The sequence below is a fragment of the Monomorium pharaonis genome, chromosome 6, assembly GCF_013373865.1.
Source record: "Monomorium pharaonis isolate MP-MQ-018 chromosome 6, ASM1337386v2, whole genome shotgun sequence".
Taxonomy (NCBI): domain Eukaryota; kingdom Metazoa; phylum Arthropoda; class Insecta; order Hymenoptera; family Formicidae; genus Monomorium; species Monomorium pharaonis.
The window spans coordinates 9,952,790-10,195,800 of record NC_050472.1 but is presented as its reverse complement, the minus strand read 5'-3'; the positions used below and the strand labels follow the sequence as shown (position 1 = coordinate 10,195,800).

The 243,011-nt window shown below is 32.0% G+C and overlaps 16 protein-coding genes, 1 long non-coding RNA gene, 1 other non-coding gene and 2 pseudogenes across 24 annotated transcripts in view; 9 read left to right on the top strand and 11 right to left on the bottom strand.

Moving 5' to 3' along the window:
• Positions 1-5,535: 5,535 nt before the first annotated feature.
• Positions 5,536-16,460, top strand: LOC105836265 (lysosomal aspartic protease). The gene is made up of 8 exons (XM_036288361.1): positions 5,536-5,754; positions 6,432-6,670; positions 11,901-12,028; positions 12,118-12,311; positions 12,420-12,542; positions 13,054-13,195; positions 13,372-13,470; positions 13,542-16,460. Exons 1-8 carry the CDS (start codon positions 5,678-5,680, stop codon positions 13,692-13,694), a joined length of 1,155 nt encoding a protein of 384 aa, XP_036144254.1. The 5' UTR covers positions 5,536-5,677; the 3' UTR covers positions 13,695-16,460.
• A 2,135-nt stretch (positions 16,461-18,595) lies between these two features.
• LOC114254397 lies at positions 18,596-24,622 on the bottom strand (the record flags this gene model as incomplete). The annotated part of the gene is made up of 1 exon (XM_028190550.2): positions 18,596-24,622. A coding segment is annotated over one exon (3,069 nt), but the record flags the coding sequence as incomplete, so codon positions are not given.
• LOC105838082 (receptor-type tyrosine-protein phosphatase kappa) lies at positions 24,567-131,554 on the bottom strand. The gene is made up of 14 exons (XM_028190551.2): positions 131,025-131,554; positions 104,184-104,457; positions 42,603-42,730; positions 36,824-36,911; positions 34,327-34,403; positions 33,776-33,910; positions 33,419-33,559; positions 30,226-30,386; positions 29,986-30,121; positions 28,540-28,789; positions 28,368-28,444; positions 26,742-26,981; positions 26,263-26,607; positions 24,567-24,703 (listed from the first exon to the last, which is right to left on the bottom strand). The coding sequence occupies exons 1-14, from the start codon at positions 131,025-131,027 to the stop codon at positions 24,623-24,625; spliced, it is 2,136 nt and encodes a 711-aa protein (XP_028046352.1). The 5' UTR covers positions 131,028-131,554; the 3' UTR covers positions 24,567-24,622.
• Positions 131,555-142,667: 11,113 nt separating this feature from the next.
• Positions 142,668-150,146, bottom strand: LOC105838081 (puff-specific protein Bx42). The gene is made up of 8 exons (XM_036288315.1): positions 149,998-150,146; positions 149,668-149,818; positions 146,129-146,296; positions 145,736-146,043; positions 145,518-145,653; positions 144,995-145,253; positions 144,501-144,882; positions 142,668-144,399 (listed from the first exon to the last, which is right to left on the bottom strand). The coding sequence occupies exons 1-8, from the start codon at positions 150,009-150,011 to the stop codon at positions 144,189-144,191; spliced, it is 1,629 nt and encodes a 542-aa protein (XP_036144208.1). The 5' UTR covers positions 150,012-150,146; the 3' UTR covers positions 142,668-144,188.
• A 4,475-nt stretch (positions 150,147-154,621) lies between these two features.
• On the top strand, positions 154,622-159,642 carry LOC105827887 (vacuolar fusion protein CCZ1 homolog). Of its 4 annotated transcripts, XM_036287890.1 has the most exons (12): positions 154,622-154,720; positions 155,102-155,186; positions 155,260-155,373; positions 155,459-155,553; positions 155,601-155,709; positions 156,644-156,850; positions 156,938-157,113; positions 157,196-157,339; positions 158,040-158,185; positions 158,265-158,529; positions 158,597-158,724; positions 158,796-159,642. In XM_036287890.1, exons 3-12 carry the CDS (start codon positions 155,299-155,301, stop codon positions 158,846-158,848), a joined length of 1,398 nt encoding a protein of 465 aa, XP_036143783.1. In that variant the 5' UTR covers positions 154,622-154,720; positions 155,102-155,186; positions 155,260-155,298; the 3' UTR covers positions 158,849-159,642. The 4 variants fall into 4 exon arrangements, with proteins under 4 accessions (XP_036143783.1, XP_036143782.1, XP_028044621.1 ...); XM_036287889.1 differs by having other exon boundaries at positions 155,102-155,373; XM_028188820.2 differs by lacking the exon at positions 154,622-154,720 and having other exon boundaries at positions 155,085-155,373.
• LOC105827886 (probable 28S rRNA (cytosine-C(5))-methyltransferase) lies at positions 159,643-163,256 on the bottom strand. Its single transcript, XM_012666083.3, has 7 exons — positions 162,994-163,256; positions 162,756-162,864; positions 162,553-162,680; positions 161,847-162,475; positions 161,413-161,776; positions 160,207-160,575; positions 159,643-160,122 (listed from the first exon to the last, which is right to left on the bottom strand). Exons 2-7 carry the CDS (start codon positions 162,850-162,852, stop codon positions 159,661-159,663), a joined length of 2,049 nt encoding a protein of 682 aa, XP_012521537.1. The 5' UTR covers positions 162,853-162,864; positions 162,994-163,256; the 3' UTR covers positions 159,643-159,660.
• Positions 163,257-163,378: 122 nt separating this feature from the next.
• Positions 163,379-163,485, top strand: LOC114253818. Its single transcript, XR_003625284.1, has one exon. It is a non-coding gene; the product is annotated as a U6 spliceosomal RNA (small nuclear RNA).
• Positions 163,486-164,078: 593 nt separating this feature from the next.
• Positions 164,079-196,030, top strand: LOC118645932. 3 transcript variants are annotated; one of them, XM_036287896.1, is made up of 3 exons: positions 164,079-164,588; positions 194,657-194,921; positions 195,263-196,030. In XM_036287896.1, exons 2-3 carry the CDS (start codon positions 194,717-194,719, stop codon positions 195,502-195,504), a joined length of 447 nt encoding a protein of 148 aa, XP_036143789.1. In that variant the 5' UTR covers positions 164,079-164,588; positions 194,657-194,716; the 3' UTR covers positions 195,505-196,030. The 3 variants fall into 3 exon arrangements, with proteins under 3 accessions (XP_036143789.1, XP_036143787.1, XP_036143788.1); XM_036287894.1 differs by lacking the exon at positions 164,079-164,588 and adding an exon at positions 192,546-193,615 and having other exon boundaries at positions 194,110-194,921; XM_036287895.1 differs by lacking the exon at positions 164,079-164,588 and adding an exon at positions 192,556-193,615.
• LOC105827885 lies at positions 165,562-169,042 on the bottom strand. Its single transcript, XM_036287897.1, has 3 exons — positions 168,246-169,042; positions 167,814-168,035; positions 165,562-167,660 (listed from the first exon to the last, which is right to left on the bottom strand). Exons 1-3 carry the CDS (start codon positions 168,260-168,262, stop codon positions 167,426-167,428), a joined length of 474 nt encoding a protein of 157 aa, XP_036143790.1. The 5' UTR covers positions 168,263-169,042; the 3' UTR covers positions 165,562-167,425.
• Positions 170,509-192,537, top strand: LOC118645930 (retinol dehydrogenase 12-like). The gene is made up of 6 exons (XM_036287892.1): positions 170,509-170,834; positions 191,065-191,146; positions 191,312-191,616; positions 191,731-191,850; positions 192,017-192,233; positions 192,328-192,537. The coding sequence occupies exons 1-6, from the start codon at positions 170,702-170,704 to the stop codon at positions 192,473-192,475; spliced, it is 1,005 nt and encodes a 334-aa protein (XP_036143785.1). The 5' UTR covers positions 170,509-170,701; the 3' UTR covers positions 192,476-192,537.
• On the top strand, positions 182,576-185,098 carry LOC118645931. The gene is made up of 6 exons (XM_036287893.1): positions 182,576-183,136; positions 183,659-183,828; positions 183,976-184,106; positions 184,240-184,434; positions 184,603-184,754; positions 184,834-185,098. The coding sequence occupies exons 2-6, from the start codon at positions 183,756-183,758 to the stop codon at positions 185,015-185,017; spliced, it is 735 nt and encodes a 244-aa protein (XP_036143786.1). The 5' UTR covers positions 182,576-183,136; positions 183,659-183,755; the 3' UTR covers positions 185,018-185,098.
• LOC118645933 lies at positions 185,919-186,414 on the bottom strand. The gene has a single exon (XM_036287899.1). It carries the CDS (start codon positions 186,394-186,396, stop codon positions 185,953-185,955), a length of 444 nt encoding a protein of 147 aa, XP_036143792.1. The 5' UTR covers positions 186,397-186,414; the 3' UTR covers positions 185,919-185,952.
• Positions 195,864-204,774, top strand: LOC118646139 (annotated as a pseudogene).
• A 541-nt stretch (positions 204,775-205,315) lies between these two features.
• Positions 205,316-210,592, bottom strand: LOC118645982 (annotated as a pseudogene).
• A 283-nt stretch (positions 210,593-210,875) lies between these two features.
• On the bottom strand, positions 210,876-214,474 carry LOC118645983. The gene is made up of 7 exons (XR_004963614.1): positions 214,302-214,474; positions 213,769-213,886; positions 213,490-213,693; positions 211,800-212,104; positions 211,584-211,674; positions 211,230-211,461; positions 210,876-211,118 (listed from the first exon to the last, which is right to left on the bottom strand). It is a non-coding gene; the product is annotated as an uncharacterized LOC118645983 (long non-coding RNA).
• Positions 214,475-215,295: 821 nt separating this feature from the next.
• Positions 215,296-217,248, bottom strand: LOC118646137 (la-related protein 1B-like). The gene is made up of 4 exons (XM_036288445.1): positions 217,212-217,248; positions 216,853-217,031; positions 215,824-216,030; positions 215,296-215,355 (listed from the first exon to the last, which is right to left on the bottom strand). The coding sequence occupies exons 1-4, from the start codon at positions 217,246-217,248 to the stop codon at positions 215,296-215,298; spliced, it is 483 nt and encodes a 160-aa protein (XP_036144338.1).
• A 9,349-nt stretch (positions 217,249-226,597) lies between these two features.
• LOC118646136 lies at positions 226,598-227,913 on the top strand. The gene is made up of 4 exons (XM_036288443.1): positions 226,598-226,673; positions 226,957-227,095; positions 227,179-227,765; positions 227,888-227,913. The coding sequence occupies exons 1-4, from the start codon at positions 226,598-226,600 to the stop codon at positions 227,911-227,913; spliced, it is 828 nt and encodes a 275-aa protein (XP_036144336.1).
• A 510-nt stretch (positions 227,914-228,423) lies between these two features.
• Positions 228,424-230,361, bottom strand: LOC118646135. Its single transcript, XM_036288442.1, has 3 exons — positions 230,323-230,361; positions 229,912-230,168; positions 228,424-229,477 (listed from the first exon to the last, which is right to left on the bottom strand). Exons 1-3 carry the CDS (start codon positions 230,359-230,361, stop codon positions 228,937-228,939), a joined length of 837 nt encoding a protein of 278 aa, XP_036144335.1. The 3' UTR covers positions 228,424-228,936.
• An 8,126-nt stretch (positions 230,362-238,487) lies between these two features.
• LOC114255303 (protein ALP1-like) lies at positions 238,488-241,456 on the top strand. 2 transcript variants are annotated; one of them, XM_036289037.1, is made up of 2 exons: positions 238,488-239,001; positions 239,907-241,456. In XM_036289037.1, the coding sequence occupies exon 2, from the start codon at positions 240,613-240,615 to the stop codon at positions 241,348-241,350; it is 738 nt and encodes a 245-aa protein (XP_036144930.1). In that variant the 5' UTR covers positions 238,488-239,001; positions 239,907-240,612; the 3' UTR covers positions 241,351-241,456. The 2 variants fall into 2 exon arrangements, with proteins under 2 accessions (XP_036144930.1, XP_036144929.1); XM_036289036.1 differs by lacking the exon at positions 238,488-239,001 and having other exon boundaries at positions 239,680-240,239; positions 240,426-241,456.
• Positions 241,457-241,841: 385 nt separating this feature from the next.
• Positions 241,842-243,011, bottom strand: part of LOC114255304 — a 4,018-nt gene continuing 2,848 nt past the window's right edge. Inside the window, exons 3-4 of the mRNA XM_036288852.1 lie at positions 242,703-242,874; positions 241,842-242,586 (exon numbers count right to left, since the gene is read on the bottom strand). Of these exons, the coding sequence (XP_036144745.1) occupies positions 242,094-242,586; positions 242,703-242,874 (665 nt within the window). The 3' untranslated portion in view covers positions 241,842-242,093. The remainder of the gene's footprint in view (positions 242,587-242,702; positions 242,875-243,011) is intronic.

Sequence of the window (243,011 nt, the reverse complement as noted above, 5' to 3'; positions counted from 1 at the left end):
TTGCCGAACGTTACACTTGACTTTAACGCTTTGTCGAATACTCTGTGATTGTTGCTTGTTTTAATATCTGAATCAACATATATAAGTTTATAGTTTTTCACAATACGCATATCAGTTTTTATTATTTACAACACGTTTTCTATAGTTTTTGATCTTTTAGATTTATTGACAAGACTAATTGAATATCTATTCTGTCCTTTTAACCCTCAATCCCTCCCGTGTTTTTCGGCACCTATCCTTCCCTATGGGTCGTTTTCGTCCTCGCCCTTATAACCATATAAATAATGGTTTTAAAAATCTGAAAAAAATCATGTATACTCTTTAAATATTTCTTTTTAAGAAACTACTATTATATTATCCCTCTCTCCTAAATTTAATATGTATTTTTTAATAAACGATAAGAAAAATCAATAAAGTTAATTTTTAAAAAAATATATAGCTATGGTAAAAATTTTGAAAAAAAATTTTTTTTAAATCAGTTTCTGGAAGGAAAAAAGTTCCTCTTTATGAAAAAAAGTCTGATCAACGTAGAATAAAAGCAGATATCCAATTTCAGCGTATAAAAATTGGTATTTTTTGAGGATGATGAAGTGTAAAATAGGGAAACATTTTTTAGTATAATTTTAATGGCGCTAGCATCGCGGTTGTACGAGAAATTAACAATAGTAGTTTTAAGCAGGACGAAAACTAGAGAGGATTGAGGGTTAATATGAAAACCGACTTGCGGAAAAATTTTATTATTTTTTATCTTATTATTTATTTAATTGTATTATTTATTGGTTCACGTTTTTATTTGTTATGTCACAGTTTGATAAGATATGTGTTGTTTTTTGGTTATTCAATGGTCATTTTTTAACTGTTTAAGTATATTTTTGTTTGCGTTATTTTATTCATATTTAAGTTCATACACATAGGTAATTTATTATGACTGAAGAGGACTAAGGGCGGGTTTATCAATGCTCAGCTAAGTTAAATTTGACTAATAGTTAAATACTAACTGTAAGCTATGTGTTTATCAAAGCGGAATAACTAACAGTTACGCATAAACTGTTAGTTATTCCGCTTTGATAAACACATAGCTTACAGTTAGTATTTAACTATTAGTCAAATTTAACTTAGCTGAGCATTGATAAACCCGCCCTAAGTATAGTCGAAACATTTCGAAGTTTAACATTTTTTAACACAGCTGTTTTTTAATTGCGGTTATAATTATATAATGTTTATTGAATAAATTATGTTGTATTAGGAAGATTTGTCTTGGCTCGATATATTGACCTGTTATCGTATTATTTTTGTTTTGAAAATGTTTGAAACAATATGTTATACAATAATCATTTGATAATAATATACTACAGATTACCTAGCAAACAGCAACTAATGGTTTATGTAATCGTTAGTTAAAATTTAAAATAATTTGACGATATAACTTATATAATTTATAACAGTCGTACAATTTACAAAATTATGGAGTAGGAAATTGTAACTAATAATTAAATAAGTGTTAATTAGTGTTTCCTAAAAATGTTTATTAAAAATATAACAAACACACATGCGCGCGCTCTCATACACAATAAAAATCCACATATCCGCACCCGCACCCACATCACATCACACATCTATCATCCAGACACCATACATCTACACACCCATGCATCACATACCCGCACACATATACAAGTTGTCCCTGACCATGCGGGTCAATGCTCATAAAGAGATAGAAGGGATCGAGATGAACATAAAAGTCCAATATTGTCTTGGTTTAGGTCTACCAATAATCGAGATATTAATCTTTCAAATTATGCAAATGAGAGTGCGCCAAGGAAAGAGCTCGATCTGCTCGAGCCATAACACGGAAAAATATTTTTATTTTTTATATATTGATAAAGAAATTGATCTACGTCTTTTACAAAATAATTTTCAGACAAGTAGACCTCACACTCGAGAGAATTGACAAAAATATTTTTTATTTTTAAGCTTTTTTATGTAATTATACCATATTTTTTAAACGACAGCTTATGTTTTAAACATATGTTTATGGTGTTTTTGAATTTCGAAAAATAAATAGAAATCATATAATAATAAAATAATCAAATAACTTTTATCAAAGGCTTCCAAATAGTATAAATAGGTTTGATAAAAATGACTAAATGATTCTAAAAATTTAGTTAATATAATTTTTTCGCAGATTTAGTTTTATTTTATAATTGAATTATAACGTTACCTACTTCTTATTTTCTATAACATTCTTTGTTTATGTAATATACTATTTTTTTTCCTATTGGGTCGAGTTTGAGGTCTATGTGTCTAAAGATTATTTTGTAAGTGACGTAGACCAATTTCTTGATCAATAATTTTTTTTTAATTTTTGCAATAAAAAGATTAAATGTATTATATACAATTATTATTACAACAAAAAATACCAATAAATATCTACACATTTGAATGTTTACTTCTGAATTTTTTTAAATTGTATTAGGAAAACTTTCAACCAAATTATTTGTACAAATTAAAGAGCTATACATACATTAAATATATTTAATCGTATATATCTTTTCAATTTTATAAAAGTGACGAAACGGTTTTAGAAATTTGGTCAGTGATAATCTAAAAATTAATATTTCTAAACATTATCCAATAAAAAAATTTGTAAAAATTCATAAATATGTATAATTGCATACGAAGTTATATGTCAATATGTTTGTATTAGATTTTTGTGTAAATTTCTATTTGAATCAGATTCGTAAAAATTGTTTAAGGAGCAATCGTATAAATTAAGTTACAATATAATTTATTATTATATTATAATTATATAATTTTATTATTTTATTAATATTTACATACGATATTTTATGTACTTTAAGCATTATGTAAAAGATTGTACAATGTGTAAAAGCTTGTATGCAAGACTAGTCTGAAACTTTTAGAATAAGGTACAATTTGTGAAAAAAATTTTTTAATAGAAATAAATGTAAATACAAAAATGGAATAAAAATTTTTTTTATATAATTTAGTAGTATTGCATTGTATGTATTATTAAACCTGTATTGTATTAATACAATGTATTTTGTATTTTTTTTACGTTAATAAAGTTGCAATTGTTCGATTATTGATGAGTTTTACTTCTTTATGTATAAGAAATGGGATTGTCCCGTTGCACACATAAACAATCGGACACAGTAGTATTTTCCAATCGGACCCAGTCCCAATTGGACACGGTCCCGATTGCGGGACTGGTTCAATGACACACAATACAATTGGACACGTTGCAATTGCACACCGTGCTATTGGACACAAAGTTGCACACCGTTCGATTGCACACGTTGCATTCGCGCATAGTTAAGCGGATTGCATCTAGATCTTCATAAATTTATGACTGTATGCTTCTTGACCACAAGCGCATGCTCTGTCTGCTACTTTATATATACTCAAAGGTCTACTAGCGCAAGCCATGCACATGAATTTCAAATGTCTATGGCTGCAATCCACTTGACGCTACAAATGCTTCGAAGCGTTTGATTGACCAATCGAAACAAAGATTTCTACAAATTGACCAATCAAAGAATGCTTCGAAACGTTTGTAGCGTCAAGTGGACCGTAGCCTATATACGTATTTTTACGAGCATCTTGTTTTGCGTAGAAAGTTGCAAACCTATGTGATGCAAAAAATGCTTTGCACACACACACACACACACACACACACACACACACGCGCGCGCGCGCAAATGCACGCACACACACAGTTAAGCGTTGGTCTAAGGGTGCTGTTCCATGGCAGCCGGAATCCAGAAAACGGAATCTCGGAAAAGTAATGGAGAGAGGGTTAGCCAATCAGAATCAGCTTATTGTTCCGAGTTTTTGATGCCCTCGTTCCACATGGAGTATGTTTTACGGAATTCGGAAGGGTAGTCTAATCTCAAAATTGTTTTTAACTTAAAAAAATTTTTTTATTATTATATGATATAATATATATAAATTTTACTTTTTTACTAATTCTTTTATTACGGTAAATATTTTTTTTGCTCTAAAATAATAAAAATAAATTTTCCAACTTTTGAAAATTTCAAAAATATTGGTACATGGGGACCTCAGTCATAAAAATTCCGGACTAACAAGTCGGCAATTTTTAAACCTGTGACACAATGATATATTATTGATAACTATTTATATAAACTATATATATAAAATTATATATGTATAAAATTGTATATTTATATTTTATTTTTTAGCTACATTATGAAATAGAAAAAAATAAGGATAATTTTAACTGAAGAAATTATTAAATGAAAATAAATTCCACAATTTATCAATAATTACAGTAGCTGCATATGAATTGCTTCTAAAAATTAAAAAGTTGACCTTTTTATTATTATTATATATATTAATATATTGATTATTTAATAACCTATTTTATATTTACAAAAATATTTTATTATAATTTCTTTTAATGAAATACGTATCTTACAAAAAATTATAACTACAGTAAATAAAATAATCAAATTAATTTATTACCGATATGTTTTTACTCGTGGTAAAAAAGATTTTAGAAAATATTGTTAAATAAAATAAAAAGTTAATTTTGTTAACCTCGTAAATTAATCTTTGTTGTGTTTTTTGAACGTGTCTAACTGCCTACTAGGAGAAAATTTTTGATTGGCTGATCCCCTCTGTATTACTTTTTCGAGATTCCGTTTTCCGAATTTCGGCTGCCATGGGACAGCACCCTAAGTTCAGATGGGCAGGCATTTCTGTCCATGTATGTTTATAAATAAGAAATATTTTTCAGTATATTTTAAAAATATAATTTATATACAGTGTGTCTCAAAACATACGTACTGGTCAACACTCGTAAAAAGGTAGAGGAGATCGAGATGAACTTAAAAGTTCAATATTGTCTCAGGTTAGGTCTTAAGTTAGATCTTGGGTTAGGTCCACCAATAATCAAGGTATTAATTTTTCAAAATATGCAAATGAGAGCGCGCCAAGAGAAGAACTCGATCCGCTTAAGCCATAACACGAAAGAAAAAATCTATCGTAAATGTATGATAAGCTTTCATTAATTTACTGTTCACAATTACAATAGAAATTAATTAAATTATTTGCCGATTTCATACGTTAATAACTCAATTATTGGTGGATCTTACCTAAGACAATATTGAACTTTTTACGTTCATCTCAATCCCTTCTATCTTTTTATGAGCGTTGACTAGTATGTTTTGGGACACTCTGTATATTGAAGTAATGATTTTCATGTTAACATTTTTATAAGTTTTTATAAAATCTTTATTATACACTTTTTGAAAATAGATTTTTTTAATATCTATAAATATTTGTAATAAATATTTTATGCTGTCTGGTTTTATATTTTGTTAGCGCATCCTCATCATAGGATGTCATATTAAAATTTGATAACTTTTAACTGCTATTATATAAGCAAAACATTTTTTATGAAAAGTTATTGAGATTGCTGTTAGAAAATTTTATTTAATTGTATGTTTTTCTTCCTACTCTCTCATATGCGCAAAGACGAATGTGTGAGTTTGTATATAAACAGAGAAAGTCTAATGATATACAACATTCTTCTTCTGTTGCGTTTGGTGAGTTGATCCCTTGAAAGAGAGTTACCAGGGAATTACAATCAGAATTTCTTCGATTTTTATAACTTTATTTGACGTGAAACATGAAATATTTAGAAAACATATTTCGATTCTTTATGGTGGTCGCAGCAATCATCATGATTAATGCGGAGTTATATAGGTAAGTACATAAAAACATTACACATTTGTATTGTCGAACATAATAGATATCGATTAAGATTACGCTTCCAACTTATAACCGATACAGAATTCGATAAGCACTCCGACAATAACTGGATTAGATTTATTTAGATATAGAATACGTATTTTTCATCTGTCAGAGTAAAAAGAGGTGCTTTTGATGACATGATTTTATTTTATTTTATATCTTAAATAAAATTGGCGCTACTAAAACAATTAATTATTATTTAAAATATTTACTTTTATAAAACAATACTATTAGACTTGCGAAAAAATTATTGAAATTAATAGTAAACAATATTGGAGGTGAATGGTTTTCCAATAACTTCCAATAGTTTTTTCGCGAGTGCACTAGTATTTCTCCATAAGGGTGAAATTTATTTTCTTTCTCCATAAGGGTGAAATTTATTTTTATACGTAAATAGATAACAAATGCAAAAAGCATTTCTTGTTTAATTTTAAGATATTGAAATATTGATTAATTTGAAATGTTTATTAATAGTTTATTCATAGTTTTGAAAAGTAATAAACTAAATTTTCTGAAATTTGTATATATGTTATAAGATGTATATATATGTGTGTGTGTGTGTGTGTGTGTGTGTGTATGTATAAACATACATGTATGCTTACAATATAATTTCCTTTTGTTGCTTTAAGAATTCCGTTATACAAAACATCTGCTCGACAATCTTCCAAGAATATTAGCATAAATCAGGGACAGCATCGTTTCCTTAAACATTTTCCCGTTATGACGGTACCTTTGACCCATCATCTACAGTACTATGGTGTTATTTCGGTTGGAACTCCACCGCAAAATTTTACAGTGGTTTTTCATACAGGTTTTGCAGATTTCTGGTTACCATCTAAAAATTGCGACATTAACAGTCTTGCTTGCCGTAAGTGTAACATAGTTTGGACATTTACTCTCTAAATTTCTTAGAGTGATAATTCACTCAAAAAATTGAGTGACTGGTCGAATCACTCGGCTTAGAGTGATTTTTTATTCATATGGAGTTAATTCTTTTACTTTTTGTTATAGAATAAATTAACTCTGCAAAATAAAGTGAAATATGTGTACTTTATTATGTAGAGTATATTTTCCTTTTATGTAGTAATTATTTTCACCTTACATAATACGGAGTAGAATGTTTTCATTCGTGAAGAGTGAAAAACATATAAAATGTGTACAAATATAAAACACGTTCGCGCTTATTTGCGGCAAAGACTGAAACTGCGGCACAAGTCGGCTTGTTGTCTCGCGACGTTAACGTGTCTCGCGCGTGTTCGTGCTCGATACGTAGTTTTGAGAAAGATTTATTTGCGGCAAAGACCGAGATTACGGCACAAGTCATTGTCTTGCGACGTTAACGTGTCTCACGTGTGTCAAGACATTTATTATGCGTTACTTAAAGACAAAGGCTTAAACCATAAAATATTATCTTAAAATTATAAGCCATTCTGCTAAGGCCCTATGATATGAATCTGTTCACTCGTAACATAAAAGAGAAAAATTTACTCGATGAAATAGTGAAGACTTTATTTTCTCATCGAGTGAATATTCACACTTTGAAATAAGTAACATGTTTTACTCCACGTTCAGAGTTAAAACAATCATTTTTGTGAAAAGTAGATTTTTACTATTGAGAAGTTGCAGTATTTCCATTATCGCCTGATGTGAAAATTAATTTATTTGGAGTGATAGTTCACTCTAAAAAATTTAGAGAGTACGTATCCATTTATACTTACTGCTATAATTACTTCAAATATATTAAAATAATTTAAATTGATTCTTTTAATAATTAAAATCAAGTAAGAATACTTATAATACTATAGAATTTACCTAATAAAAATATTTTCTCAAAAATAGTTTATTTTTTATACAATTTTTCAAAATTTTTAATTTTTAATTTTATATTTTTTTAAATTATTTTAAAATTATTTCAAAAGTATTTTAAAATTTTCTATTTTTAAAATCTTATGTTTTTTTTAAAGAATTTTTTAGATTTTTAAATGCAAATTGAAACATTTTTTGGCTGAACTTCTATATCCAACCCTTTAATTTTGATGAAATTTTATAGGTATGTAGTACTTACTGAATATAGTCGAATGCCATAAAAGTAAAACGACTAGTTTTCAAAATATTTAATTTTTAATTACGCGGTTTTAGCTAAAGTTCCGTATAGGTCAAACCACCGATTTTTTTGGCAACTACATATTCTTATGTATTTTGGCGCACTGATTACGAATATGATAGTGAAAATTGGCGCAATTTTGATTTTTATGGCGAAAATTATGAAAAAACCATAAAAATCATGGTTTTTAAAATTTACTTCTGTAAATAATGAAAATTTCAAAAAATACTTTAAATAAAAGTTATAAATCTCATCAAAGTATATAATTTTATGTCCTATTGATTTTTAGCATAAAGACGATACTTTTTGAGAGAAACGACGTTAAATGTTCAAAACTTTATAAAACTCATTTAATATATTTCGAGTTATATTAGTTAATTTTATTAATTAATACCGGAAAGAAGTGTGAAGGAGGGGCAAAGAGCAAGGTCCATCCAAACTCCCTCCCCCCTGCTTACAAACCGAAACGACGTCCACACGTTTTCTGTGCAACATAGGCTTGTGACTTTTCACGCGAAGCAAGAAGGTCAACCCACATCCTCCCCTGTTTACAGATTGAAACGACATCCACACTTGTACTGTACCACATAGGTTTGCAACTGGCTAAATAACGACTTAAAATTGGGTTAGAGTTAGGGCAAAATACGGGAAGGGGGTGCCAAGCATTTCATGTATTATTAAGTAATATAAAATATATATATATATATATTCTGGAAATTAAGATAGAAAATACTTATTGTGCAATTTAATTCTTTTTACATTAATAATAAAGATTAAAAAATTATAGATTTCCTACTTGTACTGTACCACATGAGTTTGCAATTTTCCACGCACAGCGAGGTCCATTCATTGTCTTAATTACCCCAGACAACACGCTTGTCAGAATGAAAACTTTAAGAGAACTTTTTTTAAGAAAACATTTAGATATCTTAGAAATGATATCAAAATGGTGACATTTACCAGAGACGTCTACTAATTGTAAGAGAGGTCTTTAAAATATCTCATTGAAGAGTCTCGCTTAAGTTTCTTGAAAATGTTATCCTTTAGACATCAGCTAAATGATATCAGCTTGATGTCTCATAAAAGATATCACAATGCTGTCCGACTTTTGAGCCGTCCATGCGTGTCGTAGTTGACTCATAAATTAGATAACATTATAATATCTTGAATGAGAAATCCATTTGATATTATTTAAAAATTATCATAAAAATAATGTTTTCAAAAATAACGGTTTGCCTATAATTACTGTGCACAAAAAATGCACAAAATCTAAATTTATCATGTACTGAACAAAAACAGAATAATAAAAACCATCTAATTAACCATTTGAACGCTTCAAAATTAATGCTAAAAATAGATCGAAATTTCCATCAAATTATTAAGGTTATGGAAAAAGATAAATTTAACAATATGAAATTAATATGTAAATAAATTGATGCTATTTATTTCTAATGTTTTGCAAAATTTAATTGCTTTTATAAAAAATAATATAATTGTCAGTTTATAACATATTGGTATTATATGTATAAGACAATAACAATAAGTTACCCATATCGATAAGTCAAATTGGCGTAGCAGATAGAGTACAAGGTTCGTCATCCTAAGGTTCCGGGTTCAAAATTGCCACTACCAGCGGCAAGTAAGAATAAAATAAAATAATTTAATTTAAATTTAATTAATAAATTTATCCAATAAAAATTTGTCCTAAATTTAGTATGTATACTGTTGATAAAAATAATTTAAAAAAAATAAAATTTTTATTTTATTTTTTTATCTTTAGTTGCAGTTTAAAAATATTCGATTTAAGAAATCTTTTAGATATTCGATTTAAGAAATTTTTTAGATATCCGATTCAAGAAATCTTTTAGATATCAGTTTTATGATATCTTTTTATTCTCAAAAAACGGCGCATTGGTTAACATTCTGACATCATTATGTTATCTTTTAGAAGTCTCTTTATATTATCATTTTCAGAAACAGGATATCTTTTAGAGATCTTTTTGACAACATATTGTTCATTGGGACCCTCTTCAATATTTTAGTTTTTTGGACTAGTTTGAGTAAGCATTAAAATTAACCAGGGTTGAGTAAGTTAGTATATTTTTGTAATTAAATTAAATTAAAGTTAATGGATTATAAAATTAAATCAGTTAAGTTAAAAGAGAGTTGCATACATAAAAAATTAACTCAGTTAAAGTTACGTTAATATTATTTTAACTCAAGTTAAAGTACAAGTTAATTTTAAGAAGCTTTATTTATATTAAATTAAATTAAAAAGCCATAATTTATTTAAGTCAGATTACTAATATAATTACATTATCGATTATTAAATATATTCAAGATTTTATTTGTATATTAAGTTATAATATTAATTATATGAAATAACAAAAAAATATTGCTTTTATGCAGAAATGTATTTTTATTTTATAATTTTTTTCTTTCGCTCAGATAAAATTTTTAATTTAGAAAAAAAATTAATAAGTTAAAGTTTATACGTTTTAAAAATAACTAGTTAAAATTAAAAATTAAATCACTTAAAATTAATTAAATTAAATTAAAAGTTATTAACTTTTTAACTTTATTAACTTAATTTTAACTTATTAACTGGTTACTACCTAACCCTGAAATTAACTAATAAAACTCGATGTGTGTTAGATGAGTTATATGAAGTTTTAAATATTTAACGTCGTTTTTCTTAAAAACTATTATGTTTATGGAAAAAAATTAATAGAACATAAAAAGTGTCTTTCGATGAGATCTACAACTTTCATTTGAAGTATTTTTTGAAATTCCCATTATTTACGGAAATAAATGGAAAAACAATAATTTTATTGAAAGTTAAATATTTTAAAAACTAGCTGTTTCCGTACATTTGCTTTCGTGGCATTCGACTATATTTAGTAAATACTACATGCCTATAAAATTTCATCAAAATCGAAGGGGGGTCGAATACGAAAGTCTTACCCAGAAATGTTGAGAAATGTTTTGAAATGTTGAGAAAGTTTATATCTTTTTTAGGTTCTCATATATGTATATATAAAATATATGTATACAATATATGTATATATATATATATATATATTATTATTATATAAATTTTGAAATATTTTAAGACTTTTAAGATTTCTTATTCTATAATTTTTGGTAAAATTGTATAAAATCTTTTTTAAAAGATTTAAAAAAAAATTCTTTTATGCTAGCGCTACACTATGCGCGAATTCGCGATTCGTAATTCATAAATCGCGATTTATCTGACCACTCGACCAGCGAATCAGTGCGAATGACGAATCGCGCATGATGAATCAACGAAATTTTCTCTCCACACTATTCATGAACGTCAGATAAATCGCCAATTACGAATTACGAATCGTACGAATCGCGAATACGCGCATAGTGTGGCGCTAGCATTAAAAGTTATAGGAAAAAAATTTTAGAAATTTTTTAAAAATATTTTAAAATTTACGTACATAAAAAGTTCTAAGAAAAGATTAAAACTTTTCAATATTTCTGAAAAGTATTCTAATTTATATAAAACTTCTGAAAAAACTTTTCACCAGAGATTGTGTTTTCTAATTTTTATTTTAAGTAACGTTTTTAAAACAACAAAAACTCTAAAGCCCATTGCACGTACATTTCCGTAATCGTAAGATTTCGATCAATCACATTGCTCAAATTAGTCATAACCGACTGAATTAACCAATCGTATTGCTCAATTTCTTACGATTACGATTAAGAAAATGTACGTGCAATGGCCTTAAATATTTTGAAGTTTGGAAATTAAAATCATTGTTTAGGTAAATATTTATGGATTTAAATTCTACAAATCTAAGCGGTTTTAAATTAAATTTAAAGTAAAATCAAGAAATATAAATATAAATATATTTAATAATTTAAATTATGACAATTATATACTTAAGTTGTAAGAAAAATCTTTTTCTGAAATTTTTAATATTGACTATAATATTAATTGATTATTACTTATTACTTTTTGCAGTGGAACATGATAATAAATATGATAGCAACAAGTCCAGCACATATATAAATCCAGTAAATGGTAAAACATTCATTCAACGATACATTACCGGCAATATATTTGGATATTTATCTGCTGATGTAGTAAATGTGAGTCAAATAAATAGTTTGATTACATTTTTATTAAATGTAAGCAAAATGTAAGATTTATTTAAAAAATATATATTAATTTTTTATAGATTGCTGGTCTTAAAGTTAAAAACCAAACTTTCGGGGAAGTAATAAACGAACCGACAACATATCTCACTAAGGCATACGACGGTGTTTTGGGAATGGGTTATAGTGAATTATCTTTTATAGGAATAACTTCCGTTTTCAACAACATGAACAAACAAAACCTGGTGAAACCTGTTTTTAGTTTCTATCTAAATCGGCACGTATCTTTTGTGTACACACTAAATGTATCTAAAAATATTTTTATTATTATTAAATAATTCGTATTTCTATATTACAATATAAAAAAGATGTACAATCTGTACAGAAATTCTTCAACCACGGTGGGTGGTGAACTCATATTAGGTGGCTCCGACCACGCTTATCATGACGACGAGTTCACATATATTAATGTTACCAATCTAGAAAGTTGGCAAATTACCATCGATAAGTACGTGTTAATATCTTAGTACAAGTAGAACAATAAAAAAATGTTTTTAATAAAATTTTGATGAATTTTGATAAAACATTTTGTTTAATTTTGTTTATTTTTTGAAACACTCGCCAGTCATTTTAAAATTTCATAAAAATGTATTAGTTCTATAAAAGTTCTATATCATTAATTTTAAAATAACTGTAACTTGTAATTTTATTTGAAAATTATTACAATTTTTATAAAGTTTCTGTATTTTCTCATTTAGTATAAGATCCGCCCATATTGATTTTTGGCCTTTTAAAGTAGTATATTCTTTTATTTCTTAGAAACTAAACATTATATTTTATTAACACTGATAAAAACATAATCTGATTAAATAATTAAAGAAATAAAAACTTTCAATATTTAATACAAAATAATATTGCTTTTATAGATTTGGAAATCTTTCTCTTAAATAAAAGTATATGCATTACTAGATCAATCGTGAATTATATGTTAATTAATTGTTAATGGTATTATATTATAGCATCACAATAAATGATGTTACGTTATGTTCAAATGGCTGTCAAGCTATTATCGATACTGGTATATCTACGATAGATGGACCATCATCGAACATTGCAATGCTTAACGGACTAATTGGGTTTAATCAACTTAATAAAGATTTTGTAAGTAAAAAATTATATTTTCTGCAGAGGCAATTTTAATAATATTAAATATTTATAATTAAATAGTTATAATATTAAAAATTTGCAAAAAAATTAATATTCAGTTTCTGAAAAAAAAAAGATATTTCTTAAAGTACTGATTAGTATGGCTCACTAACATTTAGCTTTATTTAAAGTTGAATATAGATTGCTCTAAGGTTCCTCATTTGCCCAATGTCAATTTCTTTATAAGTGGTACGAAATTTGTTCTTACAGCTAACAATTATATTTATAAGGTGAGTAACATCATATAACTATTTAAATTGTTTTAGAGTAAAAATATTACAATATATTTAATTTTGTATAGATACTAAAAGAAGGTAGAATGACATGTATAAGCTCCTTTGTGAATGATCAAGTAACTAGTCATATGTGGATTTTGGGTGATGCATTTCTCAGACAATTCTACACCGAATTTGACGTGAAAAATAAGCGAGTGGGATTTGCTCCTGCAAAATAATTAAATTACTTTCTCATAAAATTAATGTTAGAAAATTTAAACATAATAAATGAATAATTAAGTCCAATTTTTTTTTAGAGCGTTAAGTCATATCTTTTTATTTGTAGTTATTTACGCGATATGTTGGCAAATAAATATAATGTATGTAATATTTTAGAAAATTACAACAATAGTATGCAATGCACATGTATGCATTGTTTTAATTAACGATTTGAAACAGGATGTTTTTTGGTGTACTATTGCACAATATACTTTTGCAAGATATTGTGAATATCTATAGTCTAAAGCAAATCTTAAAATAGAATTAAAATATTTTTTAAAATACTATATACTATACTGATTTTATTTGTTAATCTTTCATTTTATTTAAGTATTGTATGTAAAAGAAGAAGATATTGTCTTATATTTTATAAATATTAAATTATTCATTTACAAATATATAATTCCGAAAGAAATTTTTGCTAAAGTTTCGATATTTTGTTAAATTTTACTATTATTTTGGAAATTTTGACCAGAGATTCTATCAATTGAATTACGAACAAATTATTTTTTATTTTGATGTAGATTTCAAAGTTTATTGACTTGTATAAAATTTTATTAAAATTATATTATATAAAGAAACGGGCAAATAACAGTCAAACGCGGTTTTTTATGCGCAAAAAGAATTAAATCTATTTAAAATTTAATATTTCACAATTCAGAAATTACATTGCTTCTACTTACTAATAACCCATTTACCAAATTGTATTATGTAATTAAAGCATTTTATTATTTGTAAAATGATTTTATGATTTGTTCGATTTGATAAACATAAAAAATTCATCAAGGTGTTATTTCAGTATACATATAACAGTGTTTATTAAAAAAAAAATATGGATTATAAATTATATTATAGAGTTTAGAAATAAATTTTTTTATTGTACAAAATAAAGTAAAAATAAGTTTTTTAAAAAATTCTTGTAAGAAATAATTGTGTATAAGTATTGACATAATTTTTGAAGAGTTTTTGTTAAATCAATTCTATTAAAGTTCTTCTCTTCTGATATGTATATATATTTTTTCGTTCTATTAATTTTTTGCTAATTATAGTGAATATGTGCCAATAAAATGTCTGTGATATAGGGACAAATGTACACAAACTGCATAATATATGCAACGTACAATCTATTTATTATTTACAACAACGTAGCAATGTTACGTAAAACCACATCGCGCTTCGTCTATAATGACAGATCGCTTATCACACAGTTTTAAAAAATGCGCGCGGTCGTGCCGCAGCTGCACCATTTCGGACCAATTAACGGCTATCAAACGCGACCGAACGATTTCGCGCCTTCGGCGAATACGATACAAGGTGCGACATGACGGGAATCGCTGTATATCGCATAAATACAAGTCCGTTTTTGCGAATTGTTATCTATTAGACCGCTCGTATCGATTAATAACCTTCTTGGCAAATAACCTCAGACCGTGTATACATATTTCACAAGTATAATTTAGAAGATATTTGTAGAGAAGAAAACTTACAAATTTTTCCTACAACTCACAAAAATTTAAAACAAATCACTTAAACAAAATATGGAAAACAGAATTTCTTTTTTTTTACGATTATAAGTCCTTCAAAATAAAGTTTTGTTTGTATGAATAAACTTTGCTTTAAGCAAAAATTTTAGTTGTGTGCGTGTGTGCGCGCGCGCGTATAATTATGAAAATATTAAAGTTAGATATTTGTATTTAACACCACATTAATATTTACTATATATTAAACTGAAAACTTTAATTTAAAAAATTGCCTGATTAACAAATTGAGACCAATTTTGCCGTAAAATTTTCAATGACATATTATATAATTTTAGAACACTTAAATTTGTATAAATATATACGCACTTAAACAATATTCTATAATACCGTAATAATAAATAATATCTTGAATAGTAAAAAACTTTTTGCGAAATTAAAAAAAGTTTAATTAGATAAGAGTTAAAATAAAAAATTTATTTGTAATCGCGAAATTATGTACTTCGTTGGATTTCAACGTAAGTCATCGTTTTATTGATACAACATATCATAGATTTTCTTTTTTAGCATAATTCATAATTATGCGATATTCATAAATAATTGATTTTGCACGTAAAAAGGTTAACAGCTAGTTCCTGGATTTTCGTTATATTTTCATATCGCATGTTCGTATTCGTCGATTCGTTCTGTTCGTCGTGCCGGCAATTTTAATGGCTTGTTACTATGTAAATTTTATTGACATGAACGTGGCGGACGCCCATCACATATAGAAATATTTACGTGTCTCATACATACACACAAAAACGATCATACACTCACGTTGCGTGTAATTGCGCGTAGACGTACGTGTGTATTATATATATACAATACGTGTACGTGTACACGTGTCATAGCGTAGCACGTTCAACGTGACGCAAAAAACAGAAATTAATTAACATTACAATCCCATTGTACCATCTTGCTCTATGCTAACGTTTAACATTATTTACAATTCGGTGAACATCCTCAGGAATAAACGAGAGAAGATTGAATCATCTTAAAGTAGGCAGAAGCCGTGCCTCTACGCAAGCAAGTTAGGCATGGTTTTACGTATTCGATTTGCCGCGAATTTTGTTTGATCCTGAGATTTTATATAACGTTCGTGGGATGAGAAAATCAAAGCACGATCATCGCGTTCAACTCTAAACGTGCGCCGCAAAGTTGAGCCGCGTAGTTTAGAATTGATTCGGGTACTAACTAACTTGTACATTTCGTTTCTTCGCTGTTTCTCATCTTCGTACTTTGCCGACTCTTCTCAATATTTAGATTTTTTTATCGGTTAAAACGGAGTCTTACATGTAGGAACAAAGTTATATATGTGTATAGAATATATCTGTAATTATTACCCCGTTGAGAAGATTCAAATGAAAATGCAGATGGTTATCCACATGTATGTGGATTCCCATGGATTTTAAATGGTTTTGTATGAATTTCGTATGGTTATCCAAATGGAAAATCATACTAAAAAGATATAGGTGGAAATACATATGGTTATATACGTGGATAACTATGGCATATAGATTTCCATCTGCATCTTTTCAGTATAGGTTTCCATCTGGATAACTATAAGAAATCCATACAAAACCATTTAAAATCCACAGAAGTCCTTGTGGATATACATATGGATAACCATCTGGATTTCCATCTGGATTTTTTCAACGGGGTATGTTTCAAAACCAACGTTAAAACATTCGTGTTCAAATAATCGATACTTCGAGGAGAAAGTTTATCCCAAAGGGGATAATCCTCCTGTTTGGAGTGCACTTCTAACGATCATAATAGAAATTAATAAACGTCACATTTCCATTTCGCAACACTAAATCTCGCCCGCGAGAACAAAAGTTTGTTATAACATTAACATTATAATATAACCGCGCGCTTCTTTCATTTATCGTCACGTTTCCTCTGCACGATAACGTATTTTGCATTCACTTTTCGCGTGGACAGCCGAAAGGGTGGACGGATAGCTGCCGCGGCGTTTAAGGGTATGTTTTCTTTTATTAAATTTAAAATATGAGTGGACGAGTTTTGCTCTCCGATTACAATTCGAACCCTATCTCACTATGTATCTGGTATTGCATCGGCCGAAAATATTATGTACACTATTGCGGTTTACACACGATTAAGGAGGATCATGAACCGTTAAGCTATGATGACTCAAGTAGAATTGGGCATGAGATGGGCAATTAAATACTCACAAATATTATATTCAGAATTGGCAAAGTTATTTGATAAAAGTAACTTGTTACCTTTGTTATTATTAAAAAATTAACAAGTATGTTATTATTTTTTTCTTGACATTAGCAGAATATTATATACAAATTTCTGTGGTAAATATAAATAGAAAGTATTATAGAATCTAATCTTTTAATAAAAGCATAAAGTTCCAAATTTATATATTAACTTTTGATATATTATTATTTTATGTATAGGTATATTATATATTAAACGCGTAGTATATAACATTTGACGATGCATTGATAAAAATTTAAAAAATTTTATCATACATTTCAATTAAAAACTTTTAAATATTTGCGAGATAAAAATTTTAGTTAATATTTGATGCTCTTGTGTAGTATTTTATAAAGAAAACGAATATTAATAATAAAAAAGAAATATGAATATTAGCTAATGAGTCAAATTGGATTCTATGTTTATTTTATATTATAAATTGCGTTTTGTGTATATGTATATATATATATAATGCCAACTGTTTTAACTTTTAATTAGATACTTTTCCGTGCGCTTATGGAAACATTAATAATATAAATAAAAAAATTTATTAGTTATTAATTAAACCGAATTAAATATTGTTGAAACTTCTCACGTATAAAAGTCAAACAGTTAAAAATTATTTCATCATGAATAATCAAATTATTCCAATTTGTTACTTTTTATTTGACGTGTTATGATAAAACTATGTATAGTTGTTTGACTTGCATGCGTGCGATAAATTTTAAATTGTATTTTATTTATTGGGTATAATCAACAACTTACTTAGATTGTTTATATTATCAACATTTTTATTAGCGCATTGGAAATAATTTAACTTTTTAAGGTCAAAGTCTTTGCTATTATATATAGTAAAATAATATTACTATTATATATAGTATAAATTTGCTGTTATATATAGTAAAAGAACTTTTAAAAACATGCTGGCATCATTGCATTTCTGCCAATATTGATTTCAATTTGTGTGATGCTAGAAATCGTACAAAATAACGATAAAAATAATTATTTAAATTGTTATCGTTACCAACAAAATGTAACTGTATTGTTATTAATGTTACATAAGAAAATGTAATATCGTTATTCGTTAGCCAAGAAAAAAACTGTAACAGTAACAATGTAAAGCTTTATTTTTCAACCCTGGCACGTATTCGGCAGAATTAAAGACACTAGAATAGCGAGAAAAAAATGTCTCTTTTTACCGCAATTTGTCCGAGCATTTGTGCTATTTATAAAATGGAAGAATTATTTACAGTCTCGAATTGAAGAGGTATAATTTATATATCTAACACTGCACTACGACGTTATATTTGCATTGTAAGCGGAGAATTACATTTAACGATTAAAACATTCATCGTGCGCGACATTTAAATGCGTTTTAGTTAGGAAATGAGATTGTGATAAGGATGGCAAGTTCCGCTCGTTATGAATTAATTAAATTAAGTGTGCGCACGCAGAGAAAATAGCGGATCGTGATCCTCCTTGATGCACACGTAGCCGTAGATATGTGTGCATTTTCGTGCCATATCCCGATTGTATGCACATGCGATATATGTAAATTCCTAGCCGTATATGCATATACTTACTTCGTACGCGCTATACATACACATATCGAATGCAATTGCACTGAGAGCCGCGCGCACATACATTCATACACAGCCACGCATTTTTGCGCGCGTGCACACAGCTATATATATATATATTACATATCTGTAACGTGTATATATAAAAGTAACTTCTTCGTAACATACAATAAATTTTTCTTTGGCACATCTCACTAATTATTGAGAATCCGTATAATTATACTTTGCTAAGTACGTGCATCCGTGTATAAATATGTATATATACATGCATACATATATATATATGTGTACACGTATGCTTGCGTTAATTTTTAATATTTACCGAATGCACACGTGCATAAGGTCGGTCCAGATGCATTTAGTTACAAAGTATCTTTGTGCTTTTACACTGCGGATGTAATGCTTGGGTTCGAAGAATTCGAAGTTTGAGACAACTAATGTTTCGAGATAAAACGCACTTAATCTCGTTATTTAAGAAAGCTTAAAGATTTAAACTTGTATCAAACGAGAACATAATTCCGTTCTGATAAATTTATGAAAGTACCAGCGTTATCAATTATTATACAGCATTTATTAAAAAGACAGCGAAAGAGAGAGAGAGAGAGAGATTTTTAAGCTTTAAAAAGTATTAGTTTATGAGGTAAGAGTGCATCTACACCGACATTATTAATTCGCGCAAACGCTGAAATATCGGTGTGTCAATACGTACTTTATATTATATATATTCTATATATACGTCTATCTATATATATATTTTTAAATATACTTTCCGTATAGTCAATTTTAGTGCGTTGTCGACCCTACCTATCTCTGGAAAATTATATAAGAGAAACGCTATTAATCAGCAATTATTTATACATATATAAGTTTTTTATGCCGCTAAAACGTTAAATGCCATGCCGAACGTAAAGCAGGCTTGGCAGGCGCATTATAATCTGCGTGGGAATCGTACTCTCTCTCGAGCTCGCAATATTCTTCCAAACTATCCAATCGTCAATAGATCCCTTAAACTTTTCTTTTTGATTTAAAAGTTAATTTTAATCATTAAGAATTTAAGGATCGCGATTGAGTCTCCCAATATTTTAAGAATCTTCTTCAGGAAGAAAATACGAGAGAAAAGGAGAGAATTGTCTATGCGATGTCACTCGATGAAAGCGCGACTCCGTGGACCCATTCAGAAAATCCGGCGCGCAGTCGGAATTAAATTGTCGATTAGGACTTTTTCGCGTATGTTTGTTCTCTCTTTGTGTTTAAATAATATATAATATATTCACATGAACAAGGCACTCTCTGTTCGACAGAAGGGTTTTTTGCCGGACGTCCTCGCAAGTCGAGTAAAAAATCTCTACAGCCACATCGAGCTTTTATTTCCATTTCGGGCCATCTTTCTCGAGTAAAAAATGGTCGGGGTGCACTTTAGAATATTTCAATAGGAGTTCTCACACATCCCGGATTTTGCTGCGTCGAAAACTCCGAAATTAGGCTCTAACCTGGACAGATCCTCCTCATAAAACTGGCGGTTCTTTATTTTTCATTAATTGCGAGTAATCACACAATGACCTTTTACCGTTGTTCTTTATCCACCTCTTTGTAACAATCGCATAATCGAAGTCGGTTATACTTTCGAGAGGATGTCATTTTGTTTGACTAATAGAAGATTAGATTAACATCTTTATATTATACGTACAATAGAGCGAAACGAAATGGCATCTGCTATCGTCATGCTCACTTTCTAAGTACTCTTTACTTATCATTATATTTTCTATTGTTTATCATATCCGAGACAATATTGAAAAAGTTAAACAAAAATGTAAAAATGCAACATGTAGGACTATTTAAAAGTTAGAAAGTCGTATTTAGCAGATGCCATTATTATATCCGCTTATACAAAGTAGAACTAGAAATTTCTACTCGTCGCTTATACGCACGTTTAATTTCGATTAATTGAGAACTAATAGCGATAGTGTACAAAGTTGTCTCAAAACGATTATCAGGTCAGAAAAATATCCGTTTAATGCGAATTCATTGAGACATTTTTTTTCTATTAGGCGAGTTATTGACGAGATTCAATTATTAATTATTTTGATCTTAGAAGCGACTCAAGAAGAAATGCTTGTACCGTATAAAGACGAACGTAGAGCATAGCTGTTATTACTCGATAGATTTAATCCTTTCAATACCCTTACGCGTCACACAATAATACTTTTTTGATATAATCATTTAACGAGTAATTCTCGTTTCTTATCAATATGCAATCATAAAACATGTTCGGTTAAGATAGTTTACATTGAATTCTGCCGAATAAATACAGTTCTTTTTTTTTTTGTTAAATAAGATACTAGAAATATTAAATATTCGACACAATACATTTTTATTGAACATGGTATCGAAGGGATTAAGATGAGATACAATGTTATTTACGTATCTTTTTACGATACAAACATGAGTCAGTACCCTAGAGAATCTCGCCCACGGGCAGATCGACGTGCGTTATAAGGGGAAGCACTTGGTCCGTTTCTGAGCAACGACCGATCGGCAGTCGACCTTAGAACCGAGGGTGAAATTCTCCGGCTTGACGGTTTCCTCAACGGAGATTTTGCCGAGTCGCTTCTTAACGCGGAATGGCGTCGAACGGGGCGATATAATCTCGTAGAGATCACTGGTTCGTCCTTGGACGTCTCCTTTGGAACTGTTCATTTTCTGATCGACGGGAATGGCGATGTCCACCTCGGCGCAATGATTCTGACTGGGCTTTTTCAGCTTTTGTTCTTCCTCCGTTGTCTCGCCGATAAGATCTTTGTTATTCGTCTCCTCGGACGGTGAGTTGAAGACGCTCGAGAAGCAACTCTTAGAGTCGTAAATCATGTCGGGATAATCGTCGGTCCCCTCGATTTCGGACGGCAGGTCCCTCGCAGAGGCCAAAGAGATCGCCCTGGCTTCTGGCTTCGGAGGCTTTTCTTCGTCAGCATAGTCCAACGATAGACATTTCTTTTCGAACAGAGCTGGTCCAGATGATTTCTGATCGGTCCTTGTCTTCTTGCTCTCTTTGTTTTCTTTATCTTCCTGCTTTAACATAATTCTACCCTCTTCTGTAGTTTCCAGCGAGTTGAACATTCTCGATGGACGTCGCACGCTGTTCTCCCGTTCTACCGAAAGACAGAATTCCTTGTCTGTTAGCGAAATACGCTTTGGCATCCGCTCCGGTTTCTGATCGAGGTCCAGATCTTTATCCCAGGATGGAGTTTTCAACAAGCTCTTCACCTTGCGCAGTTCCGTCAATAAATCCATAGTCTCTTGTGACGGTTCATGAAAAATCCGCCTCAAAGGCCGCCTAAGGGATGCGTTTGTGTCCGATTCTTGATCGGGATGATCAATCCCCTCTTGCTTTCTCAAAATGGATCTTACTGTGCCCTCTTGACCTTGATCTCGTTTGTCTATGGCAGTTTCGCTTGCATTCTTGTCAGTCGATGCAACATTATCTGTCCCAAATATGCTCTTTATGGTCAAATCAAGATCGCCTGGTAAAAGATTCAGTCTTTCTTGTCGACTTATTGCTCCCGGAACGCCTTTAGTGCGCCGTTTGAAAGTCGCATAACTTTCCATAGGTATTTCTCGCAGCTTGAATTTATCTTGCAATTGTTTGAACGTTTCTTTCGTATATTCTCTATGTGTCGCTAACGAATCTTCCGACGAGATCTCCCGTGTTCTCCCGATGTTATCGGTCATAGTACGAGAGGCAGTGACGAAGGAAAGAGCGTCTTTCGCCAAGAGATTGTCCGAGGAGATGCCCCGTCTTTCAAACTGATTGTACTTGATTGATCTGCGTGTATTTTCAACCGTTCTAATATTTTCGATGTTCGATTTCCTGTTCTTCGTCGGGGAAAGAGTTGCTTTCTCCAGAGTGTTACTTCTGGACTCGATTTCGCGGTCAGGCGAGACACTCGAAATGGGCCTCTTTGTGGGTGAGTTTGGCGTGCTGTTGTCGGTGCGAACGACTTCGTGAGAAGAACCCTGAAAGATTCTGCGTCGAATCATAGTGGTCGAATCCTTTTTCGTTCGCTGCGCTCTTCGTGGTGAGTTGTTCCAACTGTTAGTTTCACTCGGTGAATTTAAACATGTGGTAGAGGAGGATATGATCTCCTCGCTAGTGGTCACTCGGCACTTTAATAACTCGGCAGTTACACTGGTCGGTCTTTTTTCCAATTCTTGTCGCGATTCCGCTCGCTCGTCGCTGTTGTCAGTCGGCAACGAGTTCGGGCCTGAATCCAGCACATCGTCCAGAGATGTGCCGAGTTGTGTGTTTTGTTCCTTTGACGGTACAGGAGACTCCAGATCTTCTGTCTCAAAGGAATACATCTTCAGCAGAAACTCTTTACCCGAACGTCTTCTCTCGAAGGTCGTTTGCGAGGCCTCGGCAGATTTACGTTGCACTTCTTCTAGGCGGGAAATAACGGCCGTTACCTCTGGTGTTTCAATGAGGTTCTCAGCATCTTCCTCGATAGCAATTTGCTCGATCTCATGTCTAATGTTATTTTTTGTCCCGTCATGATATTTTATCGCCTCATTCGTCCTTGCGTTTCTAAGTTCGTTCTTGCGTTCATTATGCGACGTATCAAAGATAAATTTATCTAGAGTCTTGGACGAGCCGATCTTATCCAGGAACGGTTTCTCAATAGCTTTACTAGGTCCGATCTTTTGCAGATAAGGCTTGCCGATGATTCTCGGTGCCAACTTTGCCAGGAATGGTCGATCCTCCGTCTTCGAGATACCAATCTTTTTGAGGAATGGTCTCTTCTTTTCTTTGTCTTTAGCTACCTCGAATGAGCGATCACTCAACCGATCGTTGCTGTAATTGGACGAATTGTCACTGCTCTTGGAGCGAGCTCGTTTGCTCCGTGTTGCATATGGTGTGAGCGGCGTTCTGGGTGTTCTCGGAGTGAGAGACGGACTGGGTTCTACGTTCGGACAGGTCTCATCCAGCAATGCCATCGCGGTCTTCAGATCCATGCAAGCCTTCCGTGGTACCGTCGATTTCGGAAATTCACTCTCGATACTGCTATTTCTCGTCGAGTTCAAATCCATTCTTCCATCCCTACTGTCAGCGTACGAGAGGTACGAGCTTCGATTACCCATCGGTCCCGGCGAAGTATCAGACGCCGCATAATCCTCCATGTACCAGGGCTTCACACTAAGGTCTTCCGGCCTCATGGCAGGACTCTGCGGTGTCGTTGTGCCCTTGCTGACGGCGCCTTTGCCGCCAACGGTTTGTTGTGGCTGCTGTTGTGACTGTTCTTGCTGACTTTGCTCCGTCCCGCTTGATGACGGTGCTGTTCCATCGCTAACCGACACATCGTTTGATGTGCGACTGAGAAACGGTCTGCGATAGGTGGAGCAGGTAGCAAAATGTGGTGGCGCTGGCCTCGCTGTCTCCACAACAATGCGACCCTGAGCACAGGGCACCACCGGTTCCCCGTCTACCGGTGCTTCTTCTGGAGTCAATGGTAATGCTGCACCGCGACCGAATTCGATGAACCATAGCTCGTCCCTCAACTCGTATTCTCACTTTTTTTCGTTCATATCTTTATTTAAATAGTGCAATACGTAGTGCAGAACTAGGTCGTAACAGTATTTGTATTCCGTCTGGAAAAAAGACGTTGCATATGTTTCTTTAATTATATCTCATCTCTTTATTTAAATCAATGTACTTCTAATAAACAATATGGTATTATAATTTACAAAAACTATTATAATTAGAGAAACTTAGAAGTACAAAAAAAATTTTTATATTAGAGAAAGATTGCCAATACTAGGCTTCCTGAGCGGCACCCTCTTATTCCTTAGAAATTAAACATTACACTGTATTAATACTGATAAAAGTATCTCGTTAGATAATTAGAAATATAAAAAATCAAAGTTTATACAATTATGATATTTTTTCCAAATTTAAATAATTTAAAAACAAATCTGATCTAATCTAACCTTTATATATTACTCCCACATATTGCGGAGTAGCATAAGGTACTTATATAACTAATAAAAAATGTTTTACATTAATCCCAGATAGCACAAGTACATCCTATGTACGTACGATGGACGTCCATTCCGGACTTTGTGTACGTCCAATGGATATCCATATTGAGTACAATGGATATACAGTGGACGTCCATTGTATATCCATTTGCAACTGCACTGGACATCCATAAGACGTCTTTCACTGGACGTTCATGGACGAATTTTGGACACTTTATGGACAAAATTTGAACATTTAATGGACACACTTTGGACATTTGTTATGCGTATATAATTATAATTAATTATGTAATTAATAATAATAATATCACAATACTTTTATCATATAGTACTTATTAGAAATATATAAACTAAAACTTAAAAAAAAAAAGAGAAAATAATTTCTTGTTGTCAATGGAATGAAAATTAACTAAGTCAATAATATAAAATCGACTTTCTGGCAAATTCACAGGCTTATAAAATTTATGTTTAGTGTCTCATAAAATACTCATTGAATATAATAGATGATAAATTATACAATACAAAATTTAAAAGATTTCCGTTTTTTTTTAAAAGAAAAAATGGATAAAAACAAATCTAGGTACGAACATCCATTAGACATACAATATTTATTCATATATTAATTATATAAAGTGGAAGCAAATGGACGTCCATTGGACGTCTATTTATTATTAGCCAGTATATGTTCTTGTATGGACGTTCATTAGACGTCCGTTTTATGTTCATGGACGTATGGTCGAAAAATGGATGTAAAACGGATGTCCATAAGACGTATGGTGCTATTTGAGAAAGTGAAGACTTCTAGTGAAATCCTCATTAACTTGTAAGTATTTTGTACAAGCTAATAACTCATGTCGATGAAAAGGGAAAGAATTTAACTTACTATCCTAGTTTCGGCCAAAATTTTCTGAAATGTTAAATTTTAATTATGTTGTAAAAACATTAATTATTACAAAATATGAAACAAATTATAAAAACTGCTATAGAATACCTGATAGGAGACACTTTATAGTTTATACGTATGTTATAATTAAATCATAGGTATGTTTTCTTTTCCATAGGTATGTTTTACTTTTAGCTTTTGTTTAAGAAAGATTATCCAAAAACAAAGTGATATGCTAGCATTGGTAAACTTTCTCTACAATTTTATTGTGATTGAAAAAGTATACCATGTTTTCTACAAGCTGGGGCCTATGTCTGCGCACAGTTTTGACGGCTTGAAAAATATCAACTTCTCCATGTTGAATAACTTGTTCTATACATGCGTTGGCGGCACAATAAACCCCGCAACGGCTCCTGCCGTCGGGCGAAACTACAGCTACTGGTCCATAATCCGTTCGTTGTCTCCATCTCTCAACCATATTCATAAGCTCTACTAAACTATTTGTGGAAGTGGGTACTTTGTGGCCCATTGGCCAACAGGTTAATTGGAACAATTGCACGGTCTTCGGTGGTGCTTTTACTCCCGCCATTAATTCCGTCAAAGAAACGATTTTTTTGTTTATCCTAAAAACCTGAAAAATATAATTCGTGAAATTGAAAATTAGAAGGAGTATCACTGTTTTTTATTTTTTTGTGACAATTTCAATAAAATTTGAAAACTATGTGCTACTTCATGCGTCACAAGAATCAAAGGATTGGTTCTCACCCAGGTTTTTATATTGGTATAATGATTGTGGCTGATGTGATCAATTGTAAACACGGGCCCGTATTTCTTGGAATGCCTTCCTTCTGGCCAAAAGTTGGGAAAATTTGTAGATCCCTGAGGTGGCACGCACAATACTACTACTGCGGCGCATTCATAGTCGTAAACTAAGGACCAGAATTCACCGCACGTGTGTCGAAGGGGCCATTCCGTTACGATATATTCTCTTGGTTTTGTATAGCCCTGCGTGGAATGACAGTGAATGAATATATGTTCTTTAGAAAAACTTGGCAACGATTGCTGAATGTACGTAGAAAACATGACATATATTTCTATTCGTAAAGCTCTTATATTGTTGACATTTATCTTTAATTTCCCTTACATCGTAATAAAATCTGCATTTCTAATTTAGATATAAACTTTCGGTGAAATTTGTACGGCACGCTAATAATGAGTCAAAACTCTATTATCGTTTTTAATACCATATTTAATATAAATATAGGTCAAATTTCAAATATTATAATGTGAAAAACCTTATCTGTACAAAACTGGGTAATTCGTATCCGACGACTTTTTTATCTACTCAAGGTTATTCAGAAAACTTGTAAAATATAAAAATTTGTAAACATTTAAGTTTCTAGGATAAATATTTATATCTTATTTTGAAAAGTTAAATAAATAATTAGTATAATTATAGTATAATTTAATTAGCGTAATCAGTATAATTTTATTATCAAAGAATCACAAATTATGAAAGTGTTATTTGACCTAAAAAATGGTAACTTTTGTATTAAATGTATCCTATAAAAAATGACTTTGTAATTCAGGTACGAAGCTTTAAAAAAAACAGGAACTCTAAATTCATTAAAAAGTATATAAAAATAAGTGCTTTTCGAAGAGGCAATAAGAAAAGATCAAGTAACGCAAAAAATAAATATTTTTAAAAATATTTAAATACAAAAATAATGTCTTTCCTAATAGGCTTGTCCTAAGAAGTTGTCTTGCTCGCATATAATACAATTCATATAATATAATTTTACGAATTGTATTATATAATATAATATAATTCAATTTTGTTTGCCCAAATACAGTATATTTTTAAAAATAATTTTTGTAAGCAATTTTTTTAAAATAATTTTTAAATAAAAACAGACATTTATTAAAAACAAAAATATTAAAAATGAAAACTAAAATAAAATATTTACAATAATCTTTACAAAATTCATTCTTCATCGTGGATAGAATCGTGGGTCATTAGTGCTGTACTGAAACTCACTTAAAGTTCACATGGAAAATCGATGGCCTCAGTCGCCTTACCACACAGAGATTCACTACAAACTTTTTTTTGAGAGGATAACAGATAAGGACTCTTTGAAATTTCGAGAAACTTTTGCGAACATCGATCGGACACAAGTTATCCAAGTTTGTAACAAAAAAGATTTAAAAAATTCGCATCAGTACATTTACATCAACGCTTCAACGATTAATTTCCGTTTTAGTTAATTATTAGCGTGCCGTACAAATTTCACCGAAAGTTTATATCTAAATTAGAAATGCAGATTTTATTACGATGTAAGGGAAATTAAAGATAAACCCGTTAAGCGGGGGTGATTTATTTTACTAACTTACATCCACGAAGACGGCATTGATGTAGTCTGTGAAACTATTGCCCTGAAAGCTAGTGAGGTATGGTCGAAAGTTGTCCGCTGTAACAAAGGAGGAGATTGATTTGTACGGCATGGAAGGGCTATTTGTCGAAGCTACTAGTCGCGCGAGTTGAAACAGTCTATTTGAAACTCACGTGGCACCACCAAGACATCTCTATTCTTCTCCCTGTTATCGGCCCTGTGTCCACCGGCGCAATCGCCGATCGTAAAACGCGGCGTCTGCTTGCAAATCTGTTGATACTCTCGTTGATATTCATTTATCTTGGTTATCGGATTCTTTATGCTCTTCTGCTTCAGACGTTGCGACAGTTCTGCCACCGGAAACCACGATGTACCGCATACGACGAACTCCTCGAGCGTGTCATACACGAATTTGTACTGTTCCTATATGAAATATGCATAAATCAGTTATCAAAGTATATATCATTAACAATTTTTAATTTTCGAGAAAAAACATTTTAAAAAATTAATAATAGAGAATTTATTTATTGATGATAACATAGTCTGGTATTAATTTTCGAACCAAATCAGATGAGTTTCGTAGATTTTTTATTACTAAAAATCTGTAAGTAAAATTGCCGTATTACGTTATATTTTTGATAAAATTCGTCTTAAAGGTGTCGAAAATTGCATTCTTGATAGCTTTAAATTAAAATAGCTGACGTAATACAGCATTCTTTAAATTTACGAATTATTTTCAGTGACAAACAATCTATAAGAATTATTTACTGTATTATTTACTCTCTCAGAAAGCTTTTCTGATACCAAGACAAAAAATATTCTTGACATATTTAATTTTATTACAATCTCATGTAGTATAAAAATAAAATAAGATTAAGATCAGAAATTTCTATCTTCAGATCGGTTTATTCTTAAATCTAGAATATCATAAAATTGTCACAAATTTACTAAATTATTCTAAGAAAATTAATAATTAAGATAGCAGCAAAAGTAATTTTATTCTAGAGTTAAGAATAAAATATTTCTTCTTTGATAATAAATATGATTGGCGCTATATCGATCCTATTTTTTATGATAGGAGAAGTTTCTCTGTGGAGAAGTCATTTGTGACCTCTTTGACGTCACGGACTATTCTTTTTTTTCTTAATTTTTAATTGTAATTTGCATTAAGCAACACTTAACACAATAAATTATATAGATTTCTTGTCGTTAAAAACGAACGAATTGTTCTATCACATCACATTTTTGAATTAATTATTCAAATCCAGCAAACACCAATTGAAAATTATAATTGTTATATGACTGTTATAAGTTATTTAACAGCTATATTGTTGAAGGAAATTGTCATTAATAGTTATATAACAGTTATATGACTTTTAGTTGATATTTGCTAAAAAAGGTAAATATTAAGAAATGCCATTCCTGGCACTTTTAAATTCAATTTTGTAAAAAAAAAGTAACAATGTAATTCTCTGGTTTTCTAAAAAAAAGTTTAAATTTATAAAATCGGATGTAATTATCGAAATAATTCATTAAAAATAGAAGAGCTCTTTTACCCAAGTTATTTTGAAAAGCTTTTAGTTGTGACACATTGTTTTTATAGTATTTAATTGTTATACCAAATTTTCTATGAGCCCCCTCCTGCTCTGCCTCAGTTTCTTCAAGTAACCAAACACGTCGAACGCATCCTCCTCTTCGGCCAGTTCCATGTTCGCGTCGATCGCTAAATATACTCCCGATCGTCCGCCACCATCGCTTTGTGTCACGAACAAACAAATTTATTGTCTCATTAGCGCAAGAACGGCACGCCGCTCGCTTTTACATAAATAACAATTTGCCACACACAAGTTTGTCCTTACTTGCAGTGAACGACCATAGGACCGGATTCGTTCTTTATCGTTGATCCCACTACTGCACGAACGCGCCGTCTGAATTCCAGCACCGCGTTTCCGAAGGGACACGTGTGCGAGTGCCATTCTGTGTAATGAAACTGCAACAACGTCCTCTCCTCCGTAATCTCCTGAAAACGTTTTCGCATAGCAGAGTTACAACGATCGCCTTTTACAATAACGAGCAACCGTTTTTCACTTCTCACTCGTATATCGTTTTCCTAGCTCCTGTGTTTTGCGTTTTCATCTATCATTCCTCTATTTTTCTTCGCCGCGTTGCCGCGAGTCGTTCGGAATGCATACGTGGGATTAAATGCTCCGAGATTTATGTGTACGGTGTTGAAATGTAAAAAATCGCCGCCGAACAAATTAGTGAAACGCAGTACGCTCTGGTCGCGGAGTCAACTTGCGTACCCGGCAGATTATTTTCCGGTGCTGTTATCCCAACAATGCCGCGTTAAGCTCGACAATTGCAGTCGCATCTTGCGCTGTCTGGCCTGCGTTGCACGTCAAGGCGTTCTGTAATGTTTCCGCTCGCGCTCTTTGCTATTCCCGGAATGGGGTTACGAGAGAGAGAGAGAGAGAGAGAGGGGCTCCCCTCCTCTATATTAAATTTCGCTCAGTAAGTAAATTTCAAAAGTAATTACTCTGTTGCGTCTGTCGTTCAATAGACTAACGCATGCGATAGTTTCGTACGGTTCGTTAATAACTTGACGCCGAAAAGCACTGAACGTGAGACAAACGATAGACTTTAATGAGGTGCCACGCGTTGGCACTTGTCTCATGATGAGATATGTTCGTTCAACTGTGTAAGTAGTATTCCTTTTAGCTTGGACATTTTGTAAATAAACGGATTTATGATCTATCTATTAAATTCTTAAGAGAATCAATCGACTTATTATTTGCATTTAATGAAAACTGAATGTCTTAAACAAATTTGGAGCTAGTTGACTAAAATAGAGATAATTTGACTAATTGGATTTAAAGCAAAACACTGGAGACAGCTGTACCTATGTTTGTATAATACATGTAGAAGTATTACTGCTCAGTTATTCAAAGCACAGAAGCGTATGGTTTAAAAACTACAATGTTATCGAAAAATCATACAAGAAAATAATATTATTAGTCTTATATTTATTGTTTTTAAATTATTATATAGGAGTATTTGATGTCTGTTTGAATAGTAGATCTTACTTAGAGTACGTTCGGCAAAGCAAATCTGAGGCGTCTGGAAGCTCCCTTAACACATTCTATCTTTGTTATTTAGTGAAATTGAACAAAGATAGAGTGAGGTAAGAGAGCACTCCGACGTCTCAGATTTGCTTTGCCCAATGCAATATTAATATATTTCTACAATTCATTTTATCTGTTTCATTATTTGCACATCTCGATTTTTTTCAAAAGTGGATTTTTAAAAGTGAGATCAAGGAGGCCAATTTTAGCCTAAAGTTATAAATCACGTGCTAAATATTTCTGATAGTGATAAGTTGTATAATATTTTGTTTTGTTCTAAATACACCTAATGTATAAGTAACTTTGAGTAATTTAAAAAAACTTGTGTATAAAATTAGTTATGTTATTTATAAGTAAGATTTTTATTTTAATTTTTTGCAAAATTATATTAAAATAAATAAAAATATATTAAAGTATATTTGATATTACATCTTAATATATTATATGTTTTACTTTTTATGTAAAAGTTAACATGCTGTAATTAACTTGTGCCAATTTTAGGATTATTTGACACATATGGCACGTATTCGAAAAACTCTTTTATTTCTTGTATATTATTACTTTTTACATATTACATATATATTAAATATTAATAATAACAATAATTATATGTATATAATTAATACAGGATTTTTTTCGATAAATTTCTCAGTATATAAAAATTAAAAACTGAAAAGTTAGTCAACCCTATATAGTCTTTGCTACACTTAAATGTTAATGTGAATCAAGATTCAGTCAATTTCTTCTTTTGATTCGTATTAGCGTCAAATTATGTGTTTCTCCTGACAATAATATTTTTTAATATCATATTATGTAGATGTTTACTTAACGTTTTCCTTTAATTACATTTCGTGCAAACAATTTGAACTGTGTGTTACTCATTATACACGAAGATAAAATATTTTATCAGAAAAGAAAATATTTATAAAAGAATGAACCATTTTTCTAGTACAATGTGCAGTTAAAAGAATAAATACGAAGACATTAATGCAAGGGAACAGCTTTAAAGTCTGAAAGGACTCTTCCTAGATAACGGAAAAAAGTTCAACGGGAAGAGGACTAAGTAACGACGCCAGTGGTGGAATCAGATCACAAAGCGCGCGGCTCGGAAGAGCTTTAGAAAGTCCCCACAATTGTCGTTCCTCGTTCTTGCAGATAAAAGTGCAATTAAATTACTACTCGCGTAATAGCTCCTCGAGCAAACTTATCCTCATTTATATCGCGGGTATTCGTATCTCATTTTGCATTCGAGCGGCGGCGGCACCTAAATGACAAAGCTGATATGCGCGGCTCTATATACGGTTAATTTAATTAACTTTTCCGCTAACTTTACTCCTTCCGTCGTTCTTCGTCCCATTAATTTTTTGAGACAATCTTCGAGCTGATAACCGAGCGTTGTTACCTGACTACTGTATATTATCCAATTGCAATCGCTCGAGTTCCTTGCGCGGCTGTTTCGCAAAAATTTTCCCTTTAAAAAGAAGAAGAAGAACCGCGTCCGTCCATGGATCATCCGGATAATCCCCGTTGATGCGACGACCGTCGCAAATTCATCTGATTTATACAAGCCTCGATATTTGCACGAATATTTGAATGGTGTCGCGGTGAATTTACATCACTATGTTGCCGGTGAAAAATGGCACCTATCGCGAATTTTCCAACTTTATACAAATTCGAGACGAATACTCGAGTTACCGAATTGTCGATCGATCAGCGCAAATGTTTGCGCTTCCTCGCAAATATTGCATTTATTTGTTTTCTGTTTGTGTTATCGCTGCGTATGCCAAAAGTTATTAATCCGGTACAAGTGCATTTTGAAAAAAAAAATTGTTTCCCCCTCCCCCTTTTTTTACACGTCGCAATTTATATCGCGAGACAGACGGACGGCACTAAAATATTCCAATATAAAAACAGTAAACCGTGCACTTACGTCGTTTTCGCTCTTTTTGTACAGCCTTATCGTCCTTATATGAAAATTGGCAAGTTCCTCTTCTTTTAAGACGGAAACGCCAATCCCCCCGTATTCCTCGTCTTTCTCTTTACTCGCCGGCCAATACTGTACACACATCACCTGCAAGGGAAACTTGTCGCTTAAAAGGGTTGTAGGGCTGTAAAGAATTTATATAACGGACTCTGAGCTCTCTTAAAGTTGACTCGCGGTCAACGTCATAGCAGCGCAATAAAGACAGCTTTTTACAGCGCGGTAACTTTTAATGGATACTATTTCCGAGCTCCGGCGTTATATTTCCTCTTTTTACGAAAGTCTAGCTTTCAAATCGCCTTTTACCTTGATAAAGTCAAAGGTTTTTGTGAGCATAACGATACAGGAGGCTTGCTCTTGCCAAACCATCCGCCAGAATTCCGTCACTGTGTTCTCTATAGGTCCCTGAGTGACGATGTAAGCGTTCGGTTTCAGTATACTCTGAAACATAGTATTCGACGCTCTAATTCCACTGGCTCACGACACGTGATTAATATTCGCCTAAAGCCTACCGCGCGGTCGTAATAATCAGGCTCGCGTAAGCCTCGATGCGGGAAAGACGTGAATTCAAAATCATCGGCACGACGTACGCTCATCTTTGCCTCGAGATAAAAGACACGATCCGCAAATCGTGTTATCGAATCACGTACGAGATCCGTGACTTGGAACGTACTTAACTTGCCCCGGATTTTTGCGTATATTATACATTGAAAAAAAGAATCTTGTTAAATTAATTGGAAATCTGGTAGGTTCAACTAGATTCTGGTTGAATATTCCAATTAATTCAACAAGACTCTTCGCAGTGTATTGATACATATAACGCGAATACTTATTACCGAATATCATGACATACTCACATCTACGTAGGATGCGTTAACGTAATCGGAATCAGGCTCGCCCTCTATCGTTTCCAACACTACCCTATTATAGTCATCTACGAAAAGAAGTGAAGAAAAAGAAAACATTTTAGTCTTTAGGTAATAAAAGCTCTTATTCTAGAACGGAAATAAATTCTCGTTAAAGGAATACTGCACCGACAATTGAAATCATCTTGTGATTTATTTTCTTTATTAAAAGAAGGTTAATTGATGAACATCCGAAAGTGGCCAATTAATTCACGAAGCAGTTAATAACGTACTAAAAATCATTTCTAATAATATTAAATTTTTTTTCTAACAACCGACAGGCATTTTTATTAATATTATAGAAATTTTTAGATATTTTAATTTAAATCTATAAAACACGTTTTTGCGATTATATCCTTTCGCAAATCATTATAAGAGAGGATGCTCGTTACGGCGCCATTCAGCATTTCAAATCGATGTTTTATTTCGTTACATGTGCAATCAACGCGATTCTCTTTCAGACGCGGAAATGGTAGAGGAAAGTCGTCAATACTGGTATAAATCTCTTAAAATGATATTCCCTTATTTCTCGGAAACTAAATATTGTAATATTGTTTATTAATTAATAAAAACATTATTTTTTATTGTTAAATAATTAAAAAATATATATATAATTTATACATCTGTTGCTTTTTTCTACATAAAATCTGTTAAAAATTAATTCTTTAAGAACAAGAATAACTTTTTTTGCTAATTGTACAATTTAAACACCAGTAACCGTATTATTGACAATATTAATTATTTTGCAAGTTTATAGCATTCTAAAATTATTTATATTTGCTCTTTTTTATTTTTCTCATACAGTTTTAAATATAAAATCGGATTGCAGTGTATTAGTCGATACGTTTTTAACAAGATAAACTATAATATAAGATAGTATAATATAAATAAATATAAAATATAAAAAATTATGTACAATATATAAAAATAAAGATACACAGTAAAAAATTTTGTGTTCAATTTAACACATTTTACATGTTTCAAATCATTCACTCAAATTTTTGTGTCAATTTAACATATTAAACATATGTTAAATAACAACATAAATATTATGTTATATTTGAACATAAAAATAAATGTAAATTTTATAATTTGACATAATTTTTTATGTAACAATTTAATGAAAAAATTATGTTAAAATAACACCTGTAACTTGTTACTTTAACATTATAATAATGTTAATGTAACATATATAACGTGTTACAACAACATATTATATATGCTATTTTAACATTATCATAATATTATTCCAACACGTTATATCTGTTATATGTATATATTAATTTAATATATCATATACGTTTAATAATAATTATTTTAGAAATGCTGAAAAAAATTTTTACACTTGCATATATAGATTGTTCCAGAATCCTCGATAAAAATTTTATGTGTGCTCTCTAAATTTTTTGGAGTAAACCACTTTTGGTTTGCCTTGATCGCGCTGCGGGTGATCTTTATGTAACGTGTCGGCTGTATTTTACTCTCGAGAAAGTTAAGCCGCTTGCTCACCTATCGACGGAGCCGTGCACTAACTGACGGTATTTATAGAGTAAACTCAACATTTTTTTCGGTCAATTTTAGACAAACGCTGTCACTGATAATAAGGAACATATTTATTGTGTAAAATTAAGAGTACGTACACATTGTGTTACTTTTACACTTTTTTTCAGTTATTCTAATAATTTAACACTTTACTTGAATTAAGACAACAGCAATATGTTAAAGTAACAAGCAAATATGTATAATTTTAACATACAAATTTTAACCAGAATACTTTTTAACAAGAAAACACAATTTTTTTTATTGTGTACAATATTATGAGATCAATTAATAACTAATTTATTTTTTAAATATAAGGTAATATATCCAATCTAATCTTTATATATTATCGTAATATCATGTTTTACAGAATAACTTAAAGTATTTGTAAATCGATAAAAAACCCTTTAGAAGTTTCCTATAAAAAATATATATGTATATATATAAATAAATAAATGTATATATAAAAATATAAAATATAAAAAAATGTTGATATATTTAAACTTGTAAGTATTTTGCACAGGTGACTTATTTGAGAGGAAAAAGAAAAAAATAAAATTATAATATTGCCTATTATACTTTTGAGGCTACTTTATTAGACACTTATTTTTGTTTATTTTATATGGAAAACATAATTATTGCAAATTTTGAAACAATATTATTTAACTTGATATATTATATATCAATAAAAGACATTTTATACTTTGTATATATTTATATGCCTCTAAGAAAATTTTCTTAGGTTTCTTCTTTTCCTTAGTTTTTGTTTAACAAATATAAGTAATCCAAGAAAAAAATGATACGTTGATATCGATGATCTTTCTCTAATGTTTACTGTCTTTGAATGAACAAAAGGTTTATGTCAACTTATTGTTACATAATAACAAAGAGACATCAAACTAAAACTTACATGGAATACACCTTTGATTTTGATTCTTTTCCTTATTTGCGGGTTTCATGGCGTGTCTGCACGAATGCGTTTCAACTTTCGTTGCCGTCTGCAACAAACATAATAAACAGTCTCATAGCGATGACATAATTATTTTAATAATGACACTTGATAACGATTGGTGATTGAAATGTCATATTAGTTTTAATTAATAGATCCAACCTTATTGGGCTAGTTTTTATAATTTGTATTAGTTGTTTAAAAAGCTGAGCATTGTATCATATGTCAATAACATTAGTTATTTCTTTTTATATTGATGTTAATTATATATTAAATCTCTAATAGAAAATCAATTAAGAAACAATTATTGTTAACACATGAAATATATTATTGACACACAATACAGAGTGTCTCCAAAGTTTGATGTCTAGTCTCGGAAATTATAGATATGAAAATAGTTTCAAACAAAAGTTGTAGAATATTACGGACAGATGATGAAAATATAGAATTTGGCCAATACATGATGTACTACAAATCCGACTAAGTACCTCCCGACGGTATACGTGTCGGATAATGAATGCGGCAAATTTCAGAGATATGTCAACTTTGAAGCTTCATACTTGAGAACAATTTGAGCAAAAGACACAAGTGAGTAGTCTTTTGAAAACATTTCGACAAGAGTTACAAGAATATCCAATAAAAAATGAGTGCTTTTATTTATGAAAACATTGATCGCATTGACGTGACCTTAGAAAGCTCACTCAAGATTAATTTTATATTTTTATCCTCTGTCCCCCTTAATATCCTACAACTTTTGTCTGAAACATTTTTCCATGTTTAAAGTCACTTCTAAGATCCAGGAAATTAAATCCAGACTTTAGAGACACTCTGTATATTATAGAAGATATTGGGTATTTCTTTTGCGTTTTAACTTGTTTCTGCGAAAAAACTGACAGCTCATTATATGAGCTAAAGCTTCCGCTATAAATATATTCAAAGGTGAAAAAAACTTGTTACCTTTTTTGAAAGTTTTACAATAACTGTATCGGGAAAAAGTTCTCAACTGATAACACGGGAACTTGCATCTCGTCGATTAAATTTTTCTTACAGAAAACGCATATCTTCCGCAAGTGAAATTTTTTTAAAAATCGCTGGAGACTACGCGTGCAACGTAGCAACTACGAATAATTTAAACGTTGCAATATATGTATTCGTTACGATACGGAGTACATATGTAAAAGTCTCCGTGTAGTTTGGTTCGACAATAAGTGATTGCTCGAGTTGTGAGATTTGACAAGTCAGAAGACTTATGCGACAACTGTGTCCTGAACATGTGTCGCGTGTTTGCACTTGGTTAAAGTTACAAAAATTGTTTTCGCGGGTTTTTTTTTAAGTTTTTTTTTTACGTATTATAATGATATATCGCGGGGCAAGCTCTCAATTGATTTTGCTCGCAAGGTATTTTAGATTTTACACATTGATCAAAAGGAAACATTTGCCATCAACAACATCTTTGCCACTTTGAAAATTTAATTGATTCACGCGCTGTATAATTACGCGACCAGATGTTTTTCATATTTTCCGTGCGCTTTATGAATACGTATGACGCTTTATCCGCCAGTATTTGTCGAACATCAGGAACTTTCATTTCCGATAATGCCTGGCAAGTTTAATTTAAAAATCACGCTGAGATTTTCGCGTTGTCACATCGCGTCGACTGGATTAAAATTCAACAGCGGCTATCCCCTCTGTCCTCTTTATTCACCCCTTGATTTTTCTTCTCTCCCCGTTGGGTAGTTTGTCGAATTTTTCTTATATTCAGGGGAAAAATGCTGGAATTTTGTCGTGAGGATAAAACGTGGAAAAGAACATGTCTTCTTGTGGGTGGAACAATGGAATGTTTCTTAACATGGCGGGAGGCTGATGACAAAATGTCGAAAATAGCCGCCGCGCAAAAAGGAGATTTCACCGTATAATCCGTGATTATGCAAGTGTTAGGAGTTTGTACCATGAGGGCATCGGATACCTCAGGATAATCTGTCAAAGTATAAACTGCACTCGAAGGCCGCGTCGTCATGCATACTGTACGAGGGCAGGGTTAAGAGCTTTCCCATGTCGATGGCAGATGCCCGGAAAAAAAGCTTCACATTTGCTCACGTTTAGGAAAGCGTTTATCGCATATTACGTATCACTGATAGAAAAATGTTTTCTATTTGTGACTAAAACTGCATAGTAAAATAATTATAGTTTGTAATATCATTTTTATAGCAATTATTGCTATAATTGCTATAATATTTGTATTATAATAATTATTCTATGTTTTAAAGTTGTATAGCTTATATAGTACAATTTCTTTATAGTTGGCATTACTAGAGAGACATTTGGAACCTAATTTGGAACAACAAAGGAACAGTTTCCTAAATTGTAACCCCCTTATTTCTCAGAAATTAAACATCGCACGAATATCAATATTTTATACATTCATATCTTTTTTTACGTAAAATCTGCTAAAAATAAATTCGTCAAAAACAAAAATTTTATTTACACAATTTTTTCTTGCAAATTAAACAGTTTAAACAATGTGTGTGTGTGTGTGTGTGTGTATTATCAATAACATTACTATCATTTTACATGTTTGTAGTTTCCTAAAACTGTTTGTTTTTATTTTTCTCTTTTATATTTATTTTATAGTGCAGCTGTAAACATAAAATTGTCGTGTGTGCGTAGAATGGAACACTCCGTGGGATCATAGGTTTAGTAATAATAACTGTTATTACGCTGTGACCGTAGCTAGGCCGTGATCGTAACTTTAAAAACTTTAATAACCTATATGTGTAATAACCTAAATGTTTCGAAGCGAGATTTTACGAGAGATAATAGACGAGTCGAAAAAAGCATGTTAAAAAATATGGTTCTTAGGCGAACCTAACGGAGTAACATAGAGTCTATAAAACTACGTAATTTAGGTAAGATGTATAAAAATTAATTAAATGTAATATATTAAGACTTCGATCGTATACGAGTTCCAAATTAGACGCCCATTTCATCAGATGCCGTTTTTGACATGTCTCACAAAAACAATAATTATTTAAAAAATACAAAACAGTATCATAAAAATTACTATATTATTTGATAGAAGATACTTTCTAATTTAAATTAATATTTTCAAAAGTGTTTTTCTAACCATTATTTAAGAAATATAGTCTAAAAACAAAGTGGTGTTCCAAATTCGGTGCCATTCCTCTATAAATACATGGTTATTATTACTAATATTATTGTAATAGTTACTACAAAATAATATTTGTAACTGTAATTATTTTACTATCCAATTACAGTTGCAAATATCATATTATTTTCTATCAGTGCGATTCAAATCTGTAATGCAATTTTATTACTCCAGCTTTTCCTTAAATGACCGTTAATCTCTCGTCTTTCATACGTCACGTAAGGAAGTTTCAAAGTTTTATACTGTTTGATAACTTAAGCGTGTCCAAAGAATTCGTACACTGATAAAAAAAGGTATTGTATTTGTGACTACAGTTGCATAATAAAATAATTATATCCTAGCTGAGGTATTATTTTTCGCAATAAATTATTCACAACTTTTTTGAGAAAGGGATAATTTTAAGATGCTTCTGGGCATCGATATTTAATAGCTTAATAACTGCATTTCAAGACTGGCGAAGTTGTCGGCGCGCAGTTTATAAACTGAGAATATTAAATTAATAGAAAAATTAGATTTGATCAAAATCCGCTGCAGATTGAATAGGCAATCTCAATTTATCGATACATTTAAAATAATTATAGTAAGGAAATATTTTTGTACTAATTATTACCATAATATTAACAATAGTAATTATAATGTGTATATTTTAAAGTTGTATAATTTTTTCACAGTTGGTATTATTATAAATGTATGGTTATTATTACTAACTATTGCAATAGTTACTATAAAAAGGATATTCCTGACTATAAATATTTTACTATGCAATTATAGTCACGAATTTCATATATTTCTTAGCAATGTGTTCCAAATTTAGATTAATTTTTATCAATTTTTCTCATTTAAAAACTATTATTTGGCCTTGACATTTGAATATTAAATATTTTGTCTTAAAATAATATTTTAGAATTTGCCATTAATGATTAACTGTTATGTAGGTAGGTCTGAGAGACTTTGTATATAATGTCAGGAATCTCTAATTTTTTCACTCTTAAGTTAAATTTTTAAAATTTATTTTTGTGTGTATTTTAAACAATTTTTAACTCTGTAAAACCCATTAAAAAAAAAATTCAAATCTGTAATTCTGTCACTCCAGCATTACATTAAAAATCATTATTGGAGGAGCTGCTGCGAAAATCTCCACGTGAATTTAAAATGCTTTGCGGCTCTGTCCTTGTGTCATAAAAATATGAAGGATGAAGTCTTGCTAAAGCCGTCCATCAGCAATTGGAATTTCTCAAGAGTAAAATTGCATACATAGGGGAAGAATGTTTTCTTCGCGATACAAAGGATGCAGATCGATTTTGCGCTTCGAGGAGGATGGACGTGAAAGCAACTCGGTGAAATATGTAAATATTGCCTGAGACCCCTCGTCTCCTGAAACAGTAGGAGTGCGGGAAAGGACGTGATGCGGCTGAGATATGAAGGGAAGAATAGAGAATCGGATGTCATTCTCCATCAAGAGGTTGCAGTTAAGAATTTAATTGTCTCGTCATTCGTGAGTTTTCTTGTTTCGCGTGCATTGTACGCCACTTGTATAATAATAGGAATAAGGGCTTAGGGACGAAATCATGCCGGAACACCACAAGTGTTTTAAGTTTAAAATTTCGAACAAAAAAAACTTTATTTTGTTTCACCTTTTTAAATTAATAACTTTGATAAATTTATAACAAAAAGGTCAGTCACTAATAATAAATATCCAATTACAATAAACAATAGCTAAAGACATACTTTACAGATTTTCTATAAAAAATTCATTATTTAATCTAAAATTCTAATTTTGACGCTTGCGTCTCGATAAAGAGCAGGTCAAATGTTTCAAAATCGACGTTTATTTTCATGTAAGACGTAACATTGATAATACTCCCGCAATTATATCCCATGATTGTCGTTTGATCTTCTTGAATTAAGCGCAGGTACATTAGCACAAATTGGCAAAGTAAAACCCATCTTCGTACATGGAGGAATTCGTGTCCTAAAAACGACTATCTATAATGAGAAACCGATATTACGCCGAATCTCAATTTCTCGACTTATTCCTCCTGAGGAGGTTCGCCTTGTTTCTTGGCTGTCTGCCTATCGCCGAGCACTTTGTAATATCCGCAAGTATGCCTACGTGCCGCACGAAACATACATAGGATCGGCTGCATCACGTATTTTCAATATATGTATTAAGCAAATAAACTTATTCCGCCATCTAACAGCGCGTGCCGATCGATGTTTGCCTTCAATATTCGCGAGATGCCGAAAAATAATTGTGTGCTATAAATAACGATAATACAACGGCACCCTTGCAAAATACGATCAGCAAACAATAACGTATTTAACGACAGTGACGTAACTGCAGGCATGTTTCCTTTAAATTGCGTGTGAGACAGGAAAGCGAAACAGTTTCAAGATTACAAGGTGTAATGAAGTATGGCTAATCGTTACGGCCAATAATCGATAACACGTGTATCGAAGAACGTGGCGAGGAAAAGGTCGTAAGAGTTATCGAAGCGAAAAAGCGTATCGAACGGGACCGAGAGGCGGTCGGGAAGTTAAAGTTGACAGGAAATGGGATTTATCAGGCCTCACCTGAAACTCCACCCGGTACAGAACCGGAAATTTTCGGCGCAGCTCGCACAGCTTTGGAAATTGCGAAAGCTCGGTCGGAGCAGTCGGCAACGTGGTGCTCAATTTGCTGCTTCCCAGTTCCTCTGTGGCTGCGGGCAGAAAGATAAGGGTGGACTCTTAATGAGACTAATAATGGCGATGTGATGTTAACAGAGTTAGGAAGTAACGGGTTACTCGTAACGCCGTTACCGTTACTTGTTTTTCGGTAACGATCCGTTCTTTTTTTCTCTAGTGCGATTCTGTAACTCGTTAAGAGCTATCAGTACTCAACTCGTTATACAGTTGTTGCGTAGATATTTTGTATGGTAAAAAAGCTTGCGCAACGACGGTATAACGATACCGACACCTCTTAACGAGTTACAGAATCGCACTACTGGTCTGTAACGATAACGGTAACGGTAACGGTAACGGTAACGTTGTTATATTTTTACAGTAACGGTAAAGAATTCAACCATTATTTTTATCGGCCATTACTTCGTTTAGTTTCCTATTATCTTTATATCTATTCAAAAGGTCCTCACGCCTTTCTTCAAAACGCATCTCTTCAATATGTAATATGATTATCGACTAGATCTAAAGTTATGTGCACTAAATGCAATTATAAGTTTTATCTATATTATTTATTTTTCATATTTTATAATATATTTAAAATATTGAAAACTAATTTGGTATTTTATATTATACTTTGGGCCGCGTTTCGATAGTCATTGCTAATACTTTTTCTGAAAGTCTATTTTATAGTAAAGTAAATTATAGATTCTCTCTCTCTCTCTCTTTCTCTCAGTATTGAAAATAAACACTGGAATACATTCTTAACTACGATATTAATGTTTAAATAAAAAGTAAACTTTGTAAAAAGTTTGTAAATTTAAATTTAAATTTCTAATGAAAATACATATTCTAAGAAACAAAGGTATTAAAGAAATAAATTTGATAAACAGAAAAAATATTAATATTAATGTTAATGTCTTGGATAATTGGCAATGACAATTGTTGTCTCGCGACTGTGCAAGTGTCTTCCTGTTTATTGTTATTTCCAACGGACACAAATCGGACTAATGTATTAAATGAAGAAAAAATGGGCGGGCGGATTGAATGTTTTTTTCCCCTTTTCAAGCATTTGCGGATCAGTTATTCGCGCTTGCTCGAGATTTTTCACTCGGGAGCACGGATCCCTTTTTCTTTCTCTTTCTAGAGTAAGAAAGACGAATGGAAAATACGGTAAGCCAAGATGCGAGAGACAGACGAGGGTGAGACAAAACCTCTACTTCACTCGGGGAAAATTCGCAGCTGCTTATCTCCCTCGGCACTTCCTGCACGTCGTACTCACGTACGTATGTTCTCTCGAGACGCATACGCACGTACACGCGGTCGTGTCAAACACCCATAAACGTGTGTGCGTGTAAGTACATTTATGGCATTATAAAAAATTATTAATCCGCCGAGAAGAGTACGAAATCTGATTGAATGTAACTGACGCTAAAAACGTAAATGGCGTTTCCGACGTCCTCATAAAAGTTTAAAAATACCTTTCTTAATAGTAGAATTATCCTAATTATTCCACGTCGTTTTAACAATATAAAGCCAAGTGCATTACTGCTAACGTTAGTGCCAGATACAGATTATTCTAGGAAGATTACGAGTTGGATTCTCCAGTTAAATCTTTCAGTGACTTTAGAATTATTAACAACATAGAACAAAAGAATGGATTAATTTTCATATGGAATATTTAATATAACAGAAATAGAGAGATTTATGTGGCGCTAAAGTTGTTGTGTTTAAGGAGCGGAACAATTGCCAATAATTAATCGCGTTTTACACTCTAGGTTTGCAGCTCGTGAAAAGTTTGCTATTTAAATGTGAAAGCAATCGATGTGCGTTTTGCAGTGCCAATGTCTGGTCATACACGTGGTGGGCCACGAATTTCAACTGCGCATAATAACGTCGCGCGTATTTATACGTATAAGTAAAATTGAATTGATTAAAAATATAATAGTAGACGTCTCGTTCTTTTTCCTCGACAATCTTAATATGCAACGGTCTAAATCTAAATACAAAATTCTATGAATTATACACACAGTTTAATGTATGCACGCGCATGGTAGAAATTTTAATCGGATTATCGTGCACAATGAAAGATCAAAGTGTATAATGTAATTGTAAGACAATATTATTTTAACAATATACCGTGTTTGCTCGCAAAATTATTTAACATTAGAACTATCGACAATTAATTTCTGACGATTATTTAACATGTTCACAATGGCATGATCATTATATGGGTCACGGTTATTCTACTCTGCTGGACTATCGCCAGTCGAGCACTTCCTACGCAAGGAATAGCGATATTTCAAAATATGATATTTCTGTGTATCTAAAATATGCATGCTACCTTCAATCATAACCTGCCCATGTGACTCTCGATGATCGTTTGACCCATAACCCACGCATAGTTACGCCAATTGAATGTCGTGGGGACACATCGCCTACGAGAAACGCTTAATTGAAAATTTATCTACCGTGAATGCCCCGAGTAACAATTTGACAATGTATGGACATTCAAATGGCGATTCGTTTTCCATGCATTGATGTTTGTTTGATGTTCGTTTGATGAAATATGAGAATTCCCCGAAAACATCCCATCTTTTCTATGCATCACTAAAATAAGTTGAATAAATGTTATTAGGATATACAGTATAAAGACCAAGGGTTTCCAGTTTAGATAACAAAAAGATTGTAAAGATGTGCATGATGTTTAAATAGATATTATTATTACATTAAAAAGATACAATTATACATATGCATACAATTAATATAATTACATTAATACAGCTCCCAGAAATATTCTGATTTAATTTTTAAAATAAACTGACAGTAAAATTTTATTATAAAAATATCATGTATTATTTACTTTTACTTTAAAACCTAATTTTGAGAACGACTTCAAGAAGTCTTTTTTTTGTTATATGTATAACAGCAAAAACATGGATTATAAACTTGTCAAATGTGCAAAATAAGCTTATCCAATTTTAAAATATTAAAATAAAAATTTTAAAAATCTGATTTTTTAACGAGTTGAAAAATTGGACATAATTGGTGATAATTTCTCTTGAATGTCCCAAAAATGTTTGCGTAAAATGTTCTTATTAAAACAAACGACGTATGTACTTTAAATATATTTTACAATTAGACATCTTTCAGCGGCATGATGAAACTTTTCATGACATACTTTCGGAATGTTTATCGCCTGAATCAAATTATTGTCAATATAAAATTAGTAAAAAGTTAAATAAACTATTTTGGAAAAAAAGAATGAAGGAAGAAAGTAGATTGATTAACTTAATCATGTACGTATTGAATTAAAAGTCACAGAAAATATCTAAAAAATGGACTATTATAGTAATTTAAAAAAATTAAAAATTAATTATTTTAACTGCTTTGACAATTTTAATGTTAATAATAAAGGAAAAGTTAATATTATGAGCTTTATTTACATTTTGTATAATAACTTTGTGTTAATAACCAATAATTTAAATTAAAAATTTAACGCATTTTACATTCATCGATATGTCATTTAATCGATTTTAGATTTAATATTATAAAATATTTATTACTCAAAATGTTATGAAGATGTGACGACACTGCATAATCAAAGAAAAATAAAAGTGGTGATAATGTAGACCCTCCACTAAACTGATTAAAAAACTTGGTTTTATTCAACAAAACACAATGTTATTATAAAATTGTATACTTAGTTAAAATAAAAAAAACTTATTGCAGAAGTTACACAAATGTATCTACCTACACATAATTTTTTCCGTATATAACAATGCATAATATTATATTTAAAATCTAATCTATTTATATTATATTAATAAATCTATGATATATAGGTAACGTAACTATAGATTAGTAGTAAAAACTTATCAAGAAAAAAACTTATCAAGAAAAAAAAGAAGCAACTTATCAAGTAATTATTGATGTAAAAACTTTAATATAAAAACTTTCCAAAAAAAACCGTATAAAATCTCAGCATGCTTAAAAGACTGCATTCGCAACAATCACAATTCTATTTTATTGTTTAACTTAATAACGCAAAATTTATGTGAAATGTAATAAAAGGTTAAATAACAAAATGCAGTTAAGTGTACATATTCGTGTGATAATATTCCCAAGTCTTCTAAATTAAAAAAAAAGGAAGTATCTACTTCGTAATTTGCTAAAGTAAGATTAAAAATTGAAAAGCTTGGAAAAAGTTTTGAAACGCTCGAAAGTAAAAATGCCTTGTAACAAATGTCGGCTGTCGTGTATTGGCGCCACTGTATTAAGACGAGCTACTGAACAAATGATTCCATAAGTAATTACTAGAATTTATCATCAAACGAAGGCATTACGAGCGATCACAATATCTGGAAGAAAGTCATAATACCACACTTTTCTCATCTATTCCATAATATATGTTCTATATTATATTCTTGCGCTTAATAGGAGCGTAAAAATTAATAATCTTAAAATGCACTGTTCAATGACGCAGATCGAGGCTTCTGATTACCTGGCACGATCATAGGAACGCAAAGTTGGCTATACGGCTACAACAACCTCATTATCCTTTGTCTCTTTCGGATACAAGGAACTACGCTTAGCACCTACAGCAACGTAATTGCTTCCATTCCAGCTTGTATTTATTAATTTATAATAAAGTAAGATCACTGCAATCATATCTTTGACAATATTATAATCTTTTTTAAATAATAAATGTTATAACGGACTTATCTCTTAAATTGCAATCAGTATATTATCACTGATCTGCAGTAACATACTTATAGCTGTGAGAATTAGTGAGTATTTATTGTCTTTTAGTGATTTTTACTTCAGAATTAGTGTATACTGAAAGAGCAGTGTATTTATTTCACTGATTAACAAGTTATATAAGTATACCACTGAAAATCAATGTATTTTCACTGATTTTTCACTGATTGTGAATTTAGAGAGCAGAATAATTTGAAATTTGATTTCAATCATTTTGTATTAAATGTGTAAAATCAGCAATCAAAAGTACTACAATACTTTTGATAAAACAGCGTAATTAAAAAAAATATTATAAAACGAGAAGATATCAAAATTATTTTCCCCTGCGCTTCAATCCAAAGTGAATAAAAAAACCACCGAGTTTCTTGAACATCATTCGTCATTCTCTGTTATAAAAAGACAATACAATGTGAATGAATTCAAGAAACGTGCTAGCTATCAGCTTCCTATTTTCTTTGTTGCATTGCTGTTTTTCGACAAAATGGTACACCATGTGCGCCGGAAAATCCGTGAAAATGTCGCGTTCTATTAAGTTTCCGCATGCCGAACCGTAACCGTTTTGCGTCATTGAGCTCGATACCGTGGAGCTCAATGATTTTGCGTCGGTGGTTGTTTATTAGTTCGCATTTATCGGCTGGATACATCTATTATTAGAGGCATAAAACATGTATGTTACAATGTACCAAATTAAGTTTGCCCGGTCGAGATCTCGATTGCTAAAGCATAAATTGTTGCATATGTGCAATCGTAATTCGCACATATATTTCCCGATGTCGGATGAACGTCGGAGTTCCGGGCATCCTCGGCTTAACTTGCACGTAGGATTGGCCGTGCACTGCCAATGTATGCACTTCCGGCCATTGAGCATTATATTTCTAATCTCTGGACACTCCGCGCTCCGAGAATACTGGGACGATCCTTTGGGCGAGATCGCTTTGAGAAGTTGTAATTCTTCGTGACAGCCGCAATGAATTCCGGCCGAGCGATTCAATTGCTTTCGAAAAGGTTTCGCGATGATTACACAGAGTGATTCACCGAAGGTGAAACTCGATCCTTTTCGCCATCGACACGCGTCGACCGTAAAGAACTGCCCTAAGTTTATCTCTCGTTCGCGCGATCAAGGTATATTTGCCAAGGCAAATACTGTACATCTCTATATTTTTATTGCGGAATTTAATCATACGCGCTCGTGTTGTTTGCGAAGCGTCAATTCTTGCGAGAGAATTCCATCGTCGCTGTCACGCATTCCTGTATTTTTCATCTGCATTAATTGACCTTAAATTTCTTGCGTCTCAACTTGCACTTCCTTTCGATGCGAATAGACGAAATAAATGGGCCATATATTAGACTGACACATAGGAGTTGCAGAGAATGGTCTCGCAATAGCTTGCCCGGTAAATGCACTGTTAAATTAGGTATATCAAATCGAATTTTATGAATCTAAGTATCGGAATGACATTTAGAATGCAATCGACTTCGGAAAATTTGTTCTCGATTTATTTAGTCAGTTTTAGTGGAACGTTATAAAAGATCTACTTTTCTTGTTGTATATGTAAATATTTCAACAAACAAATTTACTTGAAATTAAATAAATGTACTTTAATGCGTTTCTACGTTTTATATATTATTTTCTCCAGAAAACTTCTAATTTTAACATTGTTTTCTCTCTTGCAGTTTTTTAAAGTTTAATTTAATAACGTCAATATACATGTATTGACATAGATTTCGTATAGCAAAACCTTTTTGAAACTAAATATTACATTGTATTAATAAAAATGTGATTTGTTTAGATAAAGAAATAACAATTCATACTTCATGCATTTAGGACTCTTTTTTATACATGTTAAAAACAAATTCTTCAAAAGCGAAAATAAAAGTATGATTTTCCTATGTATTGCATTATTTAAACAATAGTTAGTATATTATTGAAAATTATTTTACATTCTTTAAATTCTTCAAAAGTGTTTTATTTATCATTTTCTCTTTGGTATTTTTCTTATTTTGCTTATTTTTATTTTTAATCCTTAAATTATTTTTATTTAAAAAATATTTAATTCTAATCTTTTCATTTTATAAACTTTGTCGTTTGATACATAGAAATATAATGTGTTATTTAATTTATCTATTTATTTTAACTCCTTCATTGAGTTGTAATTTAATTTTGCCATTACTATGTCTACTATGCCAATTTTAAGAGACAATTTTTCAGACATTTATTTATATACTGCAAAAATATTATTTATTACAAAATATAAAAACTGCTATACCATCTGATAGAAGACTCTTTCTGGTTTACATTTATGTTTTCAAAACATTATTCTTATTTTAAGTTTAAGAAAGACTATCTTAAAACAAAATGGTATACCAGGAGATCTTCCTTTATTTTATATTATGTTTAAATTTGTGGAGTATTCTCGTAAATAAGCAAAAAGCACAAAGTTCTATTATTTATTTAATATTAAAGCTAAAATTGCGAGATTCTTTCTATTATTAATATTTTTAATAATATTTTTAAAAATATAAATATCTTTCTAGTTTTATTGATTAGTTTTAATTAAATATTTTAAGAGAAAAAATTTTAAAAAATTGAAATTACAGTTTAAATGTATTGTGCGACATAGACATTCGACATTTTAGTTGTCAACTAAACCGATGTAATTTTTAACTGAATAACTAGCCAAGCTAGACGATTAATTAACAAGAAACCTGACCCGTGACCATTATTTGGTGCGCGCCCAACGGTGATTGTTATTGTCTTTGCTGATCGATCGGGAATTTGAAGCCGTCTAGGGAATTACAAGCGATTCATTACGACCTCGCCACGCCGGCAATTAGGCACGAAACGTTATTCTGCCGCGCGTTACATCGTTGAATCCGCCGATTTGATTTGTGTATTTTGTATCTCGCATTAACATTACAGAATATCGTATATCACAAAAAGCATAACCATTACCGATGTCACGAGCAGGATCATGTTAATTTCACGACTACATGGCTCTATGTCGAGCATTAATTCATGAGGGAGATAGCACTGCTTGATAATTACTGACAGTTTATAACTAAAGTTTCATATTAATTTTGTACCATTTAATATGCTTTAATTAACAGCGGTGCGTTAATATAAAAGATTTTATATATATATATATAGGTAATATATTTTATATTAATGCACAACTCTTAATTTATAAAAAAATTAATATAAAACTTTATTTATTATATAAACTGTCAGTAATTATCAGGCAGTAATATTTGCCCTGTGAATTAATATATCATAATGTATAAGTTATATATAAAAGTATTTTTTTAATAGTAAGTAAGGAGTAAGGAGAAATTAAAGTAAGGAGAAACTTTTTTCAGATTTAAATTTCTTGTCAATTAATATAACACTCAAGATAACGTATTTAAAAGATGTCTTTAAGATATCTTTTTCACACGTAGAACAATTTATCACTTAATAAAGTATATTAACGTGCGACTCCATTTGGTTTAAAAAGTCGCTCAAAAAGTGAAAGATCTGGATTCAATTCCCAATTAATTTTCGGTTAATTTAAAATAATGATTCTATATACAAAGATAAAGTTTAAGACGGTGAATGTGTTCATGGATCTGTAAGAATTTATTCTGATTTTCTAGTCGATTTCTTTACGCTTTTGATTTAGCAAATCAAACTAACGGTTCGAGATAAATTGAAGCACTCTTTTTATTCGACGAATCAAATTGACAATTTGATGAGCATAGACGTTATTGATTGCGCGACTGTCTGTCGCGTAAGAGTAGCATTTATCCCTAATTTTATACTAATAAAATGACGGTAATCCTTTAATCTAATCAGGATTATGAAAGGATACAATCTTAATTTACGATATGATAGTGTATATTGATTTATATATCAGACCTTTCGCAAATCGCTCGACTGAATGCGCCTTAATACAAAGGAAACGGAACGCAAAAGCAAGTGGAAAATCGAGCCTGTTATCAAGAGACTGTTATCAAATGTAACCGCATTGATATAAGAAGGAAAGAGCGGAAGATTACCAGAGAGACTAACTATGTTGCGCTACCCCCAGATGGTTTTAATCGATTCTCCCCTACTTTCTACAACCCGTTGGATAGCTCTTTATTGACGTAAGGGCCGAAAATACATGAAGGAGAGAAGGATTTCAGTATTATCGATATTTTCGTAAAGGAAAACGATACTGATTTTCTTCTCGTTTTAAGAACCAACAATGCGAGCGGCGACAATTCCATCAATCGGTCTCGGGTATGCACTTTCGCCGTATTTGAAATCCTGCTCTTTCTTATTTCCGAAAAAAGAAGTATTTTACCTCGAAAAACTATCTCGTGTATTCAGCAAGTACTTTATACGCATCATGTTGTGGTTAAATAACCTAAAATTATCTAAAAATAAAGATAGAATAAATTGCATTTAAACATATTTTAGATTAGATCTAAAACTGTTTTAATCTTATATCTATCTAGATAAAAGGTATAATTATATATTATTTTATCTAGAAAATTTTTTAATAATATTTGCTGAGCAAAATGCTATAAAAACATTTATATTTATAAATTATTCTTTTTAAAGACAAGAATTCTTCAAATAATTCTATCTAACAAAAAAATTTCCTCTTTTGATTTGAATTAATAAGCAAATAAAAATTGAATTTTAAAAATATAAGGGAACAAAATTTAATTTCTATAATAATGGCTGACAAAATTCCTTATAACAGTTTTCAAACTTATAGTTTTGTGCAATTTTTATTGTGTTACTATTTTCTGATTTGTGCAATTGGCGATGGAGGTATTAGTGCCAAGGTTGTCACATTGAGACGAATAACCATCTCCACAGCAATATTTTGTTATCACTTCAAAAAATTCTATAAAAATAAATAATGTCTTGAAAGTATTAAAGCTAAGTATAATACTTTATATTCATTCTCGCATTAATTTTAATAATTTTAAAAGGATAACACTGTGCTTCTCTCCGAGATAAAAATAAATATTTACTTTAAATGTAAATAAAGATAAGACAAAGCTATTTCTTCTAAACAATTGTATAATTTTTTTTATATATAGTGTCAAACGCACACTGATCACACATAAATTTATTATGAATAACGCAATAAAACTGAATTATTGTGAACTGAGACCTACAGTATTCTATTTATAGCATTCTAGGCATGGCATTTGTACCGAATACAATATATTTGAATTCAAACGAAAATCGATTGATTGAATCTTTGAATCCGTCTGATTTTGATGTAGGCTATAAGGTTGCGAATCGTGCGTAATGATATCATGTAACGCGCATCTGGATTCAGCATGCGCTTGTCAATGCGGCGTGTGCAGTCGCTTGGGTCTCGCACAGCAGCAGCATTCTCGCTTGATTTCATCGTGGCGCGCTGATTACGTGGTAAAGCGTATCCGCCACATCACGAGAATAGCGAGAAGCGAGGCGGCAGGGAATGAATTATGCCGGCGCGAGAACAACTCATTGGCCGTTTCGCCCAACGGCGATATTATCGATCGGTCGTTCGACGTCGTTTCTTACATCGCGATTTATGACTGGTGGCCTGATTCTTCTGCGAACGACGCAAACGAAATGAGAACGTATCTCCGTAGGCGGAATTAGCGCGCGACGGGGTTACCATATTGCAGACGAGCAATCATACGCTCGACAACAATATTCCGTTCAGAAACTAAGCGCTGCTATTGGCACGTTTCTGAGCGAGGAAAAAAAAAGGAGACAGATCAAGTTAATATTACACTTTTGTATACACAAAAGCGGCATTTGCCTGTACTTCAATTTGTGCGTAATGGAAAGTCAGACGCAATATGTATTTCGCGTTGGCGTCGAATCCTCGACGACGCGACAAATATTGTGTTAATAATTTCGCGCGCGAGGAGTTTACATTACATTAAACCAAATAATATCCACGCATGTGTTAAATTATCACATTCATAAAGTATTTATAATTTAAAGCAAATAATATTGCGCAAAAATATTGAAAAATAAATAATTGAATGAAAATTAATTTTCAAACTCAATCGCTGGAGGAAAAATGGTTTTTATAATTACACTTTAACATTTTTTATTGTAATTATATTTCTTCTGGAAATTTTTCTGTCTGTGTAAAACTATATTTACACAATATTGTAAAACTTGATCGATTAGTGCTTTGCAACGTTTGTTTTGTAAGAGTCAAACTAATACTTTAATATTTTACAATAATAATTTATTTTTGACTAATAAATGTTTTAAACATAAAGTTAAGATTGCTTATTTTAATATTTTAACATTAGATAATAAATAAATAAATGTCAAGAACTCTCAGAACTTAACACAATATAGACTAATAACAGTATAACGGCGCGGTTAAAGGAGCGCAATTAACTTATAAAATATTATTTTATTGATATAAATTTTATCCCATTTGAAGTCATTATCAACAAATTATACAGCTTGCAGATGCATTTTATCTCTTATACAGTTGAGTCACTTCTGGGTTACAAGATCTAAAGTATATAATACCTTTAATGCACAAAAAGAGAAAAAATTTTCCGCAAGACCAAAAAAGAAAGTAGAAACTTTGGATAAGAATTTAAGTTTAAACCAAAAAGACAGACACAATTAATCCGCAAAGTATATAACATGATTCAATGCTGTCGGTTTTGCAAATTGTAAACAAAAGTTAAAAGATTTTAATATTTCCTTACTAAAACTAAAACATATACTAAAACTAAACATATACTAAAACTAAAACATTCTTTAATGTTAAAATAAAAGTGTGACATAAAGATAAGGGAGAAATTCATAAAGATTATCGGGTGAATTTTCGAGATCGAGGATAGAAAATTGATCCTGTCTACGTTATCATTTTGTATTATCGTGAAGCGGAGATCTATCGCGGGGTTTAAAATTCCACCTACGTCGAACTTCGTAATGTTTTAAGAAAGTTGTGGGAAAAAGAGAAACGGTGCCGTAAATCGTGGATGCATAAAACCACCCGTATTCCACGCTGGTGAAATATCGTCATGAATTATCCGACGATTGGTTGGATTTCTTGGAGGGTCGGATTAAACGTGTCTTTGAATTTCGGTGAAGAAATCTCTTTCCCATTCGATCCTGTCGACCAAGGTATACGCTTTTTCCCAACGCAAACTCGCGAACGCGATAATCTCTACATAATTTTCTTACGTAAAAACTCACCGCGAGCACAAATACCTCGCAGATCGTTCGTTATTGCTCTTAGGAAAGTTTCGCAACTGCGGACTAACTATCGAGAAGTTTCTGGTGCGAGCTGTTAGGCGACCAAAGTCGCACAGAGCGACATGCATATGCACGCCGTAATAATTACATCGAGACCGTTTCAGGTCCGCGAGCATAGAGAGAACTCAATTACAGCGAAATAATGTGGCACGGAAATACCGGCATAGCTTTTACTGATTAATTTAGTTGATTCCACTACAGACGCCTGCTTAATGTCATCCTTATTAATAATAAAGATATTAATAATCAGCGTTAATTCTTTGCCGTAAATTTTGAGCGATATAATTATTTAAATCACTTTATTCTCTCACATTCTTCATGTATCTCTCGGCGCAAGTATTTTTACATTACATGCTGTTAATGCAACATATAATTTCAACAAAATATATTTTCCTACGTTGCGCCCGTTTACCACGTAAAATGACATTCATGGCCGGGCCATAAATGTCCAATTAATATTTTATACGCTCGGAACGCAATATTTATCATACGTTTCGAAATAAATGCGTTTTAAACCTGCATACTCGTACAAATGCATTATAAATCATTGTAATTATCAGATATCGTCATAGGTCACGAATTACTGATCATCTCATTTATTTTTTTCGTATAATTAAAACTTTCATATCGAGCAGTTGTAACGCGCGTTTCATTAATATTTCGTTTACATTTTGCCTGAAACATAAAAACGGAAATAAAGTAGCCTTATGCGACGGCGCGGCCAATAACGAATTAACTCCAAATTGGAGCGACGTAAAATATTTTTTTTTTTTTTTAAAACGGGGAGAGAAAAAAAGGAAGATTGACGCTCTCACTGCGTTTGCATTTTGCGCGCGGCTCGATCATGCAGATATAGCGCCTATAGTATGTTTTGCGCCATTATACTCCCCCGTTCGATTCAATTTCGGTTATTTTTCGAAAGCCGGGGTTTGATGAGCGAGGAATAACGATATTCGTTGTACCGTCCATTGTTACGCGAGCGCCAGCGTTTTCCGTCAGACTGCCGAAATAAAAAGGTCCAAGTTTTTCGTTCACAAACGACATATTTGCACACATGCGCACATACACACGAACGCCGACGCGGTCAATTCCGAATATTATCTAAAGCGTAATGGCGCGATATTGATTGGGCGTATATCTATCGTCCCGTGCATGCGGAAGTTTCTCTGCCGCTGGCAGCCGGCTGCCTAATCGCTTCGACTTGTCGAGGGCGTAATGAAGCGGGAATTATCGTGCTCGCGGTGCTCGCGACATCGTCCGCAGGCGGATGGCTGCCACATAATTCGCGGGATAAATTGACACGCGTATAGAGTTTTAGCTTCAATTCTCTGACTCACGTTGTTGTCGCTGCGCGCGCGCGCGCGGCGAATTAAACAAAAATTAAATAGATATTCTTAGCCCTCGGTTTGCCCTGCGGGCAAAACCTCTCTATTTTCCGCTTTCGCTTCCCCATTGGGGATTTTCTACTCTCGACTCGCTTTCCTGATCGTTAATATGCACATTTTTTTAAGTCGCCGATGTATCTTTGGGGCGGAAAATACATCGTGCCCGCGCGTACTTATCGCCGCTAACGCGCATTAATGACGAGTTAAGTAGAATGTTGTGAGCAAATTTGACCATCGTTTGCAGTGCAAACGCACGCGGTAATGAGTTCGTGAAAATTTCAACTCGTGGAATTTCGTGGGCGAGAGAGAAGCCCGGCTCCTCGCCGGAAATGAACCGGGTCTCGAGAAAGATGCGGCAAAGTCCCGCGACATCTCGACCCACTTCCTTTAATATGGCATATTCTTTGTAACGGTCGGACTTTTTTTTCGCGAGGAAGAATCTGCGGTTCTTCCGCTGGAAACTTACGAGTAAATATTAAATCTCTTTTTCAGAATATATTTTACAATGAGTAATAAAACATTCACTCCGAGCGTTAAATTTCATAATTAACTGACTCGCAGACTTAATTGCTAAATTATAAGCGTTGCACAAAGCAAACGTTATTATTGTGCGTATTGTAAAAATTAAAGGTATGTTTTCTCTTTATTATTTATTTAGGTTGTTCGTACTATTTATCGTAATCGAATCACGTTCTTTCAATATTGTGCGCAATTAAAGTGCGAGAAATAGCGTGGGTAACAAATAATGCGTATTTTATATAAAATTTAAATCGGATCTTGATTTATGCGTTACAATATAGATGTACCAATCGTTTAATTTAATTGTTTCATCATAATTATGATCTTAAATATTTTTATTTATATTATCGTCTTGTAACATAAATTACCTATCTTGTTTAGTGCGCGCATAAACTTTCTCTTTCTCGTTCTCTCTATATTGCGTTGCAGCTCAAACTTCATCCAGTAAACACATAGTTCGAAATTGCAACGACATAGGGGGCGAAAGCCAACAAAGTCCGCGGTGCTCGGCAACAAGATAGTTAACAAACGGCGGGAGAGTAATGCATTAACGTTACGAGAACGCGAGAAGATAACGGTAGTCTAAATCAAGTCAGCCGAGGGAAAACAAACCGGTGAAGTTGGCCGATTCAATCGGTCGGCGAGAAGCGATAACCCTGCGGACATTTTCCGTCGCTTCGTCGCTAACAAACTGGCGAATCATAGGAAAGAATACCGAATTGCAGGGAAGAGAATCTCCGGAGCCGAGGTAGAGGGGATGATCTTTTCTACGATAAATCGCGAAACTCCCTTTCCTACGGCAAGAGAAATAGCGCGCACGCGGGCGGAAAGAAAGGCACTCGTTGTGCGATCTGAAAAAAGACCACCTCTATTATTTCATCTGCTTCATTTACAAAGGTGAAATTTGTCGCCTTTAGCGACAGCAAGGCAGGGAAACGTTTTTTGATGACAAAAACAATTGGCGGGTTAAATCTTCCTTTCGAGTCAAGTGACAAATAATATTAAATAATATCCGAGACATTGATCGCGCACAGTTACACAAGAGAAATAACAGCAGAACTGATAAGTTTCTGTAATTCTTCGGACGTTAATAATACGAATTCCGTTTTCTAAATTGCTCCGTCATGTCACAATTTTGAGAAATTTGCAATTAAAATTGCAAAATAGGACTATTTTTACATGCTTTGTCATATTACGACATATGTACGTGCTAAAGATGTATTATTGAAGAAGTTTTATATATAGACAAGTTTTTGTAAGAACATTTTATAAAAACTGGATTTTTGGGGACATAATGCGATTGATTAATCAATGAATTGAAAAATTTGTCTTATGTTGTTTTAGCCTTCAAAACAAATTTTTTGTATTGGCTGTGATTAATATGATATTGTTAAATAGTACACAGTCCGAAAATTCTTTTTTGTTAAAAAACATGCTGCTTAAAATTTTTACATTAAAATTTAACACATTTGGTTGTTATTTTATCATATTGCTGTGGTATTAATTCAAGTAAAGTGTTAAAGTTATTAGAATAACTAAAAAAAATGTAAAAGTAACATAATGTGTACATATTTTTAATTTTACACAATAAATATGTTCCTCATTATCAGTGACAAGATTTATCTGCTAAAACAGTTAAAATAAACAGAAAACAAAGTTGAGTTTATTCTATAATATAAGAGTTATTTATCGTTGTGACTTGTAATATACGTTACATTAACATTATAATAATGTTAAAGTAACACGTTATATATATTATTTTGACATAATTTTTTAATTAAATTGTTACATAAAAATTAGGTCAAATTATAAAATTAACATTTATTTCTATGTGAAAATAACATAATGCTTGTGTTCCTATTTAACATATGTTTAATATGTTAAATTAACAGAAAAATTATGGATTATTTGAGACATGCGATGTGCTTTAAATTTAACACCAATTTTTCAACTGTGTAGGATTCATTGTAGAAAAGGTATGAATTAAATATTAAATTATTGCCAATTTTTATTTACGTATAATAAAAGAGAAAATTATTTTTGAAAAATGTCTCATTACCGTTATTATTGCATAAAAAAAATAATTCGTTACTTGTTTAATAAACAGGATAAAATAAAACAAAAATAGAATTTGTTTTTTGTTAAATATTATTTTTGTTATTTTATTAAAACGTTAATGAAAACAATATTATTTTGTGTCTTAAAGGGATATTGACGATATATTTGTTTTACCGATTAAACGCAATATTTTACAGACAAAATAATCCTTTCCACAATTAAACTATAGACATAATAAATAATATAAAGTAAAGTTAATAATTTCATATACAAAAATTATAGAAAAATTATGAAAAAAGTTATAGAAAATTATAGTTTTGTTAACGACTTTTGCGGTCTATTCGTGACAACTCGTGCTTTGCTGTACATACATAAAAGTTTTGTGCGTATAAAACAAGCATACTCCTCTATCAGAATTATATGAAAAAATAATACAATGTTTTTAGAAATAATCCTAAAACTTTTTAGTATAAAAGAAAACTTCGTTTGAAAATTTATAAAAATGTGTGCATGTGTTATCAATATAGTAGTTGTTTGTAAAGGTATGTTGATCTTTTCTACTACAGCGATATCGCGCGCGCACGTAAGTCAATTTGGTCGATAAAACTGTCGCCGTTATATTCTTTTTGTCTTCTGTTTTACAAAACTACGAAAAATTTAAAGAGAAAGATTTAAAAATGCTTAAAACGCAAATAAAAAAATTTTTGGTGAAATTTTTTGTTTTTTGTTAGATTTATAAATATGAAATTTATACTTTTTTCACATTTTCAATTTTGTGTTTAAAACTTTTAATATAATAATTTTTAACTTAAAATTGTTCTTAAATGTATGTGACAAAATATTATTGGTCCAGATACGTGTTTGTATACATATTTTCAAATAAACTTAAAATGATTTCAAATATAACAGTTTACGAATACTAATCGAACACTGAATATTGAACACAATACAAAACGGAATTTGTGTTACAAATATAGATTTAAAATGTAGTTGCTAAAACTGTTAAATTCATTATTATTCGCTATTATTAAAATATAAAAATCTATCATGATGAGAATCTAACTGAATATAAATCTAATACTAAAATTGACGAATTCAAAATAGTAAAATTAAATTAAAATTTAAATATGTTTAAATTTTAAAATTATATATTTTTTACATGCATATTTTTTATTTAACCATAAATATCTTATTAACCATAACCGATACAAAATATTTCTTTTGAGAATTAAAAATTCTAACAAATATATTTAATTTTGATTGCAATAAAATTCTTTATTACACCACATATTGTAGTTATAATAAAGCTTGTTAAAAAACCTTTTTGTATAAATAATTTTAAATACAAATTTCTCAAAATTGTGATGTAATAAAGTAATTTGCAAATCAAATTTATATACAGTATTCAAAACCTTATTAATAATTCATTTTATTTAATAATCGTTGATTTTCAAGAAAGATTATTTTTGTTGAATTTTAAAAATTTGTTTAAATAATAATTGTTGTGCTTTTCTATACTATTTCATATATAAGTATTTATGAAATAAGAAAATTGCTATCACTCTTATATTCTTTGTGTACATTTTTTTTCTATATTCTGACTGTAGAAAAGAGAACAAAGGTGAGTCACGTAAAAATAACTACACGCATCATTTGGATTTTTTTTTTACATTTTGTTGCGACTCGTCTCTTCCTCAGGGATTGAGAGGATTGATAACGCCCTGCGGAGTTATCGTTGGAAAAATCTACCGCGTAGCTACGTGTGATTTCGTTTTTATCCTGTTCTCGTCCCTCTTTATCTCGCGGTCAATATAAAGTTTGGATTCCCGCGCTATAAATTTCATCGGTATTACCGAATCTCTGACAATTTAATTGGGCAATGCATTGTTTAGGGACGCCACTCTCTTCGATACTCTAAAATGCTCGAAGGAACGCTATAGAATTCCTGATTATTATTATTACCCGAGGGAACTTAATATTAGCTTAGGAACACCGTTTAGCTAATGGTACGGTCTAGGCAGTGTGATTAATGGGCTACAAAGTTTGCGACGTCGAAGTGTTGTATTATGCACGTTGAAAGCAATTGTGATGTGTCGCGGCGAGTATACGGTGCGCATTGCGATGCTCGTTGTCTTGAGATTCTTGCGCGACAATATCGCGACGACTCTTTGCGCACGACTGCCGCGAATTACAGAGGGATGAAACTGTGGCATTAAACACGAAAGTTTGTTCGAGCCAAACACGCGTCTTTTACATGGCTTTGCCTGCTGCTGCATATTGTTGCGCACATAGAAAGCTCATGGGAAGCATATAGAAAGCGAAATGCTTTTTCATGCTTACAGGATTGGCCGTAAAAATCCAACAGGTAAAAAAAAAATTCTGGGCTTCTATCGTGCCGGATTTTATCATGTAAAACTGAATTGGCAAAAACTCACAAAAATGACTCGTATGTTACGTTAAAATATATTGAAGTAAATTTATACAAAAATATATTTTTTCTTTAATTAGTAAATTGTACTAATGATTACAGTTTTAAAGAAAAATGAAACCAATCAATAGCAACGAAATATAATAATAAAGTTCATTTTCATTCAAATATGTAAAATACATTTGTAAAACAAGAATTGTGCAGAATTTAGAAGTATTACTAAATTTTACATTAATGTTTAGTGTAATGAGAAACACGTAATTGTATCGTAAGGATTAATGATACACAATCTTGTTATCTGTCTCTTTTTCATGCTCATTAATCATTTAAAGTACAAAATTATCGATTACAAATAACAATTTCCAAATAATTTAATTAAACATTTTATCTTGTTTCAATAGGTAATTGATTTGCATGATTTACATTTTTTTAGCCATGCCTCTATGCAATAATTTTTTTAATATTTCCGAATTTTTTAAATATTTGTTGTTAAGTCTCTAATATTTTAAACTTTCTTCGTCAACTATAAATTCAAATAATATGAAGTAGAATGTAAAAAGGTTTTAACATTTTCTGTAATCATGTTTAATGGAAAAGATTAATCTTTCTGTTTTTTTCAGAAATTTATCATTGACATTTAAATTTTATCCGAATAATATGGAATTTTGCCAATCATGTCTAGCAAACCGATGTAGAGGATTTATTGTTCCTGTATTTAAAAAACTGCGTTGTATAATCAATTTAATCACGAAAAAAATTTGACCTCTAGACTAAACCTCCAAAATAGAACAAGTCACACTAATGTCAAAATAAATCGATCGGTTTTATAATGAGTATATAATAATGTAACAAATTCAAATTCTTCACCTAGTCTTAATTCATTAGCGTTTTTAGTTATCAACGTGTATCAATATTTGCTCCGTATAAGAATTTTACAATCTGCTTTTACAAAGTGAGAATACAAAGTGACCTGAGGTGCAGATTGCACAAAAAAGTAAATGCCAAATTTTTAGAATTAAATTTAGGTATCTAGTGTGAAAGATTAAAGCTAAAAAATTTGTGCAAATTTTACGTACGTGCGATATTGATGTGTACAGTGACGTATTGACGTTTTGTAACTTGCATACATGTATCGTAAATGTATAAATATGCTTGTATAATCATATGTGTAAGCGTAGCTATTCAATTGGTAAACCTGATGACTTTAGCGTATTCCATAACCCTCGATAGCTTCGAGTTCATCCAAGTTCTCGGTGTTTCGAGAGTTTCCGTCGGGGCGGTCATCCTTAAGGCGCGATATAACACGGCCTTAAATTCTCGAGCTCGTTTAAACCCGATGGGCTGCTGGGAACACGCGTTTGTTCCTTAAATCGTCGTCTCCTCGCTTAAACTTCCGAAACGGCGATGCGCCCGTAGTACATGGGCGAATCGATATGTATGGGGAAGGTTACCACGATAAATTCACCAGCACGCGTATAGGTCGGCGAAGTAGCCGCAGCCGTGCATTATAAATTTCCATGCCGAGCATTTCCGATAAGGTGTATAGCCGGCTCGGTACATCTCGCGTTTTTCTCTGTGATCCGCTAGTCGAAGACCTATAGAATAAGAAGCGCCCAACGGCGAGGAATCTAAGTCCTCGCGAGTTCATTCATTAATGTTACAAGCACCGTTCAATCAGAATTATTCGCGAGCTTCACCGTCGAAATCGGATCTGCCTGAATATTTACGTGCAAATATAGGACACGTGCTCCCGAATGAAAACTCGAGGATGGGAGAGATTCTCGCAGTTCCGGAGAATGACCAAAATCGATGTCCTACATTTAGTAGATACGGGGAGGAAAACCGTTCGCGCTCGGAAACGTTTTCGAGGTGCCGACGTATATTTCCGAAAGTACTGATTGCCGGGCGGAGACTTTCGCCAAGAGGGTTTCACCCCTCCGCCCTGCCCGCCCTGTGGTAACGGTCAATCGAATTTATTTCGTGCTCTAAGCTCCCCTGTCGATCGAATTTCGTCCAAGTCCCGTGAAGAAAAATTACCCGCCAACCCGACGCCGGGTAACCCTTAACCCTTTTCCCTCGCCTGCGTTACGGGCAAAGTACGTTATCGCGGGGGCGAATAAATCCTTGCGGAAGTTTGCGCGAAGTTCGCACGAAACAAGATGTTCTCCGTTAAATTAATTTCGCTTTTATCCAAACTCTTGTCGAACCGTCGAAGAAGGAGCCATTCACGATTACCCGTAAGGGACGAACGCGTAAATATTTAATTTAACGCCATGCAATTTCCCGAAGCCCCTTGATGTCGATCACTTTAACTCGAATTAATTGATTCGAGAATATTGCGAGTGGCGCGGTAATTTTGCCGAAATTAAGCCGCAATTTGGATTCGTGTCCCCCACATTACGCTTCCCGTATACGTGCGCGCGCGTGAACGATCGGATTACGAAATAGCCAAACGTTTCGGTGACGCTAACGAGTGGACGAACTCTTTGTCGAAACGACAAATCAATAACCAATACTCCGCGATCGGTTCGTCCATCATGGGTTGAATGATGATTGACACGTGGCCGCGAGGATGTTTACCGAAAATCCGCGTTAGCACTCGCTGCTAATCCAGGCCAACCGTCCGTACGCCTATTTGCAATCGAGAGCCGACCTCTCGTCGGGCACGTGTCTGTTTTAGCATGTCGAATCGAGTGATGTTTCACGTCGTGTAACGTTTTCGCTTGCGAAACCGTCAAATACACCTTGTTTAGACGAATACACGCGCGTTCACCGTGATTCACAAGATATTCGTCATCGCTCCTTTTATCTATGGGGTTTCTTTTTATTTGAGGAGCACAATTAGACGGCTCAGTAGATCTTCTATATTTTTCTGATCGCAGATTATGAATCGGAAGTCAGATTTGAAAAATTAGAATAGTTAATCTAAGATTGCTTTTTAGAATTTGCACTCGTGCACTGACGATGAGAAAAAAGTAGTTAATTTGACTAAATTGGTCAAGTTGATTAAATTTCTTCAGTTAAAGTATTTATGTATTTATTTAACTTAAATATATAAAATACTTGAACTTTAATTCAAGTATTTATATATTTAACTAAATACATAAATATTTGAAAAAATTTAATCAAGCTGTAAAAAATCTAGTCAAACTATTTTTACTCAATGCAATTTCCTCGCGCGTTTCCGTATTTTATATGAAGAAATGGACGGATTTTATCGAGAAAAATCGATTTCTACGAAACACCACACGACGATCTATGTACAAAACAACCGCGAATTAATATTGTTTGCACGATTGTTCACTAACGTCTGCTCGGGGAGTCAACTCGGCAGTGATTACGTCGCAGTTGACAAAGCTTGTTATGCGGGCTTTGCAAACAGTATCATTATCCCGCGTATACCTGGAACCATCGCCATCCAACGCGCATACGTAACACGTAACACGCGAATGGACGTCGAGGTGCAGGCAGTTTTCGAAGAACGAGCCATCACCGAGTTTCTCTGCTTACGATTTCCAATCGTTTCTGCGTATCAAACAATGTATTGTGTATCGCGTATTGTGTCCGTCCCTCCCGTAGACTGCGAGGAGGAGTTACAATCTTGGGAAATTCGATTACATTCACGGCGATCGTTCGAGATGCGCGTCTTTTCGTTATACTACGGTACTCTATATGATCTACGTAATATAAACAGTTCCATTCTTCGAATATCGTTTCGCATTGAAGGTGTATCGGTGAAATCCAAGAATCTACGGTGGATGTCGGATATATTCAAAATTTTACTACTCGTCGAAGCTCAGTTGGTTTCCATATCTCCCTTTGTGGAGTGTATCTGCTGGATACTCGGTCGGATTCCGTCCACGATAGTCATGAAGATACGATTCAATTCAAGACGTTCAAAGGTTCCTCGCCGTTCGTACTAACGCAACAAAATAGAAGGAGCTACAGAGTATTATTAATTATTATTGTATTTTTATCCTTCATATAATCTTATATAATTTTATATAATCCTTATATTTATTATAATGATAAATTTATATAATAATATAAATTCTTATAATATAATATAAAAATGTTCTGGTTGCGTTTTATTTTAGTGGAAACGGAAGAATATCTTAAAAAAAAAAAAAACATTCTTGAATGTTCAAGACAAAAGTTATATGATCTAAAGAGTAACAAATAATAATATAAAACTATATTTTAAATTAATTTTAAAAGTTATCGTTATTTTAAAAATAAAACTATATTAAAATATAATAAGAAAATATAGACTGATGTATAAAACCAATTAAAGACAGGTTTTATTCGTTTATAGTTAGATCTTTGTGTTAATATTTTCTTGTGTGACTTTATACCTTTCCAAGTTCATTAAACTGTGAGTTGAATAAATTTACAGTTTTGAAACACAGTTATAAGTTGAACAAGAATAGTAATATTACGATATTAAAATAATAATCAATTTAATAAAGTAAGATTTCTATTCTTGGCTAAAATATTATATTTTGCAACAAATTTCTTATATTATTTGAGAGAAAAAAGGGATAACAGATACTTGTCAACATTATTGTTATTAAATTAAATGTTAATTTAGTATTGTAATATCACTATTTTTGTTCAACTTTGTATATAAAAATATTAATATATTAAATTTTAAAAAAGTTTTCGAGGTATTTTATATTGTTTAAACTAAAATAAGTTCAATGTGCAGAATAAGTAAATTGATGCCATATATTTTGTAAAAAATTCATATAATTCTATTTAAAAAATGGAGACATTTATATGATCTAAAAGAAAAGATTATTTTTTTTAATGAATATTATTATTACTCGTATTCCAAATATTATTATTATTACTCGTATTACAAATTATACAACTTTTGTTTGAAAGCTTTTTAAAATGTTCTTTTCATGTTTCACTGTTTTCATTATACATTAAACGGAAAATTCAATAAAATATATAAAATAAAATAATTGTAAAATATTTGTATGCATCGAAATGTTTTCAAAACTTATGTAACACAAGCAATGAAGGGTATTATTGATAGTAAAATAAATATGATAGAGGATCATCCAAGTATGAATATAAATAACATTTCTCTCATGTTGAAGCTAGAATGAATAATGAGCGACGGGTTGACGTGGGGTATTAATCTTCTAGCTGTCGGAACGTATTTGAAACTTTTATGAAAATTGATATGTTTTGTGCAATGAGAATCAAAATTATAAATAATATCAATTTCAGAACAAAAATATCGGGAATTCTGTAAAGAAAGGTCGTCGGTGCGGCGACGGATTCGACTTGTTCTCGCCGTTCGGGGCGCGATGGGGGGTGGAGAGAGGGCCGTGTGATTTAAAGAGCAAAATTCATATTAACGCGATAATCTCGACGATGAAAGATAATTATATTCCTGCGAGGAGAAGATAGTTCCTAACGAGCTGCGTCGGGGAGTTAAAATTTACCTGCGCGCAAAACGAGTTTACCGCACGTGCGACCCGGTGCAATTAACCGCCCGGGGAAGGGATGCCGGCACACTGGCAATTAATTCAATACTCGGTGAGTTAAAGTCGCGACCGAATTTGATTCCCACAGGGGGGGGGGGGGGGGAATTGCGCTGCCGTGCACGCTCGCCGCGTCATCGTCGTATAGCCGTAGAGAGACGGAAGACGACGTGGCTAGCCTTCTTTTTGCCGCCGCGCGCATATAACGTCTACCGATAATGCACAAACTATGCAGGAAAGCGGATCTGCGCGCACAATGGCGCTGCATAATATCAACATCAATATTGTAGAGACAACTTGAACGCAAAATAAATTGAAGTTGCACGATCCATTTTTCAAGACTCCCGGAACGATTTATGAAAGGATTGCACGGGGAGAATGTTGAATATTAGCAGGGGGAGGGGAAGAGGGGATACGACGCGGGATGCAATTATTCCGCATCTTTGCATATAGATAGATCGGGTCGCCCTTTTGCCGGTTTCACGGTCGCATTGCCGCGAGCGTACATGTACGGCTTTTCGAGAAATATCAAGTAACCTCGCATGTGAATTCGTACAATGGCAATAGGAAAAAAAGGGGAAAATAAGATTGCGTGTTTTCAATTCACGGGAGAAAGAGAGAGAGAGAGAGAGAGAGAGAGAGAGATGCTATGTGCGAGAAAAAATTTGGTGGTTTTATTTGCAAACGGTTTGAGCTCATAGCGGGAATAAAATGAACAAGAGGAGAGAGAGAGAGAGAGAGAGAGAAGCTTGAAAGTCAACGATATCACGCGACGTTGTCTGAGATTCAATATTAAATATTCCAGCTACAGGTACAATCGTATTGTATATCAATTAATCACAATCTGATTAACGTTTGGTGCCACGTAGAGCATCAGAAAACGGTCGAGTTCATTTAAAAAACGAAAATAATTTTTATTTTTCGTATGTAAAATTGTCACTTGATGACAATATTTACTTAATATACAAAATCTGCGATGTACAAAATAAAACCGTATTTTTCTAGAAATAACATATTCAAACAATATCATGCAATTCAAACTAAGATTAAAAGCCTAGAAATAAAGATTAGTTACTTTAACTTTTTATAATTGCAAATCCAGATACAGGTTAATAAAAAGAATAGTCTGAAAAAATTTCTTTTATTCTGGGTATAAAGTCCAATTTATAAGCTGATATTAATATGTGCTTAATTATGTTAAATATTATAAAACAAATTTCCAAATCCATAAAAAAAATGAAATCCTGTTTTACCAATAATTTTCTTACTCACTAATCTTTTAATTGCATTTACAGAATTAGAAATCCTTCTCCAGAATTAAAGTATAGACGATAACAAAGTCTGACCGTAACGATTTTGTAGGAAAAACAAAAAAAATTTTTAATTGTCGGCTTCTGACGTAGACTTGTAATAAAATGTGCTTGAGGTACAAATTTTAGACTTTGTACGGATAAATCAAGTCTGAGTCGTTGTTGGGTAAACATTTAGGAACAATACTACGCTTTTGAGAGTAGGCGTTGTAATAAAAATATTTTATGAGTACGCAAATTTCGTGTTTGAAAAGAGCAGTTTGAAAAAGTTTTTTAACTCTCGGTGTAAAGTTCAATTCATAAGCTAATATTAATATATGTACTTTATTTCTGAAAAGGGATTTCTAAATCTTTAAAAAAATACATACAGTATTTTGTTAATGATGTGCACGAATGACTACATTATCAACCTTAATCAAGTTGATGAACAGTTTAGCATCCCCTTAAGGAAATGAAGTTAAAGTTGGATTTCGTGTAATTTACATGTTTAGAGACTTTTGCTTTTTAAGGAAAATCCTGATTTAAAACTTTCAAAAAAATCGACAACTTTGCATTTATAACATTTATAACTTTCTGTTTTAAGAATATATCCCATTTTAAGAATATATTCTTAAACTATGAATTTTCGACATTCGAAGATAAAGTTATAAGCGATTTAGCGTCAATAGTCATCTGATTCGATACCTTAGATAAAGATTGAAGTGTGCGATGATTTCTTTGTATTCGAAGAATTTCAGGTAAACATAGAAGACATGATTTGTGAATGTGTCGAATCTTATCTCATAATTTTTTTTTTGTTGGCCTCAATAATAACTTTGATTGTTAAAAATATTACATTTTATATTATATATATAAAAATTAATAATTTATATATTCTAAAGAGAATATAGTAGAGTGTGAGTGAAATTAAAAATAAAAAAAAGATACATGCAAAGAGATAAAAGAACCGAGAACAAGTTCTATCGAACAGTAGATTTTTAGAGAAAAATATAACGTATAACGTATTTCAGTTGACAACCCAAGAAAAAACTTGCCTAAAATGTTTGCCTGGTTAGCTAAAGTCTGCAAAACATAATTAAAATAAGATGTTTAAAGCGACAAAGAGTAACATTAATTTTTTGGTTGTATATGTGGATCTGACATATAATGTCCGCTACAATAAGTAACATTTGCTTATAATTATAAAACTGATCGATTAATCTGTTTATTTTACTATCTTTCTTTTAAAAAATAGCTAATAAAAGAAACTCGATGCCTTAGAACCATAATTATTATCAAAAGTGGAATACCGGATAATAAAGTTCTCCACTGCGGACTCGTAAATTCTGCCTACTGTACATGTTTTCTTAAATCAATTTCTCAGACGATCTGGATTATGTTACGAGAATATTAATTACTACAAAATATAAAACAGTATTATAAAAACTATTGATAGAAGACACTTTTTAATTTGTGTTTATGTTTTCAGAGTTTTATTGTGCTCTTATTTAAGAAATATGGTTCAAAAACAAAGTTGTATACCAATAAATTTTCTTTACAATTTTGCAGTATATACTTATAAATTTATAAATTTATATAATTTAAAATATATAACATTTAAAGAATTAATATAATTATATTATTTTTATTTTTATTTTTATATAATGCATAATACTTTATATAAAATATAATATAAAAATATAATTTATATCAATTTAAATAATTTATAAATATTTAAAAATCAAACTTTTTTAATTTACATTTTAAACATTTTAAAATCTTTCTTTATTTTTCTGTAGTATTTTCTGTAGTCTTGCAAACTTAAGAAATACAAGTACTGTAAATTTTCTGTAGTTTTGCGAACTTAAGAAATACAAGATAATATTTTTATTAATACTTTGACAAAAAATATGAAAAAAGTAAATTTTATGAGTAACTGAAAAAGTAGTGAATCATATTTTTACACGATTGTAATGGTAACGAGTTACTTTTATAAAGTTACTTTTTTAACTGTACTTATAATAATACTTAAAACTACGTTTCACTGGTAATCGTATTTCTCAAATTAACGTCAGAATTAAAAACTTATAATCGGATTGATTTATTCTCTAAATTACAATCAGTGAAAAATCAATGACACATACACTAATTTTTATATGGTGGTATATTCATTACTTATTAATCAACAAAATAAATACACAAATCTTTTAGTGATAATATATTAATTCTAAAGTAGAAATCACTAAAAAACAGTATCACTCACTAATATTATAATTACAGCTATAAGTATACTACTGCAAATAAATGGTAATACACCAATTTCCATTCAGAGAGCAGGCTTTATATAATTCAAAATACCTGTTATATCTTTTGTGTGGACTATAAAATAAAAAATATTAATAATAAACTATTTCTTTGCAAAAAAAGTGTCAACAAAAAAATAATAATAAATCAAACTTTTTAAAAACAAATTTTGTTAAAGCAATTTCATAATATTTATCTGGAGCAAAGTTTACATCAAAAAGGATTTAATAACAAGTAGTAATATACTTCGCTTTTTTATTTCAGATTATTCGAATGACTGAATATCAGAAATTGAGATTAGAATTTAATTAATCCGAAGAAAGAAAACCAATTTTCAATTTAGTAACCTTTGCTTTGATTTAAATTTCAATCCAATCTCAATTTCAATTTCTAGTCTGATACAGACTTTATGATGTTAATGGTAAAACGAAACAACGCTTTATGCAATATGGCTCATAATGTAATACTTATAAAATTTATTGGAAGAATTTTAAATTCTTTATTAATTGTTGATAAAAATACTCAAAAAATTTCAATTTAATCGAGGAGTTATATTTCTTTTAAGAAAGATTTCTAATTTTACTCTATTTCTGAGCATTTTATTAAACCACTCTACCAGAATCACCTCTTAAGTACAGACTGCAGAGCTTTTATAGCAAGCAAATATTGTCACGCGCGCGACTTGACAGCTCTAGACGCCATATTGGTATTATATTCTAAGAAATATAGTAAAGAAAAGAATATTAAACTTTTTTTATTCTAGACATAAAATGAATACTGATTGTGAGAAAAAATATACTAAAACAAAGAAAATTTTTCTAAAATATATTGTAATTAGTTGCGTAATTTTTTACATACTTTTATTTTGAGAAAAAAGTTTTCAAATAGATAAAAATAATACATACGAAAATTATTGTTTAAACAGTAAAACAGAATTTTTAAATCTAAATTTACAATAAAAATAGAATATTTAGAATAATTTTTATAAAATTTTTACTTTTTATCGAAAAACAATGTTGCCCACACATAATCTCAGATCACTTAGTGCTCGACACGGAATTAAACATGATGTTATTCGCAATGAAATCAACAGTCATCCACTGCATAGAGATTTCCTCCACAAACTTTGTTTACGAAAGAGATGAAGGATTCTCAGAAACAAGCAACTTCCATAGATAAAAATCGGACACGAGTAATCAAGTTTGTATTAAAAAAAAAAAAATACTTTGTAATATTTTTACTTTGTTTTGCATAGATTTTCTCAGTAGATCTTTTCATATCTTTGACATTTTTTAATTCTTATGCAATTTATTTCACAAATATAATAATCGATTGCGTAGACATATCACATATTTATAACATAAGTCTATTATATTTGCATTAAACAGAAACACTTTTCTTATGTTAGATAATGTAATTTTTTTATTATAATCATAATTCCTATCGGACATCGAAATTAGTAAAATGAATACAAACAGAAGTAATTTTTTTTTCTTAATCATCTTTTTTATATATTTTTTAAAAACGTAAGATTAAGATAAAATTGAGCCGGTATGGAGTATGTTAACATATTATTTATATAACTTGCAAGTAATTAAATATTACTATATTCTATTTTCAAGTTGATTATAATTTTTAAAAAGCGCAAAATAAAAAAAAAAGTTTTAATTATGTAAATAAAGAAATCATTAAAGGGACAAATTATTATATATATTAAATTTTTAAGACAATTAAAACTGGTATAAAAAAATTATTATGTAAGCTACTACAAAATATGTTTTTAAAAAATCGTTTTTTATTAAAAAACTTTCTACGGGCAAAACGAAAACGATGCGAAGCGTGTAAAAGTACTGCGATCCGCTTTTTAACATCCACGCTGTCGTGGCAGGAGAGCACTCGGCGGTTTAGCTCCGATCAATCGTCCTCTCATTATATAAGAGCTTTAAAGCTTGCATAAGACCGGAGAAAGCGATCGTCTGACGAGGGAAAAGCGACAAGAAGATGCTTCGTATCTAAGAAATGTACTAAAGCGGAATCCGTTAGCTAAGCCCTACTTCCGTTGAAAGGATGTTTTTCTCTCATCAGGAAGTCGACGGGGGTAAAGAGAAAAAAGGGGTGTTAAGAGATATTCGTAGGATGCGGAAAAGGTGAAAAAAAAAGGCAAGTAAGAACAGTGCATTCTGCGAAGTTTTTCCGGAACTTTGCAATTTTCTCAGCGAGCGTCCAATCGAATTTCCGACTGTAAAGGAGATCGCGCAACTTTCGTTCTCATTTGATCATCCGGCATCTCTCGACACCGCGTCATTCGCATCGAGTATTAAATCGCAAAATTACGGGAAAGCTCGAAAGGTCGTACCTTCCACGTTAACTTTCACGGTACCGAGGATGTTTGGAGCGTTGAAAATTTGATCAGCCGTTCGACACTCCGTTGGGACGAAACTTCGAAGCTCGGAATCACGGATCGGGTGAGAAGAATGAAATGCTAAAGTTGCAGTTCCGTATTCACGTTTGCTGCAACATGAGTCTGCCATGTTTGCATTATACAGAAACAATTTTCCTTCTTAGATTACGTAATCTGCTTTATTTTAGTCTTAATCCACATCAGACTCGGAGTTAGTAATCGAATATAAACAGTAAATCGAATATAAATAGAAATTAAGTTCTTTTCTCCTTAATTATTTTTTAATTATATATTTTTAAAAAATGTAAGACTATAAGAATATAAGAATGAAAGATTAAGATATAGAACGTGAAGATTGATGTTACAATGGAATATGTAAACAAAAGTTTAATCGGTTGTACATGACTAAATATTCGAGCTGCGCTTTTAGTTATATGCAGATATAAGGATTAATACATAATTTGTTTAGCAAAGAAACAATCGCTAATTACCATTAATTGTATTAAAACTTCTATAAAACAATGTTATTCCTATATAACTTTAATTAAGTTTTAAATTACTTAGTACGTCCACGAGTAAATTTTTTCTAACATTGACAGACGGATAAAATTAAATTCCTTTTTTTTTATGAAAAATTTATGTTTTCAGTCTCTCTTTTGCTCTTCAATTATGACGGTTAAGTTTAACCAGACCCCGTGGTTCATAAATTCCAATCCTCTAGCAACATTAAAGTTAACTTTAGTGTGTGCCAAAGGAAAGCTTTTTCCCTCTTCCTGCTCTCTCTCTCTCTCTCTCTCTCTCTCTCTCTCTCTCTCTCTCTTTCTGATTTTTACTTATTTAATAAATTTCTGATGGCAACACAGAAATAAACGACGACAAGTCGCCACCGAAGTCAGAAAAAGGATTTCGTCGAGAAGAGGAGGTCAACGGGATCGATTTAAAAGAAAAAGTGACGAAGAAAGAGGCGGGGGGAAGAGCGGTTCGGAGGTGGGTCGCTGAATTCGTTGAAGCGACACTTTTCCAAGTTCCGTCGCCGATCGATCTGCAACGGCAAAGTACACGGTCGTACTTACCCTTGAGATTTCGAAAAACCAAAAGGGAGATAAAAGCCATTTTCTGCGAAGTAACGAGTCGTATTATTGCCTATATGAAGATAAACTGTCGTTTTCGATGGACTTTACGCGTTTGCTGTGTGTTATAACGTAACATTCGCTTACGAATGCGGTAAATGTTGTTTAGATTTGTTTCAAAATTGCAATAAAGGATTTTCAACAGTAGGTAACATTAGTATCATTTCACCATAGACATATCCAGGATTTTTTTGAAGAGAAGAATAGTCATCAATTTTTTAAATACATAAATAGCAACTTTTTGTATCAATAAATTGCTTTTTGGATATTTTAGAACTCAGAATATCTTCAAATTTCTGCTTTTGATTGAAAAAAAATATTAAATAAGAGAAAGAGCCTATTTGTAAATAAAATCTTAACATTTTGAGTGTCGTATTTTTTTCATTTAGCAAAGTATATTCTGTTTTTTATTTAAAAACCAGATGAAAAATGTTCTTATGTATCATACACTATCAAAATTCCAACTAATGCAAATTTCAGGCATTATTTACTATTTATTATATAAATTTCAGAAATTATAATCGTAAGGGAAAGAAAATATTTTACATAATAACAAAACATTTACTTGAAATAAACTTGTATTTTATAATTAAAAATAAAAAATAAATTAAAAATTTTAGAAAGAGAGAGGTTTAAAAATCTCTTTCTCCCACAAAATTCCCTTGAATATTTATATCCAAGCTGCATAAATAGAAAAATATCGATTATATTACCAAGAAAAGTGATTACTTAATTTACTTTTTTTCTAGTAAGTAATTATCTTTAATATAAAATACTTTTTTCGTTACCTGTGCACCAAAAGTGATCCTTTTCTCACCTGTCACTTCAAGACCACTCAAGGATCAACATTTCAACGCACGGATAACAAGAAATATTGTGTGCATCATTGTGTGCGGATTGTTAGTTTATATCCCACACTGACGAGCAATTAATCGATTTCTCGTACTAGTTGCGATAAATATCAATTTTATAATGGTCTTAAAATATATTTATTATAAATTTTAAAAAACTTATTATTATATACTTAAAAAAAGAATTTATACTTTTTCGAAAATATTGTAAAATTGTATTGAAAGAAAATCAGAATAATAAAAAAATCATAAGAACTTTTATTTTAACTTAATATTCTTGGAATATTAAATTAATAAAATATACAATAAAAAGTAATTTCGGTATTTATGCCGCAGGAGTATAAAAAAAGGAACAGTAAAAGTAATTTCCTCGTAACCACTCTGTTATGTCCTTATGTTATATAGTATTATATTGTGATTTCAGTTCTTTATTGTTAATATTAACGAAACGTGAGTTGAATCGATTATGTAGCATGATCATGTACTATTATGATTCATGTAAAATGATTATTATAAGGAGTGCAAAAGGTTGATTACTTATTTTACGATATATAAGTATAGAAAGGGATAGTAAAAGATGATATATGGTATAGCCAAATACAAGTGCTTAAGTCTTATATTCTTTGTTTAGCTTCATATCTTGTATATATTATTTGTGTGTGTGTTTAGGATATATGCCATTTTTAATGCACGGGATTTATGCCGCAGTACAAATGCTGTGCGATTGGGAGACAACACTTGTTACGCAGAACGTATAAAGAATAAATCTGCACTCTATATACTACTATGCATTTATTAACCTTTTCAATATTACATTATTATTATTTTATATACATTTTTTATTTCTCAATAAATTTTGTAATCACATTTTATTAGTTATTGCATTATTTGCATTTTATTACGTTTAATATATGACAAAAATTTAAAGATTTTTAAAGTTGTTTTTTTCAAATACATAAAAATAAACATTGCATACCTATTTCTCTAATTTTTTGTAGTAGTGAACAGTATAAAGTTTTTATCGGTATTTATTTCTCTTAAACATAGTAAATAGTATTTGATAAATTAAGTTTTTGATAAGTGAAACAAATATATACCAAAGTTATTAGATCTTAGATATATTTAATGCTTCTGATTTTATGATTTGCGAATATAAAAACCTGTAAAATATTTGTAATAAATTATATTTATTTAAAAATATTCAAGTATACATTTTCCTATGTGTATGTATGTACATAGAAGTTAAGTTATTTATTTCAACTAAATGATGAATGTATTTTAAGACTAATAATCAATAAAAATGTTCTTCACCTTGCAAAGATAATTGTTACTTAAAATGAGAAAACTAAAAATTGAGTAATCATTTTTCTTAGCACGAGAATGATATTTTTCTGAGTGTGCATTCTTTGCTTGCAATGTAGACAGTGTCACCAGTGTTTTCAGACGATATTTTCAAGTATTTTCGATACGTGACCTAAATTATCTTCAGCTAAAGTTTCCATGGCTACGAGATTTTTCAAGTCGATTTTATTACAATTGTTGTTATTTCTTCAGCATCTTAACAGATTTTGATTTCTCTCTGCGAAATCCGTCACCATCGATCGTCGTAAAAGCAACGTCTCGCCTCGCTTGCCGTTGAGCGGCGGTTCGCGGTTGAAACGGCGAAAACAATTTCCGACATTGACGCCAGCCATATTTCAGCGTCTGCTGTCGCGCGGAAGAAAGTATACGCAGTACTTTTGCCGCGCGTGCAGTAATTTATTCTCCTTGGTTCCTGTGCTGGTGGCACGTTTTCCCCCAAGCAAAACCACTATCGTAGTTGCTGAGCTTTTTCCAGTAAAAAAAAAAAAACCCTCCCGAGCACATCCGAAGAAACTTCATACTATCGCAGTTGAAATTGTGACACAAGAATACATCTCCGGATTAATAACTTCGCGTTCTAAGCAACGAGTTGAATTTCAAGAAACCATTTCCTCGTGTCATTCCTTCAAGTTTGAGAATTGCAATTTTTGCTCGTCACAATTTCGTCAATACATTTACCCGAGTCGAGGCAGTTGTAATTATTAAAGTTAAAATTATCGCAGTACAGTTTTCATTACGTTGTTTTATCAGCAGCCAAATTGATTGATGGGTTTTACTCCGCGGAGGCATCGAGACTCCGCGCTCTGGAACAACAGAGCGGGAATGTAAATTCAAATTCAATTAAAACCGGGGCTTTCGGTAATAAATGATTCATTTCCCCCGTTACATGCACACGGCGCACATCATTAGCAACGTGATCGGTGCTTGTCTTAATCCGCATCCAGCGCGCCCCGCGCTGGTCGCACGTGTATCTGAGATGCGAAAAGGAGTTAACCGCCGTAACCGATTGTTTGCATAATTCAATACGGTATCGGGATTACGTTTCATACGCGGCGGCAAACGGCAAGTTTGAGTTGCAAATGGATCACCGACGGATGCCATCCGCACACGTACGTATTATACGCGTGATTTTATTTGCCGACCGTTGTCGATTTGCGCGTATTAGCGCGCAGGCAGCGATCGATACCTCCCCCTCTCTCACCCCCCCTCGCGGGCCGACGAAAGAAAACGCGAAGAAAACGCGAGAGATGCATCGGGTATGTCGCGCCCCCTACCCCCCCCCCTCGCGACCTGGCTGCGAGAAATTCGAAGACAAAGTGCTGGCCTAAATCGACGAGCACATTCGAGCACTCCCATGCAGATCGCTGTTATTGCGCGCTCGCCCGTTTTGGAGATGCGCCAAACTTTGAGATTCTAAGTAGCCGCCTCGAATTATTCCGCGAAATATTCGCGCGTCAAGAGAGAGAGAGAGAGAGAGAGAGAGAGAGAGAGAGAGAGAGAAAGAGAGAAGGCACGAAAAATAGCATCCTCGTTATGTTATTTGTGTAGATAACATCGGCCGAGCTCGATTACGTGAATGGAAGCACGCTAATTTCGTGATCGTTCGCTGTCGTACTATACTCCGCGTTATCTCGGGGGCAATTAGAAGTGTGTCTCGTGAAAGGACCGCGGGCACAGAGGACAAGGTATTTGGAAACATTTCGATCTCACACACAGGAAGAGAATATTCTTTTTTTTTTTCGTTAATAAAATATTTTTCTAAAATTCAAGATTATTAACTTCTTTAAAGAAGACTAAAATAAACAAATATATTAATAATCTTGTTTATACCGGGTGAAATTAACCGGAAGTCGTCCCGTAACAGAAAGATAGACGGGATCGAGATGAACATAAAAGTTCAATATTGTTTTGGGTTAGGTCCACCAATAATCGAGATATTAACGTATAAAATCGGCAAATAATTTAATTGATTTCTATCATAATTGTGAACAGTAATTTAATGAAAGCTTATCATGCATTCACGATAAATTTTTTCTTCCGTGTTATGGCTCGAACGGATTGAGTTCGCTCTCATTCGCATAATTTGAAAAATTAATACCTCGATTATTGATGGACCTAACCCAAGACCTAACCCAAGACAATATTGAACTTTTATGTTCATCTCGATCCCTTCTATCTTTCTATTACGGAATAGCTTCCGGTTACATTTCACTGTGTATATATGGAACAATGATAATCTAACTTCGATATAATTTAATCTTCTTTAAAAAAATTGATAATTTTGAATTTTACTTGACTATTATAATCATTTCAAGTCATTTCAAAAACAATATGTAATTTTAATGTTTTAATGAGAATAGTGTTAAACCAATATTATTATTTTTTGTTCAATAATTTTTCTTTTTAATTTATAGAAATATATATTTTTTTTCTAAAATTGCACGAAATTCTTCTTGGAAGCAAATTGTCCCCGTCTAACGCTTAATCTTATTTCAATATTTAACATTTCGAAAATAAAGATGCTTTCAAAGCAAGAATAATCTTTTTTTTATGTAATTATGAACAATAATTATATAACATTAAATATTGCATAATTATTATGCGATTATAAAATTAATATTATTCCATTTAAGCCATTCGAATTTTTATCAATATGCAGTCTGAATACTGTAAATATTATAAATTAGTCGACAAATTATTAATCGACCGACATAAGTGAAAATTACCGAATGCGTATTGTTTAAGTTATATTTTATTAAATTTTTTATTTGAAATACTCTCTGATTTGTACATAAATAAACGTTGGAAATTGTAGCTCTGTTTCTGGTTCATATATTACTACAATGTTTAACCTTTCATTAATTGAAAAATAATTTATTATAAGATTTTTACAATATGCTGTAAAAGATACAATTTAAAATTGTTTTGGTTATATCATATCACAGCTAAGTTGTTGAAATTGAACAATTATAAGCTTCTTAGATTAATTATTTTTTTATTCCTAATTAACAATTTAAAAAATTGACTATAAATACCCGAATTATGGCCCTAAAACCAGTTACAAAGAATAAAACAATAAATAATTTGGCTAAATTTATACAACATAAATAATCATATTTTGCAGTTTTAGGTAAATTTTTAAACGAGTAAGCAAACCCAATTAAATTTTTGCAATATTTATTAATTTTATAATTATTTCTATTTTATTAGTATATATAAAAATCTGATTTGTAACTAATTAAAGACAAGCCTTATTTGATTATAATTGAATCTTTCTAACAATAATGATAACAAGTCTCTAAATACTGTAAAGAATTTGTGAGAAATAACATACTAGTAATAGAATCTAAGAAACTCAATTTTCAAAATTGATTATTACCTTTTTTATTACTATCTTATTTAACTTATAACTGTGTTTTTATAGAATAAAAATTTATTTGGCGCACAGTTTGATTTTGAATAGTGTACGCACATAAACTACAGTAAACATTAATTGAAAATAATTAGAAGAACACATTATTTAGAAACTATTAGAAAAATTATAGCTATTGGTCATCTTCTCCGTATGGCCATCATAACCTAATTTACTCTATATGAACCTTTTCTTATAAAAATATAAAAAATTAGCATAAAATTACATTATTGTCGGATATATAAATTAATTAAAAATTAACATTAGTACTTGAGTTATTAAAATATTATTAATATGCATAAAACAAGAGATATAATTTGTAAAAACAAAGCTTAATTTCAATTTATATTACTCATTTCTCATTTATTTTATACTTTTGTCGTTAAATGTTGCTTATATTAAGTAGAAATGAAATCTCGATAAAGTATAATTTAGGCGATACGCATTCAGCAATTCTCCTCTATAATTGTTCGTCAATTATTAGTTAATTATATAAAAGTAACCAATCATTTTCAAATTAATAAAACAAAAATGCACATATTATTTACGTGACAATCGTGCCAATTGCATTGTCGAGATTCAAACTATTATTATGAAAATTTGAAATTCAGTCTATTATTAAGAATATCATTATAATCGGATTTTCGATTGTTCGGGAACGGAAGTTTCATATTCGGAAGAAAGCTTTGTGAATAGCCGTGCCATAGGTGTATCAAGTAAGCGGAAATTGCTGTAGTTGCGCTTTTATGGCGTACATTAATATCGAAAGGTTACGTGCATTGTCCGTCGCCCCTTTGTCGCCGGGACAGTGGAGCGCGTTAATCGAATTCATTCGCGTCGCATAAATTTACATAATCCAAGACGCTTGTCGGAAGTACATCGCGGATTACCGCGGTTGTTCGTCTGGAGGTTCCGACGCTCTTTAACGCAATCGCGGAACTTACCCGCCCCTTGTGCGTCTGAACGCACTTCAGCTCGCGACGATAATGAATTTAATGGCGATTTATCGCCGAAATTCATCGCGCACCATCTTCCGCAAACGTATTTTCGCAGCGAGATTTATTGGCCGGCGCTTAACATTTATTTCGCGAAATTTTCGACCTTTTGACAGCGAGCATTATTTTCCGGGAGTATTATCTGCGCACTTGCTCGTTTTATTCCTTTTGTTAGTCCAACAGCCATTTACAATTCCAGGAAAGTATTCTTCCCTCCGCAAAAACACACGATAATTGCACCTATTAATTAATTGCATTTGTTAACAAAAACCGGATTTCATTGTTGCTTTAAATATATTGTTCAACTTTGCTCGAAACGCAAGATTCGCAACGTTTTTCCCGCGACCCGCGCGAATTGCAAGTATCTGCATTTGCAGAAGCACGCTAACTCACACCTTGGCTCGCGTAATCGCAGAAAGATCTGCGTTTGACTCGTTTCAATCACGATTATAAAGAGCGCTTGAAAAACCGTGGCGCACCGGAAAATCATTGCCGTAAGGGTATAACGGATTAATAATTTCGGATCCGGTCGGACGATATTGACGGTGGTCACGCGGAAAACGCGGGCTCTAGCGACAAGGGAAACACAATTATCGGCCAATCAACGTGCTTGCCTAAGGTCGACCTCTCGGTGCTCCGGTCTCGCAGCGCTCCTTCTCGCTCGCACGAAAATGAGAGGTAATTGCAACGTCTATCCGGCGGCGGTCCTTCGATCCTATCGGATTATCAGTTTTCTTTTTCTTTTTTTCCTTCTGCCGCAATGGTCGGAAGCCGAATACCAATAATTGATTCGATTGCGAGTAGGTACATGCACCATGTGGATATAACGCGCGCGATGCGGATGGCAATTAAAGTTTCTTGCAAAGGAACGAGAGTGATTGATTTAATTATCTCTGGGCAACGCGGTTCATTGGCGAGGGACCCGTCAATATTGTGTTACCTTCAGTTTGCGATATCTGATTGATTGGCGATTTGATTGATCTCGAAACAAATTATGGCTGTTTATTATCTGAGTGATTGATTATGTAACGTTTATTATTAATATCGAATACATTGCCGAGAGCGGTGTAATGAAATAACAATGCAGAAGTGCGCAATAGATATGCGGGACAAATTTGACTTTAAAATTAATTTTAATCTTTGCATACAAATGTGAAAATGTGAAAAAGGTGAAAATGGCATCGTTGGACAGTTAGCATCCAAACTATTTTTTTTTTTTACCAATCTTGAAAAATTCAGGGACTTTCAAGTTTGTAAAATACAAGTCTGTGGTCTATTTTGAAAAAAATAAAATGTATAATATAATTCAAATACCGAAGTCAAATTGGATGAAAAAGTTATTTGACTTAAAATTGTAACTTTTTACAGTAAATACGTATAAAAAATGATTAATTTTCTAGTTTAATTATAAAACTTTAAGAAAGAAAATACAAAAAATCCAAATTAAAAAAAAAATTTTGTGTATATAAAAATAAATAAATTTCAATAAGAGACAAATCGAATAAAAAGCATTTTTAATGTTCTGATACAAAAATATTTTCCTCGACGCTGTCTTGTTCGCACGTAATGTGATGCGATGCCTCAATTATGTGTGTGCTTTCCAAATCTATTTATTTTTTTTAATAAGCGATTTTCTTTTAAGAAAAATAGTTTTGAAATAAAAACAGACATTTGGACATTAATTTAAAATAAAAATAGAATACCTTCACAAATTTCTACAAAACTTTTACTTTTTAAAACTTTCAAAAAACGTTATCTGCTCGCGATCTTAAGATCTAGTGTTCGACACAGAAATCAGACAACTGAATGCTTTGCAGGGAAATCGACAGTCTCTCTCGACGGTTGCCCTACTGCACAGAGATCCTTTCCACAAGCTTTTTTTACGATGGACTAAGGAGTGGGAGACTCTTTGACATTTCAGGGAACTTCTATGGATAGAAATCGATCGGGCACTAGTGTTACCCAGTTTTGTAGAGAAAGGATTAACACGAAAAGCCGTAATCTTTTAATAAATTTGATATAAACATTTTTTTCTCGCTTTACGAGTATGTTTCGTGTTTAACAAGTCTCCGAGCTGCATTTTAGCTTGCAATCGATTCTTTTGACATTCATGAAACACGTTTTTTTTTTTTTTAGTAATTGCTAAATGCCACGCGGCAAACTTCGCGTGTAGCGGGAATAAAGAAACTTGTCGGCGTTTAATGTTTAATTCAGCAGCTCGGGATAAAAGTAAGATTTTTCCTAGGAAATAAAATTTATCAGATGCATATACCTTCAATTAGCATAAACCGCTAAACAATACTTTGTGTCCGTAATACTTTTGGATAATTATTCAATCTGAATTTGTGATAAGATTTGTCGTTACACTTATTTTTTTTTGTGGGAGATACGGGAGATTTCCACTTTATTAAACAAAGTCAACGAAATTGGGGAGGAGGGGAGGGGGAGGTGCGCGTTAGCCTTCCCTTCATTTATCGCCGCACGCGAGTTCAGATACCTCTTTAACTTTGTTTATGTGTCGACGTATATAGCGTATACAAGTTACAGTGGTTTGTAAAGCGCACAAATGCACTGTTGCGCTCTGGCAATCCACTTTACGCTTGGATCTGCGCGTTGTTGAAATTTTGCGGCAAAACAATGGGCTTTGCTTGTGAAATTGTTACGCGTACGCCGGCAGCTATGTACCGAATCGGACATATATATCCAGTGGGCCAGAAATAGTTCTCGAGACCTGCGTCAGGTTTGCCCAGCCTCTCGGCGTGCATTATAATAACTTATCGATTTTGAAAGATCATACCGCAAATCACGGGGAGTGCTTTGTTATTTTATCGCACTCGTCGATCTGAGAATTAATCCCGCGTAACAACGGGAGTTTAAAGTCCCCCCCCCCCTTTGTTATTTCATCTCATTCTATTTTAAGCCATTTGTTAATCGGAAACTCGATTTAATATCCGCGTATGCATTTGCCGTACAAGCTAAATCCGGTAATTGATGTGTAACAGGTAAAATAGAAATACTTTTCAATTATAAATTTTAGCTTTTTTTTGGCGATATATCTTTTGTGCGTTATTTTACGCAAAGAGATTTCGTAAGCCAGCGTGTATCGTTTTCGAAAAAGGATCGAGAATAATAAGAACGTGACTCGATGACCCAAGAGAGGGTTTTGTGAATAAAGGCTAGAACGACCGTTGATACGTGACAGAGGCTGACAGAGAAACGGAGAGGAGCTGAATTTCCTCGTGGGCAACTGCCATATTTATATATCATAGGAACCACAATGCTGGTGACCATTATCCTCTCTTTCTCTCTCTTTCTCTTCCTCTCTCCCTCTCTCGCATCCTCTTTTCTCTCTTTTGTCCACGTATTTATCCGGCCACTTATCGTTCACTTTTCGTTCCGCCGCCGTTCATTTCATTAACTTGCGACACAAGCACGTCATAAACATCTGATATTTCGGATGACATAATGTAAATATAAATATTTATTATCTGACATTAACATGTTCATTATCTGTCTAGTAATAGAACGTGATAATTAAAATTCAATATAATGCGTGCATAAATAAAAAATTGTTTAATGGTAACAATATTTAACGATTATCGAAGAAAATATGTTGCAAAAAATAAATCTAAATAAAGACACAATAAAAAAATCAGGATTTTTTAAATTTATGTAATTGCGATTTATTTTTGCAAACATTCGCGACGCATCTTTAAAGATCATAAAAAAAAAAGAGAAGAAGAGAAGAGGAGAAAGTAAATTGATTGATTTTACTTCTTCCATTTTTTAATTTTTTATTATAAATATAATTTTACAACTTTATTTCTCATATATTAATATAAATATGAGATATACAGTTGCGTAGAATGTGTTTATTCTCTATTCCTATTAATAATATTTTGGACATTAAAGCAAATTAGTGTCACGTAGGTACAAAGTTTTAATTATTGCAGTTTATTTTATTTAAAATTTAATTTTAATTTCTACTACTAATAAAATTATTGCGACCTATATATACTTTGAGAATCTCTAATTAATGTGAAAACTTGAATTAATGTGAATTAGACCGGAAACCTTAAACGACGACACGGAAGGGTCTGAATCACTGGGAAGGACAACTTGATGGAACTTGGTCTCCGTGATATAGTCGAGTTCATGCCATCTTGAGAATTCGAATTCGCAATGTGCGGACTGACGACTAAGTGATGGGAAACGGCTTTGGGTGGAAGGTTAGAAGCCTTGCGGGAAGTAGTATGTTCCTTCGTAGGGTCAGACACCTCTAATCTGACAGCGGACGGAGTACGGCTCCCTCCTCCCCTCTCCCTCCCGTCCCGGCCGTCGCAAAACTCGTGCCACTTGAAATCAATCGCAATCTATTTTTAATCCATAGGATTCGCTGGCCATGTCGCGTGACCGCTGAACAAAGTTAATTGTTTAGAGTTGACATGGAAAAAAGAAATAAACTTTTCAAAATTTAATTCTTACACGCAAAAGAAAGCACTCTCATTATAAGAATAACTTTACTTTCAAAATTTTTAATATTGAAATGAGGTCATATAGCATTAAACAGGCGTAATTTATTTATATATAGTTAAAAAATTTGTGTTAAGTTTAACACATCCTTAACGGTCCACAGAAATTTTTCTGTTAATTCAACATATTAAGTATATATTAAATAGCAATATAAATATTATGCTACATTTTAACATAAAATTTTATAATTTAACACCATTTTATGTAATAATTTAATAAGAAAATTACGTCAAAGTAATATATATAACATGTTACTTTAACACTATTATAATGTTAACGTAACGCATATTATGAGATCACGTCAAAGAAATAACAGTCACTCTTACATTATATTAGAATAAATTCAACAATTCTCTCTGTTTATTTCAACAGATAAATTTTGTCACTGTTAATAAGAAAAATATTTATTGTGTAAAATTAAAAATACATTGTGTTACTTTTAAATTTTTTTCAGTTATTTATCTAATAATTTAATACTTTATTTTAATTAACTCAACAACAATATGTTAAAGTAACAAGCAAATTGTTACATAAAGATTTTAACAAGGACCATTTCAACACATAAATACAAAATATTTTTTACTGTGTAAGAAGAATTTTTAACCATCTTTCCGTCGCGCGTCGTTTCAAAAGAGCGAGACAGAGACTTATTTTATCGAGACGACAAAGAGATGGAAGCGCTTTATCTCGCGAGTCAAATTTTTTGTAGACCTGACCTAAAGTAAAGAATAAGAATTACCATATGGTGCGTGTTTACATAAACATATTATATACTTTATGGTAAAAATTATACAGAGTGTCTCATAAATATCATAATAATTTTTAAAGATAAATTTCTGAGATTATTTTAAAACAAAAATTCTAATACTAAAATGTCATGGTTGTAATAATTTTTAAAGTCGATAAATCAACTAATCAATAATTTAAAATTTGCGCATTTACACAGTAAAAAATTTTGTGTTTTTTGTTAAAAAATGTCCTGGTTAAAATTTTTATGTTAAAACATATTTCTTTGTTACTTTAACATATTGCTGTTGTGTTAATTTAAATAAAGTGTTAAATTATTAGAATAACTGAAAAAAGTGTAAAAGTAACACAATATACACGTACTTTTAATTTTACACAATAAATATGTTCCTTATTATAGGTAAGATTTATCTGTTAAAATTGACAAAAAAAAATTATGAATTTACTCTATAATCGGGTTTTAACAAGGACCACTTTATTTCTGGGGACTTCACTATCTACCCCAAGATGGCACATTTCTCATGAAAAAAATTCAGCTACCGGGTGAATAAAAGGGGCTCCCCAAAAACATAGAGTCAAGTACAATTGCATTCACATATATTATAATATTACAATAGACTAATTAGTCCAATAATATATACACACATAAAATTGTTATTGATCATCCTGGAACAATATGCAATTAAACAATTTTTTTCAGCATTTAAAAAATAATTATTATTTAACATATATGATATATTAAATTAATATGTATAACGTGTTAAAATAACATTATAATTGTTATATGTTAAATAATATGTTATTGTAACACGTTATATATGTTACATTAACATTATTATAATGTTGAAGTAACATGTTACACGTGTTACTTTGACATAATTTTCTTATTAAATTGTTACATAAAAATTATATCAAATTATAAAATTTATATCTATTTTTATGTTAAAATATAACATAATATTTATGTTGCTATTTAATATATGCTTAATATGTTAAATTAACAGAAAAATTTCTGTGGATCGTTTGAGACAGGTGATATTTGTTAAATTTAACACAAATTTTTTTACTGTGTAGATATGTTGACAGTACAATTTTATTTATTTCTACTTAATTCTACTTTTAAATTAAAAATTTAGAAAATTGATATTTTTCCCTCAAGAAAGATTCAAAGATCACTATCGTCGAAACATATACATCTCTAAGATTCTTAGCTACAAATATTATTAGTTTCTATTACAAAAAGAAAATAGGGTAATGGATTCAGCTAAACTTTATTTGATTCCAGCAGATACTTTGTCTGTAGCGCCATATTTCAACAGCTAATAAAATGAGCTTCGGTAACAACATTAGCTGTCCCTATTTTGAGGACACATTTTAGCTGCCTCGGCTATATTTTAACTTTGTTAGCTAATTCTTTCTCCGCGAGCGCACTAAAATACCTACCAGCAGTGTGTAATTCAAAATGTCATTTCCATTTAGAAATTAGAGGATATACCACACGATACATGCTTAAGCGTATTCACTGCATATGATTTAAATATGAATTGGCTCAAACTACTTTTACATTTATTTCCGCTGCGTACAGCTATAATAATAATTCTCATTCTGCCAATGAAGTTATGTAATACACTCGAGGGATATCGCAGGGCATTTTATGTCTGTAGTAAAGTTTACGCCCTAATGTCCAACTGAATAGTTATTCTCTCGGTAAACATGGGCCAGCCTGTCCGTTTACATACAACTCTACTTCTTTCCGATGAATTTTTGTTGAAGTAGAGAAAGAAATACTGCCGGCGGTCGTGATTTCTAAAGACTTTGCTATCGTGCAATTTTATTGACCGACCGGTCCGCGGCAAAACAACAACCTTCGCGTAAACCTTCTAACGTAAAAATAGTTTGCAAAAATCGGCGGCTTTATAAAGTAACTCGGAAAGTGGTGCTGCCAAAAAAAATTTCTAGTAAGATCACGCGTTAGAATTCGTCAATCTTTTAAATGCCGCTCAATTATAAACGCTTATGTGTCTTATTTCGCATAAATCGTCGTGAAAATCCGGGATATAACATTATTTCCAGCGCGATTCGAGAGTCTCGGAGTGTTGCGGCGATTTTTCTTTATATTTCGCAGGAGATTTGCAAGGATTACACGTGTTTCTGAGCTAGCTCTGCCCAGTGTTTCTCGGAGTAATCTGCTTTTGTCGAGCCGAAGGGCGTTTGCGTACATCGTCGCTTGAACTTTCGCCAATTTTTGTGATTTCTCGGATAGGAAAATCTCGGGAGAAAAAGAGAGAGAGAGAAAGAGACATTTCTTTCTCGCCCCGGAATCTTTTAATGCACTCTGGTAACCTAAAGTTCTAATGCCCTTTTTCATCCTGCGGGACCATCGCGCGGTAAAAAGATACGATCACAAAAGTATACGCGCCGGAAAATAACTGACGGTCGGAAAGAAACGGCGGAACTTGTGACGGAAGAAGTAATTAAAGCTCTGAGTGTCGCAGTATTTCCTGATAGATACATACCTTTTCGTTTTAATTTAAAGCTCTGTACATTGACACGTGAGATAATATAAACGAAAGAGAAAAATTTCAACACTAAACTTTTACACGACGCGGTCGATATCGATTTTATATATACATATACATATATATAATAACCGAAAAATGTTTCAAAATGTTGCGCGTATGCGTGAAATACCGCAGACAGTGCTAATGTCATTAACGTAGCATCAATAATGATAACGTCTAATTTCTGCGTCGGGAGATGCTACATGTAGGCAGTAATCCAAGATTAACCTTTACGCTATTCAGCATCTACGCGCTGAAACACATGCGCACGATCTACTTTAGATAGTGTAATACTATGTGCGTTTGATATAATGAAAATTAATGGCACTTTCTATTGACGTGTACTGCACTAAAAAAAATGACGCTTCTGTAAGCGTTATGAGCAAAAATGTCACTCTTGAATTTCATTAGAATATTGATCATAAAAAAGGAACCTGTCACGTCTATTATCGTCTCCATTCTTATGAATTAAGTGACTTTTGTACTGTAATTTAATTAATAGACTTTATACTTTTTTAATATTTTTATTTTGTAATTCACATTATAATTAATTTTTGATGTTGAACACGTAATTATTGGCATTGTTTTGCAAACAATTTCTTACTTAATTCGAACAGCGGGACGCGATAGTGAATTAAGGATACATCAAAGTATGTAGTCACAAGGTATGCAGCTCACAAAGCGACTTGATACGTTTCTTGAAGACGTATTATTGCATGCTTCACGTGAGTCAAGAGAATGTCTCTGGGGAATTCTCACAAAGGTTCCTATCGAAATGAGCTCCGAAAATAGAGATCGAATTGCAAGTTGATAAAATTGAGGTCACTGCGCGGATCAGCGGATTTGGATCTAACAAAAGTCTGGACACTGACATTCTTCTCGAGGATGGCAATCGACTATATCGAATTCTCTCGATTTGTTCTTTTCCAATATCGCTTTGTATCTCAAATGCTATCACCAATCATAAAATTGGCAGAACTGCAAAAACATTTGATTAAATATATTCTTCTATATCAAGTGTTAATTAAGTTAAAAGTTATTTTACATAGTTTTTGTTTAAATTTATAATTAATTATATTGTGTTTTATTTTTTTAGTTTCTCACTCTCTTTCTCTCTTTCTCTCTCGGACGTATTTTTAAAATACTTTAATAGAAATAATATCTTCGCGATTCTATTAAATTCTGTTTTTTAATAAGTATTTGTAAAATATCTAAAGCAAATGTTTGATTAAAACGTAAAATTAAACTTGAAGCATACTAAATATACAAAACGAACGAACACACACGTGCGCGCGCAAAATTAAACAAACGCCTCGAAAATCATTTAGGAACGTACTTCAAAGAACCATATGGTTTTTCAATGGTTGTATAATGATCGTGGCCAAAGCCACACTGGCACAAAATTATAACAGAAACGGAAATTGTTTAAATTGGTGTACCAGAACGAGATTCTGGGATAATGGGACATTGTGGATTACGAGCACTCTCGTGGCGAAAATTACAAAGTTATGAGCGGCTCGTGAAAAGTTAAGGCGCACTTTACAAGGGGAAAGAAAGCGTCTTCAATTTTACCTCGTAGAGAGAGCTCGATGTATCCAAGCAATATTCAAGAGAGACATCTGTAGTGACGGAGTGAGAGAGAGAGAGAGAGAGAGAGAGAGACAATAAGATATTGAGATAAAAAGTGAGAACAAGGAGATTGTAGATAGACTTGAAATGGGGAGGTAGACAGGGTAGGGAAAAGGGGGACAAAAGTCAGCTTTAAAACTGCGGTTTTCGTGCAGAAAGGCAAAGCACTCGTCTTTGACAGAGAGTTTTTTAATTGGCCCATTGTTGCCCGGTTCCAAAGAGTTTCCTGTCGACGATGTAAGCAATTTCGGGAGCATTGTAAATATGCGCCAGATGCATCACAAAGAGACAACAGTTATTCTACTTTTACTGTAGCGTTAAGAAAGAGCAATATGAAATTAATATCAAGATTTTATAATTTTGTCGTGCAAAGTATTATGAATTGTATTATAAATTTATGTTGTATTATAAATTTATTTTTCAAATTTGTGTTTCTTTAAGTCAAAACATCGCATAGATCTAACAAAAAAATAGTATAACAAGAAAGAAACAATTTTTGTGTATAATATTATTGATTTTCTATAAAATAATGTTATTAACACTATTCCAAGAAATATTTATTTGAATCTAGTATTTTTTTTCTCAGTGTATAAAAGTATTTTAAAAATACGTCCGAGATAAAATTAAAATAAAATTATTAAAATTTAAGTATCTAATATTTATGACACTGTAATTCGCATGAAACATATGCAGTGCCGAAGAAAATAGGGTTAGTTAAAATAGAAAATATGAATTATTAATACTTAATTTTAAAATAAATATTTTATGTAAATGTATAATATAAATGTTAAATACTATTTACTTCTTTATATTTATTACATAAAATACTTATTTTAAATAGTATTTTTTATACATATATTTTTTTAATAAATATTTCTATTAAATATACTTCAGTATTTCTCCAGCAAACTTTGATAGAAACAGGTCAAAAATTATTGCGAAACCCACAGATTCTCTCCACTATGATCACTGGCAGTTATTATTCGCCAATTGGACAGGTCACTGCGTGTAAATAAAAACGCACGAAGTCACGCGATAAATTTGTCCGCGTGAAATTCATACGAACCCGTAACACCTTCAGGCTGAATTAAATAATCGAATCACGCGGGCATGATTTAATTTGATTTCGCAATCAGCGGCTTTATTATCAGTGGGGGACGAACGAGTGAGAACGATGTCAATAGAAGGCAGAATTTTCGATCGAAGCTTCGCATGGATAGTATGCTGCATTCGTATTCGATTGCAAATAGTACAATATCATTCATACAATTCGATCAATTATTAGCAGACACGCATTCTTGTTGCAATATATGTCTGTATGCTCTATTAACAGTGATAGGCGAATTTATTGCTTATTGCTCTTTTGTTGTTTTCTGCATGTGCTCTCTTTTGTACGTAGTAAATTAAATTTTATTTTATATTTTCCATATTCTAGGTATAACATTTTTTGCATGTTTAATTTAACAAAATATTATTTTTCTATCATTATAGTATAACATATCAGTGTAGTTACAATTATTGATTAATTTTAAATTAAAGCCAATACTAACATAGGCTTCCTAGAAAAACACTCCCTTTTTTCTCGTTAACTAAACATTGCATTGTATTGATACTGAATTAAAAATATTATTTACTTAGATAAAGAAAATCTATAATTCACATTTATTTTTTCTATATAAAATTTGCTAAAAACGAATTCTTTAAAAGCAGGCTTGAAGAATAAGGCTTGCATGATTTTTTGCAGATTGTAGTTTAAACTATAGAGCATGTTTATAATATTAATAATATTAAATTTTACATGTTTGTGCTTCCTAAAACTTAAAATTTTTTTTTAATAATTAAGTATAAAATAATTCTTTCAATTTATAAACTTTGTTGTTTAATATTTACACAAAAATATATTTTATTATACTTATTGTTAGTTTAATTTACTAGACACTTTTTACTTTTTACTTTTTTAAAATAAATTGCAACGATGATTGTATAGATAATCATCTATAGAAATTTAACAGCTGTCAAAATTCATTCGTGTTTAATGTTAATTGTAACAAATTAAATGTAATTTATTCAACGTTGTTTTTAACATTGTTAATTTATTCAACGTTGTTTTTAATAAACACATAAAAAAATTTGCAGAGAGTCAAAAGTAAAACATGATGAAATTATATATTCGACAGAGTCGAAAATTTTAATATAAAATTATATATTCAACGGTGTCGAAATTTTTAATGAACACATGAAAAACTTTGCAGACAGTCAAAAGTGTGTGTTTCTCTCTTTTTTTCTTTCTTGCTATCTCTAGTTAAATTTTTCTTTATAATATTCTTTGTTTTCTCTATAAAAAATAGATATTATATTTTATAATATTCATGCTGTCAGATATAAATTTTCAAAATTTATATAATAATTAAACAATAACAATTTTTCTAGCAACGATAATTTTATAAATAACCATCTATACAAAGACAGCTGTCAAAATACAATTGCAATGATAGTTACTCTCGCAGTACGAAATAAGCGCAGCAAAAGAACCAATCATTATCGTGGAAAACTGTCAACAATAAAATTGGTAACATTTCCTTTTTAAGATTGGATTTTATAGTTGACTTCTTCAATTACTAGACCGTGTTTGAATTGTTATTTCTGCCTACTGTACCAGTTTTGAGTCTCAATTTTTCAAACGTTTATTTCTTTATTATGTTGCAAAAACATTAATCATTATAAAATATAAAATAGTACTAAAAATTATTATATCATATGATAGAAGACACATTCTAGTTAACACTTATGTTTCCAAAGTTTTATTTTTAGCTTTTGTTTAAGAAATATCCAAAAACAGTAAACACGTATGGTGAATGGTATGTCAGTATTAATAATTTTATTTAAAAAATATTGCAATGCACGTGATAAGCTATTGGAATACAGATAGCTTTCTGGCAACAGTAATATTACTTAAACCACCCAGATAGCACAGAGAGTTTAAAAAGAACTCAATTGTATGTGTCACCAATTATGAATTCTTTTCGAGATGCAAAAAGAATAATTTTTATTATATTTTTATAAAAATAATTCTTTTTGCATCTCAAAAAGAATTCATAACTGGTGAGACATACAATTGAGTTCTTTTTGATCTCTCTGTACTATCTGGGCACCTAACATGCGAATGTTCCGCCGCACTTATTTAAAGTTCGTTGCATTGAACGCGGGTTGTTGAATGTCTCTTATATGCTCGCGCTACGCAATCGCATTTGCTCAAGTCTGAAGAGTACAATGAACCAAACGGCGGACGTAGTCGCGACAATAAGCATAGATGCCACGGCTTCTGTGAATTCGATGAGAGACGACCCTACGCGCGGTCTATATCTTATCATCGAACGCAACTCGGCTATCAACTTCCTGCATTCGATATTACACACGTATGACGCGACGTTTCGGGCTTTACGATACCACGCCGCTTGCTTTGTTCGCCGGGGAGAATATCGATTACCGGCAGGAAAATTCTCAGGCATACTCCGGGGGAACTTGATGGAGCTGGCAGATGCGCGAGAATTGAATTTCGCAATTTTACCGTCAGTCACGAAGGCTCGATAATCCAATGATATATAATGCATATTAATACATGTTGACGAACGTGGCGCACGAAGAAGAAAAGAAAAACCCCGTTTCATCTTACGGTTTGTTTTCACAACAAATTATAAGTTTGTAACAGTGACCTAAAAAAAACAAAGCGACATCGATAAATATGAAAAAGCACACAGCATTTATGCACGTAAGCGCGCGAGAGAGATTAATTACATATTGAAGTATTGATTATTCAAAGCCTATTCATAACGTTTGCGAGCCTTTCGAATGGTAATGCACTCGGAGCTGGTGGGAAACAGCGCTTATCGTATTTGTACCAGATGCAAATAAGCTTTCTCCACCTCGATTTTCGTCGTCGCAACAATCAGCGAGAACATGTCGCTGACGTAATGGCGAGTGCCGCTATTATGCCGGGTAACGAACGACCCGAGCTAGGATCTGGGTATTATGCAGCAATTGGCCTTACTCGGCGCCACGACAAGTCCGTGCGCATTTAACATTCGGCGCCGGCCGATATCCTGACATCGAATGCGCTGGGTGCTCCTTCTCCCGGAAATCTCGAAATTTTCCAACCAACTAGGAAATGTATGAACCACACAAGAAACATTGTTTTAGCGTTAAGATCCGCTATGACTGTCATTGGCTTAAATTTGTGTTAAATTTAACACATGTCGCAGAAATTTAATATATCAAGCATATGTTAAATAGCAACATAAATATTATGTTATATTTTAATATTTTACATAAAAATAAATGTAAATTTTATAATTTGGTACAATTTTTATGTAACAATTTAATGAGAAATTTTATGTCAAAGTAAAACATTTAACATGTTACTTTAACACTATTATAATGTTAATGTAACGTATATCACAAAATCACGTCGAGAAATAACAGCCATTGTTAATTTTAACATAAATGTGTTAATTTTAATATAAAAATTTTAACAAGGACCAATTTTAACATTAGATACGAGATGTTTTTTACTGTATACATATAATACAGTTATTTACACACACGCGCGCGCACGCGCGTATATATATATATATATATATATATATATATATATATATATATATAGAGTGTCGAAATTTTGCAAATGCGTCAAGAACGCCGGGAACGCGGAACTCTCTCCGGCAGATTTGCCCCACGCGGATGGATGGCGGGATAACAGGTGGCGCGAATAAGGCGCAAGAATGATGCCGCAAAGGTAAATATAAACACACTCTTGCGGTCGCGAACTTAACGACCACCAGCAATTCCGAAAACGAGCAACACATCTTGCACGCATCTCGGGAGTCATATGTAGAAGAGTTACCGAAATGCTGCTTATTATTTTCAAGTTACTTTTTATTATATTTCCCATTTAGTATGATAATTTGTATGCAAATAAATGTTGAAAATTGTAGCTTAATGTTACAGCAATGTTCAACCATTCACTATAGATTAAAAAATTTTAATAGTTAATAATATAAGGAATTATTAATTAAAATACTTAGTTTTATTGATAATTTATGTCTATAATTAAAAAAGATTAAATATTTAATAATTAATAAATAACGATAATAAAAAGGTAAAAAGGTCAAAATGAAGCTGGCTTGAATTTATTTTTGTAAATAACGTATTTTTGTTTATATCAATTTATTTAAGCATGTATCCTATGTATGTATATATCCTTCAATAAAGTTAATATATTCTGTCAAAATAAAAACAATTGTTTATTTATAATATGTAAATGTAACACATCTCGCGGTTGAAAAGAAAGTATAGCACATTTGCAAAAAATCTATTACATTATTATTAGCTATACATTGATCTTTGCAGAAAAATTAACAGTTGTATGTATGTACACGAAAACAGGTCTTATAAAAGTATATATACAAACTTAAAGAAATATAAACCTGAAAATAATTTTACTGGAATCATTGAGAGGAATAAATAATTACGTAAAACACTCAAGCATAATAATAATACCACAAAAACTTTTGACATTCTAGCAACTAGCTTGAGCGTCTTATATAATTACTTCAAGGATCTAACAAAATTGTTTTCAGATCTAACTAAATTTTTAAATACTTTATTAACAAAATTATTTTTTACGTAAGTTATTTTTAAAGTGTTATTAATATGCACAGGATACAACCTGTAAAATTTTTTTTTACTACTCATTTCTCACTTATTTTATATTTTCGTCACTAATATTAGTTGCATTAAATAAAAATACAAAATATTTAAAAGATGCGATTTAAAAATCGAATACGCATTTTTCAGCAACTCCTCCATTGATGGATTGTACTTTACTTATTTTGAAGAACAAAAGAACTCGTGATTAAAATTTAATTTAATTTTGTTCATTTTATTCTCTCCGAGCAAAAAGTTTTAAATGTTAGGTTAATGATATATAATTATGCGCAAATGCGTAAGCGCGCATTCATGCTCGCGAGATTATACGAAATAATAGGTCTCTAAATTATATAATCAATGAAAAATCACTAAAATCAGAATACACATGGAGAGAATTTTCTCTTAAAATTTACCCTCAAAATTTGATAACTGTGTGATAATGTGTGACCTCGAGGAATTTTACTATACTTTTTAGAAAAATGTACTAAAAGTGAATTAAATTTATAATAAAAGTATAGTAAAATTCCTTGAGGTCACACATTCTCCCACAATTACGAGATTTTGAGGGTGAATTTTAAGAGAAAATTCTCTCCGTGCATTGATTTCAGTAGTACACATATAACTTGTCAATTAGTAAAATAAGTATATTGATCTTTCAATGATTATACACTAATGGTAAATACACTGAAGTAAAAATCACTAAAAGTCAATAGATAATCATCTAATTATCACAATTATAAGTATCCCACTGCAAATCAGTGAAAATACACTGGTTACAATTTAGAGAGCGGCAACAGGAGCATTGCAACCTTAACCGGCTGCAGGTTTATTTATAACACGTTCTTGAAGCCGCGTACACGGACGAAATATTTTCGTTTTATCTCGACATCCTAAATATATTCCGCAAAACCTGTAGATGCTGTGCGCCGCGCGGGATTTCTTCAAGTTTATTTTTGCCAATCGGCTCGTTTGACTCGTGCTCGCCACTATCGATCGAATGAATATCCAATCACGTCTGTTAAAATTACTAATTTCCAAAGGGAATCGATCATTACAGAGTAATGAATGAATAGCGCATACCGTGAGATCGACGCGATTATTCTCGGTGTAAAGACCGACTCTTCATTAATATATATAGAGGAGAAAAATGTTTGAAAAGTCAATTTATCAAAAGCATCTATATATTTTGTTAAATAAAATACTTTATCAAATATTGCATAAAAATCCTGGGGGAAAAAAGATTTTAAAAAAAGATGTTCGTAATTCAGTCGTATTATTTAGAGGAGATTTTTTAATGTGTTATTTAAATTTGTTAAACGTTGTTTAAAACTTTGAAAAAAAAATAATACAGCAAGGCATATTGGGTTGGTGAGAACGCGTTTTACATTTTCACATTTTTCATATTTTGGGGATTGTCATTTTGACCGAGAAGTAATTGTTCGTTACGCACGTTTTCCCATTCTGCCATTCGCAGATGAATATCCTCTGGGCTTGTTTTTCGGGGAGATGTCGCCGCAAAAATACGAGTTAATAGGTTACGGATGTAGAGACCGCGCATTCACGCGGATAAACTCCCGCGTTTAAATGGACATTTAAATGGATATATAAAATAAAATTCTGGTTTCATTTGTTGCGCGCATCGCATCGCACGCATCGCTTGCTTTGTATTAGGTATCGCTTGATCATATAATTGCGCGACTCTGCCTAAATTATGTGTGCTGCTTATACCGCACTCGATACTCGCAATCTCATTAGATTCAATTTGTTCGCATTGACTGTATTACTATCGCAAAATGGTTTATCGGCAAATCATTCCTCTAATCTTCATACTCTCTAAATTACAATCCGTGTATTTTCACTGATTTCCAATGATATATTTATAACTGTGATAATTAATTTAATTAATTAGTATCCAAACCCACAGAAAAATATTCTGGACTAATGCTATTATTCTTTGATCTATCATAAAATAGGATCGATATAGCGCCAATCATATTTATTATCAAAGAAGGAATATTTTATTCTTAAATCTAGAATAAAATGATTTTTGAGGCTATCTTATTAATTTTCTTAGAATAATTTAGTAAATTTGTGGCAATCTTATGATATTCTAGATTTAAGAATATATCAATTTAAACATTTTAATGTGAAAATTTAATTTTAATATTTCTGGAAGGGTCAACTTCATTATATTAATACTAACACTAACATATTAATGTATGTATGTACTATAATCCTCATTTTTCTCAATTTTTTTTATAAACTGACATGTGTCAGTCTAGTATGTTATATGTCTATGGTGAAATCTTACTCTAGCCACAAGAATATGCCACGTAGGGATGAGAAGTGAACAGAATATCATCTTAAGAATAACATATTCTAAACGTAAATATATAAGCTTAAGTTTATATATATTTAATTAATTTATATATAAAATAATAAGTCAATTTTATTTAATTCAAGAAAGAAAAATAGAAATTTCTGATTTAATCTTAATCTTGTTTTATTTTTATACTACATGAGGTTGTAATAGGATTAAATATGTCAAGAATATTTTTTGTATTGATATCAGAAATCCTTTCTGAGAGGACACTGACTTTTAGTGATTTTTATCTCAGAATTAACACTAAAATATTAATTTCTTTTCCATTAACCATATTGTCTCATCTGCATTAATATTATTGTAAAATTAATTATCAAATTTTTCCGTGCTCATGTGATGTCGACATGTTTTTGTCCATTTTTTTTATTTCTTGCCAAACAACTATTTACGTCTCTCATTTTAGATCTTTCCGCATTGGACGTTGAACGTCGTTTTAGCGAGAGAACAAGTTCCCTCGAAGAAAAGGAAGAGTGATTTGCCTGCAAACTGCGTGCATGTTGAACTTGTAACATAACAACCGAGAGAGGTATTCCGACAAAATTCCAACATCGTCGTCATGCAATGTGGCAATCTTCACTCGGCATGCACTCCGTATCCGGTTCACGGGCGGAGGCCGGGTGAATCAGCACGGAAAAGCGCTGCTTTATTTTCGTTGCGAAAGAGAGGCCCGCCACTGTGTGACAGCGGCGGTAAGGAGCAATGCTCGTGACAGTGGGTCGCCTGCATTTGTGTCAAGATCAACTAACTTGGTTCGCCCGCGTGACAGCACCATCACTGCGACGACGGCGCGGACCAAATGTTAATGCAGCCTAGTAGCGTGTCTCATATGCGTCAGTTTAAAAATATCCAATGCCCCGTCGCTCGCGGCATCCCCGTTTCTTTTCTCCCGAATGAATTCGTGAATCAAAGCCAACGTTTGGCCCGGCGATTTACCAATCTCGGTAAACAAAGTCTCATTAAATAACTTGTTTTCAATAACGTAAATCAAGCTCGTTTTTATTAATAAGTAAATACGGGACAGTGGCTAAATAAATCAGCATAGAGTGTAAATAAGAGGAGTATATAATTTATTTACAAAATAAAATTAATGTAGTAAAATTAACACAAAATTAACTAACGCGTAGATATTAATGAAAAATTTTAATACAAACAAAAAATATAATATATGAACATGTCATATAAATAAAACGAAATTTTTTAAATGTATTGAAATATAAGAATAATTAAAGTTAATTAATGTACTTATAGCAAAGTGAGATGTATATTTTACTTTGTTAAATGAATTATGTTTACACTCTCATATGCGCGTTTATTTGATTTTCGTTTGTTTTTTATTGATTTGTTATTATTATTTTATAAGTAGTAACCTTTGTTATTTAAAAAGTATGTCAGATAAATAAATTTGCAAGGAAGGTGCAATTTATTAATAGTAATTTTTCACTGTCTGTCGCACGGAGCAAGTAAAGAATTATTTCAAATCATATCAGTTACAATTAGCATACAATGTACGATGCCAATTTATCAAAGATAAAGGATAGACAAATATTTTTAAATCGCATCAATAAATAAAGATTGAATCAAGGAGATTAAATCAGTATAAATCTATACCCTTCAATTTCTTTTTAAGCGGCGGATTAACGTGCAGTCTTATACGGAACGGGGGACTCCCGATTTAATCAGAAATATCTGTCCCTCATTTTACGATATAAAATGGAATGTAGCACACGTGTCGTACGATTTTAACATTTTCGCTCGCCCCTTGAGAAAAGTTTTCATTACAAGGCTGTAAAAATGCATGAGATCATTTATAATACTCAAGGGCGTTTTCATATCTCTGAAAATAAAGCCGTGAGATTTGTTTCGTTTTCCTTGCAATCTTCTTAAAAATGCTTCGTAGAAAACGCATCGTCACTTTATGTCACGCGAGGACAGCCATTTCGGACGGTAAGATCAGCTATCTCGGGCCCATTCAATATATAGGCGTTTTCAACACTATATTTATAGAGCTCTTTTTATTTTTCCATTTCACCGCCCGAACTACTTTCATTAAGGAGACCATCTTTCACATGGGGACAACCCGCGTGTGAAAGCAGAAAAAGGGAGGGAAAAAAAAAACGCCCATCAAGGCGTGCGGTATAATGGAAAATATATAACTGGCAGTGTCATTGTCTCAGGCAATGATTAACGTGTCCCGGCTACATTGTCCATTCAAATATATGCCTTCGAATAAAATGACAACGCTATTCAACGTGCATCGACAAAGAGAAATGTTTATCCATTGGAAAAAAGCACGCGTAAGCCTTCTCGATAAAGGTGAGAAAATAAGTGATTCGCCAGTGGAAACGTAAAAGCCCTACAACGGCTTTATTTTCGCAACTCTTCGCGACGACGATGTTACGAGTGTGGATCCTGGTCGGTCCTTAACGACCCGTTAAAGCGCTATCATGAGCGAAGAAACGCTCGCGTTAATTGGTTTCTTGCGTGACGATGGCAGGTGTCAAGTCGCATACGTCATTTGTGTGATTACCTAAGGATAAACAACCTTTCGATCTTATTAGAGATCAAATTTGCGATGCAGTGGTTCGTTCTTTGAACATGACATCACATCTCAAAGAATTAATAAAAAATTTCATAGGGCGTTCTATGATTACATGTAAGTATCCGTGTAAAGTTTGAGCCGTGTAAATTTTATATATCATTGTTTCAAAAGTTTTAATGCTTATTTGAAAATTTCATGATGTATAGTTACGAATTAAATCAAGTTTATCATAATTGTATACTAATTAAGTTTTGCTAAATCTAATAAATATTTGTACAAAAGTTTATTTGGATTTACTTACTCATTTAAAATTCGTTTATCTAAAACTGTTGCGAAATAAGATGATTATTACTGCTTGCTACAAAGTCAATTAAAGTTTCTTTCTGACGCATTTCGATCTGGCATCGGCACTAGCATAGATTTCTTGCCGCCATGCAGCATCGCGTACGCAGTTTCGGCTTCAGATACAATAACTTGCCGAAATTGGAGCGTCGGGTATTCAACGCCTGTGTAGAGTGTTTTCAGTTGAGCCCTCGAGAACGTTTTCATCCTGAAATCGGCCCGAGTTTACATTGCTTGCCGACAGGACGGGACTCAACTCAGAGGCTTTTAATTCTCACCTTCTTACTGTGCATTTCAGATTGCATAATTTTGCAGTTCACTTCAAGTTTCATAATTCACGCCTTGTGCTGAATTGCCACGGTCTATTACATAGGCAACAATACGAAATTTTATTGTGCATATGCGTCACAAGTTTCACAATTATTTTCGTGCGTACAATTCTGCTTACTGTAAATCTGCTTATTTCATGACTAATTTTACTAATTTTCATATACTTAAACTAGCGATACATATCTGATTTATTCTGTATGGCGTGAATTTATATTATTTTATTATTCGATTATGGTTGCATTATTACATAGGATGATTTTTTATTATTTACTAATTCTGTTACGTAATTTTTACTACGCTTTTGCTTAATTTTGTTTATTGGTACGTGTGGATTTCTAATTAATCTTTAATTCAATTGTAATTCTTTATGAGATAAGCTTTTCATTACGATTGTTTTAATTATTATGTGATAATATCTTTCTTTTATGATTGTTTTCAAATATCTAACCATATTCTATATTGAAATATTCTATATTAAACGTTTGTATTGTTTTATGAGAACAATCGTTTATGTGATATCTATTTTATTTATGTATTGTATATTATTTTGAATTGTGAGTGCGTTGTGCACTATGTTGCGATATTCTGTCTTTGATAAAATACTGCTTTTGTGTATGTCACGACTTTCTTTCTTTTGTATTCTGCTTTTTGTGATTAGAATTCAAGGAGTTTCTGTTTATTTTACTCTAATTAATATTACAACTGAAATATATAGAGATTTAATTTCTTATTTTCATTATTATTTATCTACTGTCACTTCAATTCAGTCATTCACATTCCCTTTCTTTTTTTCGCCTCTTTCTTGATTCTAACCATCGTACTAGCTTCTTTATTAAACACTGCTTAAACTATAAGATAAAATTTTCATAATCTTTTCCTTGCAGTTGCCAAAATTCGGGTATTTAAGATCAAATTTTTTGTCATTGATTAAGAAAAAAAAGAACAAAACTAAGGTGTCTGCAATTTTTTAAAATTTGATCATTTTTAGCTGATATTTTAGAACCAAGATATTCTTAAAAACACTATTGCAAAATTAATGTATCCTTGAAAGTTCCCAATTTTTTTTTATACTTAATATTTTATAAATTGTTTGTTCAAATTAAAAACATTATCTTAATTATTATAATATATTATAAAATATTATTAAATATACATTATATTGTAATATTATTGCGCGTCATTGTATTGCAATATTTTTAAAAGTGAACATTTTATCGTTTCTATAACGTTCCAGCGACGCGACGTTTCGCAACGTTTTAACAGTGCTTTTACAATCTTTTTGTGGTGCTAGGCTACAAAAATATTATGTCCTTTTTTTAATATATAACTGGTTTAATGTATAAAAGTTTTTAATGTGCATTGAGGGTGATATGCTTGGTGTGTCAAAGCTTCACTGTCCGATGTTACATTTCGTATTCGCTTCGGAATTCGAGACTACAACCAATACCTCAGACTTTCATTACGAATATAGATCAAGAGACGGCATGCGAGTGTTAGAATTACCGATGTTTACGTAGTGTTGACTTGCTAACGATGGTAGATTCGTTATTCAGATCGATAGCGTAATCCAACGTATGTCGACGAAAATATCCGTAAAGCGTTCTAAAAGCCAGTGAGATGTTAATACAATGTAGAAAAAAATTTTCTTCTAAAAATACCGTGATAATCTCGACCATTCAAAAAATATTCCCTAGCATTTCCAAGGTATCTTCGAGCGTTTCGGAACTGGAGTGCGATATATATATTTACCATGATCTCGGGCGTGTCGCAAAATGCATTACAACTCTCTGGACTTATGAGAATTTTCAGAACGCCTTTTCAACTTCAAAAACTACCTCAAGTTTCAATACGATCTCGAAGGTCTCGAGAGTTTCGAGAATATTTAGAACACTTTGAGTTTCTTCTCTCAAGAGTCTCGAGTGCTCGCAATCGAAAGCTTACGGGAACATAATGCCGTAGAGGCTTCGGTTTCTTTGGCTTGTAAGATTAGAAAGAAAGAGAGAAGAAGTTATGAGAGCTTTTTTCAGGGGTCCTTCACTGAACCTCAAACAAAGACGAAAATAGATACTGCTCGGTTGATTTGTGTCTCTTGCTGAAAAGCTCCGTGTATGAAATTTGAAAATTTGAAAAAAATCATCAAGCGACGCGCGTACGTGTGCGTACTTTGATCATTCAGAATCGCCAGGAATTCGAAGGAGTAAAAAGTGAACTTTCTTTAATTTCAAATACGAAGCGTCGGGGAGGAAAAGTTTTTTATGAAATGATGTGGCGACGAAAAGGCAGTTAACTCGCGACGCTAAAAGCTTCTAATATGCCTCGAAAGATCTCTCACGAGAGCTTTACACTTCATCAAATTATGCGCTGATGTTCTTTACCGAGTGTCGATTGCACTATACAGCCGTTAGTGGAGCCTTCAGATTCTGAATGCATAAAATTTATTTCGGCTTAATGGAAAACGCATTTACTATACTGATGCAGCAACTCGTAAAATTTCAGCGCACAATGACGCTTCGTATTTACAAGGATAATACATTTTGTTTGATTGTGATGAAATATTCATTTTGTTTGTAGCTTTTACCGTATTCATAACGAACGCAGCTGAGAGAGTAAATATGAATCTAACATGTCGATATGAAAAATATACAAAGCACATGTAATCAATACCGCGTCTCGGCTCTACGTCAATAATTCATTACACTTAGTACACGGATGTCATATCGCTGATCAAATTTAAGTTTTTATTTTTATTTTTTTTTTTTCAAACTGTCGTTCAAAGTAATGTCGCAATTGAAATCGTGCCAGTTATTTTTCTAACTCGGCTTTAAATCACGCTGTGCGTAGAATTTTGTTGCTTACGAAGGAATGCATCCAGGTTGCAGATTGCGGATTAACAGAGAGAGAAAGAAGAAAGATCCAATCAGAAAAAAATCGGGGAAAAACCGCGTATCCCCTTAGATGCCCCGTAAAACGTCTTTTAATCGTTCAGCATTATCTGGGATTAAACCGTGGCACTCAGGCCTGGGAGTAATTCATTAATGAGAACGGGATCGAGTTGTCTCACCGAAGGAGATGAGGCCGCTGTTCAGCATAGACAACTTGATCTGACTAGGAATGGAGGCGAGACTCTGTCCGGGATTTAGCTGACGCTTTCTGGGCGGTTTCTCCGGTGCTCGCGGCGCGCTCCTGCTCCTGTGGTGATGATGATGCTTCCTGTGCGAGTGAGAATGCGAGTGGGAACCGGCGGCGGTCGAGGCTGCGCCCGTACGATCGGAACCGACGCTGCTCAGACCGAGAATACCGCCGCCGGTTGATTGTGTTCGTAGGGACGACATGCTCTGAAAAGTCAAAGAGAGAGGCGAAATTAATGAGGATACAAATTGGATCCTACACAAATCTGTAAAATATTAAATTACAAAAAGATATAAGATTTGCATATAAATCACGTGCAAAAAGAGTACAAAATTTGTTTCCGACAAATCGTTTCTACTTTAATTTATATCAGAAAATTTCGTGGCACAAGTTTCTTTTCCCTTTATGATATTTTAAAACGTTATAAGTAAATTATATAAATATATAATTATATGAATTAAAGTGATTGATAAAGAACATAATAAATCTTATTGAGACTCTTTTTGTCTGTATTCCATGAAATCATTTATCATCTATTAATTTTAACTATAATAGATGTAAATTAATTTATGTTTTTGCTAATTGGATTTTACTTACATTTTATGCATTTTAATTTTGCCATTAAAAATGTTGGAACGTAACTGTACAATTAGACAATTAATCTACTATGTTTCAACGCTTACCTACATCAACATGGAACCTTACAACACAGCTTAGTTTTTAATTAATATTTTTATAATAATTTTCCAGAGTTTTGAGAACTTTATTTTATAAAAGTAGCGTTTGTCATTGCTTCCGACAGGTGGTAATTAATCTAAAAATTGGATACGTTTTATACCTTTGGCACAAAGAGCAGACGCGCAATTCTCATGCCACAATCATCGTGTAAAAGGTAATTTGTTATTGTTAGAAAGTAACGAATTTGTTATTTTATTTGCGTTACTTTTTGATAAGTTCAATACAAAATCTATAATGATTTCGTTCAAGGATGAATGTATTATAACTCAAAACCTTGAAATTTTAAGATTGTTATATTATTTACATACGTTTGAATATGTATCTGTATAAAAAAAAGTATATTCTCTTATCAGTTTAAAGTTATTTAATTTTCTATTTATTCTTGATTCTTTAATATAAAATAGTTTTGTAGTACTTATTTGTAAATTTTATGAAAACGTAACATTACAATTAAATGAAATATTTTACTTATGTCTTATACTGATAAAATTTTAATAAACATTTGTTCCAAATTGTTGCAAATAAATCTATTAATTTTTTAAAAATTATTTTATCTAAAATTTCAGCTAAATAGCTAAATACCATTTTTATTGTATATTTGCATGGGCCATTACAAATCAAATTTTGGATTTTTTCTTCTTTGCAGCTAATTACAAAGCCAAAATTCATGTATTCACAATCAAATTTTTTTTATCATTGATTAAAAAAAATAAACTTAAAACAGCTGCAGTTGTTAAATTTTAATAACTTTTAACTGATATTGGAAAGCCAAAATATTCTTAATCGCAACATAATCTGTATGCATATATTGTACATTTTTTAAATAACAATAAAAGTAATGGTTTGTTACTGTAAAAATGTAATGCTACTATTATAAATAAAAAAAAAAATAACTATAGGAAAAAATAACAATAACAGCATTACATGTAACGCGTTATTAACTTAATTTTTTAAATTGTTTTTATCAGCTTTGCTAAATTTTTTATTATATTTTATTAATTTATCAAAACTCATCTTTAGTTTACAAGTACACTTTTATCAGTTTTTTATTTATATGCAAAAAATGACATGATGGATAGAGTTAAATTTTTGCAAGGATATACAAGAAAATTGCTCTAGTTATTCATATAATTTTTATGTATATCATTCATCAATCAAGAATTTTAAAAAGTAATGTGACATAGTCGTTCGATATGTCTGTCATAAGATGCCATGTATACATATAACTCTAACTTAAACTTTTCTTAGAAACAACACGTTGAAATTTTAATAGAATCTTAGTTTTGTGTTTTAAATAACATTTTATATAATTTTTAAATCTATATTAAAGCATTTTGATTTTTTAATTATACCTTTTTAATAATTTCGTAAATCTACTAAAATCGTATTGCACATTTTTTGTTTTTTTTTTCGCAGAACCCTTAAGAAAATTTACTTTAAATGAAGTTAAAGTTTTCAAAATTACCTTAAAAATCTAAAAGTTTACTCGAAAATTTTTTAGGTAATTTAAAGTATTTAAAAGGTTAATCTAAAGTAATTCAAGTTTTTTCCCAAAGAAAAAAGAGAGCAAAAAGATATTGAATATTAATTCTCCTTCAATATTTGCATATAAATAGTTTATTAACCCCCGAAAGATTATCGTCATCCTCAGTCATGATCGCTCTTTGAAGCACATTAAACTTATGCGCGACATTTGCTGTTACAGTAATCCGAGTAAAAGAGTTTGGAATTTATATCTGTCTAATTATGATATAGAAAAATTGTGTCTTACAGTAGTATATATCCAGTTTCTATAGTTAGACTACTTTTCTTACTAGGTATTAACCAGAAATGTAATGCTCTTTTTTTTTTAGTGATAATGCAAAATAAATTGACTAATAGCTATATATAAAAAAATAATCAGTAGCTATCTAATCCAGATTTAACAGGTAACAAATAAATAAAACAAAAATCTTTTTTTTGAAATTATTTCTTTTCTCTCAGATATACTTCTTAATCTCTAGACAGTATCTTTAACTCAGAATTCTGTGTCAGAGATGCTAAACAGATTTTTTATTCATAATTTTTATTTTTTATTACCTTTTTGTGTTTTTTTAAAAGGTAAACGCCAATACTTTCTATTTATAAAAATTTTTATCACAATTTTATTTAAATTGTGTATGGAAAAAATGACTGTGTATGGAATAGTGTATGGACAAACTGAGCTCCTCGATATTTGAATTGTTTACCTTACGCACTATGCTACTGCTCATTGATTGATAGAGATGTTTTATATTGTCTACATATACATTATACCCAGTACAGTGTGATGTGTGTGTGTGTGTGTGTGTGTGTGTGTGTTTGCAAAATTTCATCAAAATTATAATCTTTAAATTCTCAAAATCTTCTTGTAAAACATACTTCAATTACTAGACAAACATTAGATAAATTTTTTATTAAATAAATAACCTCAATCTGAATCTGCTGATCAATTACAAAATTTCTAGTAACTACGTAGTAGCTATAGTTTACATATTTCAGAGCACGCAGCGCTATTTATTACTATTTTATATTGTATAGACACAGCAGCAGTTGCATCATAAAAACTGATTATAAATACATAGTTAATAATTAGTCAACAACGAGCTAGAAAATTTAATCTAATCTAGCTACGAGATCTTAAATCAGATCTAGATTTATTTACTACTCGGAGTTGTTACATCTGCATCAATCTGAGAAAGCGACTCTCATATTTTCCGAGAAACATATTTCTAGCGATGATAACGTGTCAGTGACAGAACTTATCAAAGACGGTTTCAAAGATATAATTACGCATCTTCCGGGTACCTCGGCCGATGAACAAGTTCGTTATCCGTAATCATTTTCCAGAAGATTCGTCTTTTCTCTAAACGATTGCGGGCTTTCCGCTAAATTTCGCAGGAGAGCAGTAGCGAGTATCTAAAACAAGCAACGTCTCGCCTGCTGATTGACTATGACTATCGTTGCACGCGACGTAGCAAAGAATAGAGACGGCCGGTTGGGCCAGCTGGCAACATGACGCAGGAGATCGCATCGTGTTTTCCTCCGTTTCCTCAACGTCTATATTTGTCGAGACGACGTAATAAGTTAATAACCCCTCACACGCACGCGTGCACACGGTATCGTCCTTGATGACCAAAAATGGCGTTAAATGTAGATGCTATTTTGGCCTAATGACCAAGTTCAGAAGCACGAATGATGTATAAAGCATTTTTGAAAGCACCTTAGGAAATATGTGGCAATTTCCTTAGGTAAAACTCGAAATTCTTTATAATTATTCTCTGTAATTATTATTCTCTATAGTAATTATTTTCGGTGATTAAAATCAACGTCAATGAATTTAAGTGCCAGACTTGCTTAGTTTTGATCTAATGACGAAGTTGTGAAGGCGGACTAAAATTGAACAGTGAAAAGTTATAAGAGGCTAGATATTATGCTTTTAATATGGAAACTTTGAAGTTGCTTAGAAACGATTGGATAAGCATTTGATACATTTAACTTAGACGTACCTAATTAATTCTTTTATTGAGTGAAACTTCAATGTTTTTTTTTTTTTTTTTTTTTTTTTTTTTAATAACCGTTTGTAAGTCACATTTAATTTAAAATATCTTTGACAAGTTGGCTTTTAAAGCTTTTATTTCTAACTGCAGAATCTATAGATAAGATATTTATTTCATCACCTTCTTCTTTCGTTGCATTTTCATTCAGTTTTCAAGTCTCGTCTATGTTTCTTTCTACTTTCCATTAGCAACAGGCGTATTTTTAATCGCATTTGCAGGAAAATCTGAGAGATAATGTCATTAAAAGAATTAAGTTACTTTACTGACGTAACTTTTTAGACTGAGTATTGATACAGCTTTGATAAGTTAAATAAATTAAATTTAGAACTATATAAAGATAGCTTTAATATTGAAAAATTACTAAAAAATTGCACAAGGTCTTTCAGAATGACGTTCCAATCCGTAAGATTTAAAGAGCAATTTTTATAATTTTAGATAGAATTTATTATATCAAATTTATTTCTCTTATTATTTCTCATATTGTTATTTATATTGAGTAGATTCTTATTTTATATTTTTATATATTGGATGCTTAAAATCCAATACGAGTGAAAATTTTCCTAACTTTTCTCATGATAAGTAGCTTTTCTAAGAATTTACTATTATTATTTCGAATTTGCGAAACAATTAATCTCTCCGTACGAGGAATTTTTGAAAAAACTACCTCACGGATTCGTGTGCAATTAGTACAACGCGCGGAAACTATTTCTCTCTCGACAGCATAAAGTTTCTCTTATTCATTCTACTAGCGTAGAATAGCTCGAATTACTCGGACTGGGAGCACACGCGCAGTTTCTAAGGGGACAATTTGTGGAGATGAAGTTTCTCACGAAGCCTCGTAATAAATCTTTCATGCAAATCGCTCAAAGTATTTTAATCTTTCAAAGGCGAGGACGCCAGTAGGAGAAAGTCTTACCGATATATTATATAATATATACGATTTCAGTGCTCTTTCTTATCAATTAAGAAGGTATCGGAAATTGGATCGAAGATAATTGAAAAATCAAAATGCTTCAATCTACTTAGAAATGATATAAATTAAGCGGAATAAATTATATTATTTAAAAATTGTAACTAATTGACTGTGTATATGTAATTAAAAAAAAAAATTTTAATTAAAGTTTCATACACAGTATCCAAATAGCACATACTTGTTTCAAAAACGTTTCAAATATTTCTTCATAACCGGCTCTTGGAAATGTTTCCAATTGGTAAAAATATTTACTCCAAAATATTTACTCCGTTTAGAGAAACGATTTTTTTTATAGAAAAAAAAGTTTAAGAAACTGTTAAAATTTGTTTTTTCCTTTTATCTGTGAAAAATTAATTTTTTTACAAACTTAATAAAATAATGCATTCACACTCGCGCGCGCGCATACGTGCGTGCGTGCTGCGCGCGCGCGCGCGCGCGTGTGTGTGTGTGTGTGTGTGTGTGAATGCATTATATATACTTATGGAACCATACATTTGTTTAACAGCCATTACGTAAGTGACGCTAATATAACAATATATACAATAGCCGTTTGTTACAAAAAGCATTTTTAATTTCAAGCACATTTCGAAACTTTTAATTACACATATACTTCTTCATTATTCTTTATAAACTTTAACGTACTCACATATCATATGAATGTCCCACGTAGCACATATTTGTTTCAAAAACGTTTTATATACACATACACACGCGCGCATAATTGGGTATCCATATTATTATCTTCTTCTTTATTATATATATATATATATATATATATATATATATATATATATATAATTTTGAATTAAAAAGTTAATTTTTATCCCATCTGTAAAAGTATGAAAAATACATTTTCCAAACTATGGTTTTCGTTGAGACGTTTTTTATTAGTGCTTGACGGTTATAAAATATTGAATACATTTAGAAAACGTTTATAAAACAAACATGTGCTACCTGGGTACCTCGTAACAGATATGTTGAATAACTAATATATTACATTACGTTTTAAAATGCTGCAATACATAAAAATTATATAAATAATTAAAGCAAATCTTTTCGTATATTCTTGCAAAAAGCTCAATTCATAATGTTTTTTTCTCATACTTATGTTATACAAGTAAAGAACTAATGGATATATGTTTATGAATTAAAAACATATAACGCAAAATTTGACGACGCTATTGAAAGAATAATTTAAAAAAATCGTTATAGATATTAATTGAAAACTATGAGAAATTTAACTAATTAATATAGGAGTAAGTTGAATCTAATAAATCCATAAATAAAACAAAAGTTTTGTTCAGATGCTTAAAATATTCTGGCACAGATGCTTATTATTCAAGAACTACGAAAGGTTTAAAAAGTTTTTTATGAACTATAAACAATTATATATGGTATAAAAAAGTAAATACTTTAGTCTTACATTTTATAATTCTTAAATTACTATAAATATGCAGTTATTTGAGTATTTGATGTCTTTTTAAATAATAAGAATAAATCTTGTCATTTGCACTATAAATTTAAAAAATGTACACGTGGGGCAAGTCATGTTATTCTAGAATTACAGATACACATATACTAATTCCTGAATATATTATAATAAATTTGATAATATTCTTTTTTTATTCTAAAATCTAAATACACGAAATTTATGAGTAAATTGAGCAATTATCGAGAATTAATCGATCACACAATTAAATAATTGTAATAAATTTATGTTATTATTAAAAATTAGTTAAGTAAATTTTATTTTAATTTTAAATTACATTAAAATAAAAAAAATATATTCAATTATATTAGTAATATATGTTATGTACATTATATTATTTTTTAATTCAACAACGTCATAATCAATTTACCTAGATGTTGGATTTATTAGACATGTAAAAAAATATTAATTTCTTACATTAGTTATTAATTACAAGGTAAGTGTACACTCGCGTTCATGTTTAATGCTAAAATTAAAAATGGAGAAAAAAGTGATACTATAGCCCCTATAGACAATATGGCCGCTCGTATTATCTCTGTTATTAGCTGATGAATTTTAGCAATTACTTATGGTATTATTTGTTTAGCAGTCTGTCGTTATGAAGTGGCGCTAATATGACAATACACAATAATCAATGTTTGTTATAAGGTAATTTTAGTTTCGAGCATTTCGATTGACCGAATAAAAGCATTTCAATTGACCGAATAAACATTGAAAAGAAATTTTATGTTTCTTAAAAAGCAATATAATAATATTCTTTTTTTATTTTGTTATGTTTAAAATTCTGCAGTTTTTATTCAAAAATTTTTTATGTTATTATATTTTATAATTTTCTTTTAATGTTTGTAGACTAACAATAAGACATGTTCAAGTAGCTTAGAAATGGTTTCAAAAAGAAGACAAATGGATCCCATCTCAAGTCTAATTCCAATAACAATGAATCTTTTATTACACCATTTATTCTAAACGTGCAACTTTTGTTATCACAGAGCAAAAAACATATGACATTCTTAATGATATTAATGTGATATTAATCTGTAAATGAAGAATTTAATTGTCAAAGTGAAAAACAAAATAAAGATATTCAAATAGAAGAAAAAAAAGTACTTTTTCAGATATACCTTCAGTATTTGAAAATTCAGATTTAAGAGAATGTAGATTAAAAATACGTAATTTTCAATTTGTTTACAATGATTTTGTATTAGATGTTCTGATTAAGTTTAAGTGCTTAATATAGATGGTTATAGGTGCAAATCTACTGAAAATATTTTGAAAGTTGATAGGCCTTTTTAATGTTTAAACATTTCTAAAAATAATTTGATACATGGCATGTGCATTCGTATACATAACTACATGACTTTTTGTGCGATTGAAAATGGAGCATGGTAAAGAACATTTTCGACATTACTGCTTTATTGCTTCGATTCGAAGAAAATAGCTGCTGAAGCCTACCAATTCACCTCAGAAACTTATTCTGAGTTTTCTCCATCGGTTAAAACATGCGAGTATTGGTATCGGCGATTTCGGTGTGACAATTTCGATATGAAAGACAAAAAACGTTCAGGTCAATCAAAAAAGTTTGAAGATGCCGAATTGCAGGTATTATTGGATGAAAAGTCAAGTTAAACACTTCAAGAACTAGTTGAAGGATTACTTTTAATTAACAAAATAAGTTAGACTCTTGCTTTTTGCGGACTCAGAAATCAATAGGGAGATGGCAAGAAATACACACAAGGGTAAATTGTGTTTTTAGATATATATAATTGCATACCTAACAACATACTTCTTATAAATTATTATATGTTTACATATATATTAATTTATAATAGCTGTATAAAGCGGATATGGATAAAGCGCGCAAATAGCGATATAAAGGTACTTCTAGCTTATTTTTGAAAAATGCATTTTCAGAATACAACTTTATCATATATGTTTGAACTTATCATTAAATATGTTTTGCTATAAAACAAATTTTAAAATTTTTTAAATTGAGGGAAAATTTAAAAAAGTATGACACTTTAAAAAATTTGATTGCACTATTATAAAATGCATTAAAAGTTTCATTTCAAACTATGTCTATATATTGTATATTTTTTAAATAATAAGTTAATCTCTTATTGTTATTTCTTTTCTCGACAGTACACGCTTAGAGATATAAAAGTCATTTTTTTCAACAGAGTGTTTTATTTCCTTAATGCCCATACTTTCTTCAAATAAATCCAGTTTATTACATTTATATTTATAGTGGTCATATTACCATCCTTGCTTCTCTTCAACCCGTTATGCAGTGTCGCTACATTTTTATGAGTAATATGTAACACAGTAAATATTTCATAACTTTGAATCTAAAATTTAATGAACAACACTTTGATGAATATAATCGTCAAGTTTCAATTTGAAATAATAATTATTAACAAAATTATTGTATAATATGTAAATGGGTGACCACATTACCACCTTCTTCTTTATGTATAAACAGAAAGTAAAATTTTATTATCAAAACATCTTATTAATTTAATTTTACATAATTGAAACTAATAATGATGAAATACAACTATAGACTAAAATTTTAACAAGAATTATGTTTTCGAATATTAGTCACTTTTGTTGAGGCCATCTCTCTTTGAATCAATAATTTTTAAAAAATTGCAAAAATTAATAATATAACATTAATAGAAAAGATGTAGTAAAATTTATATGTTTCAAAAGTCCATATCTCTGAAAATAGCGACATTCTTCAAGTACAACTTTCACGGAAGCATTATTTATTGTACACTTGGCACCAGCCTCCATTGCATCTTCCGATTTATCGCAAGAAAGTGAAGAAGTTAGGAACCAAGTTGAGAACAAAAAAAAAAAGAATACAGTTTCTTATAGAAATATTTAAATAACTGTAACTAGGACAGATTCGTTCGCGTCTCGTGCAGATGTTGATTTCGTCGCAGCAAATTTTAATTATCTATGTAGATTGAAACCGTGATTTCGTGGTCCCTCCGAGTACGATTATTAAATTACCGTTGCCGACACTTGTGAGGTTTAATCCGTCACTGTCGCGTCCGTTTCAAGCCTTGATAATGGATCTTCGTCCTAATGTAATGATGCATATTTCAACACAATTGCATCCGTGTGTATCGCGAATTCTCTTTCGTAGTTTCTATCCAATTAAGCGCAATAAAATATGCTTCGCGAAGGAATATATCGGCAGCGCCTAATTGTGCATAATTAAACAACGACTGATTGTTTAATCGGTCGAAATTGGACTTCGATGCTCCGCAGAATGCTTTTTGTCGAATACGTGCAAAATATAATTTGTGAGAGTACAAGTTTTACAATTAAATAAAATTTTTATCGTCTTATTTTAATATTAATTTTGAAATGTTGGAAAAATTATTTGAACAAAGTATTTTATACATTTTTGTTATATACACACATATATATATATATATATATATATATGCACAGATGTAAACTATGTACTATATATATATTGTTTATAAAGTTACTGTGCACGTAAGTTATAATTAACATTATTATAGTATATTTGCAAAGGAATGGCTGATTTGCTTAATCGACCAAAACTAGAAAGCTATTTATTATTCTGTATCAGAATTTTGGATATAGCGTAGAATTAATTAATAATCAAGCAGTTGCGGAATTATACGTGCTTTTGTATGGAGCTCGATCGGGTGGAAAGTTGACAATATATTCTATCAAGCTGTAATCTAGAAATTTATGCGTATTAACTGTGATTATTAATGGCTTCAACTTAATTATTTAATTTTGTTTCCTGATTCACCACCAGTGCTCAAATAATCTCATGTATTATTCATGATTAGATTTTATATCAATATTAATACGATTGAGATAGAATTGACATAGAAACTATTATATTTAGGAACGCTTTTTATTTTGATAATTAGAATTTTTTAAATCATTGTCTTTATTTAAAATGTTGTTTATAAATCATTTATATTTATAATTTATATAACTTAAATAAATGTTGCTTTATAGAATAATATTATAGATGTTGTTTTTAATAATTTTTTGTTTATAAACTATTTCCCTAAGTACAAAAGATACCTAGAGATAGTGTATGTTGTACACATAAAAATAAACACCAAAATTTGTATAAAATAATTTAATTCTCTATATTTATAAATCGGCTAAGTAAACTATAGTTTATTAATATTATAATTATATATATATATAATTATTATTATTATAAAATTAATTTTACGTAAGTAATAATTTGGTGATGAATAAATAAAAAATTTTAATATTTAAATTACAGCATAAAATCAATACTTTATAAAATACAAAACAAATAAAACAAAATAAATTTTTTATTTAAATTTTTAATAATTCATATAAAAATATTGAAGTTTAACAGAAATAAAAATGCATATTTTAAATATACTAAATAATAACTAAAATTATACAAAATCTTATAGAATATTTAAATTTCTCGTAAAAATTTTTTCAAAAATTTAGAAGAAAAAATATTAATACAATAAAATATTTAAAAAATGAAAAAACAAACTTTTAATGGTAAAAACTAAAGCTATGTGTACAGGATACATAATTATTTAGGTTAAAAACAAATGACATCTAAAGTAATAGGTCTGGACTACCAATACTAAAAATCTTACAATAAAAGTAATAAAGAGTGCTATTTTTCGGTCAAATCTTAGTGTGTGCTTAATAATATTTTTATATTTTAATTATTAAATATATTTTTCAATTCTATAAATTGCATGTCAATACGATTGACAGACTTAAATCATAAATTGATAGTTAGCAATTAATAATTACAGTTAATGATTAATATGGAAATATTATTAAACACTAAAATCGTTTTCTTTTGTTCACATGTCGATCTAATACTTAACTTATTAAAAACTTCGTTATTTGTTAACGTAGGTACAATTAATCTCCCCTATAACTCAATCACATTTGTTTCAATAGCGAGCCATAAATTCGCGGGCCCAAAAATATCTATCGTCAAAACAGGCCGTCATTTCGGCAAAGAAAGCAAGGGAAGCAAGGGAAAGAAAGGCGAAGAGAGAAAGAAGAAAAGCCGTCGTCTCTTTCCCTTTCATATTCTCTTGCTGGTATATATCTATTGTTCTCGCTTACTGTTCTCCTCTGTTTTAAAAACTTCCAACTTTATTTTATCGTCTGACAGTTGGTTGGCGGGGTGGGAAAGGGTGAGGAAAGGGGAAAACGGCGATGCAAAAATACTCGCAAAACATCGACGGAGACGACGCTTTTCTCTCGCGCAACGGTCGCACGTTGGACGAATCGCCATCGACTTTCGCGTTGTCGGAGTTACGTAACTCCGCTGAAGATTAGTTTCTTCGCGCGCATTGTCTTGTAATTTACGGTTACAATGTATACGCGTTAACTACATCGGCGCGTTAATTAAATTTAATTCGATGGTCTTGCGATTTAACTTCTTCAGCCAATGAATTATTCATTTCACTGCATCATCGCGCGCATTACTTCAACCCGAGTGAGGACTCAAAGAAAATATGGGGTGGCTTAATTAATTTTTACTTTAACTTTTAATAACTACCGTCGAGCGCTAATGAGATTTCACGAAATATCCGTTACGCTATCCGTTCCAGCTTGAAGAAGTTTGAGGTGAGATTTTCCATTCTATCTGAAAGAATGCAGAGCTTTTAATCTGTAATACGCGCGCGTAAAAAATTATGTTAAATTTACGGGCAATTTCGAATTTACGTTTGCGAGTAACGCGAGTTCCGCGGCTGTCATTCGTAACGGCGCTTCTTTTGTAAACTTAAATGAAACTCGACGTTTCACTCGGGCGCACGGGATTATAATTGCTCCTATTTGCGTTCCACATCTATTTACATTGGTGGACGTGCCCCGGCAAAACTCTGCGGCTTCTGTGCTTGTTTACCGCTACGAGAAGAAGTGCGAAGGGAGCGCGGATCTCCCTCCCTGCGACCGTCTCTCGTCTCATAATTTTACAGCGCATTATGGGAGCACCAAGCGTGTGCATATCGGCTTTCAAATAAGGTTCCACTTTCTTTATATCGTTCTTTTTGCGAGAGCTGATGGAAAGTGAGATACCGATAGTTACCCTTACGCGACTTGATTCTATAGGAATAGATTATTTATTCTACAATAAAATTACACGGCTTGACTCCTCTTGAACTTTAAGGTAGCAAAATACGAGTGCCTTTTTTACTCACGATAATTTTATGTGATCAGAAATTTATTTGTTTACTTATTAATCTCTTTCTTATTTCTTCTTCACTATGGCAGCCATGCCAATGATCTTTTTATTTCGTCGCTACATTAAACTTTACGAATACGCAATTATTTATATGGGGCAAGTTAAAAATGTACACATGACTAAATTAGCATCTCGGGGATGGGAATTTTATACGGGGGCGTAAGTACATGAAAAGGGTACTTTAAAAATATATTGCGGTAAATACAAAGTGATTCGTTCAAGATAAATTGGTGCTTCCGTTGGAAATTCGTAGGTAATGGAAAAAATTTTTATAGCTTCTTGAGAGAGAAGAAATTTCTCAAGGTTTCCGCGCGTGGGCATCTGCGCTCGTGACGGATATTTTTAAATGTTTTGTAAGCACAGTCAAGAGAGAGAGAGAGAGAGAGAGAGAGAGAGGGAGAGCCCTTGCCTCTTTCGAAGGTCGGTTATTGACCACGCTCTGAATTTTTGTTCCAAAAATGTTATCGCCCATTCCGTCGGCGCAAACCTATGGAACGTGGTGGTGCCAATGTTATCAGTTTCATTCCACAAAGCGAAACTGTAACGATCGCAGCAATTTTAGCTTCGCACTTGGTAACGATTCACTTTGTTATTTTTGCAAGCGAAATATATCCTGAAATGTCGCTGAAAATATCGTAAGAATTCTCGGAATGACTCGGAATAGAATGTTTGGCTTGTAAAATTCCAGTTGGATAATGCACGGAGATGGAAAGAAACGCGTTATGAGTAACGAGTCATCGTTACTTTCGTTTTTTTTTTTTTTTTAATTTACTTATTTGAAAATAACGTTACATTTTTTTTACAATAAAAATGATAATGCCAGGGTACGATCACTTCCGACAAGTAACTTTATGCATTACTCTAGTTACTTACTTTCTTATTATTAAATAAAGTTGTTCTTCAGTTGATTTATTATGTAGAATTAAGGATTTTTTTTCTCAACGAGTAATGCGTAATAACAACGTAATTTGTCAAAAATTGTCACCCTGAACATTACATTATATACGTTATAAAAATTATGACGTCGTTACTTGTAATATTCATTACTTCCTATCCGTGATATAAATTGCTATATTAGCGTTCAAAATTTAATTTTGTTTAAAAGCATATGTTCAGCCGAACAGAACTTTCCGTGTAATAATATTTTAAAATGAGTGAAAATTACTTCGACTAAAATTAACTTGTAATTAATTAATGTTCACAATGGTTTTGATGATCGCATTTTTGAGAGACAAATGAGAAATTCTTGAAATATGATTTAAAGTTCTTTGTTATGTTTCAATATCACTGTGTGATTTCAAAATCAATATGGAGTGTAGTAAACATAAACCCAGATGTTTGGCTCTTCGTCAAGTCGACGCACAGAGATGGAAATCATTTATTTATTTTCATCCTGAGCCATCGAAGAATCAAGGCGAAATAGCATTTCTATCAGTTGTTCACATATACAACATTAATATCAATATATCTTTAACAAGTTTACTGTAGCACAAAGAAAGATTATTCCTCACAAAATTCGTAAATTTTTGTGAAAAACTTATTGATCAAAAGATCAAAATAAATTATATACAAACTTATCATGTGTATATTTTGCGACAAATTTTCAGTAAACAAATGATTCGCTGATATATTTGAGACAGAATTAATCTCGTGGATTTGTTGAAGCGTTGAATTTTGGCGCGTGTTGCGGTAGTTACAGCAGTTAAATACACAGACGACAGGGCCTGTAACAGTTTAATCCATTGGGAAGGTCGGTCGACAATTCTCTGTGTCTACTAGCTTATAAAGACATGTGAATCAAGGTTTTACGACATCAAATCGAATAAAATTAAATAGAATTTTTTTTGTTTGAATCAAACAAAACTTTACACAAGTCTAGACGAATCGGATCAAATTGGTAAAATGTAACTTAAATTAACATTATTAGTATGTTATTATTAGTATGTTAAATTCAGAGTTTGGAACGCGCTACTTGTAACGCCTTTACCGTTACTTATTTTTGGTAATGATTGTTACTTTTTCCCATCTGTAACGGTAACGGTAACGTTGTTACATTTTTACAGTAACGGTAACGAATATAATCGTTACTTTCATCGTTACCTTAGTTATATCTTTATTCAGTAGATCACGCGCTTTAGATAAAAAAAGAAAAGCACATTCAGACATTAATAGAAAAATAAAAAGCAGAAAGGCAGAAACCAATTACTTGCGCTAGTAATAAGCTGTACAACAGAAAGTTCTTCTACTACTTATTATTAACACAAATTCTGATTGGTTTCTGTCTTTCTGTTTCTCATTTATTTCTGTCAAGGTCTGAATGTGTCCTAAAGATGTTTATGATACTTTTTACTTGTTTATATATTAGATTGCATATGAGTATTAAAAAACGAATCGTTACTTTTTTAGTAACGAGTAACGGAAACGAGTTACTTTTTAAAATTTCTTTGTTACAAAGAATATAATAGATCATTGATATGGTTCTTAACATAATTTTATTTTACATAAAAATTATCCATTTCTCAAATACTTTGTTTTTATTTCTTAACCTTCAAATTACTTTTATTTTTACAATGATTAATTTTAATCTTCTTATTTTACAAATTTTATTATTTAATACATAAAAATATTTTATTACAAAATCAATTTACCAATTTATTTTATAGTTAATTTCTTTATTACGAGACGATGTCTGAATTCTATACTGTATCGATATTTCATCAGTTTTTGGAGCACAATTTCTCAAATGTTCAGTTTTAACTGTGAAAACATTAATTATAATTATTAAAATGTGAAACATTATTATAAAAGCTGTTACACTATCTCATAGAATATATCTTTTAATTTACATTTACGATTTCAAAGTTTTATTTTTAGCTTTTATTTAAAAAATATTTTGCAAGCAAAAGCAAAATGGTATGACAGTATTAGTTGGCTTTCCTTTAATTTTAATCAAATGTCAATATTTTAAATGACTCATATAAAAGAAAAGACAAAGAAATAGCATTATTGTCCATTATATTGGTCTTATTTTGTCGGGCGTTAATTTTTTATTTAACTTACGAAACAATTATTGCAATATTTATTAAATAATATTATAGAAATTGCTGCAATAGAATATATTTTCTAGTTTAATAGAATATATTTTTCATGTTTAATAGAATATTTTCTAGTTTATATTTATATTACTACAATTATATTTTTAATTTTTGCTCAGCTAGCACACAGAAATAATTCTATATTTTTGTATATTTATGGCTCTTCCTACGCAAATATTTTTAAAATAAATATTTTAATATTGTTGTAGGAATATGGATTTTTTCTGTAATTTGTCTTCGAATATTTATAATTGAATAATATTATATGTAGATATGTTCTCTATATTCTCTCCAATTATCCTTTAAATTTAACTTTTCAAATATTCGAGTGTTTTGTACAGTAAAAAAATTATGCTTAAAAAATAATAATTAACATGTCAAATCATTCACAGGGTATTCTATTCTAATGTAGAGATATTTTTGAATAAATATGTTATTAAGATCTCTAACAATGAGATATTACTTTTAAAAATATGAGAATGTCCTTAGAACTTATTTTGTATCTTCATAAAATATCTATCTTACTTTTTCTAGTGAAAAATATTTCACACTAATTATGTCGATTATAATAAGAAATACAACCTAACAGAATGATATTCTTTCTTTATAAAATAAATGATTTTTCTTTATAAAGACACTTTGTTTAAATACGATGTTGTAAGATTGTCAATACATATGATTTGTATTTGAAACTCTTATGCAAAATTTTTGTATAATTCAGATTTGAACCATAGAAATTTAAATTCAAATCTTAGCCGATTCGACAATTCACATTTAAACATTCGCATATTGTTATAAGCTCAAATCCATACATAATACAATCGTTCTTCTAATTTCATATATCGCTTTAAATTATTTCTTGGAAGAAAATGTATACGTAGACAAATCCGGTTTTAAGGAAGACGATATTGAATTCCCGAGTGACTGTTTATATTACAAGAAGAAGAAGAGCGGATTTGAAGGGCCTTTCATGTTTAAAAGCGCTCAAAGATTTCATACTTGGTAGTCTCGAGATCGAAGTCGGTTCTATCAATGCACATGTTTTTAAATATATCTTTTCCGAAAGAGACTGCTCGCCTATATGAAAGTCAATAAACGTGCTGGATTCGATAGCAACAATCGTGATTTCAGTTTCCACGAGAAATTACAGCAGTATTATTATCTTTATTTAATTAATTAAATGTGTTTGGCGAACGTGACTATCTTCTTTCTTTTTTATTTTACTTGGAAAGGAAAAATTTAAATTTAATATTTATACAATAAATTAAAAATAATACTTTTTGTGAATGTAAATAAAGAAGACTATTGCATTTATATATATAGAGATATACATTATACCTTGGAACAAGCTAATTATTTATTCAACAATAACAAGATTTTTAATTGGTAGATATATTATTTTAGTCATTATTTATTTTTAATCTATATAATTACGTGTTTTGTAAATTAATGAAGAATTTAATTTTTACTATTAATAGTTTATAAATACCTTTTTGTATTATTTTTTCTTTAATTTTGTGAAAAGTTTGTACAAAAGAATTAAATATAATACTACTCTGTGTAATTTTAGCTATTATTTAATATATTTGAAATATTACATTTCTACTTGTGTTCAATTTCAACATACTCTGTATTTTAAGTGATATTGTTATACCTAAGAATATACTTAAGCAGACTCAATATCTTCAGAACAATATGCTGGATACACCATTTTTATTTTTTAAACATATCTTCCAGCGACGTTATTTGAACTATTTCAAACAATTCCAGATCTAATTTCAAATTTAATATCAACCTCCAACTATTTGCTTGTTCATCTACTACAATAATAAAAAAAGTCACTTTTTAATATTATACTATTTCTGAAAACTGCAACTCAAAAAAAAAGTATGAATCTAAAATTAAAAAAATCTAAACGCTGAAACGTTAGAAAAATATAAAAAAAGCGTAAGAAAATAAAGGAAAAAATAAGAGAAAAAAGTAGAAATAATAAAAAATTTATTCAGACAATGGTTTCGTTTCTTGATTATTTATAAGAAAATCAATTTTAAATTTAACTTTATTTTAAGTTTTAGATTAAACAAAATTTTGTTTTATATTTTATTTGTATTTTATAAAATGTTGATTTTATGTTGCAATGTTAAATGTTTAAATTTCTTTATTTATTTATCGTCAATATTTATTTCAAATTACTTTTATTTTTTATATATAATTTTATAACTTATAATTGACCATTAAAAAAATAAAATTGTTGTTTCAAATATACTGTATTTCTAAATACAATCACCCTTTTTTTACTATTTGTCTTTGTTTATAAACTGTATACCGGGTTTATAAACAAAGAAAATTATTATAAATAGTAAGATATTGCAAAAAGCTATATATTTTTAATTAAATTATGTAAATATCAACTATTTATAAACAATTTGAATTAAAAATAATAATAGTTTAAATAATTTAAAAAATATATAAATATCAAAATTTAATCTCGAGGTACAGATTTCTACTAAGATTTTTCTGAGATTTTTCAGAAGCCGCGCATCGACAAACGTCTCGAAAATGTTTGTTGCAGCAGAATATAATGAGATGCAATCCCGATTTTAATTATAACTTGATTGTCATCGTTATAGAAATCAAAGAACGTGACCAATGTTAGTGTTCTTTGAAACACAATCAAAAGGAAAAGGAAGCGTAAGCCCTTATCTAACAAATTCACGAAAATGCGGTGCTCTCCCTCCTCTCTCTCTCTCTCTCTCTCTCTCTCTCTCCGTCTCTTATCATCGAAACGCCTTGTAAATTCTGGCGAATCGTTTTCATGCACTAATTAACAAAACGGATTGCTGCACAGGCGACCCCCACGAGATATGCATGCCACGCATACTCCGGCGATTTATCACGGAACAATAACTGCGTAAACGCTTAAGCTGGAGAATTACAGCCCTCTCAGGTTGGCCGCTCTTAATGCCCGTCGTCGCTGAATAGTCGTCGGATTTATATGGTATGTAGGAACGCGTGCGGGTACATAATCGATTGTCATCCGGAATTCGTAAGCCGCTGCACCGTCGTATCTTTATTCGTAACTACCGGTAATCCGAGGCGCATCCTTCTTGTTTCCTGCGAGACGCGTCGTTTGCCTCGCATTTAAACCCGTGGCAAAGCGAGGGGTAGCGGCTCGCAACGTTACAAGTAAGATGTTACAAGGAAAATACACAAAGTCGTGCACGTTAATTACAAACCAGGTTATTATGTAGATTCCTAACGACGGGGCTGTTTTACGTAATTAATCGCGACTATACGTTGATCTACGTTACGTGTCCCATAAGGTAGATCGCGTATCTTAATGGTTTCATAATCGCCACGGCAAGTTGCGACGTCAAATTTCCCACCGACAAGTGCGAACCTTTTTGCTGACCTAAAAAGAACATGGACGGCGGCGGCTCCTCGCTATCGTGAGAGTAAGTTTTAAAACCTTGAATTTGCTGGATAATTACATGCGGCTGCATAATTATGCAGCAACATAATGGAAATTGATGTGAAGGTAATAATGATGTGGAGGTAAGTTTTTCAAATATAAAATACACGAAATTATGCTGAATATTCGATCAATGAATTTATTTATGTATAAAATCTACGAAATTAATTACTCATAATTAGTCACAGAATATGGGTGCACTGAGAAAAAAGTAAATAATTTAACTAAATTTTTTAACTTAATTATATTTCTTCAGGTAAAGTATTTATGCATTTAACTTAAATACATGAAATACTTGAATTAAAATTCAAGTATTTATGTATTTAATAGAAATACATAGACATTTAAACTAAGAAATTTAATCAAGTTAAAAAATTTAGCCAAAAATTAACTACTTTTTTAAATAGCTCATGTAGTAGGAGTTTGTTTATTTGATACTGCCAAACATTATGGTTTTTAAGAAAAAATTCAATGGGAAGTCACAATCTTTGCCAATGATGCATTTTCATTAAAAGTATCCTTTTTTGATTTGTAGTATAAAATAAACTTCCAAAATTCTGTTCGAAATTAGATTTGTGTAGCTGTATATAAAATTAAATCTTGTTTATTTAATATTATTTAATATTATTAATTTAATATTACTTTTTATGATTTTTTATTATATATTTAATACCATTTTTTAAAAATTAACACAAGTTCTTTTATCTACACATCTTTTCATACTTAAGTAAAATTAGATAGAAACAAAGATAAAGTAAAATTAATGTTTTGCTGAAATTTTATTAAACTTTAAATACAATTTTGTTAATAACAGACCAGTGAATCTGTTAAATTTAAACAAAAATTTAATATGCTTTTAATGGAAACATATGACTGGCAAAAGTTTTCCAATCGAGTTTTCACCTCAAAAAAATAATTTTTGGTGAATTTGTAGTATAATAATAAGCTCTCCGATACTCTAAACAATTATTTTTGTAACTGTATCTATTTTTATAATTAGAAAGAAAACTTGGAAAAAAATGAAAACTTTTTATAAAATTTTTTAATACAATGCTTCTTTATTCTTTACAGAGCCATATGCTTTAGAGTATGAGACTGTTACAGTACAAGTTTATTTTTTAATAATCCTATTAGTAATGTTTCTTTCTAGAAGTTTATTTGTTTATGCTGTATTTTATGTAATAAATTGTGCTCCGACTGATAATACACTCCGAAAACTCCATACGTGGTAGTGGGGCCACGTGTAACGCGCATAAGTAATTTAATATACTATTAACTATTCCATTAATTATTCAATTTACTGTCGTAATTTTACGTAATATTACCAAATTCAGCTTGTTTCCCTTATTAACCGTAATTAACTAAGACAAACATTCACAACGTAACGCAGGAAAATATTTACAAAATCAACGGTGACAACCCATACCCGGGCTAACAACAATTACTACATAAGAGAAAGTTTCGGCCTTTTATCTCGACATATATCGCGCGATTTTCCCTTTCGCACGATTAAAAGCTGACTGGATTAGCGGCGACAATACCGCGCCGATAATAAATCTCGGGCCGACCGGCACAATCGCGTGCCCGCGCACCCCAGATCCCGCGGCCTAATGATTTAAATCGCGCATGAATCAGCGCGGACCCGCAGAATTCCGACCGAAAATAATTCGCCGCGCGCGGGCGAAGTTAAGTCGGGCGAAGGTTGGCGCGGCGGGAAGAAGACGTAAGAATGGGCGCGGAATTAGCGCTTTGGCACATATACGTATATCGGTATCGCTCGCGGAATGAGAGCTGGCGATAAATCCCGCGGTAGCCCGCGGTAGATATAAGGCAGGCATAAATAAAGACGCGCAGAATAACCGGGCATTTTTAACCCGTCGATCCTCCCTCTCCCCCCCACCCCCCCGCGCCCCTCTCGAGGAGCGAACCAACCCGTCCTCCGCGAAAAATTGCGGGTTACGTGGTCGAACGGTGTATATACACGGAACTCCATCCTATTCGATCTGCTCGCCCATACATCCGGGCTGTTTCCTCTCATACATCGGCGGAGCACTCGCATTCGATACTCGCCGACAAACATAGCCGCTGATGCGAGTAAATAAGACGATAAATTTACGATGGCGAATTCCTTTCCCGATCCCGATAAACATACTCGCCAATTGCCCGATACTCATTTATCGCCGGGATGAACTATCCGAACGTTCGATTTCCTCAAAAAGTATATATAAGCCGTATATAACGCACGTTTCCTCTTCCTTTTTTCACTGACGATAATCTACGACCCAATTATGTGATTTTTTATTACCCCCCGTGTATTAACAGTGGGACATTAATATTATTCAAACTGTCGCTTACGATGATCAATTGCCCCGACTGTTACTAATGGCCGTTGTAAAAATTAATTAGCAAACATTTTACAGTTAATCACCGTACACCCGGTAAAAAGTTTTTTATATAAAAAGATATATAAATGTATATAAAACACGTCCATATACGTTATAATAGTTTTTTTTTCTGTGTAAAATAAATAATAGTCATATTGAAAAAAAACAGAAACTAATTAAAAAGATAATTTTTGCAAAAACAAAATTAAGTTTGAAGAAATAAGAAAAAAATTGCTCACGTATAATCATATATATTTTTGATTTATAGAATATATGATTATACATGGACATTTTCTCTTATTTTTTATACCTAGCTTTTTGTATAATAAAAGAATTAGTGCAAGAATTACCCTTTTAAATAGTTTCTGTTTTTATTTCTGTATGACTATTGTTTCTTTATAACAATCAAAAATTTTACAAAAAATACTAGTACAAACAGATATAGATATATTTAAAAAAATTTTATCGGGCGTTTAGAGTAATTTAAACTGACTATCGATTTCTCGCCAGGGTACTACATAAATCAATTATTTTCTCCTATTGTCTTTTTCCGTTAGACTAGACGTCTTATTTTGAAATTATTCACGCGACCCGCCAGACAAAAGATTCGGAATTGGCAATCGATGCGACACTTGACGCTGTCTCTCGCGTATTTTCATGCTGCAGACACTCACGTGAGACCTATTGTTCAGATCTCTTCTCTATCTGAGTATTTAAACTGCTCCTTTTTGAAATCAACGCTATTTAAATATCTTTGACAGTGATCTTTATACGAGAAATGAAAAGCTCTGGATATTTTAAGAGCTCACTTGCAGTGGCTTCTACTTCATAATTTTATTGTTTTACATATATATTCATATTTTGTTATAAATAATTTCTGTTAGTTTCTGATATGTGTATCATAATCTGTATATAATACATATTTATATACAATTACACAACAAACTTTTCTGTAATATAATATTCATTGTAATAAAATATGGAAAATATGCAATCCAAGAGTAACTTGAAATATGCGAGTCAAGCAATTCGTGTTACCCCAGTAGAAAATACTGCTGACTCAGCAAGGTCCATTAGTCGCGAGCGTTTCGAATTTTCCGACATGCCTCGGCCACTCGGTTATTTTCACAAACTGTGCACTTATGGCACTTAAATCATGTACTGATTCGACGTAGAACGTGTGAAAAGCATCGGCGCACTCTGCAAATTGTAATCTGTAACGTAAATTTTAGAGAAGAGAGATTCGAAAAGAAGATTTGAAAAGTGTCAGAAAGCGAAAATCATAATTTATTTCAAACTATTTTTTTTTTATTAAAAGTCATTAAACCCCCTTTTTGCCAAGTTATTACAGTTAGTATAAAATTTTTTATCTTGATTAATAAGTTTTTCGTCGTAACTCTTCTTTAAGTTTTTTAAATGAAACGTCAACTTTATATTTACACGGTATCGCACGTGTTACTGACAAGTGTGATAAGGAAGCCGTTACACTTTTACGCATGTCAACGTTCCAGATTGATGCTGACGAGGTTTCGGCAAGACGACATCTGGTAAAAGCACAGAAATGCAACACTGCACTTTTCTATGTGTATCGAAAATTATTGCATTCTGGAAATAACACTTTTTTGCCAAAGTTTTACTTTTTGTATTTTCACAAAGCTATAAGTGTGTAATACCGCAAAAATTTGCATTGACTGAATTATTAATTGACAATATCAATTGTTATTAAATAACTTCAAATTATCTAAAGATTACATAAATTACATGTAAACATCTTAAATAAAGATAAAGAAAATAAATTAAAAATTTTTAAATTTATCTAGACAAAAGATCAAATAATATATTACTTTATGTAGGTAATTTTAAGATAATATTATTGTTAAACAATTTATATTGTAATATAATGACAATATATTCATTATTTTTATTTAATTAATAAACAATTTATATAAAAATCTTAATTTCTTGAAAATATATGTTTTTCAACCTGACAGAAAATAATTCTTTTTATTTTTAAATCAATATGCAAATAAAAATTAAAGTTAAAAAGTATAGAAGAAGTATATAACTCACATTATAATATATCCGACGAAGTTCTTTATAAAAGTTTTTGAACCGTTTTTCAGCAATTTTTATTGTATTGCGTTTTTATTTTCAGACTTACAATCTGTTATTATTATTTAAAAAATTTCCCTGTAATAAATGATAACTTAGAATATAATTAAAGATTTGAATATTTTATACTCGTTTTTCACATTGTAACTTGGATAATTAAAAAAAATAATTTTTACATTTTTTTAATTTCTAAGATAAAGATAATACATATTCTATTAGCCTAAAAAAAGGTAAGGTAAAGCCACTTTTTTACCTATCGATAGTTATCTAGATAATTTTATATTGAAAACAGCAAACGCTGATGTTGATAAATATAATTTGAATACCGAAATTCAACTGTCTTTATACTGAATAATTTTTGTAAATTTGTAGAATAAGTTAAATTGTACAATTAAAATAAGGTTTAATTTAATTGTAATTGTTAAAACGGACATGAAAGAGCCTGAACTTTTAAGTTAATTTGTTTTAGACCCACAATCTATATTAATGAATTTTTTATTAAGCATCGTCCAATTATTCCTGAAAAGAATTACACATTGTCGGTAGCATATGGAGATCGTCCGGTAAGATATCCGAGCTGACTCAATAAACGTCAGTGTGAGATTTTCGCGTCACGTGCCAGCATTCAGAAGCGTTATATTTCGACGAGCATTAATTTTCCGCGACTGAGAAGGGAAGATAACAAAATAAATTTCCACGATTTCGACAAAGATAAATTTTTTTCTTAAACACAAAGTGTCGCAAAGTAAATTAGCTTAATTCTTATAGATTGTTTTCTTACGCAGAAAAACAAACTAAGATGATATGATGCAATGTAGACAATATACGACATACATCCGTACACACACACACACACACACACACACACACACACACACACACACACACACACACACACACACACACACACACACACACACACACCACACACACACACACACACACACACCACACACACACATATATATATATATCTATATATATATATATATATATATATATATATATATATATATATATATATATAAACCAATTAAGGATAATTACTTGTTTTTTTTGCTCATTGTATCGCAAAGACCCTTATAAAAATGTAATACTGAGCAGTATTAAATTAGCCAATAATTAATACTCATTTTAGATATTAAAATTCGTTGGTACTTTTAACACTCCAAATAAGTAATAATTGCTGACCAATTTAATACTGCTCAGTATTAAATTTTTATAAGAGGAATTAGATGAATTATGTGATCTAGAATAACACGTGCGGGGCACCGCACTGATGAAAATCAATTAATTAATTAATTATTTAATTAAGATCGTCGCTGAAAGAGTGTCATCAAGCGTGAAAAAATTAATTACTTTGGCAACATTCAATTAATTAACTTTTTAACCGAATCACAATTTGCAAATGACGGAATGAAGTTCAGTTAACGATAGTATGCCGGGATCGGGAAATTCCATCCCATCGCGGTCCGATGTCTGACCATTTTCGCACGCGATCCGTTACTACTTGTTACCGCGAAGATGCCGTCGACGTCACTCTACCCATCACGTCGCCGCCCTTCACAATTCTCCCGCAATCAGGCGACAATTTTAATTAGAGGATTTAGAGGATTTTAATTAAGCGGTTTTCCTGGTCTGGAGGAAACATGTGCTCTATATGCGAACGTCAAAATTCCGCTCGGCGCCATGCCGAGTCTCACGCTCGGCTACGAGCCCGCTGCGCGCCGTCTCGCCGTCGTCGTCGTCGTCGTCGTCGTCGTCGTCGTCACGCAGTTACATCATCGAAAACAACGCGAAAACGTAGTCTAGTATATTTTCTACCCGCCAACATGAGGAAAACAAATTATATCGCAGCAAAATTTACGACGAGCTGCGAGCTCGTCAGGGATTCGACTTCTCCGTTTGCAACAGCAGGGTGTAGAGGAATGCTGTAGTGGAAAATTATATAAGGAAACAGACGCAGATGTTGACTCTAATTTTTATCGTTGATTTAAATTTATAATATAATATTGTATGTGTGCCATTTTTAAAAATTAATGACACATTCGTTAAACTTGTATTTTTATACACAACATTTGTTTTGTCATCTTCATTAATTCAACAATTTATTTCTCCTAATTATGAATACGTTTACATTTTACAATACTGCAAATAATAATAATAATAATAATAATGATACAAGTATATTATGTTTTCTCGTTTTTTTTTTATTATTCAAAATGTCGATTTTAATAAGCGGTTCCAAATAATTTTCCACTCCATGGAATTCTACAGGGGGATACGACTCGAATTTTTAATGTGACACTTCGAGGCAAATCCCAAAAGCAATTTTCTTCAAACGTGAGTAGTGCGACTCGGCGTTTTCAGTTTTATTTTCAGTTTCAGTTTTATCGTTCGCCTTGATGCACCTGGAGCGCTTTCAAAGGAAGCACAAAGTTTTTCGCGTCTACCCGTTAAAAAGTTAAATGCTGAAACGTGACTTCGCCGAAGCCACTAACCAGTTACGTTCAACATCTCCTGTTATACGAGTATAACTTGAGCTCGTTACACCAGACCAAACAAGAACGCTTCCTCCTCACTACTCATCTCCCGCTGTAGCCTAAATCTACACTGTTACACGATATCTATCACGATATATACTGCATACACCAGGTGATTGTAACGTACCATATGACGCGGCTGCTTCCGAGTTTGACGAACTCCGCGTCTCCTGGACCCGGCAGACACCGAATGTCCCCAGGGCCACCACCGTGGGCACTGACTCTTCTTTGATTAGCGTTCACCACCACCTGTCATCAGTGTCATCCAGCAACTTGGTCCTGGGATCAAGACACCCTCGTCGCGGAGCAAACGTGACACCTGATCGCGCGACTATCGCTCCTCTTGATCCCAGATCGATCGATCCCGGCGTTAACGATCGATCGATCGCCGGCTCACCCCCTTGATCAGTACCAAGTCAACAACTAGAGTGTGCTCGGTTTTCGGCTCTCTCTCTCTCTCTCTCTCTCTCTCTCTCTCTCTCTCTCTCTCTCTCTCTCCCCCTCTCCCTTTTGCGCGCACTGATCATTCACCTACCACCACCACCAGGCACGGCACGACGCGACGGCGACGACGGGTGGCGACTACGACGACGTGGACAATCGCGAGGTCGGTGGCGGACTGGCGCGGGGCAACGCGCGAGTCACCGTCGACGACGAGTCGAGTCGCTCTGACGAGGAGATCCTGGGGGGCCGTCAGACTGGCTGGCGAGAAGGCGGCGGGTGAGGCGCGAGGGTTGCCAGCGGAGAAAGAGGGATAGAGAGAGAGAGAAAGAGAAAGAGAAGGAGAAAGAGTGGTCGGGGGTGGCGGGAGCGGACGTTCAAGAGGGGAGGAAGGGACGACGGCGTCGGCGTCGGGTCTTCGCCGAGGGCGTGGTCCTGGTGACGAGCGCGTTGTACCGGACTACAGAGCCAGAGATGAGGCGAGCGCTGGTCCAGATGCTGCTGATACTGGCAAGCGGTTGCTGATGATGCCAGGCCGGCTCTGTTGAAGTGAAAACTCAACGACTCCGAAAATTCGGTCCGGGAAATGCGAAAAGTTTGAAACTTCGGAATTTTTTGCGTTGATTCCAATTTACGTAACCCGGTTATGTAATTGTTAAGTTTATCGTGGATAACGAGACAGGCATCGCGCACGCATATTGTCCATCCAGCAATTGATGTTTGCACTCTTCTCATTCTGGGTCTCAACTTTTATAGAAATAATTTTCACATTTAAAGCTTAGCATATAATTTAAAATTAAAAATGTTCTTTGACAGCATTCTGTGTTGAAAAAAAAAAACGATTACAATTGTCATAATTTAATTGTAATTTATTTTGGGTGCCAACTATATATTTATAGTTGTTTTAACCATACAAATAGCTATTACCTTTTTTTTTTAAATAAACACCAAGACGTTTATACAATGTACCTAGTACTTCTTATAGACTAACATTTTATTCTTAATTTAATTTTACAAGAATACTAATTTAAATTTCTCTACTGGGAATATCTTAGATTGCACAAGCTATTTACATTTCAGTAAAATTATGTTACGTTATGCAATTTTCTCTTGCTATCATACTTGGATCCAGTAGTTAAACTCCCAACATGGGTAATTTAACTTTTTTTTTTGTTTTACACAAATCTTTTGACTTAATTGCTAATGGTTTCCAATTCAAGGTTTCTATGTCTTCATTATGTATTTACAAGCAATGTTTTTTTGATATTTTAAAAGTATTTTAAAGAGTATTTTATTTTAAAAAGTTTGAATACTTTTTAGGTTGCTTGGCTTAGTGCAATCTCACAATTAAATAAAATTTGAAATAAAATCTTTTCGCATTAAGCGAATTCAAAATACAACAAAATAAAATTATATTTGTTTTATGCGTGCTAATATCTTTTGAGTAGAATTTTATTTTATAACAAAACACGAAATTAATTTCAAATCGCGAATTTTATTCCAAATTTTGAAATTTTACTTGGCCGTACTAATTGCACTAGTTCAGAGTGTATCTTTTTCTTTACATAAAAAAAGAAAAAGATACAAGCTCTGGAACAAACTCTGTCTTGTATAACAATTGCTATCAATGTCTTTCTACAAATTTGGATATATTATTATGCTTCATGCATACATATATTAAAATTTATGTTGTTTTTGGTTTTATAGTTGCAGAAAATTTGAATAAAATACTTTATTTTTATATTATTATTATTATTATTATATGTTAATCAAAATAAGTTTTTGAGTTCTTCATTCAATAATTTTTTTTATAGGTTTCAAAATCTGCTCATGTAATAGCAGTTTATCATGAAATTTCTTTTTGTCAGCTAGTACATTTTTTTATACTTAAGTCTATCGCTTTTACTTTTTAAAAATATATTCCTTTTATCTTAATTTTGCGTCAAGATTTATTTCCAAATATTTTACCAGATTGTAGAATTAAAGAATTAATTAAAGAATTAATTAGATTAATTGGCAAAAGCTTAATTCTACTGTTTGTATAGTTAACGTAAACAGATTAGGTTTATTTAGTGTACATCCATTGTCGTTTCATCTATCTGCTAATTTAACTTATGACTATTTGCTTGTTAGTTGCTTCCTCAATTACTCACTGATAGAATATATAGTTTTCATTAACAGAGGTAACAATAATTGTACTTTTTGTTTTGAAAAATTATTAATACGTAAATGACAAACAAATTTTAGTTAAAAATAGTTATATTTATTATATTTATAATTACATTTGTTAAATAAAAATGTTTATTTCATTTTTATCATGTATTTATCTTGTATTTATATCTCGATAATTCTATATTATTACTTTTTTAAATTATTATAATTTATAATAAAATTGTATTGTATTTAGTAAAATTATAATTATAAGGTTATTATTATCAATATTGTAACAGTAATAATTATAAAAATAAATCTTTTAACCATAATTATTTTATCTTACAATTATAATTACAAATACCAAATATATTTTGTGACATTCTAATATATTTTTATAGGATAATATATACGACTTTGCATGAGAAAATTATGACAAAATTAATATAAAAGATAAATCTTTGTAGAAAAACCTCCACATATTAATCTTTCGCAGATTAACCAGAGATAAGCTTGAACCATATTGACTCACACTTTTTTTATTTTGCTCTATTCTACCTCAAATTCAGATATGTAAAGAAAAAAAAACATTCTGTATAAAATTGTACATATGTATTCCTAAATATTAAAAGTATACTGGAATTTTTCCAGATCTTTCTTTTAGAGACTTCAAAAATCTTTTTAAATTTAATTTATATTTTTTTGCATCTTGTTTATCGCATTTGTATCTCTTTGCACTATTTTTTCCAATCGTGTTTCTTGTCTTTCTCGGAATTTGTATTTTCTCTATTTCGCCAATTTCAATAAAACATTATGCGAACAGGCAAAAGGGCAATCAGCAAAAAGCAAAAACAAAGAAAACAGAAAGTACATTGTAGATTAGCTTTTAGAGTCTTGAAAAACACAACCATTCATCCATGACCGAGATAATCTGACTAAACAGTGAAAAATAGTCCGCGAAGGGGAAAGGGAATTGCGTGTGCCGAATATTATAAATAATATTCGTATTATTAATAATTATCTACATCAGTCGCAAATTAATTTTAGTATATCGATCAAAACCGGCCATAAAGAAACCGACTTGATGGATCTCTCTGAAAAATCTCCTCCGCCGAGAAAATCCTTCTACTATTCCGAACACGTGGCTGTTATCTTTTCCCGCGTCCGTTCCAGTAAGAATCTAACGGCGTGGGGCGCGCATTCGTTATCGCCGTATTCTTTACCCGCAAAGGAAAACAGAAGCAAGAGGGAAATGAAATATCGTCGTTACTCTGCGTCCTCCCTTTTCCCGCGTTCTTGTAAGCAGAACATCCGACTATCACAGTCGGTATTCCTCGCCTCCCGTCCGCCGGAAGTCACCGAAATTCGCCACAGACTCTGTCCCGACGTTCGGGATTTCCCGGCGTTTTTGTCGCGGACAATGTTTCATTAGCGTAAACGCGTTCGTTATCATTGGACGGTACGGCGAGAAACACGTTCGCTATTACTATTCGTCGTTTTGAAGTCGTTACACGAGCTGCGGCGAATGGAAATTAATCAAAGTCGTTGGAAATCCCCTTTTGTCGTTGTTGTTTTACTGCCAGCGGATTACATTGCGGCGCATATTTCTTAAAAACAAAAAAGCTAGTAACTTACAAATGACAATGTTCCTCGCACGTGCATTATGGGTGTGAAAGATGATCTCGTGTGTGTTACATTGTTTAAGATATTATAAAGTTTTATATAAAAATTAATGCCATATACATTTTAGCCTAATAAACGCAGTGTATTACAATAATTACTTGTTATTTTTTAAAAATGTACGTGCCAATTTTTTGTCAGAATTAATTTGGATTGATTTTAAAAATAAGAGTGCATTTATATTGTCAATTAAAATCTTTACATAAAATTCGCAGAAACAAATTTAATTCTCTTGCAAATACTAAACATTTATAAGGTATTAAATTTTATTATAAATCTTATGAGATAGTTTCAATTATTCTGATAAATTTTGAAAAAATTGTATCTTTTTTCATATATCTCTTGATAATCGTAATCTAATTATTCTTTAAATTGACTGTACTAGTGTCGATTATAATTTTTTCTAATTAGAGTACTTGGTATTTATAAATCATAGATTTCTATTCTATTAACAATATTAAGTAGGGATAATTTAATAAAAATCCATTTTGTAAAATGTCTATTGATTGCAACATCTACATACTATAAATGTAATCTCTAATATGTTGACTATATCGCGTGCGATCGATAGTCGCTGTCCGCTGAGAAACGATACAGGAAATGACAACTGCGATCTTCCAACGCAATTGCATCACGCTTTAGTTCGAGTGTCGCAACGAAAGTTAGCGCGCAATTAAACTTATAGTTTCGTTCTATTGTTAGAGACGGTTTGTCCGAATTACTTATCCGAATCAATAGTTTTCTAATAATGCTTTGTCCAATACGAGTATTGCCGTACATTAATACAAACAGAATAATTAATAATCAAGATAATTAGTGTCACTCCCTTGTTACTTATATATGAAAAAATAATGAAAGAAGGTAAAAGAAAAAACATGTTACCTTAATGTAAGACATATGAGATTATCAAGATCAATTTTTGTATGAAAGAAGCTTGTGAACAGTAAAGTGAAATGAAGTAGCGTACAAAATTATGTTATATAATTTTGAGATAATTTTATATTAATTAAAGCGGTCGCCATTTGCTTCAATATACGTAATATTCTTTCTATTTAGATAAATACAAGTTTTTTAGTTTTATTTTTAGTAAAACGAAAAAAATTCATATTAAAATTTTATTTAAAACAGAACTTTATAGAAAAAAAAGAATATGGCTGTAAATTATCAAAACAAATTTAAAGGATATACTTATGTATTTTAATAGATCAATAAAGACTTTTCTATCTATTCCTGTAAAAAATATATTTTTTATGTGTAAAATTTTGAATCAACAATATAATAAAAATTTGATAGCACAATAATAACATTAATTGTAATACTACAAATTTCTCTTATCGACTTTTTTCTTTTATTGATGTATGTATAATGTTTGCTTTTATCTATAAGAAATTATTTTAATGAAGAAATTGTTTTAAATTTTTAAAATGTATATTATCTTTATCTTTATCTTAAATAACATAAGTAATATCTTTGTAAAAGATAATTTTATCCTTTATTTAGATAAAAGAAATAAATTTTTTTATCCTTTATCTAGATAATTTTTATATAAAATTTTATATAAAAGTTATCTAAAAGTGCTATGTATGAATAATTAAATATTTTAACTATTACTAATTTAAAATGTGTAATTAAAATAATATAAAGATATATAAAAATTACTAATTAGATTCCTTGAAATTCAATTATCAACATATTTTTTTTTAAATAGTAAAAATATCATAAGACTGTCCGCAAAATTCTTTTTAAGCTACACTGAAAAAAAAATACTAGATTCAAATAAATATTTCTTTGAATAGTGCCAAGAAAATATTTTATAGAAAATCAATAATATTTATTTAAAACAAGTACCAGTTTTCTATAATTTAGAAAATATTACTTGTTTGAAATAAATATTATTCATTTTCTATAAAATATTTTCTTGGCACTATTCAAAAAAATATTTATTTGTATCTGGCAATTTTTTTTTAGTGTATTTTAGAAATACCGCCATTCATTCAAAAGTACAAAACTAAATGCAATCGTTCACAGACCAAGGCCCATGTTTAAAGTGTCATAATAAATTATTAACGGCGTATTATCGAGTCGAATGTATAGAAGAAGGGAAGGGCAAGGAGACGCGAGCTTAATCCGCGAGCTAAATCAGAGCTTTTGCCGGTGGCAGCTCGCGAAACGCTCCGAAAAGCAGACATGGACCTGACCCAATTGGAACTACGTTTCGGGCGGGAAGCACACTCGTAATAAAACGGCTGGGTGACATGCCTGACGGTCCACGTCGGACAAGGTTAAGCGCCGACCCTCGCGCTGAGCTTATAAATAACTACGATATTTCCCTGCTTTTCGGCCCGTCTCTCTCTCTCTCTCTTTCTTTTTCTCTCTCTTTCTCTTCTCCCCTCCCTCTCTCAATACCCCAGTCGAGAGAAGCTCGCGCGATCTCTTCCCAAGCACGCGAAAGCTTCCCGATCTAATTGGGAAATGTGGTAATTGGGTCGCTCCGGGCGGGGAGTGGTGGAACGCGACGTGAAAATCCCTTTTATCCGTCGTGAAAAATAGATCTCTCGGGCGTGACGGGCGTAATTTTTCGGCTAAGACGCCGCGGCAATCTCGTCTCGATCCGTTCGATCATCGCAACGCCGCGATACTGATTGTACAGCGATAATTTACAATAGCTGCGATGGTTAAGCTCATATGCGTTTTTTGTATTAAGAAATATGTACATACAATGTAGAAAAGAGTTGTCGAATGCGTGGCATTTAAGATATTTTTTATTTGCTGCCTATTTGTGCGCAAATAAACATTGGAAATAATTGCTTGATATGTCAGGTATTTATTTCTACAATGTTTAATTTTTCATTAATAATTAATTTATAATAAACCTTTTTGCAACATGTTATAAAAGACACAATTTTAGGCAACTAAAATTTGTGTATCTGTTAAATTGTTTTTGAAAGATTCGAACTATTTAAAGATTTACCGAAAAATATAAGAAATTATTATTAAATACTCATTTTATTGTATACTATTTTATACTAATAAACTTCACTTTTTATTTATTTTTAATAGCTTAATTTATCGAACATAGGATAATTTAATAATTAATATTTAATAATTAATTTAATAAAATATTTAATAATTAATAAATAACAATAATGAAAGAGATAAAAATACTAAAATAAACTGCCTTGAATTTTTCTTTGTAAACTGGCTTGTATTTATTTTTGCAAATGATATATTTTTATTTATACCAATTATTAATATTATTTGTCACTCTTATATTAATCGTTTATTTTAATACAATGGATGCAAACAATTATTCTTCAATAAATCTTTATTTATAAAAATATAACAATCTATACAAATAAAAATGTAAATATTTGTTTGTTCAAAATCTTAAATCTCCAAAAGTTCTTTACCGATTGCTTCGAAATTTTGACACAACGTTGCATTCGAACACGCGCATGTTTTTATATACTTATTCAATGTTTCGGATTTACGATTTTCAAATTTCCAATTTTACGATTCCATTTCAATGTTTTCGATTGCATTAACCAAATTGAGCCACAACAACGCGTGGCCGGGTACAGCTAGTTTAATATAAAATTATGATTACACTATACAATATATACGATCAGCTACATCAATTGATCAAAAGTTAACATTGTTGTACTTGCTTTTTTAAAAGTATTATTATTAGTATAGCATATTATTAGTATAGCATAAAACAAGATGGAGTCTTGTTAAATATTTTTGTATTATTCATTTCTCATTTTATACTTTTGTCATTGAAAAAAGTACTGATCATATTTTACACAAAGTAATTGTACATGATCAGAATATTCTACACAAATATATTGTACATAAAAAAATTGTACGTGAAAAAACTGTGCACAAGAGTTATTCTTGAATTAAAAATTGCACACAGATATATTGTGCGTAGAAAAACTGTGTAGTGGACAGTTTTTCTGCGCATAATATCCGTGTGCAATTTCTAATTCAAGGATAATTCTTGTGCACAGTTTTTCCACGTACAATTTTTTTGTGAATATATATATTTGTGTAGAATATTCTGATCGTGTACAATTATTTTGTGTGGAATATGATCAGTGCCTTGTAAAATGTTACTTATATTCAGTAAAAATATAAAATAAAGTAGATTTAGGTTGTGTCTGTACTCATTAAACAATTTTCTTCTACATGTATACATATAGAATATATATATTATAAAATTATAAAATACAATATTATAAAATATATGTTATATTTCGAATTTTTGGCGGCGTTTGAGAATTTTTGGACTGCATTCATTTGCATTTATTTGCGCAAAAAATAGGTCATGCGTTCCAAGATTAAAGCTCCGTTGTAGCTTATATGGCTTAATACGCACTCTTGAATGGCATTAACTTGGGAAATTTGGAGTTGAGCTGTAACGCGCTGCTGGCAGCGATTGTACAATACATTACCCTGGTACACGGGTGACGTAAACACGTGAAATCTTCTTGATAGGGTGGTCGCCGAAGGACTAAAAAATGTAATGTAAGTTTGTTCCTCTAGAGAAAAGTTGACGCTATTAATCGTTGAAAAAAATTTTCAGCGCGTGCACAACGCTATTTCGTACCAAATGTCGCGCGCCGTTTCGTATTGCAATTCGCTAACCGATGCAATTTCCGGTTTTCCATACTCATCTCATCTTGCGGAAGCTTCTTTGAATAGTGATGGGATTAAGTGTCTTACGAATAGCTTCGAATCTACTTGCATAGTTTCGAACTCTATGACTACTTCGTGAAATAAAAGCAATGCTTTCAAATGGAATGTGGACGAAATGGATTCAAACCTTCTATAAGTAAAACAAAAATGTTATTTCCGAGTGAATTTAAATTTCGAACAAATACATGTTTGAATTCTTCATGAGTACTTTACTAGAACTTTATTTATAGCATTTCAACAATTTTATATTTTTAGAATTCAACTATTGCTCATATTTGAATCTTTATAATAAAATTTACTTATAGATGCATATCAAATTCTCGCAAGTATTTATTTTAAAATTAAAAAATAACTAATTAATATACTAATACATTAATTACTTTTATAAATACAATCTATGAAATATGATTTCTTATAAATGTTATTTTAATCCAAAAAGTAACACTTGATTATTGGTTTTGAATCGATTTACAAGATTGTGAGGTACATATTGAATTTGATACCATCGCTATCCTCGGCAACTTTGTGTGTGCATTTGCGTGTTATTTGCACGTAGTAATTTAATTTGTGCATGAAACAGCACAGAAGCGCCAAGTTTTGACCTGCAATGGGTTTCTTTCGCGCAGACAGAAACAAGACATTTCTCTCATAACTGGATGTTAAGTAATGATATCGTTAAAAACAGCATAAAGCATCAAGGCGATGTTTCACCATCGCTGGGTATGCACGCGGGATGTTAGCTTCGATGTCGGAAATGGTTGCTAAAAATATCGATACGTTTACCCGATCGCGCCGGAAACTCGGTTCTTTCATCCGCTGTATCGACACGTCAAAATTGTCATAAAACTCTCGTAAAAACAAACAGAAACAAGAAACAATTTCTTTATAAAATAAGACATACACAGAAATTATAATTGGAAAAATTACTTTATAGAAGTAACTAGTTACCATCACAAGTCATTACAAGTTACTGGGAAAAAATTTTTTATATTAAAACATATATATAAATGTATATGTCCATATACGTTTATACTTAAGTTTCTGTTTTTCTAAAATTTTTGTTTGTTATAAAAAAATAATAGTCATACTGAAAAGACAGAAACTGATATAAAAAATAATTTTTGCATTGCTTCTTTTAATAAAGCTAAGTATGAAAAATTATTTTTTAAATCAGTTTCTGTCTTTTCAGTATGACTATTATTTTTTATATCAAACAGAAATTTTACCAAAGAAAGGAGACTAATATAAACATATATGGACATATTTTATATATATTTATATATGTTTTTATATGAAACATTTGTTGCTGGGTATTTTTCTATATAAAATCTATTAAAAACAAATCTAATCTACTATACGCAATCTAATGTTAAATCATAAAAATTTAAATTTGAATCGAATCTTATCTGATCTTCAAATTCACACATCTCTAAGACTGCGTTCGGAAACGTCACCCGAGTGACCCGAGTACTCTTGGGTATCATTCTATCCTTGTCTCACATTCAACGAACAACGATAGAATGATAGCCGAGAGCACTCAGATGATGTTTCCGAACGCAGCCTAATATTGAAGTTGTGTGTATAATTTCAAAATATATCTTATTTAAAAAAACAAAAAGAGAGAAAGTTACATTTGCGGTTGTTCTATAAATTTTTTTATAAATTTTTTTCAAAAAAAGTTTTGATTATTACACTCGAATACTATTAAACTATTGTTTTTCAGATAGACATATCTCAACTTGAAAAATGTGCGGTTGTTTTGAACTAGTTATATCTGCGTTGCCCACATCAAGTCAACACAATTGACGAAAATAATAATAGCAAACACATATAAAAGACGAAGTTACGTACTTTTACGAAAAAATAAGTTTTAAGCATCAAAAATCTTTGTATGTTATGGATATTGTTAGTTCAGCAAGAAAGATTAAAAAATGATAAATAATAACAGAAAAATTTGCTAGACTTTTATTTCAAAATTACACATACATAACAATCTTTAAAAATAAAATAAATCTCAATTTTTATAAAAGTTATATGTATGTATATAATGTGTATACACACACACATATATATAATATATATATGTATATGTATATATATATATATATATATATACACACACACATCTTTTTTAATTCTATTGTATAATTATTATTTATAGCTGATGTCTATTCTATGTGGATAACAGTAAGTAAATCCGGTTTTGATCGGCCGCACTTCTTTCAGTTGAAATGCGTCCATCTCGCAATCAAACGTGGTTCGAAGTAGCTGCATTCAAATATGGTAAGTTAACAACTTGGAACAAGTCACGTCAATGCTACCGATTGGCAAACGGCCAAACGGTGAAAATTCCTCAAACCGGCGAACATCTGACTGATCGACATTTCAAGGTTGGCGCAAATACGCAATGGATTTACTCGTTTCTAGCGTTTTGGAAACCTTCAACTTGTTTTTTCTTATTTAATTTCGAAAACAGCAACTCTGATAATTAATGTCAAATTTAGCACGAGGGCACGAAGATTACTAATCGATCGAAATAGTATAGTGTCCTTTGATGCTACGGAATTCATTACGTTTGTTTCGCAAGAATTTTATACCGTGTAAAAAGTGGGTTGATTATGTTCATTTGATTAATGTTCTATTTCCATCAATATAGATCGATTAACTTTGATCTTAGTTTGGCTTTTCATTTTTTTAGTTCAAAAAATTAAAAAAAAAAATAAAGAGTAAATCGAGATCAAAGTTGTAATTTATTAATGGAAATAAACACAAAACGTATTTAAAAAATTTATTCTAATTAGAATTGAAAAAGAAATATATTTGAATCAATCTTTAAATTCATATCTTACAAATTCAAATTCATATTTTTAAATTGCATATTTAAATACCTTTTCTGTTAAATTCTTACATTACAAAGAGTTTCTTCAATAAAAATTTAAAGATTATAGATTTAAAGGTATAATTTACATTTTTCTTCTTAATTATATATTTTATATTCACATATAATTGTGTTTATTACCTAACATCTTTCTAGAAAGTTTATTCGATGTTACGGCAAAAATAAATAATTGCTGTTTAAAAGCACAAAATATGCGATAAATACACGTCATTCTGTGATAAAATCCAAGATTAAATTAAAATAAGGAAAGTAATAATTTTCGCTCATAAAGTGGAATCCTGTAAAGTTTCTCTTATATATAATTTGTAGTTTAATATATTGTATGTTGCACACAGGACTTTGGAGATGAAGGGGCTTTTCCTGAGATTCACGTTGCCCAGTACCCACTTGGAATGGGAATGAAGGGCAAGGAATCAACAAACAATGCTTTAGCGATACAACTTGACGCTCAAGGGAAAGTAAAGTACGATCTCATAGCAAGACAAGGTCATGGTAAAGATAAAGTAAGTTTTAACCCTTCGTTTGTACACTGACCCTAAAAGGGAACAAGCGAAATTTTGCACTTGTAACCACAAGACTGGTGATAGATGGAACTTGGCTCCCCTTTAATAAATGATGAAAATAATTATTAAAATTAAAAATGTAGTCACTCAAGAGTAATTAGGAATTTTTTTCAGATTTTTTGCATGTATTTAACATTTAAAAAAAGGGATAGAACAAAAAGGGGTCAGTGTACAAACCGCGTTAGTGAAAATAAGTGTACAGGCGCAGAGTTAATCTTGCTGCAATAAAAAGTAAAAGAAAAAAAATTATGGATAGAGGCTCAAATTTTAATACACGTGTATCCAGACCGAAAAGATCTTTTTCGTCTTTAAACGTTCCATATTATTAATCGTTTATCTTTACATAACATGGAAACTTTCGATAAAATCTCGCATTATTTACTTTTATAAATAATGAGAAATTTTCTTGCTATGCGATCATACTTTACTTTCCCTTGAGCGTCAAGTTGTATCGCTAAAGCATTGCTTGTCGATTCCTTGCCCTTCATTCCCATTCCAAGTGGATACTGGGCAACATGAATCTCGGGAAAAACTCCATCTCCGAAGTTCTTAAAACAAATTAAACGCGCAGACGAAAAGATTTTCGTCTTTAAACGTTCCATACACGTGTATTAAAATTTAAGCCTTTATCCATAATTTTTTTCCTTTCACTTTTTATTACTTGCTTCAAGAAAAAGTAAATGTGTTTAGCATTTTAATAAAAAAGCTTTAATGAACTTAATACTGAACTATAAGAGAAATTATACAGGATTCCACTTTATGAGCGGAAATTATTACGTTCCATATTTTTAATCGTTTATTTTTGCATAACACAAACTTTCAAAAAAATCTCGCTTTATAAAAGTACTAAATATGTTTAATGCTTCCTGCGTTTCTCGCGATCGTCTCTACGCTGTTCGCGTTCTTCTTTACGTTTCATCGTGGTCGTAGTCGAGCTACCACTGGCGCGCTTAGCTTGTTTTAAGAATTGATCCAATCCGAAAGGATCTTCGTCTTTTTCAAACTGTACCGGTCCCGATCGTGGGACCGTTCTGTCGACCCCACTAAATTCCTTGTCGGGAACAAATCTACAAAAAAATTAAACAATGAGTTTTAAATTTATAAATAACTATTCATAAAATTATTTAAATTAAAATATTGTTGCGAATACAAATATAAATATTCTCACCTGTTTGTCTTAACTAGTTTCTCTAAATCCTCGCCGTATGTATCTTTATCGATATTTTTACCAGGACGGTAAATATGCGAAGCGATAGAATTACTATCTTTCCACGGCTTGTCATAAACGTTGTATTCGTCGTCGTGTCCGTAACCGCTGTCCATCCCTTTGCTGGTGTTAAAAAGACGCTGATCGAATTGTGCCTCGCCCGTATTAGGAATACTTTTTGCGGGTAAGCCGAGTGCAATTTGCTCACTAATGTCGCGCTCGCGTTCCCGTTGCAAACGAGAACGTTTGTCGGGTGCGGCGCGAGCCAAATTACGTTCGCGAGCGCGATCCTTATGCCGCTCTTGTCTGAGTTGATCTCTCTCGCGTGATTCTTCATTCTTATCTGTAATAAGAAAGATTTATAGATTTAAATATTTAGGTTTTGACACAATTTTCAAAAATGTCTGTTGTTACTAGTTTTATTTTATAAGTAAACAAGTGGCAATTGTACAAACCTAACGTAGCGGCAGATTTCAAACCAGCACGCTCATCTCTTGCCTTTTGCGCGAGTTGCCTCAAGTGATCTTCCTTCTTCTCTTTCTCCTTCTGAGCCAATTTCTTCTCTAATTGCGCGCGCATTTCTACAGCTTGACGAGCTTTTCTGTCAGCGATATAAAGAGCTTCTGCTAGCTTGGCAAAGTTCTCGTTAATATGAACTTGTTGCAACCCTCGACCATCTGCAGCAAGACGTTTGTCTAACGGGATTGTATAACCCTGAAATAAAACAATTTTATTTAATCTAAGGCAGAATTAAATATATTACATGTCAGTATTATATCACTTATAATGCGAGATACATGTAACATTAGAGCTCCCGCACAGACTTTTGCTTAACGCATAACGTATGTACATAAGCAAATTGATTGGTCCATAAGCAAAGTGCATAAGAAATTCAACCAATCAAATTTCTTATGCATTTATGTTATGCGTTATGCAAGTCTGTGCGCGGATCCTTAGACATAAAATGTTTGTAATGACCTTAGCGTTTTTCCAATTACTTATGCAGGGTGGAATTTTCCATTCTTTTTGTTCCTTCACTGTCACTTTTCTTGTAGGAGAATGCATTACGGGCGCTGGCGGAGACGGAGGTCCCCGTGGAATTTTCTTATTAATCCTGCAATCACAAATGTTTACATTAATACATCTAATAATTGTTCTTTAATTTTTACAAATGTATTATATTTCACTTTACGCACTTAAATTTGGGTGGTTCTAGAGGGTCTACTTGTGCCTCCACCATTCTGATAACCCTCTGCTTTGCACCCGAATTAAATGTTTGGCCTTGCTGTGATGGTGTGTAACGTATATATTGGGCGGGAGCTTGTTTCTCCGCACATCTCACAGGCATAGCTGCCGCAATTTTTGATCTCGTTATCTTTTCTAATGCTTTTTTTGTTTTATCTGTGAGTTCATCAATTTCATCATCAATTGGTCGTTGCAAGGTAGGATCTTCCTCATTTGTAATTTCGGATGGTAGCAAATCGCTCAATTTGCTATAAACAATCTATAAAAATATCAATAATATAAATGAAAAATTTTATATTTATTTTAATTGTACTAAATATATTTGCAGCAAGATTAAAACTTACTTTATCTTTACCATGACCTTGTCTTGCTATCAGATCGTACTTGACTTTCCCTTGAGCGTCAAGTTGTATCGCTAAAGCATTATTTGAGGATTCCTTGCCCTTCATTCCCATTCCAAGTGGGTACTGGGCAACGTGAATCTCGGGAAAAGCCCCTCCATCTCCAAAGTCCTGTGTGCAACATACAATATATTAAACTACAAATTATATATCGCAAATAAAGTAATTCATTTAGAAGTATTCCTCAAACATGATATTTTGTGATAAAGGTAAAATTAGAGGATTTTTTAAATACAGCTACAAATAAATTTACTCCGTTTATTATATATTTTTTAATGTCTATTAATCATAAATCACATTGAAAAGTAATTTAAGTTGTAAATATTAAATTTAAGAAAGTATTGAAAAATAAATATGGCACAAGTATAATAATTTATCCACAATCATGGACACATTTAACTGAAGCAAATAATGTCAATTAATCGATTTTTTATTAGAGAACAAATAATCAAAAAAACAATTTCGTTTAAAAAAAAAAAAATTTAAATTAAAAAAGTTTTAAAGTTTTAAAAGTTTTCCTATAAATACTAATATTTCATAAAAAATCAAAGATTTTCAGGAATAAACAATAATTTCCTTCAAATTCCACTTTTTGTTTTTTAGACTAGTAAACATCTTGTTCCTAAGAATATTGGCAGTGTCTTCATTAAAATTATTTTTCTCTAATTAATTATGTTTATTAACTAGAGTTGAATAAGTTAATATTTTAAAAAAACTAAATTAAGATAATAAATTAATAATAAAAAATAAATTAACGGCTTTTAAAATTAATTTAGTTACATCAAAAATTACATAAGCAAAAACTCTAACTCGTTTAAAAGTTGCTCAGTTAAGAATAAATTAACTTAAGTTAAATTAAAGTTAATTTTAAATAGCTTCACATTAAATAATATTGAATTTAAATGTGGTAATTAAAAAAAATTAAATTATCTAACAAGGGAACCTCGCGAACCCGAAAATTCTGATTTTAATGAAACTTGGCATAAACGTAGAGGGACTAAATACATGAATTTAGGAATTATAAGTTGGTGCTTATAAACGGTTTAAAGGCTTTCAAAAATTTAGAGTTTTTGCCTTTTCTCGCTATATCTCGTAAACTAAACAAAATATTAAAAAATGTTTTATACAAAAGTTTTACAGCATAAATACCTTCATTTAACTACTGTTCATTTTTCAAAAAAAAATTTTTTTTAATTAAAATAAATTGTCAATAAAATTGACTTTTAGTATATAGCATTTATAAAGTAATTATACTATCTTATACCATGTTCTATTTATATCATCTATGTGTATATTATGTATACACATGTATGTATGTTATATATTATCTATGTTATAATACTAAACATTTGTATTATCTGCATCCCTGTATGTATTAGTTTTCATCTAACAGTTGCGCAATATTAGAGTAATCACGTTGCTTTCACACAGTGTTCATTCTGTCTACGTCACATATTTCACATTTAAGTTTTATATTTGTCATGTCACGGTATGTATCATATATGAAATGGAAATCACGTATTAATAAAAGTTTGATATTTTTATTAATAATGTTACGCGTCATTTTCACATCAGTATCACATCTAACATGTGCTTGATTTTTCTGTCAGATTGTTTTTAATTAAGCGAAGCATAATGTTACACATTACACATAAATGTTGCGAATGTTCTTAATATGTTAATTATTTTATTTAAAATTATACATATTCCACCAATAAATGAAAGCCTATAAATGAAAGATAGGGATGCAGATAACATAAATGTATAGTATTATAACATAGATAATATATAACATATATAATATACACACAGATAATATAAATAAAACGTAGTATATAAGATAATATTATTACTTTATAAATGCTATATACATAAAAATCAATTTTATTGAAAATTTATTTTAATTAAAAAAAATTTTTTTGAAAAAATAAATAACATAGTTAAATAGAGGTATTTATACTGTAAAACTTTTGTATAAAACATTTTTTAATATTTTGTTTAGTTTACGAGATATATCGAGAAAAGGCAAAAACTCTAAATTTTTGAAAGCCTTTAAACCGTTTATAAGCACCAACTTATAATTCCTAAATTCATGTATTTAGTCCCTCTACGTTTATGCCAAGTATCATTAAAATCAGAATTTTCGGGTTCGCGAGGTTCCCTTGTAAGTTACAAAATAATTACACTATACAGAGCACCAACTAAATTTAATATTTTACTTATTTTTATTTATAAATTAAAGTTATATAAATATTAACGAAAAATAATTTGTATATAAAAATAAATTTTTTAGATAAATTTAGTAAACAATTTAGTAGACAAATTGTTAATGTAAGAAGAAAATTAATAAGTTAAATTAATATTTTAATTGTATTTTAATAATGTATTTTAAAAATAACCAATTTAAATTAAAAATTATCTGATTTAAAATTAATCACATTTAGCTTAGTAACTTTTAACATTATAATTTTTAACTAGTTATTACACAACTCTACTATTAATCATATCTAGTGCAATTCTTTGTCTCCTTTCTTTTGCCAATTTTTAGATGCGGATATACAATGTCCCCAATTTAAATGGCAAAACTTCGGGAGTGTGTAGGAGACCGAAAATCTAAGACAAAAAGTTTTTTAGAGATTTGCTTGTTTTCGCTTCATTTTGGAAAAAATCGCAAAAAGAGAAACAATATAAGTTTTCGTATTTTTACCTATTTATTTACATTTTATTTGTTTTATCATCTATTTAATGTAAATGTTGTTCAAATTGCTACCCTCTTGCAGTATATCCTCTTGCAACCGTATACAAAAACTATGATAGCATATTCAACATTAGAATATGTATGCGGCATTGTGGCAGATGTTATTCACTTTAAAATATCTGAGTAACTGACTAAAGACTTTAAGAACTCATAAGAGAAAACAAGAATGTAAACACTTGATGTTTACATTATCCTTTACATTCTTTTATTTCCTCAGATTCCTGTTCAATTACAAGGGCAAAAATACAAAAACTTGTTTCTTTTCTGCGATTTTCTCAAAAATGAAGTAAAAACGAGCAAATCTCTAAAGGATTTTTTGTCTTAGTTTTTCGATCTCCTACACACTCCCAAAGTTTTGCTATTTAAATTAGGGACACTCTGTATATGTAAACTTCAGGGGCTCAATTCTTGAATTTATTCGCAAGAGAAACGTATGCGCAAATACCTACTCTAACAGGAAAGTGCAAGTTTATTGGTTAAGTCATACGATAGCCAATAAGGTTCCAACTTTTCTGCAAGAACAGAATTTGCAAATACATTTCTCTTGCAAATGAATTCAAGAATCGAGCCCCTGAAGTAATAAGATTACTTTTGTACATGTGGATAATTATTTTTTACATAGTACTATGCATAATTAAAATAATTCAATAAAATATAAAATTAAATTATGCAAATAAATAGTGCCTTCTTGCAAAGGTTTTAAGATATCACAAAAATTATTTACCTCTGGATTGCGTGGCACCCATCCTCGTCTTTGTCCATAAGGAGGTGCAGTGACGACCGCCTTAACCAGTGCAGAGACGGGCCTCTGGCGCAATTTTTGTTCTCGCGCCTCATCTTCTCTGTCCCATATTTGTGTAGGTGCAGGTAATAAACTACAAAAAATGCAATATATTGTTATAACCAGAAATTTTGTAGATAATGAGTCTATGGATGATAGGTTAAGGTATCTACTTTCAAGTTAAATTATAAAGAAAAGACATCTCAATTTAAGATTGTGAACAACTATGAAGAGGATTTTAAACAAATACATGTTTAAAAATAAGCTTCTTACTTTGTTAAGGGCATCGCTCAATTCGTATATCCAAGGTCGTCAAGCTCTTATGAAATTTTGTCTTGGCGTTCTCGCTGGTTCTCGCCAGTTCTCGCCTTCTCGCGAAATATTCCGTTCCGACTTCCGCGCGGCAGGCGTGTTCATGCGCACACATGAGATGACGTATCAGGCCGGCTCCCCATGGGCTCGGAAAACGGAATCGGAACGAGCGAATTACCAATCACGGGATCTTTCTGATAGAACCCTTTTACTAATTCCGTCAAAACGGTCCCGCTGATTGGTGATCCGCTCGTTCCGATTCCGTTTTCCGAGCCCATGGGGAGCCGGCCGCAGTACTCTTTGGGTGCGTTCGGGGAGCTCACTATTAGCGCTACGCAGCACAACCGCTATTCGCGGAGACGCTGGATAGCGCTATCAAAATTATGATGACGTCACTGTCCGTAGCGTTTGACGTCATAAACGCGCGCTATCCATGCTACTGCTTCAGAGGTAGTGCATGGATAGCGTTTGGCTCAATCCCCACCATTGTCTGTTTAAACATCACGTGCTATCTCTCTTTTAAGGTTAGAGAAAATTTATGCGTGATCTTGAAAGAAGAAAATAAGAAATTGTTTATATGTCCTAATGAAAATATTTAATTAAAAATCTCTCTTCATTGAGAGAGAGAGAGAAGGAGAGAGAGAGAGAGAGAGAGAGAGAGAGAGAGAGATCTGTTTCATTAAAATTTATTAAATTTATTAAAATATATTACAATTCCTTAATATATACTCGTTTAAATTTGTTAAAATTTCTTAAAATTCATAAAATTTATTTTATTACATTGTTATTTATTATATAAATAAATTTTATAAATTTTAATAAATGTTAAATATTAATTTTTAATAAATTTTAATAAATTTTAATAAATTTTAATGCATTTTAATAAATCTTAATAAATAATAAAAAGGGATCAAATAAAAAAGTTTTTGTGAAAATTTCATTAATATATTTCTATCAAGGCGATCAAGACTGAATCTTTGAGTTTAATATTATTTTTCATCAAAATATGTATATAATAATATATACTATTTTGATTCATTAGACTGCATGTACTGTTTGTCTTGAAATGCAATCCTTTTCTGTACCAATTGCAAATATGTAAACGACTTAAGTATCATTATTATCAATTAAATTGATAACGTAATCATATATTATTTTAAAATAGCAAACACTGTTGGGCAGTTGATTAGCCACTGCCAGCAATATTAACAAAATGTTTATATATATATATTAATAATTATTTATGTTAACAATGTTACTTAGTATATTTATTATTATTTTTCTTTATATATATATGATACTTATTTGTTTACATTTATTTTATATTCAATATTTTAATAATTATAAAATGATTATTAAACAATTAAATTTTTTAATGGAAATTGAAATTATTGAAGTTCACAAAATAAAAATTATTAAAGTTATTTACGATCTTATTAAATAAATTTTTTAATTTTTAATTAAATTAAACAATAATTAATAAGTCCTATATATTACTTTTTAATTAAAATTATTTTATATGTAATAAAATAAAATAATTTAAACAATTTCCTATAAATTTTTATTTTGTTCCATTTTTCTATCTCAATTCAAAATCAAATTAATGAATTATTAATTTATATTTATTTTACATAATATTATATGTTTAAAGCTTATGCCTAATATAATTTTTTTATGTAAATTTATGTTCTTTTGCACTATGTCGTATACTGTCGCTCTTGAATTGCATTAATTATTTAAACTAAAATTTTAAAATAATATATGATTACGTTATTAATTTAATTGATAATAATGATACTTAAGTCGTTTACATATTTGCAATTGGTACAGAAAAGGATTGCATTTTAAGACAAACAGTACATGCAGTGTAATAAATCAAAATAGTATATATTATTATATACATATTTTGATGAAAAATAATATTAAACTCAAAGATCCAGTCTTGATCATCTTGATAGAAATATATTAATGAAATATTTCACAGAAACTTTTTTATTTAATCCCTTTTTATTATTTATTAAGATTTATTAAAATGCATTAAAATTTATTAAAAATTAATATTTAACATTTATTAAAATTTATAAAATTTATTTATATAATAAATAACAATGTAATAAAATAAATTTTATGAATTTTAAGAAATTTTAACAAATTTAAACGAGTATATATTAAGGAATTGTAATATATTTTAATAAATTTAATAAATTTTAATGAAACAGATCTCTCTCTCTCTCTCTCTCTCTCTCTCTCTCTCTCCCTCTCTCTCTCTCTTTCAATGAAGAGAGATTTTTAATTAAATATTTTCATTAGAACATATAAACAATTTCTTATTTTCTTCTTTCAAGATCACGCATAAATTTTCTCTAACCTTAAAAGAGAGATAGCACGTGATGTTTAAACAGACAATGGTGGGGATTGAGCCAAACGCTATCCATGCACTACCTCTGAAGCAGTAGCATGAATAGCGCGCGTTTATGACGTCAAACGCTACGGACAGTGACGTCATCATAATTTTGATAGCGCTATCCAGCGTCTCCGCGAACAGCGGTAGTGCTGCGTAGCGCTAATAGTGAGCTCCCCGAACGCACCCTTGGCTATACCGGACCATGGTGGAAGAATACAAGGGGACGGGATTCATAGACCGATCTTAAGCTCAAGCATTGTCTTAAGTCTAGCTTCGAGCCGATTTGAGACTTACTTAGGCTGCGTTCCGATATGCACTGCCAGTACTGAAAATCTATAGTTCACGTCACATACACTATAGAATTTCAGTACTGGCAGTAAATATCGGAACGCAGCCTTAACCAATGAAATAACAGCATTGACGTCTCAAGATCGTGCTTAAGCTGGAACTTGAATAAGATTCGACTATGAATTCCGGCCAAGGTGTGCTCTTGCGCATATGGGTCTAACAACCAATAAGAAATGTGCTCCAGATACCGCCATCTTGTTGCGCCAATTTAAATTTGGCATACGTATTATTATTGGTTTAACTTATTTTTGTGTTTAAATTGTGATTGTTTCGTTATTTTTACTATAAGATAATTTTTAAAATAATGCGTTTTAAAATGACTTTTTAATTTAATTTTACATAACTTTTGATAAAGTTGGTTTTTTATTCATACAATTTTTAATGTAATAAAATTAATTCTATAAACTATTAACTATATTTAGTTCAAAATTTTTTAATTTATACTTAATCTTGATATTTAATAATAAAAAGTAGATAAAAATATACATGTAAATTATGAAAAATAATCATAAACTAATAAAAGTAATTTTTTAAAAAAATTAGATAATTTTATTTGCGACTTTTTGTAGTAACATTTGATACATTTTTAATTTTAATTTAATTAAGTAGAAATACATTGTAATAGTAGAATTAAAAATAGTAAAAAAAAAGTAGAAATACATTTTACAACAAACAAAATATAAACGAATCTAAATATTTGAATTAAATTTCAAATATTTAGATTCAGAAATAAAATAAACATAAAAATAAAAAGTTAAAAGTATTTTATTTTATAAAGAAGTAAAAATTATACAAAATTCAGAGGAATAAATATTTAAACATAATATAAAGGAACTATACAAGTTATACAAAATCTTTGTAAAAATATTCTTATACATATTTCTATGTATTTTATGGTTTATCATTATAAAAGGATTATTTTTTAAACAAATTACATTCCAAGGTCTGCATTATTTTTTTATATTTGTAATTTTTCTCATCTTTTTTTGTTTCCACTTCATAATACAACCTCACGTGAATAAGAATAACTTGAAATTTAAGATAATGGAATAGAGATTAAACTTACTTCAGCCAGAGAAAAACATATGGCACAATGCTGACGAGATTTAAGAAATATTAAGGCCGAAGGCAGAGAACGAGACGAGGTGTCGTAGTCGTAGTCGTAGGATAAGGCAGAGAAAAACGTAAGTCGTAATATACTACTACTCTAGAGTCTAGAATAGTATACTACATGTACGACTTACGACGTTTTTCTCTGCCTTACCCTACGACTACGACTGCGACACCTACGTCTTGTTCTCTGCCTTCGGCCTAACTGTCCTGGAGATGCGGCAGCATACGTAACATACGCGATTTTATTAATTAGGGCCACCGCACAAACTCTTCCATAACGCGTTACGTTACGTTAAGTACTCTATACGAACCTAAGTTGTACTTAAAATTTAACTTAAATCAACGCACAAAGAAATCCTTAACGTAAGAACTTAAGAACTTACGTTAAGGATTTCTTTGTGCGTTGATTTAAGTTAAATTTTAAGTACAACTTAGGTTCGTATGGAGTACTTAACGTAACGTAACGCGTTATGGAAGAGTTTGTGCGGTGACCTTACGCGACGTGCGACATGTGTGACGTGCAACGTCCGACCATGGGCGGCATGGGCGCAGCCATGCCTGTGACGTTGAAGTATGGCCGTACCTGGTACCCTGCGCAGAACTATCCCAAATTCGTCTCAAGTAGCTATAACCAGTTACGACAGTCAGCGAAATTCTTCGTATAATATTTTACGACGCATGCGTCAACTGTACTATCTAAAATATGGCGGACATGGCGAGCCACGCGGTACAAAGCTATGAGCTAGACATGTGATAATTGCGTGTTAGAGGTTATATTGTGTGAATAATTTTTCAGTGATATTAAGCGATATTAATTAGGTATTATTTTGAAAAGATTATTAATGAAGATCATCTTCAGTGTTTTTTTCATAATCATTTATTTTGAAATAAATTATAATAATGAGTAAAGTTAGTAAAGGTGGATTTTCCTGTGTCATGTGTAAAAACATATCTGGACGAAACGCAGGAATAAAATTTTTTTGTTTTCCAAAAAATCCATTTATTTATTATTGTTTAACCTCATTTCAGAATTTAACTTTTTTTAACTTTTTCTGTAATTTTTTTTATTTATTCACTTATCTCTTTAATAACAATTTGACACGAATCATAAGAAATATTTTTACTATCTTTTTTTGTTTTATATCTTCGAATAACGCGCTTTCTTACAATTTAAAACATGGCGGATGGTCACGTGACTAGGTAACATAAACATCAAAGGTTCCGACTGTACTGTCGTAACTGGTTATAGCTAAACTGTGCCATTATCGTAAACACCCAGGATAAGGTTAATTATCGAGTTGAAAGTATTTTTTCTATAGCCATCAGTCGATATTCTTCAATGAATCAATTTTTTATAGTGTTTGCAGTAGACTTGATCACTTATATGAATTTATAGAATGACTTCCAAATCTGAGATCACGTTGGAACACTTTTACATTTTTAATGGCACTTATGCAAAAAAGGAAGGAGAGGCAAGTATAGAGAGTTATATTAGAGAGTGATTTTTTCTGATTAAATAAGTGATCTGTTATGTGACCATATGCTCTTTTTTATTAGGAGGAAAAAAAGATATTGTATTATTATCCCGAAAAAGATCTAGATGTTCAAATTAAGAACATAGGGCTCAGCGAAGCAATAATTAAATTTACTGAGTATGTATTGCAATTGTGTATCTTTGTGAAAAATATTCTTCCAAAAGATACCATTTTTACAGATCTTTCAATCCTGGTCAACCATGTGATTATTGTCATACACATAAAACACGTCAAATATATTATCAACCAGAGCCCAATTTCTGGATGGTAATGGTATGTATTTAAGGATGATAACGGATGAAATAATATAAACAGTTATTACTTTTAAACTGGTCTAAACTATGAACTAATTATCAGAGCTGGAATTAAAGTATAGCAAATAACATACTTGACTTGTGTAAAAAATTTGAAAGGATGAAAAAACAGTAACAAATTTGGAGCATGTACATGATTTAAATATAATTAAAATTTTGTTTTGAAATTTAAAGTTTTAAGATTTCAATAGTATGTAATATCAATATTTACTAAATCATAAAGTCAGTTTCTATTTTAAGCATTTTAAAACCAATTTATAATTACTCTTTAATCGAATAATATCTGAAGTTGAAAGTAGTATCAAAAATATTTTTATCTATTTTGGTAACAGGTTTTATATGGAGGAAGTTTTAATAAATTAAAATCAATAGAAAATTATTTTTGTTACTAAGTGAAGTAAAGTTGTCAAATGTCAGTTATATTTTCAATTGAGAATACTTTCAATTGAAAATAAAATATGTAACAATATAATTTTTGATAAAATAATAGATGGTTTTACCATTATTAAAATATGAAAAGTATTACGTTAAATAAAAAGATACAATTTCTTGTAAATTTTTACAAAAATTAAAATCTATGTAAATGTAAAATGTATACACTGTGACTGTTACGTTTATTTTTAATGTACATGTAATTTGTACACTTGTAATGTTTTGTGTACACATGATTATGTGTTTCTATTAAATTAATATTAAACATTAATATTAATGATTGATATTAATATTAAATATTAACATTTGTATTAATATTAAATTAATATGAAATACTACTCTAATTATTATTTTTCTTATATTTTATGTCATAAAAAATTCTTTTTTTATTAAGGAGTGTATTTTTTCTTTTGTCTCACATAAAACATCTAGGCTTTACTAACTATATTGATATTCTTTAGATTGTTGGTGTACCATACATTTACAAAGAAAAAGATGGTAATAAGTATCAGAATGACGAAGTGTCCAGCAGTGTTTGCCAAGCTATATTAAAGCAGACGTATATGATGTTTAGATTATTTATGGGGTCCTTTGAAACTATCATTAATGATCCTGAATGTGGTTCTGTAATGCTGTTAAAACTTAAACTCGAACATTTTTACTCACGAGTAAGTAAATACGTTTGCTTATCAAATGTAAACCAAGTAAGCTTGGCACATAGATATATATCTTTATTTCGCTTTTAATTATTACAGTATCTCCTTTCACTAAAACTGAATAATAGTGATATACTAGATGTTTTTCAAGGTCTACAATTCTTACCTCTTGACAAGATTACGTTTCTCAAAGTGCAATGCTTTATGAATCTTGTAGAAGCTATGTTTACACAAGTAAAATACACAGCATTCCTCTATAATGATCAAGTTGTTTGGTAAGAGTTCTGCAGTTTTGTTATTTTTTCATTGCAATCTGTATATTTCGAATAACTTATATATAAGATTTATGTGATGTAGGAGTGGTTTGGAACCTGAAGATATGCAAGTAGTTTATAATTATTTAGTGAGCACTCTTTTGCCAGCTCATCTCGAAAAAGAATTACATGGAGGTTCAATACCTAGAAATTCTCCATCACCATTCACTTCTTCACATTACGGAAAGTAAGAACAGATATACTTTTATTCTGACTTAAATTAAAGTGTTTACTATCAGAAAAAGCCAGAAAAACGTGGAATTTTTACAAATTCTGTATTTTTGAAAATCATTTTCACAAGATTCATAGGATTTTTTTTCTCAGAAAAATTTTAAGGATTTTACTTTTAAATTCTATCTTTTTCTTTTAAATAAAATTGTATTCAAAAATAATTTTTTCTTAATGGATGCAAAATGTAGACAATAGATTGTAGCAATAAATATGGCATATTTATCTGCGTCCATGCATGTATATTCTCTCATATAACTTCAGTTATTAAAAAAAATAATGGCAGAAGATAATAGAAGACATCGTTTTTATAAGACTTTATAAGAGTTATATGTTTTATCACTGAATTTTTAGGGAACTACTTTTTAGTGAGCTAAATCTGTACATTGCAGATAGATTGTAATATGCTACACACACACTTATAGTTTATATTACTTTTTTAGTTTCTAAAATTTAATATTTAAAACTTAATTAACCTTTTATTGTGATTGTTCTGATTAAAAAAATTAAAGACATCACATAATAGTAAATTTATCTCAAAACTGTATTAAGAATTCGCTTTGCCTAAAATTTTGAAAATTTTTAGAGAATTTTTTACAAAATTGAATAAACACTCTGCAAGTGTAAGTTGTGAATGTTATAAAAATATTTTTATTCAGATTTGTTACTGGACCTGCTAGTGTTAACGAGCCCAGTTTAATTGGAAAATCACCAAAAGTTTTTATCAATTATTCTACCAAGCCTGTGTCATTGTATTTAGTAGTGTATCGAGCACTAAGCGCTACAATATGTCTCTTTGTCGATAGTAAGTAAAATCTATTATAGTTCTATTAGTTTTATTAAATCAAAAAATATTAAAATATTTGTATGTTTTTATTTTCCAGAGAAAACGAGTTTATTAATTGACTTCTTCAAGAGCTTAGACAGTTTTCTGGGACCACAATTAACCACGTTAGTTAGCTCTGTAGCTGACCAATGTTCTAAACATGTAATAGTCACGCCAGAATCGTGTACCAAGTATCTATATTTTAATAAGTTGAACTTAGCGTACAAAAGTACAATACATTTAGATAATAGACGTTGCTCTAATGTACTTACGACACCTGAAGTATTAAGGATTATCACTGATATATACAATGATAAAAACAGGTATATTTGTTTCTAAAATTCGTAAAAATGTGTTAATGAAAATTATTGTTAATCAATTGACTTTTAGATTGAAGGAAGCTGGAGAAATAATTATAAAGACTATGAGCGATTATTGGGTTATTGGAAAATTGTCTAATTTGAGAGAATTTTTTGTTGTCATACAACAGAAAAGTGCAAGTATCATAGAAATTGATGGTGAGTACAACATATTCTATTATGATTAAACAGTCGTAATAAATACTTAATAATTTTTTTGTTTATTACAGATGAAGTAAAGAGACTTTGTGAGAAACAATTAAAAGGCATCTTTTTCCATTGATAAATGTGCAACAAAAAAGTAGAAATAATTAAATTATGGATATCATTTTCTTATTTTTATGATTATGAGATTGACAGGAGTAACGAGTCAACTCACACCTTTACTACTTTGCCCTTTATTCGCGGTGCAGATGCATGTCTGTACTTCGCCATATTTTGTCTCTTAGAAGCAAAATTTACAATATTTGGCCATGAATCTTTACTTTTTTTTTTTAATAACAAAACCTGTTAAAGATAGTTCATGATAATTGTTTCCATGAAACGAAAGATTGACCATGATAGCTTTTGGATTAAATCGTCAAACCTAAAGAGCCAAATTTTGTAATTTGATTATTAAAACAATAAAGATTATCTGCACAACTGCCTATAGCGCAGATCGAGTTAGATAGCGTAATTAATTTTCATTTTGCTTGTTTTCTCCAAAAAATAACTGTAGCGGGCTACAGATTCTCCTTATTACGATATATCATAATGATAGTGATTCTTTTGATATTTTAACCGTAATTTGGATGAACAGAAATTTGTCAGATATTTACAGTTTCTCTTCTGTCGATCCTTAATCTTCCAACAATGTTATTTCACTAATTATTAGCAGGCAATATATGAAATAATTGTAGGAATATAATTTGTACATATGTGTATAATGTCAATTATCTCTAGTTATATTATTATTTATTACTATTGTTCTACTGAAAAATTAAATAAAAATTGTTATAAATAAGACAGAGTAATACTAATAATAGTTGTATGTAATAAGTAATAGCATTCTTGTAAAATAATAAAAAAAATGTTGAGTAAATTTTTGATGTAACTTTAATCCAACATTTCTTCTTTTACATCTTTTTGATTAATATTATTGGAAAATTTTTTCAATTTTGCTACGAAGAAACCATCCATGTTATGTACATGCGGATAAAACCGTTTGGTTAATTTCAGCGAAGAATGAAATCGATGTTGTCTGTAGGTCGTGAAACCATCAGTTCCAAATTCCAAGCCAGTAGGCATTAACTTAACGTCTCTCTTTTTAAGAGCGTAATCGATGACGCATTCGTTCTCCTCCGGTAGAATAGAGCACGTTGAATAGACGATAATACCGCCAGTCTCCGAACGCGCATTAGCGCAATCAATTGCAGCTAATAATAATTCTCTTTGTAATGTGCAGCAACGTTGGATGTCTACTTCCGCCTTATTCGCTTTCACACTGGGATCTTTTGCTACTACACCTGTACCTGTACACGGAGCATCCAACAAAACTCTGTCGAAACCTTTCATGACCTGGAAGTTATTGTCACATTCATTAATTTTAGGTTCATAATTTACTATAGGCTATAAAGACAAATAAAAGGAAAAGTTCTTTACCGTAGAAAATTTTCGTCCATCGTAACTGCACACTATAGAATTGACAATACCGAGTCTATGAAAATTGCCAACAACAGCTTTCAATCGTTCTTTATTTATGTCATTAGCAAACAGTGTTCCGGTATTTTTCATGAGAGCAGCGATATGTGAGGCTTTACCGCCTGGTGCGGCACATAGATCAAGAATTCTTTCATTTTCTTTTGGCTCCAGTGCCATTACAGGCAGAAAACTAGCAGCACCTTGTATAATATAATGTCCAGCCAGATATTCCGGTGTTGCACCCATAGGCACCTGTGTGGAATACACTACCAAACCAATCTGTGTCCATTTTCCTATTGGATCTAGATTAACACCTCTATTAATGAGAGCCTAAAAATAGATTTGACAATTAGATTGTAATCGCAAATTTTTGAAGACATAAAAATAAAGTTAGGAAATGACTTGTTACTTGTAATAAAGTTGCAAGTAAAAGTTACTTTTTTACATACAGTAAAAAAGTAACTTTTTTATTGTATGTAAAAAAGTAATTAAAATTGTTACATTTTTTATAACTAATAACTATTAATGATTAATTTAACTCAAGACTTTTGCTTCTATGATTGCGTTCAAGCTCGACAACCCATATCGGCAGTTATATAGAATTGAAAAAATATATTAACAATAACTACTGCAATTTTATTATATACAAAGATTGAGAAATACCATTTTCTTTTCATGATTGTATTAACCAAAATAAATATGTATAGCAGTTACTTTACATATTTCAGACTTATTTGTCAACATATGGTACGTTTAGTAGACCAAAATGGTAAATTATCTTCTAACTATCATATAAACATTAAAGTTGAGGATTTATTCTTAAAAATAAGATCTTGAATCATTGTCCACAGCATAGAAACATGTAACAACATGTAATTACAACACTGTAATTGTAATATGGTATATTGCAGAGATACTGTAAAGTTTTTTTGTAATATTATTTCAGCAAAGTTTCAAAAAATTTGAAAAATAATGTCCTTCACGATTTGTTGCTTTTTGAGTAACTATGACTATGATATACTATTTCTTCAGAATTGATACATAATTCGTAATGGTAATATTTTTTGACAAAGAGAAATAAAAGTATAAATTATTTCTATAAAGTAATTTTTCCAATCTTATATAAAAATAGTATTAATTTATTCTATAATATAGAAATAAACCTACCTCAGCTAGATCACGTCGTCGTGTTCTCAAGGTGTTTGCACGGATTGTCATAGGTCTTTGTACTTCACTTGCTTCCAAAAATTCTAATAATTCATCCAGCGGGAAAAGTTGCATCAATTTTTCCATTAGGAAATCATTATAACTGTAATATGTACATAAATCTCGTCGAAGTAATTCGGTATATTCTGAACGTGACCTATTTTCCTCTCGCAATCTCTTGAAATCTGATAATACCAGAATAACATCTCTTATTCGTTGTTGAATATCTTTTAAGCTAGTAACATTGATAAGTTCTTCTTCGGTTGGAAAAGAAAACACATTTTGTTGTGCCATCATATTATTCATTTCTTCCTCTGCTAGCTTTCTATTTAATAAAAAATAAAGAATTAACTAAAAAAGAAATTAGTATTATGAATAGCTAAAAAATTACCTACTCTTCTTTTTCTTTCCTCTTTTTCAATCTCTTACTGGCTTTTTCTATTGGAAGTAAATCATTATCATTACTTTCATCATTTTCTTCCTCATCTTCTTCATCAGATTTTTCCCCATCACTAGATGCCATTTCTTCGCTGTCACTCTCTATATCATTCTCCATAAATTTATGCTCTTTTTTCAAGCTTTTCTTTGATTTTGTTGTAGCAAGCAATTGGCTATCATCTTGACTCATATCCTCATCATCTATTTGTCCATTTTCATTTTCCTCAATTTCATCATCATTAAATAACATATTATCACTGTCACTTTCCACATTGGTCTTAATTTTTTTGCCTTTTGTTTTCTTACTTTGCTTTGTTTTGCTCTGCTTTTCTAATTTGGATACTTGATTGTCAGAATACACTTCCATTTCATCATCTTCACTATGACTTTTATCATTATTATTTCCTATCTTCTTCCTATCTCCTATCGTCATATATTTTTGTTTCACCTTTTTCTTTTTACTTTGCTTTGCTTTTGTTTTTAATTCTAATGCTTGGTCAACAAGTTTCATCTTTTGAGAATTGTCATTGACGAAATTTACTTTTTTCTCTTTTTTCTGCTTCTGCTGCTTTAATATATCTTCTTTCTAAAATTATGTTAAATAAGATTGTTCATATAAAAATAATAAATAGTAATAATAAATATTTAAAATAAAGAACGTACAGTTTTTAGTTGTACTTGTTTTTCCTCCATATTAGTTTTCTCTTTGAGTAATTTCTTTGAATTTTGTTTCAATAATCTTTTCTTTGCCCTTTGCTTCTGTCGATGACTTTGCTTGTTAGATTCTTTAACTGCAACATGAAAATATAGTTTCATACATAACTTTATATCAGTATCAACAAAAATTTATTATTATCTTTTCATACCTAGAACTCCCTTTGGAAACACAGGATCTCCTTGCTTTTTTGCCCTCTTCCCATGACCACTGGGAATTTCTCTATCAAATTTTGCTTTACGACCCATTTAATCTAAAAACTGATCAATCATTTTTTATTCAATAACCGTTTACAATATAAATGTTTCTAAAATTATAAATGCCCAATATTCCCAACTTGTATTTTATGTTTTTCATATAAAATTACTATAAATTCCTTTACTACTTACTATATAAACAGTTACAGACTTATAACCTCCACGTCGTATTAACAAGCAAATAAGTTTACAATTTTGTAACACACTTGAATATCGAGATATCAGTTTTAATTATACAATAAAACCGTTAAGAATATAGTTTTATATTAATAATATAGTTATTTCAATATTTTGTCAAATTACTTGATTAAAATGTACATTATACAACGTGCACAGGCACCACGCATTACGCAGCATCGCAACGTGGTCAAAGATTTTTAAGAAAAGGAAAGGAGAGTTTAGCAGCGACATCTACATGAAGGTCTTTCACTAGAACTCTGTCAAATGACAAGACTTTCTCGTAAGTGCTTTCAAATGTACCTTGTAGTATATATACAGTCACAGAAGTCCACCTACCGTACTTGCTTCGGCAGTACATATACTAAAATTGGAACGATACAGAGAAGATTAGCATGGCCCCTGCGCAAGGATGACACGCAAAATCGTGAAGCGTTCCACATTTTTTTGAGAAAATTATAAAAATTGTTTTTTATTTATTTGATCTAAAAACGCATTTTAAATAAATTGCATGGTTTTAAACAATAACCCCTGTTATTGTTAATTTTTTTACAATAAATTAAAAATTCTGTCATATATATGTACAATGAGAAAAATGTACGAATATTCATACGAGATTTCAATTTTTGTATAATTTTCGACCTCAATAAATATGTTTATCTATTTAATTGTTTTATTATACACATTATAGACAAAATATTTTATAACATGTAGGCGTAATTTCAAAATTAAAAAACAAAAGTTCTGTATATATGCCTACATATTACGAAAGATCCCGTATATTCATTTTACGATAGACTTCGGAAAAGTATTTTATTTACTTATTGTGTCGTTATTTGTTACAATCTTATGCGAGTAGATTAAGGGCCAGTTGTTCCCAACTTCTTGGTAATCTTATCTACCAGGTAAGCATGTGTTTATCTTTATTTCTTTTCTTAAATAAATAAAGACAAACATATATTTTACCTGATAGGTAAGTTTACCAAGAACAATCGATCTTAAATATTGTATCAAGTATCCACGCGCGCAGATACTATGCTATTTTTTGAACGTGCCGGGTGAGGCTATGCTACAGGGTTCACGTGACTCGAGGCACGGCTATTCGCGCGGACGAAGACGCTCGCTGCGGCAATATCGTCTTTCTCGTCGATTTTATCAATTCAAAAAATACACGAATGCGACAAGTGTCCGTAGTACTCGTTTTTGACGATGATGCGAAATCGATCGTGCGTGAAACACAAGGCGTGCGATAGTCGGATTTGCTGGCACGTCGATGAATGATCGTTGCCTTTGTCGCGATCGTGAGTGGCAAAATTAACTGCGTTTTTGTTTTCCCGACGTGCAAAAATGTCCGGCCGTCTTTTCGTGCCATTTCTCATTGTTAAGAGACGCATCATCGAGTGTCGTGAGTGGATGTGCCTGAAAGACGTAATGAGGATATGATCGACGAGTGAGAATCCTTTAAATTTGGAATTATCCACAATGTAACGGATCCTTGGTTTCCACTGTTCAAAACGTACATAACAGCAGGATCTCGAATAACATGACAAGTAAGTTGATATGTCAGATAAAAAGTCAATTTTCATGCAAAAATCATCCTCTGTCATTGTAGTCAAAATCGCAGTGATTTAAAACGCGATATTTTTTATAGTTAAGACATTCTCTAGATGTGTCGAAATTTAACGTTGTCTTTACCAAAACGAAAGAAATTGTTACGGAAATTTGTATGTGCTTCGGGAATAACAGCAATACTATATTATATTACATAAAGATATGAAAAATATCAACTTTATTGCCAAGAAGAGCAATTACATAATTTATTATTTTTCTTTTAGAAATAAGTAATAATGGTTAATTATAATGAAGAGTATTTTCTTGTTTTTCTCTAATAAAACTCTCTTTTAAAATATATCACGAATTTTAGAAAAATTTATTGGCCCATATTCTTAACTCACTTTTACTTTCTATAGTTAGAGTTTTCATAATATATGCAATAAACAACATATATATGCTTAAAAGTACATTTATTGATAAAAGTGGTTCAGAATATGCGCCATCATAATTTACAGATATATTAATAAAAGGAAGGTTATTAATGATGATATATACTATTTTGTTTTTTGAATATTATTTAAATAAATTTTATTTAAATAAAAGTTAAAAATAAAACTCCGAAAGTATAAGTGTAAACTAGAAAGTCTTTTATCAGATGGTATAACAGTTTTTATAATATTGTTTTATATTTTGTAACAATTCATGCTTTGTGCAATATAACTAGAAATAAATAAACATTTGAGAAATTGAGCTTTAAACTTGACATAATAGGCAGACAGAATTGATAATAATGATAGAATTCAGACACAAATTTAAATTAATAGAGGAGTTAATTATAAACTTTTGAAATTGATAAAATAAGTAATAAAATATGTTTCTATAAATTCAACTAGAAAGTTTATAAAAAGATAGGTCTGAATTAAACATTTAAAAAATATAAGTCATTTAAGGACTAAAAAATAAAAATAAACTATTTAAGAAATAAACAATTTATTTGAAATAAAATTGTTATGAAAAGAATAAACACAGCTATGATTTATTTTCAATAATAGAGAAATGCAACGGTTTACGTTCTACAACGATTTTGTGTTTTATACTGTATTATGAGAAAAATATAAAAAAGGAAAATATAAACAAAACAGGTTAGGAAGGCACATGTACAAAAAAATGTTTTAGAATTATCAATAATATTCTCATTATTTAAACAATGCAACTACAAAAAAATAATGCAAATTTTATTCTTGCTTTTAAAGAATTTTACAGATTGTATACAAAAAGAAACCATATGAATGTATGAACTATATAGATTTTTATTTCTTATTATTTAAATAGATCATGTTTTTATTAGTATTAATACAGTGTAATGTTTAGTTTTTGAGAAATAAGGTTTTAAGAGACATAACGTCAAATATGTTATGAAAGTAGCTCAGTCATATGAACATGTAATCCTCAACTAATTGTCGATATTAAGACCTTATAGATGGCTTAGATTATTAGATATTTGGTCCTTTTTAATGTTATTACAGTTTCTTTATTTACAAGGTTTATGTTATCATAATTGAACATAGACTTTTACTAAAATACAATTATTACGTAACATAAATGACGAATATACGAATATACTAATATGATATACATATATAGATAATAAAAATAAAATAAGTAAAGAAATAACAATAACAAACAAATAATATGCATGATATGTATGTAAATGGCAATATTAATTATTAATAAAAAATTACAAAAATTACATGTCTCTGAATGTTGAAGTTATGGCAAAGATATTTGTTGATGCAAATATGTATAAAATTATTAACACAATAACAATAATATAATTAAAATTATATACATATATGTATATATAATATACATGTATAATTATGTTACTGTTCCTCCTCTTAGGTCATACTTGAATTCTTAATGTAATTTTTAATGTAATTTTCTTATTTGTGACCTGAAAATAATTTTTCCAGTAGGACGGCTCTTGTTTGCGATCGCATTGTCTGAATATTATCAAGATAGCATAGAACGGTCATTAGAACTTATTTCAAAATTTATTTTTAATATATTTTTTATCTTTCTTATTTACACAAAATATTAAACAAACAGCTCGATTTAGAAAAATAACTCTTATAGCTTGCTTAAGCTTAGATTACCATAAATACTTATGGTAAAACTTTGCGTTTAAGTGTAACTTTTCCTTATATGAGTATAAAGTTTAATTTTTAGTTTTTATTAAAAATTAAAAATTAAAATATGTAATAGATATTATAAAAATTATTATTTTTTTTATATTATACATACACGGAGAGAAACATTTTGTATTAGCGAGCAAAGCTTTGGTTGATATGTGACTAATAAAATAAAGTTTTGTTATCTTAACAAAACATTTTGATCAAATAATCAAACTTTTTAATTAACACAACGACATTGTTTTATTTTTATATATCAACCAAATTTTACTTAACATTTTTCTCAGTGTAGACCAATTTCTTGAAGTCTGGCATTTTAATAAAAAAAAATTTTAATTAGTTGATCTTTGTGAAAGTTTTAACGAAATAAACGTAAGATAGCATTATTCTATCATGGTAGACTCGTAATTATTTAAAAGTGGTAACTTAAGGTTAAGGGATTGTGCATAAATTCAAGAATTATTTTTTGAGGTTCAGAGATTATTTTTTGAGATATTTAATTATGCCATTTATTATTTACAATTTATTATTTACAGATGAATACATTCTGATATTTTTTTCTCCATTGATTAACTAATCTGTCACTATCTGTCACTAATATTATATATATAGCAAAGATCAATCACTTCTAGTTTTTTACATTAAAAAATTTCAAAAAACATGTTAGGTGTCTCAATGTTTGCGTACATCAAATTTAAGTATTTTAAATTTTTACATAGTGTTAGTATTTCCAAATCTATACTCTTTAATTTATTATAATTGTAAGACAAATCGATTTTTTCTAAACGTTGACAAGAGGAGAACAATCTGCGTAAGCTGTTCGATAATTTCGGTAAATCATCCCGATAATAATAGTACATTCTACCATACACAGAACTGCAAATAAAAATTATATAATTATTACAATCCTTCGAAGAGAAGAATAATATATCTGTTTTAAGATGCATGTAAAAGAATCAAATAATAGAAGTTTAATAAGGAATATGATAATATATGTGTTTTAAAGAAATTATAATATTATATACATACAGAATAATGTAACCAAAATTTACTTCCTGTAGATTTTTGCAATCAGCAAGAGCATCGATACCTTTTAATGTAAATATACCATGTGCGTTGCATAAATTTATCTTTTCCAAATTTGGACATGAATTTTTCAATTCTATTGTGACCTTCTCTATATTTAAACTTTTGCCTGTGATTGCTAAATTTAAGTCACGCATGTGTCGATTCCTCTGCACCTGCAGTATTCTGCAAACAGTTTCTGTTTGTATGTTTTTTATACCCGCTAACTGTAAACGCTCTAACTTTAAACAATTTAAAAATGGGAAATTTCAAAATGGGAAAATCTTTTATTGTTTATAAAATAACAATTATTTAGATCCAAATCTAAAAAATATATATATATTAATCAATATACAATTTGCCCGTATTCTTAAAAATATTTGTATATATTTATACCTTTTAATATTCGACATGTCTTTGAAATTTCAAGCAGAGCAGAATCGTCGATGGATTAACAATAACTTAATATTAAACGTTTTAACAACGTATCACAAGTAATAAAAAATGCATTAAATTTCCAAACAGAAAAATAACAAAATGACAGATCCAAATATGTCAAATATTTACATCTGGGGGTAAAATAGTCAAATATATCAAAAAAATTAGAACGCCAATATGTAAAGTATATATTCCGTATATTCAAACTTGTGTAAAAGAAAAGATCCCGTAATAAATTATTCAAGCGTTTATTTACTCTGCACATGCGACGTAATGATCTCAAATCTAAATCTTTTAATATTTTTAATATTATTTTGTCCTGCAAAGATATAATATAAAATATATTAATTTACATGAGATAACGTTACGATAAATATTATAAAACAGATTAAATAGTTACGATAAATATTATAAAATTACGATAAATATATAAAATATTATAAAAAATAGACTTCTTAATAAAATACTTTACAGAAAGCAAAGAGAAAGTATCACGTGATTCCTTGGATTCAACCCATAAGAGTTTAAGATCTTCCATAAATTTTTTATTTTCATAAATTAAAGGCGAATAATCTTGGGTTGAAAAGCAACTGTTATAGCCTTGTTTAAGAAATTGTAAATCTGCATAATTACATGCAATGCATTCCTCATGATACTTGTTTATGTCTGAGCTGATACTTGTGACTTTCTATTACATCGCTGCAAATATAACGTTGGAATAATGTTATTTTTATTAAAAAAAAAAAAAAATAGAAAAGGTTGAATATTACTTAATGTCGAAGTTTATTAACCTTTTGCAAATAATGCAATAGTTCCACAAATTTTTTTGAAGAATGTATATATCCAAATGATGAGCCGATGTATTATGTGGATATGATAGCAAAGTGTTTCTATATGTTTTTATTTTTTTTAATATTCCATTTTGGACACATTTTGGAAACCTGCACAATGAGTGGGGCGATCACGGTCTTGTATACAGGTCTCGTAACTTCAGTGGTGGGAGACGGTCACGTAAGTGAGGCAATTTAGTTGAGGCAATTTATGCGTATTTAGTAATACGCATTACTTTTGAAATAAGTAATACGATTTTTTTCAATACGCATTACTTTTGAAATAAGTAATGCAAGTTTTTTTATTACGCATTATTTTTAAAATAATTAATGCAATTTTTTCCATTTTGGATTACTGTTTTAATAATTAATGAGTAAAAAAATAATTACTTAATAAAAAATTAATAAGTAATACGTTATTTTTTAATTTACATTTTTATTACCCTGATTTTTTGTTTTAAATTGATATCCTCTGGCCTCCCGCGTCTCTCGCCTACAAACTATGGTAGACTGTAACGCCTCTGTGGCTACTGCAAGAACTAAATTGCCTCACTTAGACCCGGTTCCACAACTCACGGTTAACTGCTAACGGGAGATTAATCGACTACCTATCTTTCTCTATATTATTATCTATATTATATATAAGGAGAGACAGAAAATCTATTAACCTCCCGTTAGCAGTTAACCGTGAGTTGTGGAACCGGGTCTTAATGACCTACCCCCACCACCAAAATTGGCTTGAGTTACGAAACCTGTATTCAAGACCGTGGTTGTGGCTGCCAAACAAGATTCTAATCAATTTAACCAATTTACGATCATGACCGTATAAAAGACTCGTTTCTCAGAGAGTTTCACTTTGGAATATTTAACCAGAGCTATTTAACAGAAAAGAGTAAATAAATACACTATCCCCTATTTCGGAGCTACTAACCAGTGTTAAGTAGCTCCGAAATTTCGATTAAAATAATTATATATATTTCTAATATATTTATATATATTTCTTTCCCAATTAATTTTTATTCACATTTAATTTTGTGTCTAAATTATAATTTATAAACTAATAATGTATATTTAATAGATATTTTTATTAATTTTATATGCTATAATAATATTTTAGCATATAAATAAAATGAACTTTTGGCAACAGTTGCCTCACAAGCAGTTATTAGTTCGATATATATTATTTGAGTTCAATCAATAACAAAAAGATAAAAAAACAGATGATAAATGACTTTTTATCAATTTCCTGTTAACTTTTAATACGGAGCATATATATGTTCTGAAAAAGTAATCACTTGTTTATGAAAAACTCTAAATTCATGAACAGATAAGAGGTTCCATTCTTCTCTTTGCATCAGGGTCTCGAAAATTACTTGTACGAGCCTGAAAGTACGAGTCTGACTTCAGACAGTGTATATAAGAATCTGAAGGCTCAAGCATGTAATCATTATTCAAGAGACATCATAACGCAAAGCACAAAGTCTTTTCTAAACACGAACAGAAAACATTCAGTGATAGTGAGGGAATATAAGTAGAACCATTATATACTGATAACGTTGTGAATGAAGAAGCATATCTTATAAAATGTGGTCTTTGAAATCGTGGTTCTTCAATGAAATGTGTACGAGCAAAGCACGTCTTGATGGCAAAACTGTTGTAATAACAGGGGCAAGTAGTGGTCTCGGCATGGAAACTGCTAGAGATTTATATGCTAGAGGTAATTTTACTGAAATACAATAATTTAAATTCATTTTATTTTATTTTAATTATCATAAGTTTTAAAATTTAATGTTACATATACTGTTATATAACAGTATATTAAATTATTTCATAAAAAAAATATTATAATTATTTTTTTAAATCAAACGTTCAGCATTAAGTGTACATTTTAGGTTAAGGATAAACTTCCGAAAAGCCCCACCGATTTTTTTTATACTTTAGATTCTTACGTATTTCGACGTGCTGATTACGAATATGAGTAGTTAATACTAAGCCGCTTCTAACTAGGGGGCTCCGAGGGGGGGTGCGGGTGTGCGGGGGGTACCCGTAGACGCGGGGGTATGACGTCACGCGGGGAGAGGGATCTCGCGGTGCGGAAATTGCTGACGCGGTATTTTCGGGTCCGCGACCCGGGAGCGGAAGAGGGGGAATCGGGGTCCGCAACCGCCGCCCGCCGCCCGCCGCCCGCCGCTGTTGTAGCAGCCATCGCTGTGGTGCTCGCTCTCTCCCTCTATTCCGAATCTGTCTCTATCTCTCTCTCATCCGTACGCGATATTTCCAGCCATACAGTTTTATCATTCTCTCGCTCTTTCTCTTTCATTCGTTGCGTTCTTTCGTATCGCCGCCGCCGCCCGCTACCAAGCGAACGAGAATGTACTACGTGATGGGTGGGAGCGAGAGAACGTGATGGATAGTATGCGATGTGTATGAGTGAGAACATGTGATGAGTGTGAGTGAGAGAGCATGCGGGAATATGGATATAACGGGTGGGAAGGAGAGAACGTGATGAATAGTACGCGATGTGTAGCATGCGGTATGTGTGAGCGAGAGCGTGCGATGAGTGTAAGAGAGTGAGGATATTGTATTTAATGGGTGAGATGAGTGCAACTGAAAGCGAGGGAAGGGAGTGAGAAAGAGAACGCATATAAAGTTATATTTATATAACTTTATATTTATATATTTATATCCATTTATATAATTATATCCAAAATTAATCATTTATATATTCATATATTTATGTATTTATATCCAAACTTCATGATTTTCGTCTATTAAAGGACGCATGCAGAATAGACGGCGCAGGTCCCAGACGTCGGCTTCGCCAAATTGGCCGCACGAACGTTCTAATACATCGTCGTTCTGCGCTCTTAATAAATCCCTTCTCCAATGCGTCCAAAATTTCCTGTTAATATTGATAAAACCGGGTATTCTGATATCCTCTCGGTAGATCCATGGCTAAAAAATTAGCATTTTTTAGAATCTTATAATTTAACAACTTTTTAAAATATGTCTAAAAACTTACTTGATAGCTTCATATAATTTTTTTTTCTATCGTACGTGATTTATCAACGAGATCGTTTTATATAAGTTATCTCGGTCAACGTCTCAGTCAAAGAGCATATTAAACATATCATATTCCATTTCATACATCTACAGGGTGAGTTTTAATGACTGTCCCAACTTTTTACCATGAGAGATGGAATTACCGACTGCAATCTTAGTACACACTTGTACGGCATTCGCCATACATATATCGTACATGTGTGTACGATACTAAGATTGCAGTCGGTAATTCCATTTCTCATGGTAAAAAGTTGGGACAGCCATTAAAACTCACCCTGTATATATCTTATATCCATTTCATACATACATACTATATATCTTATATCTTATATGGGGAAAGGATAGAAAACATTTTATTGCATTTTATTTTTCTTTATTTTGAAAAATTCCACAATTATATTGATGTTGTGACCACCAGTTTATATATTTTAAATACATTTTGTAATGCACAATTCTTAATATGTTTTTCACATCGTATAGTATTACTAACATCTAGATTATTTAAAGATTCAATGTCTTCATAATCTGCATCCAATGTCTTGATATATATCCCATCATCAGTATCGAGCATGTCCGTCAACCATTCTCGTTTCTGAAGTCCCTTAACGTATATGCTAGTATTGCTGTCATCCGTATTACACACAGCAGATGTAATCAGACGTTTCGCCATGCTGTACGGTATCATCCCGTCTTTCCATTGCAATCCATGATGATATGCAATCAACCAAGAAGCGCAAGACTTGTCGGATTTTGTAAGAACACGCCATGGCATGGGGCTTGCAAAAATATAATGTGCGAGAACAGTTCCTTTTCTCAGTACCGCTACTTCCTTTACGATAAATTTTTTATCGACAATGAATCCTTGCAGATCCACAAATGTCGGTACGATCATTATGAGTAACTTTTCAAGACTGTACTTTAATACCAAATATCTCAGTTTTTATCTGTTTGATGTTACATGATTTTACGCACTACGTTGGACAACGGACAATATTCAATTACATGATCATGTAAAATGAGACAATAAGCGGTAGTATTCGCAGGAACATTTTCCTTGCAATCAAATTCTATGCGCACATCTACGGTAGCACTCTTGACGGATTCGTTTTGTCGCAAACAGTCAATGACTGCAAAAGGTCCTTTTTCCAGAAATGTGATTACATTGAGCAGTGTTTCACACTCATATCCATAATAAGATTTACCAAAACGTTGATATATGTCATACAGAATGGCATATCTAGATTTACGAAAGTCTAAATTCATATCGTCATACGGATAAAATTCAGAGTTTAGATAAAGTTTTACATTAGTCAAATTACAGTCGTCAAAGATTGTAACATCTTGAGACATGATATTTTTTCGACCAGTCTGCAATGCGAAGATAACGAAGCGCGGTTTTTCGAGTTGAATTGCAGTTTTAACAGCCCATGAATGTTTCGTCGTACTCTGCAGCAAAGGATACTCGTACAGATCCCAGGAGCGAAAACTCATACTTAGACATTGTCCACTCTCCAAAGCTCGCAGCAAAGATAATTTGTTGACTTCGTTTAACGTAACATGCGGCATTCGCCACTGCACTTTAAATAATTCAATTTCCGGTTGAGCCGTAGAATTTCCAACGATAGAATTGTTATCGTTGCGTGCTCGTATCAAAATCAATTCATGACGAGCGTTAACAATCACGCGTTTGTAATCTTCGCAAAAGCCTAATAATACACTAAGCGGTACGCAAAAGTTGAAGTATCCTTCCGGTAGGTTATACGAAAATTCCCATCCTGCATTCTGCATAATTACTGCTTTGTCATATGACAACGATACATAGTTCTTGAGAGTGCTGGTTATTCCAACGTTTCTGTTGCGATCAATTTCCACACCGTTGAGTTCATATCAAATTTCATCAAACATGAACGCCACGCAATTATTTCCGAGATTTATCTCATCTTTATCCGTATCGTCTTTCTTCTTCACCACCAATCTCCCTTCGACGTAGAGAAAACTTTCACATGGTAACGTGTATAAATCCTGCTGTTGTATGGGTATCCTTATTTCATCGCTGTATCCAAAAGTGGTGTTGGCGTACGGATTGTACGTATGAGTCTCGATCTTGACGATGCTGTCGTCAAAGATCGGCTCGCCTCCAATGTTCAAGATCTTAGACATCTTCGACAGATATTTCGTACGATAAATCCCAATGATTTTAAAAATTCAACGTTTGACGCGGTGAGATTCTTTTTATCAGATGAGCGAATATTTTTAACTGTCTTACAATTTATTTCACACGGTCGAATATTCTTGATTGGTGTAAAAATTGTATCCTTCACTTGCTCATTCAACACGAGCATCTCACGTTATCGTCTTCGTACGTGTAATCTAACAGTAATCTCCTCTCCACGAAAATCGAGTAATTGACCGTCCTGATCCACAATGCGAATCGTCAAATCAGTAATGCTCCGTGCAACGATTGGAAGGTAAATGATCTGTGCAGGCGTTTCCGATATCTTATATCCTGATGGTACCCTCGGCGAAAATTCGTGTATTGTGTGTACGCACTTGTCGTTGCTGTACGCACCCGCAGTCACGTTACATTCTATGCAAATAATGTTTACGTTTATGATATTTATAGGTGCATCCGATTCATGCCACATTCGCGATTCAAGAATACGCGATGAAAATCCCAACAGCGATCCAACGTTGTTAGGTTTAAAGAAATTTATCTGATAAGCACACATAATCTCACTCTTCATTGTATTGTTGTTAGCACGAATCACCACCGGATATTCGCTTTCTTCTTCATCTTCTTTGTGAAACGTTCTCTTTTCCGCAACATTGGGATGAGATTGTAAAATTGTGCGTTCCAAATATCTATCTATATCACGCAATTCATACGATCCTTCGGGAATTGTAATTTCCTTGTCGTCTTTGTCATAATAAAATTTGTTATTCGACGAATTTACATTAGGTATGGTATAGTATGTTTCAAAATCTGTGAGACCGAGCTCGTAATCGCCATCGCTCAAATCTACGGCTGGAAAATAGCTTACCGCGAGGATGCTACTCTTGCCGGTTAGCGTAAACGTCAGTGACATGTTGAAACGAATACTGAGTTAAATTGCATAATGTTAGTCTTTAAATTGATTACTAACTGTTTGAAGAAAACGCAGACATAGTTGGCCACAGTTGCTTTGATCATAACGTTGATAAGGCGTGTGATTGTACTCGATCCGCGTTACATCTAAATATTGCACCAGTTCTTTCGGTGGTCTAAGATTGCCGAAACTATCAAAGTATATAGCGCGATTTCCTCTCTTTGGGTATGCCACCCAGTGTGTACCTGATCCTTCAGCGTTATCTAAATTTACAATACCGCTCTCGTTTCGATATGCTCCAGCCGTTGGTAATGCTGTACGCATAAAAATTCCTCTAAAGTGTGGAATGCTCATACGTTTCGCTAACTGTAATAATTGTATGTTGGTAGTTGCACCTTTTGGCATTTTTAACGTCTTTTTGACGTTTTTTTTTTTTTTCGTCGACACTCCTTGTCCACGCTTATATGGAGCAAGATAAACTCCATGACCTTCCATGACACGATTATGACGTTTCAATTCGTTCAGCTGACGCTGTGCTGCATTGTTATCATTCACAACCTTCGCAACTCCCGCCGCTCCACCGACCAACGACCCGAGAACACCCAACAGCGGTAGAATTGGTAAAACACCGCCGTGTTTCTCTACCGGAAGTATTCGTTTACTCGTTCTCGGAAGTATTCGTTTACTCGCTTTCTTCTTTTTATCACTTTTTTTCTTTTTCAAACCCATACCGATTTTTGTCTTAGTTTTCATAGCTGCCCAAACGGCTGCTGCAGCAGCTCTTTCTCCGAAAGTCGAATCGTTCGCTGTAATGCGTTTTCGCGCTTCCGCAGCGAGTATATTATCAGCTGCGTGTCTATCGGTGAGTTCGTTGCTCCGGGAGTATGCAATGTCGTGTTCGCGACATGCCGCGTCCAACGGATTAATACCCCAATCACCTCTGGCCAATCGCTTTTTCAGCCTAGTACCTGGACCGCAAAATTGATATCCTGGTATGTGCAGTTCGAAAGGAAGCGCATTTATCACACGATTTAACAAGCCGCGATCTACCGCTGGCATTCGCGACAATTTTTTATCAACGGTGCGGGGCCGTCGATGTGCGTCTGGTGCAACGATTGATTGTAATGTTCGTAGCAACGACGATGGCTTCGAATCTCCGTATCAGCCTTTATATGTTCCGGAAGCGTGTCCCACACGTGTTCGATATAATTGCTACACACGCGTAGCAGAATAGGTTTCGACACGAATTCTAACTGCTCGACACTCAAATCGAGTATATCGGAGGGATGTGACAATATGAGAAACATTTTACATACTGTCGCATGCCGGTAGTTCGATGCTTTCGTGCATTGTACTCTGACATGAGATGCGGCAGCAAATCAATCCATCTATAATTTCCATTGAGTGTAAATTGTTTCCACATGACGTTTTTTAATGTTCGGTTAAAGCGTTCGACAACTGATACTTTCATTATAGAGTATGTAGAATAATGATTGATATTATGTTTTTTTAATAGTTTCTGCACGTTGGTGTTATAAAATTCCTTTCCTTTGTCTGTTTGAAAATTTTTCGGACATCTTCCATCTTTCTAAATTATCTTTGCAATCACAATAGCAACTTCGCTACCACTCTTGGCCTTCAGCGGCACAGCCCATGCATGCTTGCTCAGCACATCGATAACGGTGAGTATATAGTGATAACCTCGGTTAAATCGTGTGTAAGGACGCATCTCAACCACATCCGCCTGCCACAGGTCATCGTATCCATGAACTATGACGCGTCTTCGAGGAAAATTTCTTCTCGCCGGAGCATGCAACTCCTCAACCAGCAATTGTTTCTCAGACATGTTCAGAGTATGACATGTAAATGGTGCATATAATCAACGTACTAACTTTTTTACTCTGCACGATGAGTTACTGCGTCGAGCTGTCTTTGAATCTCGTTTAGCGTATGAGCTGTAATTTCAACCTTACTTTGAAGTGTCTCAATCTTTCTCTCGATTTCATCCTGTCGATCCTTTAAAATTTTCACAGTTTGTTGCACGTATCGTTTATTGGCTGCATCACTATCATCTACAGGTAACGCTAAACGTCAAATCTTGCGCGACTTTGCATCAAAATCGGTGACAATCATGCAAAGAGCGTTATCGCGCACGTAATTTCTGACTAATCCGCTCCATTGATAATATGGTTCCGCACCACCTCTTCCGAGTGATGTTCCAAACTTGTTGATTGACATTTCGATGTTGACTAAATGATTTGTTTTGCACAGTTTTAATTTATAATAAAACCAGCCTCGCGAAGTTCCTCGATAATTGATAGAATCTCGTTGCCGTGAGCATTGTGCCCTGCCTGGTGTGAGGCCTCAAGCAATCGAAGGCGATCCACAAGCTCGTTGGGATCATCCCAATGAACATAATCGATCTTGTTATCATTTAATGTAATAGCGCTTGATAAACCTTGTCCAACTTTTGCGTCTGTTACTAAGGGCGCAATTATATTTTTATATTTAGACCCTTTGTTGTCCATTACTTGATTATGTGCAATATGTCCGCGTCTATATGCATTTGTCGCCAATAGAATGTTTTTATAATTTTGCAGGTCATTATTCGTGTACATGTTGGGCATTTTCATGAAGATTAATTCGTACAGACCAGGCGTTCCCGTGTATATTTTACCATCTATAACTATGTTATCATTCTTATGTATGTCGATGCGTTTATCACCGAGCATCGTTCCAAAGTCGGTGAAATAAACTCCGTAAACAGTATCTATGATGACTGGTTTTTTACCACTTAGAACAGCTCCCATATATTTTTGACCTAATGGACCATAGTGCATGTGCAACTTTTCACGTCCCTCTCGCGTTTCCAACTGTTGTCGAATAGACGTCACAAGCGGTTCATCGGCTGCTATTTCAAAAACGTCTTCGACGGAAGGTACATGACTGTACGATAAATCACTATCATGTAGTATTTGCGATGTTTCATTCAAATTAGTTGGTACAGTTTTTGATCGTCTCATTTTTTTAACAGGAGTAGAGGTCATTATAAAATTGTTAAACGAAGCGTTTGATCGCTTTCGTTTGGGTTTTGGTTCTGCGTATTCGTCTTCCCCCGAGAAGAACGATTCATTCTTAATCGGATCTGATACATCACCAACGGTGTTTTCAACAATCTGTTTTAATGGTTTGACAATGGGCTTAAAGTGTCTCTCCAACGCCATTTCTTCTTGCACTTTACCCGCTTTCAAAGCGCGATATTTTTTACGAATTGAATCACTTGTTTTCGCAATCTCTTTCACAATCTTCTCACGATCCATATTGTTATCTGTGTTATCCATGTTGAGAAACGCTACTTGGTCAACGTATCAAAAACAACTAACTGCTTTATGGTATTGCGAAGTCATTAAATCCTTTTCGATATCGTCCATCGGCGAGTGCGCTATTCTTATCTATCACTAAAAATCCATACTTTTGTTGCCAACAAGTATGACATAAATTGCTAAAATCTTCATAAGACATGTCGGTATTTACATGATCGTTGTACGCATGTTTTAGATTGGTACCATCCTGCTTGAATAAAATTAGCAAATTCGCATTGTCGCGTATAAGATGTTTCGGTATCTTTGCATACGTCTGACAGAGATAGAAGCAGTCGACATCCACGTGTCGCCTCATTGCAAAGTAGTCTCTTATCGTATCTTGCTTATCACACGCCACGTCATCAAAGATAAAAATGGAATTCGGAAGCGCTTCACTCGGCTGAATGACATCACAGTTATTGGAGAATGCAAAATAACTAACTTCTTCAATCGGTGTCAATAAATTTTCCAAATATTGATATTTCGGTTGTTGTAATGATTTCGAGTACACATACACGTTCTCAAAACGTACTCCATGCGGACTTTCCAACAAGCTTATTAATACGTTTGTCTTGCCACAATTTGACGGACCGCAAATTATACCACGTATAGAACTCGGCAACATGTTTCCATGCCTCCTTATTTTTCTTTCAGACATTATTCTGTCATCGAAATTTGTTACTTTAATCACTGGTGAATGTTGTACAAACCGCATATTTTCTCCCTCTATGCTCTGACAAAACTGACAAAAATTAATAAGACCGATCTATTTATAGAGACGCACCGAGCAAAATTGTTCAGTACATGCGACCCATCGATGTTACGCCTGCAATCGCTAAAAAACTCTTAACCACGGTGTATAGTCACATAAAAATTGCGGCACCCGCGCGATTTAAAGTCAGTGACTCGGTGCGTGTCAGCAAATTCAAAACTGTTTTTGAGAAGGGTTATACACCAAATTGGACTACGGAGATATTTAAAATTATTAAAGTACAGCGTACCAATCCTGTGACATATGTACTGGAAGATTCCTCTGGAAAACCTATCGCTGGAGGATTTTACGAATATGAGCTGCAGCGTGTTGCAAATCCTGACGTGTATCTAGTTGAAAAAATATTGCGCAGAAAAGGAGATGAGATTTATGTCAAGTGGCTGGGATTCGATGGATCGCATAATTCGTGGATACATACAGACACTGTTATTTAATCCAATAAAAATTGTTTTTATTACATTCACATAAAAGTACAATTTAACCAAATACATTATTATATTAATTTTATATTATGTGAGATTTCTTTATCATCCTTCTTTAATACATTTTTATTAATACATGTTTTTAACATAAAAATATATATAATTATTTTTAATGTAAAATATGCATGTAATTTAAAAGCTATATAATGTTAAAGATATTATAGTGGTATTCGATAATGCCCCCACGGTAACGTTTCAATCGAATCGGGTATAAGGTATCTCTTATCGTCGTACGGACTTAAAGCGATTTTCTTTTCGGACACCGTATATACTTTATGTAGCTTGGATCTTATGCATGATTGGCGACGCGTCATCTCGATCTCATCTCTCAAACACTGGGTATAATCATCGAACGTTATGGTTCGCGCTACTACATTATTCTTGACACCTTTCGCCTTTTTAGTGTCCTTCTTTCCATCTACCTTTAACGCATACATCTTTGCTCTAAGTCCAACGAACTCAGTCATTATCACACCATTATTCTCATCTTTCATTAGGCCCGGAACTTTTTTATTCTCGAGAGGCATACCGTACGCGTTGTCGACCGGATAATCGCTCGTGTCGAACCTAGCGATATCACGTTTCATCGTCTCGTAAATATCCTCGCACTCGACGAAGTATATGAGACTGTCGGTGTCGGTATGACTCTACATTTGTCACGATACAGAGGTAGCATGTACTCGTGGTGAAATTCATATAGACACGTCTTAGAAATATCTAGGATACACATGCCTACGTAAATCGGCTTATATAATTTCACCTCAAGTTTTCTAAGTTCAACGGCGATTAAATTTTCTGCAAAAACACTTCGACTATGAAAATTTGGTTTCGCGATCATTGTCTCCGCACCATACCGCCCCACCCATTTTGTCAACAACTTAACGTCAACATGATTGCGCACATTCTCCATGGTTTTACCAAACACCGCATTATTCATTAATTTATACAAGTTTTTTTCGAAATCATTTTTGGCGAGTGTCCGGAATCGTGTATTTAACTCTATGTATTTACAGAGCCATGGAGATTGTGCGAATTGTAATATACGGTGTATCTTTGCTATACGAAGACCGTGACGCATGCACTGCTGCAGGTTGCGGTAATGTATGACGTAACGTTCCTTATCATACAGCGTAGCGAGAAGTTTACATTCACGCTTGCCTGGCGGTTTATCGCGTCTTGGGCAAAAAGGTAGGTCAGCGTGTTCGTCGTGAAGGTCTCGGGGATACTCGAGATCAACTTCGAGAATGTATCCCGTTGGTGAATCAACAGCGATCGCATTTATGTCAAAATTCGAGACTTTGATCCATTGAAATTCCCCATATGGCAGCGGTTGACACATCGCCCAACCATACAAATTATTAACGTCAAAATACATAAGATATGAGGATGGTTTCAATGTGTCGTACGTCTGCATGTATTTGTTGTTAGCCTGTGCATATCTGCCTGAACATTGACTGAGACCGCCGCGTATACCACGTTCGATGAACATTACCATGTCAATGTCAGTAAGCAGTTCGAAAGTAATTTTTGTATATTTTAACATAACGTCCCACGTGTATCCGGGGAGAGTGTAATAATGTGCTGGATCGAGACTGTAACTTTCTAAGCATTTATCGCGAAAATTTTCAAAAATGTCAGCTAACAATAACACATCCGTTTTCAAATATAGATCGCTATATTCACCCAACGTTTGAACTTAGAATCGCTTCCAGACATTCTCAGCGTGCATGTAATCGCTCTCGGATACAGTATCAGAGGTCAGGGAACTGAAAAATAATTCGCGCGGCGGTAAACACGTGTCCTGCAGCTTGTTCACGCAGTCAACGTACTCATATGGAAATACACCTTTTCGTGTCAATAAATCAAAATCCTCATTAGATAAGTGTAACAATTCGGAACGTACAATTTTTAATTTTTCTTTGCCTAGAAATGATGCCAATTTTTCGAGACTAGTATTTAAAAATTTATATGAATCTATGAACCATAGTTTTATGTAATTGTGTGGATCTAATTTATCAGCTGTGTCTACGACATGTTTTGTAAAAGAAATATACTTTTCTTTCGTGATGGGAAGTACGTCGGTCTTCCCTTTGAAGGCTGTGGCTATTTCCTTAATAATGAAATGCGAATCGTATCCAGATAAGTTATGAAAAATAATTGGCATGTATGATGCATTTCAATAATTTAAATTACAGAGAGAATGTGCAGGACCGCGGTAACGACCAGTCAAATGACAATGATCGCGCACCCGCGTATCATCCGGCGCGAATGGCTTATCGCAGATATGACACCGCGTCGCGCTATGGTATGCCTCCAATTGTTCCACCGATAACGTTTCCATGGGGATATTAGTTGATAAACGAGTCTTAACATTATACGCTAATTCTTCTAGTTGTTTAGTGAACCACGCGACGCAATCTTTATCGCGACGAAACCGGTACGTGGATAACGTGTCGTCGTATGAGCATCGCACGTAATACCCGATGCTGAATACCTCATGTTGTTGATATGTGTACGACGCTTGCTCTGTATCATGTTGCGTCTTCCGCAGCACACACTCGAGGTCCGCGTAGACGATAAAGGGCACTCGTTCCTTGTGGTTTATATTCCGGAAATTCAACCACTTGTCGTCTTCGGCAGGCAATGTGATAGCGCACACTAGGAAAAATAAATTAGTGTCTTCAACCAAACCATTTAGTTAAGACATTTTTTAACAGCAACCAAATATCTTGTTTTCTATAACAAAATATTTATTTACTTCTGCTAAATATACTTTTCTGATTTGTTCTGTGGACCAAATGATTTTGTTCTTAGACCTCGCATACAACAATTAAGCATTTTAGTTATTTTACCCACAGAAACTACATAATAATTAAATCTTCTGTTACATAAGCTAAAATAATGCTCAATGAGTACAATATCGTCTTTCTATGCATTAAAATTTAGATTTTATACACTATTTTATATATTAACAAAATATTATAGTAGCTTTAACAAAACTGCCTTGTTCTTCTAACCAAACGATTTGGTATATTTTATACACAAGAGCGCCGTTATTCACGAATAGATGGCGCAGGTACGTGCTGTTGGAAACAAATGGTATCAGATAATAGCGTGGTTAGCCCGCGTTTCTGCATGCCATTTTATTTTTTTTTCTGGCTCTACGTGTCTACTGTTGTGAGACGTTATATTTATAACTCATGTAATACAATTACGTGCAGTGAGATCGTTTCGTGTTTAGTGAAAACATCTTCGTAAGTATGAATTTCATAGATAATTTCTGGATGCATGTGATATTTGAGGCTATCACTGTATGAAGAAATATTTCAGCTTTTCCTCCTCTATATTTCGTAATTACCTACCGACAATTAACTGCCAGTGTTGTTAATGTGTAGTTTTTATACAATAAAAAAACCTATGCAACGACGTTTACTGATAGTTGACAGTGGTTACGGAATACCGGGCCCCAGGAAATTGTCGAAACTTATCGGTACACTGAAAAAAATGCAATATATCCAATAAGATATGTTGTTGCGGGCTGCCAAATACAGATATACTCAATAGAGTAATATATGCTATTGCAATATCAACAGTGTACTTGCATTAACAGTAAATATTATTGTATCGTATTTTATGTAGTTGGCAGCCCGCAATTACATATGTTATTGGCTGTATTACTTTTTTTTTCTATGTATATCCAAAAGAGTTTATACCGTGTCCTTCGTGAAATTTTTTCTGATTGCATTTTAATTTATTTTATTGTGAAACTATTTCAGGCTGTTCTTCTGCGAAACAAACCTTGAAGGTAAACTGAACTTGTGTGTCTTTCTCTGTATTATTCTGATTTTCTCAAGTATAGCAACGTAGTATAAAATGAGCGACGACGACTTCATTATTCAAACATTAAAAGAATGGGGTCTTGAAAAGTGGACATCAAAATTTTTAGGTATGTTAACTTCAAAATTCTTTTCCGGAATATTCCAACAATAAGATATTTTGCATATTCAATGTACTTGTTAAAATTGGTAAATATTACGTGTCATCAATGTTGTAAGAGTATAGTAGTGTATAAAAATTGATTTTAATCTTATAGACCAAGAAATAAGCCCTTCATTATTGTTGAGTGTTTCGGAACAAACATTAATTGAATTAATACCAACCATTGGTGCAAGATGTATTTTTATAGAAAAAAGGAAACAGTTTTTAAAAGAACAGTCAGCAAAGGTTAGAAAAAATAAAATTAATAATAAAGATAATAAATTTCACTATTTATTTTCTTTATTGCGTGTGTGATTGCATAACATATACCTCTTTATTTATTTAAATTAAAGTATATTAAATTTAAAATATTATATAGAATATTTCTAGATATGAAAATGTTCCGAATACACAAGGTATATCTGCAGACATATCCAAAGAAATAATAGAACAAGAAAAAGAAGTCGAATTACCTGAAATATTGGAACAAAGTGAAAATGCAATACTAATAGAAATAGAAGATACCGTAGCTCATGAATCAAAGGATCTCGATATTAAAAATGTGTATTCCTTAGTAAGATTTTTTTAAATTTTGACTTTTTTAAACTTTAGTAAAGCGTAGCATAATTTGAAAATGTAAAATTTTTCATCAATACTTATTTAATTTTGTATTATATAAAAAAACATTGTTATAGTTTTTCTTATTCTTATAAATCAATACATCATTTATACATCTTTTTAGGATTATAAAAAAATTTTGGAACAATCTATAGATGGAAGAATTATTATTGCTAATTACAAAAAAGAAGTAAAACTTAATAAACAATTACGTTCTAAACTTGTTGACGTAATTATAACAAAATTAATGTCGTTGTTCTATAGTAACGAACAAGGGTAAGATAATATTTTAGAAATATTGTAATTTAGTTAATTTGATAAAGAAAAATAATTTATACATTTATAAATAAACTAGGATATCTCTAAAAAACGAACATTTTGAGTTTATTGCAACTCAAATTGTAAAAATATTTCCTACTGAAAATATCAGTGTCTATTACGTTCCACCTAAAACTGAAGGGCCTCAACAAAAAATTTCTAAAGGAAAATTATTCAATTATAAAAGTACATCAATAAACTGTTTTAATTCTATCTACTAATTATAATATGCGTTAATGTATATGTAAAAGACACACATGTATATATGTGTACACACGCAAATGTGTAATAAATTCATTTAATATGCTGTATTTGTATACTTTTTTTTACCTACAAATTTCAGCTGTTAAAAATTATAACACGTATTTTAATATACAGGAGGGTGTTTCAGAAACAGGAGGCCAAACTTTAGGAGTATATTCTATTTACTCTAAGGATGAAAAAAAGTCATATAAAAAACGTTTCTGGATCCATGTTTATATATACCCATTTTTTTAATCCTTACAGTAAGTAGAATATGCTCCTAAAGTTTGGTCACCTATTTCTGAAACATCTTTCTGTATATTGCATATGTTGTATATGTAAATTGTAAGAAAATTAATACCCTTAAACAAAATGTTTGGTTAAAGTGATTAAAAAATTTAGTTGTAATAACACAATAAATCATAGAAAATCAATACCTTTAAACAAAATGTTTGGTTAAAGTAATTAAAAAATTTAGTTGCTATAACATAATAAATTGTACAAAATTAATACCTTTAAACAAAATATTTGGTTAAAGTAATTAAAAAGTTTAGTTTTAATAACAGAATTTACGTTGCCAAACACTTTTGTTTACATAACAAAAGTCATATAGTTATGACTTTTTGGTTGTTACAACAAAAGTATTACGTTATAAGAACCAAATGTAGTCAACAAAGATATTTGTTTACAGCAACTAAATAGTTTTGTTGGGCATATTTTAACCAAATTATTTTGTCGTTATAGCAAAATTTTGGTTTATACAACAAAACATTTTTCCTAGTGCAGTCGTTCATCCTCTGACAGTCTACAGTGTGTGATTGCAACCTCTCGCATGATGAAAAATAGTGCAAGCACCTGTAAAAATTTTAAAAAATTTTAATTACTTTTTTTTGCTAGATCATAAAACTATTTTTTACATAAGAATATAGTATACATACCGATCGCAAATGTATTTCTTGTGCTTCTTTTTACTCAGTTGGGAGCTGATGAGGCGGGACAGATTTTTTATCCACACAAAGTGGCCCACGCTGTCTTCGTGCGGATTTTGCACGTATAATAAATTGACATGCTTCTCTTTCTTGTCATTGGAGAGCCGCAGTGGAAGAATCTTTAGCATTGCCATTTCCTTTTTCATCCCGTAGACGTTGATCGATATATTGTTAAGACTCTCAAATTTTCCAATGTCCTTTACTGTAACGAGAAACGCAATGTCATCAAACTTTAAGACTGTTGTATAATGTGGATATGACGATTCCAATTCTGTGTTTCTTTCAGCAGGATGTAGAGCGGCGACCACTGACCACGCGAAGCATGCATTGTCCTTTGAATTAACGTTCACTACTGCACGCTTCATCATTATTTCTCGCGGTAATGTCACGTAACACCCCGCGTGTAGAGGATTGTACTTATTTATATTTAGAATCAAATTGAGAATTCGGGATAGCGCCCACCCGCTATCTCGTTCTTGAAACTCTTCGAGTGATGCTAATGTGGGCTCGATAACGCGTCGCTCGTACCACTCGTCCAAGTCCGATGTTTGGAATAGTTCACAATTTTTAGTGTTTATACTTTTGTTGGCACGTTTATCACCCGTTACAAACACGCCGTTGAATGCTGTTCACTTTTACACTGTTGTGTTTCTCTAGAGCGTCCCGCACTCGCTCGAGCACTATACCGCCTGCGTCTTCTAAAAACGTTCACGGTTCAATATAGTTTGTATTTATCACTGCACCTGTCTGAATGCGATTCTCGAACGCAGTATCTATCTCTCGCCACATGAGTTTGTTTGCGTTATTACTAGTGCTCGCATAATTACCACCTACATGCACGAAACGTCTTTGTAATTGTGTCTTTTCACTTTCAAGTCGCGCGATCTTCGCCACCAACGATTGTCTTTGTCCGACGGCAAGCCGAGGACGCTTTATGCGCTTTATGCGGCTACGTTCCTCAAGCTGTTGTATAATCTCGTCGCATCGCTGCAACCACATAAAACACTCGCCCAAAGTAGTGACTCCATTTGCTTGCTCCAACAGCTCGCGTTCCACTTGCTCGAAATTATTCTCCATTTTTATCACTGTTGTCTTTTTATCACTGTTTTAAAACAACACCATACAATCTTCAACAGGACACTCAGATCTTAAACTTCACATCAAATGCGATATTATGCGCTTCCCGACCGCTTATATATTTTTTATAACTCTTCATTTTTTTTGTCTTAATATCGATGCTTGACCTCTGCAAGATTTGCATTATTTGAATGTGCGATTCTGAATGATCTCATCAAGTAAGTATCAAATGATTTATGTACGTGCCTAAAACATATTTTGTTACAGCAGCCGTACATCGGCGCTTGACCTCTGCCAGATTTGCATTATTTGAATGTGTGATTTTCGTATGATCTCATCAGTAAATATCAAATGTACATGCCTAAAACATATTTTATTATAGCAGCCGTACATCGGCGCTTGACCTCTCAAAGATTCACATTATTTGAATGCGTATGATCTCATCAGTAAGTATCAAATGTACATGCCTAAAACATATTTTGTCACAGCAGCTGTATATCGGCGCTTGACCTCTCAAAGATTCACATTATTTGAATGTGTGATTTTTGTATGATCTCATCAGTAAGTATCAAATGTATGTGCCTAAAACATATTTTGCCGCAGCAGCCGTACATCGGCGCTTGACCTCTGAAACGTTGGTCATCCTTGAATGTGTAAAATATGTGATTGTCCCCTCTACTGAGATGTGTGAAGAAATATATGATTGTCCCCTCTACTGAGATGTGTAAAGGGCGTGCAATATAAGAAGAGTTCTGACAACGGTATCACATCAGTTAATCAGCGGAATACGGATGGTAAAGTTCCAATCTTGCATTAGTTAATCAAAAAAAATCGGAGTTTCCCCTGAAAATGAACTATTACGTTCCGATTCAGCAAAATGAAACGTGTGATAAACCGTAAGTATTTTTTAAATTAATTAAATCAAATTTTATTACATATTTAGTTGGATTTTATTTTTTATATCTTGCAACATTTTTTTCTTTACAGAACAATGTCGCAGCCGCGTCATACTCTGCGCATTCTGGGGAGGAGATTTGCTTTGACGGCTACATTCTACAAATATTTGGATATAGGAATCAGTGTGGGACTTGAGCCTTTTGTAGAGATGATTCTTGGTGACAACAAGGGCAATGAGATACCGCTGTCATGTGATACCTGGGTAATAATGATTGAGAAACAGACAGATATCGAGCAACTCCTGTAGTCGGCAACCGCTACATCGTTGTGGATTAATGATCTTTTCATCAAAGTCGTTAAAATACGTAACGAGAGTATCATAAAATTCACTTTAAATAACAAAATTATGTACATGAAACCATCGACTGTACAATTTTTACTAAATCTTGAAGATGTTATCAATAATGCATATTTTAAGTTATAGGATGATATGCATATAGTAAAAGAACGATATAATCAATTTGTAAACTGTTTGCGGCGAAATAATATTCATAACAAGTGCAATGCAGTCAAATTGTTAAATGAAATATGTGTAAAAACTTCGCTCGTAGATTGCAAACTGATGGTTTATGCATCAGACAATATTGTATACGACGCGTTACAAAAGGAATAAATAAAAAAAATTATAAATAATTATTCTAACTTATTTTCTCTCTTCCCTATTCCTTTGCGGTATAATGGCGTGCGCAGAACCGAGTAGGAGGTACATAGATAAGATGGGTGGGAACGCATGTATGTAACCGCATATGAAAGAACGCAATGAATGAAAGAGAAAGAGCGAGAGAATGATAAAACTGTATGGCTGGAAATATCGCGTACGGATGAGAGAGATAGAGACAGATTCGGAATAGAGGGAGAGAGCGAGCACCAAAGCGATGGCTGCTACAACAGCGGCGGGCGGCGGGCGGCGGGCGGCGGGCGGCGGGCGGCGGCCGGCGGCGGCGGCGGCGGCGTCGGCGGCGGCGGCGGCGGCAGTCGCGGACCCCAATTCCCCCTCTCCCGCTCCCGGGTCGCGGACCCAAAAATACCGCGTCAGTAATTTCCGCACCGCGACCGCGGACCCGAAAATACCGCGTCAGCAATTTCCGCAACGCGAGATCCCCCTCCCCGCGTGACGTCATACCCCCGCGTCTACGGGTACCCCCCGCACACCCCTCTCCCGCTCCGGGTCGCGGACCCGAAAATACCGCGTCAGCAATTTCCGGACCGCGAGATCCCCCTCCCCGCGTGACGTCATACCCCCGCGTCTACGGGTACCCCTCCGCACACCCGCACCCCCCTCGGAGCTCCCTAGTTAGAAGCGGCTTAGTATTAACATATGATAGTGAAAATTGGCGCAAATTTGATTTTCATGGCGAAAACCTTGAAAAAACCATAAAAATCATGGTTTTTTCTATTTATTTCCCTAAATAATGAGAATTTTAAAAAATACTTTAGATAAAAGTTATAGATCTCATCGAAATACACATTTTATGTTGTATTGATTTTTGCCGTAAAAACAATAGTTTTTGAGAAAAACGACGTTAAATGTTCAAAACTTCATATAACTCATCTAACACAATTCAAGTTTTATTAGTTAATTTTATGGTAATTATTCACTTTACGGGACCCAGCCCCTTGACCTTGACAAATGTTGTCAAGGTTACCCTCCTGAGTGACCTTTAAAACACTCCCAGTTTATTTTTATACTCTCACTCGCAGGTGGCAGAATTTACTAGGTGGAAGTAGTCGGCCTCCCCCTCCGCGGGGGCTACGCCCCCGCTCCGGGTAGGGGCCTCAGATGGCTGGGGGTTAGCCGGAGTAGGGAGCTCCGCGTGGAAAGTCACAAACACGAAGTAAGAATAAGGAGACTTATCTATGTAGATTGAAAGTGGTCACGAAAAATGTTCCGTATGTGGCCAGGTTTGCCGAATGGAATGACTTGGACCATTTCATCGCCATCTTGAAATTTGTATATGTACATAGTATTACGTTTAGTTGAGTTAGTAATGAGTAAGTGTGTGTATGAAACACTACATACACACACTTACTCATTACTAACTCAACTAAACGTAATACTATGTACATATACAAATTTCAAGATGGCGACGAAATGGTCCAGGTTTTTCCATTTGGCAAACCTTGGCCACATACGGAACATTTTTTGTGACCAACTTTTTCGCTCTGCACTATAGAAGATAAGTCTCCTTAGTCTTACTTCGTGGTCACAAACCATTACTGTATGCGGACCCCGTCCCCTCCTCACTATCAAGACCATTTTGGTGCTAGTGATGGTCAAAAACTTATACCACACCTAAAAATGGGTGGATCATGCTTCGCATGGAAAATTCCAATGGTACAGAAAACACATGAGCAAAGCTCACTTTCTTCCAGTATTAACTAATAAAATTAACTAATAAAACTCGAATTGTGTTACATGAGTTATATAAAGTTTTGAACATTTAACGTCGTTTTTCTCAAAAACTATTGTTTTTACAGCGAAAATCAATAGAATATAAAATGTGTATTTCGATGAGATCTATAACTTTTATCTGAAGTATTTTTCAAAATTTTCATTATTTACGGAGATAAATGGAAAAAACCATAATTTTTATGGTTTTTTTAAGGTTTTCGCCATGAAAATCAAATTTGCGCCAATTTTCACTATTATATTCGTAATCAGCACGTCGAAATACGTAAGAATCCAGAGTATTAAAAAAATCAAAGGTATGGGCTTTTCGGAAGTACACCCTAGGTTAATATTTGAGATGTGACTCACGTATTTATTATCTCTTCATTATCGCTTGAAGTTCCTTAGCTGATTACATATGTGTCTCTGTGATGCAGAAGCGTTCTTATAAAATATGTCGTAGAAATAAAAAGCTAGACGTTTGGAATGTCTTGGTTCAATTATTTATTTTTTATTTATTCTTGATTTAAAATTTCAAAAAATTTTCTACAACTGTAAAAAAAACAAAGAGTATATACTTAAACATATTCATATAAATAATGTTTGTATTTAGGGGCTAGAATAATTTTAGCTTGTAGAAATATGGAAAAAACAAATAAAGCAATTGAAGATATAAAGAATAATCCACCCTCATGGTAAGTTTATTTTCAAGATAAACTTGTATAATAAGAATTAAATAAATTATTATTTGCTTTAATTTTTCTTTTCTCTGTAAAACTTATATTTATTTTAATTTAATTTATCATTTGAAGGGACAATAGCAATGTGGTATAAATATATAGATCTAATTTTATTTTTAGGGTCAAAAAGGATGAATATAAAAATAATGTAGGTGAACTTGTGATTTATTTTCTGGATCTACGTAGTTTGAAGAGCGTAAGAGAGTGCGCTAAAAATTTGCTAACTAACGAACCGGCTATACATATGCTTATAAATAATGCCGGTGTGGCTGCGTATCCGTATGAAAAAACAGAAGATGGAAATCAAATGACACTACAAGTTAATCATCTTGGCCATTTTCTTTTGACACTTTTGCTTTTGCCAAAAATGCAATTGTCTGGTCCTAATTGCAGAATAATCAATGTCGCGTCACTTGTATATATTTGTATGTAAAAAATGATATTGTGATGACTTTAAAGACAAAATGTTTTTATTATTTTTTTATGTCCAGGATTCTTATTTACAATAACGAAACTGTAACAAAAACATTTTATTATAGGCGTTGATTTAGATTTTGATGATATTAATATGGAGAAATCTTATTCACCAGTTAAAAGTTACGCACAAAGCAAATTGGCGAACATTTTATTCACCAAGGCACTCGCTCAACGATTAAAAGGTACGCCAAAAAGAAAACTTATTGTTACAGATTTAAAATAAATTATAATTATTTAATTTTAATATATGCTTATTAATATTTAATAATCTTTAATCGATCTTTAATAATTTGTTGCATAATGAAGAAAAAGGAAGATATACTCTCACACAATAATTTCGATTTTCAGAAGCAAATATTCATGGGATAAATGTGTACGTTTTAAATCCTGGAATTATAGATACCGAAATAAACCGTCATGGCGATAATACAGTATTTCCAGGTGCAACTTTTCTTCATGGTTTGTATGCGCGATTATTTTGTAAAAATGTTGTACAGGGAGCGCAAACGTTAATATATTGTTCAGTGGCTGAAGAGATAGCTAATGAAACTGGACTTTATTATTCGTAAGTACACATTATATGTATACTATACGAAATTATTATTGTACGCGGAGTATAATAATAATATTATCTTTTTAAATTTTTCTTTTGTATATAGAAACTGCAGTGTTGCTACTACATATCGAAAGGCAAATGATCATCAGTATGCTGAAAAATTGTGGGATGTATCTTGTCGTCTTTTGGATTTGGAACCGAAAGAGGATTTTAACATATTTTTGGAAACAGTTTCACGCCAAATGCTTTAAAAATATTTCTTTATTCTTAAATGATTTATTGTAAAAATTTTTAAATAATATGTAACTTTTATATTTCAATTTTTAATCAATAATGTTCTCTAAAATTGTATATAACGTAAGTACATCTATATAAGCAAATTTATAATAAATACTTTATATTAGTAAATTGTAAAATTTGCAATAAGTAAATTACTTTTATTTGCACTCTGAGGCACAAATTGGCACTTTTTTAATATTCTTCTTTTAATTTTCATCTGTGATATTATTTTCTAAAATTTAAGTTATAATGATAATTATATATACATTATAACATATCATATTATTATAATTTATTGCATTAATTACAAATTATAATTAATGTGCATAATTTATTACAAGATTTCAATTCGACAGTCGACAGATCCGGGATCGTTGTATCCCGGATTCGCGGCGTTTCTCTCCTGCTTTTCTATTATGCGAAACGATTTGTAAGACTTCCCTTCAACGTGAAAATTTGGAATTCATCACCAAGGATTTTTTTTACAGATTTGCGTTTTAATCAATTTCAAGCAGGTGTCGTTTCAATGAGCCTCTAATTTTGACGGTACTGAACACCGGGACTTTCACAAATGCAAAAATTGTAATTTTAGCAGCAAGAGAGAGAGAGAGAGAGAGAGAGAGAGAGAGAGAGAGAGAGAGAGAGAGAGAGATCGTATTGAAATATTAAAGTTTGTAAATGAAAGGAGATATTATCGGGAAAGAGAGCGAAGATCGCTATATTGATTAGGTTTCGCTTGTCGAACTTGAGAATCGCGCGAACTGTGATACGTTATTGTGAGGTTTATCGGCGGCGAAGGCAGACGACGGTCGGCGCGTCATGAACATGTGCCGGAAACCACCTCGTGCAACCCGCGAACATTTCCGCCAGCCGGCTGCCGAAGGTCGGGCCGCCGTTCGATCTAGTGTCACATGTCGACAGGAAGCTCGCGCGGCCGGGCGACCTGGTTGCTACTTCTTGAGCAATTTCGCATCCGTGCCGAGCGTGCCCATCAAGTACAGCGCGAACGGGAGCGGAAGTCACGAGTTTCTCGCTCTGGAGTACCATTCGCCGCACGTGTCTGCGATCGATATCGAAGTCGAGGCGGATTACAATGCCGCGCCCGCGGGAGGGTGAGTCTCTCGAGAGGAACGATATCTACCTCTATCTATCTCTATATAGCTAGACGACTAACCAGAGATTACCAACTAACCAGTTCGCTTACACTTCGTGCGCTAATTCCCTCGTAATCCGATTTTGTGATTACTCTCCGAATGGCCATGAGTTGGCTGCTGCGTGGCTCCTCTTTGTGAAAGAAGTTTATATATCTAGCGAGAGATATCTTCGAGAGTAACGAATAGAGAAGCACCACTATTATAAATGCCACTAATGTCGATATAGATAATCTTTATGTTATGTAAATGTTAATTTAAAACTTCAGAGCTTTTTGATATCGTATAATAATATTTTATAAAGTAAATTATTTTAAATGATATTTTATTGATAGAAGTTTCTTAATAATAAAATCTGGAAATGTAATTTTAATGTAATTTTCCAAGTTTTTTTTATGTATATTGTAAATATTTTTGATTACATTATGAAATAGTTGAAAATTGCCTAATCTTAGATCCCTAGGTCGCATCAGCGAAGTGCACGTGAACGGCAGGGCACTCGATCGCACTGTAGTGACAGTCGTCATGACCAATATGGGACTGACTTCGATGTCGTATCGACCAAGGCTCGCGAAATGTCCCGACAATCTCCCAGAATCCTGGATGAACGCTACGTTTCCTAGAAAAATAATTCCACCTCGACGAGATCAAACAGCGAGCTTGGATCTCTACGGCGAGCTGCCCATAAACGAATTTCATTGTTCCGGTGACTTTAACGACCCAGAGAGAATAAATAAACTATAATCGCATCTAAAAATTGCATTTTGAAACGATACTTGAGAAATGTAAAGATTAAAATGCTCAAATTTACATTTAATTCTATACGTTTTTTTTTTAATCTAAAGTGATTTTTTTCATGAATGTGACCAAAAAAGAGGGGGAACTGATTTAGTTTCCCGTAGAGTTATCGGACTCTAAAATACTGCAGGCGACTTTCACTGCCACAATGCGCGAAATCGTACGTATAATTCGAGTAACGCGCTGGACGCTTGCGTTTTTCAGTGCAATTACTGAATCGTCTGGGAGGACTAGTGGGCCACTAGGAGGATAAAGATACGGAAAATGGATCGTTGCACTTGCATGTTGCACTGCCTGTGCGTGTGTGAGAGTGAGGCGCGTGTCACCGACTGCAGACCGATGTCACCGGAGCTTTATCGCGCCGCTGGATTTCGCGGTCCTGTTCCTGCAGCCACCCGTGAAATTTTCACAAAAACCATGAACATTCTATGCTTCATCGTTTCATCGATACTACTCTTGCTTTTCATAGGTCAGCAATTATATAGCTGTGTTTCACTTAACAGCTTTCAAATCTATCTAATGATCTTCGAAGACATATTTCCATTTACGATTTTGTATTTACATTTTTTTAATGTACAACTAATGTGTGTAACTAATAACAAGTTATTTTCAACGTATTGCATTTTTTTTATATTTTTTCAAAAAAAATTCCTCATTTTCCTAGTTCATATTTAATGCACGATGTGTACATCTTTATAAATTGACGTTAATGATTTTACCGAAGCATTGTATGGCCTAATCTATTTTTAACATTTTTAACAATGGTTGTAAATATACAAATAAAAATGTTGAAATATGCGTTTCTCTCAGGTTTCCTGAAATGGTTGATCGGCTTGTACATACCGATGGTAGGTCGTTGGGGCTTAGATTCTCTATTGGAAACTGGCGGAATGTCGGAGTACTTCGAACGAGAATTAAAATATAAATACGTGGTGACGGATGAGCACGGTACACCGGTGCATCCGGATACGCGCAAGAAAACCGTCAGAATATGTAGCAGGTACAGGGAGATAACTATAGTTATAATACAGTACGATAAATATTGTAGATAAGTGCGTGAAACGTGATACGACTTTCGACGAGTGTGTGTTCTGCAAGAAGGCGGAATTCTTCTTGAACACGATGTTCTTTTTGATTTTTCCGTTCGCAATTTGCTGCCTCCGTCTTAAGAAGTCGTTTCGTCGACCCGCCCGAAGACGTTGTTGCTCGGATGAATCTAAAGTAAGAGCTCTGCCTTTCCGCCTTTACGTCGTACGTTAAATTGGAAGGGAATTTCATGACGTAATGATCTTTATACCGTTCCTTGCGGCATGTATCGCGTCTTTTCGTTTAGATTAGTTTGACGAGCGACAGGAGCGAACGTATAAAAACGATTTGCGTGAGCATTTACGGCGATAGTCGAGATTCGTGAATGGAAGCCGAGGACACCAAATATGTGATGGACGAATTGAAGAAATCTGAGGAATCGTTACGTAGCCGTACTAGAAGTAAAGTAAGAAACAAGAGAAGTAAATTAATTTTTGTTTATTACTAATCTATAGTATATAATAAAAACCACGGTCTTGTATACAGGTCTCGTAAAAAAAACTCGTAAAAAACTCGCATTACTTATTTCAAAAGTAATGCGTATTGAAAAAAACCGCATTACTTATTTCAAAAGTAATGCGTATTGAAAAAAATCGTATTACTTATTTCAAAAGTAATGCGTATTGAAAAAAATCGTATTACTTAATAAGTAATTATTAAGTATCGTATTATTATTATCGTATTACTTAATAAGTAATTATTTCTTTAAAAAATTAAAAATTAAAATTAAAAATTAAAAATTAAAATAAAAAATAAAAAATTAAAATTAAAAATTAAAATTAAAAATTAAAAATTGAAATTAAAAATTAAAAATTGAAATTAAAAATTAAAATAAATTATTTCTTTAAAATCCTTTTTATATGTTTCATTTTGTTCTTTTTTAAATTTAATTTTTGTAGGCATTTCAAGTTGTCAAGGTAAGTAAAAAAATATATATTTTTATTTTCCCCCTTGAATAATTTGAAATATTTTGCAGTGTTTAAAATCAAGTAGATATTACGAATAAAAATTAATCCTTCAATTTTTATTTTATTTTTCATTGGTTAAGTAAGTCTCAAATCGGCTCGAAGCTAGACTTAAGACAATGCTTGAGACTTACTTAACCAATGAAATAACAGCATTGACGTCTCAAGATCGTGCTTAAGCTGGAACTTGAATAAGATTCGACTATGAATTCCGGCCTAAGATCTGTGCGAGAGAGAAAGGTATATCATGATACTCGCTTTCTCTGCGCATGCGTCAAACGCGTACATTGTAATTTTTACAAATAACTGACAGACTGATGCCTACTGACTCAAAATCACTGTACCGCCTTCAAGAAGAAGATTGAAATTATAGATAATACTAATAATAATTAAGTAACGCTACTGTCACTCAAAGTAGCAGATACTGAAGTCAATTTTTGGTCATACAAAAAATGCGTGACTATTTCGAATCAAAATAAAGTCATTTTGACTTTTTGTTGACTTTAGTGTGTTCCTTGGGTTGTTGAGAAACAACGTAGATTTTTTTTACATTATAATTATGTTATTTTGATATTTTCATAATGCAAGTACTGCATATATAGAACATCCCAGACAGCACCAGATATCGTACGAATATTATACTCTCATACGTAATGTACTGTGATCATACCGAATATACGTAAAACATTCATATAACGTCTCAGTAGAATGTCATTTTGATATATCCTCAAGATAAACTTAGAATATAGCGACTGAACTTCGCAACTCCTACTGAATATACTGAGATTATATCTAATATACTCAAAACATCCGTAAAATATCCTATGATATATCTCATGTATATCTATCACATATTTCCAAAATATCCGCGTAATATCGAAAGTGAATCATGTCAACGCTATCTATGATCTGTAACGTTACGCATTTTCGTCTGCCGTGTGATGCAGACACGTGGTGAAGTGTAGGGTGTGAACGTGCGAATACGAACTCACGGACAACGTGGTTTTCTCAGGAATTACGCCCAGATAACTCTGGTATGTACATAAGATATAATATAGTAACGTAAACTATAATAATATATATATATTGTATATATACATATATTATTTAGGTTATAACCTACAATTATCTGAGCATAATTTCCCAAAGCACCCCAGCGTATTCAACAGATATTACGCTTCATTTCTCGCGATAGCTTCCTGATGTGCGAAATGATTAATTCCTCTTCTTATTTCTTCTTGCTAATTCTGTATGTTTAATTCCTTGTTCCTTATTCCTCTCATTATGCATGAGCCCATATAATGTGAACATAGTGTAGACATAAAATTGTGAATATACTGAAGATATACTTTAGATATACGTATAACATTCTTAAGATATATTCGGTATATTCTCATAAACTGCCAGCGAAATTCTATGGGATAAGGCAACGCGGACATAGTACGTTATGAGTATATACTCGCCATATCACAGACGTATCTCTAATATTATACGAATATTGCAATATACTTTCGCAATATCCTATTATCGTTCTCATAATCTACATGTGCTGTCTGGGTATATGACGTCGTTAAGATGAGACAAATGTACGTCAGTTTTACGACATTTAGACGTCATTTTATCTCGTCATTATGACGTCTGGTTTGTCATAAAATGACCAAAAAATGCCGTCAATTAGACGTCACCTTGCTACATGGGATGTAATTTTTCCCTTAGGGCGGAAACGTGAAAAGTGAAAAGTTTCAAAAGTTACTATCTCTTTCTATTTAACAGTAATAGAAAGAGATAGTTACATGAAACTTTTCACGTTTCCGCTCTAAGGAAAAAGTTACGCGATTGCTGCCCTGGGTATCGATCATGTAATTTTTCCTCTAAGGCGAAAACGTGAAAAGTAAAAAGTTTCACGTAACTATCTCTTTTTATTGTGTTGAATAGAAAGAGACAGTAACTTGAAACTTAATTTTTACTTTTCACGTTTCCACCCTAGGAGAAAAATTACATGATTGATACCCTGAGTCCGCTAACGCGGGATTCCACTATATTAACTTTTTTAAGAATAAAAATTTTACTTATATAAGAAAAATATATATATAAATATAAAAACAATCTTATAAAAAATAAAAACAAAAATAATTTCTTTATTACTTTTTATAAATTTACAAATAAAATATTCAATTTTAATCTATTATGATTCCCAGATAGCACAGGACGTCCTCAGGATCATCCTGAATATGTCCCGGGATGTCCTGGGATCTTGTCAGGATATAATAGTTGTATTATTGTAAATATTTTATGTATAAATTTGACTTTTAAAGTAAGTTTAGAATGTTAAATTCTGTAATAGTATTAATATAAATTGAAATTTTACTCACGTCTTGAGGACATCCTTGGGATGTCCTGAGGATATATGTATTCTAGCTAAAAACGTTATTCTTAAAATATTGTATAAAGAGTTTCATTAGCTACAAAATGTCTGAAAATAAACTAAATATAATGACTGTATAAATACCAGACATTTTAGATAGCACAGAATGTTCTAAGAATATGATATTCTGAAAGTTCTCAGGACATTCTAAGACAGTCCTCAGGACATCCCAAAACAGTCCTTAGGACGTCCTAAGAGAATTCTCAGGACATTCTACGAAAGTCCTCAGAACATCCTAAAATAGTATTCAGGGACATACTGGACGTATAGTAATTTTTGAAAGACGGGTAAATTAATATAGCAAGTGAGAAATCTTTGAATATCGTACGTATTTCTAGAATGTATTGCAAAATCAAATGTGTAAAAATGTTGACTTCAAAGTCAGATTGAATGTCTACATTTATTGAAACAATATGGCATATTAGCAATACTAAAAAATTATAAAAGATAACATTAAATAATTTTTTTATTTTATTTTATACAAACGGCGCAAAAACAGTTTTTTTAATCAGTTATTCCACATGCTATTTCGCGCGCATATGTAAAGATGATTTTAAAAAACTGTAAAACTTTATATTTATTTATAAAAATATAAGTTAACTATATATGTTTCATCTTTCTGACAACATCTATTGAAATGATCTATAACAAATATGTATGTATAAACAAGAAATACTCATGGATCATCACGAAGCGTTAGGAAGCGTACGGTCTTCGAAGTCAAGCATCGTTGGCGATGGTTGATACTTGGATGGGTGACCGTATTCTCGGGTACAGAGATTAAACATGCTTTAACAGGTACAACTATCACTGAAACATGTATAGTCTCTTCTTCCTCTTACAAAATTATCGTAGAGATAATTTGAACTTTTAATTTTTTGTTAAAATTTTTTTTCAATTTTCAAAAACTGTTAAAAATACTTAGAAATATTTAAAAAATTGTCTAAATTAATTGGAATTTTTATTTTTTAAATTTTTCTGAGAAACGTTTCAATTCGTATGAAAAATCGATAATTTATCAAAAATCCTAAAAAAAAATCTAAAAAATCTGACAAAAAGTGGTGTCATTGTTTGCTATTCCTGAGGATGTCCTGAGGAAATCCTATGGTATCCTCAAAACGTCCGATGGACTGTCCTCAGAATGTCCGATGGACTGTCTTCAGGATGTCCTGAGGATTAAAAAGTGGCGCTCGTTTGCTATTCCTCAGGATGTCCTGAGGACGTCCCGGGATAAAATCAGGACGTCCTCAGGATATCCACGAAGTCCGTCCTGGACGTCCTGAGGACGTCCGTGTGCTATCTGGGTTGTTTTATTATTTAAAATAAACTTATTTTAAAAACTACAATAATAATTTAAGTCTAATTTAATGTTTTTAAAAATTAATTTTTATTTAATTTTAATACACCTTTTATAACGTAACCGTATTAATTTTTAGTTTTAACATATTTAACACATTAGTTTAAAAAATTAACTTACTTAAACCTGATTACTGTTTTTAATTGTTTTGGTGCTATTTAACATAATTTATCTTTTTAGCTTGTGTAGGTCAACAAGCTATCAACGGACGTAGAGTGCCTGACGGATTCAAAAATCGTGCATTACCTCACGTTTTGGCACAATTAAAAACACCGGATGCTAAAGGTTTTGTAGAAAATTAATTTTATTCTGGATTAGTGTCTAAATAATTTTACTTTCATGCAATGGGTGGTCGAGAGGGTCTCACAGATACCGCTGTAAAAACTGCAGAGACCGGATATATGCAAAGACGATTGATTAAGAGCTTAGAAGATTTGTGTATCCATTACGACATGACGGTGCGTAATTCGATGCACGATCGAACAGGTTCCATATGGCGGAGATGGATTGGATCCTACGTACATGGAGGGTATGTAAACATTATTGTATATTTTGTGTAAACAAGATAATACACATTTTGTCTACAGGTAAAGATTGTCCCGTGGATTATGTCAGAGTGTACGATCATGTGAGAGCGAAAATGTTTCATAAAACCAAAGAACCTTTAAGTGCTGCTAACGTAAGGAACGACACAAAGGAAATGCTATCATCCGAGGAATACGATTGTCTCAGTGACGAATTCAAAAAGGCACTAACGTAATATAATACAATAAATATACGATACGTAATAAATTTCAATACTGCAACTTTGACAAATTAAATATTGTTTTTTTTTTTTCAGCACATTTTTATACGATTCTGTGGCGACAAAAATAGCGCATTATCGGAAAAATTTTAAATCGGATGCACCAGTGGTCTCACAACTGGAACGTTTCACCGTCTCGCAGTTGGTAGAATTTATTCACACTTGCAAGGAGAAGTACATGAGAGCTAAGATAGAACCGGGTACTGCTGTAGGCGCACTTGCTGCGCAAAGTATTGGCGAGCCGGGAACTCAAATGACACTCAAAACGTTTCATTTCGCTGGTGTAGCATCTATGAACATCACGCAGGGTGTACCGCGTATTAAAGAAATTATTAACGCGAGTCCGAAGATCAGTACTCCCATTATAACAGCGGCATTGGTAAATAGTTGTTCCAAACATACGTGTGTGTTATGTGGAATACGGGTTTGACCAATTAATCCTTTATTTTTCAGGTTAATCAGGAGGACCCTCAGTTTGCCAAGAAAGTAAAGGCACGAATCGAGAAAACAACTCTGGGAGATGTGGCTAAATATATGGAAGAAATATATTTGCCCAGGGATCACTTTCTTAAAATAAAATTAGATACCGATAGGATTAAATTGTTAAAATTAGAAATTGATCTTCAGCATACAAAGAAAAAGTAAGAGTACATAAAGAGTATTTAAAGATGACTTTTGATTTTTTTTCTCTCTTACAACAATAATTAATTTAATTTATTTTGACATATATTTCAAAAATAATACTTGATTTCTCTTATTTAATATATTGCTATAATGAAAAAAAAAAAAAAACAGACTGTAATGGTGTACATTTTAAGCTTTAAAATAATTTTTTAAAATGTATTTTTAAATACATACAATAAATAATTTATTATTCTCTAGACTCATTGCTTCAAAAATGAAACTAGCAGAGCAGAATATAACGATAGATAAAATCGAATCTACCATTGAAATTCGACCAAATCGGCAAAGCAATAAAAATAATTCAAATTTTCCATTTCGTCAATTGACAGAGACCATTCCAAATATTGTAGTAAAGGTAAAAATACATAGAAAAAATATATCTCTATGCGACATATTTCTGTAAAATGTGAGTTTTTATAACATAAAAAAATATTTGTATATGTATTGTATTTATATTTTTGCAGGGCTTGCTATCGGTTAATAGAGTGGTTATACATAATGAAAATCTAGATAAAACGAATACATATAAGTTATTTGTCGAAGGTGATAATTTCAGAGAAGTTATGGCAACACGTGGTATTAACGGCAAAAAGACGATGTCAAATATAATACTATAGAAGTGAGTTAAAAAATCATTTAAATGATAAAAAAAATAATGACTAAAACATTTATGATTTATTCTATTTTAGGTTTTTAAAACGCTCGGGATAGAAGCAGCGAGAACAACCATTATATTATAAATTAAATCAGTAATGGAAAATCATGGAATCAGTTATTGATCATCGACATTTAATGCTCTTGGCAGATAATGATTGGAAGAGGAGAAGTGCTTGATATTACGAGGCAAGGTTTAGCAAAAATGAAAGAATCGGTTTTGAACTTGGCATCGGTGAGATTTTCTATTTTTTATTTTATTTTATCCACACATTTTTACACATTTTTTATAATGTATATTGAATAATATAGAATTATTAAATCGAGATTGGTTTTTTAATATTTGAATTTGAATGAATATTTTAAGAAAAATTGGACAACAGTTTCTGCAAACCAACTATTTGTTTACAGTTTGAAAAAACAGCAGATCATCTATTTGATGCGGCTTATTACGGACAAAGAGACATTATTTGTGGCGTATCGGAATCAATCATAATGGGCCTTCCAGTTCCATTAGGCACGGGAATCTTTAAATTGCTTCATAAATATCCTTTTTATATTATATTTATTATTAATTATTGAATACACACGCGTGCGCATATACAAAAAGTGAACACAGGGATAGGAGTAATACATTATGGTAATTATTCACCTATACGGAGCCATTTCCGATTTTAAATGTCCTTTACATATGTTATCAAGGACATGACCCTGAGTAACTTTTCCGTATAACTTAATCGTTGGTCATTGTTCGTTAAAGAGTTATTAGCAAAAGAAGTTTGAAAAATATCTATGTAGAATAAAACAATACACACACGCGGATGGGTGCCGAAGAGAAAGGCCGCAAGTCCTGTTACATATCAAGGTCATCATTCTGATTAATGTAAAGATTTTAGGCCGCGTTCGGCATTTATTAAAAGGTTATTGACACGGAAAGTTTTCACAATTATATGTAATATTTGACGTTGAAATTTTGATTATTATATTTAGACAAGAAATGAATATAAGAACAATACTGAATTTATTAATTTATATTTATTCATTTATATTTTTATTTTTCCTAACTTTAATTCACCAATTCTATGTCGCTATTTGGTTAATGTGAAAACATTGGAAAAGAAGAGCATGGAAAGTCGCAACCCATGTGGTACAGTATAAGCGTGGACATAGTTTAATCAAATACAATTGAAAAATTGAATATTCGAGCTCAGCATTTTTCTTGGTTTTTGCCCTTTTATTGACTTTCTACACGAAGCAAACCCATTCGGCACTTTTACTGCAGTATTAATAAACTTGAACGTAGACTACGTTCACGCTTGTACTGTACCACATGGGTTTGCGACTTTCCATGCTGTTCGTTTAAGCCCACGTTTTTTCTGAGAATATATTCTTTCCACACCAAATTTTGTGCGGAAAGTTTGTGTGACAATTATTTCTCAACAAAGCATCATACTTTTGCGTATTTCTGTATAAGACACCCTTACCAACGGAGTGGGTGCAGGAGGAGGAGGAGGAGGAGGAGGAAGTGAAGGAGGAGGTGAAGGCTCCTCATTTACACTCCCCCTGTGTTGTGCGTGCGTGCGTGTATGTGTGCAGGTGTATTATGTTGTTCTATTTTACATGAATATTTTTCAAACTTCTTTTGTTAACAACTCTTTAACGAACAATGACCGACGATTAAGTTATAAGGAAAAGTTACTCAGGGTCATATCTCTAATAACATATGTGAGAGACATTGAAATTGGGGGGAGCTCTGTATAGGTGAATAATTACCCTATCATATAAACATAAATAAGTGCATAACAGTAATGGGGAAAGCAATATTAATCCAGCGAAGGAAGAAGGACAGTATTCAAGACATTGAAAGACAGTAATAAATTCAGATTTTAAGTTTTTATTTCTTTATATTTTATTCTTATTTTTCATTAATTTAAATAATTGATTTTCTTGAGATATTCTTGTTGCTTTTATTTTATAATTTATATATTAAATTTTTTACTCGAATGGTGATTTATTATATATTTTTAAAAAGTTATTATAAAATATATCAATATCAATGTTTTACCATTATATGCTTAAAGTAACAATAATTGAAACAGTTACCTTATTTTTATTCAAAAAATGACATATAACTAGATACTTAATACATGTTTATTTTCCTGAATAATTAAATACGGCAGATAAAGACGAACTACGTACTAGGAAACCACTATTTAATAATCTACAGTTTCACAAGCCATTCCGTCTTGGAAAACGACTTCAACTAGCACGACCGCGTCCAATATTTCAAACTTAGTATTAAAATAACATTTATATATTTAGTAATAAAAAAGAACAAGAAAACAATTTAATAATATTATTCTTTCATTCTACAATCATATTTTTATGTAAGTTTTACTTTAATTTTTGCACCAGTGCAACAATGCAGCTAGAAAGAACAGACCAAATGTTGTAATATTGCTGTGATGTTGCTGCAATATTATAACATGGTTGCAATGTTACTGCTATGTTCTGTTTGCTGAGAATAATTTAAATTCGATCTCGAGAGCGAGAAACTATACTACACCTTACGACGTTATATGACCACATATCCCCGTGGGAGGTCGAGCAGTTTGGTTATCGTCTTCGGACGAACCCTGCTGAAAAAGTACCGATAGGAGCTGATAGAAACATATAGAAATGTGATAGAAATTTAATGATTTTATCTGAATCAATCGTTTCTATCGGACACTAGATTTCCTGCCAGATAGAAAAGTTATAAAATTCTATCATTTCTTATCGTATCTGAAATAAACCATTAAAACTATCTGAATACGACTACTTTTCTATATGATCCTATCTACTTATCGTACTGAATATGAAATTTACGATTCAAGGTCTATAAGACTCTATATAAATTAATCTGAAATTGTTCCTATATGTTTCTATCAGATGTATTACAATTTCGGCGGACATAAGTTCTATCGTTTTTTATCGTATTTGAATTAAACGATTAAAACTTTATCTGAATACGATACTAAGTAAAGATTGCAAGTAGAAATCGTTTAAAGTCCTTAAAGGAAAGCAATACAAGTGAAACTTAATAAAAAGATATACGTAAGTGAGGAAGAACGATACCTGTCCAGTGTCTCTAAGGATACACAAGTAAAAATGAACGACATGCCCTTAAAGATTTGAGTGTTTGGGATCGGGCCGAGGAATGCAATTGTTTGCGGATCCTCCACCTTCTTTTTCTTCTTAGGCCGGAATTCATAGTCGAATCTTATTCAAGTTCCAGCTTAAGCATGATCTTGAGACGTAAATGCTGTTATTTCATTGGTTAAGTAAGTCTCAAGTCGGCTCGAAGCTAGACTTAAGACAATGCTTGAGCTTAAGATCGGTCTATGAATCCCGTCCATATTCTTGATTTTGCTCGGCGACTCTTTCGCGAGCTGCTCATACGGCGTATAGATTATCTCTGTCTGTATACCGTCCATAGGGTATTGGTCTTGAAACAACGATTGAGTCGAATCGCTTGAGGTATTCAATCCGACCGTTGCCTTGATAAAGAACATACCGGACACCGAAGGCTCCGACTCGCTGATCTTATATAATGTGCTGGTCAAGAGGAGTGGCGCATCGAGTGTTTCGGAACGTGGCTTGTTTTCATCCAACTTGCTCCGCCGCCTTGCTTTTTTTTGTATGGCGTTGTTCTTGTTAGTGTTATTCATATTACAATAGCGCGAGTAACAACCACCGTTTTTGCAGAGCTTCAAGGCAGCCGAGTATTGCAAGCGCACTTGCTGGGTGCGCTTGGTAATTGACAGCATTTCCTTGGACGCAGGAATAGCTGTTACTGGTATTTTTTTCGCTTGCGGTTGCTGTTGTTTGCCAGTGGGCGTAGACAAAATACCTTGCAGAGAACCGTCTCCACCGCCACCAATGGTGCACTACTATAGTTTTCTTCGTAATTTTCCGTATCGACTTCTGCGGAATCGCTATCTCTACCTTTTTTATTTGGTGTCTGATTTGCTTCTTTTGTCTTCACCTGCAAAACATTGACATGCTGTAAAAATATTTTTAAATAATAATACGGAATTTATATTTTATATTACATATTAACATTATAATTATGAAACCAATATAGATTTTTTCAGATTTGTACATAAAACATGTACATTGCTAAATAAGATATATAATTATGCATATTATTTATATATAATAAAGATATACTCACAAATTGTAATAATCTTCTTTCTTCTAAAAACTTCAAATGTGTTCTACGTGCTAGAAAATCGTCGATCTTCGTCTTTTTGCAACTTTTGAATAGTGCAATCTTCCAGAAGTGGTTAGTACCTTATTGATGTTGATATCTTCAAATTCAGTAATTGGGGTAAAAACTTTCAATTTTCATGCCGGCTAAAACTGGAAAAAAAATCAATTTAGTTCTTCTTACAAATAAAATACAAATTTTAAAACGTCTCTGAATTATTTCAATATCACATTCTTGAGAAATTTATATTTTATGTAAATTTATCTCAAACTGGCTACATACATGACAGATTCGTCTTCGGTTCCTGTTTAATCGATTGGGTTTCTGGTTTTATCGACACCGAGCAATGGATTAACGCCTTTAGTTTCGCCATCAATTGTAGGCTCCTTTTTTATATTTTCCGCATTACATTCCTGTTTTATTGTGTCTTTTTCCACACCTTCCTCTTTGATCTCTTGTTTCACAATACCATTCTCTGTCTTACTTGGATAGTATTCCTTGATAAGAAATTCATAAGTGAGTGGATCAAGTGCGAGTATTTTGAAGCCACCTTGATCCTTGATCTGCACCATAATTTTCTGTGGACCGGCACGTAAGCCCATCTTTGTCATATCCGAGAATCGATAACGGCGCCTGGACAACACCCAGAGCCAACCCCCCTGACCGTGCACTCGATACTCTTCACCCTTCTGTTTCCACACTTGATGCTTCAAGCCGAGCGTATACTTGACAAAGTTGAAGAGTCGATTACGCTCCTCCTCGTCCTCTTTCTCTTTTTTCTCTTTCTTATCCTGACGTTTTTTCTCCTCACGCTCGAGCGCGGTCACCCGTTGGAGTTTCACATGGCCAAGCTGATCATGCCACACGCTCGCAAACACGACAGACTTGATGCACGCTTGCAAGACGATAAGAGTACGCGCAAAGTCTCGTGGATTTACACATGCTCCCACCGCCGAAGTCCATGGTTTGCGCAATAGCGGCCAATTGGTATGCATAAATGACGCCTGAATATTGCTCTCGAGCTGTAAAATTGTTTGACACAGCGTACTGACTATCAAGGCACGGGTACCTGTCAAACTGCCCACCCATTTGAACTCCGACGCCTGTGTAAGCGAGAACTTGTGCGACAAGTGACGTTTCTTATCACGTTCTTCGTTTCTCTGTGTCTTATTTAACGCGACGATATTAGTGCTGTATTGATTGACGTAAGACTTAAAGTTGTTGTCCATGCCCAATTTAAATAAATGTGTGCCGGACGCGATTTGATGTGCTTTTTGACGCGTTACTCTAATATTACTGTCGCTCTCGAAGTCTTTTAGACCCTTGTCTAATTTTTCTTGTTCCTCCTTCGACAATGGTGCCATGCTCCGTCTTTTCACCTCATCCATGTTAAAAGTTTGCGGTTGCAATGAACCAGTCTCCAATCTTGTCACAATAGTATGTTTTTTACCTAAAAGAAAAAATTATTATTATACACAATACAAATAAAATACAATTAACTAATATATAAAGAAAAATGCGCTTATTCTATAAAAATATCTGTTGTGTAGAAAATACACTTTTTCATATAAAAGAAGTAATGCTTTTATCAACAAAGTTCACAACAATATTATAATGTTCTATTGTAAAATCTCATCATCTTTTCCAATTTTCTCCTCTCCTTCTAACGTCTCTTCGTCAATATCTTCAGATGACGACGTAGAAGTGCTATTTTTCGTAGTTTTATCCGTATTTGTCGCGGTCGATGACGCTTCGGTAGCATCGACTTCGACAGTTTCGCCGACCACCTCAGGTACTTGAGTAGCTGGAGTCGACTCATCACCAGATGTCTTCGTTTCACTTTGTTCCATCGTTCCTGTCGTACGCTCATCAAAAGCATCTGCATTCTCATGCATCTTGCATATCATTTCCTCTGCTTCCTGTCTCTGCTTTTCTTTTTTCTCCTCCTCCTCTTTCTCCTGTTTCTCTTGTCGTTCTTTTTGTAACTTTTGTATACAATCTAAAAAATATTTAAAAGAATAATTATCTTTTAAATATTATTTAATACATATAAACTTTGATATCTAATCAAAAGAGATTTAAAAGCTGATGTTAATTGAAGAAGATTGATCTTACTGTTTTCTATTTCCAAATACAATTTCTTGTTTCCTTTGAACTGATTAGTGAGAGTCTCTATGAGCTCCATTTGACGAATTATCTCCTCCTTGTAATCGGACAATTCACGATAAAGCGCCACTTTCATTTCATTTTGATCTAATCCAAGCATCAGTTCTTCTAATTGCAAGGGTGAGCTATAATACCACACCTCGCCTTCTTCACTCTCGCTAAAAAAAAATAAAATTATAAGAAAAAAATTTACACACACATGTTTGCCTCTTGTTTCTTATCTCTTGTATATAGATATATAAAAATGTCTTACACAAAAACTCTTCTTGCGAGAAACTAATATTTTCTGCCATGTCTATCGAATCCTAAATGCTCTTGTCTACATAATGATCCATTCTTTTCGACATCGGAAATACGGTCTATGACGCCCATCACTTTGTAGGCTTTACATGTACTACACTGCCAATCTTCAGTAGGAACATCGACCAGAGGTGGTTCTGCGCATTCTAAATGAAATACAGCCGGGCAAGTTTCACAACACAATAGATCTCCTAATCGATGGCATACTCTGCAGTGATCATCGTAATGCATAGCTCCTGCAAAACATACATGTTGTCTATTCCATAGTCTCCTCTTTCTCAACCAATTTTAAGCATTCTTTATCACTTAAAAACTCAATTTTATAAGATTTCAAAAACTATACAAATGTATCTATCACACATATATTTAAACAAATAATTCTAATTAATTTAAATAAAACAAACATTTATTTAAAAATCAGATTTAGAAATTAAAAAAATAATTTTAATTTATAAGAAATAAATTTCTACAAAACAGATAAACTAAATTCTTTGTAAATCCATTGTAAATTGTTTGATAATTAAACTATTGAAACATCAGGCTTGTTAAATAAATCAAAATTATATATTTCTTAATAATGTATATTTTAAATATAAAGTATAAAGTTTAGTTTCATATTTGATTAAAGATATTCACTACTATAAGTACTATCAGCATGGACATAGCAAATTTTTTCCTTGCTGATTTTAAATATCAAGCTATATTGTGGATAAACACATGCAAAAAACTGTAGTATACAAAATGCTAAATTGATAATTGTAAAATGTATTTTTTTATTGTATCTTCATGCAGTAAATCCTCTCTCACTGGATTTGTAATTAAGAATTGATCAGTTAAAAATTGTAGGACCTTGATTCTATCCTCGATGGCAGTAAAAGAATATTCAGTAGTAGCTAATATTTGTAAAATGTTCTGATCGAAACTTTTATCACTCTTTACATACGAACGTAACACTTCTGGCCATGTCAGAGAGTCCACAAAGTACAAGCTAACATTCACAGAGTCTTTCTGGTCCAGTGGACCAAAATGTGTCTGTTGTGAATCCTCTTCTCGCAACAGCGCCTTGATAAGCATGATGTGAAGCTCCGCCAATAAGTTTGTCTGATCCTCACACATAAGCGCGGCGCAAAAGTCCTCAAATCTAAAGCAGGAGAGGCGTACCAGAGTGCGAAAGTGCCTGAGCACCTCGTAAATGGAGAGCAACGGCATGACCAACTCTTTGGGGACCAACAAATCGTCTGAGGATTTAGGTAACACTAGTAGCGGTAGTTCTCTGTCCTGCAGCCATGATGGTTCCGGGCTGGGTGGTCGCTGCTGAGTGAGTAGCGTTTTTCTAGGAGTGCCGCTGGTGGTGCTGTAACTAGCCAAAGTCCACGCAATTTCCTTTATACAAGCTTGAACATACGTAATATATACTTTACGTATTGGCGCTCTAATCTTTCTAATTTATTTGATTATTTTACGCCCAGATGTATTGATTTTTAGACAATAACCAAATTAACATATTTGGATCTGTCATTTTGTTACTTTCTTGTTTGGAAATTTAATATATTTATGATCACTTGTGGTACGCTGTTAAAACGTCTAATATTAAGTTACTATCAATCTATCGACGACTCTGTTCTGCTTGAAATTTCAAAGACGTGTCAAATATTAAAAGGTATAAACATTTAGAATTGCTTTTAAGAATACGGGTAAATTGTACATTAATTAATACACATATATATAGTTTTTTTTTTTAGATTTGGATCTTAGTATGTGTTGTTTCATAAATGATAAGGGATTTTCCCATCTCGAAAATTTCAAGTGTCTCAAGCGCTTACATCTTGCAAATATAAAAAACATACAAACAGAAACTCTTTGCAGAATACTGCGAAGAAATCAACAGATGCGTGACTTAAATTTACGATCCACAGAAAGAAGTTTAAACATAGACCACGTTGCTGTAGAATTGAAAAATTCATGTTTAAATCTGGAAAAAATAAATTTATATGAATATGAATTATATGAAATTTATATGAATGAATACAGAATGCATAAGTTAACTCTATTCAGTATTGCTAAATTTATTTGACATATTTACAATTCTGTTCTGTATCCAAGTGTGATGGCAATACTGCAAATTACCACCAAGTGCTTCAGTGAGCTGTTCCGTCTCTATGAATTCGTGCAGCTCGGCGATGTTAGCTAAGAATATAACTCTGAACTTGAAATCCTCTCGGAATAATTTGTTCGGCATTTCCAAAATGGCATTTTGTAAAAATCCGACGGGTCGTAGAACGTAAGCGACGTGTATCAAACCAGGAACAAAATGCCTGGAAAGAAAAACATGGTGCCTCCGATAAAAACAATATCTTTCCCATTCATACTATATTTCTAAACAAATAAATCCTGGATTATTACGCAATACAATGAATTACAATTACAGAACACTTACAGAAATTTTTAGAAGCACTGTCTTCACTGAATTCCACTTATCGTTTCTCCGATCGATTATTAAATGAAACCCGAGATCTGCTTCTTGCAACCTAAGCAAAAAAATTTTAAATAATAAAAACAATTTTAATATAATTTAAATTAATCGTACAGATTGCACAAAAAGAGAAAATCGTGCCTAAAATAAATGTGTTAAATTAATCAACTGTATCCTTACGTTGGCATAGAGGTAAGATATAGCATAAGACGCTGATAGTCCAAATCAGTTAAGTTATGAAAATTGCCATTGTCTGGAAATGTGATTATGGGACATCCTTCTCGTGTTTTTCCTCCTAAAAGCTATCCGTTTATTACTGTGCGCATCTGGGACTCACTCGCTGAGACGACTAAAGGCTCCAGCAGACCAGCGCGATAATGCGATATCCAATGAGAGCTCTGCTTTTTCGAAAAAACAACTCTTATTGACGAAGCTGAAGCTGACAGCCAGACTTAGCAGCCAGGGCCGAATATGGTGCTGGGCCCCTAGGATTAAAAAATAATAAAATAAATTTAAAAAGTATTGCAAACAAATAATACATTCAAGGTAAGGTAAAACAAATGAAAATATAAAAAATTAATAATAATAACAATAAAATAACTTAAATAATTTACTAGAGTGACGGAATTAAATTTAAAAAAAAACAAAGCTAAACGCGTATCTGTAGAGATTTGAAAAGAATTACAAATATTTCAGAAAGGGAGTACGAAACAATGTCACCATTATTTGCCCGAGAACGGCTCTTATTGTTCATTAATAAAATTATAAACTTTTAGAAATAAATTAGCAGACTAGTTACTAGTATACATATATTTAATAAAGTAAATAATTTTCGCAGAGTTTAAACCGTACTTACGTATTAAAAAAGATTAAAAATTAAATTTAAATTTTATGTCAGTCAAATTGATGGTTTTTTTACCTTTTGTTTATTAAAATTATTAAGACATTACGTTGTATAAGAGATTAAATATCTATATATGTATAATATAACCTTATTAACAAAAGATATGCATTATAATAAAGTACGTAAAGTAAAATAAAGTAATTTTATATACTATATAAACTAAATAATTATAACTATTTAATATTTTTTTTAATATTTAATAAATCCAGTATAATTACTGGATTTAAATTAGTATGGAATTTTTGATTTGCTCTAATTAATGTGCACAGTAATTAGTTTTAAATTATGACGCGTGTCAATTGTATATGCCTGTCGCGCCAATTGACAGATGACAAACTCAACCTCTTCAAATAGTATAAGAGGTAATGTGTTAAGAGCACAAAGTAGTTGTGTAAGTATTCTATTTATTATAAAATAATTGTTTTTTAATTACACCTATAATAATGCTATTAATCTCCGATTCTTTTTAGTTATTCAACTTAACATTTTCTATTAAATATTATAATTAAATAAAATTGATAAGAATTATAATTAAAACAGCTTTGGTTTAAGAGAATTACTTTTTATACAATTCAAAAATTTGCAGATTTTATTTGGGCACAATAATTGATATTTGGAAAACAGTAATTGGTTTTAAATTCAGTAAGTAGAACACAGTATTTGGAACTTATGCACAGTAATTAGAGTACGGTAATTAAATTTGGTCACAGAAAAGTATCCAGTAATACGCACAAAAATATTTTTTTCTTTTAATCATATCGTATTCGTTTTCAATATTAGAATCTCAAAAAGTATTTATTTAATCTATAAAAGAACTATAATCTATAGAAGAAATTTCATTTTGACATAAACAAACATAAATATCAAACATGAGAAATCATTTTATTAACAGAAATTTCGACGATCGTGTTAAAAGAACACTGTAATTGATGCTTTTACCCTAGTACATTTAATTTAAAAAAATACCTGCTGTTTCATATATAAATTGTATTTCATATTTTTCCCATTGTGAATTTATGTTAGCACATGATTTAATCAAATTGATTAATTGTGCTAAATTTACATCAGGCCAAAACGTATACCTTTCATCATCCGTTAACCATTGCTTCGGTACCGTAACTAAGCCATCATTTAATAAAATAATATAAAATGCATTTTTTTGTTCTTTTTCTGAAAAATAAAGATAAAATTATACGCATATACTATTAATATTTTGTTCATTAAGTTATTTTACATAAAACTTACCAATAACATTTATAATTAATGACTATATTTCTGTAAGACTGATTAATATTTATAAAAAGCTGGTTGTAGAAAGCACTTCTGTGATCTTACTTAAAAAGGTCGCATCAAAAGGAACAATCTAGAATCAGTTTTTATTATGTTAATATATAAGTACGTTCATTTTACACAGTCTATTAATAATGTGTTAATCGTAACATTTATAATGTACATTAATTTGATTTAATTTTGTTTTCAAACATAAATAATTATTTAAGAAAAGGATGTATAATCTATCTTGGGTAGGTGCTAGAAAATAAGATGTAAATGTCGTAGTCAGGCAGAGAAAGTCAAGACAAAGAAAAATGTTTACATAAATAATACAAAAGAATATTGCTCTTACGTCTCTTTGTTTTATTCTTTTTTATTCTATATCCACAACTACGACATTCACTCTGCCATCAATTTTCTAGACGATCTTTATTACGTATTGTAATTTATATCAATCTTAAATAATTATTTAATGCAATAAATCTTATTTTACTTAAGGTACTTACCATTAAGATATTACTAACTTATGTTTTATTACACGTGAATTATTACACGTGATTACGTAGATACTATAAAAATGTAACAACGTTTATATTTTACTATAAAAACAGTAATCGATAGAGAAAGTGATACCACAGATTAATAGACAGATAGCCAAAGGTCCCGATTTAGGCGAGACCAGCACTTTTCACTGGTTTCAGCGCCATATCATGGTAGCGGCCAACACAGTAACTATTCTTAAGATAAAACAGGCCAAAAATGATATTATATCGATAAAAGCGCATCAGCGAAAGATTTTATTACCCTGCAGTTAGAATGTATAGTTGTGATGTCGAACTAATGAAAACAAAAATATTAAAATAAAGTGGAAATTTTAGTCAAATCGGCATTAAAATGGTATACAAATTTTTTAGGAATCTTCGACTTTGTTTCAATATAATTTCAACGTTGAATCAAATATTTAATTATTTCCAATTAAATACTTAAAAAAAATTTTTTTAATTACTTTAAATAATTTTGATTTGAGTACTCAATACGTACGTATTAGTTTACAATAAAATTAAAGCTAACTTTATACTAAAATAAGCATTTAAAGAATAATTATATGAAATTATATACGTACCACTTTTTTATTTTTACATATTGTTTATTTTTACATATTACTTTGGACGTTTATTTTCGACACAACTAACAGTTTAAAATACTAAAAAGCCTTTATTCAAAATCAGTTCATTCTTTGCATTCAAAAGACATTTATTCTCCATACCAAAGTATTTATGTGTTCAATTTTTAAGTATAATATATGTTGGAGAATACATAGAAAATAGAGTCGTGTACATTTTTTAAATTCGTGAACAGTTTTTCCACTTTTAATTTTTTTACGTACAACTTGTTTATGTACAATATTATTATTGTTTAATTTATTTATGGAAAATATTATCAGTCTCGTGCAGAATATTATAGTATAAGGTTTTTCCTTTATAAATCTTATTTCAATGATCAGTGCCTTTCTTCTTGATACCTTTTGTCGCGCTCCCGGAGTTTAAGTTGAAGCGGTAGCTAAATCGAACATCTAATTCGCCGTTTATATATCTCGAAATAATACTAAATAAGAAACATTTTGATACCAATAACAATGAAATACCTAATTTTTTAATAGCACTTTACTTTTGTTAGCTTATCGCTACCGGCGTTCAAATTGTAGCGGTGACTACATCGAACAAGCATCTAGTTTAATGTTTTTGTCTTAAAATAATATTGTATTATTTCTTATTTAATATTATATTGAGATATGTAAGCGATAAATTAGTTCTTTTTTTTTCATTTATTAATATTTTGTACTGGAATCGATCGCGTCAACTACTTCAAAGTGGCATTAAATACAAAGTTGGTGTAATAATTTAATTCTCAAAAGTATATTTTAAAATAATTTTTTATTATGTTTTATTAAAATGTTTTATTATGTTTTATTATGTTTTATTTATTTATTATATACACGTTCCCTTTATGTATATGTATATAAGATACTCTTCCTTGGCCACGATCTCTTCCTCGACCGCGTCCTCGACCGCGTCCTCGTCCACGTCCTCCTCCACGGCCTCTCCTTTGCTCATCTATATGGAATCTATCCATTCTGCGTTCAATATTTTGTATTCGAGGATCATGTTCGACAGCATATAAATTTCGTAAATGTTGCAATTCCTCGTAGATTTCTTGAAGATTTGGTACTGGTTGCTAATAACAGAAACAAAGTTTTTAAAAGTATAGAGATTTATGTAATCGATAACTGAATAGACAAAATTGATATTGTTTTATGTAAAATGTAAATATTCAATTTTTTGAGACTAGTCAATTGCATATCGTAAACTTTAACCTTTAACATTCGCACTTCATCAGAGTCTCATTACTTGACATCAAGTTTCATGAATAAAACCAATTGCATCTTAAAAAGGATGTTCAAAGATTATCCAGTAATTTTTTTAAGTTAAAACAATCTTCTTTATTACAGTAAGCATTTAAGTGATTCAGGTCTAATACTTGTGAACGTTAAGGATTAATATTGAAAAAATTATGTAATTTTTCTTGAATATTAGAAAAAATATTAGCTAAATAAAAATCAGAATATTTAAATAAAATAAAAAATAATAAAATAGAAAATATAGATTTCCATTATTAAAAAACCAGATTACACTTTATATAACCTACATATCCTTATCTAAGAATAAACTAATTTGTCTTTCTTTTCTTTTTTGAAATAAACAATTTTTATTTCACGCGCGCATTGATGTATACATCAAGTGTGCGTATGTGTACGCATGCATACATACATACATATACATATATGCATACATCCGAATATGCTTACATGTATAAAATTGTTATGTGTACTTTGTCTTTTTTTGATATATTATTTATTTTTTAAATAAAATATATATTTAATTATAAATATGTATATGACATTATGTATAGAGAATCATGTTTGTTACATGCTACTCAATATTGTATGTGTGTATGTATGTGTATGATTTTTTAAATATAAATTTTTTAATATGTTACCTCTATATTTTGCTGTGCCTGCACCGTGGCTGATCCTGCTGCCTGCTCAATGTTATGTACATTGCTTGAGAGTTTACTTTCTTTTAAAATTATTCTCGATTTTTTTACATTCTCTTGATTCTCCTGATTCTCCTGATTTTCTTGATTATCTTCATTGTTCTGATTATCCTTGCCCTGATCTATATTTGCAAGAAAATTTAGTTGTTTTTCTCGCCGTCTTTTTTTTGTTTTTTGACGTGATCGCCATAATTGACTTCTTTTTTTACTTGCTATAAAAGTTTTATGTATTTTTGTAATATATTTACTTTACACTTATAATTTTATAAACTAAAAAAGTATAAAGATATTTTAAAATTAACCTTTTTTATCCATATTAGCGGTCTGGCCTCTCTTCATCTTGATGTGCACCGTGTGACTGCCAAGAACCAAATGCCACAATTTTTCTGCTGATCCTTTCCTCCACTTTTCTATGATAATGTTTTGTCAAATCGCGGAAACCGGTTAACGTATGGCGAAAGCTTTGTTCTTTGCCGCAAAGAGATTTCGAGTCGTCGCGTCGTCGCGCCGCCGCGCCGCTATGACGCGCCGCCGCGACACTTTGTAATGCCGCCTTCTGATATTTTTTTTCTTTACGCACATAGAAAGCACTCATATACAATCATACACGTGAACTCATACATACATATTGTTGCGCTCGTTAGATCGGTCAGCTGTCCTGGCCGATCAATATATTGATTTTTGAGAAGAGCGTTATAGCTGTCATGAGCTTGACAGCGCAAATAAACAAGGAGTTTAATCTCGGTCTCGTTCTAAGTCGGATGTTTCTGTAAAACGCTAATGTTTATAATTAATAAAATCTATTAAATTACTTAAAATGTAGTGTTTCTTATTTACGTCTGTGACCGCGCTCAACAATATGAACTTACATACAAAAAATAGATAAAGATAAAAAATAGACAGAGGTAGAAATAGAGAGAAGGAGGAAGGAGGAAGAAAGAGAAGAAAATTAAAAAATTTATCAATTAAAAATATTTATGTACAATATTACTAATTTTATTGATTACGTGATTTACAATTGTAGATTTTATATTATTTAGCGTACTCTCTAAATTTCTTAACGTGAAAAATCACTCAAAAAATTGGAGTGGCAATATTTTTGTTCTAAGAAATTTAGAGAGTAAAATGTTTTAAAAATAGAAATTAAATCTTAATTAATATATTAATAGAAACATTTTGTACGTATATTTTTCTACGTGCGTATAAAGTTACATTATAAATAGTGCAGTTCACGTCATTATTGCGCGACTAACATTTGAAGGATATATTTTATTAAGATATATATATGAAATGTATAATTATTATTTATATTTATTATCTATTTATAAAATTATTTTTACTGCAAAGATAAATAAATAAAAAATTACATATTATTACTACGTATTATTCTTTGCACTTTTAAATTTGTTTTAAAAGTTTATTATTATTAAACTTCATTAACAAAAAAGTTTATAAGTAGCATAAAAATGTATCCTTAAATTAAAATGTTTATTAAAATATAATGTTTATGTTTGAAACTATTCCACAAATATAAATTTTAGATATCCTTCATTTGTTATCAATGCACAATATGTAACTTTATTTTATAATCTTTTATTAATTATTTGCATAACACATACAGCAGTTCACGCAATAGCGCGACTTATATCTGAAGCATACCCCGATTGTCGTTTTAAAATACATAAATAATAGTTTATTTTAATTTACAAAATAATTAAATTTCTATAGTAATATACAAATCTTCAGATATAATCAATGCTTATTATGCAAGTATTTTTTATAATAATTTAAATTACATAGTATAAATAGCAGTTCACGACTTTACGCGCGACTAATGTCTGAAAGATAAAAATTGTTAAATAATATAGTTAAAAAATTTTTAAATTATCAATTAAAAAATAATATTAGAAACTGTAATAAAAATTTTAACAATACTTTCAAACATTATCAATGCTTACTATGTAATTTTATTCACAACATTTATGAATTTACATTTATATTTGCTGTAGAATGTTTCTAATTACTTATTTGTTTCTATTTTTTTTTGTAATTGTAATATGTGGCTTTTCTTTATAATTGATTGCTTTTTTCATTGCTTTCATTTTAATTTTACATGTGTTTTATATTTTTAAGTTTTTGACTTTTTGTCTTTATTTTTCTATTTGTTCCTTCTCTTCGTTTATTGTTATTTTCTTTTGTAATTGCATATATTTTGACTCTTAACATAAAATCCAACATTTCGATTCTATGTGAGTAACATTCGTTGTTCTGATTGAACCAATCTTTACTAATACGTTGGACATGTTCTATGCAATTTTCAAGAAGCTTTTTCTTTATATTTTTTAAATGCCAATACTTCTTGTAATATAAATTTAATGCTTCAAGTTGAAGAGCAATAATATTTAAAAATGTCTCCGTTGGCCTTGATAGCCATTCAACTTCAGGTTCATCTTCGTCTTCGTGTTTATATTCACGTAACTGAATATAGATTTCACTATCGTTTAATCCTTCCATCGGTGTTTTCAAATTTGTCTCACGGCAATTTTCGCATTTAGTATTTTCGTAACCGTGGCGAGCAACATATCCTGCGAAATATGCAATAGCGTTTTCTTCATACGTTCCTGAATTATTCTTGTCGATCATATTTATTATGTTATCGGAATAGTTTTGTTCTGAATATTTAGTAAAGTCGTCAAAAGCTGTCACAATGATCAAGATTATCATCGTCGTCATCCATTTCTATTGGAAAAGCAAGTTTATCTTGTAATGAAATATTATTAGCTTCCATTTCATTATTAATTACCGATGTACCTTCCGTTAAAGAAGATGTTTCTGGACAAATTGTGTTGCCCCTATCGCTCACTTGCTAAAATATGGCGTAAGGTTAATCGTACCATCCTCGCGGTAGGATTGCGATTGAATCCTCCGCGTCCTCTAATTTTTCCGAATGTATGTTCCACGGAATCCTGATTACACAATGCAGTGGCGAGCTTGAAGTCTGGATAGAATTGTTTGATGGAACGATACGTTGATAAAACTGCTTGCACAGTCATAATCATTCCATCAAAGCACGGAGGTCTTGACATCTTATTGGGAGAAGTACTCCATTTTGAACACCATTCAATGAAAGATGTTAATAATTCTTCAACTATTATGTTATTTTCTGATAGTGGTCCTTTTTCTCCTTTCCAATCACTAAAATGATATACGTTCATAGCATCTATTATTTTATTCATTTTATTAACAAACTCTACAGATGCTTTCCATGAAGTACTTTTTAATACGTTACTTTGGCCTGCTGTTGATATTGATGCAGCAAATCTTGCACTTAACATTTGAAAAGCCTTTTTTACATTCATGGCTTCAAAATTGTTAGGATAAAAGTGTGCGTAGGTAATGTGGCCCAATAAATTAGAAGTACTTAATTTTCTGTCAAATTCCCACGTTGCAAATAAGTCGTAAAAAGACATAATTATTTCTCCGTTTATATAAATATACTTATGCGATCTTAATTGACTAATCAATCGCTTGATAAGATGTGGCCAATCGAAAGAAGCAATATAAGTTTCATTGTTTAATGAAAAAAATGGCTCATGTGGTGAAATATTCCAATTACTAAAAGCTTTCCTGTTTGGTCCACCTTGATCGCATGTAATCAATTTTACATTTGCCCCTACATGTTTTAATTTTTCCAAACATATTTCGGTAAGTTGCACAATCTCCTTATGTGATGAATTTTTTCCTGTTAAAAAGTATGCTACTATTTGGCGCCAAGGATTTTCTGCGTTAATACTATCAAGACAAAATAGTAAAATATTTTCCGCTGATTCATTGCTTCGTCCTAAAGGTCCGAGATCTATTAATCCTTCAATAAGATCATATTTTCGACTATATTCTTCAAATTTTTTTATCGACATCTCATCAAATTTTAAACAACAAACTGTCTGAGAAGGTGGTAGTTTAGACAAATTTTCTTGAATTTTGGAAAATATTTCCTCGCAGAATCCTGGTCGAATTTCTGTTTCAGAAATCCAATTTCTTACAGAAGATACTGATGGGAGATTTAATCCAGCCTTTCTCATCCGTGAATATCCACTTGCCGAATAATAAAACATTTGTTTCGCAAGATTTTTTTCTTCTTTTGTGTATTCTGACCTTCCTTTGTGTAGTTGAAGTTTTATCATTGTTCTTGCAAGAGCCTTTGTACACTTCTTTCCATCCAAAAATTTATTAATACTATGTTTGCAAACATTTTTTCTTTTTTGAATTTCAGAATTACGACGTTGCAACATAGCAGTGATAACTTTTTGTTTTTTTCTTTTTTGCTCAAGAAGTTTTTTTAATTTCAAATTCTCTTTTTTTAATTTTTCGATTTCATCGATTTCATCATATATTTGTTGATAGGTTAACTTTTTTTGCATTTTTTCTTTTCGTTTTTCTTGCATATTTGTTTTTATTTCCACTTCTTCTTGAAAGTAATTATCAACAAATAATGGACATTGATTTTCTTTATTGAGCCATTCCTCGTCGTCCAATAAATTAGTTCCAAAATTGCAAAAAAGTTCTTTCCCAGAAGGATAACATTTTTTATTTGTTATTGTTATTGCGACTTCATTGCTTCTGGTAGTTTCTGCAATGTCTACTTGAAAGTCGGTGTGATCGATTTCCATCGGAGTGCAATCTCGATTATCTAATTGTGAATAGTCAATAACATTGTCCTGTATACTTTCTTCAATAATTCTAGCTCCTTCTGCAATACTGTTATTATTATCTTCAACGCAAATGACAGATAAATTTTCATTATTCGTTGAGATCCATGGTATGGGATTTTTTCTAAGATGTAACCTCGTAGGATTAATAAAATCTTCTTTATTAAAATGATTCGCGCATAATCCTGCTTTCTGAATTGATGTCGAGGACCATTTGAGCAACTTTTCATTACCTGTTTTAATATAAATTTATTTAAACATTACTGAATGTACAACTTAGTGTACACTGAAAAAAACATTTCGCATTTACAATCACATTGTGTAAATAACTTTAAGGAGATCATAGGCAATCGTAAATTATGACAAAAAAAGCTGTTTATAAATAAACAATTTATAAATAAAAAAAGAAAGATGTGTCCTTTTAATTAATTTATTTTATAATATCATAAAAATAAATAGAAATAATATATAAATGGATGTAATGCATTCATCAATTTTTCACTATATTTTTTTAGTTTTGCCCTGAGTATCGATTATATTTCATGAAAAATTTCATTGTGCTGATTAGTTAATTTCTGAAAATTTTCTAATATTTTTCTGTATCTTATTGAATAAACAACTTTACAATTAATGAGATTTTTGTGATTAAAGTGAGATTAAATATGACACATTGTTCGATAATAACTTAATTGTTCGATTAAATAAATTTTTTTACTTATCTCACAATCAGTCAAAATTATTCGATTTATATCATGTTTGATGTCATTTTAATTGCAAAAATGTGATTAATCCATCAAAATTATTTTTAAATCAATAAAATGCGAAGTAATAGTTTTAGTTTATATTAAATTCAATTTTTATATTTTATAAATAACGGAGCTCTTAAAAAATCTTTGATGCTAAAAGAACGAGTAAGAAGCAAGCAAGATAACCAACATTAAAGAGTCGTTCGCGAGGCTCACTTTATCTCCAGTCTTTCGCATCATATTTCCTTTTATCACAAAAAATGAAATTTTTACATTTAACATTTTATCTGTCCGAAAATAATTTTAATGGATTGATAAGATTTTTACGATTAAAGAGTAACACCAATCATGATATAAATCGGTTAATTATTTATTAGATTAATTATTAAAATATATTAATTATTATTGTTATTTTTGGTATTTTATAGATTTTTTACTTACCGCAATTTCTTATCCAAATGTCAAATCTTTTATCAGTCTTTTGCGGAAAACGAAACAATTTACAATTATCTGATTTCACATTATTACAATTTTTATATACACATCTGTCGAATACCGTAATGTTTCTTACACTATCACTATCCATTTTGATTCACGAAAAATATCTTAATAAAAACAAACCTCCCCTCCCCTGCCGCGAGCAGAAAAATGTAGAGAAATCTCTACGAATTTCTTCTAATCTCGTGACTTTTCTCACAGTGAACTCACAACACTTGTAACTTTACGTTCTAAATTAAAAGACTTTCCAGTAACTGCAAAAAATCGCAAGATACTGAAAATCACTAAAGCCTAGCACCACTGAGACAGTCGATGTGATTACACGCCGATGAACGCACGTGTATGAGCAAGCACTCGTTGAGCGGCAGAGCGAAAACAAACGAAAACAATGAGATTTCCGTGTTTTATTTGTTAGCGGAGTTAATTCCCGCTTTCAACCATCTTATTCAAATCTATTCTAATCTTTAGGAACATTTATTGTACAACTATTTATATGTATTTAGAATATCTCGAACATACATTGATCATTTATAATTAAATGGATTTGTTGAATTGCATCATTTAGTTAAATTATAATTATATTTAAAAAACGAATGTTTTCTTCATCTTTTGTACAGGATGTTTAAAAATGCTATCATATTCTTTTTACGGCAGATTTTTTAGAATTTTTTAAAATAAAAATTCTAATACAAAATAAAGGCAAAAACGAGGCGTAAAAAATGTTCGACTAGAGACAAAATTAATATTCGATAACTAATTTTTTTTCGCAAATTTATATCCATAAAATAAATTACTAATTTGTAAGTGCTGTATTAGAACAATCTTGTATTAGATTTTTTAAAGGGCAATGTTGCTTTCAAAACTAAATGTATGTACAAATTTTTTAAGATCTTAACATATTTTCCAGTGCTCTGAATTTTGATCGCAAAGATGTTGATCCAGTTAACGTGGAATGACCTATATATATATTATATATGATCAATAAATAAACAATTCCTTTATAATTTTTTATTTATTTACAAATTTGTTATTGCTGGCATACAACATATTAAGTTAATAAAAATATTAATAAAAATATTTTATATATTAATATAAAAATGTAAATTATATAAAAATAACAATAAACGTTTTTTATTTGTAACTTTTATTCATATAAATTTTTACAGAATAGTATAAAAAATATTTATTATTATAATATATATATAATAACATTTGTTTATAAAATTTTTATTGTAAAACATTAATATTAACAATATAATTACATTTTTATCATATATAATTCGCCTGACTCGCTATTATCATCTCCATATATTACACGTTATGTACAACGTATATTATACATATAAATCAGAAAAAATGAAAATATTTGTTAACAACTGGCTATTAAAGACCAAGAGGACAAAGTCTGTTGAGTTTAGCACGGATTCGAACTAGGGGCAAACTCAGTTTAGCTCGGACTCGAACCAGGGACAAAGTCTGTGGCGGAGTTTAGCATGGATTCGAATTAGGGGCAAACTCAGTTTAGCCCGGACTCAAACCAGGGGCAAAGTCTGTCGGTAAGGGGCAAACTCTAAAGCACCAAAATGGTGGCACGCCTAAACCGGGACCTTTGGCTATCTGTCTATTAATCTGTGCTTATCTGTAGATTGAAAGTGGTCACTAAGGGTGCGGTCCCATGAAGCGGATTATGCGGAAGCGGAACGAGCGGATCACCAATCACAGGACCGTTTCGACGGAATCTTTGAAAGAGTTCTATCAGAATTATCTCGCGATTGGTGATCCGCTCGTTCCGCTTCCGCATAATCCGCTTCATGGGACCGCACCCTAAGGGTGCGTTCCGTTTCACGCATGAAGCGCATGGAAAACTTGAAGATCGTTCCGTTTCACTCCATGCGCAATTCATGCGCGCATGGGAATGGTCTCCCGCGCCCCACCACACAGCGCATGAGAACGCATGAACTGCCTCAGCTCTCGAGGTGAGGCAGCTCATGCGATGTCTATGCGCGACAGCCATTTTGGTTTTGCGCATAGAGAAACGGAACGGACTCATGCGCTCATGCGATGCGTTGTCGTCTCATGCGGTCTATGCGTGAAACGGAACGCACCCCGAGATCGCTCGGGTTCCTCGCGAGTAAGGGTACGTTCCGTTTCACGCATGATACGCATGATGCATCGTTTATCCTTGTTGTTTGTCAAACGTTAAACAAGGATGAACAATGCATTATGCGCATCATGCGTTGAAACGGAACGCAGCCTAAGAAAAAGAGGAAGAGAGAGAGGAGTGAGCGAAGAAAAGAAGGAAGGAAAAAAGAGAAAAAAACGAAGCGGGGGGAGAAACGCGAGAGTACAGAAACTACAGAAGTGCGTGGACGGTTGACTTCAACGATGTTGCGTCTACGGCGCGGTGCTATGAGAGCGCGGCCAGTTTCGTTTAAGGCTATCGCACATGAATTTCCGTAAGCATAAGCATAAGACGTAAACATAAGCTTAAGAACCAATAGGAAATAGCTATAGATCTGAACACCTCAGTAACATTAGAAATAGCTGTAAACTTAAACATAACATAAATTCCAATCTGTTGAAATTTTTACTTACGAAGAATTGATATATGTGTATATGTACATGAGTGATTGCTACTAAAAAGTTGTGGCACATCTTTATTCTTTATGTTCATTGCATTGAGATGTGTATACATCATACATATATATCTGAATTTATATAATAATTTGATATTTAATAATATTAAAGTACGTATATTTATATGTAATTTGAGTGATTGCGTAAACATTTTTTTATTATAATACGGATCTGTATTGCACAAAAGTATAAATCTAATTATTAATGATAATTATTTAGAATACGGGTTCCACCTCGAATATCGATAAATTTATGTTCATTCGACGCGTTTTGACACGAAACGAAAGAATCTGGCAAAAAATGTGGCAGTCTGCTTCGTGAAACAAAATATTAATCGTTAAAGTTGATGACTTGACAGGTTATAAAATCTGTCATAAAGTTATAACTAAAACTTTAGTTATAACTGTTTGTAGTTTTGGTTAAAACAGAATATATTTTCTGCTTTAACCAAGTATAAATATAAAAAGTATTTATACTTTTATTAGTACAATATATTTTGGTTAAAGCAAAGAATAATACTATGCATTGAACTGTTTGTGCTTTTGGATGAATTTATTTTGTCAGTATGACAGGTTTCATGACCTGTCAAGTGTCAAGTCGTCAACTTTAACGATTAATATCTCGTTTCACAAGGCAGACTGCCACATTTTTTTGCCACATTCTTTCATTTCTTGTCAAAACGCGTCGACTGAGCATAATTTAATCGATATTAGAAGTGAAGTCTGTATTCTAAATAATTACCTTAATTATTGTATACGTTCCTTTAGATTTTTATTATCTGCTTTACTATGATTTACTACTGGGAGGATTAGCACAATTTTTGAAGAGACGACAAAGATATTCTCTTCTTTCTACAAAGCCTTTTAAAAATTACAAAATAATAAGATTTTACAAGCGTTAAGAATTCCAATTTTAGTAATACTTTTATTATTTATAAAAGCACACATACATATACACACGCGCGTGCATACACATACACACTTATATACATATGCATGCGTTATAAAATACATATTATATATTATATAACAATCTATATGTATTTTTTCATTTTTTTAAACTATTGTTATAGTTCCTTATCAGTATCTGCGAGTAAAAATGGCTATGAAACATGGATATGCGAAAACATTTTCAAATATTAACGATGAAGTTAACATTGCGTTACAAAATGAAAGTAACGAGTATATCGATGTCATATTCAATCCAGGAGACTCCTTACTAATCGATTTAGTACGAAGTTATCCTCATCTACATATATGACAAATCATCATCCAATTTCAAAGATTCAATAATGAAAGAAAATTCATGGAATGAAATTGGAAAAGTAATGAATTGTCCACTTAAGTAGAACTTTTTAAATAAAATTAATTTAATTGTTTTAAATATTTTAATTTTAAATATTATATTATTGATGATTTTAAAAATATTTTTAGCTACTGAATGCAAAATTCGATGAGTTAGATTAAGAGAAAAATTCTCAAAAGAAAGAAGAGAAATTGAAGTTGAAAGTAGAAGTGGAAGTGGAGTATCCCATTGGAAAAGTTTTCCACTGTACGAAAATATAAAATTTTTGAATAGGCATGTAAAACGAAGAAAGTATGTATTATAAAAAAATTGTAAGCTATAATTTTGAGCTTAACTTTTATTGTAATCTATTATTAATTTTTCTATTATTACAGGACTATTACAAATATTTCACGAAATATAAGAGAAAATAAAGAAAATGTTCCTTCAAAATCGTCAACTTTGCTTAATTGGGAAAGGAATTTTGAAGAAAATTCGCCTCATTCTTCTGTGTTACATTTGAGTCCAACATCATCAAGCAATCTGTCTCAATCTTCTACATTACATTTGAGTTCAACATCATCAAACAATCTGCCCCAATCTTCTGTATTACAACATTTGAGTCCGACATCATCAAACATTCTGCCTAAATCTTCTGTATTACAACATTTGAGTCCGACATCATCAAACATTCTGCCTCAGTCTTCTACATTACAACATTTAATGAGTCCTACATCACCAAGTATGCAGCAAAAATGTTATACACCAGTACAGAAAAATCACCTTACATCTAAGAAACGTAGATCAGAATCAGACGATATAGAAAAATCACTTTTGTCACTATCCAATACAATTACAGATAAAATACAAAACTATGATAAAGATATTAAATCAGATATAAAAAAAGATGAAAAGGAGAATTCAGAAGATAAATTTTTAGATCTAATAGCTGCAGAAATAAAAAAACTTCTGGAAAATGAACGTAAAAAAAAGAAAAAGAACATAATTAATATTTTGTGGAATTAAAAAGGTATATAAGTAAAATTTTATGTTATAAATTACGCATTATATTTTTAAATATAACAAAATGTATTTCTTTTACAGGTGATCTATTTTCTAAAAAAACCTAGTCTTATGTATCCAACAGTTTTTTGGATGCATGCTATATAGGTAGGCATTACAAAACAACATTAATACAAATATAATTTTTTTTAATGAATACAAATTAAGTTTATTTTCTAATGTGATATAATGATAATGCAATGTGATAATTTGTTTTATGATTAAATAAGTTTGTTTTTATTATTTAATATGACATAATTATAAGAGGCGAGAATCTTTTTTATAAGTACAAATAAAGTTTGTTTTTATTATTTAATATGATATAATGATAAGAGGCGAGAATTTTTTTTATAAGTACAAATAAAGTTTGTTTTTATTATTTAATATGATATAATGATAAGAGGCGAGAATTTTTTTTATGAATTCAAATAAGTTTTATGAATACAAAGTTTGTTTTTATTGTTCACTATAATGATATAATTATTATATAAAAATAAAATGTCAAAACAAAAAATAATTATAATTATTTTTTAAAAATATTGATAATTTATTTGACAACGTTGTTTTATTTAATTCTAATAAAAAGAAGTGAGGGAGAGAGAGAATAAAGTTTTTAAACATTAATTTTATATTAATATTAAAAACTTGTTCTTTTAAAATATGTCGCTGTTTTGTCCTTTTCTTACATATTCATATTGCCAAGGAATTTCTCCTTCTGGAGTTAGAAAATAATCTGCAAGTTTCTCTCGTACTTGATAGGCTTCAATTGTAGCTCGACGAGCATTACATGGCGGAATGTTTTGAATTTGTGCATTGTCAGCTCTCCAAGCACCGTTTGTTATGATTCCATCAATTTCATTATCAATAAAATTTGGAGGACAATAAACTCTGTTTGTTGCGGGTTGCTGTTCTTCGAAACTTTTTAAAAAATTATGCAAACACTGTGCTTAAGATTATTTTATCAATAGTATTAGGCTGCATACATATTGGTTTTTGTAATACTCTCCAACGAGATATCAGAATTCCAAATGCGTTTTCTATTGTTCTTCGTGCACGCGATAATCTATAATTAAAAATCTTTTTTTTTCATCTTAATTTCTTCCCGGAAAAGGTCTCATAAAATTTCTTGATAATGGAAATGCTTCGTCTCCAATAAAAAAATATTTAGTTAATTTATCACTTCCTGGTAGTTTGACTTTCCCTTTTGGCACATTCAATTTTTCTTCTTTAAGAGATTTTCCAAATTCTGATTCAGAAAATATACTTGCATCATTTTGACTACCATACGATCCAACATCAACTAAGGTAAATTTATAATTGTGATCGCAAACAGCCATTAATACTACACTAAATGTTTTTTTATAATTATAGTATAAACTACCAGATTGTAAAGGAGCTCGAATAATGCAATGTTTGCCATCAACTGAACCAAGACAATTTGGAAAATTCCAATTATCAAGAAATCCTGTACTTATTTTTTTATATTCAGTTTCAGATGGCGGCTGCACAAAACGAGGTAATAATACATTTACAATAGTTTCAGTAATTTCTTTTATAATAGCATATGCTGTTGATTCTCCAATACGATATGCTAGTGCTATCGATAGTATATGATCTCCTGTTGCTAGGTATCTGAAATTATATGAATATATAATATATGTATACATATAATTCTTATTTTCATTAAAAATAAATTATTTATAGTTATAACTATTATAACAAATTGGAAGTTATTATTTTGTATTTTATTTATAAAAATACGTACAAAAATTATATCTACTACACTGTATTGTACTGTACTGTAATTACTAACATTTTATTAAAATATTACATATTTTATAATGTCAACAACAGTTTAATGTGCTTAAAGTATAATTTAAAAAAATGTAACATTTTAATAACTATAGTAGTAACATTAATATGATATAATAAACGATAAATATACTTTGAATCTAAATATATATATTATTTTAGTATTTTTGGATTTTTAAAAATAAATGTTTGAAGTTATAACAATACCTTATTTTGAGTTATTTACAAAAATATATAGATTTATAATAACATACCTAAGTGTTACAGACAAACGTAATTCAGGTGGTAAAGCTCTCCAATGATGTTTCTGAAGTTTTGGAGATATTTCTAATAACATGTAAAATGTATCTACTGTCATTTTAGTGTAGCGGAAAAACATTATACTGTCATCTTTTAGTTCTTGAAATAATGCAAGATAATCTCCTCGTTGAATTCTATTTTCATTGATAGGTCTCACCCAAAATCTTCTTTTACGTCGGTTTCTCTTCCATGCAATGCATAATGCACACCATCAAATAATTGTTAAAAAAAATTTAGTATCTTTCCAAATGTCTATCTCTATAAATAAATTTGTTTATTTTAATGTTATATAATTATTTACATAATATAATTTTAATATTATAACTTTTTTTATTTAACGTGCCGTCGATTTAACGTAGGTTCACCTTTGGTGATTCGGGACTGTTCGCGATTCTATTGCTCATATCGGGCTCGAGCCGCTACGATCAGCTGTTTTCTGACACGCGAGAGACGCGTGTCTTGAGCACGCTCGAGCCAGCGTTTCCCGGGTGCGACACGTGAAACGCTGTCTCCTAATCGAATTTTGGCCAATGGGCTTGGAACGCGATCCCGCCGGTTCGTCGGATTTTCGTGTAAGCGTTCGCCCGCAAGTCAGTTGTGCGCTTGTGCCTCCATCGAGCACCCGCATACTCAAAGTATTCTTCTTATTCTCGCGAACAGTAGACCGTACTGTTTCGCTGTACATTCGTGCATCTATCTCTGTCAATCGGACGCCGTGCTGTGTGCATTGCGTACGAACCGCTTCCGATTCGAACTAATTATTTGTGATAATTCAAGATTTGTCATTCATAGTGTTGGTAACGCGCGTGATAGCGGTGGATCGCGGTCGCGACACCCTCTTGCGATCCGCGTCATCTTCTTAATACGCGCTCAAGATCTCTGCTCCGGAAGGGTGTGCATATTACACTCGGCAAGATTTCCGTCGCGTCGATCTATCGCATTTACGGGGGTTCAAGATCTCCGTTCGTTCGGCGCCCCGCTATCTCGTTCTATCCAAGTGCATGCGCCCATGTAAATTTTTAATGAATTAAAGGAATAGTGCAAGGTATATTTGTCTTTAATGGTGTGATTTCCCTGCTCAATATCCTCCCGCACTTCCATCTCGCGACGCTCAGCGCTGGGCGAGTCCGGCGTCATATGTTCTGTGCGTGATCAGTACAAGTGAGGGTGCGGTCCCATGGAGCGGATTATGCGGAAGCGGAACGAGCGGATCACCAATCACAGGATCGTTTCGACGGAATCTTTAAAAGAGTTCTATCAGAATTAGAGATACTATAACAGAGATTCGCCAATGTGCCATCTTGGGGTAAAACCGGATATCGGATATGACGTTTTTGATGTCGGTTTACTCTGTTTTCTTTTGACAGGTGACAGGTGACAGGTTAGATCGGCTAGGCTTTCTCTGTCAGTTATATCTATCTTTCTCTCTCATACTTCCGGTTTTACCCCAAGCGACGGGAGCCAATCAGAAATCGTTAACGCATTGGCGAATCTCTGTTATAGTATCTCTAATCAGAATGATCTCGCGATTGGTGATCCGCTCGTTCCGCTTCCGCATAATCCGCTTCATGGGACCGCACCCTGAGTAGTCACGCGCCGACATAGTGTTTTGGTCCTTCTAGCCGGATTCGCAGATCGAGTGCCGGGACTCTGCGATTTATTATCACTCATCTATACCACGCGCTCCATAAATCATGACTGATTTACTATCAAAGCAAGTGTGCTCTTGCAGCGTTCAATCGAGCGCGCTCTCGATAACTTTAATAAGGTGGGTCGAGTCAACCTTACCCCAGCGAAGATTCGGAGTCGGCTCGCATCACTCCAAGATAACTGGGGCCAATTTCAAGAGGGACATGTGCGGTTGCTCCAGGCCGTGCCGGAAAGGGATCAAGCTGCGATAGACTACTTTAAAGACGGATGCTTCGAGGCGACGGAAGACGTCTACCAGACCACGAAGGATGTCCTCACTGACTGCCTGGAAGCGTTGGAGCCTGTTGCGAGCCCAAACCCGTCCTTTCACTCTACTTGCGTACACGCTGATGCGTCGAGGCTTACGAGCTCTCGTATGCCACCTATTCGTTTGCCTCCGTTCAGCGGGAGTTACTCCGACTGGGAGAACTTTCGCGATCGGTTTTCCGTGCTCGTTATTCAAAATAATTCACTCAGCGATTTTGCGCGCATGCATTATCTTGCGTCTTCGATGTCGGGTCCCGCACTCAACTGTATTTCTGACATTAAAGTTACCGCGGACAATTTTCAAGTGGCATGGGCGGCACTTACGAATCGTTTTGATAATAAACAGCGATTAATGCAAAATCATTTTACTACATTATTCGGGTTGTCGACCCTGCAACGGGAATCCGGAGCTGAATTACAGGCCTTAGTTGACAAGGTTCAGATCACCGTTTCGTCTTTGCGTCTTTTAGATCGAACTCCCAGCGATTTGTGGAGTGACTTTCTTGTCCATCTAGTAATTCAAAAGTTGGATCCAGTAACTCGTAAAGCTTGTAACCTTAAATGGAGCGAGGCCGACGATCCACCTACGTACGAAGAGCTAAATCGGTTTTTGACCGGTCGTTGTCGCGCGCTAGATGATAACGCTATCAGCTCAAATTCGAAATCGAATCGCGCATCGAATGTATCTCGCGCCCATGTAGCGACTACCTCTGACTCCGCTCAGCGACCCAACGCCTCCGCACAAGCATGCCCGTTATGCAAGGCTTGACATTATCTAAGCGCGTGCCCTAAATTTGTCGCCTTAACTCCGAAGTTGCGTATGGAAACAGTAAAGAAATTCAAACGCTGTTTGAATTGTATGAGTGTGGCTCATTTATTACCTGACTGTACAATCCAATATTCATGCAATCGATCGTGTCAAAAACGACATCATTCCCTGCTCTATATGGAACTTGCGTCACCTTCGTCTTTGTCTGCGATCGAGAATGCTGGTGGTGAATCATCCGCCATATCTGAGCAAATTAATTCTCTCGTCGCGTCCACTACTATGTGCGCTCGCGATCAGGTACTTCTCGCTACTGCGAGAGTCACGGTCAGCGTATCCTCCGGTTGCTCTGTGGTGGTTCGAGCTCTGCTTGATCAAGGCTCTGAGGCCACTTTTATTTCTGAGACCTTAGCTCAAACGTTGCGAGCTAAACGTACTTGAATGCCTGTCGCCATCTCCGCCGTCGGAGGTGTTCAAATCGGTCACGTTCGTCAGGCTCTAACCATTACTGTATCGCCGTCGCGGCGAGCCACACCGTCCTTCGCCACGACGGCACTTATTCTTAAATCTCTAACGTTGGACGCTCCGAAACGCGTATCATCGCGGTCCGCCTTATCGCATCTCTCGCATCTATCATGGGCGGATCCCGATCCTACCAGCTCGGAAATTATTAACATAATAATCGACGCTGACTTGTATGGCGACATCATTTTGGATGGAATCCAGAAAGGTGCTTCTGGCCAGCCTATTGCCCAGAACACCGTCTTCGGATGGGTGTTGTCGGGCCCAGTGGTGGCGACGGCGTCCGCACTTCACACTCCCGTCCACTTTAACGTACATCATTGTGCGTCAAGTCTGAATCTGGAGACTGCGCTCTGCAAGTTTTGGGAGACTGAAGAACTTCCTACCACTCGAATTCCCACATCTAAAAAAAAACAATGTGAAAAATATTTTTGCGCGACTCACTCTCGTGATTCGACGGGGCGATACATTGTACGTCTGCCCTTTCGTGTTTCGCCGCCGCCGCCCAGCGGTGATTCTCGCCGAATTGCCGAAAATCAATTCAACCGGCTCACCCGACGCTTGAATTCGCCAGCGAGCGGAGTATTTTCACTTCATGCACGAATATGAGCATTTGAATCACATGCGACGGGCCCCGGCGGAATCCGAACCATCAAATCAGCGCGTACATTCCCCACTATCCGGTCTATAAAGTTGACAGCGCTACAACCCGATTGCGTGTAGTGTTTAATGCTTCCAGCTTCACTTCTAACGATACCTCGCTTAATGAATTTTTAACTCCCGGGCCTAAACTTCAAAATGATTTATCGGCGGTTATGCTACAATGGCGTCAATTTCAATTCCTATACACCGCGGATATTGCTAAAATGTATCGCCAAATTTTAATCGATGAACGCGATATCGATTACCAACGTATTTTGTGGCAGCCGGAGAATGCTGAGTCGGTGTACGATTATCAGCTTCTCACTGACACGTACGGCATGTCATGTGCTCCGTATCTTGCCCTGCTTCCTATTCTACATAAACAAACTTATGTGAACGATGTCCTGTTCGGCGCCCACGATATTCGAACTTTGAAACATAAGCGCGATGATCTCGTGTTACTGCTGCGTTGCGGGCAATTCGAATTGCGGAAGTGGGCGAGCAACTTTTCTAATCTACTCGATGACATTGATCCTCGCAATCACGGTTTAGCGTGCGACAAATCGTTATCAACTGATGAAACCGTTAAGGTTCTCGGAATTGTGTGGAGCCCAGCTCTTGATGCGTTTTGCTATCGCGTCTCCCTGGAGGGCTCGCTCCCCAAGACCAAATGATCCATTCTCTCAATTATCGCTCGATTGTACGATCCATTGGGCTGGGTCACTGTCGCTGCAAAGATTCTAATGCAGCGTTTGTGGCGCCTGCAACTTGAGTGGGATTCCCCCCTCCCATCGTCTATTTTGGACCGCTGGGAATCTATTTATTCTCAGCTTGATCATTTAAATCATCTTCGAATCAAAAGATGGACGGGTCTTCTACCCGGGCAGCGTGTCGAACTGCACGGATTTGCCGATGCCTCGACTTTGGCATACGCCGCGTCGGTATATCTAAAATTCATTAGTGCTGAGGTGAGATCCATGTTACGCTGCTCGCTGGCAAATCTAAAGTGGCTCCCATCAAACCTATCACTATTCCTCGTCTGGAACTCTTGGCTGCTCACTTGCTTGTCCGCCTCCTTGGTTTTGTCAGGATGACCCTTGAGCTGACCTCCGTCTCCTGCTTCTGTTGGTCAGACTCTACGGTTACTCTCACCTGGTTGCGATCTCATCCCTCCCGGTGGGCTACGTTTGTAGCAAATAGAGTATCCAAGGTTCAAGAGCTTCTACCTGATGTCAGCTGGCACTATGTGCCTACATACGATAATCCTGCCGATTGCGCCTCACGAGGCATACACGGTGGTGACATATTGTCGCATTCTACGTTGTGGCACGGCCCACCATGGCTATCACTTTCGCGAGGCCTGACCTCCTGACTTCGAATCTTCCGAGACCGAGTTCCCGGAGGAAAAGAAAGTTACATTTCTCCATGTTGCGGAACTGGTTTCTCATTGGAAACTTGCTACCCCCGATTTTCTTCCTGAAACAAGCTAATTCGCGTAACCGCATATTTTTTAAGGTTTATTGCCAACTGCCGTCGCAAGAGTGGGACCACTGAACCTCCATCTTGTCGCGCGGCTCTCTCGAGTCAGGAGGTGTCGGATGCCAAATTCTTCTGGATCCGTCAAATTCAGGGAGAAGTGTTCCAATCAGATCTACGATCGCTAAAAACTACTCGCACAGTCGCTCCTAAAAGTTGGCTTTCTGCTTTGAATCCATTCTTGGATTCTAATAAAATTCTTCGCGTCGGCGGCCGCCTAAGGCACGCGCCGCTCCCTTACGATACCAAACACCCGATCCTACTTGCTTCACATCCGCTTGTGCGTCTCCTGATCGTCCAAGCACACCTCCGCACTTTGCACGGAGGGCACCAACTAACACTTAATTCTCTTCGGCAGGAGTATTGGATTCTGCGCGCCAGAAATCTCGTCAAATCTGTCATACATTTCTGTGTTACTTGCGTGCGCGAGAGGGCTGCCACTCCCACGCAACTAATGGGGGACCTTCCTGCCTCCCGAGTCTCTCCTCCGCCTCGAGCTTTCTCTTGGTGTGGTCTCGACTATGCTGGACCGGTGAAGGTCCGTGCATCTGCCGGTCGTGGCATCACATCTCGCAAGGCATATATCGCGCTCTTTATATGTATGTCAACGCGCGCGATTCACTTGGAATTAGTCGGCGACTACAGCTTCTCCGCTTTTAGAGGCGCTTTCACTCGCTTCTGTTCCCGACGCGGCCTTCCTCAGATCATCTATTCCGATAACGGCACCACATTTGTGGAAGCTGATAAGGAGTTAACCGCGGCATACAAGGCGGCGGTAAGCGATCCTAATTTCTTAAATCAAACAGCCACGGATCGCATATCTTGGCACTTCACCCCCCCCCCTCCTTTCCTCATTTCGGGGGATTGTGGGAGGCGGGGGTCCGTAGCATGAAGCACCATCTTCGACGGGTTATTGGTAGCCATACATTGTCGGTCGAAGAATTTACGACGCTCCTCTGCCAAGTCGAGGTATGCCTTAATTCTCGTCCGATCGCTCCATTATCGGACGCGTTCGATGATTATCAATACCTAACCCCGGGGCATTTTTTAATTGGGTCGGCAATCACGACCCCCCCCTGCACCGTCATTGCTCACGATTCCTGAAAATCGCCTGTCTCGCTGGTTAACTGTTCGCCAGTTATCTGAACGATTCTGGCGTCTGTGGGCCAGTGACTACATTAATACTCTTCAACAACGGACGAAATGGCGCCAAATCACGTCCCCAATCGAGGTAGGGCGTCTCGTGTGCCTCCGCAATCCAAACATTCCGCCGTGTAAATGGGAGCTCGGCCGCATCATTCAGGTTCATCTTGGTGCTGACGGGCTTACCCGCGTCGTAATGATTAAGACCGCCACTTACGTGAGACCCATTGGAAAACTCTACGTGCTTCCTGTCGATTGTGAAGCAACCCTATCATAACTCATTACGAGGGACCATCCTTCCCTCCGCTCTCTATTTTCCTCTCTCCCCTTTTCCTTCTCACGTCTCTTTATCTCTCCTTCCCTTTTTATTCCCTTTCGAGGGGTGCTTCTCAATCACATTTTGCGCTAATCATAAGTTTTGCATTAGTCATAAGTTTTGCGTTAGTCATAAGTTTTGCGTTAGATGGAAGATCCGCGAATATTAAATTTAGATATTAGAGTTATTCTACTCAGTGCTGGATTCGCGATTACTCTCCGTCCGCATCATGTATTCTCATTAATTGTGACTGCATAGGCTCATGGCGGGCGGAATGTTCGCGATTCTATTGCTCATATCGGGCTCGAGCCGCTGCGATCAGCTGTTTCCTGACACGCGAGAGACGCGTGTCTTGAGCACGCTTGAGCCAGCGTTTCCCGGGTGCGACACGTGAAACGCTGTCTCCTAATCGAATTTTGGCCAATGGGCTTGGAACGCGATCCCGCCGGTTCGCCGGATTTTCGTGTAAGCGTTCGCCCGCAAGTCAGTTGTGCGCTTGTGCCTCCATCGAGCACCCGCATACTCAAAGTATTCTTCTTATTCTCGCGAACAGTAGACCGTACTGTTTCGCTGTACATTCGTGCATCTATCTCTGTCAATCGGACGCCGTGCTGTGTGCATTGCGTGCGAACCGCTTCCGATTCGAACTAATTATTTGTGATAATTCAAGATTTGTCATTCATAGTGTTGGTGACGCGCGTGATAGCGGTGGATCGCGGTCGCGACACCCTCTTGCGATCCGCGTCATCTTCTTAATACGCGCTCAAGATCTCCGCTCCGGAAGGGTGTGCATATCACACTCGGCAAGATTTCCGTCGCGTCGATCTATCGCATTTACGGGGGTTCAATATCTATGTTCGTTCGGCGCCCCGCTATCTCGTTCTATCCAAGTGCATGCACCCATGTAAATTTTTAGTGAATTAAAGGAATAGTGCAAGGTATATTTGTCTTTAATGGTGTGATTTCCCTGCTCAACATCCTCCCGCACTTCCATCTCGCCACGCTCAGCGCTGGGCGATTCCGGCGTCATATGTTCTGTGCGTGATCAGTACAAGTGAGTAGTCACGCGCCGACAGTGACCTTTGACACATATCCTAAATAGCACAAAATATTTATCAAATATTTATAAAATATTTATAAGAAGAATAAATATTTATGATAAATATTTTGTACATATTTTTATGTCCGAGTTTATCAGGTATAAAAAAATTATAATACACATTTATGAAATTATTTAAAATAAATATTTATACCATTATTATCAAAGAATATAAAAAATATTTCAAGTTCATATACCATAAATATTTTTCAGTACATTTTAAAAATATATTCTATATATTGTTGATAATAATTTTTGTATCATTTCTAAATGATTTATAAAAATAATTATATAATCTTCAAAAAATATTTTTTGAAAGTAAATTTGTAAAATATTTATAAATATTTATGATAATATTTTGTGCTATCTGGGATGTTTCTTCTGACTACTTATTATTTTCTTGTTAGTATCTTGTGTAGAATTCTCTTTTTTATATGCTTTCCTTTTCTTCTTTCTATATTTTCTTTTTCTTCTTAACCTACCCAGATAGCACAAGGACATCCATTGTATGTCCAATAATCTTTTAATATTTTGTAAAATATAAATAAAACATTCACAACTATTTATATATTTTTTTTTCTATTTCTTTTATCTTCTAAAAGTCATTTATAATTGGTCAAATTATATTTTATGTTTACTGTTACGGATAATATCTTACGGATGTTCTATGATTGGTTGACTTGTTCTATCTTCTGATTCCATTGGCTAATTTTTACGTTACGTCTTATGCTTATGGTTATGGAAATTCATGTGCGAGGGCTTTTACAGTTTTCCGTTTTTCAAGTAAGGGCTACCGCACAAACTCTTCCATAACGCGTTACGTTACGTTAAGTACTCCATACGAACCTAAGTTGTACTTAAAATTTAACTTAAATCACGCACAAAGAAATCCTTAACGTAAGAACTTAAGAACTTAGGGCCACCGCACAAGCTCTTCCGTAACGTGTTACGTTACGTTACTCACAAGGAAGGAAAAGCTAAAAAAAAAAAAAATCAACGCACAAAGAAAAACGTAAGTGCCGTAACGTAATAAGTAAGAATAAGGTGAATCGTGTGTGGTCGAGGTAAATGTACAATATATTTTATAATAAAAAGTTTTGAAGTTTTTTAAATTTTGTTAATTAATAATATTATTTATTATATTTATTATAATAAAGTTTTATGTATATATATATATATATATATATGTATATATATACACATATAACTTTATTAAAAATAAAAACTGCAGGAAAAGAGGTTATATCTTATATTTTTCATTATCTAAGTACGAAAATAGACTACGTAATTACAACAGCATTATAAATAAATATATAACTTTGTTATAGATATATAATTTATTTTTGCATTTAGATAATGTTACATTATATTACCTTTTATCTTTAAATAATCAGACTTACATAGATTTTTTATTTATAATATTATTTTTATTATCGTAATCAAATTCAACAAAATATTCTGCAGAAAAATTCTGAAGACGAAAACTTTGTACAAAAATCTGTAAAAACTGCAGAAATTTATGCATAAAATATGCAATTTTTTGCGCAATAATTTTTGCATAATTTTTTCCTATGGGATGTATTTGAAGATATCTGTTTTTTAGTTTTTTTATGCTATCCCCGATGGAAATATTTTATTGAAAATCTCTTTCAATTGACCCATTTCATTGAAATTTATTAAATTCATTAAAATTTGTTAAAATTTATTAAAACTGATTTAAATCATTAAAATTTTATAAAATTCATTAAATTTATTTTATTGTTATTTAACAAAAAAATAAATTATATGAATTTTAATGAATCTTAAAGAAACCTTAATAAATTTTAATTAATTTCAATTAAATGTAACGAATCTTACTGAATCTTAGTGAAAAGGGATCATTTGGGAGAGATTTTCAGTAAAATTTTTAGTAATATATTTCCATCAAGGATGTATAGGATATATGTATTAAATTATTATGTAATTTTAGATTGAACAAGATGTTAACTCGAAGAAAAAAACTTTTATTGGTATTATTATTATTTATAATAATAATTAAAAAATTAAAAACCAAAAGAAAACATAAAATATGGGCCAACAGAAGATGGTACGTAAGATTCATTAATAGAAAGAGACAACAACAAGGGGAGTACCATAATTTATTTAAAGAGCTCAAAGGATCTAAGGATAACGATATGTTCTTTGAATACAGCAGAATGTCAATGCTGCATTTTGAAAAGTTATTACATTTTGTACAGCCTCGTCTTATTAAAAGAAGTAAGAGAGCTCTTATTCCAGAAGAAAGACTTCTTATTGCGCTGAGGTAATTATACTCTCTCACACGTTTGCGTGTATCAATATGATTAGATTTATTAAATTTTTTTATAAATTTTGTCATAATATATACAAAAAGCTTTTAATTTAATTAGCTATCAAGTTTTATTACTTAATTATGTGTTTAAATATAAATATATAAATATATATTTTGAATATTTTAATTTTTTTACAGATATCTTGTAACCGGGAATTCAATAAGTTCCATTGCTCTTTCTTTTCGAGTTGGTCAATCTACAGTAAGAAATATAATAAAAGAAATCTGCGTTGTAATTTCTAACACTCTAAGTTCTTTGTATCTGACGGTTCCAACAGAAGAAGAGTGAAAATTGATTACTGATGGATATTGGAACACATGGCAAATGCCAAATTGCTTTGGAGCAGTGGATGGCAAGCATATTAAATTAAAATGTCCACCAAACTCTGGTAGTTGCTATTATAATTATAAGAAATATTTTAGTATTGTGTTGATGGCTATTTGTGATCATTTATATAGATTTAAATTAGTAGACATAGAAGGCTATGGAGGAAATAGTGGTGGTGGCATATTTCATGTTTCAACTATTGGACAAAATTTAGAGAATGATCAGTTAAATTTACCAAAAGATAATGCCAAACTTCCTGGTAGCGATATCAAATTACCAGGATTTTTTATAGGAGACGCTGCTTTTCCACTTACAACGAGAATAATGAAACCTTATTGCGGTTCAAATTTAACAATTGCTCAAAAAATTTTTAATTATAGACATTCTAGGGCGAGACGTACAATTGAAAGTTTATTTGGAATTTTAGCTAATCGCTGGCAAGTTTTTCATAAATCTATTTGTATGTTGCCACAAACAGCGGATAAGAGAACATTAGCATCAGTATGTTTACATAATTTTTTGATGTATGAAGAACAAAAAGATGCTAGCAAAGAGTATAGCCAAGAAATTGATAGTAATAATATATCTTGGTTACCTGTAGAAATTAATGCTGAACGAGATAATACACAAATAGCCATTACTCAACGAGATATGTTATGTAACTATTTTGTTTCTTTGGTAGGAAAAGTAGATTTTCAATATGACTATATACGTAGGGGTACATACCGAGAATAAAAATCATTATCTATTAAGTTAATTTTAATTTTATTTTTTTAAATAATGCGTTTTTATATTGTAAGAACATTTTACCATTTTTTGTAACAGTATTATTTATTTACTGACAATAGATAAAATATTATAAAAAATACATTTAATAAAACATTGGCTATAACAGTGTCTTTTTTATGTAAAAATTATTTTTTATTTTTTATTAAAGTGTAATAACACATGTTTTTGTTAAAAAATAAAAGTTTTATTGCAAAATTTTATTAGATACATTGCAGATTACAATCAAGTAAGTAATGCTTAATAATATATTTCTAATATTAAATAACGCTTAATATATTAAAGTAATACGTAATCATATATTATATTAAAATTAAAAATTATTGTACTGTAACTGTAAAAAAATGTTTAACAGTCTTTGGTTTGGACACAAAATAAAGAAAATAAAAATGGTTGCAATAATTTGCCATTACATTATTTTTAATACAAACTAAAACTACTTTCTTGTTTAATAAAAACATAAAATAAACTAAAAAAATAACTTTTATAATAAAAACAAAATAAAAATTAAGTACAAAACTTTGTAACATAAATGAGTAAGTCTCTACCGAGAGTTTAAATCAGGTTAGAGTCAGGCCAATTAGTCAATAGTTATGCTGGTTACAACGGAAGTAACCTAATTTTCGTTGTGACCAGCATAGTTATTGGCTAATCGGCTCGACTCTGACCCGATTTGAACTCTCGGTAGAATTTTACTCAATAAAAACTTTAGAAAATATAGAGCATAAATAAGTAAAAAAAAGATTACAATTTTCATCGAGTGGTATAATGAGATCTTGGAATATTTTATTTCGTCTTCTACTGCGTTCCGGCTCCGCCATTCCTTGTAAGGACAAAGTAATAAATTCTGCAAAAGCATGGTCTGCAGATTTAGAAACAATGTTTTGATCTGATGTAGAATTCATTTGTAGCTCAATACAAATATTCATAGCTGCATTAGTAAGATCTTGTAGAACATCATTTTCATTTTTGATAGCAAAACTTTTGTTCATTTTACGTGATTTTTTAATAGGTTCTTCAGATTCATATTTAGCATTATCTTGGTTTGACAAAGATTTTTCAATTTCTGTTTTATTTAAATTGTCATTATTTATGACTTCGGTTTTCTGTGATGTTGCATTTTTATTGCGAGAAATAGCATCAGATATTTGTATATTTTTATATTGTTTTATATTAGTTACAGTTCTGGAAGAAAAATTAAACAGAAATAAAATAAACATATATTTAGTATAAATATAAATATTCTATATAATAAATAGAAAGTATGTAAAAAGTTAAAACATTAATTATACAATACTAGCCGTCTTTTCTGTATATATTCGTTTAAAAAAGACAACTGTGACAACAGAGAAGATTTCTTTTTTGTAGAAGCTGCACTTCCGCTCTTTAAGTCTTGTTCTTTCTTTAATTTGGCGTATTGTTCTCTTAAAGTCGTCATTCTTTTTTTACAATATTCAGCTGTGTAGTGATTCCCTGAAAATAATATAATAATTAAACTTATAAATTATACAGGCTGCGTTTCAATATTTACTGCCAGCACTAAAAATTTATAATTTATATTATTATACACTATAGATTTTTAGTACAGGCAGTGAATATCGGATTACAAC

Bases quoted from the DNA above. Each gene is read 5' to 3' on its own strand.
- LOC118645930 (XM_036287892.1), top strand. From the start codon at position 170,702: ATGTGGTCTTTGAAATCGTGGTTCTTCAATGAAATGTGTACGAGCAAA. The intron at 191,617-191,730 runs GTATGTAAAAAA...ATTTTATTATAG, and splicing joins CGCGTCACTTGTATATATTT to GCGTTGATTTAGATTTTGAT. The intron at 191,851-192,016 runs GTACGCCAAAAA...TTCGATTTTCAG, and splicing joins ACTCGCTCAACGATTAAAAG to AAGCAAATATTCATGGGATA.
- LOC118645932 (XM_036287894.1), top strand. From the start codon at position 193,323: ATGAACATGTGCCGGAAACCACCTCGTGCAACCCGCGAACATTTCCGC. The intron at 193,616-194,109 runs GTGAGTCTCTCG...GCCTAATCTTAG, and splicing joins AATGCCGCGCCCGCGGGAGG to ATCCCTAGGTCGCATCAGCG.
- LOC118646135 (XM_036288442.1), bottom strand. From the start codon at position 230,361: ATGAGCAATAGAATCGCGAACAGTCCCGAATCACCAAAG. The intron at 230,169-230,322 runs GTGAACCTACGT...ACAATTATTTGA, and splicing joins ACAGTCCCGAATCACCAAAG to TGGTGTGCATTATGCATTGC. The intron at 229,478-229,911 runs GTATGTTATTAT...ATATAATTTCAG, and splicing joins CGTTTGTCTGTAACACTTAG to ATACCTAGCAACAGGAGATC.
- LOC114255303 (XM_036289037.1), top strand. From the start codon at position 240,613: ATGCCAAATTGCTTTGGAGCAGTGGATGGCAAGCATATTAAATTAAAA.
- LOC105838082 (XM_028190551.2), bottom strand. The intron at 42,731-104,183 runs GTGAGACAACTC...TTCTGCCCGCAG, and splicing joins CAGCGGCCTCATCTCCTTCG to CCACAGAGGAACTGGGAAGC. The intron at 36,912-42,602 runs GTGAGGCCTGAT...TGTTTGTTGCAG, and splicing joins TGTACCGGGTGGAGTTTCAG to ACGGCAACGAAAGTTGAAAC.
- LOC105827885 (XM_036287897.1), bottom strand. The intron at 167,661-167,813 runs GTATGTATATAA...TTTTATTTGCAG, and splicing joins AATTTTGGTTACATTATTCT to TTCTGTGTATGGTAGAATGT.
- LOC118646136 (XM_036288443.1), top strand. From the start codon at position 226,598: ATGGCTATGAAACATGGATATGCGAAAACATTTTCAAATATTAACGAT. The intron at 226,674-226,956 runs GTAACGAGTATA...AAATTCGATGAG, and splicing joins CATTGCGTTACAAAATGAAA to TTAGATTAAGAGAAAAATTC. The intron at 227,096-227,178 runs GTATGTATTATA...CTATTATTACAG, and splicing joins AGGCATGTAAAACGAAGAAA to GACTATTACAAATATTTCAC.
- LOC118646137 (XM_036288445.1), bottom strand. From the start codon at position 217,248: ATGAAGAGAGGCCAGACCGCTAATATGGATAAAAAAG. The intron at 217,032-217,211 runs GTTAATTTTAAA...TTGCAAATATAG, and splicing joins CGCTAATATGGATAAAAAAG to ATCAGGGCAAGGATAATCAG. The intron at 216,031-216,852 runs GTAACATATTAA...TTCTGTTATTAG, and splicing joins AGGCACAGCAAAATATAGAG to CAACCAGTACCAAATCTTCA.
- LOC105827887 (XM_036287890.1), top strand. From the start codon at position 155,299: ATGACTTCCAAATCTGAGATCACGTTGGAACACTTTTACATTTTTAAT. The intron at 157,114-157,195 runs GTAAGAGTTCTG...TATGTGATGTAG, and splicing joins TATAATGATCAAGTTGTTTG to GAGTGGTTTGGAACCTGAAG. The intron at 157,340-158,039 runs GTAAGAACAGAT...ATTTTTATTCAG, and splicing joins ACTTCTTCACATTACGGAAA to ATTTGTTACTGGACCTGCTA.
- LOC105838081 (XM_036288315.1), bottom strand. The intron at 146,044-146,128 runs GTAAGTTTTAAT...ATATTTTTATAG, and splicing joins AAGGTCATGGTAAAGATAAA to ATTGTTTATAGCAAATTGAG. The intron at 144,883-144,994 runs GTTTGTACAATT...TTCTTATTACAG, and splicing joins GAAATCTGCCGCTACGTTAG to ATAAGAATGAAGAATCACGC.
- LOC118645931 (XM_036287893.1), top strand. From the start codon at position 183,756: ATGAGCGACGACGACTTCATTATTCAAACATTAAAAGAATGGGGTCTT. The intron at 183,829-183,975 runs GTATGTTAACTT...TTAATCTTATAG, and splicing joins GTGGACATCAAAATTTTTAG to ACCAAGAAATAAGCCCTTCA. The intron at 184,755-184,833 runs GTAAGATAATAT...TAAATAAACTAG, and splicing joins TTCTATAGTAACGAACAAGG to GATATCTCTAAAAAACGAAC.
- LOC105836265 (XM_036288361.1), top strand. From the start codon at position 5,678: ATGAAATATTTAGAAAACATATTTCGATTCTTTATGGTGGTCGCAGCA. The intron at 12,543-13,053 runs GTACGTGTTAAT...ATTATATTATAG, and splicing joins TGGCAAATTACCATCGATAA to CATCACAATAAATGATGTTA. The intron at 13,471-13,541 runs GTGAGTAACATC...AATTTTGTATAG, and splicing joins CTAACAATTATATTTATAAG to ATACTAAAAGAAGGTAGAAT.
- LOC118645933 (XM_036287899.1), bottom strand. From the start codon at position 186,396: ATGATGAAGCGTGCAGTAGTGAACGTTAATTCAAAGGACAATGCATGC.
- LOC105827886 (XM_012666083.3), bottom strand. From the start codon at position 162,852: ATGGGTCGTAAAGCAAAATTTGATAGAGAAATTCCCAGTGGTCATGGG. The intron at 161,777-161,846 runs GTAGGTAATTTT...TTTATTAAATAG, and splicing joins AAGAGGAAAGAAAAAGAAGA to AAAGCTAGCAGAGGAAGAAA. The intron at 160,576-161,412 runs GTAGGTTTATTT...ATCTATTTTTAG, and splicing joins GACGACGTGATCTAGCTGAG to GCTCTCATTAATAGAGGTGT.